The sequence below is a fragment of the Notolepis coatsorum genome, assembly GCF_963971535.1.
Source record: "Notolepis coatsorum genome assembly, chromosome: 6".
In the NCBI taxonomy this organism is placed as follows: Eukaryota; Metazoa; Chordata; class Actinopteri; order Aulopiformes; family Paralepididae; genus Notolepis; species Notolepis coatsorum.
Genome location: NC_140170.1, coordinates 72948289 through 73186326, shown reverse-complemented (window position 1 = coordinate 73186326; position 238038 = coordinate 72948289). Strand labels below are relative to the sequence as shown.

General features: G+C 46.3%; 3 protein-coding genes across 3 annotated transcripts in view; all 3 read right to left on the bottom strand.

Moving 5' to 3' along the window:
• Positions 1–1933: 1933 nt before the first annotated feature.
• LOC311230553 (proliferation-associated protein 2G4-like) lies at positions 1934–23081 on the bottom strand. Its single transcript, XM_084316869.1, has 13 exons — positions 22895–23081; positions 21842–21970; positions 21342–21447; positions 18255–18324; positions 18059–18151; positions 16928–16991; positions 16346–16424; positions 7997–8075; positions 7741–7874; positions 5098–5192; positions 3531–3658; positions 3388–3441; positions 1934–3048 (listed from the first exon to the last, which is right to left on the bottom strand). Exons 1-13 carry the CDS (start codon positions 22974–22976, stop codon positions 2986–2988), a joined length of 1176 nt encoding a protein of 391 aa, XP_084172995.1. The 5' UTR covers positions 22977–23081; the 3' UTR covers positions 1934–2985.
• Positions 23082–43232: 20151 nt separating this feature from the next.
• On the bottom strand, positions 43233–121185 carry espl1 (extra spindle pole bodies like 1, separase). The gene is made up of 32 exons (XM_084317574.1): positions 121040–121185; positions 120708–120814; positions 116277–116579; positions 113102–113845; positions 112301–112387; positions 112018–112129; positions 110603–110730; positions 110182–110375; positions 98539–98781; positions 94859–95003; positions 94044–94206; positions 93433–93572; positions 92503–92637; positions 91733–91843; positions 90942–91113; positions 89379–89510; positions 86732–86888; positions 86290–86399; positions 84669–85822; positions 84168–84549; positions 72457–72588; positions 71585–71798; positions 70440–70636; positions 68607–68734; positions 67244–67366; positions 66916–67065; positions 66466–66633; positions 65896–66000; positions 65502–65617; positions 49607–49690; positions 46950–47114; positions 43233–43613 (listed from the first exon to the last, which is right to left on the bottom strand). Exons 2-32 carry the CDS (start codon positions 120786–120788, stop codon positions 43412–43414), a joined length of 6477 nt encoding a protein of 2158 aa, XP_084173700.1. The 5' UTR covers positions 120789–120814; positions 121040–121185; the 3' UTR covers positions 43233–43411.
• Positions 121186–220179: 98994 nt separating this feature from the next.
• Positions 220180–238038, bottom strand: part of pfkmb (phosphofructokinase, muscle b) — a 26232-nt gene continuing 8373 nt past the window's right edge. Inside the window, 14 exon segments of the mRNA XM_084315629.1 lie at positions 220180–220465; positions 221421–221526; positions 221698–221797; positions 222513–222624; positions 223188–223249; positions 223783–223947; positions 225622–225774; positions 232433–232520; positions 234388–234458; positions 235245–235391; positions 236363–236426; positions 236521–236585; positions 237528–237548; positions 237551–237655. Of these exon segments, the coding sequence (XP_084171755.1) occupies positions 220321–220465; positions 221421–221526; positions 221698–221797; positions 222513–222624; positions 223188–223249; positions 223783–223947; positions 225622–225774; positions 232433–232520; positions 234388–234458; positions 235245–235391; positions 236363–236426; positions 236521–236585; positions 237528–237548; positions 237551–237655 (1404 nt within the window). The 3' untranslated portion in view covers positions 220180–220320.

The following is a 238038-nucleotide window of genomic DNA, read 5'->3' as shown; positions in this document are numbered from 1 at the left end:
TAAAGGAGGAAAGAAGTTCAAGGAGGGTCTCTGAACCCGTGTCACACACCTTTGCTTTAGTTAGTTTTTTCTATTTTTATTTCTGTTGGGTATGACAATTGTTTTATGTTTTTTTGCACTTTATTATTTAGGTCTGTTTAACAGTGTTGTTTTATGATGTGTTTAGTTTTAATTTCATGAATGTACCCATATATGTATGTCGTTATGTTATGGATGTCAATATAAATGTTATGTTGTATGTCCATAAATGTTGAATAAAAATTTAAGTTTAAAAAAATAAAAATTGTGTATTGAGCTGTACAGTACCCATTCTGCAATCTGTTAAAGTTTTCAATCAATCAAACAGAAGCTGCTGCTAATCCAATGCTTCATACAGCTACTGCTACTAATTCAATGGTTCAATGCTTCATACAGCTGCTTCTGCTAATACTCAAATGTTGGACCCCTGCTGCATGCGGCTACATTTATCACCATGATTTCTCCATTAGTTACATAAGTTCAGTGTCTTTATGGTGCTGTGCCCTTTAAGCCTAGTGAGAAAAAAATAATATATACTTTATAAAAATTGCACACATTATTCTTGAGATGCATTATGTTGTTGTAGAAGGCTTTCTTAGTCATTACGTATCTTTTTAAAGGAAGGAACACGCCAACTTTGAGAAATTAGCTTATTTTTTTGCCTGGGCGCAGTGATTTCATTGATTGAAAACTTTATTAACAGATTGCAGAATGGGTACAGTACAGTACAGCTCAAATGCTCAATACATTATTGTTAAGGGGATGCAGACCAGAGAAAGACTTTCGTCTCGTTTACATCAGGGTCCCCCATTTTCAATTAATCATAACATATATGACACACACACGACATACAGATAGACAGTACTGCTACATCTACACATCACCCAAATAGATCTGTTTTTTTTTAATGGGGCTTTTGAGGTGATGAAATCACTGCGACCAGGCAGCAGTGGTTCGGAAAAAAAATAGTTCCGAGTATATATCCTGCTTAGAAACGAAAAATGTCCAATTATTTCTTTTTTCTCCACATGGTAAATACACAAGTCACAACATGTTTACAGGAAAGTTTTGGAGTTGTATTTGGAGTGTATTTAGTGACCGTTGGGAACTAGGCTACACACCTACCACCAGTGAATGACGCTAAGCTAGGCTAATGGTGCGGCTGTTCCCTAAGCCTAATGCATGCACAGAGAAGAAAAGGGTATGTATCCGCTTGTCTAACTCCAGGGTAGATGGAAAATAAGCTAATTTCCCAAAAAGTTGGCGTGTTCCTTTAACAACAGACTTCTTTGAGACTGTGGAACATGTTTGTTAGGTTTTTTTTCAATCTAATGACATACCTTCCAAGCACTTCTCGCTTCCCTTGTATGGAACATGGCTCCGTTTGGGGGGGGGACAAATTAAATCAAGTTTTAAATAAATGATTCCCTTCCCTGCCTGCCTGGCCACCCCACCCCCACAGTATATTAGATCAGACCAAAGCATCACACAGACAGCGCTATTTTATATCAATTGTTTATTTTCCAGAAAATAACCCAAAAAAACAACAATTGGCATGTTAAGTTGCTTATGAAGACTATCAAAAATTATTATTTCTTTGTACACACATTGGCTTGGCAGTAATTCCTTATTCCAGTTGAATGACAATAGACCCGACACACAAAGTCATCCTCTTCACACATACTGTATATAAACAGTCCTGCATACAGTACCGGTAACTCCCTCTCCACCGCCTACAGTCCACTGAGGAGGAACACGACAGGGTCACCCCATGGATACCATAATCTTTCCATAAAAATACAAGAGCTTGAATGATCACTTTTGAAGTGGAGGGGTAACCAACGCTGGTGTATTGCTGCAGACATTTTCCTGTATTGAAGTTTTTCTTTTTTACGAAGAACAGACACGCAACATAAAAATATTAAAATTATTTTTAATTTCATTAGATACAAAGTTGCCCTGCACACCGATCATGCTATGTAAAAAGGGTTTGACCGTTCAAGATATGACAGACGGTTCTGTACCCTCGCAACATTTTTACATGTCTGAAGGAAACTCAGAATGAGCAGCTATTGGTCCATCCCCACTGAAGACAACCCTCTTCTTCCCATGCAAAGCTTCTTCGTTTTAGTTGACAAAATGTTATGTAGTCAAGCACAAGTCTCACCAGGTGTCATTTAAAAAGGGGGCAGGGCACCCAGTTCCCCCTTTTCATAAAATGAGTCACGTAAAGTGGAATGGCAGTAGGTGTAGCAGTTTTTCCCAAAAACCTAACGGATTAGAAGGGTGGATGGTTGGTTGGTGCTTGCATTCACCCAAAGTTGTATTCCCACTTCTCAAATTATTATTCAATTTGAATCTTCTTTTCTTTTTTTAATAAGTCAAAATTATAATAACCTCAACCAAAAAGGAGGCCAGAACCTAAATGAAAAGAGTCACCAACATCTACCCTACATACTTAAATACTAAGTATGCGAAGCGCCGGAACCATGTTATGCAAAAAAGTTATCTAGTTACTGTAGTGCTTAGTCAAATCCTACAGGCGAATTCTCATCAATTTAATACATTTTATATACATTTCATTTAGAATGTTCATAACACTCCTCATATAGATTGTAACATTTCCTAAGGTCGGGCACATAACCTCACTGCAAGATGCAAAAAAATATATTTGGGGGTAATTCTCCTGAATGTCCAGTCTGACAAAGTAAAGGAATCGTTTAAATAGATTACGGGCCGTCGCTCACACACTTATGGAATAGGTGAGACTCCAATAGAACCACTAAACCAGGGTATTCAAAAACGCAGTAACAAAACGTGTCGTTGGATTTATTCATTTTGTGGACTCAACTCTAGAAAAAAATGGTGTATGGGTGGGCAGGAAGAGCTAACAGTTGGGGAGGTTTACCCTCTGGCTGTTCTTTGGGGTGTTGTGTGCTTGTCATGTGTGGAAAGGTACAGTAGTTATTACTCTGCCACCGCCACCTGCTCCTCCGGCTGTCCAGTAGCGGTTTCTGCAGTCTTGGAGGCCTAAAGGATGAAACAACAACATAAAACATGTTGACACTTTCTAGGACAATGTATTAAAATATACAATACTATAAATGGCTGCATTTATATAGCGCTTTTTATCCAAAGCGCTTTACAATCTGTTCCGCACATTTTACCCATTCACTCACACACCGATGGCAGAGGCAACCTTGCAAGGTGCCAACCTGCTCATCGGGAGCAATTAAGGGGTTAAGTGTCTTGCTCAAGGACACTTCGACACGCTGCCCGGGAATCGAACCGGGAACCTCCGGATTACCAGATGACCGCTCTACCTCTTGAGCCACTGTCACCTAGTTAACAATGTTAACAGTAACGCACCTTCTTTTTCTTCTTCTTCTGCGTCTTGCGGCTGGCGGAGCTCTGTAATAAGGTCTGCGGGAGGAGAGCAGGGTGTCACTTGGGAGGCTCTGGGTCTAGTGTTTCTACGTGGTGCTTGTAAACTCTGTGCCGCGAGTGCTCACCCTCAGCTCTGCGTCCTGGACCTCGTGCTCGGAGTTGTAGAGCTCGGGCTCGAAGAGACCGGTGGTGATCCTGTGAGGCCCGTTCGCCATCAGCAGCACTGTGAACTTAAACTGAGCTACGAGCTCCCCTGAGAGAGAGAGAAGACACACAGAGAGAGAGAGAGAGAGAGAGAGAGAGAGAGAGAGAGAGAGAGAGCGAGAGCGAGAGAGGAGAGAGACGGAGACACAGAGAGAGAGAGTAGAGAGAGACGGAGACACAGAAGAGAGAAGAAGAAGGGGGATAGAAAGAGAGACGGAGAGAGAAAGAGAGAGGAGGGAGAAGAGAAAAAGAAATAGAGAGAGAGACAGAGAAAGAGAGATAGAATGAAGTGGGGGGGGGGGGGTCAATCATCAATCAAAGATGGAAGAAGTTGCTAAAAAGAGATTGTACAATGAGGCACAATAATATCCATGTCAACAGAAACAGCTAAATATCAATAATATCCATGTCAATAGTAATAAATAAATATCAATAATATCCATGTAAACAGTAATAATTCAATCTCAATAATATTCATATCAACAGTATTAACTATATATCAATAATATCCATATCAACAGTAATAACTAAATATCAATACTATCCATGTCAATAGTAATAAATAAATAATAATATCCATAACAGTAATAACTAAATATCAATACTATCCATGTCAACAGTAATAACCAACACCTCACATTCCTTCTCGTTTTAGCTGAACAGTAATAACTAACACGTCACCTTCCTATTAGACAATATTGGTATAGGTAAAAAAGCCAATATCGAACATCCCTAGTAATAACCAACACCTCACCTTCCTTCTCGTTCAGCTCAACAGTAATAACCAACACCTCACCTTCCTTCTCGTTCAGCTCAACAGTAATAACCAACACCTCACCTTCCTTCTCGTTTAGCTCAACAGTAATAACTAACAGGTCACAGTAATAACTAACACCTCACCTTCCTTCTCGTTCAGCTCAACAGTAATAACTAACACCTCACCTTCCTTCTCGTTCAGCTCAACAGTAATAACCAACACCTCACCTTCCTTCTCGTTTAGCTCAACAGTAATAACCAACACCTCACCTTCCTTCTCGTTCAGCTCAACAGTAATAACTAACGGCTCACCTTCCTTCTCGTTCAGCTCAACAGTAATAACTAACACCTCACCTTCCTTCTCGTTCAGCTCAACAGTAATAACCAACACCTCACCTTCCTTCTCGTTCAGCTCAACAGTAATAACCAACACCTCACCTTCCTTCTCGTTCAGCTCAACAGTAATAACTAACACCTCACCTTCCTTCTCGTTCAGCTCAACAGTAATAACCAACACCTCACCTTCCTTCTCGTTCAGCTCAACAGTAATAACCAACACCTCACCTTCCTTCTCGTTCAGCTCAACAGTAATAACTAACACCTCACCTTCCTTCTCGTTCAGCTCAACAGTAATAACTAACACCTCACCTTCCTTCTCGTTCAGCTCAACAGTAATAACTAACACCTCACCTTCCTTCTCGTTCAGCTCAACAGTAATAACTAACACCTCACCTTCCTTCTCGTTCAACACGCTGAAGGGCTGCAGCAGCTCGTGTTTGGCACACTCCACCACGCCCATACGGGCCTTGGCCTCATCCTCCAGAGCCCTGAGGAGAGAGGATGGAGCTCTACTTTACTGAAGCACAAAGTAAGAGCGATCATTTCACAATTTTACTTAAAAAAAATAAGACAGAACATCTTTTGTTTGTTTATTAAATTATTACCTCAGTTTATTATAAAAATTTTACATTTTAACATGTTTCAAATGTGCTCTTAATTGTTCCGATTGTCTGATGTTTCTGTATTCTGTATTAACACACTATGACACTTGTGAATGTAACATCTCGACGACACTGTAAATTAGTTTAACTACTTAGTGTATTTATAGAGTATAAATAAAGAATTTAACCAAGGCCCTATTTAACACTTTGAGTGCCACGGACGAGAATTCTCGTTTTTTCATGCCGAGTGCCACGGACGGGAAATCTCGTTTTTAATCGTTTATTTTTTAACTTATTAGCGATTTCCATTCATATTTCATCAATCTAGCCTCCCGTTACCACTGGGACTCTCTGAGCTCCATTGGGAAAATACCGCCCCCTATCGTCTCTCCCTGTGGTACTGCACCCCATTGGATTAGACTGAATGAAAAGCATGGGGGGGAAAAAAATCCTGCTTCCTCATTTTACTTCTCAGACAAGTCACCCGAGACGATCGGATTCATTCTGGACCATCAGAACAGCGTGGAATCGGTGTTTCGACCACCCAGCGTTGGATCAATAAACGCAATCAATATTTGGAATGGCGATCAGGAATTGGAATAATCTTTTTGGAGAACATCTGATCTGAGGTAAGGAATCTATTTTACCAGTCTTAGGATAATCAGAGCTTTTTTCACAGAGATATCAATGTGGGCCCTATGTGTGTGTGGTTGAAGTGGGTGGTGGCACGCAACAAGGTTTTGAGACGGGGAGGCGTGGCATCCAAAGTGTTAATAGTAGTTTAGTTAGTAATTTCCTGGAAAACAATAAAGAAATGTTGAGTCATCCCGCACATGGGGGTGTGTACTAATTTAGCATCCAATTAAATGCTTTCTAGAACGACAGTTACAGCACATTGTAACCAAGCTAGCTCTTGACCTCTTCTAAATTTAACAAATGTTCAATGTTAGCATGCTAGCTAACATTACTAATGTAATGTTGCGTAACGTTGCCAACATTAGCTTGCTAGCTAATGAGTCAACTGGAATGCATTCAGCTCCATTGGTTACTGTAAACAGCAATCAATATTCATGACAAGTCCCTCCCTAGATTCCTGTTTTTACAGGAAACTCATAAATATGTGGAATCAAACAGCATTCTGCTAGCCGTTTCATGGGGACTTTAAATAGAACTAGGTTCAAAGAAGGTGAACCTGTACTTTAAGTCACCATGAAGGTATGTTATCTCATGTGTGTGGATGTACAGTGCTATAAATCAATCTTTCATCTATGCTCCAATGCACACCAAAACATTTCTCCTCGTATTTCTATATTGGAATACAATATTTCTCTACACCTGGAAAGTGGCAACATTCTGTCACTGACATTACCATTTTGTAAACCGTCCTTGGTTAGCATTCATATCATGTCCGCCACCAAGTCCCACCCTCAGAGTGAAGGGTGAGATGTTACTACCTCAGAGTGAAGGGGGTGAGATGTTACTACCTCAGAGTGAAAGGTGTGAGATGTTACTACCTCAGAGTGAAGGGTGTGAGATGTTACTACCTCAGAGTGAAGGGTGTGAGATGTTACTACCTCAGAGTGAAGGGTTTGAGATGTTACTACCTCAGAGTGAAGGGTGTGAGATGTTACCACCTCAGAGTGAAAGGTGTGATATGTTACTACCTCAGAGTGAAAGGTGTGAGATGTTACTACCTCAGAGTGAAGGGTGTGAGATGTTACTACTTCAGAGTGAAGGGTGTGAGATGTTACTACCTCAGAGTGAAGGGTGTGAGATGTTGATCGGCTGCCCCCTTCCCTCCCTCAAGTCCCTACACTCCTCCAGGGCCTTGAGGAGGGCGAGGAAAATCATGGCAGACCCCGCCCACCCGGGTCACAACCTCTTCACCATGCTCCCCCACGGCAGACGGCTACCCAAGACATTAAAGTCCCGCCATAGACTCAGCTTCTTCCTCTCAGCAGCTCGCCTGGTAAACGAGTCGGGTGTCCCCCTGCTCCCCCCCTCTATGGCGAGCTGCTAGGGCTGGACCTCCGGACTTGAACTATGCTGCACTGTTTCCATGTCCCCTACCACTGCACTTTTTACAGTCTTATTGTTGTCTCACTGTTCTGTCCTGTCTTGCACTTTACTTATAATTATTTATTACTGTTGTATTGTTCTAAATTGTGAAACGCATGCACTGTAATCGTCAAATCACGTTCCATTTGTACTGCAATATGGTGAATAAAGTAATCTGAATCTGAATGTTACTACCTCAGAGTGAAGGGTGTGAGATGTTACTACCTCAGAGTGAAGGGTGTGAGATGTTATTACCTCAGAGTGAAGGGTGTGAGATGGTTACTACCTCAGAGTGAAGGGTGTGAGATGTTACTACCTCAGAGTGAAGGGTGTGAGATGTTACTACCTCAGAGTGAAAGGTGTGAGATGTTACTACCTCAGAGTGAAGGGCATGGCGTCGAATCGTCGTTCCACTTCACTGAAGAACATGCGGGAAGTCTTCATCTTCAGACCGTACTGCTTACTAGGGTCCCTCTTATAAATGGTGGTCCTCTGACCTCCGTCCCGAGCCTGGGCAGAGAATACAGTGTACAGAAGACGAGACCTTTAAATGTATATCACACTGACCTTTTAATATCACACCGACCTTTAAATGTATATATCACCGACCTTTAAATATATATCACACTGACCTTTCCCTCACCAGTGCTGATCAGCACATCCACAGCGTAGACTTCATGAACCTCAAACTCTGCCTTCTCATGGTCCTTCCTGATGGCGAGCATCAACACAAGTTAAAACATATCTAAAGATGCAGACTTACATTTTCAAGCATGGACCATGTGGACTCAACCATGTACAAATGAAATGAGGACCATGAAGACTCAAACATGTACAAATGAAATGAGGACCATGAAGACTCAAACATGTACAAATGAAATGAGGACCATGTGGACTCAACCATGTACAAATGAAATGAGGACCATGAAGACTCAAACATGTACAAATGAAATGAGGACCATGAAGACTCAAACATGTACAAATGAAATGAGGACCACGTGGACTCAACCATGTACAAATGAAATGAGGACCATGAAGACTCAAACGTGTACAAATGAAATGAGGACCATGAAGACTCAAACGTGTACAAATGAAATTAGGACCACGTGGACTCAAACATGTACAAATGAAATGAGGACCACATGGACTCAACCATGTACAAATTAAATGAGGACCATGAAGACTCAAACATGTTTTTAGCTACTGATTCCAGTGACTGTTGTCCTGGTCCTTTTAGACCTGTCGGCCGCATTTGACACGGTGGACCATGAGATTTTAATTGCCCGCCTTGAACAGTGGGTGGGCATCAGAGGCATAGCCCTTGCAGATCGATCTTTTTGTGTCAGGCTCGAGGACTCTGTGTCCTCTACTGCCCCCCTATTGTATGGTGTACCCCAGGGCTCGATACTTGGCGCCGTCCTGTTCTCTATTTATTTATTGCCCCTTGGTTCCATCCTCAGAAAGCACGGCATCCCTTTTCACTGCTACGCTGATTACAGCCAGATTTATATGCCACTAAAAAAGTCTGGCTCCTTTTCCATAGAGCCGCTGACCAAATGTCTCGATGACATTAAATCCTGGATGGCTTTGAATTTTTTTAAATTTTAATGACAAAAAGACGGAGGTCATGGTTTTTGGTGGCCCCTTTGTGACCTCACTGCTAGATCTGGGTTCTCTGGCACAACATGTGAAACGAATAGTAAAGAACTTGGGTGTAAAAATCGACCCAGACCTTAAATTTGACAGCCAGATCAAGGCCGTGGTCAAATCGAGCTTTTTCCAGTTGAGGCAGCTGGCCAAAATTAAGCCCATCCTACAGGCGCAGCATTTTGAAGCAGTAATCCATGCATTTGTGACTACTAGGCTGGATTACTGCAATGCAATTTATATAGGGGTGAGTGGATCCTCAGTGGCTCGCCTTCAGATGGTGCAGAACGCCACTGCACGTCTTTTAACTGGCACTGGTAAATATGACCACATCTCACCGATTTTATCCTCACTCCACTGGCTCCCTGTGCACTTTAGGATTCATTTTAAAATTATTTTATTTGCTTTTAAAGCTCATGACCTTGCCCCACCCTACCTACAACGAGAGGACGCGACCCTGGTCAGACGCCTCTGGTTTTAGCTCCGCAACGATGTACACACTTTTAGCTATTATGTTTGTTTTTTCTACTTTTTTTATTAAAGCAACACTGGCGGGTACGTCATACGACCGCCAGACACTTATGGACCTAAACCCCGGGCTCAAAGAGGAGTTTGGAGACACTTTATGCCTAGAATGGCCAACCGAGATCAGAAGGGAGAACGGCGACAAAGTAAAGAACAAAGGACACAGCAAGAAGAGGCACAGAGGGAGACGAGGAGGTATCAGGCTGCGATTAAAAAGAGCTGCTTACCGCCCAGCAATTCCATCCATCTTTCTGGCGAATGCACGTTCGCTGGAGGGTAGGATGGATGACTTAAGGGCGAGGGTCCGCTTCCAACGGGAGATGAGAGACATCAACATCATGTGTTTCACGGAAACATGGCTCAAGTCAGCGACTCCGGACAACAGCGTCTCTCCCTCGGACGCCGTTACCGTATTACGTGCGGACTGAACGGCAGCCTCTGGAAAGAGCGTCGGAGGTGGGGTCTGCCTCTTCACGAACAATGTCTGGGTTAACCCCAAAGAAGTGCATGTTCTCTCAAGCTCGTGCTCCCCGGACATGGAACATCTTTCAATCCTGTGCTGTCCGTTCCACCTCCCCCGGGAGTTTACCGCGGTCATCATGACCACCGTATATATACCCCCACAGGCGAATACTGGCAAAGCGCTGGGGGAACTACATGCAGGGTATCTGCAGGTTTAGCCCAGTCAGATTTAAGGCTTTTTAAGACTTTTTAATGCCACTCAGAATTAAATTTAATACCAATTTCACGATAACAAAATGGCAAAAATCATGGGTACTCTCAGTACACTCATTCAAGGGTACTACGACTATGCCTGCACCTCATGGTACCAAAGCACCTCAAAGGCACTAAAAACAAGATTACAAACATCACAAAACAAACTGGTCAGACTACTGCTTAACCTCACTCCTAAAACCCACTTTACCCCTGCCCACATTCAAAACCGCTCTTAAAGAGCACCTACGGGAGGCTGCAATTCGAAACTGGCCACCGTAAATGTCCAACCCCCCCCCTCCTCCTAATGTACAGTCTCATCCCCATCATATATATATAATATTTTCTGTTATGATCTCTGGGTAACAGTACTGTATATTATTTGCATATCGTATGTCACAAATGTAACAGTACTACAGTATATACCTGTATGTCATGATGTCATGTATGTTTTTACTGTATTTATTTCTGTATATTTTATTTCATTTTTATTCTATTTTACTCTACTCTTATCCTAGGCAACTTGATTGATTTGTGTTATTATTCTAATTCGTGACCTGTCCTGTCTAAATGTTGAGCGATTTGCAGTGTCAAATTTCCCACGGGATAATAAAAGTATTTCTATTCTATCTATTCTATGTTGTGTATGTCAATATGAATTGAAAATGGGGGACCCTGATGTAAACAAGACAAACGTCTTTCTCTGGTCTGCATCCCCTTATTATTGTGTGTATTGAGCTGTACTGTATTGTACACATTCTGCAATCTGTTAAATAAAGTTTTCATTCATCCAGTTGTTTTGTTTTTGTGGTTTGGTTGAATGAATACTTTATTTAACAGATTTCAGAATGGGTACAATACAGTACAGCTCAATACACACAATAATAAGGGGATGCAGACCAGAGAAAGACGTTTGTCTTGTTTACATCAGGGTCCCCCATTTTCAATTCATAGTGACATTTATGACATACACAACATACATGACATTTATGGCATAGGGATATACATGACATACAGGTATATCAGGGCTCGAGACTAACGATGTCCCGTCGTCCCGGGGACGATCAAATATTGATTTGGGACGAACAGAAATCTTTGCTGGGACGCATCCGGGACGGAGAGGATTTTTTTTTCACAGGAAATGTCAATTGGCCGACTGTCAGTGCGCGCATATATTGCTGTCAAATGGTGAATGTCTCGTGCTGACTAAGTTCACTGAAGTCTAAACGTAGCGTGATTTGCCAAATCCAATGACTATCTCCGCCTCCCAACGCAGCAATACGCTCATCCAGCATCAAGTTCCTACCCACCTCTCCTCCGGTACAGTACGCGCTGTGCACCGTACGATTGCAACGGTGCGGAACCTTTTTTTGCGGAACTTAAATCCCCACGTAATTTATCAACAACACTGCGGTCTGCTGTGAGCATTATAAAACAAACGTGTGTTTAACCGACCGTGAATTAAAGTGTCAATGCTGTTTGTCATTTTAACAGCAGATACTTTCTTAAACGCCATCCTCCCGACAGAGCAGTGTGACGGGGAGCTCTGATGGGTTCGATTGCTGGTGTTAGCATTAGCTGAAGAGCTAGTTTTAGCTTAACGTTACCTTGGCTAAAGTTGGGACTATTCATAATCCAGCAATAATGGCTACAGACCTGCAAGCAAAGTACAGCAAGTTGGCAAAGGAGTATTCCAACGTAAATCACATTTTCACCAGTAAAGTTAGTCTTTCCATCTGCAGCTACATGCTAGCTAACCTAGCTCATGTTAGCGTCGTCACTGAACCACCTCGCGTAATTAATGACATGTTGCGGACAGCCATATCGGTGACAATGTTTAGCTTTTAGTGCCAAATGATAAGAGTCTGAGGCGGAGTCTCAAAAGAGAATGTTGAATATTTATTGTGCAAAAATCACAACAGATGATACAGATCCTCTCCAACGGAGCCTTGTAGCTGAGTAGGGTATATCTGCAGAGCCACTTGGTAACGAGTGCAACACCGTGTAATGTCCGTGTGGATCGTTGGAGTAGGGTATATCTGCAGTGCTGCAGCCCCATACTCAGTGTATAGATTTGTATTAGTATCATAATCAATCACCTGTTGTTGAATAAATACCATTACTTTCTAGTTATTACTAAAAAACAATATATATAAAACAGTAGCTGTATTAAAAAAAAAGTATAATTTATATAATTTAATAAAAAAAAATAAAAAAAATTAATGTATGCACTGGTATCGCCCCCCCCCCCCCCCCCCCGAAACGTGACTTCAAAGCCGAGGTACGTACCGAACCGTGGATTTTGTGTACCGTTACACAGTTTCATTACTAGTCAAGTGTCATTACTTTAGTTATCAAAGGTGGAATCTCTGGACGCAATGACATTATGTAGTTTAAAGCTAAACTTGATTTGATCTTTATTTATCTCTAACATTTTCAACCATAAACACACATTTGTAATAACAAAAAAAAATAAAACGAAATAAAATACATTTAAATATATTTTCCTATGGAAGGAATAATCAACATGGCTCCAATTGGTTGACTATAACAGCACCGTGACCAAATATCCCTATACTAGCACCTTGTTAAACACTTTTTTTTATATTTATTTTTAATCATAATTATTCTTGTGAAATCTTTCCACCATGGGAGCCTTTTGACTAAATCAATTTATTCTCCCCTTCTCTGAAAGGTGTTTCTTATGGCAATAACAACTATAGACAACAAAACCAAAGTAAAGAAACTACATTTGATTTTTGGGACGGTTACATTCACTTTGGGACGGTTAAAATTGTATTTCGGGACGGTTCTGGGACGGTGGTGAAAAAAGTTAGTCTGGAGCCCTGAGGTATATATTACCGTTACATTTGTGACATACATGATATGCAAATATACAGTACTGTTACGCATAGAACCTAACAGAGTCAGGGAACATCGCTTGAAACACCTCTCCTAGTCCCTCATTTCCATTGTAGGACTGATGCTTTGCGACCGTATTTAGAACCCACAGTACCTCAGCTTCAAGGGTTGGCGTGGAGCCGAACGTTACCCGGACAGGTGCAGATGTAATTGGTGGTAGACCTACCTGTCCCTGAGCAGTTGATGTGGACGGCGTCGAAAAGAAATTTGATATTGAAGTTGTCTGCAGGCGGGTTTTTGCAGATGTAACATGCTTAGCGCTGTGCATGTGTGACTCGACTGCTTTTATTCCCATCGTTCCCAGTTTAAAATCCTTTTTGCAGAGTTTGCAGCGGGCCTCGTACTTTCACTGGGACCAACCACGGTGCAACTGCAAACAGAGGGTTTTCGAGCCAGTTCTCATTAAATTTGCACTTTCCCATGTTAAATTAACGAGTGCAAATAAATACAAATCAATTAAACTAAACTAAACGTCAGCGTTATCGCTACGGCTTGAATAACGTGTTACCTATGCTCCGGTGTTCTGAAATAGCTCCCGACGGCGACACACATTAAGGACCATAAATTGGTTCTGCCCCACTGCGTACCGTTTGCGTGAAAGAGAAAAAAAAGCCTGACTTTATCTCCCGTTAATAATAGTTTCCCCCCAGATTTCACAATGAAACATAAGATGACATGGCATGTTTTTAAGACCTCCGAAAGTCGGATTTAAGACATTTTAAGACAAATTAAGGCCTTAATAGTTGATAGTTGAATTTAAGACTTTTTAAGGTCCCGCGGACACCCTGTACATGATCACCTCAACAGACACCAGATCAAACACCTGGACGCGGCGATGATCGTGGCTGGCGATTTCAACCAGGCGAACCTGAAGAAAGTGATGCCGTCCTTTTTTCAGCACATCGGCTGCTCCACCAGAGGGAGGAACACGCTAGACCACTGTTATTCCCCGTTCAGAGCCGGCTACAAGGCGGTAGCAACTCCGCCATTAACGGGGTCTTCAAGCTCGAGCGATCACGACTCCATCTTGCTATTCCCCGCCTACAAGCAAAGATCACGTGACGCCGTCGTGTCACGTGAGACAAAGAAGTGGACTGACGAATCAGAGGCCACGCTCCAGGACGTGTTAGCAGACACGGATTGGGATATGTTCCAAGGCAGCGCCAGTGACGTCAGCGAGCTCGCAGACAGTGGTGAGCTATATAAAAACAATAGCTGATAGTATTGTCCCCACGAAAAAGGTGCAGGTTTTCCCAAACCAGAAACCGTGGGTGGACAGTACTATTAGAGCAGCTCTGAACTGCTCTTTAAGCAGCTTTTTTCACATCTGAGCTCCTACAGGGGCTGCATACCAACGGGAGACTCGGTCGATGAAATATGAATTCAGATCGCTAATAAAAAAATAAAACGCTAATTGTCGTCGTGGGCATTCAGGCATTGGGCTGATAAAACGTCTTATCACGTTTTGGGCATTGAAAGTGTTAAGGAGGCCCTTGAAACGGGGCAGTGATGAGGCCTGCCTAATCTGCAGCGGCAGCTCGTTCCACATTTTGGGGGCGACAACGGAGAAAGCACGGTCCCCCCTGAGCTTACGCCTAGTTGTAGGCACTACAAGGAGCAGATGGTCAGCTGACCTGAGAGCGAGAAGGTGTATAGACCTGCAACAGCTCAGAGGTCAAGTCAAGTCAAGAGTTTTATTTGTCACAGCATACAAGTATACAATGAAATGCGGGTGGTCTTGCCCGCAACGATGTGCAATACAGTGGTACAACATATAATAGAATCCAATAAAAACAACATTGTGCAATAACGGGTAACAGGTAACATGGTGTGACATCTCGGTATCTGTACATAGTTATTTACAGAGCATATAGGACATGCTAGGTAGCTTTGGTAGTGCAATACACTGTTACTGTTGCTATACTAATTTAAAGTGGCCTTTCCTTTTGGCAATAAGTGTGGGTGAGTGCGGCATGAGTGTGTGCCCGCTCATGTTAAAGTGTTAAAGTGGCTGCTAGTGCACAGCGTGCGTGCGTGTCGTGTGTGTGCTCATGTGTGCTTGTGTGTGGATAGTTCAGTGTTCTGTGGCACTCAATGTTCATTGTTCAAGGCTCTGATGGCCTGGGGGAAGAAGCTGAGCCTAAGCCTCTCTGTCCTAGTAGCTGGGGTTCGCAGGCGTCTGCCTGACCTCAGCAGCTGGAACAGGCTGTTATTGGGGTGGTGGGGGTCTTTCATTATTCTGCAGGCTCTGGATTTGCACCTCTTGTTGTATAGAACCTGCAGGGGAGGTAGTGCAATACCCGTGGTACGCTCGGCTGAGCGCACCACTCTCTGTAGGGCCTTCTTGTCCTGTGCCGTGCTGTTTCCATACCAGGCAGTGATGTTTCCGGTCAAGATGCTCTCTACAGCTCCTGAGTAGAAGGACTGGAGTATCTTCCCCGATACTCTGAACTTCCTTAACTGTCTCAGGTGGTAGAGGCGCTGCTTCGCCTTCTTTACTACTGTGTCTATGTGTGTTGACCATGTCAGATCCTCTGAGATGTGGACCCCCAGGTACTTAAAGCTGCTCACCCTGTCCACGGTTTACTGTGTTATTGTTGTATCGTTTTGTTACTGTGTCCTTTGCTTTTAAATATTTTTTAAGTACTCGGATATATTTTAATTTGTATTGCTGCCTATGTTTCTCTTTTTGGTACTCTTGTTTTTTTTATTTTTTTTTTAGTGCTGCTTAGTTTTTAATATGCTCCCTCTGTACAGCACTTTGTGCCCCTGTGGCTGTTAAAGCGCTTTATAAATAAAGTTGGATTGGATGTACAAATGAAATGAGGACCACATGGACTCAACCATGTACAAATGAAATGAGGACCACGTGGACTCAACCATGTACAAATGAAATGAGGACCATGTGGACTCAACCATGTACAAATGAAATGAGGACCATGTGGACTCAAACATGTACAAATTAAATGAGGACCACGTGAACTCAACCATGTACAAATGAAATGAGGACCACATGGACTCAACCATATACAAATTAAATGAGGACCATGTGGACTAAACAAAATGTGTGGAATGAGCACATCATTTAGTGGTTGATTCTACACTACAAACTCACAAAATTGCTATTTTATAGTCACTGGTAACTATTCAAATAATAATGGATATGATGGTACCTTTGCTGATCTGTGGGGTTTTGAATGATGGTTTTCTCTCCATCAATGACGTGTTGCTTTAGCTGATGGGACAGCATACCTTCAAAAACAGAGCAAGACAAAAAAAACAGGAAGGAAGACTGTCAGGTTTTAAACTGTGTGTGTATCAAGCAGGAAGAAAGACTGTCAGGTTTTAAACTGTGTGGGTATCAAGCAGGAAGAAAGACTGTCAGGTTTTAAACTGTGTGGGTATCAAGCAGGAAGAAAGACGGTCAAGTTTTAAACTGTGTGGGTATCAAGCAGGAAGAAAGACTGTCAGGTTTTAAACTGTGTGGGTATCAAGCAGGAAGAAAGACTGTCAGGTTTTAAACTGTGTGGGTATCAAGCAGGAAGAAAGACTGTCAGGTTTTAAACTGTGTGGGTATCAAGCAGGAAGAAAGAATGTCAGGTTTTATGCTCATTTTATGGTGCTAAGGTGCTATACACATTAATTAAACATTAATGACATCAATTTGAAGACAGGCCTGTACCAAGAGAGAATGCTCACAATAAGATTATTCACAGGCCAATGCAATGGATTCTTTAGATACTAAATACACTCACCCTCAATAGCACAGCATTTGAACGATTTGGCGATTTTGTTCCATGCCTCTGTCACCTGAGAGTTCTGAGAGAAAGAGACGTGCAATTTCTTATACGGGGCATGTCATACTGTATATATCATTTTGTTAAACGGTTTGAACATTAATGTGTACTTTTGATTTTGTGTTTGAGAGCTGCAAACAGACATATTAACACTATAATACAAATCAATTAAACATTGTAATTAATTAATCTGAGATACCCATCCATCACTATAACAAAGAGACCAGTAATGGCTAAGGATAGAGAATATAAATCTAGCATTTCTTATGTTTTTCAAAAATAAAATAAAATAAAGCTAAACATACATTAGGTCTTAACCATAGTTTTGTATGTCAAACCACAAATCAAGCAATGCTGCAATTTGTGTACCTACACTTCCTGACCGCATTCAACATACAGGTTGGTGACAGAACTGAAAATTAAACCATAAAACTGCACAAAAACCAGAACCGTGAAGCCGTAGAAAACCCTGGGTGTAGAGAGACGCTCCAAAAAGGCAAACAACACAACTGATCAGTCTGGCAGACAATGCATTAACCCTTTCACTAGCACACTACAGAAGGTTAACCTTTCACTACCACACTACAGATGGTTAACCTTCTGTAGTATGGTAGTGAAAGGGTTACCCTTCTATAGTGAAAGGGTTAACATGAATGGCTGTCAGGATATAAACTGCTTGGTCAGACAGTTACACATGCATTTTTCACACGTGAAGGCAGGTGTGTCAGAGAGCCATGCTCTTCATGCCGTCGACACCAACAACATGCATAATATAACGAGGTATAATAACCATTGGTTGTGGAGGAGTGGTTCCCAAACCCAAAACCATTAGTTGTAGAGGAGTGGTTCCCAAACCAAAACTATTGATTGTAGAGGAGTGGTTCCCAAACCCAAAACCATTGGTTGTAGAGGAGTGGTTCCCAAACACAGAACTGATTTTGCAAGCCACTAGGAAGCCCAATCAAGTCAAAAAAATTAAAATTTAAAATATGAATGGGCCTCCAAAGAGCCTGCTGTATTTTGATTTCAGCATCGCACAAAAAAGGAGAAAAAAAGACATTAGTTGGCGGATATATCTTGACTAGTTACCTGGTTACCAGGTTTAACAAGGCGGAGAGCAGCCTCTGCACACAAGTGGGCTGCCTTGATTACGTCTGCTTTCCGGCCTGTTATGGGAGCCTCCTGCAGGAATGAGAAGGAGTTAAAAAAACGAGACGGCAAGGCTCTAAAAGAGTGAACAGAACTCTGCAGATATTACAAAACAAAAAAACAGAGCGGTTCCTACCTTCGTGGCTCCCACTACAAGGCTATGAGCAACGTTGGCAATGAAGCCGTCAACATGAACCCCAAGGTCACTGCAGGAAATGACAAGGAGAAAGAAAGAATAAAAGATAAAAACCAAATGAGACGTTCCATGTGTCACATTCCATGTAGGATTTTCCACTACCCACTAGTCGCTGGGGTTATTAGTCTCATTGTGTGAAACTACTTGGGAGAGGGTCGAATTTCAATGGTGCACTTGGTAATAGGGATGCCCCGATCACGTTTTTTGCCACCGATACCGATCACCGTGAGCCATATCGGCCGATACCGATCCGATCGTTTTTGATTAAAAAGAAATAAAAAATTATTTTATGTAATTTTTTTATAAAATATATATATTATATAATTAGACTTGTACTTGTATTATCTGCGAGACATCGCCACCACGCAACAAGCTCCACTGTCTGTGTGTACTCTAGTAGCCTCCAGCTACGGCCAGGATTCTCCGGAGCTGCAGCTAGACCCTATACTCGAGTAGCCTGCAGCTACGGCCAGGATTCTCCGGAGGTGCAGCTGGACCCTATTGATCAAATTCAACAACATGCCCTCAGCTCGAATACGCATCGAATGAGTGTTATAAAACATTGATATCAGGAGCTATCTGTGGCTACTGCTGGCCGGCTATATAACGTTGATACAGCGCCTCTGTGAACTATTTAGTTCAGTGGGACATTTCGTTTTGAACAGTGAGCTGGCGTCAGCTAACATGAGCTAGCTGAGGTATCATACACGTCTCTATACTAGACTTGCTGGAGCGTTTGTTGATGTCAGGAGCTATCGGTAGCTGGCCGGCTAGATACCGTTCGGTTAGACAATGCCTCATCATGTATTGGACTGGAAGTGAATGGTTGACTGGGTCATTTTGTAACGGTAGCTAACGTTAGCTAAGGGAGACGCCGTCCTCCCGTCACACTAGACTAGACTACTAGACCCGTGTTTACATGCGCGCTGGAGGGAGGAGCAGACGCCGCACAGCTCCTGGTGTCTGAGACAGAACTCAGCGAGACGAGCGAGTGAGATCGGTTTTGACGCTCGGCGAAAATAAAGCATTATCACCGATCACCGATCGCATATTTATACTGATTATCGGCCGATAACGATCGGTGGCCGATCGATCGGGGCATCCCTACTTGGTAAGGTCAGACAAAAATAAAACAATTAAATGTATCGCCATTTCGTTATATTGGAAATGGTAATCACCGGCATATTGTAGGGGACTCATCAATCCCACAGGGTGCACAGGGTTAAATTACTATGAAAAGACCCCCCCCCCCGCATTTTGTTGTAGCAATAGAACAGGTGAGGCTAACTGGTCTGAACTGAGAACTACCACAAACCTCGTGTGAGCAATCATTACATTGTTGTTATCTTTACAAGTTAAATCATTAATTAAATTAATGAACACCAACAATAATCTATACATACTGGGGATGGGCGTGAGTATTACATTTTTGTGCGAGTTAGTGCCACGCGATGTGAGAGATGTTGCATTAAGCTCGAATTTGGAAGCTGTGGAGCATGGATGGTAAACTTCAATGTTACCGCAAAAAGTTTGTTAGCTTAGGAGTAATCTAAAAGATAAGAGGTTTGCGTTTGTGCATTTTCAAATTGTACTAACAACATGTTGCCCAATTTGCAAAGCGTTCAAGACTATTGATATAGACATGCAGTTCCATGAGCGGATAGACCTGCTGCAAACAGAGTGGTGGTAATGTAATTATTACAAATGATAGACAATTTTTTTATTTATTTTTGAGCTTTCTGTATTTTTCACCCATCCCAATTTTTTATCCTTATGCCAAATTGCTTCCTGGTCATTGCACGCATTGCCCCACTGTCGGCCTGGGGAGGGTGTAGAACTACCACATGTGTCCTCCGATACATGTTGAGTCGCCAGCCGCTTCTTTTCACCCGATAGCGAGGAGTTTCACTGGGGGAAGGTAACGCATGCAGAGGTTCACGGTATTACCCCCAGATCCCCTCCCCGCTGAACAGGCGCCCCGACCGACCAGTAGGAGACCAGGACACATACCCCACCGGCTTCCCACCCGGCACCCGCTAACAATGCCAATTGTGTTAGTAGGGACGACTGACCAAGCCAGAGGTACCGCTGACAGCTGAATTAGATCGCAGAGTCTCTGTGTTGGTAGGCGAGTACTTAGTCCACTGCGCTACCCAGCCGTCCGGTAACAGACTGTTTTAACTGACAATACGCATTAAGCATCAGGTATATTGCTGTGCACTGTTTTGTCCGCAGAGTGAGACCTAAGAAAATCGATAGCTGCCATGTGCTTCAAGATGTGCAATGACTCAAGCACCACTGGAGTAATTCATGAAGACTCGTTCTGGGAAAACATTACTTGTGCCCATCCCTAGGACATAGTGATCACAGACAAGGAAAAGAAACGGAACAGTCAATAGAGACAAGTGGAAGGACAACAACTAAGCGGAAGAGGCTCACTGTTACAACATTGAGATGTAGCCAATGCCAGATTACCTGGGCTAAAGTCCTACAGTACATGTGACTTAAAAAACATTCTAAACATGTCCCAAGCTTACTTGTCGTTTGCCACACAAGACAGACAGAGACAAGACCCTGCTCATGAGGTAGGCAGCTGACAGTGAAGCGAGAACTCCCACAAGACTGACAACGATATCACACAAGACTGACAATGCATCACATCACAGAAGAGTAGACTGACAACGATATCACACAAGACTGACAACACCACTACAATATCACACAAGACTGACAACGACAACCCAACATCACACAAGACTGACAACGACAACCCAACATCACACAAGACTGACAACACCACCACAATATCACACAAGACTGACAACACCACAATATCACACAAGACTGACAACGACAACACAACACAAGAGTGATAACACCACCACAATATCACACAAGACTGACAACGACAACACATCACACAAGACTGACAACACAACATCAAACAAGGTGACAGAGATACGGAGTGTGAGACGAGACGCACACAGAAGGAGGGGTGATACAGTTACTGTCGATGGAGGTGCCTACATTTTGACCAGATCCCCATCTTTAAGAGTGTAGTCTGGGTCACTCTTCAGGGGAGAGAAGTGGCAAACACAGTTATTGACCGAGACGCTGGTGGGGAAGGCAATGCCTGGAAGAGGGAGAAGAGAACCACCAAATCTTCATTTGGAAAAAAGCATTTTATGTGTGCAGGGTGGGGAGAAAACTAGGATCAAGTGATATGATTATTCCTGTATAGCCTGTACACTGTCGAATTCTTCCACCTACCTATACTTCTTATTATAATAAGGACACCCAGTTTCATAGACACAAAGCTGCACCCTCTTTACCCTTTACATACAAACTATGTGTGTGGTCACCCAAATATATAAGTAGCTTAGCACAAATTAATGGCAGCGGATATGGACCGGCTTGCCTAGCTGTTTAGTGTTCCTTTAACCCTTTCACTGCGACAATACAGAAGGTTAACCTTTCACTACCACACTAGTACAGAAGGTGTAAAGCGCTGGTAACTCTGGCCTCACCTTTCTTCATATCCTTCTCCTTCTTGAAGACCTTCCCAGTCTCAGTCATGATGTAGGCATCTCCCTTCTGACAGAGGCTGAGGACCGACACCCCGGCCGTGGCCGCCGCCAGCACCACACACAGGGCCTCTGGGGGATGACAGTGAGACAGCAAAGGGTCAAGAGGAGAGACTCAATGGGAAGTCGTCTGAGGACTGGTCAGTCAATTCATATAGCAGCAAAATCTCATCTATGATACCTTTATGGTGTGAATTCGTGGCAAGAGTTGATCATGTCAGGCTGAGATAATGCTAGTAGTAGTAGTAACTAGTAACAGTAGTAGTAGCTAGCAGTAGTAGCTACTATTAGTAGCTAGTAGTAGTATGCAGATATATATACATCTATGGTAGTATGCAGTAGTAGCTACTAGCTAGCAGTAATATCTAGTATTAGTAGGCTAGCAGTAATATCTAGTAATAGTAGCCAGTAGGCTAGCAGTAGTAGCTAGTAATAGTGGTGGCTAGTAGGCTAATAGGCTAGCAGTAGTAGCTAGTAATAGTGGTGGCTAGTAGGCTAATAGGCTAGCAGTAGTAGCTAGTAATAGTGGTGGCTAGTAGGCTAGCAGTAGTAGCTAGTAATAGTGGTGGCTAGTAGGCTAATAGGCTAGCAGTAGTAGCTAGTAGGCTAGCAGTAGTAGCTAGTAGGCTAATAGGCTAGCAGTAGTAGCTAGTAATAGTGGTGGCTAGTAGGCTAGCAGTAGTAGCTAGTAATAGTGGTGGCTAGTAGGCTAACAGGCTAGCAGTAGTAGCTATTAATAGTGGTGGCTAGTAGGCTAATAGGCTAGCAGTAGTAGCTACTAGTAATAGTGGTGGCTAGTAGGCTAATAGGCTAGCAGTAGTAGCTAGTAGTAGTGGTGGCTAATAGGCTAGCAGTAGTAGCTAGTAATAGTGGTGGCTAGTAGGCTAATAGGCTAGCAGTAGTAGCTAGTAGTAGTAGGAACGACTGCACTACACACAGGCCGAAACGAACAGGTCACCTCGTCACCCAGAACTACTTGTCCACAAATAAACTTACGGTTCGCGATGTCACCTCCCATCTTATACTTGGTGACAACCAGGTCGTCGGAGATAGTCTGTTCATTTTCGTCGTCGGACATTTTCACCGCGGCGTTTCACAAACACTTGCCCGTTTATCAAGCGCCAAGAAGACAACAGCTCTCTTCCAGCTTCCAGCACGCTGTTCCCGTTGCGCCCTCGCGGCCACCGTTCCTCCACACACCTCATACGTAGGAGGCGCGTCACGTACACACTTTGATTGATTGATTGAAAACTTTATTAACAGATTGCATTATGGGTAGAATACAGTGCGGCTCAATACAAAGAGGATGCAGACCAGAAAAATACTTTCGTCTCGTTTACATCAGGGTCCCCCATTTTCAATTCATCAAGAGATTTATGACATACTACATGACATACAGATACAGTACTTTGCATTATGAATTGAAAATGGGGGGACCCTGATGTAAACAAGACGAAAGTCTTTATCTGGTCTGCAACCCCTTAACAATTGTGTGTTGTACTGTACTAACTGTACCCATTCTTCAATCTGTTAATTAAAGTTTTCAATCAATCAATCAATTTCATCAAGAACATTTATGACATACAAGACATAGGTACACAATATACAGTACTGTTTAAGAAAAATATATACATTCGAAGGGTCATAAACTGTACTTGTCGGGGGTTGGGTGGGTGGGAGTTTGGACATTTCCTTTGAGAGCGGTCGGTCCTCGTCAATTCGTAAAGTCAGAAATGTCCGAGTTTACCACCAGGACGTTTTAGATTAGATTGAAATGTATTGTCACCATACATACAGCACAAGTACTGTACAGCGCAAATACGTTTGGCGCCCAACCAAAGTGCAAGTGTAACAGTAAAGTGCAATAGTAATATACAATGTACAGGTGATGCAACTGGGTATAAAATATATACATTTAATTGTACTACTGAGTAATAGTTGCACTCAAACGGCCGACCAAATTGTAAATACCAGTGGTAGACTCGGGCAGGTTCTATGATACCAGAGTTTACAAGTTGTGACGTTTCACTGACCCTTCACCTTTTGTGGTGCAAACATACTTTATTATGAACATGGAGCATCATGAGACCTCAGAAATATGATAGTTGACATAGTGGGATTCCTAAAAATCACTCCACTTGCATCAAGAAAGAAAGGTTGAATAATCTGGATGAATCTGCTGCCTTGACTCTGATAGAACTAGTGACCCAAAAGCTATACCACCTCATATTTACCATTTAGCCACATGAAGTTCAAGTCTCAAGTTTCAAGTTTTGGTTTATTTGTCACATATAAAGTACATGTACATTACATTGAAATGCTTGGTTCTGTATGGCCCTCCTGAGATTGTGCTTCATAAAACAGCAAAAGTCCAAACAATATACAAAATATACAATATGCTAAACTAAAATGTAAAGAAAAAATGCAAGATTTGTTAGAAGAGTTATTCACAATAAAGTAATTCAAATACATTTGACTTGACGAGGACCGTCCGAACACACCATCAAGTTACAGTCTGCTGTCTAGAAAACATTGCACCCCCCCCCCCCCCCCCCAACACCTGCTTTCCAAGCGCTATCTGGTGTCTGTCTGCGCATGTGCACAGAGCTGTTAACCATAGGTCTTGGTAAAATGGCTTTGAGCTGGTTTAAAAACTATCTATCTGAAAGAACTCAGTGTGTTTCAGTAGAAGATTATACCTCAGCTGCTCTTACTGTAAACAAAGGTGTTCCACAAGGTTCTATTTTGGCCCCTGTCTTATTTTCCATCTTTATAAATGAACTAGGAAATGGGATAAACCCAGCACGTTTTCATTTATACGCCGATGATACAGTTGTTTACACAGTGGCTTCCTCTTTAACTCAGGCCATAGAGCTTCTACAGGATGCTTTTAATACACTACAACACTCCTTGCTAAGGCTAAGACTGGTCCTTAATGCAAAAAAGACCAAGTACATGACCTTCTCTCGCTCTCGAGCTAATACAGCTGTCCCCCCGATTCTGACACTGGAAGGGACATGCCTTGACAAAGTAGCATCCTATAAATATCTGGGCATATGGATTGATGAAAAGATGGCCTTTGATGTTCATATTGGGAACCTACTGAGAAAACTTAGACCTAAACTGGGCTGTTTCTTCCGGTTAAAGAAATGTTTCCCGTCTGAAGCCAGGAAGAGAATTGTGCAGAGTTCCTTTCTGCCTGTATTAGACTATGGCGATGTAATCTATATGCATGCTCCTTCCTCCCTGCTTAAAAAGCTGGATTCTGCGTACCATACTGCCATACGTTTTGTAACAGGTGCAGGCTCTCGCACCCACCACTGCACTTTGTATCAGTCATTAGGATGGTCCTCTCTGTACCAAAGAAGACAATCACACATGTTGATTTTTATCCTTAAGTCATTGCTAGGTAAGCTGCCCTTATATATCTCCAGACTTCTGTCCTTTTATACTTGCTTTTTTAATACCAGACGAGCAGCAAATGGGATGCTGTTAAATGTTCCTTTGATGCAGTCAGAGCTTGGTAAAGCTGCATTCTCCCACTATGCTCCCTTTTTATGGAATACGCTGCAAGTGAAACTTTGTCTACAGGCACTTCCTACTGTGAATGCTTTTAAAGGTATGCTACGATTAGCCCTTTATGAAACATGTAACTGTTTTACCTGATGCTATTGTTGATGTGATTATGCTCCTTGCCACTGCACAAATGACCCTCTGTATTTATATTTGAATTGTATGTTTTTTGTTTAATGCCCTGTTTTATGTTGAAACTTGTTGTGTGCTGTGTTGGTCAGGACTCCCTGGAAGAAGAGATCTTGTATCTCAATGGGACATTCCTGGATAAATAAAAAAAATAAAACTCACTTGAATGGAGTTATCAGACAGATAACGTCTTTGAAACAATAGCCTAGCTGTTCAATCTGGGCTTTGAATTCTTCTAAAATCTAAAATGATACAGAATTCTACAAAACACTCCCACATTAGAGTCATAACTGTTGTTATACCTATATCCCTTACCTACTCTTACTAGTTACCCTGCTGGCCAGTATGACTTACTACCATGGTGTCTTTATACCTGTATCACTGTACATATATATCCCTTACCTACTCTTACTTGTTACGCTGCTGGCCAGTATGACTTACTTACTACCATGGTGTCTTTATACCTGCATCACTGTAAATATTGATACTACAACTCTGTACATACATCGGATTAGCACTCTTACTCAGTAGTACTAATTTATATATTTTATACCCAGTTTATAATCAGTATAATCACTGGGTATAAATCATTAATCATTGGTTGGACAACACAGAGGCCCTCTATAAGAAGGGACAGAGCAGGCTGTTCTTCCTGAGGAGACTTGGGTCCTTCAATGTGTGCAATAGACTGCTGCAGTCGCCTGTCCTTGGAACAACCGTGGGCATGGACTGCTGACAGCAGCTGGAGAACTAACAGCTGCAGAATTCGAGAACTATTAGGAACGTCTGACCAAAACCGGCAGACTACAACGTATGACTTCTATCGTGCCAGTTAGGGTACCTTCATACTGCACCTGGTCTATAATGTTTACTTTTACTCTTACTCAAAGAAAAAAAATCTTTATTGCCTATATTTATTCTAACGTATAATATAACCAATAGGGCATACAGACCCTCATCTGCACCCTTGTTTACACTATTTACTTCCTCAAATTTTTATATCCAAAGCGCTTTACAATTTTGTTAACTCACATTTTACCCATTCACTCACAGATTCACACACAGACGGCGGAGGAAACCATGCAAGGTGCCAACCTGCTCATCGGGAGCAATTAGGGGTTAAGTGTCTTGCTCAAGGACACATCGACACGTTGCCCGGGAGGAGCGGAAATCGAACCGGGAACCTCCGGATTGCCAGACGACTGCTCTAACTCCCGAGCCTATGTTTTTATTTATATAGCACCTTTTTCAACAATGCAAAGTACTTCACACAACACATAGTTAATACAAAGTGCATCACATAACACAATAATCCGAAAACAGCTAAATACTAGAGAATAAAAGCATTATAGTAAAGCCCCTAAACAGGGAAGGCAAGTTGGTTTGAGTTTTTTTTTTTTTTTTTTTTTTTTTTTATTATATATAGCCGTTTAGATACTAGCTAGAGAGAGGGAGGGAGTTCCAGAGGGACTTGGCAAAAGTGCAATGGCCTTTGTATTTGCGGAGGGAGCGGGGTATAGAGGCCTTGATTGGAGGTTCTGAAAGGCCTATAGGGTTGATTGATTGAACATTTTATTAACAGATTGCAGAATGGGTACAGTACAGCTCAATACATACAATTGTTAAGGGGATGCAGACCAGAGAAAGACTTTTGTCTTGTTTATATCAGGGTCCGCCATTTTCAATTCATCATAACATATATGACATACACGACATACAGATAGACAGTACTGCTACATCTATACATTTATGACATACCAGATTTGCAAATTTTTGTGATACAAAAAGTGTCCAGAAAAGAGTATACATTTGACGTAGAAACTGTACATTGGAGGAGGTTGGGTAGGTGGGGTGGGGTTGGGGGAGTGAGGTATAGATAGGAGACCTTGGTTGGAGGATCTGAGAGGCTTAGAGGGAGTGAGGTATAGATAGGAGACCTTGGTTGGATGTTCTGAGAGGCTTAGATGGAGTGAGGTATAGATAGGAGACCTTGGTTGGAGGATCCGAGAGGCTTAGAGGGAGTGAGGTATAGATAGGAGACCTTGGTTAGAGGTTCTGAAAGGCCTTAGGGAGTGAGGTATAGATAGGAGACCTTGGTTGGAGGTTCTGAGAGGCTTAGATGGAGTGAGGTATAGATAGGAGACCTTGGTTGGAGGTTCTGAGAGGCTTAGATGGAGTGAGGTATAGATAGGAGACCTTGGTTGGAGGTTCTAAGAGGCCTAAGGGAGTGAGGACACCTTGGTTGGAGGATCTGAAAGACCTAGAGGTGGAATAAGGTTGCAAGAATTCAGCTGGCTAGCACCTTGGATTTATGTACGTTAGAAGTTGAAATAACCATATATATTCAATGTTGTTTTGTGCGCCATTAATGGTTTTGTGGATGTATACACAATGTAATGTCATCAAACAGCAAACTATAATAAGTTACTAAACGGTCAAATTTCCCTCGGAATAATTAAGTATTTCTATTCTATAAACACACAAACAAACGCCAACACACAGACCAAAACCAATACCAAGCAGGGCTCTTTTGCCTAGAGGGCGCCGTTTAACATTATACCTTTAAAAAGGACATTCAACAAAGTTCTACATTTCCAAATACAGTCCAGACAACAAGGGATCAGATTGAGTCACTAAGCATTTATTTTTATTATTATAATTATATGCATGCTATCACTTGTTTGACTGAGTCTGCACAAGGTACATTTATGATAAATTAAGGTCTATTTGACCCAAATAAAAGGTGACACAGATAACGGCTGACAGGTTTGAAGCTCTAAGCCATGTAATGATGATGTGTTCAGAGTCTGTGTTCTCACATGGAGCAGTCCTGACTCCTGTGTAGCCTCAGCCTGATGCTAGTTCATGTTCTTGAATGTTATTTAACACAAGTGTCAGAACGCATCATTATGTGTAGGGCTCCATCTAGTGGACATTTAGCTGCACAGCAGGCTATAATACCAAACATAGTTGGAGCCTCCTGGATATGAAGGAAGGTTATGCATCCAATAATAATAATAGATTGGATTTGTAATGCACCTTTTGTTCGCTGGGATCCCAAAGTGCTACACTACATGGTTAAAACAGTTAAAAAAATAGAAATAAAATAGTTATTAGTAAAACAAAAAAAAATAAAATACAGAATAAAAAGATAAAAATAGAACATAGTTAATTAAAAACATAGTATAAACAGACAATTTAAAAACAAAAGCGCAATAAAATTAAAAAGCTAACAGTCAAAGGCCTTTTTGAACAGTTTGAACAGGCCTGCTTTAAAAGAGTCCAGGCTCTGTGGTGCCCTCAGCTGGATGGGGAGGCTGTTCCACAGGCGTGGTGCAGCCGTGCAGAAGGCTCGGTCACCCATGGTGCAGAGCCAGGTATTGGGGACCTGAAGGAGCAGGCTACCTGCGGATCTGAGGGTGCGGGTGAAGGATTGTGGAGTGATGAGTTCCTGAAGGTAGAGGGGTGCGTGTCCGTTTATGCAGTTATGGGTGATCGTCAGGATTTTGTAGTTGATCCGGGATGAGACGGGGAGCCAGTGTAGTGAGTGGAGGATGGGGGTTATGTGATCGTGTTTACGGACTCTCATCAGGATCCTGGCAGCGCTGTTCTGGATGTATTGCAGCTTTTGGATGCTCTTGCCAGGAATCCCGATGAAGAGTCCGTTACAGTAGTCCAGTCTTGAGGAGATAAAGGCATGGACAAGCTTTTCTGCATCTGACAGGGTTAGAATGGGACGGAGTTTTGATATGTTTTTTAGGTGATAGAATGAGGTCTTGCAGAGGTGTTTTATGTGGGTGTTGAAGGTCAGGTGGGGGTCAAATCGAACCCCCAGATTTGTGACTGAGGGGGATTACCTGGCCGTCAAAGGTGAGATGTGATATGGATGAAGACTGAACGTGGTGAGGGGTGCCAATTAGGAGTGCCTCGGTTTTTTTGCTGTTTAGTTGGAGGAAGTTGCTGTTCATCCATGCCTTTATCTCCCCAAGACAGGTGGTGAGGCATGACAGAGCTGCAGAGGGGTTTGGGGCCGTTTTTATGTAGAGTTGTGTGTCATCGGCATAACAGTGGAAGGACATTCCATGTCTGCCGATGACACGACCGAGGGGGAGCATGTAGGTGATGAATAGAAATGGGACCAAGAACCGACCCCTGCGGAACACCACAGGTGACCTCGAGCAGCCTGGACTTGTGTCCTCCCAGTGAGACATATTCAGTCCTGCCTAAGAGGTAGGACTGGAACCACTGTAGTGCATGGTCCGACAGTCCAACAGTGTTGTGGAGGCGCTCCAGGAGGATGGTGTGGTCCACAGTGTCAAACGCCGCTGTCAGATCGAGGAGGATGAGGAGTGATGGTGATCCTGCATCAGCGGTCATTAGGAGGTCATTCGTCACCCTGAGCAGAGCTATGGGATGAGCGAAAGCCTGACTGGAACTTCTCAAACAGGGTGTTATTTTTTAAGGTGGTCCTGGAGCTGGGAGGAAACTACCTTTTCCAAAACCTTGGATAGGAAGGAAAGGTTAGAAATAGGCCTGTAGTTGGCAAGAACCTCCGGGTCCAGGGTGGGCTTCTTTAGGAGGGGGCTGATGATGGCAACTTTGAGGGCGGATGGGATATGGCCAGTTTGAAGGGAGAGGTTAACAGCCTGGGTGATGATTGGGCTGATGCTGGGGATGTTTGACTTGAGCAGGGCAGTTGGAATGGGATCCAGGGTGCAGGTGGATGGTTTCATTCCTCTGAGGGTTTTTTCAATGTGGCTCTGCTGAACCTCAGTGAAACATGGGAGAGATGGCAAGCTCTCAGGTGGTGGGTTAGAGGCAGGGGGAAACAGAGAGGAAGAGCTGGGCATAAGAGAGCGGATGTTGTTTACTTTAGATCTGAATAAGTCCATAAAGTTATTGCATCGCTCTTCTGTAGCTTCAGTGGATAGTCAAGAGTCAAGTCAAGAGTTTTAATTGTCACGGCATACAAGTATACAATGAAATGTGGGTGGTCTTGCCCGCAACGATGTGCAATACAGTGGTACAACATATAATAGAATCCAATAAAAAAAATAACATTGTGCAATAAACAGGTAACATGGTGTGACATCTCGGTATCTGTACATAGTTATTTACAGAGCATATAGGACATGCTAGGTAGCTTTGGTAGTGCAATACACTGTTCCTGTTATACTAATTTAAAGTGGCCTTTCCTTTTGGCCATAAGTGTGCGTGTGTGCGGCATGAGTGTGTGCCCGCTCATGTTAAAGTGTTAAAGTGGCTGCTAGTGTGTGAGCGGAGGGTCATCAAAGAGAAGCCGCCTATTCTCAGTCCTTGCCCCACAATGGTGGAATGAACTACCCATCCCAGTTAGGACAGTGGAATCCCGTCCAATCTTTCGCCGTCGACTAAAGACTCACTTCTTCAACCATTATCTGAAATGATTTAAATTTTTTTTTAACCCTGACTAACCTTACTGTCATGCACTTGTCCTAATAAACTAACCTACACTGTAACACGCAACACTTGATGAACATTGTTACTCAGCTGATAGAGTTGTACCCTTCTTGCTTTCTTGTCGTACAGAACTTGTAAGTCGCTTTGGATAAAAGCGTCAGCTAAATGACTAAATGTAAATGTGAGCGTGCACAGCGTGCGTGTCGTGTGTGTGCTCATGTGTGCTTATGTGTGGATAGTTCAGTGTTCTGTGGTACTCAATGTTCATTGTTCAGGACTCTGATGGCCTGGGGGAAGAAGCTAAGCCTAAGCCTCTCTGTCCTAGTAGCTGGGGTTCGCAGGCGTCTGCCTGACCTCAGCAGCTGAAACAGGCTGTTATTGGGGTGGTGGGGGTCTTTCATTATTCTGCAGGCTCTGGATTTGCACCTCTTGTTGTATAGAACCTGCAGGGGAGGTAGTGCAATACCCGTGGTACGCTCGGCTGAGCGCACCACTCTCTGTAGGGCCTTCTTGTCCTGTGCCGTGCTGTTTCCATACCAGGCAGTGATGTTTCCGGTCAAGATGCTCTCTACAGCCCCTGAGTAGAAGGACTGGAGTATCTTCCCCGATACTCTGAACTTCCTTAACTGTCTCAGGTGGTAGAGGCGCTGTTTCGCCTTCTTTACTACTGTGTCTATGTGTGTTGACCATGTCAGATCCTCTGAGATGTGGACCCCCAGGTACTTAAAGCTGCTCACCCTGTCCACGGTAGCCCCGTTAATCATCATTGGTGTGTGCGTCTCCTGCTGTCCTCTCCTATAATCCACGATCAGCTCCTTGGTTTTACCAATGTTCAGGAGCAGGCTGTTGTCCTGGCACCAGCATTCCAGTACCTCAACCTCCTCCCGGTAGGCCTTCTCGTCGTTGTCCGAGATCAGCCCCACCACCACCGTGTCGTCTGCGAACTTCACTATGGAGTTGGAGCTGAACTTGGCCACACAATCGTGTGTGTAGAGTGAGTACAGCAGGCGGCTCAGAACACAGCCCTGGGGGGACCCGATGCTCAGGGTGATGGTGTTGGAGGTCTGACCCCCCACCCTGACCGCCTGGGGTCTTTCGCTCAGGAAGTCCAGTACCCAGGCGCTCAGGGCGGAGCTCAGACCTAGCTCGATCAGCTTGTCCACCAGTCTGGTGGGGACTATGGTGTTGAACGCTGAGCTGTAGTCAATGAACAACAGTCTCACATAGCCCCCCTTCTGACGGTCAAGGTGAGAGAGGGTGCTGTGCAGTACCTGGGAGACCGCGTCGTCAATGGACCCGTTTGTCCTGTATGCAAATTGCATAGGGTCCATATCACTGGGGAGGGAGGCACAAATGTGGTCCTTGACCAGCCTCTCGAAACATTTCATGACCACAGAGGTGAGTGCCACCGGTCTGTAGTCATTTGGACATGTTGGGGAGGGTTTCTTCGGTACAGGGATGATGGTAGACATCTTGAAGCAGGCAGGGACCACTGACTCCGCCAGGGATTGATTAAATATGGCGGTGAACACCGGGGCCAGCTGGTTGGCACAGGACTTAAGTATGCGTCCTGTTATACCATCTGGGCCAGCAGCCTTCCTGGTGTTTACCTGCATAAATGCTTTTCTCACACTGTGTTCCGACAACGAGAGAGCGTGCCGCCCCCCCGCGGTTGCCCCCCCCCCCCTCCACAACAGCCGGCGCGCCAGTGACGTCACTAGCCGGAGAGCCAGCAGCGCCACTGTCTACACCAAACCGAGCGTAGAAGGTGTTGAGCTTGTCCGCGAGGGAGGCGTCGTCGCTCCCCATTGAGGGGGCGCTGACTTTGTAGTCAGTTATTGTCTTCAGTCCCTGCCATAATCCTTGTGTCGTTTTGTGCCATTTGTGTCTCCAGTTTGTCAGCATATGTCCTCTTAGCAAGTTTAACAGCCTTGCGTAGAGTATAGACTGAAGCCTTATACTCCTCCATGTTTCCTGACTCTCTACCCAGGTTGTAGGCGGTGGTGCGAGAGTTCAGAGCTGCTCTAATAGTACTGTCCACCCACGGTTTCTGGTTTGGGAAAACCTGCACCTTTTTCGTGAGAACGATACTATCAGCTATTGTTGTTATGTAGCTCACCACTGTGTCTGCGAGCTCGCTGACGCCACTGGCGCTGCCTTGGAACATATCCCAATCCGTGTCTGCTAACACGTCCTGGAGCGTGGCCTCTGATTCGTCAGTCCACTTCTTTGTCTCACGTGACACGATGGCGTCACGTGATCTTTGTTGGTATGCGGGGAATAGCAAGATGGAGTCGTGGTCACTCGAGCTTGAGGACCCCGTTAATGGCGGAGCGGCTACTGCCTTGTAGCCGGCTCTGAACGGGGAATAACAGTGGTCTAGCGTGTTCTTCTCTCTCGTGGTGGATGGATGGTAGTGGCTTCAGTAGGTGATTTATGGTGGAAAAAAGCTGCTTAGAGTTGCCAGTGTTTTTATTGATGAGGTTGGAGTAGAAGTTTGACCGTGCATCTTTCAGGGACTTGCAGTACGCCTTTGGTCACGGAAAGCCAGTTTGTGGACAGTGAGTCCAGAGTGTCTGAGTCGACGTTCCAGGGCACGACCAGCTCTTTTCATTTTCCTCAGTTCCTGTGTGAACCAGGGGGCGGAGCGTTTAAAATTGACCTCACATGTCTTGACTGGCATGGAACGGATTCAAGCGCTGCCAATGGGATGACTCCTAGAGAGCGTGTATGGGATGACTCCTAGAGAGGGTGTATGTGGGATGACTCCTAGAGAGGGTGTATGGGATGACTCTTAGAGAGGGTGTATGTGGGATGACTCCTAGAGAGGGTGTATGGGATGACTCCTAAAGAGGGTGTAGTAAAAGCACTTGCTCTGCCATCAACATAATCAACAATTTGGGATAAATATTCATGGTTTCTATTAATAGTTAGTCAAATTATGTTGATGTTTGAATCCATGATGATGAATCCATGGTTTCCCAACCTGCATGAACACACGCTGGTTGATTTGCTGTGTTTTCTTACCGAGTGACGTGACGAGGTAATTAAAGGAGAAAATGCAGCGAACATTAAAGGGGAACTATCTTATAAATGGCCTTTTTGAGTGTTTAGCATTGTTTCCTAGCTATGTGAACTTATATTAATATGATCTATGTCTCAAAATTCTCATATTGGCGCATTCTTCCAATTCTCCTCTCACAATATTCACCCTCACTGAACTGAGTCATTTGAAAATGTGATGATTTGTGATGTCAGAAAGACACCGCTGCATGTTAATGTTGAGATACAAGATGAGCTGCACACAGTGGCTGGACCTGGAGCCCAGGCTCAAAACGGCTCGAGATCTTGAGGTAGAAAAATGCTGTTTTTGAGGACTTGATTAGAAATACAAAACAATGAATAAAAAAAATATATATATTACAGAGGTGTTCCATAGACTCACAGGAATTGTGTAAAAGTGCCCAAATAGTGAAAGAAATAGTAAAATAGTTCCCCTTTAACAAGCTAACATGGTGTTCATAACCGTTTCAACTTAAACCTTATATTTGGACCCAAGTCTATGTCCTGTTGCAGTGCATTTGTGTGAAAATAGTCCTTGAAGGCCAGTGTTCTGAAAAGTGATAGTTGCCGTCAAATATTATTTTATTGAAATGGGTAGTCTTTAATGATATTTTCGTTGTGGTTGAAACCTAACACATTGAGTGCCACGCCCCTTTGACCATATGGCCGTTCCAGCGCTGAAGTCAATGGGAGGTCGGGGAAATTTTCGAAGGCTTAAACTATATCTTAAATTATGGCTATGGGTCTAAAACACCCCTCGCTTATCAATGACTTGCTTGCAGTCAACATGTATGAAACGGATCATCTTTTCATTGGTACATTTCCGCTTTAAACCGTTTTGAATACGAGTATATTTTGGAGAGTTCTAGTAATTGCAGAGAAATTCCGCGATAATAGCTCTTTAGTGGAATACACGAAACACGTTGTAATTTTTCGGCTGATTTATGAATGTTTTCAAATAAACGCTAGATTATCGATAGTATGTGTGTACTTATGCACGCTAGAGAAGCGGGCTGAAAAATCTATTATCCATGACCTGGTCATGGTCAGCGCTAAAGTCCTACACACACACACACGCTGCGATGGCTGAGAAAAAAACATCTGATTAACCCAATACTGGTAAAATAGAGTCCTTACCTCACATCAGATGTTCTGCAAAAAGATTAATCCAATTCCTGATCGCCATTCCAAATATTGATCGTGTTTATTGATCCAACATTATAGTACGAAACACATAATCGACGCTGCTCTGAGGGTCCTCAGTCAATCTGGTAACACGATACTGCTTGCCCGAGATGGGAAAACCCCGGAACGGACTTTTTTTCTGATGCACAACCCCAGCCAATCCAATACAATTATGTGCATTACCATCCGGGAGACGATAGGCGGTGGTATTTGCCCTTTTCGAGCTCAGACCCATTCACAATGATAACGTCAGGCTGATGATGAAAAATGAAATGATATCGCTTGATGATAGACTTGCATTTGAAATTGAGATGGGCATCTATTCTAAACAGCATCAAGGCAAAAATCTGGTAAAATTTGGTTCAAAAGTGAATGTTGGCATCATAACATAGCCGTTGATTAAACATATAGCTAATGAAATCATGTTGAAACAACAGCTAGGTATTATCTAGACATCTACCAAGACAAGATATTCCTTTATTGATCCTCTTGGTCAAATTCGGAAGAAGATAAAACACCAATTTCCTCTGTGCGTTCAGTAGAAAGCAATTGCGGCTGAAAGCTAGCCTAGCTTTAGTAGCTTAGCACAAATGAATGGAAGCGGATACAGACCACTAGCCTAGCATAACCTCTGGGAGGGGTGTTTTTGACCAACAACTAGGCTAGCTGGTCCGTATCGACTTCCATTCATTTGTGCTAAGAGGAAGGCCCGTCTCCAGCACCGCTGCAGGCAGCCCCAAGACAGTCACCTCAACTGCGAGCTGCACCACCAGCAGGGCCAGAAAGGACCTGGCAAGTCATATGGGAGACAGCTAGAGGGCCCAAGAGGCGTCATTCTGCTTCCACCAGCGTCACCGTCTTATGGATGGGCCTCTCCAGGACGACTGGTGCGGAGATGCGCTTGCCTTTCTTATCTAGCTTGGGGTGGCTGATAAGCAACTTAAGGCGTCGCACTCTCCCGTCTATCCCTGGACACACTTCGATAACCTTAGCCATCCTCCACTGGTTACGTGGTGTGGACTCATGCTGTAGGAGTACGATGTCGTCGACCCTTGCGTTCCTCCGATCCTTGGTCCACTTCTGTCTCGGTTGGAGTGTCATGAGGTACTCCTTCTTCCATCTGGTCCAGAAGTGGTTGGCTAAGAGTTGCACTCGCCGCCATATTTTGCGGAGGTACAGATCTTCCTTGACGAACCTTCCGGGCGGCGGAGCGAGGATTGTGGACTTCATGGTCAGGATGTGGTTTGGTGTCAGAGGCTCTGGGCTGGATGGATCATTGAGGCACTCGACGGTCAGAGGTCGGCTGTTTACCACCGCCATGACTTCATATAGGAACGTACGTAGAGAGGCGCAGTCAAGTTGTGTGGCTGACTGCGCTAGAATGGCCGTCAAGACGCTTCGGATGGTGCAGATTTGTCTTTCCCAGGCACCCCCCATATGACTTGCCGCAGGGGTGTTCAGGATGAACTCGCATCCAAGTTCCTTGCACTCTTCCGGATCCATTTCTTTCAGTGCTCTAGCGAACTCTCCTCGTGCGCCAACGAAGTTTGTGCCTTGATCGCTTCTTATCTGGCGTACGTTTCCCCGAATGGCGATGAAAGCGCGCAGCGCATTAATGAAGGCATCCGTGGTCAAGTCATCGAGCATTTCGATGTGGACGGCTCGGGAACACATGCATGTAAGTAACAATCCGTAACGCTTTAGCTCTTTCCTGCCTTCCTTTACGTGGAATGGTCCAAAACAGTCCATCCCGCAGTAGGTGAATGGCGGCGCAGTTTCCATGCGTTCCTCCGGGAGATCTGCCATTCTCTGCTGTTCCGTGCATCGTCTGAACTTCCTGCACGTAATGCACTTGTAGATATGGGATGATGCTGCTTTGCTGCCGCCTAGTATCCATATACCGTTGGATCGGAGTGCATTCATGGTCATCTTGATGGTGCACTCTCTCGTGATAGTGCTTGACGAGTAAGCCCGACACATAACTGTCCTTTGGAAGGACAGCTGGATGCTTCACCTGTGGATCTAGGGCGGCGTGCGTTAGGCGTCCGCCAACTCTGAGGACGCCGTGGTCGTCCAGGAATGGCCCTAACCGGTGCAGCGTAGTGGCTCTGCCCTTGAATGGGTTCTCCTGTTGGCTCTGGGGTGCCAGTATGTCTTGCGCAAAGGTTGCTCCTTGCACCATCTTGATTATGGTTAGCTCCGCTTCTCTTCTTTCCTCTAGGCTGGTGGCTTCACAGGACTTTGGCTGGAGCCCTTTCCTTTCCTTTACGTGGCGCTGGAGTCTGGCGATAGCTTTCACCAGTCTGGACCAGTCTGAGAACTTGTGTACGCGCTCTAGCAGCGGCCAGACTTCCTTCACCCCTGTGGTGAGCACTTGGGCCTTCCTAACTTCCGGGTCGTCACTTGCAATCTCTCCCACCTTGCCTTCTCCGCTTGGTAGCCCGTCCTGCCAAAGAAAGTCTGGGCCGGAGACCCAGTTAGAGGCTATCAGTGGATCTGCTGCGAGCCCCCTTGAAGCATGGTCGGCTGGATTGTCTTCCGACGCCACGTACCTCCATTGTGTAGCCTCTGTGCTTTGCTTGATTCGTTCTACGCGATTTGCTACGAACACGTGAAACCTTCTGGCTTCGTTATTGATGTACCCCAGTACAACCCTGGAATCCGTCCAAAATACTTCTCGTAGGCACTCGACTTCCAGTTCCTTCTTGAGCATATCACTGATGCGGACGGCTAACACCGCTGCTGCCAACTCGAGCCTGGGTATGGTTGTGACCTTAGTGGGAGCGACTCTTGATTTTCCCAGTACTAAGGTACAGTGGGCTTCGTTTGAATTACTCACTGCTCGAAGGTACGAGCACACTCCATAGCCGTCCATACTGGCATCGGCGAAGTGGTGCAGTTCGTAGTGCTGAACCTTGAAGCTTAATGGCACGTAGCATCTTGGAATCTTCGCCCCTGCCAGCTTGTGGAGGTCTCGGAGCCAGCACTCCCACCGTGGTCGTAGGTCATCGGGTAGCGGGTCGTCCCAACTGAGCTTGTCCCGGCACATCTGTTGTAGGATCTGCTTGCCTCCCAGGATGAAGGGCGCCACAAATCCCAGCGGATCGTATACCGAAGCGACCGTGGACAGGACTCCGCGTCGGGTACTCTGATTCTCTTTGACGGTCACTCGGAACTGGAACTCGTCCGCCGCCACGCACCACTGCACCCCGAGTACTCTCTCCAGGTGCAGCTCCCCTAGTGCCATATCCTTGTCGCTGGGAACTTCGGCACACTCTTCCCCTGGGATTGTGGCTAGGACTGCCTTGCTGTTAGAGATGAACTTATGCAGCCGGAGGTTGCCTGTGCTGCAAAGCGCTCTTGCTTCTTTCACCAGCTGGATGGCTTGGTCGACAGATGCTACGCTAGCCAGTCCGTCATCAACGTAGAAATTCCTTTGGATAAACCTTAGTGTCGTCACTGAAGGTTCCTCGTCCTGCGGCCGCGATGTGCTTGAGTCCGTAGTTTGCACAGCCCGGTGACGAAGCTGCCCCAAACAGATGGACCCTCATCCGATAGATGGACGGTCGGTCGTCTAGGTTTCCATCATCCCACCAAAGGAATCGGAGGTAATCTTGGTCTTCTGCCTTGACATGGAACTGATGGAACATGCGTTCTATGTCGCACATGATTGCCACGGGCCCTCGTCGAAAGCGACACAGCACTCCCACCAAGGCGTTGGTCAACTCTGGGCCTGTCAGCAGATGGTCATTCAAGGATACGCCTTGATACTTGGCGGAGCAATCGAAGACCACCCGTATCTTCCCAGGCTTTTGTGGATGATACACCCCATGATGTGGGATGTACCACACTGGCGTCTTGCCGATGTGTTCCTCGGGGACCCGCTCTGCGTCTCCGCGGGTTATGGTCGCCTCCATGAAGGTCTTGTAGTCCTGGTAGTACTGCGCATCTTTCCGCAGCATCCTCTCTAGGCTGTTGAGCCGATGGATGGCACAGATCTTATTATCCGGTAACTTAGGCCTTTCCTTCTTAAAGGGCAGCGGCATTTCATAATGACCGTTGCTCTTTAGCTTGATGCCCTTCTTCAGTTCCGACATGAACCGTAGATCCTCTTGCGATATAGGGTTGGCCTCTGCCGCTCTTTCCGAGAAGTCGGCCTCCAGTCTCTTTAGTACGTCTGTCGGTAGCACGACTTCTTTGATCTGGGTCCTATTGACATAGTGCACTTCCCTGGTGAGCCCTGCCGAGGCCGGTAACCCTGGCCTCACTTGCTTTACCAGGACGTGGTGACTGAGTCCGATGGTATCTCCATAGTGGAGCCCCGGGGTTCCATATCCCACCACGCTCCAGCCTAAATCTGTTTGCACTGCAAACGGCTGGTGGTCCTCCCCTCCCACCGTGATTAGTGGCTTGAGGGCAGTTGTAGCCAATTAGCAGGCCGACCTCACAGCGTTGTTTGGGCGCGATATTCTCTGCTAGATGTGCCAGATGGCCCCATGCCTTCGCTGTCCCTGGGGTGGGAATATGGCCTCTGTTTGCCGGGATAAAGTCTCTTGAATAAGTCACTGGCAGAGGAATTAGCTTGGTTGACTGGAATCCTCTTACTTGTAGGCCAGCTAGTTTCCAACAGGACACAACTGTGTTTCTGGAAGCCAGTGTCGAGAGCTGTAACTGCACTGTTTCGCCCCTTGATGTTAAGAGTCCTTGCTGTCTTCTCGAGGATGAAGGTGGTGTCACTTTGATTATCGAGGATTGCATACACCAGGACTTCCCGGCTGGGCTCCGCTGTAGCGGAGACCCACACTGGCACTATTGTGGAGGTATGCGTGCCCCCATCCTTCTGGATGACTCTAAATGACGTTGCCTGGTGTGGCGGCGTATTTGTACCTCTGGTTATGTACGTAGCCCGGTTCCTTGCGTCCGACCTTTCCTCCATGGTGGGTCGTCTATCTCTACAGTCCCTGGCGGTATGGCCGGGCTCCAGACACTCGAAGCACAACTGCCTTTCGCGAGCAAACGTGTTCCGGTCAACCTTGCTCTTCTGCCTAAACTTGCCACACTCCTGTAGGCTATGGCCGCTCGCGGCACAAAGGATGCAGCGTGTGGCGCCGGCTGTCTCATGGGCGCTAGCTGTTAAGACTCGTGCGCCAGGGTCCCTGCGTCTTGCGCCCTGTTCCCTCATCCCGTCCCGTGGGTTCAGGGCACGAAACGAGGTTACTGGGTTGCACGCGATTTTGGCTTCACGTGTGAGGAACTGGACAAACTCGCTGAAGCTCGGGAACCTGTGCTTTGCGTCGTCTATGTCTACGACTTTCGTATTCCATCTTGCCGTCACCCCGCCTGGGAGTTTAGCGAGTATTTTTTGGTTCTCGCGGCAATCATTAAGGATTTCCAGCTCCTGGATCTGCGGCATGGCAGCCTCACAGCTGCGCAAAAAGTCGGCGAGTTCTTGAAGTTCAGCACTACCGTTGGCGCTTATCTTGGGCCACGCATCAAGCTTCGCTCTGAATGCATCGGCAAGCAGGAATGGAGTTCCATATCTCTCCGCTAAGAGCTGCAATGCTGCCTGATAGGCGTCCTCTGTGCCTTGCACGCAGTAGCTTTCTATGGCCGTTTTGGCGTGTCCCCTAACGTACTCGCGTAGATAGTATAACTTCTCTGCGGGTGCTATGCGCTTCCTGTCCACCAGCGTCAGAAAGGACGCCCTCCAGGCGTGGTAGGTTAGTGGGTCGCCATTGAACACTACGGGTACTGGTATAGGCACACGACTGGCATTGATGGCTTCGGTGAGCCCTTGGATGAGAGCTGCTGTGCTGTCTGCCTGCGCTGGCGCCTGTTCCCCTTCTGGCCCTGCTGATGTTGCAGCGCGCTGTTGAAGTGGCTGGCTTGGGGCTGCATGCCGCGGTGCTGGAGACGCTGGCGCCTGGTCCCCTTCTGGCCCTGCTGGTGCTACCGCTGGCTGTGGCGGTGGCTGGCTTGGGGCTGCATGCAGCGGTGCTGGAGACGCTGGCGCCTGGTCCCTTTCTGGCCCTGCTGGTGGTGCAGCTCGCAGTTGAGGTGACTGTCTTGGGGCTGCCTGCAGCGGTGCTGGAGACGGGCCTTCCTCTTTTACCCTAGCGCCTATGAAACTCCCTTCGGGCCACTCCCGTCCGTATACAGCTGGGTCGTCACCTTTGCTGGCTGCTTGAGCTGCTTGAGCCGCACTTAGCTTCCGCATGGCTTCCATTCGTACTCCTTCTCTGCGTTTAGCCTCTAGCCTTCCTTGTCTTTCCGCGCTTTCAGCTGCCTGCTGCACCTTTCTTCCGGCGTTGTCTGCCGCCACTTGTGCCCTTGCCTGTGCATCTTCGGCTACCAGTTTCCGCATTGCTTCACTGTGCTCCTCTTGCTCTCGCAGGCCCTCTACGAGGGCTTGTAGAGACCGCACCTCAGCGGCGGCGGTGTACCTGCGGCGAGGGCTGCTGCCTGTCTTGCCGGATGATGTAGCGTCGGATGCGGCGGAGTGCCTCTGGCGCGAGCTGGTGCCTGTCTTTCCTGAGGCTACCGACAAGCTCTCGAGCATGTCTGCGTCTTCCAGCTCGCCCTGTATGGGCTCTGTTGCCGCGAACAGCTTCCTTGCGATGTCCGCTGTCTGCAGCGGTCGATGGTTTGCCGTACGGAGTCTTCCGGCACTTCCACGCGCTTCCACTCCTCAAAGGCCGCCACCAGCTTCTTGTTGGCGACGCCAACTGCAGTGATGTGGTGCATTGCGTCGAGTATGCCTGCTGGGGCACATGCGCCCGTGACGCTCAGCTCTGCCTCGGCCTTCCGCATCGCCGCCTTCCATGCCTCCTGGTACTTAGAGAACTTCCGTTCAATCTTTGTCCTTCGCTCATCCTGCCGTTCTTGAGCCGCGGCCGTCAGCCTGCGTACTCGGCCCTCTGCCCAGGATGTGATCTTCTCCTCCACCACCGTCTTGGACGGGCTGCCACTATCAGACATCTTGATGTAATGCCAGGATGGTCGATGTTCTAGAATGTTCCGGAAGGTTGTGGATGTTCGATGTTCTAGAATGTTCCGGAAGGTTGTGGATGTTCGATGTTCTAGAATGTTCCGGAAGGTTGTGGATGTTCGATGTTCTAGAAGGTTCCGGAAGGTTGTGGATGTTCGATGGTCTAGAATTGCACGGTCATCGTGGTGCATTAAGTTTTACTGTAACTGTCCCTCTTGCAATGATGAAGCAACTCGTCTTTGATGTTTACTGATTGGCTTTATTTCCGTTCGAAGAGAACATCTTTATTCCGAACCGTAAAACTGTGAAAACATACATGAAATACAATCAATCACGGATCAAACCATAACAACATACATACAATTTATCGGTCGTTACAAGGGTGGTTGTTAACCCACTGAACTTAACTACAAGCGCAGTACGGTCCCAAACGTACCTTATTGACTGCATGCAATATGAGAGGACTGTTATGGAGCTTGGTGTCGATGTGGCTTGTCTGAAGATGGTGAGGAGTGAAAGGACGAACCTTACGGGCTCTCCCTATTTATACACTAGTGGCGATCTATTATGACATCACAAGGCCGCAGGACCGCCCACACAGGGCGATCTATTATGACATCACAATGAACCAGGGCATTCTAGCCTGTTATAACCGGTTCTATTATGACATCACCACTGCAGTTACATTGCAGCCGGATAGCTCTCTACTGAACACACAGGGGAAATTGGTATCCATCTTCTTGTCCCGACTCTGGAGAAGACGGTAAGCGCAGTTGCCAAAAGCTAAAACTGTATGCTAGCAAACAAAAACAAACAAAGTGAGAATCCAGCATCGCAGATAAATATATATTCTAAAAATGGTAAGTGCTTTTATGTCATATACGACAACGTAGACCTCAGAGGGTTTAATTACCATTGAGCAGATATGAACATAAACCAGCATGTTGAGATTTGCACAATCTTTATTCATAAAATTCATAAAAAACACTTACAATAAAAGCATCTATTTAAATAAAATAAAAGATTCAGGCTTGAAGCTAAATTGAAACGATAAAAAAAAACACATATTTTCATGTCTGATGCATCAAGAATCAATTATGTTGTTTATAAAAATCTGGTTGAGAGGATAAGACGTCCTATCGCAAGTGGATTGGGAGGCCGTAGACCACGGGTGCGGCCCCTACGAGGTGCTTGAGGTGGGTGGCCAGGCGGGACGGGCCCATGTGGTCCAGGAGGGCGGCTCCAGGCCCCGCAGACATCCAGGACTCCAGCAGGGCTTTGGTGAAGCGGTCGATGTCCCGGTCCGTCACGTCCCACAGGTTCCCCAGGAACAACGGGCTGAGAGGGAGAGGAGAGACCGGCGTGAGACAGATGCTGCAGGTCATCAACCAGAGACACTGCAGGTCATCAAGCAGAGGCACTGCAGGTCATCAAGCAGAGGCACTGCAGGTCATCAACCAGAGACACTGCAGGTCATCAACCAGAGACACTGCAGGTCATCAACCAGACACTAGAGACACTGCAGGTCATCAACCAGAGACACTAGAGACACTGCAGGTCATCAAGCAGAGACACTGCAGGTCATCAAGCAGAGACACTGCAGGTCATCAAGCAGAGACACTGCAGGTCATCAAGCAGAGACACTGCAGGTCATCAGTCAGAGACACTGCAGGTCATCAACCAGAGACACTGCAGGTCATCAACCAGAGACACTGCAGGTCATCAACCATATGCTGCAGGTCATCAGTCAGAGACACTGCAGGTCATCAACCAGAGACACTGCAGGTCATCAACCAGATACACTGCAGGTCATCAACCAGAGACACTGCAGGTCATCAACCAGAGACACTGCAGGTCATCAACCATATGCTGCAGGTCATCAACCAGAGACACTGCAGGTCATCAACCAGAGACACTGCAGGTCATCAGTCACTAGAGACACTGCAGGTCATCAACCAGAGACACTAGAGACACTGCAGGTCATCAAGCAGAGACACTGCAGGTCATCAACCAGAGACACTGCAGGTCATCAGTCAGAGACACTGCAGGTCATCAACCAGAGACACTGCAGGTCATAAACCAGAGACACTGCAGGTCATCAACCATATGCTGCAGGTCATCAGTCAGAGACACTGCAGGTCATCAACCAGAGACACTGCAGGTCATCAACCAGATACACTGCAGGTCATCAACCAGAGACACTGCAGGTCATCAACCAGAGACACTGCAGGTCATCAACCATATGCTGCAGGTCATCAACCAGAGACACTGCAGGTCATCAACCAGAGACACTGCAGGTCATCAGTCACTAGAGACACTGCAGGTCATCAACCAGAGACACTAGAGACACTGCAGGTCATCAAGCAGAGACACTGCAGGTAATCAACCAGAGACACTGCAGGTCATCAACCAGAGACACTGCAGGTCATCAACCAGAGACACTAGAGACACTGCAGGTCATCAACCAGAGACACTGCAGGTCATCAACCAGAGACACTAGAGACACTGCAGGTCATCAAGCAGAGACACTGCAGCAGGGTTTCGTTAGAAAAAATTGTTGCCGGCCTCGGTGTCAAATGAGAGAAATTCCGGTCAGAGTTTATTGAGCTTAAAAACAATTGATAGGCAAAAGAATGACAACAAAACAAAAGAATGACATCATCAAGGCATGTAGATTTATAATATTTTTACTTAAAACTAGGCTACTTTTGCGTATAAAGTCATTATATTCCAAATAAAATAAGTCCTGAGACTCCGTGCTGCTGCCGACTTTAAATCAAATAGGTGTCTGTGGGCAGTCGCCCGACATTAATAAACGGCAGTCTGTTATAATCACATTTTTATGAGCTAACGAATTCCGTTATATTGGACATTTGTATTAATTATATCAAGCGAAGAACTGAGAAATTTGGCAGAGAGAGACGGCAACATTATCGTGGGTTTGCGTGACGACTCTCTCTCTCCACCTCCCAACGACTTATTTGCGAGAGTATGTCGATGCAGAGCAGCAGATTCAGCTGTTATTGGCTCTTTTCTGGGGACCGCACAGCAGCGGCCCCCACCCAACAGCTGAATTGCCAATGGCTGAATTGGAGTACTGCACTGTGCCGCTGCTGCTCCGGCTCTGCAGCTGCACATGCATTCGCACACCCAGCACTAAGCTCTCGCTGACAACGTCGTTGTCATTATTAGAAGCAACGATGAAACAAATGTAATGATTGTTTAGTTCATCGCATAGGCTATTTAATTTGAGCCTATTTTAATACAATTCAAATAATCAAATTGTGCTTAGACTCAGGGAATTATTTTCACCGGACATTAAGACCGGAGAGATTAAATATGTCGGACTTCAACAGATTTTGCCGGTCAAATACCGGTAATTACCGGCTAACGGAAACGCTGCACTGCAGGTCATCAGCCAGAGACACTGCAGGTCATCAGCCAGAGACACTGCAGGTCATCAGTCAGAGACACTAGAGACACTGCAGGTCATCAAGCAGAGACACTGCAGGTCATCAAGCAGAGACACTGCAGGTCATCAACCAGAGACGCTGCAGGTCATCAACCAGAGACACTGCAGGTCATCAGCCAGAGACACTGCAGGTCATCAGTCAGAGACACTGCAGGTCATCAGCCAGAGACACTGCAGGTCATCAGCCAGAGACACTGCAGGTCATCAGCCAGAGACACTGCAGGTCATCAGTCAGAGACACTGCAGGTCATCAACCAGAGACACTGCAGGTCATCAACCAGAGACACTGCAGGTCATCAGTCAGAGACACTGCAGGTCATCAGCCAGAGACACTGCAGGTCATCAGTCAGAGACACTGCAGGTCATCAACCAGAGACACTGCAGGTCATCAACCAGAGACACTGCAGGTCATCAAGCAGAGACACTGCAGGTCATCAACCAAAGACACTGCAGGTCATCAGCCAGAGACACTGCAGGTCATCAGTCAGAGACACTGCAGGTCATCAACCAGAGACACTGCAGGTCATCAACCAGAGACACTGCAGGTCATCAGTCAGAGACACTGCAGGTCATCAGTCAGAGACACTGCAGGTCATCAACCAGAGACACTGCAGGTCATCAACCAGAGACACTGCAGGTCATCAACCAGAGACACTGCAGGTCATCAGCCAGAGACACTGCAGGTCATCAACCAGAGACACTGCAGGTCATCAGTCAGAGACACTGCAGGTCATCAAGCAGAGACACTGCAGGTCATCAGTCAGACACTGTAGGTCATCAACTGATGGACCGCTGAACGGATGCTTTTCCCATGACGACGCATGTCTTTTCTGTGTTTCAAAATGACACGCGTCTTCAGCAAGTTGATTACATTAGAAAAAGCATCATTTCACAGGCAGCCGTGTTGAACACTTTCCTTCACCAAGTCAAATTGTGCATGAATGAAAATGACCATTTCTATAAGATCAAATTCTTAACATGTCGTCTACACACGGAAACATAACCATCAAATCAACAAAAACTGTGCACTGCCGATTCTACTCAGCAGCGTGTTTTAAAGCTCAGGAGAAAAAGCACAATATGACCTTAAGATGCTTTGCATTGTGGGTTAGATTGTGCGAGGAAGACAGATGACATCATAACACGGGGCAGCCAGACTCAACACAGCCCCCCCCCATGCGACGTGTGGCGCTGCATCTTACCAGCCGGCCATGAGGTAGTGGAGGATGATGCCCGAGCCCTCCAGGTCCCCGCGCACCGTCAGAGCAGCGCTGCTGCAGCCGAACAGCAAGGAGGCCGCCCTCATCTCCTGCTTCAGGATCCTCTGGCCGTCCAGGAAGCGAGCCCCTACGCCGTGACCCACGTATCTACGGCGACACAGAAGGGACAGACGGAGGAGATGTAAAGTGGTAGTTTGAACACTGGGGCTTTGCATAGTTGCCCAGCGCGTTTCCTTTGTCGACGGCACTGCACGGCTACCCAAAGAATGTGGTGGAGGCACGCTGGTGTAGTGGTTTAAAGGAACACGCCAACATTTGGGGAAATTAGCTTACCGTCTTCTCCAGAGAGAGACAAGAAGATAGATACCAGTTTCCTCTCTGTGCGTTCAGTAGAAAGCTATCTGGCTGCAGGTTAGCCTAGCTTAGCACAATGAATGGAAGCGGACAGTGCCGGTTAGCCTTCGGGAGAAGAGTTAGTGGGACAATGCCTAGGCTAACCGGCACTGTCCACTTCCATTCAATGTGCTAAGCTAGGCTAACCTGCAGCCAGATAGCTTTCTACTGAACGCACAGAGAGGAAACTGGTATCTATCTTCTTGTCTCTCTCTGGAGAAGACGGTAAGCTAATTTCCCAACATGTTGGCGTGTTCCTTTAACACTGTTGCCTTACAGCAGTGTTTCTCAAAGTGGGGGGCGCGCCCCCCAGGGGGGGCGCAGAGGCATGACAGGGGGGGCCTTGAGATTTATAAAAAAAAAAAAAGAAAAAAAAAAAAAAAAATTACAGAAGATTATCACTAAAGTGCTATCTGTTGCAGCTGCACTGTTCTCCATGAAAATACCATTTCTCAAAATCTGAAAATCATTCTTTAATAAAACACAGAAAAGGATCACCAAGTTGTGGGCTGTGTTCTGAGTCCCCTCCTCTACTCCCTGTACACACACGACTGTGTGGCTCAGCGGAGTAGCAATACAATCATCAAATTTGCTGACGACACAGTGGTGGTGGGCCTGATCTCTGCCAACGACGAGAGGGCCTACCTGGAAGAGGTCAAGGTCCTGGCGGGATGGTGCCAGGAAAACAGCCTCTCCCTGAACGTCAGCAAAACAAAGGAGATGATTGTGGACTTCAGGAGGTCGGGGGTCAAGGACTACAGCCCCCTCAGCATCGACGGGGCACCGGTTGAGAGAGTCAACAGCTTTAAGTACCTCGGAGCCTACATATCCGAGGACTTGACATGGACCACACACATTGACAGTGTTGTGAAGAAGGCACGACAACGCCTCTACTTCCTCAGGCGCCTAAGGAAGTTCCAAGTCAGCCAGAAGATCCTTAAGAACTTCTACTCATGTACAATAGAGAGCATCTTGACCGGCAACATCACCTCCTGGTTTGGGAATAGCACTGCACAAGACCGAAGCAGACTACAAAGAGTGACACGTTCAGCCGAACGCACAATTGGAGGGGGGCTCCCCACCCTCCAGAACATTTACAACAAGCGTTGCAAGGGCAAGGCTAAGAGAATCATTAAAGACTCCAGTCACCCGAACAACTGCCTCTTTGAACTGCTGCGGTCAGTCAAGCGATACCGGAGTCTCAAGGCGAGCACAGAAAGACTCAGAAGAAGCTTCTATCCCCAGGCCATCAGGCTGCTAAACGAACAATGAATGAACACTACACAACAACAACCACCAAACGCACATAGCACACACATCCACACGCACACACTCACTTTAAACAAACACACTGTAGCACCCACTCCACACACTTTATAGCACACACCCACTTTAAACAAACACACTGTAGCACCCACTCCCCACACTTTATATTTATGGATGAAGGATTGCACTACAACTCGTACACCTTACTGTAAATTGTACCTAAAATTGTACCTCATCCCATTTCTGCTTTGCACTAGATAGTACTGTACATTAGTACACTGCATAGTATTGTGTATTGTATATTATATGGCAACTCAGAACACTGTACATATGTCTATACCGAACACTGTGACCTCATTTTTCTTCTTCTAAATTCATGCTATATTATGTTATTATGTTATTTGATACTATCTTGTCTAGCACAGTCTCTGGAGCGTAACAGTAAGAAGCATTTTGTATGAAAGTATTCTGTACTTCTGTATGACAACTATTAAAGAACTTGAACTTGAACTTGAAGTTACTCTGGATAAAAAAAACCTTTACAGACAACATTGAGACAAAGCTTCCTGACACATCTCCATCCAAACTCTTGGAAGAACTCTTTGAAATCTCATCTGATACCACCTAGAGAGCTAGTTTCAGAGTGTGGTGCTGAGTACCAAGTATCTCATCTCATGGCCCACCAAGTATCTCATGATGCAGCAGTTAAGGTGTTGATACCATTCAGCACCACATACAGTATCTGTGGGAAGCTGGCTTTTCATCCATGACAGCTCTGAAAACAAAATATAGGGCCAATTTGAAAGGTCACGATATTGGTGTTATTTCAATAAATATAAACATGGTCCATTTCATGACTATATAGGGGGGGGGGGCCCAAAATATTTTGGTCCGCCAAAGGGGGGCCAGACAGAAAAAGTTTGAGAAGCACTGCCTTACAGCAAGAAGGTCCTGGGTTGGATTCGCTCTCCGAAACTCACATGTACAGATCCTTGGTGGCCACAGCTTCCTGCAGGTCGTCAGAGTTGGGAGCTGCTCCACAAACACCCTGCCAGTCCGGCTCACTGCAGAAGAGAAGAGGAGAAGAGGACAGAGGAGAAGAGGACAGAAAAGAAGAGGACAGAGGAGAAGAGGACAGAGGAGAAAGAAGCCAGTTGAGAGAGAACGTCTGACCTCAGAGCAGTCATATAGACCCGTTCACCATTTACAAACATACCATGTTCGAGCCAATCAGCAAGGGCTGGGCAATTAATGGAAAAAGAAAATCGCGATCTCGATTCATAGACCTATGCAATCTCATTTCTAAGTTATGATTTTTTTTTACAAAAAAATAAAATAAAATAAAAACAAATTTTTAAACTTTTTACTTAACTTTTTTAATGATTTTATTGAAAGAAATAAGAATTGAGAGAGAATCGTGATCTCAATTCTTAAGAGAAAAATCGTGATTCACATTTTAGAAAGAATCGCCCAACCAAGTCATGTGACTAGTGTGTCCCTTTTCCACTGCATAGTACCTACTCGACTCGACTCAGCCTTTTCGGTTTTCCATTGCCAAAATGTGCGTTTAGTACCTGGTACTTTTTTTAGTACCTGCTTTTTCGAGGTTCCAAGCAGGGTAGAAGTGATACGAAAAAGTGACGTGAAACACTGCAGACCACTGATTGGTCAGAAGAGAGAAGCGGCACACGTTATCATTGCGCTACACGGGGGAACGTCCTGCACAAAACAGAAACCCGCCATCTTTAAATTGCCTCGCTTGAACATGAACATTAGCATTCATTATTTATTTGCAGCAAGAACAAAGTGCAATAAACAAAAAAGGATACATTCACTGCGTGTTCTGCCTCATTTGTCGATGAAACAAAACCAACATCAACACAATTTACCACCAAGAGCGGAGAGTTTAGTCTCTCAAAAAGATCGCTGATTTTGTTGGCTTACAACAAAATGATGATACATGATAACATGTGAGGCGCTGGTATCATGAATAGAGTGGAAATACTTTAATCATCACGTCATTAATTAATAGATAATTGTCATTTCCAACATAAGTTAATGCTTAATAACGTTACACATGGGGAGACTAGCTTGCTGGACACAAACATTGTTGATGTTAATGTTATATCGCTCGCTATTGATTGTTTGTACTAGTAACGTTAACGCTAGTAGAATAGACAACGAGAGGTAATCATCATCCATTTTAAACAGGTTTACCTCATGTTAAGTAGAATAGACACGAGAGGTAACGTTAACGCTAGTAGAATAGACACGAGAGGTAACGTTAACGTTAGCAGAATAGACACAACGAGAGTCTGGTTAATGTTGTTAACAGATTGCAGAATGGGTACAATACAATACGGCTCAATACAAACAATTGTTAGGGGATGCAGACCAGAAAAATACTTTCGTCTTGTTTACATCAGGGTCCCCCGATATCGCTCGCTATTTATTGTTTACTGGTGATGGTGGCCAGGTCTAATATCTGGATGATACTTTTCGAATAAAAGTTTGTTACAATCATTTTCATATAACGTTACTTAGCTACCGAACTTTACAAGTAGGGGTGTAACGATTCAACCTCGCAACGATTCGATTCTATTACAATTCTTCAGGCAACGATTCAATGCATCATGAAATCTCTTCATTTGACCACGATCCGATTAGATTCATTTTCTATCAGTTAATTCCCCAAAAAAAATTTGAATACACAAATGTGGCTGGGGGAACTGATTTGCAGGTCAATAAAAACAATTATTTTATTTTTATTATAATCGATTCTAACATTCAAATCGATGCATCGAATCGAACACATTAGAATCGATGCATTTCGATTAATCGATGCATCGTTACACCCCTAGTTACAAGTATGTTATTTGTAACAAACTGATTGTTCATGCGTTGCTGATTAAATATTTAGCTACCGTATTTTTGTTTAACAGCTTAATGTTAGCAAAATCTTTGTGGACGTGTCGCGGGTGGGCGTATGTGTGTGTCTGTGTGTATTCATGGAGCGGTGGGATCTACCCATGGGAGTTCCCTCTCTTGCGTTACAGGCTGTGCCGTTGGAGTAAGCTGATTGGCTGGCTGGTGCATAGGGGCGGTGCCCTGGAACCCCGCGAACTCGCTCAAAAGGGAGGCGAGTATTGTCAGCTGGGGGCGAGACACAGAAGGACGAGACCCGGAGCAGAGGAGGAAAGAGAAACCCGAGGACGCTGACTGGTGATATTGCTGGTACACACGGCGCTATTGCTGCTTCCTTGAACGAAAACGGGAGTCGAGAGGACGGTAACAGAGGAGGAGTACGAGGACACGAGACTCTTTTGTGTTTGTACTTTTCCTCCAGTGGAACCAGTTCATATCGGCGACTGCGGTGTTTCCCCCCTGCAGTGGAAACGGGTGGAGCTTCAGACCGGAGAGACATTATCGCCACACCGGGCGCCGTGAGTAAAGAACGCAAGACAGTAGAATACGTGCCCGACAAGCGAACTGTTTCCCGAGTGGTAAATGAAGACATAGACGAACAGTGACTGCATTGGAATTAGGAATATTATTAGTAGCGTGAAGCTGAAGATTATCGGAACGGCATGCAGTAAAGCCAGTAAAACTGTCGAAGACTTGAACCTAGTATTGTGGATTCTCCATCCTCTGTGAACTACCTTTCTCTCTTTTCTAAATCATATGGAGGATATCTAATCCATTGTGCATTGTGACGAACCCGTGAACGGGGGGACCTTGCTCTTACTGACTGTGCCTTTCATTGCAGGCGGGAGGACATTATTGCACGCCTGGTGCTTGGAGTGCCTAAAACACCCCAGTACAGACAGAACAGTTTTTAGCCCTCACCTTCGGGCCCCGGTTATCATTAACCTTTTTGTATTGTTTGTAACTCAGCGCTTCCACTGCCCCAAACCTAGGTTAGGATATAAGAGGAGTATTCTAGGCCTGGTCACAACCCCTAGCGGTAAACAGCACCCACTATCCTATCCAAACCCCCTTAATTTACTGTGTGAACACTTAGTGTGTATTTATCTACCTATATTCTCCCTAATCATTTGCCGTGGCTCCCCGAGGGATGGTGTGATATCGATACCTATTTCAGGCTGTTTACAGTGAACCATGTGGTGTAGTGTGATTCTAAATTAACGTTTGATAGTCATAGACCCGTGTGCAGGGCAGACCCTTTTTCCTTCACGTGTGTAGTGGCTCAGGGGCGGGGATAGGTGGCGTGGGTGGGAGTAACAGTCTGGGGGTGGGTTTACGGGGCATTGAGCGCTTCCTCCTTTTAACTACCCTAGGCTTAAGAGGCGTGGGTATTTTAATCTAGTCTAATAGTGTTTAGGTAGGTTTATGAATTTGTATCTTATGTATTAAAGTATTGCCTGTTTTTCTTAAATACCATTATGTAATAAAGTATTGCTTGTTTTTGCTAAACATTCTCTCCTTGTCTGTCTGTGGTCCTGGGGAATCTGTTGTGGTAGTTCAGCTGAGCTCTTTGGAAAGTACACCTGTGCGCTTGCACTTCCTAGCTGTAGACTGGGGTGCTTTTCATTGGGGTCTGGTGACCGACGTTTCATCAGGCACCTTTCATGTTATATGCTCCGTTCCATTCCGACAGCAGAAAACCATTAATCTGTCAATAAAAGGAGCAATTAAAAAAAAAAAAAATCAATTTTTTTATTCCTCCAAATCTCCACTTGTGTTTACTCTGGCTTGCTCCAAGCCCTCACGGACATAGCTAGCTATGCTCACAGAGCTCTCATGCTGTACGCCAGCAGCCCCGCCTCCCCACACGGAGACAAACGGAGTACTACCTGCAGTGGAAAACTAACGAAGTACCAGGTACCAAAAGCGAGTAGAGTAGGTACTATGCAATGGAAAAGAGGCATAAGTTACCCTGGACCTCCGCGAGCTGCTGCGCCAAAAGAAGTACAACAGGGCTCTATGGAGAAACCATGGCACTGCCCTGACTAAAAGTAGTTTCAAACGAAAACGGCTGTAAGCCTTTCAACTTTTACATATCTAGCTTTGGTTTGATTGTTTAGATTTCTAGCATGGCTAACAAATGCAAATATATTGTAGTCGGCCCTGTTGTTCTGACCAGGATTACGTTCAATGTTCCCTCTAATTTATTTTCGGTCTGAGCAAACACTCAAACCTCCTGAGCAGACATCAGCAACTACTGAGCAACATACGTCACCTGCCAATTAACCGGTTAGTTGATAAGCGGCAGTTTGTGAAAAATCTGAGAATCTTAATTTCCCTCAATGTCTAACATAAAAATATATACATTTTGCTGATACACAGAGAAATACAAAAAGGCATATTATATTCCTTAATCAAATATTTATTTGACCACTAATTGACGATGCAGAGCAAAGTCCTTACTTTGGTGTGAGTCGTGTCACTAACTTTTGTCTTTTTAGGAGGCTGACTCGTCATTATTTTATTAAGTGAATTATAATGCGACTTCAAGGGTGACCATATTGTCATTTTTTTTTAAAGAGGACACTCTGCCTTCAGCCTCAATATACTTAATGATACTCAGTTTACTCAAAGATGCCTTATCATTATAATATATTTAAAGTATGCCTCCTCTGTATTGATATACAATTATTGTTTATATAATTTTATAATACAAAATAATATCTCTCTATAACCAAAGTTACTCAACATGCTGTATTATGCCTAAAGTAATCTGACAAATCTCAAGAAAATAACAAAATCAACCTATGACAAAATAATATATATTTTCAAGTCTTACTGGACAAAATAAATAAGAAAAATATGAAGTAATGTTCTAAATAATACCCCTTCTGTATTAGAAAATCCAGCTTTAAAAAATATATCTTTGTATCTTTTCAATGTAATGTATATTATAAAACAGTAATCTCACAAAGATTGTTCTGAAGGATCAGATTAAACCGAATATATATATTTATTATATATATATATTTAATTGTATTTGTATATCCCCTGATATCCCTTGTATATTCCTTGTACAATATGCATTGAATATCCCTTCTAGTCTACTGAACATCCCATAATAGTCTCCATTCTACCATTGGACGAGACCTTGGTGCCAGGTCGCCATACCCCTCAGACCAGGTTCAATCGTACCGCTCAACATGTATGGACAAGTCCTAGTTCCGCGTAGGAATATGTCTACCGCACCACTAATGGTACTATTTGTTCATAGTGCGTATATATACTGCGCTATTAAAGTAGAACTTTCTTTTAGTCCAGTTCCTTACCCTCCAACAGAGTGACAGACGCAAAAGCCTCCCCGCGAACCACGTGTGGGCAGTAAGGCCAATTCGGCCCAGTATCGGCATTGAGACATCGTGTATATTAATATTTGAATAGTCATATTTGGCACTATATCGTCGAGTTGGACGTATTCTATTAAGCTAATAATAGTCTATTCATATGTAGTGCCTCGTGCGGTAAGAGTTCTATAGTAATCAGCACCCCCATCGTTTCGGGCATCAGCTGGACGCTTATCCAGGGTGGTTGACCCCACGTGAAGCTGCACCCGAGGAGCTCCAGGCCAAAGAGCGAGTGGACCTGTATATTGGATTATTCTACCGACGACGGCTAGCCTTCCACGGCTTGGATTATGCTTTGAGGACTTTGATTATTCTATGGATAAAGGCCAACACTGCGGTGTGTTGGAAATACCCCCCCCGGAGAGGACGACAGGTGAGAAGACGCTCTACACGACGAGGTCGCCTCACGTCTCTCCATCGTGGACCGGAGGACGCCGGCCACAGAGAGTCCAACTGCTTTCATCTGTGGATCGAGGATCGCTGGGCACCGGGTCGCACGACTGTGGGCTCTCCCAGGATACCCTCGGCCAGACGGGATACAGCCAGACTCTAACCCCCCCCCTCCAGCTGTCCTACAAGCAGTCGGAACCTTCCCCTAGTGTATCCAGCTATATAATCATTCAAGTATCATTGCTATTGTTCCCTAAATATTCCAGGTTGTATATTTGCTTCCTGCGCAATCAGAGATTGGACATTCGATATTGATCTACCTACGAATACTCATTTGCCATAAAAGTGCATACTATTTCAAATCATAAATGTAATTAAGTGATCGTTGTACATACCTTTTGCTATGTATTATTATTAAACGCAGACTTTCGACTTGGTACATTTGTGTTGGATCCGTTTCATCAGGTGGGAGTGTTTATCATAATTATTTATACCTAGTACTGGGTGGCCAGAGTCTAAAGTACAAGAGGTAGTGGTAGTAAGTATCATATCTAACAATACAGTCAGGGAATTGTACCCCTCAGTTACAATTGGTCCTTCGAGCCGGAGGGTAATCAGTGTAATATTAATATAGTGTTATTAATATTAAAATGGCCTATGATGAACACTCCACGAAACGATCCTCCTAACCAACAACGCCCGCGGCGCAAACGACAGCTCCCTCAGTACCTAGAGGCTTACGCTGTCAGTCAACAACCTAGTCTTCTACCAACAGTAAACGCGGTAAAACTAGAAAGTAAAATTATGTCTAACCCTAACGACCAGGCTACCCCGACCATAGAGGCCCCTATGGGTTCTAACGTAACTGACCCAGCTCACGGTGGGGACCAGGGGGAACCAGACATGACTTTACACCCCGCCAATACCGAAGAAGTAGTCCCAGACGAGTCCCGGGAGGAAGACAACACTACCGAGAGAGAACTCGGCACGGAAGAAGATGAGGAGAGCACCGTGGAGATAGAGCTCCAAGACTCCGCACGGAGTACCCCAAGGGACGGCTCCCCTATACAACAGTCTTCTCCCAGCGAGGCAGAGAGGACACTACAGCAGGCATTCCTCGTCAGCCTGAAAGCCTCTACTGAACGCGATAGACTCCAGGGTGAACGCGATCGATTGCAGATACAGCAACGGAGCGAAGAAGAGCACATACGCCTGGAAATAAGACGCATTCAGATGGAAGAGAATATGGCAAGAGACCGGGCCGACGCCCAGCGCGCCGCCACCGGTGCCCAGAGAGAATCGGATCTCACCAAGCGTGAAGCCGAGCGCGACAGAGCACAAGCGCAACTAATAGAACAGCTGATCAGAAGGACAACACCCCCTCCCTCCACCAGAGGCTCCAGGAACTCGTCTAGACATCACTCCAGGGCGGCATCCCCTAGCCGAGTAAGCGACCCTGAACTTGACCAACAGACGAGGTTTATACCCCCCGCAGACCCCCTTCCCCAACCGGTCCAAGCGAGACCCAGCCACCGGGAAGGAGCAGCATACACTGCGGAGAGGCTAAATCAGAGACTACAAGCCCTGGATGACCTAACGGAAGACGAAGAGGAAGAGGAGGAGAACCACGCCCGACGACAGCACAGTACTCTACCGGACCAGGAGGTCCAGTACAGCCCAGGCTATACCCCCGCGGAGCTGCGCTACAGACCCCCGACGCTATTCACGGGTGAGCACGACGCACGACCCGCACCGAGGAACAGCACCTGGACCAGCGGGCCATGGTACACAGCCGGTACCAGCCCACGCCAAGGAGCAGGAGGAGACTCGCCTAGGAGGCCTCTCCCCCAACGCTCGCCGATGTATCAACAATCCGCGTCATACATTGGCACACCTATGGTACCAGACTTCACCCAGGAGAACCGGGCCCAGTATACGGAGCTCCGCATGTGTCTGGAGACAATGTTGGTGGATGTCATTGATGAACGCCATAAATACGCGATACTACTGAAGCATTTAAAGGTACCCCGCGCGCACAACATAGCGCTCGCCTACGCCACTTCCACGACCCCATACACCGCAGCGCTGGTAGCGTTGGACCAGAGATATGGACGTATATGGGATTACGTGATCCAGGAGATCAGGCACATCGACCGCCTACCCCGAGCAACAGACAATCGAGCACTGGACGACCTGTCCATCAGAGTGCAGTCCCTGGTAGGGATGCTGGGAGCGCAGAGGGAAAAGGGTAGGCATGAACTATACGCCAACTCAAATGTAGAGAGGATCTTGGAGAAGCTACCGCCCGCCCGACAGGAGCGCTTTAGGCGGCAGAGAGACCACCGAGACCCTAATGGCCCCGAACCGAACCTCCTCGATCTAGCCGACTTCCTGGCGAGAGAAGTCAGCAGCTTACGGCTAGATACATTCGGACGGAGCACCCCTGGCTCCAGAGAAGGAACCAGGAGACTAAATGATGGAAGAAGATCGGTGACTGTCATGCACCAATCGGAGTCAGTGCCAAGCAGTAGGAGCCACAGTACCCCCTCAAGAAAGGAGAAGTGGAAGATAGTGTGCCCCTACTGTGAGAAAGAACACTGGCTGTCACAATGTGACTCATTCCCCAAGATGAATGCGGAGGAAGCGAGTCAATGGATAAAGTCCAACAGACGCTGTTTTCGCTGTGCGCGATCACACATGGCAGCCGAATGCCGCTTAAAGAAAAAGTGCAGTCGGTGCGATGGAGCCCATCTGGACATACTCCACGACAGTAACAGACGGCGGCCTCCACCCGCACCATCAAGCAGCAAAGCAAGCGTCATGTACATCGACCCCGCCAGCAGCAGCGGAGCCAGAGTGCTCTTAAAGGTAGTCCGTGTGACATTGAGCTACCAGAATAAAGTCATGGACACTTACGCCGTCCTTGATGACGGGTCAGAGAAGACCCTTCTGCTCGCGTCCGCTGCGGCCCAGCTAGGGCTGCGGGGGAGCGAAAACCAAATGACAATTCGGACAATAAGAAGAGATTTGAAAACGATAAAGGGCGAGAATGTCTCATTCTCTATCGCAGCAAGCGGCCAGCCCGAGCGACGGTACAGGATTACAGACGCTTTCACCAGCCAAGAAATAGGACTCTCGCGGTACACATACCCCGTAGCCAAGCTGATGGAGAAATATGTACATCTACGCAAGCTACCGATCCCACTCATAGACGGTGCTACCCCGACACTGTTGATAGGCTCCGACCATGCAGACCTCATTGTCCCGATAGACCGGGTTCATACCGGACCCAGAGGCTGTCCTGCAGCAGTCGAGACCCGCCTAGGATGGACTCTCCAAGGCCCACTCGCCAAATCTCTCAACCGAACCACAGCCACTAGCTGTCTCCACTCCCGAGTCACAGAGGGAGACACCGCACTCCTGCAGCATGTAGAGAGGCTATGGACCTTAGAACAAATGCCCTTTAAGAACGAAAAGAAAGACATTCGCTCTAAAGACGACATCTACGCCATTAACCTCCTCGAGACGGGAACAAAGAGAGTCCCAGTCAGCGGCGTGTTGAGATACGCCACGCCACTCCTGCGGCGGGAAGGGATGCCTACCTTTCACGCAAAGAAAGACGCCACAGAGCGGTACCTACTAAACACAGAGCGGCGCTTAGCCAAGGACCCCGCCCAAGAAAGTGTATACCGTGCTGAGATTGAGAAGCTCATCACAGCGGGACACGTCACAAAGATTGACATTAAAGAGGCCGACCAGACGACTGAATCGTGGTACGTGCCCCACCACAAGGTTCATCACAACGGCAAAGACCGCATCGTGTTTAACTGCAGCTACCAGATCGGATCCCAAAATCTGAATAAAGAGCTATTGCCCGGTCCTACACTCGGCCCCTCCCTACTAGGCGTACTACTCCGCTTCCGCCAGGACAAGGTGGCTATCAGCGGGGATATCAAAGGGATGTTCCTGCAGGTGAGATTAGTAGAGGAGGACAAGCCCCTGTTGCGGTTCCTATGGAGAGAGAGGCCAGGAGATGAGCACCCAGCCATCTACCAATGGGAAGTCCTCCCTTTCGGAACTACATGCAGCCCATGCTGTGCTACATTTGCACTACAGAGACATGTCGCAGAGGACGAAGAGGTCCGACACAGTGTGAAGAACAACTCCTACGTAGATAACTGTCTACAAAGCGTTTCGACCCAGGAAGAAGCCGAGGCTCTCCTACATAAACTCCGCGCCTCTCTGATCAAAGGCGGCTTTGATCTCAGGCAGTGGGCCAGCAGCGATCCGCACGTACTGCGCAGCCTCTCCTCCGAGGACAAGGCAGCGAGCAGCGAGACCTGGATGGCCACAATCCCAGGAGAAGCCCAAGAGATGACACTAGGACTAGTGTGGCGCTTCAAAACAGATTCGCTCCACTATAGACACAAACCCCTGACCACGGAGCAGGGAAGGTCGACGGCAATACCGACCACCAGACGGAGTGTGTACAGAACACTCGCCCGACAATATGACCCGTTAGGATGTATACTACCGTACACCACCAGGGCAAAGATGATTGTACGAGCATTGTGGGACAAGGACCAGGGCTGGGACGACCCCATTCCCGCACACCTTGCATCCACCTGGAGAGAGTGGGAGATGGAACTCCACTCACTCCCAGGCGTTAATATACGCCGAAGCTACTTCCCACCCACGGTGAGGCCAGAGACATGTAAAATGGATTTACACGTCTTCAGTGACGCCTCCGAGGTCGCCTACGGATCAGTAGCCTACTTGCGGGCCCAAGAAGAGGGGGGAGAGATCTACACAGCATTCATCCTCGCCCGCTCGAGAATAGCCCCACGCAAGCAACAGTCTATCCCACGTCTAGAGCTCTGCGCAGCCCTCGCAGGAGCGCATCTAGCCACGCTCATCCAACGTGAGCTCACCATTCCGGTGCATAGAACAATCCTGTGGTCAGATTCCACGACAGTACTCGCCTGGATCAAATCGGATTCATGCAAATACAAAGTCTTCGTGGGAGTCAGAGTCACTGAGATTCAAGAGTTAACCGGAGAAGCAAACTGGCGCTATGTTGATACAAAACACAACCCAGCTGACGTCATCACCCGGGGAATGTCCCTAGATGACTTAACCCGTCATAACATCTACAGTGACGGACCAGCATTCTTCAAGCTCCCGGAAGGAGATTGGCCCACGCCCACCCCGAGGGAAGCAAGTGACGAGGAGGCTGAGAATAAGAAACCCATGTTCTGTGGATTGAGCACTGTTGTCTCCGCAGACCCCAACATAGACGATTGCATTACCATAGAGAGTGCGCAGCAACGGACATTCCTGCGGCACCACCCAGAGATTAAGTCCCCCGCTGATATGTCAGCAGCTGACTACGAGGAAGCAGAACTGCTTCTACTGCAACGAGCCCAGAGAGACTCGTTCCCCGATGAACTAGACTGTCTACAGGGAGGAAAGCCCGTCCCATCAGACAGCAGATTGATTCATCTGGCCCCCGAGAGTGACACACATACCCTCATCAGAGTGGGTGGTCGCCTGCGGAGAGCCCCCAATTTACCGGATGACATTAAGTACCCGATCGTATTGAACAGCCGACACAAGGTCACAGAGCTGATTATAAAGAAATACGACGAGGATGTACACCACGCAGGAGCAGAGAGAGTCTTCGCGGAAATCAGACGTCGTTACTGGATACTTCAAGGAAGAGAGGCGGTGCGACGCTTCCAGCGAACCTGTCTAGACTGCCGAAAGTGGCGCGCGCAGCCCAGCATACCACGGATGGCTGACCTACCTCCATGTCGCCTCCGACTCGGCGACAAGCCATTCCACTCAACAGGCATGGACTGTTTTGGCCCGCTGCACATAAAGAAAGGAAGAGGCACCGAGAAGCGGTGGGGTATTGTATTCAAATGCATGACCACCAGAGCGATACATATCGAGCTCCTTCCGACCATGAGCGCAGACTCATTCCTTATGGCCTTCCGAAGATTCACATCACGGAAAGGAAAACAGTCTACATTATTGTCCGATCACGGGACAAACTTCAAAGGCGGAGAAAGAGAGCTGAGGGAGAGTTTCCAAGCTATGGGCCCAGAACTTAAGACCCACCTCGCTCCAGCCCAGATTGACTTCCAATTCAACCCCCCAAACGCACCCCACTTCGGTGGAACTTGGGAACGAGAAGTACGTTCTATAAAGACAGCCCTGTACGCAGTACTTGGGGCCCAGACTGTGGCGGAAGAAGTCCTAATGACAGTCCTCACGGAGATTGAGGGAGTATTGAACTCAAAGCCCCTCGGTTACGTCTCCAGTGATGTAGCAGATGTCGACCCAGTCACCCCCAACACCCTCCTGATGGGGCGGCTAGATCCCGCGTTACCCCAGACAATGTACCGGCCTGAAGAAGCGAACGGCCGACGAATGTGGAGGTACAGCCAAGTATTAGCCGACAAGTTTTGGAGCAGTTTCCTACTGCACTACCTACCGTCTCTACAGACCCGCCAGAAGTGGGTAAAAGAGAGACAATTTGACGGAAGGAACAGTCGTCATGATTATTGACCAGTCACTACCCAGAGCTATGTGGCCGGCTGGCCGCGTAAGCAAAGTGATCACCGGTGCCGATGGCAAGGTCCGAGCAGCTGAAGTACTCGTCCAGGGGCGCATTTACACCCGTCCTGTGGCGAGGCTCATAGAACTGCCCCGACTCCCAGACACAATCGATGATGACCATGACCCTATGACTTTGTGAGTTGACTGACCCTTACAGCGAACCCTTGAGTGGTAGACAGTGCGGTTAATCTGTCTCTGCTTAACTAATTGGGTTGGGACCAATTAGGGGGCGGCTGTTCTGAAGGATCAGATTAAACCGAATATATATATTTATTATATATATATATTTAATTGTATTTGTATATCCCCTGATATCCCTTGTATATTCCTTGTACAATATGCATTGAATATCCCTTCTAGTCTACTGAACATCCCATAATAGTCTCCATTCTACCATTGGACGAGACCTTGGTGCCAGGTCGCCATACCCCTCAGACCAGGTTCAATCGTACCGCTCAACATGTATGGACAAGTCCTAGTTCCGCGTAGGAATATGTCTACCGCACCACTAATGGTACTATTTGTTCATAGTGCGTATATATACTGCGCTATTAAAGTAGAACTTTCTTTTAGTCCAGTTCCTTACCCTCCAACAGAGTGACAGACGCAAAAGCCTCCCCGCGAACCACGTGTGGGCAGTAAGGCCAATTCGGCCCAGTATCGGCATTGAGACATCGTGTATATTAATATTTGAATAGTCATATTTGGCACTATATCGTCGAGTTGGACGTATTCTATTAAGCTAATAATAGTCTATTCATATGTAGTGCCTCGTGCGGTAAGAGTTCTATAGTAATCAGCACCCCCATCGTTTCGGGCATCAGCTGGACGCTTATCCAGGGTGGTTGACCCCACGTGAAGCTGCACCCGAGGAGCTCCAGGCCAAAGAGCGAGTGGACCTGTATATTGGATTATTCTACCGACGACGGCTAGCCTTCCACGGCTTGGATTATGCTTTGAGTACTTTGATTATTCTATGGATAAAGGCCAACACTGCGGTGTGTTGGAAATACCCCCCCCGGAGAGGACGACAGGTGAGAAGACGCTCTACACGACGAGGTCGCCTCACGTCTCTCCATCGTGGACCGGAGGACGCCGGCCACAGAGAGTCCAACTGCTTTCATCTGTGGATCGAGGATCGCTGGGCACCGGGTCGCACGACTGTGGGCTCTCCCAGGATACCCTCGGCCAGACGGGATACAGCCAGACTCTAACCCCCCCCCTCCAGCTGTCCTACAAGCAGTCGGAACCTTCCCCTAGTGTATCCAGCTATATAATCATTCAAGTATCATTGCTATTGTTCCCTAAATATTCCAGGTTGTATATTTGCTTCCTGCGCAATCAGAGATTGGACATTCGATATTGATCTACCTACGAATACTCATTTGCCATAAAAGTGCATACTATTTCAAATCATAAATGTAATTAAGTGATCGTTGTACATACCTTTTGCTATGTATTATTATTAAACGCAGACTTTCGACTTGGTACATTTGTGTTGGATCCGTTTCATCAGGTGGGAGTGTTTATCATAATTATTTATACCTAGTACTGGGTGGCCAGAGTCTAAAGTACAAGAGGTAGTGGTAGTAAGTATCATATCTAACAATACAGTCAGGGAATTGTACCCCTCAGTTACAAAGATACTAATTTAAAAGTGCACTATGCAGTTTCAGATTTGTTGCAATTAGTGTACTAATTTATTACACACATAATCCTTAGAATGATTGTATCATAAGCATCTTATCAAACCAAAACATCATTTTGAGGCATCAAAATAGTTTTCAATTATTTTCTTTCTCTCTCTGTATAGCTGCATTCTTCAATCAATTCGGTCAACTTTGCCATCAAACTCTCGCCTCGCACTGCTTTGTTTGTAATGTTTTTCTGTGTCCATGTGAGCTTTGAGATCGCCAGCAGTGCACCTTTATTAGACACAGAAACATATGGTCAAGCTTTGCACTCGTTGCACTCCGCTTCCAATTAAACTCGCCCGGGGCGATAAATTGGGAATTTTCTCTGCAGTTAATCTGTAATGTACATTTTCGCGTTTGCATTGTGAGGAAGCCAGCGATGCTGGTCGGATCTGTGCTTCCTGCTCTGTTGTGTGCGTCTGTGTGAGAGAGCGCAGTAGCGACGCCCACAAAGCACTGAAAGCGAGGCTTCTCTTGGTAACGTCACACGCAACAGGTTACCGTAGTATTCGGTGCAACGCGCCAGTCAATTTAACTACATGCATATTTTACACAAACGTTTCTGTGCGCAACAGATTTCAGATGTGCGCGGGAGCGTTTTGCCATGTGCGCCCGCGCGCAGCTTAGGGGGAACATTAATTACGCTCCTTTCGGTTTATGTTATACATGTTTCTCATGTATAAAATATAAATAGTCTGTTGATGTATGGTATGAACAAAAATTACAAACTTAAGGTCTCATGAAGAATAGTTACAGTGAGGAATCTTATGTTTAGTTAAACAAAAGACAAAAAGATCCCTATGTGCACAGATACGGTCAGGGACATTTTCACTAACCCTAGTGAACCCAAACAGACCGACTTTGTTTGGTATGAGAGTTACTGTAGGCACAATTTTGTCCTGTCCACAAGGACGTAAGGGAAGTACTTTTTTAGTAAATTGTCCTCCATTTATGTCGATTTTCTTGAGCTGGATGAATATAAACACCTTGAGTTGTGCTTCAGGAAGGGAATGTTTTTGGTAGCAGATATTATTTATCAAGCTCGGGAGAGAAGAATGAATGAAAACTTCAGCGACATTGGACCAGTCAGTGGACAGACCAGATGTGTTGTTTGCGTGTTTATAGCACGAGTGCTAGTTTAACACCAGTCCATTGAGGCTTTTCTAAAAGATGGAATAAAATGAACAGTATAATACAGAATTTAAATCACAACAAATAGTTACCAGAACAAGAGTCCATGATTAAAACAACAAAACCAGTTTGTGTCTACATATGTGAGCACTGCTGCTTTGTTTTCAGCCATACTTTGAGTCCTCTGTTGAAGATGTTGGCATTGGACTCCAGTTTTAAGCCAGTAGGCAGAGAGTTCCATAAGTTTGGCAGACTGTCCAAACAAACTCTTGCACTTGGGAACAGTACAGTCACCATTATTGGAAGCTTGTGTGTTTGCTCTGCTAGAGCTCCAACATCTAACCACCAGTCCAGAAAATAAAGATGAGACATGATTGTGCAAACATATAAAAAAAATAGTCTATTATTACAGAAAATCCATTTTCAAACGTGAACAGATTGTGCTTATGTGATGCCATCGCATTGGTTTTCGGTCCATGATTTGTATAGCCTGTTTGTATATTAATAGTTATGGGTTTTAGTAAGGTTTAGTATGGTTATGGAAGACAGAATTTTGTTTAAGACTGAGCTGTAATCTGTATTTAGATAATGAAATGTAATGTGTAATGCAATAATGGAACACAGCAACAGTACATTGGTGTCTTATAAACCCATGAGGGTTTGGAACTTTGTCTGCATGACACGGAAATAAAATAATAAGGTCTCACCTGCTAAACCATTGTTTAAATCTCTCCTCTGTGCCTCCTAGATTGGCATCTGGGTTCAGAACGTAGAACACCTGCTTGGTGTCCACACCTTGCGTCAGGACAGACTGGGGGTCAGACTGGAGACAGAGAGAGAGACAGAGAGAGAGATGGGGGGAGAGAGAGAGACAGAGAGATAGAGAGAGGGATAGAGAGGGGGCGAGAGAGAGAGGTGGGGGAGATAGAGGCAGAGAGAGACAGAGAGGCAGAGAGAGATAGAGAGAGAGGCAGAGAGAGATGGAGACAGACAGAGAGAGCTTTTAATGAAATCCATAATGAAGTCTGTAAACTATTAGTGCCATTGGACACAATGGAAAAAGGCACGTACACCAGCGTAGCATTAAGTGGAGTTCCTCACCTCTCTCTGAATGCAGTGTCCCAGGAGGGAGTGGAGAGAAGGCATGCGGGAGACGGAGCACTGCTTCAAACAGGACATGCTCTCCCATGGAAGCCTCTGAAGGTACTGCACAGGGGAGAGGACGGAACACATTACGCCTCTCTCTCACACACACACAGAGAGACCATTGACCATATTCACATGACGGCCATTTATGATCATGCTCGGGTTGGGATTAATCCCAAAAAGATATGCACATTGCAAAAAAAAAAGAAGAGCAATACGGATTATAAATAGTGTTGGGTAAGCTCGTTGGATTTTCTAACATTCGCTAAAGTAAAAAAACAAATCTATACGTTGACGTGGAAGCGCAGATATTTCAAGCACCAACGATGTAACTTTCAGAATGAATGCTTTTGTTCCTGGAAATAACGTTAGCTTTGCCCATCCCCAATACATTAATACATTTGAATTCCAGCAGTGCATTCTGCCAAAGCACCAGCAGCAGCACCCAGAGCATCGACGTGGCAACGAAGTGAATGAGGTAAGCGGGTAGTTTTGGGCAGAGTTTAGCAGGAAAGGAGAACCAACCTTATCCAAGATGAGGACAACGTGGCCCTGCGGCTCCGCTCTGCCCGCCAGCCGAGACGTGGCTCTCTGGAGCAGGTCCCTGACCTCCTCCCAGCGCTCTGGACACAGCCCCAGGGCCAAGAGCTCCTGGTCGGCCTGGGAGAGCAGGGGAGACGCCGAGAGCACCGCCTGGAACACAAGGAGCTCAGAGTAGTTGGTTTTCGTCCCACTGTTTTTCACTTTCTAAACTCACTGTTAATAATAATAATGATAACTTGGGGATTTATAAAGCACCCTTCAAGAAACCCAAGGCGCTTTACAGGCAACAAAAAAGACACATAAGGAATAAACTAAATAAATAATAACAAAATGACAGGGAGACGACTAGGCCTTCGTGAAGGAGAGCAAAACAGACTCAGTGCCCCGTGAGAAAAGATGAAGGTAGAGTGTGAACCAACAGGCGCACCGCACCTTGAGCATCTCCTGGGAGGCGCTCACTCCTCCAGCGGACAGGGCCTTGTGCAGCCGCTCGGCCTGGACAGCCAGCTCAGGGTCTGCAGTGAGGGGCAGAAGAAAAGCTCGCCAGCAGCCCAGAATACCCTCCATCTCCTCCAAGAGCCGCTGATGAGAGAGAGAGAGGTTAGGACAATTACAAAATAAACACCAGCAAACCTTTCATAGTCTCCTAGAGTAATTCAACTTTTTAATACCATGAAGCCATTTCCTGTGCACCTCCACAAGTCAGTCTCCTCCTCCTCCTCCTCCCCGGTCCAGCAGTGACCTCCTTCCTCCGACTTACCTCCACACGAGTATCCAGCGCCCTGCGGCCCTCCCACCACTTGGCCTTGTCCGAGACGCAGCTCACAACCTTCTGCTCCGCCTGGATGCTGTCCATCTCCTGCACCAGCCAGCTGGTCGGGTGCTTCGCAGGACGGAGAGAGAGAGAGAGAGAGTGAGAGAGGGGGAGAGAGAGAGACAGAGAGTGAGAGAGAGAGAGGAACATGAACACATAGGAAGGACCCTGTAGCACGATAAGACCAAGATGAGTCAGTGTAGTCTTAAGGTGCTCCCATGGTCGAGCGGACTGTACGCGGACTGGACTCCGTGGAGGTCCGCTGGACTCTGAGCTTTCATAGTCGAGCGTACCTCAGCGGACCTCCGCGGACCAATTTCCTACATGTCTCGCGCCAGTTTACACAATCTTTCCCACGCTGTTCAACTTCTGTCATGTCGTCGTCATCCGATGTCAATAAAGAGTATCTTATCTCCGTTTCCAATATTTCGATAATAAAACGGGCAGTTTTACACACTTGAATAACAGGTATAGGCAGCGAGGTGCAATGTACCGTATAGGCTTGCTCAATGAGGTGGACAGCGCGTGGTGCTGAAATGGAAAACACGCATTGCATGAAATAAAAACACCCGTTTTTTTTCGAAATATTGGAAATGGAGATAACATATTTCGATAATAAAACTGGCAGTTTTACACACTTCATTTAGAAAAGCCATTCTCTTTTGCGAGTGAAAAAGCGAGTGGTCAGAGTAAAATGCAGATCGGTGTCACATTAAATGCAGGTCGATGTCAACGCCGATCAGCGTTTTGTGTGACACCAGCGCGATCTCTCAGAGGCGGGGGTCTGCGTGGGAGGGACACGCCGCCCACATCGCTTCCCGATTCTGCTGCGCAGGCGCACCAACCGACCTGTAGGAGTCGCTGTCCACAACGTCCGATCCCCACCCACCAGCTTCCCACCCCCTAACACTGCCAATTGCGTTAGTATGAACGACCAGCCAAGCTGGTAGCAATGCCGAGAGCTGGGCTCGAACCCAGCATCTCCTGCATTAGTGGCGAGCGCCTTGCCCACTGCGCCACTTAGCCGCCCCTTATTGGTGTTTTATTTTATGTTGTTTTATTGATTATTTTTGTTTGATTTCTATATGTCTGTATCCAGACCCCAGGAAGAATAGTCACTGCTGAGGCAATGACTAATGGGGATCTGAAATAAAAATAAATAAAGGTCTGTTCTCCTCTCTGCGACATCACCCGGAGGAATTTCTCCGCGTGGAGACAACACATTGGTAAGGATTAAGGTTGAAAATGTACCACTGGGAGACCAGCAGTGGTGCAAAAAGGAGAGCCGCCACAGCGCTGCGAGCCTCACCTGCCGGTGGGACGTAGGGATGTGGACGGTGACGGGAGCGGAGTCCCTCTGGAGACGAGACAGCAGAACAGTGTCCCCGATCTCTCCGGGTTTTACCGCCACCACCGACAGCACACACACGGTCAATCCTGCGGAGGAGAAGAGAGGAGACGTAAAGGACCGGGTCATATCGCCATGACGCCGCTCATTGATGGATCTCTGTTCCAGAGGATTTGAACACCAGGGGTCTGGCCTCACGCAGAGAGCCACTTGGTGAGCTACACTCACTTGATTGATTTTATTTATGGATCCAAAGACGCATGCAAAAGTGACAACACTTATTTCCAGCATGGTCCCCGATGTTCTGACCAAAGGACATATACAAATAACATAAAACAACACGTAAAGCAAAAGTACAATACAACAAATCCATATTATACATATCTAAAAACAATAACATCCTGACCAAATACCATAACCAACAAGTATGACCCGACAGCTATCCGGCCACTTTACCCCAGAGATATGAGAGGTCCTGACCTTTAAATATTCCTCTAGATCCTGACAGTTTTATCCTGTGGCTGTTCCACATTGAGATCCCGGTGTAGAAAAACTTGGCACTAAGCAGATTGACCAGAATCACCTGCAGACTAGGCCTGCCCTGGGCCATTAATCCAATTACGATTCTTGGCTGATCATGATCAATAGGAGTCTTCCGTTTGTGAACCTGAATGTTTACAGCAGGTTTTATGGCAATCTGTACATTAGTATCGTCTGGCCGTCAATAAGGAAACGGCAATACGGCCAACATTAGGGATGGGCAAGACTCACAAAATGACTGTTCGATAAGTCACTGGGAACTATTCGATTACTAATAGAATTTGATTACTAAAAAATGTGAAAGCTAGAAGGAAGATGTAGGTAGATATATTAGGAAAGTAGACTTCCTTTAGTAGTTTAGCAAGTCCCATTTAGATTATTCCATGTTATTTGTATGTGGTCGAGTGTACACTGTACATTGTCCTCAAATGTAAATGTAAATGTACATTGTCCTCATTCCAAAAACCATTAAAGGTGACATGTACTGCTATTCCTAGCACTATTTGGGCAACTTTACACAATTCCTGTTAGTCTATTCAAGACATCTGTAAGGTTTTTTTCAAAAAAAATGCATTGTTTTATATTTCTAATCAAGTACTCAAAACAATCATTTTCCAGCTTCAAGATTTCAGGCTGTTATGGCCTGGCTCCGCCCATAAGCACTTTGAGTGACAGTCAGCCCACACAGCGACTGGTAGACAGAGAGATAGAGATAGAGAGAGAGGGGGGGGTGGGAGAGAGAGAGAGAGAGGGGGGGTGGGGGAGAGAGAGAGAGAGAGGGGGGGGTGGGAGAGAGAGAGCTTCTTCCAGAGCGAAACCAGACACCTCCCTTCCTCCCCTCTCCCGTGTGCCCCCCAAGTGCTCCCTCTCTCTCTCCCTCTCTCCCTCCAGAGCGCACGCAGAGGCGTTGGGCCCCACTCCGCCTCGCAGCATGAGGAAGTGGCTTCCACTCGCTGTCTAGTCTAGGTAGAATGGGGCGGGCATTAGCTCCAACCACAGAGCCAATCGCATCACTGTGCGCTACCCAGCGTCCGAATGACGTGACTCAGTCGTTCAAATCAAAATGGCCTGATTTACTGGAGGAGGAAAGGGGCTGAGCTGAATCAGAGCAATCCGCCAATATGGTATTTAGACACTAAAACACATTGATACGAACTCCTATTACTATAATACAATGCTAGAGACTGAAAAATGACATTTATAGTACATGTCACCTTTAAACATTTTACAAATGGCAGCTTTAAGGAGTCGTACCCGAGGGGATCTGCTGGACCTGCTGCATGAACTCTTGGCAGTGCTGCTGGGGGAAAGAGGAGGGGTCAGCGGTGGAGAAGGAGAAGTTCTTCTCCAGCCGAGACAGTCTCTGTTCCAGAGGTGTCGTGGCTGTGGGCTCGTCTAGACTCGGAGAAGACATCCTGTCCGCCAGCTCGCCAGAGCTCTTCTTCAACTTCCTGGTGAACCGACGACCGCAAAGAGATCAACATGGGATGAGATGATATTCCTTTATTGATCCCCTTGGGGCAAATTCAGGCATCATAGCAGCATGGGGAGGGGGTACAGGTATGGGAAGGGACCAGGTAATAGTAGAAATAGATATAGGCAATAAAATCTAATCTGGGAATAAAATGGGACAATTTAAACAGTGTAAACAATATACCGGTAACTCGAGAAAAAATAAACCTGTACCCTAACTGGCATGATATACGTCATATGTTGTAATCCATGCATGTTTTGGCAGTTAAGCGTCAGACACACTTAGTGGTCAGATATTCCTAATAGGAGTTCTGCAGCCATTCCAGCTGCTGGCAGCGGTCCAAGCCCACAGTTGTGGAACCCAAACATTCTATTCAACAAAGGAATACGTATTCCATTTTTATTATGATCACAGACTGTGTAGTCGATTACATTCTTATCGTATACTACTGTCTGAATGCCAAAACGGTCACGCCAGTGCCTTTACATGTTCTCAATTGAAATGTGCCCTGGGCTATCTTTGAAAATAAAAATAAATAAAATATATTCATTTTTACGTGTATATTAAATGATTTGTATTTAGTCTTCTTTGGAGTAAATGCCTGTAAACCCATATTAAGGTGAGTCAAATAAATAAAATGGATGAATTAATTCAGTGAGATCTATTAAACCAACACACCAAAGCAATGAGATCTATCAAACTTCTCAAAACACAAATACTCTAGAGTCTAGAAGTTGAACCCTTTGTCATCAGAGCGTGGAAGCTGGCCAAGAAGAGATAAGAAAAACTATTATCCCTGGAAGGGAAACAGTGTCGTGGTCCAACAGCACTAGATGATATCATTATTAAATACACAAGACACAGTATAACCCATCATGATTAGAATACAGCATGAAGAAGCGCCCGGGGGCAGACCGATGCTCACTTGAGACGCCTGGCGAGGTGTCTCATCATGTGGTGGCGCGAGGTGGCGCCCAGGGACTGTGCGTGGAGCATGGCCGTGGTGACGGGCTCCCTCTGCCCCAGGCTCAGGGCCAGCAGGGCACACAGGCTGGAGTAGAGGCCGGGGGGAGGGAAGTGCTGCAGGGCCAGGAAGGCCGAGCGCAGCAGAGACTCCACCGCCTCCACGGAGAGACTCTCTGCAAACATTCAAATAAACAACATCATAAGCTGCAGGCACAGTAACGAGCAGCTCATTTGCAGGTACGAGTATTTCATTCATAAAAATAAGAGGTTTTAACTCATATATATATATATATATATATATATATATATATATATATATATATAGGTGGTTTAAAGATAATAAATTACACTGATATTATATCAACATAAACTATAAAACTTGCAGGAGGATATGGTGATTCAGATTAACTATCAAATGCCTTTGATAAGTCTAAAAAAAATACCTAGTGTTTTCCTTTCTGTCTTTAACTTTGTATATTTCATTAATTAGATGAGTGATTGCCATATATGTTGAATGTTTCTTTCTGAGCCCGTACCATTAAACATTTTACATGGAAGAAATATCCCATTAGCCATTTCTTTGACAGATATTGTGGTATGAATCACAATAGTAATTTTGCATCATTATTGATCATTGAAAAACGATTCCAATTATTTAGATTTGCAAAGGTTTGTACACCAAGCAAAGATGTTTCAAAGAATCAGTAAAAAAATAAATAAAAATACATGACCAATAAATAAATAAATAAATAAATAAATAATGAAAAATTACTTTTGTAACAGTATACTAAGAAATTGGATCACTGTGAGGTATTAGTAATAGTGACTCACCTGGCCCGGTGTGTGTATGCGAGAGATGGACCTGCAGGCCCGTTCCTGGATTCCCTTTACTCCTGATCTCAGAGAGACACATCCTCTCCAGATCACCACACAGGTCTCTCCGCAGAACCTCAAAGTCAGCATCTACACAGTCAGAAGAAAGCTCAGGGTAAGCAACAGTGTCTACAGTCAGAAGACAGCTCAGGGTAAGCAGCAGTGTCTACAGTCAGAAGACCGATCAGGGTAAGCAGCAGTGTCTACAGTCAGAAGACAGTAGGGCTGAGCCCAAACGTTCGGACCTTCGTTCGTTACGTTGGCGTTCTAAATCAACATTCGAATTTAAAATGTTTTATCAAATATAATTCTCTCTTTATATATATTTTTTTTTATACTATGAGTCTATTTATTCTGTTTAAACCAATGGGTTTTTTCTTCACAGTTGCAGATAAATATTAGTGTTGTGAAGGGCCAGATTAAACCGAATATATATATTTATTTATATATATATATTTAATTGTGTTTGTATGTTCTCTAATATTCCCTGATATCCCTTGTATATTCCTTGTGCAATATGCATTGAATGTCCATTCTAGCCTACTGGGCATCCCATAATAGTCTCCATTCTACTATTGGTCGAGGCCTTGGTGCCAGGCTGCCATACCCCTCAGACCCAGTTCAAACGTACCGCTCGACATGTACGAACAAGTCCTAGTTCCGCGTAGGAATCTGGCTACCGCACCACTAATGGGACTATTTGTTCATAGTGCGTATATGTACTGCGCTGCTAAAGTAGGACTTTCTCTTCAGTCCAGTTTCTTACCCTCCAATAGAGTCACAGACGTCAAGCCTCCCCGCGACGCCATGTGTGGGAGTAAGGCCAAGTTCGGCCTACCATCGGTATTGAGACATCGTGTATATTAATATTTGAATAGTCATATTTGGCACTATATCGTCGAGTTGGACGTAGTCTATTAAGCTAATAATAGTCTGTTAATATATAGTGCTTCGTGCGGTGAGAATACTACCGTAGTCAGTACCCCATCGTTTCGGGCAGAGAACTGGCTGCTTACCCAGGGTGGTTGACCCTATGTGAAGCTGCACCCGAGGAGCCCCAGAGCCGATGAGCGAGTGGACCTGTATACCGGATTATTCTACCGACGACAGCCCGCCTTCCCAGGCACGGATTATGCTTTGGATACTTTGATTATTCCATGGATAAAGACCCCCGACACTGCCGTGTGTTGGAACCCCCCCCCCTGGAGAGGACGCAAGGTGAGGAGACGCTCTGCAAGACGAGGTCTCTTCACGTCTCTCCCCCGTGGACCGGAGAGAGCCGGCCCACAAAGAGTCCACCTGCTTTCATCCGTGGTCCAAGGATCGCCGGCGCATTGAACGGCACTACAGTGGGTTCTCCTGGGATACCCTTGGCCGGACGAGGCAGCTGGATTCTACCCCCCCCCCCCCCCCTCCTACTCCTTTTTTTTTTTGATCAAATTTTTTTTTTATTATTAATTACATGAAATCCCCCCCCTCCTACTCCTGTCGGCTTACAAGCGACCGGATTAACCCCCTCTAGTGTATCCAGCCTATAATCATTAAAGTATCATTGCTGTTATTCCTTAACTATTCCAGGTCGTATATTTACCACCTGCGCCTTCAGAGATTGGACATTCTCTATTGATATACCGACGAATACTCCTTGCCATAAAAGTGCATACTATTTCAATTCATAAATGTAATTAAGTGATTAAGTGCTTATTCTACACACCATCGCTGTGTAGGAAATAAAGACCCGTTTCTAATTCGTACATTTGTGTTGGATCCGTTTCATCTACGTGAGAGTGTTCATGATAATATATTTATGCCGTGTACTGGGTGGCCGAATATTAAGTACAAAGGTAGTGGTAGTAAGTATCATATCTAGTAATACAGTCAGGGAATTGTACCCCTCAGTTACAATTGGTCCTTCGAGCCGGAGGGTAATTAGTGTAATATTAATATAGTGTTATTAATATTGAAATGGCCTATGATGAACACTCCACGAAACGATCCTCCTAACCAACGCCCGCAGCGCGAACGACGGCTCCCTCAGTACTTAGAGGCTTACGCTGTCAGTCAACAACCTAGTCTTCTACTAACAGTAAACGCGGTAAAACTAGAAAGTAAAAGTATGTCTAACCCCAACGCCCAGACTACCCCGACCATAGAGGCCCCTACGGGCTCTAATGTAACTGACCAAGTTCACGGTGGGGACCAGTGGGAACCAGACATGACTTCACACCCCGCCAGTACTGAAGAAGTAGTCCCCGATGAGTCCCGGGAGGAATACAACGCTACCGAGAGAGAACTCGGCACGGAAGAAGACGGGGAGAGCACCGTGGAGATAGAGCTCCAAGGCTCCGCAAGGAGTACCCCGAGGGAAGGCTCCCCTATACAACCGCCTTCTCCCAGCGAGGCAGAGAGGACCCTACAGCAGGCATTCCTCGTCAGCCTGAAAGCCTCTACTGAACGCGATAGACTCCAGGGTGAACGCGATCGATTGCAGATACAGCAACGGAGCGAAGAAGAGCACATACGCCTGGAAATAAGACTCATTCAGATGGAAGAGAACGTGGCCCGAGACCGAGCAGACAGCCAGCGAGCAGCTGCTGGTGCTCTACGGGACGCAGAGCGCGACAGACAGCAAGCGCAACTAATAGAACAGCTGATCAGACGGACAACACCCTCTCCCTCCGCCGGAGGCTCCAGGAACTCGTCTAGACACACCTCCAGGGCGGCATCCCCTAGCCGAGTAAACAACCCTGAACTTGACCAACAGACGAGGTCTATACCCCCCACAGACCACCTCCCCCCACCGGTCCAAGCGAGACCTAGCAACCGGGAAGGAGCAGCATATCCTGTGGAGAGGCTAAACCAGAGACTACAAGCACTGGATGACCTAACTGAAGAGGAAGAGGAGGAGAACCACGCCCGAAGACAGCACAGTACTCTACCGGACCAGGAGGCCCGGTACAGCCCAGGCTATACTCCCGCGGAGCTGCGCTACAGACCCCCGACTCTATACCCGGGTGAGCACGACCCGCACCGAGGAACAGCACCTGGACAAGCGGGCCATGGTACACTGCCGGTACCAGCCCATACCAAGGAGCGGGAGGAGACTCGCCTAGGAGGCCTCTCCCCCAACGCTCGCCGATGTATCCACAGTCAGCGTCATACATTGGCACGCCTATGGTACCCGACTTCACCCAAGAGAACCGGGCCCAGTATACAGAACTCCGCATGTGTCTGGAGACCATGTTGGTGGATGTATTGGATGAACGCCACAAATACGCCATCCTACTGCAGCACTTAAAGGTGCCCCGCGCACATAATATAGCGCTCGCCTACGCGACTTCCACCACCCCATACACAGCAGCGCTGGTAGCATTGGACCAGAGGTATGGGCGCATATGGGATTACGTGATCCAGGAGATCCGACACATCGACCGCTTACCCCCAGCAATAGACAATCGAGCACTGGACGACCTGTCCATCAGAGTGCAGTCCCTGGTAGGGATGTTGGGAGCGCAAAGAGAGAAGGGGAAGTATGAACTTTACGCCAACTCAAATGTGGAAAGGATTCTGGAGAAGCTGCCGCCCGCTCGTCAGGAGCGCTTTAGGCGGCAGAGGGACCACAGAGACCCGAATGGCCCCGAACCGAACCTCCTCGATCTAGCAGACTTCCTGGCCAGAGAAGTCAGCAGCCTACGGCTAGATACATTCGGACGGAGCACCCCTGGCTCCAGAGAAGGAACCAGACGACTAAATGATGGAAGAAGATCGGTGACTGTGATGCACCAATCGGAGTCAGTACCGAGCAGCAGGAGCCACAGTACCCCCTCCAGAACGGAGAAGTGGAAGATAGTGTGCCCCTACTGTGAGAAAGAACACTGGCTAGCGCAATGTGACTCCTTCCCCAAGCTGAACGCGGAGGAAGCAGGTCAATGGATAAAGTCCAACAAGCGCTGTTTTCGCTGTGCGCGCTCACACATGGCAGCCGAATGCCGCTTAAAGAAAAGGTGCACCAAGTGCGATGGAGCCCATCTGGACATACTTCACGACAGTAACAGACGGCGCCCTTCACCTGCACCATCCAGCCGCAAAGCGAGCGTCATGTACATCGATCCCGCCAGCAGCAGTGGAGCCCGAGTACTCCTAAAAGTAGTGCGTGTGACACTAAGCTACCAGAATAAAGTCCTGGACACTTACGCCGTCCTCGATGACGGGTCAGAGAAGACCCTGCTGCTCGCCTCCGCTGCGGCCCAGCTAGGGCTGCGGGGAAGCGAAACCCAAATGACAATTCGGACAATAAGACGAGATTTGAAGACGATAAAGGGCGAGAATGTCTCATTCTCTATCGCAGCAAGCGGCCAGCCTGAGCGACGGTACCAGATTGCAGACGCTTTCACCAGCCAAGAAATAGGACTGTCGCGGTACACATACCCCGTCGCCAAGCTGATGGAGAAATATGCACATCTGCGCAAGTTACCGATCCCGCTCATAGACAAAGCTATGCCGACCCTGTTGATAGGCTCCGACCATGCAGACCTCATTGTCCCGATAGACCGGGTTCATACCGGACCCCGAGGCTGCCCTGCAGCAGTCGAGACCCGTTTGGGATGGACTCTCCAAGGCCCGCTCGCCAAATCTCTCAACCGAAGTACAGCCACTAGATGTCTCCACTCCCGAGTCACAGAGGGAGAAACCGCACTCCTGCAACACGTAGAGCGGCTATGGAGCTTGGAACAAATGCCCTTTAAGAATGGAAAGAAAGACATTCGCTCTAAAGATGACATTTACGCCATTCACCTCCTCGAGACAGGGACCAAGAGAGTCCCGGTCAACGGCGTGTTGAGATACGCCACGCCACTCCTGCGGCGAGAAGGAATGCCTACTTTCCACGCCAAGACAGACGCCACAGAACGGTACCTGCTGAACACGGAGCGGCGCTTAGCCAAGAACCCCGCCCAAGAGAGTGTATACCGCGCTGAGATTGAGAAGCTCATCACAGCGGGACACGTCACAAAGATGGACATTAAAGAGGCTGACCAGACCACTGAATCGTGGTACGTGCCCCACCACAAGGTCCATCACAACGGTAAAGACCGCATAGTATTTAACTGCAGCTACCAGATCGGATCCCAAAATCTGAATAAAGAGTTACTGCCCGGTCCCACACTCGGCCCCTCCCTACTCGGCGTTCTACTCCGCTTCCGCCAGGAAAAGGTGGCCATCAGCGGGGACATTAAAGGAATGTTCCTGCAGGTGAGATTAGTAGAGGCGGACAAGCCCCTGTTACGGTTCCTATGGAGAGAGAAGCCAGGAGATGAGCACCCAGCCATCTACCAATGGGAAGTCCTCCCCTTCGGAACGACGTGCAGCCCCTGCTGTGCGACATTTGCACTACAGAAACATGTAGCAGAGGACCCAGCAGCGGACGAAGAGGTCCGACACAGCGTAAAGAACAGCTTCTACGTAGACAACTGTCTACAAAGCCTTTCAACCCAGGAAGAAGCCGAGGCTCTCCTGATTAAACTCCGCGCCTCATTGATCAAAGGCGGCTTTGATCTCAGGCAGTGGGCCAGCAGCGATCCGCAAGTACTGCGCAGCCTCTCCGAGGACAAGGCAGCCAGCAGCGAGACCTGGATGGCTACAATCCCGGGAGAAGCCCAGGAGATGACCCTGGGATTGGTGTGGCGATTCAAAACAGATTCGCTTCACTACAGACACAAGCCCCTGACTACGGAGCAGGGAAGGCCGGCGGCGGCGCCGACCACCAGACGGAGTGTGTACACAACACTCGCCCGACAATATGACCCGCTAGGATGTATTCTACCGTACACCACCAGGGCAAAAATGATTGTACGAGCATTGTGGGACAAGGACCAGGGCTGGGACGACCCCATTCCCGCACACCTTGCATCCACCTGGAGAGAGTGGGAGATGGAGCTCCACTCACTCCCAGGCGTTAATATGCGCCGAAGCTACTTCCCACCCACGGTGAGGCCAGAGACATGTAAAATGGACTTACACGTCTTCAGTGACGCCTCAGAGGTTGCATACGGATCAGTAGCCTACTTGCGGGCCCAAGACCAGGGGGGAGAGATCTACACAGCATTTGTCCTCGCCCGCTCGAGAATAGCCCCACGCAAGCAACAATCTATCCCACGTCTAGAGCTCTGCGCAGCCCTAGCCGGAGCGCACCTAGCCACGCTCATCCAACGTGAGCTCACCATACCGGTGTCTAGAACAATCCTGTGGTCAGATTCCACGACGGTACTCGCCTGGATCAAATCGGACTCATGCAAGTACAAAGTCTTCGTGGGAGTCAGAGTCACAGAGATTCAAGACTTAACCGAAGAGTTAACCGGAGAAACAGAGTGGCGCTACGTTGATACAAAACAGAACCCAGCTGACGTCATCACCCGGGGGATCCCCCTGGATGACCTCACCCGTCGCAATGTCTACAGTGACGGCCCCGCATTCCTAAGACTCCCGGAAGGACAGTGGCCCATGCCTATCCCGAGGGAAGCAAGTCCAGAGGAGGTGGAAATTAAGAAGTCTGTGTTCTGTGGATTGAGCACCGTAGCCTCCACCGACCCTAACATAAACGATTGCACGTCCATAGAGAGTGCACAACAAAGAACATTCCTGCGGTACCACCCGGAGTGCAAGTCCCCCGCTGATATGTCAGCAGCTAACTACGAGGAAGCAGAATTGCTTCTACTGCAGCGAGCCCAGAGAGACTCGTTCCCCGATGAATTGGCCTGTCTACAGGGAGGAAAGCCCGTCCCATCCGACAGCAGATTAATTCACCTGGCCCCCGAGAGCGACGCTCACACCCTCATCAGAGTGGGTGGTCGCCTACGCAGAGCCCCCAATCTACCGGATGACATTAAATACCCGATCGTATTGAACAGCCGACACAAGGTCACAGAGCTGATTATAAAGAAATACGATGAGGATGTACATCACGCAGGAGCAGAAAGAGTCCTCACGGAGATTGAGGGAGTATTGAACTCTAAGCCCCTCGGCTATGTCTCCAGTGATGTGGCGGATATCGACCCAGTTACCCCCAACACACTCCTGATGGGGCGGCTAGATCCCACATTACCCCAGACCATGTACCGGCCTGAAGAAGCGAACGGCCGACGAATGTGGAGGTACAGCCAAGTATTAGCCGACAAGTTTTGGAACAGTTTCCTACTGCACTACCTACCGTCTCTACAGACCCGCCAGAAGTGGGTAAAGGAGAGAGACAATTTGACAGAAGGAACAGTCGTCATGATTATTGATCGATCACTGCCCAGAGCTATGTGGCCGGCCGGCCGCGTAAGCAAGGTGATCACCGGTGCCGACGGCAAGGTCCGAGCAGCTGAAGTGCTCGTCCAGGGTCGCACTTGCACCCGTCCCGTGGCAAGGCTCATAGAACTGCCTCGACTCCCAGACACAATCGATGATGACCATGACCCTACAACCCTATGACTTTGTGAAGTTGACTGACCCCTACAGCAAACCCTTATGTGTAAATAGACAACGCGATTAATCTGTCTCTGTTTAACTGATTAGGTCTGGGACCTATTCAGGGGGTGGCTGTTGTGAAGGGCCAGATTAAACCGAATATATATATTTATTTATATATATATATTTAATTGTGTTTGTATGTTCTCTAATATTCCCTGATATCCCTTGTATATTCCTTGTGCAATATGCATTGAATGTCCATTCTAGCCTACTGGGCATCCCATAATAGTCTCCATTCTACTATTGGTCGAGGCCTTGGTGCCAGGCTGCCATACCCCTCAGACCCAGTTCAAACGTACCGCTCGACATGTACGAACAAGTCCTAGTTCCGCGTAGGAATCTGGCTACCGCACCACTAATGGGACTATTTGTTCATAGTGCGTATATGTACTGCGCTGCTAAAGTAGGACTTTCTTTTCAGTCCAGTTTCTTACCCTCCAATAGAGTCACAGACGTCAAGCCTCCCCGCGACGCCACGTGTGGGAGTAAGGCCAAGTTCGGCCTACCATCGGTATTGAGACATTGTGTATATTAATATTTGAATAGTCATATTTGGCACTATATCGTCGAGTTGGACGTAGTCTATTAAGCTAATAATAGTCTGTTAATATATAGTGCTTCGTGCGGTGAGAATACTACCGTAGTCAGTACCCCATCGTTTCGGGCAGAGAACTGGCTGCTTACCCAGGGTGGTTGACCCTATGTGAAGCTGCACCCGAGGAGCCCCAGAGCCGACGAGCGAGTGGACCTGTATACCGGATTATTCTACCGACGACAGCCCGCCTTCCCAGGCACGGATTATGCTTTGGATACTTTGATTATTCCATGGATAAAGACCCCCGACACTGCCGTGTGTTGGAACCCCCCCCCCCTGGAGAGGACGCAAGGTGAGGAGACGCTCTGCAAGACGAGGTCTCTTCACGTCTCTCCCCCGTGGACCGGAGAGAGCCGGCCCACAAAGAGTCCACCTGCTTTCATCCGTGGTCCAAGGATCGCCGGCGCATTGAACGGCACTACAGTGGGTTCTCCTGGGATACCCTTGGCCGGACGAGGCAGCTGGATTCTACCCCCCCCCCCCCCCCTCCTACTCCTGTCGGCTTACAAGCGACCGGATTAACCCCCTCTAGTGTATCCAGCCTATAATCATTAAAGTATCATTGCTGTTATTCCTTAACTATTCCAGGTCGTATATTTACCACCTGCGCCTTCAGAGATTGGACATTCTCTATTGATATACCGACGAATACTCCTTGCCATAAAAGTGCATACTATTTCAATTCATAAATGTAATTAAGTGATTAAGTGCTTATTCTACACACCATCGCTGTGTAGGAAATAAAGACCTGTTTCTAATTCGTACATTTGTGTTGGATCCGTTTCATCTACGTGAGAGTGTTCATGATAATATATTTATGCCGTGTACTGGGTGGCCGAATATTAAGTACAAAGGTAGTGGTAGTAAGTATCATATCTAGTAATACAGTCAGGGAATTGTACCCCTCAGTTACAATTAGGCTACACTAATATTATAGTATTAAAACTGATGAGTTATATTAATTAATTAACTCATTCTGCGCCACGGGGCGCTATTACGCCAGCGCTGTAAGTCAATGGGGGGACTGTGAGATTTGCGAGTGGCGGTGGTATTTGCCCTTTTGCGAGCTCAGACCCATTCCCAACAGGCTGGATGGATGAAAATGAATATCGCTAATAAAAGAAATAACGATTAAAACCTGACTATACTCGTGATTGGCGCTGTATGGTCGGTGAGTTAACCCGACTATCATCAGGTCTGGCGTTTAAGAAAGTTGAGTTGAGTTAAAGAAAGTCAGAAATAAAAATAAAAAAAATACTAATTTAATCAGATTAATGACTTTATTCAAATTGAGGATTTAGTTTGAGGATATTTATTTAAAAAACAAAAGAAAATTGAATTATTTTTTTGTATTATTAAAAACGAAGGTTCGAACGTCCGTTCGAAAAACCCTGACGAAGTTCGAAGCCTAAAAACAGGCTTCGGGGACAAGCAGGCAGCAGTGTCTACATTCAGAAGACAGCTCAGGGTAAGCAGCCGTGTCTACAGGCAGACAGCTCAGGGTAAGCAGCAGTGTCTACAGTCCGAAGACAGTCAGGGTAAGCAGCAGTGTCTACAGTCAGAAGACAGATCAGGGTAAGCAGCAGTGTCTACAGTCAGACAGCTCAGGGTAACTAAGCAACAGTGTCTACAGTCAGAAGACAGATCAGGGTAAGCAGCAGTGTCTACAGTCAGAAGACAGATCAGGGTAAGCAGCAGTGTCTACAGTCAGAAGACAGATCAGGGTAAGCATAAGCAGCAGTGTCTACAGTCAGAAGACAGCTCAGGGTAAGCAGCAGTGTCTACAGTCAGACAGCTCAGGGTAAGCAGCAGTGTCTACAGTCAGAAGACAGTTCAGGGTAAGCAGCAGTGTCTACAGTCAGACGACAGCTCAGGGTAAGCAACAGTGTCTACTAGGGGTGTAACGATGCATCGAAATGCATCGATCCTAATGTGACGATTCAACTGCATCGATTTGAAAATGTTAGAATCGATAAGAATCTAAATTTGGTGTATTGTTTTTATTGACCTATAGTCCATTCATGCTGAGTGAATAGTTCCCCCAGCCACATTTGTGTATAATTTTATTTTTGTGGAATTAACTGATAGAAAATGCATCTAATCGAATCGTGGTCAAATGAGGAGATTTCATGATGCATTGAATCGTTGCCTGAAGAATCGTAATCAAATCTAATTGTTGTGAGGTCGAATCGTTACACCCCTAGTGTCTACTCTAGTCTGATGGGCCAGATGCATGCAACACTACACCGCGTTGCAAAGGGTGACTATATGATGCATGGAGAACATGATTGTTGTTGCCTTGTCGATGCAGTCTTCCTATTAGGTCACACTTAATGGGAGTAGCCAAGACAGGGTTTCCGTTAGAATTATTTTTTGCAGGTCTGAGTGTCCGGTAGATTTCAATCTACCGGACAAATGGGATAAATTCCGGTCAGAGTTTATTGAGCTTAAAAACAATTGATAGGCCTATATAAAGAATGACATCATCAAGGCATTTATAATATTTTAACTTAAAACTAGGCTACTTTTGCGTATATACAGTCATTAATATATTCCAAATAAAATAAGTCCCTCGAGACTTCGTGCTGCTGCCGACTTGAGGTGTCGGTGGGCAGTCTGCCCGACCTTAATAAACAGCAGTCTGTTATAATCACATTTTTATGAGCTAACGAATTCCGTTATATTGGACATTTGTATTAATTATATCAAGCGAAGAACTGAGAAATTTGGCAGAGAGAGACGGCAACATTATCGTGGGTTTGCGTGATGTATATCTCCACCTCCCAACGACTTGGTGCTGGTCATAATGTCCTGTGAAAATAATTCCCTCTAAACACAATTTGATTATTTGAATTGTATTAAAATAGGCTAAAATTAAATAGCCTATGCGATGAACGAAACAATCATTACATTTGTCGTTGCTTCACCAAGCAGCCGGTCTAATAATGACATCCTGTTGTCAGCGCGAGCTGGCTGCTGATATATTTACGTGAAGCATGGAGCAGGCAGAGCAGAGCAGCGGTGTTTTTAGGTCCGGTCTGGAAACCGCTCAGCAGCGCCCCCACCCAACAGCTGAATTGCCAATGGCTGAATTGGAGTACTGCACCCTGCCAAGCCATGCTTCACGTAAATATATCAGCAGCCAGCTCGCGCTGACAACAGGATGTCATTATTAGACCGGCTGCTTGGTGAAGCAACGACAAATGTAATGATTGTTTCGTTCATCGCATAGGCTATTTAATTTTAGCCTATTTTAATACAATTCAAATAATCTAATTGTGTTTAGAGGGAATTATTTTCACCGGACATTATGACCGGAGAGATTAAATATGTCGGACTTCAACAGATTTTGCCGGTCAAATACCGGTAATTACCGGCTAACGGAAACGCTGAGCCAAGACACACAATATATGGGAACAGCTGAATCTCATGATCGGAGCATTTGTACCTGATGAAGGGCCAGTGAAGGCTTCAAACACCCTTCATGTATTACAATTAAACACTTACTGGCAGCAGTAACATTTAGTGAAGTTCTACTTTCACGCGTACACATCGATCTCCTTACTTGAAGCAACACCCTCCTCAGCCTCCGTGTCCGACGCTCTCAGCTGCTCTATGCTCATGTCCAGGATTCCATCCACCTCCTCTTCGACGGTCCTCAACCTCTCGGGCGCCTCACCGGCCGGCACTCTCTTGGTTCTGACTCTTCTCGCCGGGGCCACCGCGGCCGACTCCTCCTCAGAAGAGGTGGCAGACAGAGGAAGTGCGGTGGTCTTCTTAAGCCTCGCCGGTTTCTTGGGCGGGACCTTCTCCGCAGGAGGCTCCGGGGCGGCTTTAGGCTTCTGGGCAGTCCTGGTGACAGGGGTACGCTTCTTGGACACTTCCCGTTTAGCTTTGAGCTCAGCTTTGGGGTCCGCCTCAGGGTCACTCTCATCGCTAAAATCCACCTGCATTAGGAGATCAAAATTCAGAATGAATCAAACTTGAAAGCATGGATTTTCTTGCATGCATAATGAAATAAGACGAACATTTAAAACCTCTCCACTAGATGGATTCCTTTGAATACCTTAAATCGAGGTCTCCTTGTGCGTTTGGGGGCAGCGGGTACGGGATGGGCCTTTTCCTGACATGGAGACGGCTCCTCAAACACCTGGAATTGTATTCTCGGGGTGGCCCTCGCTGCAGCTTTCTGCGCTTGAGGAGGGGCTTTGACCCTCTGGACAGGAGTGCAGGGCACGCTGGGTATCGCCATGTCGAAGTCGAAACAGCTGAGCTCTTTAGCAGACTTCACCTTTGCAATCACCCGAGTCATGGGGAAGGGACTCTTTCCTTTGGAGGAAAAGCTTGAGACTTTTATCTTGGGAGGCACAACCTTCAATTCTTTCGTCTTAGCAGAGACGGCTGGGTCTTTCGTCTTGGCAGAGACGACTGGGTCTTTCACGGTAACGACCGGGCCTTTGGTCTTCTTCAGCAAGGCAGTTTTGGGTTGCGATACCACCTCTATTGGCCCTTTGGGTGCGTTCCAGGTCCACATGGCGGAGAAGAGATCCTCCGGGGTGCAGTTCTTCTGGGCAGCCAGGACGAGAAGCGACGCAACGGCTTTAGTCACCAGCAGGCTCGCCCTCAGAGGCCTCAGCTCGGGGGAGCGCAGCGCGAGCCCGGCATCCAGGACATTCCAAATACCCTGGACCTTGTCGCTCCTCTGCTCGAGCCCAGACAGGGCCAAGCGTAGGTACACCCGGCCCGCCACGTCCTGCATCAGCGAGGGCTTGGAGGAGCTCTTGGCACCACCACCACGGAGGAGGGGGAAGAGCTTATCCAATTTGGCGGAGAGTTTGGCGGTGACGGTCTTGCAGCGGGACAATGTGACCTGGAAGAGTTTCCGGCTGACTCGGGCCTCTGCGGGGCCCAGCTGGAGAGCCAGGTCGGCCTGCGTAGCGGCCCAGCAGGCGGTGACCCAGCCCAGGCCGGGTTCGGAGCAGCAGGGGCACTGACAGTCGCGCTCGTGGGACAGGGAGGAGAGCCAGCGCTGGGGCCGAGCTTTGAAAGGCGGAGAGTTGGCCTCTGTGATGAGCGCAACCTCCTTGGGGAGCCACCTGGTGCTCAGGAAGTCTTTACCGTCCTCGTCGACACTCTGGACGGGAGGCTGCGCCTTCTTCACTGGACAACCTTTACGCGGCTTGATTTTCACATCAGCTTTCTGCTCCTGATTAGAAAAATCTTTAAAAGAAAGACAAACAAATAATTACTTCACAACAGTCCCATTTATGTACCTTATAGGGCTGAGCCCAAACGTTCTAACCTAATTTTTTATAATAAAAAAATATATATATTCATTCCGTTTAAACCAATGGGGTTTTTCTTCACAGTTGCAGATAAAGATTAGGCTACACTAATATTATAGTATAAAAAAAACGTATGAGTTATATTCATTAAAGAAAGTTGATTTAATAAAAAATAACTCATTTAATCAGATTAATCACTATTCAAATTGAGGATTTTGTTTGAGGATATTTATTATAAAGAACAAAAAAACATATTTTCTTTTTTATTTATTACAAAAAAACGAAGGTTCGAACGTCTGTTCGAAAAACCCTGACGAAGTTCGAATCCCAAAAACAGGCTTCGGGGACAGCCTTAGTACCTTATAAAATAGGAATGAGTCACGAGCGGTACATTTGACTGACCTGTACAAAGCTCCAACAGGTTCCTAACCTTCTCCAGATCGAGTCCACACTCCTCTCTCTCGCCCTTCATCAGCTCCAGCTCAGCCTTCACCACAAGCAGCTCAGCACATCTAAAGAAAACAATGACCCAATAGTAGGCAAAAAGGCAGCGATGAACAGATATATCGGCAGACACCCGGAATTGGCCTCGATTTTTGGCCAATTGTATGAGTGCCATTTTTTCCATCTTTATACAGGTAAGAGTTTTGCTTAAACCACATGCAAAGTAAACAAAAGAATAAAACTGACATAAACTGGCAGTGTTTCAACCCCCCTGCATACTCCCTACCATGTCATTATCTGAGGATAGACATAGGTCAAACTGTTGGTTTGCTGTATAATGACGATACATTTTAATTTAATCTAATAGAATGTACTGCTAAACCCACAACTATGTACGTACTGGCTGAGAGTCTGCAGCTTGGTGGCCAGTTTAAGGGCTTCCAGGCAGTGAGCCTTTGCTTCTATGACGTCTCCACTGCTGCTGCGTACAGAAACCATCTTCACAGAGCAGCCGAGCAGCTCAGACAGCAGCTGCCACTTCATCAGCACGTTACTACCTGTTCTCAGAGGAAAGAGTCATTACAGCACCACGTTACTACCTGTTCTCAGAGGAAAGAGTCATTACAGCACCACGTTACCACCTGTTCTCAGAGGAAAGAGTCATTACAGCACCACGTTACCACCTGTTCTCAGAGGAAAGAGTCATTACAGCACCACGTTACCACCTGTTCTCAGAGGAAAGAGTCATTACAGCACCACGTTACCACCTGTTCTCAGAGGAAAGAGTCATTACAGCACCACGTTACTACCTGTTCTCAGAGGAAAGAGTCATTACAGCACCACGTTACCACCTGTTCTCAGAGGAAAGAGTCATTACAGCACCACGTTACCACCTGTTCTCAGAGGAAAGAGTCATTACAGCACCACGTTACCACCTGTTCTCAGAGGAAAGAGTCATTACAGCACCACGTTACCACCTGTTCTCAGAGGAAAGAGTCATTACAGCACCACGTTACCACCTGTTCTCAGAGGAAAGAGTCATTACAGCACCACGTTACTACCTGTTCTCAGAGGAAAGAGTCATTACAGCACCACGTTACCACCTGTTCTCAGAGGAAAGAGTCATTACAGCACCACGTTACCACCTGTTCTCAGAGGAAAGAGTCATTACAGCACCACGTTACTACCTGTTCTCAGAGGAAAGAGTCATTACAGCACCACGTTACCACCTGTTCTCAGAGGAAAGTCATTACAGCACCACGTTACCACCTGTTCTCAGAGGAAAGAGTCATTACAGCACCACGTTACCACCTGTTCTCAGAGGAAAGAGTCATTACAGCACCACGTTACTACCTGTTCTCAGAGGAAAGAGTCATTACAGCACCACGTTACCACCTGTTCTCAGAGGAAAGAGTCATTACAGCACCACGTTACTACCTGTTCTCAGAGGAAAGAGTCATTACAGCACCACGTTACCACCTGTTCTCAGAGGAAAGAGTCATTACAGCACCACGTTACCACCTGTTCTCAGAGGAAAGAGTCATTACAGCAGAGTCAACCAGCACCACGTTACCACTTGTTCTCAGAGGAATAAAAAAAGGATCATACGACTGTGGCGATGAGGGTCTGTATGACCTGCCCCATCGGTTATATTATACAGTATACACAAGGTGCAGTATCGACAAGGTACCCTAACTGGCATGATATAAGTCATACATTGTAATAAGAAAATATATATACCGGTACTATCTGGCTGTGGGGTCTGTGTCTCCAATTCTCATTTTGGCGGATTGCTCCAATTCAGTTGAGACAATATCGTCCCCCAGTGAACTAAGCTATTCTGATTTGATTCACTAGCCTACGTAGCAAGGAGCTGATCTGCAGTAATGGTTGTAGCTAGGGATGTTCCGATCATGTGATTTTCCGAAGATCGGGATCGGCAAAAAAAATATCTGGATTTTCTTTTTTATTCAACAAACATGACCATGGTCACGTCTTAAACTCATACTGAGGCCTTAGTTTTGGTTTTAAATTGCATATCATCATTCATTTATTTATTGTCACACAGAGCAGAAGAATTTTGCCAAAACAAACCAATAGTATCCAGCTGCAGAACAGCAGACCAGCCACACTCTCAGACCCAAACGCATTTCCTTTGATTTAATTATACATCAAATGATTTATGTCAAGGATTGCAATGCCTCGCTTGAATGAAGTTAACCTGGATAACGTCAACATTCAGGGTGAATGTAATGTGAGAAATTGGGATAAAAAAAATTAAATAAGTTTCAAAAATATATATATTTTTTGATCGGATCGGGAAAAATTGGTATCGGTAGATACTCAAAATCACATGATCGGGATCGGATCGGGAGCAAAAAAATGTGATCGAGACATCCCTAGTTGTAGCGCAACCATTCGCGCAACAACAGAGAGAGTGGAAATACAGACACTTCCTCAAGCGGGTGCCGACAGAGAGAGGCAGAGAACGAGCGAGAGAGAGAGAGGGAGGGAGAGAGAGAGAGAGAGGGGGGGGGACAGGAGCTTCTGTCGGGGAAATGCACGCATTTACACACAACGGGATGGGGCTTCTCCACTCGCATATCACCGTCAAAATATCTTTGACTCCCACGCGCGCACCCGTATTACGATCCATGCAATAATATTCACAGGGGTATATATCGTCATTTGAAACAAGTTACCAATGCATTGTCCTGCGGGATTATGCACCCCGCCACGGCGAAATTAATTAGTATCCTGCTCAATCTCTCTATATCTCTCTCTGTCAGTGCAGACTGTGGGTGACTGTCACTCAAAGCGCTTATGGGCGGAGCCCAGCCCAAAACAGCTTGAAATCTTGAAGTGGAAAAATGCTGCTTTAGAGTACTTGATTAGAAATACAAAACAATGAATTTTTTGGAAAGAAAACTTTACAGATGTGTTCCATAGACTCACAGGAATTGTGTAGTTGCCCAAATAGTGAAAGGAATAGCAAGACATGTCCCCTTTAATTTTTTTTTTACCCATGATCTGTGTAAAAGGCCTACCTTGGTCAATGAAGCGTCTGTCCGAGCAGCTGCTGCTGCAGGTTCCATACAGGCCTCTCCCCACCAACGTGACCAACAGGCTGCAGAGGAGCTTCAGACCCTCATACAGGGTAGTGTCTGGACTGCTCACACCTGGAACACAGACACCAACATGACTAACAGGCTTCAGACCCTCATACAGGGTAGTGTCTGGACTGCTCACACCTGGAACACAGACAACAACATGACTAACAGACTAGTACAGACCCTCATACAGGGTAGTGTCTGGGCTGCTCACACCTAGAACTGGAACACACACACCAACGTGACCAGTTAAAAAGGTGCACTCAGGGAGATTTACCACGATTTAGAATGAGGACCACGTAGACTCAGTTCAAGGTGGAGTCCACACGGTCCTCACTCAGTCAGGCTTACAATGGCCAATGAATGAGGACAATGTAGACTTGACTATTATTACCTCATTCCAAACAAAAATCTTGGAGTGCACATTTATACCTGTATCACTGTACATATGTAATACTACAACTCAGTACATACATCATATTTAGCACCATTACTCAGTAGTACTCATTTATATATTTTATACCCAACTGAATCACCTGTGTATTGTATATTGCTGTTGCACTTTACTGTTACATTTGCACTCTGATTAGAAGCCAAACTTCTTGTCGTTGTACTGCTGACCGTGCTGTGTTGTTAAAACAGAGGGTAGCTAGCAGGCTCTGCTGAGCATACTGTGTTGTTAAAACAGAGGGTAGCTAGCAGGCTCTGCTGAGCATACTGTGTTGTTAAAACAGAGGGTAGCTAGCAGGCTCTGCTGAGCATACTGTGTTGTTAAAACAGAGGGTAGCTAGCAGGCTCTGCTGACCATACTGTGTTGTTAAAACAGAGGGTAGCTAGCAGGCTCTGCTGACCATACTGTGTTGTTAAAACAGAGGGTAGCTAGCAGGCTCTGCTGACCATACTGTGTTGTTAAAACAGAGGGTAGCTAGCAGGCTCTGCTGAGCATACTGTGTTGTTAAAACAGAGGGTAGCTAGCAGGCTCTGCTGACTGTGCTGTGTTGTTAAAACAGAGAGTAGCTAGCAGGCTCTGCTGACCATACTGTGTTGTTAAAACAGAGGGTAGCTAGCAGGCTCTGCTGACCATACTGTGTTGTTAAAACAGAGGGTAGCTAGCAGGCTCTGCTGACCATACTGGGTTGTTAAAACAGAGGGTAGCTAGCAGGCTCTGCTGACTGTGCTGTGTTGTTAAAACAGAGGGTAGCTAGCAGGCTCTGCTGACCATACTGTGTTGTTAAAACAGAGAGTAGCTAGCAGGCTCTGCTGACCATACTGTGTTGTTAAAACAGAGGGTAGCTAGCAGGCTCTGCTGACTGTGCTCAGCTGTGTTGTTAAAACAGAGAGTAGCTAGCAGGCTCTGCTGAGCATACTGTGTTGTTAAAACAGAGGGTAGCTAGCAGGCTCTGCTGACCATGCTGGGTTGTTAAAACAGAGGGTAGCTAGCAGGCTCTGCTGACCGTGCTGGGTTGTTAAAACAGAGGGTAGCTAGCAGGCTCTGCTGACCATGCTGGGTGATGCGGAGCCGCAGGGCCTGGGGCAGGGCGTCGGTGTCCAGGCTCAGGTAGGCGCTGCAGGTCTGGAGGGCCCGCGCCCGCAGCAGGTACCAGCTCAGAGACTTCCTCTGCTCGTTCCCCTCTTTGAGCACCTCACACAGGTAGGGAACGCCCCGCGCCACCTGAGAGACGGACAGGTTGAAACAATCCATAACTACCAAATTCATATTTCTGAACCGCCTTCGAGAGCCGTCATTCACTAAAGATATTCTTAGGTAACTAATGCCTCGTCTAATGTTCAGCCTGGCTGGTGCTAGCCATGGTTTAGCATGGTATGGTATGGTATGGTTGGGTTTGTGTCTCCATTAGCTATGTTCATCCTGGCTGGGGCCAGACATGGTCTAGCATGGTTAGATTGGCCACAGCACGGCTAAACCCTGGTTTGTGGAGACAAGGCATTAATACTGGTAGTCATTGGACTTTGTCAACTAATGGATCTGATTGAATGTTTCCAACATGTAATCATGCAGAACGTCCTCTGTAAATCTAGTGTTCACCAATGTGCATCACTCTTTTTTTCTCAGCATGGAAATAACACAAAATCTACTCAAGACCAACAAAGTCTTGGTGAACTAACGCATTATTCAACTAAGAGGTGTCAGCCTACTCCCTTTTAAATCCAATATACAATCGACTTACACATTTTTATTTATTATATTTATAAAGTGATATCTAAATATGAAAAAGTATCACAGTATAAAAAAATCATCAAGGTGATGAATTACAACTTGTGTGCGTTACCTGTCCGGTGCTGTAGCAGAATTGAGCCTTCAGTAGAACCATCTGCACAGAGAGATGTCCTTCAGTGGTGGCGTCTGAGGTGAGGAACTGCTCCGCTTGCTCTATCTGGCCCTGAAACAACAGGTTATAGTGATTATAGCCTGCGTCTGACAAGAGGAACTGCTCTGCTTGCTCTAGCTGGCCCTGAAACAACAGATTATAGTACATTATAGTGATTATAGCCTGCGTCTGACACATCACACTCATGTACTCACTCAATAACTCATAACTACTTAACTCATACTATAGTCTACCCATATAACTAATGTATGATGGCATGTACAATAGTGTTGTATATACCCTATACACACATTTAAATATAGAAATATTTCGGTTTGAATATACCTGCATATAAACCATATAACTCCCTATGATAGCATGTACAATAATGCTGTATTATTTATATAATATATATATATATATATATATATATCCACATTTGTCAGTCTGTCCTTTTTACATATCTGTAGATACTATATCTAGGCTTATATCTGTACATATCCCTTACCTACTCTTACTAGTTACGCTGCTGGCCAGTATGACTTACTAGTACTACAATAGTGTATTTATAGCTGTATATTAATACTACAACTCTGTACATACATCAGATTGGCACCATTACTCAGTAGTACCAATTTATATATTTTATATTTCAATCAATCACATTAATTTGTGTGATGCAAGGTGTATTCATAGCACATAAGAGAACAACAGAATGGCGTTAATGTTACCCAGGCCAGCTCAGGGGCACCCAGCTCCAGCAGGATCCTGGCAGAGTGGCAGAGAGAGGTGGCACAGCCCTGGGCGTCAGCAAGACGATTGCAGAGGCCATGAGCCAGCTGGTACGCTTCCAACGCCTGCAGAGGCTATACAGGAGAGAGTGAAGACATCTGATGTGTAGGGCTGTCTTAAATACTTCAAAGCTTCGTTCGATGGGCATGGGATTCGAATATGAAAATAATATTAGATTATAAAAAAAAAAAAAAAAAAATTGTTGCCAAATCAACTCTGCCTCTCTTTGTTAACTACAACAAGCAATGCTGTTTGTTATTTAAGATGAGGTCGGACTCGGCACCGACAGATTTATGTTCATTGTGCTGCTTTTATAAAGCCTCAAATTACGGCTTACAATATTTCATGAAAGCAAACTAAGTGTTTTGTTTGTCTAAGATTTAAAAAGGTTTAAACGTTACAGCACTGACAAAGTTGACCAAAGTGCTGTACAAGTCCCACAACATGATATATATATATTTATAATATATATATATATTATTTTTATCTCGAAGCTTCGAATTAAAATTTTATCTCGGCCCCGAAGCTTCAAATTCCAAAAATTCGAAGGTCAGCCCTACTGATGTGATACACAAAGCCAGCAGAGGCTATACAGGAGAGTGAAGACATCTGATGTGACACAAAGCCAGCAGAGGCTATACAGGATAGAGTGAAGACATCTGACGTGATACACAGCCAGCAGAGGCTATACAGGAGAGAGTGAAGACATCGGACGTGATACACAGCCAGCGCAAATTGTACATTCCACGATTTTCTTCCAAATTTTCCATGACCATAAGGACCCTGTAGTAAGAGCTGCACCTCTGCTATGATTTTTTAAAGTGTAAATTCCAGAATGATGCTTGGCCCCGTCTGAGCGGTTAACCTACCTTTCCCATGAGTTTGTACATGGCAGCTGTGAGGAACAGAGAGCTGCAGGTGTGTTTGGGGTTCCTGACGGAGGGCAAATCTGGGGTCTGTAGAAGAGATGACCAGATACGCAGGGCCTTGTCCAGAGGTTCACATAGCTCTGAAGAAGACCACACACACAAAACACACCTTTTTAACACTACCATATTTATTATATCCATTTATTACTAAAAGATTTGCAATAAATCCCTACCCCATTTCTGCATTTTGTACTTTAGTTTGTATATTTTGTAGTGTTCGGGTCTTTATTCTTTTACTTAGGGCTCATACAGAAGCAAGCATTTCACTGTAATGTACATGGACCTTATATGTGACAAGTAAAACAAAACTTGAACACATAAACACACACTCTTCAACTTGGGTAGAATGATTCTAGAGGCTAAGGTCAAGTATTTTTGGTTGAACGGGAAAACAAACAATAGCACCAATCAACGTTGAATTGAAAACAATTGTGCAGGTAAGGATATTAAAGAAAATTAAAGTCACAATACACAGTTTGAAGAAGAAAACTGCGTTTGCAAGACCAGCTGTAGCCGTTATCTAGTGTAGGAAAACAAGGGATGCTCCGTACTGCTATCTGCCGCCAGGTTGAAACACAGGCCCTCGTACACCAGGCTGCTGTCCTGCTGCTTCTGCTTGTCCTCGTAGTCCAAGTCGTTGGTCCCGACCGGATCCGCGGCCACGCCCAGAGTCTCCTCGCGCAGGTCCTGCAGTTTCTTCTCTTTGTCCATGGCCTGGTCAGAAAGAGAACACACATGGAATCAATAGAAACGTGTCCTATAGTCTGCACAGCGATCTTCAAACGAGATGACGCAGAGTCTTAAACTTTTTCTTGCAATAAAGAAAATAATTTGCTGTCATTTCCTGCAACTTAAAAACATAATTTCAGTACGAATTTCAGGTAGGTTCCAAATAAGTTATTTACAACTCTAAACTAAATAAGCTATAAACTAAAATTGTAAAACTAAACATAATACACAACGTATATTCCATCTACTATGCCATCTGTATAAATACGCTATAAACTATAGATAAGAAACGAAACTATAGACTAAACATAATACGTATACTCCATCTAACAAATGTATACAATACAAGGTATATGTTAGCAGCAGTGTGTGCATGTAATAAGGGTGCAAGTCACTAAGGTGATAATTCAGAGTCAGTAGTCCGTTTGCCCGGTGGAAGTAGCTGTTCAGTGTTCTCTTGGATGTGGACCCGAGACTGCGGTACCGTCTGCCAGACGGCATGAGCTCAAACGGTTTGTGGTTTGGGTGGACTCGTACAAGGACTAACACTAGACAGAAGGCAAATAAATTATATTTGGTGTATTGGAGCTTTAAGGCACATTAATACATCCTGAATATACGATAAACAATCACCCACTTCCTGCAGATTCTTCTCTACGGTGCAGATGTATAGCCAAAGGAGAGCGCGGGCCTCGTCATCCTTCAACTTGTCCGCATTCTCTGCAGTCTCTGGCTCCTCCTCCAGCAACCGCAAAGCCTCATGGGTAAAATCAACTGCCGAGCTGAAAATATAAAAAAGGAAGATGATTTGATGATAGGGATGGTGAAGGGGCGGCGCAGCGGACATTGCACTCGTCACCAACGCAAGAGACACCGGGTTCGACTCCGGCTGTCGGCGTTGCCTCCGGCTTGGGCCAGCCGTCATACTAACTCAATTGGCAGAGTTTGAAGTCGATGGGTGGTAATCTGGACGTTGTGGACAGCGACTCCTACAGGTCGGTTGGGGACGCCTGCACAGCAGAGACAGGAAATGGCGGGGGTAGTGTGAGCCTCCCACACGTTACACCTCGCCAATGGAAGTCCGCGCTGGCAGGTGAAAAAATGTGACAGGCTGCCTCCTCGTGTATCGGAGGGGACACGTGATGCAAGGCTTCTATCCTCCCTACAACGGGCCAGTGGGGGGCATATGCGAGCAACGTTCAAGACAGGGGAGGGGAGAATTGGCACAGTGGAATTGGGATGAGAGAAAAATTGAAAAAAAGAGAAAAAGTGGATCAAAAAAGGAATGATGGCGAAGCCCGTGTGTCAGTCAAATAGCATTCTAGACTGAAGACGGGGCTCGGCGTATGGAATAAACCGGTTCAGACCGGCTGTACTCTTAACACTTTGGATGCCACGGACGACATAACACGCGTTATCAGCCCGCCCCCTGAATGCCCAGCACGACAATTAACGTTTTATTTTTTTATTAGCAATCTGAATTAATATTTCATCAACCGAGTCTACCGTTGGGAAACCAGCCCCATCAAGAGCTCAGATGTGAGAAAAGCGCTCCCTATCGTCTCCCAGATGGTAATGCACCCTTTTGGAATGGACTCAATGAAAATGGATGAGAAAAAAAATCCGGAATCCACATTTTACTTCTCACGCATGTACCCCGAGCCGATCGGATTCATTGTGGAGCATCAGAACAGCGTGGAATATGCGTTTACAGTATGTAGCATTGGATCAATAAAAGGATCGATTTTTGGAATGGCGATCAGGAATTGGAATAATCTTTTTGGATACCATCTGATCTCAGGTAAGGAATCTATTTTACCAGACTTAGGATAATCAGACCTGTTTTCACGGAGATATAAGCAGCTTTTCCCCTATATGTGATATGGCTGTTTGGCTGTGCGAGCGATCAGGAAATATATCAGATCAGATATCAGAGCGCCTATATAGCGTGCATACGTACACATTATACTATCGATAATCTAGCGTTTATTTGAAAACGATTCATAAATAGGCCGAAAAATTAGAACGTTTTTTTTGTGTATTCTAGAATATTCAGTTTATTATGGAATATTTTTATTTTCCTTGAAAACGAGGGCTTTTCAAGATGCGATAAAACGGAAATGAACCGATAAAAAAACAATCCGCTTCGACAATGTTGACTGGAAAATGAGTCATTGATAAGCGACGAGCAGATTAGACACAGCCATAATTTAAAACATAGATTAGGCGATATTAACACTAACATTGAAGTGGATGATGGGCATTCAAGGGGGTAAAAAGGAAAACACGGGGGAGCTCCAGTAGCTCACCATGTACCTCGACGCGAAAGCGTCGGGGAATACCGTGCTGCGTCACGGATCTGGTTGACTCAGAGTTCGATTCCCGGACCCGCCGTCATTTGCCAAATGTCTTCCCCTGTTCTCCCTCCCGTTTCACCCTGCATCTGTCGGTCATGCTTGACCAGAAAAAGCGATAAACACAAAAAAATGAAGTTAAAAAAAAAAAAAAAAAAAGGAAAACACGGCCGGCTCTGAAAGTGTTAATCACTCCTAGTGTTGGGGTAAAAACACAAATTCCATCCACAGATTGTGTCGTGACTGCATTCGGCCCATATGAAAACTGCAGGATTCAAACAATTGTTTTGTTAGTGCATCAACTAGAATTTGAACTTGGAATACAAAAACATTTCATACTTCATCTCCCGACAGCCGGGCTGCGCCTCAAAAAATGGTATACCTGTGCATGACGTTGAAGACTTTTTAATACCCATAAGGCCTAAAAATGGAGAATTATGAATTTAAGGCGAGACACTGCAGGTGAATAGTCAAATATACTTTTTTTGTTGATTTTGAGATTGTTATATTTTGCTTCCTAAACATGTCTTCTATGAAACTAGTGACAATAAAACGTCAATAACATACATTTAGTTGTTTATTTTACATCATTTTGCCTTATTGCATCCATAATTGTGCACATATTTAATGGGGAAGTGCCTCATTTGCATATATAAACATACATTTCAGAAAACTTGCAATATATTTTTTCTTAGTTTATATGTACATAACAAATTGGGAAAGTTTCATAGTGATATCTATTCAAATATGTTTTGCCTATTAGGGGGTACTACACTGTACTACACTGTTTGTAGCCTGTGTGTAGTTCTGTTCAGTTCAATAACATCATTATTATTATTATTATTATTCAGTTATCAGGCATGTGTTTAGGTTGTCTATTACTAATGGTTTGATTAGGTATTGTGTTTGTAAATATCTGTTTAAAAAAAAAAGTATGGCATTTTACAATACAGAACTTTGAATGAGTTTTCCCAAAAATGAGTTTTAAGAGTTTTTCCTCATACTCTGAGCCAGAAATCTCCACTTCAGTAGCACTCACATACACCAACCCTTCCAGTTCTATTCATATCTATGTTCTGAAGGTATTTACAGAAGGGTTTGTTGATATCGCATTCATACCCTGATTTATATCACATTTTATTCCTAAAAATATGGCGAAATATGGAATTTAACCATAAAAATGGACTGAATGGAATATTTTCTGATTTATGGAGTGATAAAAAGAGATATCCAAAATCCACTCTGTAATAACCTTTGGCTCTAATATGTCAACAAAATGAAACTATAATTTTGAAAATTGCTTTATCCAATGTTCAGATTTCGGTCCTGGAATTATATGCAAATTAGTGCATATTTAAGTAGATCGTGCCTCATTTGCACATTTAAACATACAATTTCAGAAAACTTGTAATACAAAAAAGTCTTGTCTTAATATAAGTAATCAACTGGGGAAGTTTCATTGTGATATCTATTAGTTAATCTTTTTACCCTATTCACCTGCAGTGTCTCCCCTTAATACTTTTTAATACCCGGCAGATACCCTGTTAATGTCCATTGTACTTGACCGCAGGGTAATGGGAAGTGTGATACAGAGGCAAAGTCTTCTGATTGACAGTCACGAATGTTTCCGAATTTTTTTGTGGGAAATATGACTTAATATAAACTTTAAATCATTAAAGTTATGATTATGCATACTGCACCTTATGTGAATACTGTATATTTCAGTTAGTTAGATAGTAAATTATATTGACTTATTGTTTACACGGCTTGTGTTGTTTTTACTACCTGTACCCCCCCCCATGCTGCTATGATGCCTGAATTTCCCCAAGGGGATCAATAAAGGAATATCTTATCTTATTAATTTAGACGACGTGTGAATCACAATTCATGAAAACAAACAAAATATACAATAACGCAGTTGGACAACACATGATTATTGATCCAAGTTAAAGCTCCTTCCTACCAGTCGGTCTGTTCACTGAAGTCCTGAAAGCAGACGATCTGGGCCATCTCACACAGGTACACGGCCCGCAGGTGCGTGCGCGCGCTCTCCTCGTGGCAGATGTCCAGCAGGTCACAGAGCGTGTTGTACCTCTCCTGGGTGGTGTCCCCCGACACCTCCTTGTAGCCGCGCAGCTCCTCGTCCAGCAGGCAGAGCAGCACCCCCTCGTCCGGGACGTCCGCGCCGAAACCATCGCGCAGAGTCCTGGGTAACAGGACGTTGGGAGGCCATTGTTATTACACTACTACAACGTATAGAGATTCCAAATTTAAGACCCATTTAAAAAGGCCTAGAACCCTGATTACTAAAATAAAACCCAGCGGGAACCCTGTTATAATGGCTTCCTCCACTGACAAGCAAAACACTGACAACGTGTTAACCGTTTCTGCGCCCAAAACGAGTTAACTCGTTATTGGCCGCCATGTGTTGAGCGCCAGAAACAAGTTAACTCGTTTTTGGGATCGTTATTTTGTTTATTCGCTATATCTATTAATAATTCATAGCTGCAGCCTCCGGTATCCTCTTCAGAGCCTGTCTGAGCTGGCAGACGGTCAACACCGCCCTCTACTGCCAGGCAGAGCTATTGCATCTCATTAAAAAAATTTGCTGTTGTGTTTTAGGAGCCGATCTGAGCCGGGCGGGCAGGGTTTAAAATACCGCTACGACGGTCATTTCATGTATGGACGAAGAGACTTAATGATAATCTAGCGTTGATTTCAGGATGATTAGATAATCAGCCGAAAAATTACAACATGATGACTGGATTACAGTAAAATGCCTTTTTCTTGTCTTTTTCCTGGAATTACTGAAAAACACCCAAACCATACTCTATTCAAAATCGTATAAAACAGAAATGCACGGATGAAAAAACAATCTGTCGCGGGCATGTTGACTAGAAGCAATTCACTGAGACTCGACAGCGTTATTAGACCCATAGATATAATATAAGATATATTTTAAGTAGTGATGCACCGATGTGAAAATTGTGGCCGATACCGATAACCGATATTAATATTGCTGTTCTGGCCGATACCGATATTTACCGATGTCGATATCTCTGTATAGAAAACACTTTATGATAATCAAATAAAGAGCTATTTTCCAAAACGCATAATTTTTTTTTACTTTTGTAACTTATTTTCAGAAATTACTGATATTTTGAAACTATTTAAGGCCAAAACATGTAAAAAAAAAAAAAAAAAAAAAAAAAAAAAATTAAAAAAAGTTTTTTTTTTTTTTTTTTTTTAATATCGGCCCTATCTTGATATCGGACCGATACCGATGTGTAAAAAAACGGCCATATCGGCCGATATTATATCGGCGGCCGATATATCGTGCATCACTAATTTTAAGTAGGGATGCCCAGATCGATCGGCATCTGCCGATATTCAGTATAAATATGAGATTGGTGAATTTTGATAATGCTTTACAGTGTTTCCGCTGAAAAAAAATCAGCAGCGGTGCTGTGCCTCTAGGGGGGCCGGGGGCATGTTTTTTTTTCATTTTAAAGTTAAATGCATCAATCTGGTGCACTTTGAGAGCAAAATAAAGGGGCTAGATCTATGATGAACTTTGTGCTCAAAACACAAAATCGACTAGACTGCAGTGCTTTCTCCCTGCAGCCTTTTCCTCAGGTCAGTCTTTTACATTAAGCACCCCCCACAGCCCAAATGAAATGATAAAAAAAAATATATATATATACATTATAATTATTTAAATAATAAAAAAAAAATGTATAGTCTAGTTCATAGCAGCGGCGGTCCTAATTCTTTATTTTCGCCGATCGTGAAAACCGATCGATGACACGCGCGAAAAACATGATCCAATTCTCACTCGCTGTCTCTTGCTCACAGCTGCACGCCTTGCCCCTCCCCCTCCCAGACCCATGTCAACAAATGCTCTGGCAGAGTCAAGTGCACCTCGAGTGATACTAGCTAACATTACTGTTTAAACAAAATTACCCAGTCAACTATTCACTTTAGTTTAATACATGAGGCATTGTCTAACGTTATCTAGCTGGCTAGCTACTGATATCAACGTCTGATATCATCATTTTGGCAATAGTTGGCTAGTGTTTGCTAAGTTTCAAGTTTCTTAGAGATGGCGATGGCTAACTAGCCATCGTTGTTCCGTGAGCTAACGTAAGCTACCTAGCTAACGTTACTGTTTAAACAAAATTACCCAGTCAACTATTCACTTTAGTTTAATACATGAGGCATTGTCTAACATTATCTAGCTGGCTAGCAGTAGCTACAGATAGCTCGTGATATCAATGTCTTATAACATCATTCGTTTTTGCAGCTGTTGGCTAATTAGCTATTGTGTTGCATAGCTGTAACTTAACACTGAGAACATCTTATAAGTTTCAGTTCATAGGAAAATACTTTGTAGAAAATACTATAATGGTCAGAAGTAAATTAACTTGGATACTGTTATGCTTAACACCCAGTACTATTCACTTTACTTAATTTCTAAGATTAGATTAGATAATTTAGACAGGACTTTGAGAATGCCTGTGTTAGACCTACAGTATAATACTGCCAGCTGCTATAAGAAAACAAAAAATGATCGGTATCGGCAGTGTATCGGCCGATATGACTCAAGACGATCGGTGGCAAAAAACGTGAGCATCCCTAATTTTAAGCACTCGCAAATGTCACAGTCTAAAACTATATCCATTGAATAAAGGCCTGGCGATGAATGGGGTATCAGCGCCCCCTGCTGCTGGCAGTCAATGTCTTAAGAAAGGTCCCTCAAAAGCTAGAGTCATGGTGAACGGTAGATGGTAAATACGGCTAACATAGATACATGTGACACCGAGCGCAGTCTACCAACCTTCAGTGAGACAGAGAGGCGTCTACCACCCTTCAGTGAGACAGAGGCGTCTACCACCCTTCAGAGAGAGTCTACCACCCTTCAGTGAGACAGAGAGGCGTCTACCACCCTTCAGAGAGAGAGAGGCGTCTACCACCCTTCAGAGAGACAGAGAGAGAGGAGTCTACCACCCTTCAGAGAGACAGAGAGGGGTCTACCACCCTTCAGAGAGAGAGGCGTCTACCACCCTTCAGAGAGACAGAGAGAGAGGAGTCTACCACCCTTCAGAGAGACAGAGAGGGGTCTACCACCCTTCAGAGAGACAGAGAGGGGTCTACCACCCTTCAGTGAGACAGAGAGGGGTCTACCACCCTTCAGTGAGACAGAGAGAGGAGTCTACCACCCTTCAGTGAGCCAGAGAGAGGAGTCTACCACCCTTCAGTGAGACAGAGAGGGGTCTACCAGTCTACCACCCTTCAGAGAGACAGAGAGAGGGGTCTACCACCCTTCAGTGAGACAGAGAGAGGCGTCTACCACCCTTCAGTGAGACAGAGAGAGAGGAGTCTAGTCAAGTCAAGTCAAGAGTTTTATTTGTCACGGCATACGAGTATACAATGAAATGCGGGTGGTCTTGCCCGCAACGATGTGCAATACAGTGGGTACAACATATAATAGAATCCAATACAAAAAACATTGTGCAATAACAGGTAACAGGTAACATGGTGTGACATCTCGGTATCTGTACATAGTTATTTACAGAGCATATAGGACATGCTAGGTAGCTTTGGTAGTGCAATACACCCTACCACCCTTCAGTGAGACAGAGAGAGAGAGGAGTCTACCACCCTTCAGAGAGACAGAGAGAGAGGAGTCTACCACCCTTCAGAGAGACAGAGAGAGAGAGGAGTCTACCACCCTTCAGAGAGACGTCTACCACCCTTCAGTGAGACAGAGAGGCGTCTACCACCCTTCAGTGAGAGAGAGGCATCTACCACCCTTCAGTGAGAGAGAGAGAGAGGGGTCTACCACCCTTCAGTGAGAGAGAGAGAGGAGTCTACCACCATTCAGTGAGAGAGAGAGAGGAGTCTACCACCCTTCAGTGAGACAGAGAGGAGTCTACCACCCTTCAGTGAGACAGAGAGGGGTCTACCACCCTTCAGTGAGACAGAGAGAGAGGAGTCTACCACCCTTCAGTGAGACAGAGAGAGAGAGAGAGAGGTCTACCACCCTTCAGTGAGAGAGAGAGAGAGAGAGAGAGAGAGAGAGAGAGAGAGAGAGAGAGGGGAGTCTACCACCCTTCAGTGAGACAGAGAGGGAAAGAGGAGTCTACCACCCTTCAGTGAGACAGAGAGAGAGGAGTCTACCATCCTTCAGTGAGACAGAGAGAGAGAGGAGTCTACCATCCTTCAGTGAGACAGAGAGGCGTCTACCACCCTTCAGTGAGACAGAGAGAGAGGAGTCTACCATCCTTCAGTGAGACAGAGAGGGGTCTACCACCCTTCAGTGAGACAGAGAGGCGTCTACCACCCTTCAGTGAGACAGAGAGAGAGGAGTCTACCACCCTTCAGTGAGACAGAGAGAGAGGAGTCTACCACCCTTCAGTGAGACAGAGAGGGGTCTACCACCCTTCAGTGAGACAGAGAGGCGTCTACCACCCTTCAGTGAGACAGAGAGAGAGGGGTCTACCACCCTTCAGTGAGAGAAAGAGGCGTCTACCACCCTTCAGTGAGACAGAGAGAGAGAGAAAGGAGTCTACCACCCTTCAGTGAGACAGAGAGGCGTCTACCACCCTTCAGTGAGAGAGAGGCGTCTACCACCCTTCAGTGAGACAGAGAGAGAGAGAAAGGAGTCTACCACCCTTCAGTGAGACAGAGAGAGGAGTCTACCACCCTTCAGTGAGACAGAGAGGGGTCTACCAGTCTACCACCCTTCAGAGAGACAGAGAGAGGGGTCTACCACCCTTCAGTGAGACAGAGAGAGGCGTCTACCACCCTTCAGTGAGACAGAGAGAGAGGAGTCTAGTCAAGTCAAGTCAAGAGTTTTATTTGTCACGGCATACGAGTATACAATGAAATGCGGGTGGTCTTGCCCGCAACGATGTGCAATACAGTGGGTACAACATATAATAGAATCCAATACAAAAAACATTGTGCAATAACAGGTAACAGGTAACATGGTGTGACATCTCGGTATCTGTACATAGTTATTTACAGAGCATATAGGACATGCTAGGTAGCTTTGGTAGTGCAATACACCCTACCACCCTTCAGTGAGACAGAGAGAGAGAGGAGTCTACCACCCTTCAGAGAGACAGAGAGAGAGAGGAGTCTACCACCCTTCAGAGAGACGTCTACCACCCTTCAGTGAGACAGAGAGGCGTCTACCACCCTTCAGTGAGAGAGAGGCATCTACCACCCTTCAGTGAGAGAGAGAGAGAGAGAGAGGGGTCTACCACCCTTCAGTGAGAGAGAGAGAGGAGTCTACCACCATTCAGTGAGAGAGAGAGAGGAGTCTACCACCCTTCAGTGAGACAGAGAGGAGTCTACCACCCTTCAGTGAGACAGAGAGGGGTCTACCACCCTTCAGTGAGACAGAGAGAGAGGAGTCTACCACCCTTCAGTGAGACAGAGAGAGAGAGAGAGAGGTCTACCACCCTTCAGTGAGAGAGAGAGAGAGAGAGAGAGAGAGAGAGAGAGAGAGAGAGGGGAGTCTACCACCCTTCAGTGAGACAGAGAGGGAGAGAGGAGTCTACCACCCTTCAGTGAGACAGAGAGAGAGGAGTCTACCATCCTTCAGTGAGACAGAGAGAGAGAGGAGTCTACCATCCTTCAGTGAGACAGAGAGGCGTCTACCACCCTTCAGTGAGACAGAGAGAGAGGAGTCTACCATCCTTCAGTGAGACAGAGAGGGGTCTACCACCCTTCAGTGAGACAGAGAGGCGTCTACCACCCTTCAGTGAGACAGAGAGAGAGGAGTCTACCACCCTTCAGTGAGACAGAGAGAGAGGAGTCTACCACCCTTCAGTGAGACAGAGAGGGGTCTACCACCCTTCAGTGAGACAGAGAGGCGTCTACCACCCTTCAGTGAGACAGAGAGAGAGGGGTCTACCACCCTTCAGTGAGAGAAAGAGGCGTCTACCACCCTTCAGTGAGACAGAGAGAGAGAGAAAGGAGTCTACCACCCTTCAGTGAGACAGAGAGGCGTCTACCACCCTTCAGTGAGAGAGAGGCGTCTACCACCCTTCAGTGAGACAGAGAGAGAGAGAGAAAGGAGTCTACCACCCTTCAGTGAGACAGAGAGAGAGAGGAGTCTACCACCCTTCAGTGAGACAGAGAGAGAGAGGAGTCTACCACCCTTCAGTGAGACAGAGAGGGGTCTACCACCCTTCAGTGAGACAGAGAGGCGTCTACCACCCTTCAGTGAGACAGAGAGAGGCGTCTACCACCCTTCAGTGAGAGAAAGAGGCGTCTACCACCCTTCAGTGAGACAGAGAGAGAGAGAAAGGAGTCTACCACCCTTCAGTGAGACAGAGAGAGAGAGGAGTCTACCACCCTTCAGTGAGACAGAGAGGCGTCTACCACCCTTCAGTGAGAGAGAGGCGTCTACCACCCTTCAGTGAGCGAGAGAGAGGCGTCTACCACCCTTCAGTGAGAGAGAGAGAGAGAGAGAGAGAGAGGGGTCTACCACCCTTCAGTGAGAGAGAGAGAGAGAGAGAGGGGTCTACCACCCTTCAGTGAAAGAGAGAGAGAGAGAGAGAGAGAGAGAGGAGTATACCACCCTTCAGTGAGACAGAGGAGTCTACCACCCTTCAGTGAGACAGAGAGAGAGAGAGGAGTCTACCACCCTTCAGTGAGACAGAGAGAGAGGAGTCTACCATCCTTCAGTGAGACAGAGAGAGAGGAGTCTACCACCCTTCAGTGAGACAGAGAGGCGTCTACCACCCTTCAGTGAGACAGAGAGAGAGGAGTCTACCACCCTTCAGTGAGACAGAGAGAGAGGAGTCTACCACCCTTCAGTGAGACAGAGAGAGAGGGGTCTACCACCCTTCAGTGAGACAGAGAGGAGTCTACCACCCTTCAGTGAGACAGAGAGAGAGAGAAAGGAGTCTACCACCCTTCAGTGAGACAGAGAGAGAGAGGAGTCTACCACCCTTCAGTGAGACAGAGAGGCGTCTACCACCCTTCAGACAGTGAGAGAGAGGAGTCTACCACCCTTCAGTGAGCGAGAGAGAGGCGTCTACCACCCTTCAGTGAGAGAGAGAGAGAGAGAGAGAGAGAGGGGTCTACCACCCTTCAGTGAAAGAGAGAGAGAGAGAGAGAGGGGAGTATACCACCCTTCAGTGAGACAGAGAGGGAGAGAGGCGTCTACCACCCTTCAGTGAGAGAGAGAGGAGTCTACCACCCTTCAGTGAGACAGAGAGAGAGGAGTCTACCATCCTTCAGTGAGACAGAGAGAGAGGAGTCTACCATCCTTCAGTGAGACAGAGAGAGAGGAGTCTACCATCCTTCAGTGAGACAGAGAGAGAGGAGTATACCACCCTTCAGTGAGACAGAGAGAGAGGAGTATACCATCCTTCAGTGAGACAGAGATCAAGAGAGGCTTCTATCTACCACCCTTCAGTGAGACAGAGAGAGGGGTCTACCATCCTTCAGTGATACAGAGAGGAGTCTACCATCCTTCAGTGAGACAGAGAGAGAGGTGTCTACCACCCTTCAGTGAGAAAGAGATCAAGAGAGGCTTCTATCTACCACCCTTCAGTGAGACAGAGGCATCTACCACCCTTCAGTGAGACAGAGGCATCTACCACCCTTCAGTGAGACAGAGAGAGAGAGAGGCTTCTATCTACCACCCTTGAGGGAGACAGAGAGAGTGGCGTCTACCTTCAAAATCGTATAAAACAGAAATGCACGGATGAAAAAACAATCTGTCTCGGGCATGTTGACTAGAAGCAATTCACTGAGACTCGACAGCGTTATTAGACCCATAGATATAATATAAGATATATTTTAAGTAGGGATGCCCAGATCGATCGGCATCTGCCGATATTCAGTATAAATATGAGATTGGTGAATTTCGATAATGCTTTACAGTGTTTCCGCTGAAAAAAATTCAGTAGCGGTGCTGTGCCTCTAGGGGGGCCGGGGGCATGTTTTTTTTCATTTTAAAGTTAAATGCATCAATCTGGTGCACTTTGAGAGCAAAATAAAGAGGCTAGATCTATGATGAACTTTGTGCTCAAAACACAAAATCGACTAGACTGCAGTGCTTTCTCCCTGCAGCCTTTTCCTCAGGTCAGTCTTTTACATTAAGCACCCCCCACAGCCCAAATGAAATGATAAAAAAAAAATATATATATATATATATATATTATAATTATTTAAATAAAAAAAAAAATTTATAGTCTAGTTCATAGCAGCGGCGGTCCTAATTCTTTATTTTCGCCGATCGTGAAAACCGATCGATGACACGCGCGAAAAACATGATCCAATTCTCACTCGCTGTCTCTTGCTCACAGCTGCACGCCTTGCCCCTCCCCCTCCCAGACCCATGTCAACAAATGCTCTGGCAGAGTCAAGTGCACCTCGAGTGATACTAGCTAACATTACTGTTTAAACAAAATTACCCAGTCAACTATTCACTTTAGTTTAATACATGAGGCATTGTCTAACGTTATCTAGCTGGCTAGCTACTGATATCAACGTCTGATATCATCATTTTGGCAATAGTTGGCTAGTGTTTGCTAAGTTTCAAGTTTCTTAGAGATGGCGATGGCTAACTAGCCATCGTTGTTCCGTGAGCTAACGTAAGCTACCTAGCTAACATTACTGTTTAAACAAAATTACCCAGTCAACTATTCACTTTAGTTTAATACATGAGGCATTGTCTAACATTATCTAGCTGGCTAGCAGTAGCTACAGATAGCTCCTGATAATGTCTTATAACATCATTCGTTTTTGCAGCTGTTGGCTAATTAGCTATTGTGTTGCATAGCTGTAACTTAACACTGAGAACATCTTATAAGTTTCAGTTCATAGGAAAATACTTTGTAGAAAATACTATAATGGTCAGAAGTAAATTAACTTGGATACTGTTATGCTTAACACCCAGTACTATTCACTTTACTTAATTTCTAAGATTAGATTAGATAATTTAGACAGGACTTTGAGAATGCCTGTGTTAGACCTACAGTATAATACTGCCAGCTGCTATAAGAAAACAAAAAATGATCGGTATCGGCAGTGTATCGGCCGATATGACTCAAGACGATCGGTGGCAAAAAACGTGAGCATCCCTAATTTTAAGCACTCGCAAATGTCACAGTCTAAAACTATATCCATTGAATAAAGGCCTGGCGATGAATGGGGCATCAGCGCCCCCTGCTGCTGGCAGTCAATGTCTTAAGAAAGGTCCCTCAAAAGCTAGAGTCATGGTGAACGGTAGATGGTAAATACGGCTAACATAGATACATGTGACACCGAGCGCAGTCTACCAACCTTCAGTGAGACAGAGAGGCGTCTACCACCCTTCAGTGAGACAGAGGCGTCTACCACCCTTCAGAGAGAGTCTACCACCCTTCAGTGAGACAGAGAGGCGTCTACCACCCTTCAGAGAGAGAGGCGTCTACCACCCTTCAGAGAGACAGAGAGAGAGGAGTCTACCACCCTTCAGAGAGACAGAGAGGGGTCTACCACCCTTCAGAGAGAGAGAGGCGTCTACCACCCTTCAGAGAGACAGAGAGAGAGGAGTCTACCACCCTTCAGAGAGACAGAGAGGGGTCTACCACCCTTCAGAGAGACAGAGAGGGGTCTACCACCCTTCAGTGAGACAGAGAGAGAGGAGTCTACCACCCTTCAGAGAGACAGAGAGGGGTCTACCACCCTTCAGAGAGAGAGAGGCGTCTACCACCCTTCAGAGAGACAGAGAGAGAGGAGTCTACCACCCTTCAGAGAGACAGAGAGGGGTCTACCACCCTTCAGAGAGACAGAGAGGGGTCTACCACCCTTCAGTGAGACAGAGAGAGAGAGGAGTCTACCACCCTTCAGAGAGACAGAGAGGGGTCTACCACCCTTCAGAGAGACAGAGAGGGGTCTACCACCCTTCAGTGAGACAGAGAGGGGTCTACCACCCTTCAGTGAGACAGAGAGGGGTCTACCACCCTTCAGTGAGACAGAGAGGGGTCTACCACCCTTCAGTGAGACAGAGAGAGGAGTCTACCACCCTTCAGTGAGACAGAGAGAGGAGTCTACCACCCTTCAGTGAGACAGAGAGGGGTCTACCAGTCTACCACCCTTCAGAGAGACAGAGAGGGGTCTACCACCCTTCAGTGTGACAGAGAGGCGTCTACCACCCTTCAGTGAGACAGAGAGAGGCGTCTACCACCCTTCAGTGAGACAGAGAGAGAGGAGTCTAGTCAAGTCAAGTCAAGAGTTTTATTTGTCACGGCATACGAGTATACAATGAAATGCGGGTGGTCTTGCCCGCAACGATGTGCAATACAGTGGGTACAACATATAATAAAATCCAATACAAAAAACATTGTGCAGTAACAGGTAACATGGTGTGACATCTCGGTATCTGTACATAGTTATTTACAGAGCATATAGGACATGCTAGGTAGCTTTGGTAGTGCAATACACCCTACCACCCTTCAGTGAGACAGAGAGACAGAGCGAGAGGAGTCTACCACCCTTCAATGAGACAGAGAGAGAGAGGAGTCTACCATCCTTCAGTGAGACAGAGAGAGAGGGGTCTACCACCCTTCAGTGAGAGAAAGAGGCGTCTACCATCCTTCAGTGATACAGAGAGAGGAGTCTACCACCCTTCAGTGAGACAGAGAGAGAGGGGTCTACCACCCTTCAGTGAGACAGAGAGGAGTCTACCACACTTCAGTGAGACAGAGAGAGAGAGAGAAAGGAGTCTACCACCCTTCAGTGAGACAGAGAGAGAGAGGAGTCTACCACCCTTCAGTGAGACAGAGAGGCGTCTACCACCCTTCAGTGAGAGAGAGGCGTCTACCACCCTTCAGTGAGCGAGAGAGAGGCGTCTACCACCCTTCAGTGAGAGAGAGAGAGAGAGAGAGAGAGAGAGGGGTCTACCACCCTTCAGTGAGACAGAGGAGTCTACCACCCTTCAGTGAGACAGAGAGGGAGAGAGGCGTCTACCACCCTTCAGTGAGACAGAGAGGAGTCTACCATCCTTCAGTGAGACAGAGAGAGAGGAGTCTACCACCCTTCAGTGAGACAGAGAGAGAGGAGTCTACCATCCTTCAGTGAGACAGAGAGAGAGGAGTCTACCATCCTTCAGTGAGACAGAGAGAGAGGAGTCTACCATCCTTCAGTGAGACAGAGAGAGAGGAGTCTACCATCCTTCAGTGAGACAGAGAGAGAGGAGTCTACCACCCTTCAGTGAGACAGAGAGAGAGGAGTATACCATCCTTCAGTGAGACAGATATCAAGAGAGGCTTCTATCTACCACCCTTCAGTGAGACAGAGAGAGGGGTCTACCATCCTTCAGTGATACAGAGGAGTCTACCATCCTTCAGTGAGACAGAGAGAGAGGTGTCTACCACCCTTCAGTGAGACAGAGATCAAGAGAGGCTTCCATCTACCACCCTTCAGTGAGACAGAGGCATCTACCACCCTTCAGTGAGACAGAGGCATCTACCACCCTTCAGTGAGACAGAGAGAGAGAGAGGCTTCTATCTACCACCCTTGAGGGAGACAGAGAGAGTGGTGTCTACCTTCAGTGTGACAGAGAGAGAGAGAGACGGAGAGAGTGGCGTCTCCGTACCTGAGCCGGATGTCCTCCTCCCCGCTGTGGGCTGCGTCTGCCTTGGACTTCACCCACAGAGAGATGGGCTCGGCCTTATGGGTGGTGACCTGCTCCCCCAGGGCCTTCAGCCACACGATGACCCAGTCCAGGGCTCGCTCCAGCTGCCCCGCCCGCCGAGAGCTCTGCACCACCAGCATGAAAGCTCGGTTCAACTGGTAGATCAAGACAAACAATATGCATATAAGCTGGGTTGTAATATTAAACAATCTAACTCGCATGTCGCTAACTAATTAGCTAACATGTAAGATGGGCCATAAAAATTTAAATAAATCAAATAAACTAAATTCCATTACCGGTAACTTACTCAATACCTGGAGCTGACGTTAATTATAGATAGACAAAATGTGACTGGGAGAAGAACGAATGTTATGGAACTGACCCTCTCCACGGAGAGCGATGCCGGGCAGTTCTTGCGTAACTCCTGGCAGATGATCAGAACCAGCGTGAAGGCCTGGTCGTAGAGTTGACGGTTGAACAAGCTACACCCCAAGTTAACCACCGCGATTACTACAGAGACAAGGACAAAACAAGGAAAACAGAATTATTATATATATATACAGTACAGTACAGTATATTTTCACAGAAAAACCTTATGAGCGCATGTGAAAAGCACACAAAGTTGTGAAATAAATGTAAATACAAAATATAATAACATTTTTAATATAGATAACATTTTCATGTAGAGTAATCACTTAAAATAAAATACACCTACAGAGGTTTTACAAAGGTGAAGAATAAAAGTACTGTTTTCCCCCCAAATATAATTGATTAATGAATTCATCCTTTAAATGTTGGCAGGTCTAATATAATTGTGTGCATGTATCCCCTCCCTACTTCCCAAGGTGCGTTATTTTTAAACGTAGCCGCATTTTGCGAAGCCCCTCTCTGATTGGTTGAGCGAAGCCCCTCTCTTGATTGGTTTAGCTCGTGTGCAGAAACTGTACATTGAGGGGGTTTGAATCAGTTATAATAGAAGAAAGACAGTGTAAACAATATAATTAACTCTGAATATAATAATGAGGAAAAATAAACAGGATACATAACAAGGTGCATGAGATGAGGTTCTATATGTAGAACATGGTAGTGAGTGGGGAGTGTAAACATTTATAGTTAAAGACAGTAGAGCTTGAGTACTTTCGATAGGGCTTTGATTCAAACCCCCTCAATGTACAGTGATTCAAACCCCCTCAATGTACAGTTTCTGCACATTGATGCTTTATACTAGTTAAAGACAGTAGAGCTTGAGTACTTTCGATAGGGCTTTGATTCAAACCCCCTCAATGTACAGTTTCTGACAGCTGGGCTGTGTTGTCACGCGAAATAACGTTATGAATAAAAACGCGAAATAACATTATATTGTCAAATTTCCCACGGGATAATAAAAGTATTTCTATTCTATACAGTTTCTGACAGCTGGGCTGTGTCGTCACGCAAAATAACGTTATGAGTGAATCTGGTAGTTGTTTTGATAAATATGTATTCTACATTCAATATATACATGGATTCGAACATAACATTACATTTCCGCGATTACGCTCGCCTCTTGGCGCGGGCTTCGCTCAACCAATCAGAGAGGGGCTTCGCTCAACCAATCAGAGAGGGGCTTTGCTGTACGTGGCTAGCCAATCGGAGAGCGTCTCCGCAAAATGCGGCTATGTTTAAAAATAACGCTCCCCAGGTGGAATGCACCTAATTGGATAAATGACATGCTGGTGCTCTAGTAGTGCGACATCTAGTGGCTGAATGTCATTTGTAGCACCTTTAATGTGGCACAGAAAGGTAAAATGTGATCACCTGTTTTGATCAGAAGGTTGTCAGTGGAAAGCTTGCGTAGTTCAGTCATCATTCGGCCGGCAGTGGCCTGGCAGTACAGCAACACTCTGTCCAGCGTTTCACTGCTGCCCAGCTAAGAAACCAAATCAAAACAATTACAGACTGCTGCCATCAAGTACTTGTGCTATGAAGCAAAAAAAGAATACATCATTCATCTTATCCATACATTTACTTTGGGATGTTCGAAAGGAACTGGCTATTTTTCATGATGAAAACTTTGTTGGGAGCAGTCCTGGTGTCTTACCTGTGAGGCCTGCATGCTCTCATAGGCCAGGCACAGGCCCAGGTACATACTGTTGCACAGGGACTCCTGGAGCCTTCCATCTTCACTCTGAGAGACCACATTAACAAAACACCAACAACGACCCGTTATACAACCATATTTCCGTTTAGACATTTAGCGGACACTTTCATCCAAAGCGACTTACAAGTCAGCAGGAAGGGTACACATCTGGCAGCTAAGGGTCAGTAACATTGTAAACACTGTTGAATTTGAGTGGGCTGGGCAATTAATCAAAAAAAATATCACAATCTCGATTCATAGACCTATGCAATCTCATCTCAAAATGATGAAAATAATTACTTTTACTTTTTACTTCACTTTTTTAAATTCTGACGATTCTGACTTGAGTTTAATCAAGCACTTTCATACGTTATGTTTAAGTTTAAGTCAAGCACTTTGATATATGTTATGTTGTCCGTTTAAGAAAGAGTGCAATCAATTATTTTATTGAAAAAATAAGAATCATTGAGAGAATCGTGATCTCAATTCTTAGAGAAAAATCGTGATTCACATTTTAGCAAGAATCTCCCAGCCCTACTACAGAGTCTTGAGTTCTTCATAGTAGAATAAACATATTAGCATAGTGGGTAGTAATAGGCAAGGAAGAATACTTAGTAGCAAAGTGCATAATAGTAAAAGGAGGTTCGTTTTTCTTCTTCTCCCCATTTCAGATATTGATTGAAAATGTACACACACTGACACACACACAAGAGATACACGATACAACTTTCCATCTCACACATTTTCAGTGATCACACTAACCTTCTGTAGTCTCCTCAGTATTAGTTCCTGGTGTTCCTCCAGGAAGGAGAACCAGGCCAGCAGCAACAGTCCACTGAAGCCCCTGTTCTGTCCTGCATCCACGGCCCAGATCACCAGGTCGCACCCTTCCAGGACCGCATGGGCCTCCCAGTCCCCGAGGTCGGCGGGAAGTGACCTCAGGGCCCGGGCGCACTCTGTAAAAGCCTGGCCGTTCACCTCTCCGGAGCTCACGGAGCTGTGGATGTCCACCGCCCATCCCGCGAGCGCCAGGGCCGGACTAAGACAACCGGTGGCGCGCTCCCTGATCTCGCTCTGAACTTCACCCACTAAGCCGGCGGCGAGGTCCCAGTGACCCGCCTGACAAAGCGCCTTGGTTACGACCAGCGCCACCTCGGAGAGCGTGGGAACACAGCGCCGCTCTGAAGACGGCCCGTCCCCGCCTCCACCTGGAGTCCAACAAGTGCCGAAGAGGAGCTTCGTCTCCTTCAGGAGGAAGGAGGCGTCGTCCCCGCTCAGCGTCCCACAGCTGTCCCCGAACTCGTTCAGGGCGTCCTCCGTGTACACAGGGACCTTGGAGCAGGACACCGTGCTCTCCTTCTCCAGCAGGAGGAGGAAGTTCAGAGCAGTCATCTTGCAGTGTAGTTTGTCTCTGGTCGTGAGGATGGTCCCCCCTTTGGATTTCGTGGACAGTGCAGTCCAGAGCACCGCAAAGCAGTTGCGCACAAGGACACAATAGCCTTCGGCCTGTGGGCGGGGGGAAAAGAGAAAATAAAACGTGCCACTTAAAAGGATTATGAATAAGTGTAAATGTAGGTGTAATGAGGTTGAGTCCCTTAGTGTACATTCACCAAGTTCAAAATATCCACATTCCACACCTGAATTGGATCCTTTTCAGGTGGAGGAATGAATAAGACTGGGGTGGGTGTGAGTAAGGAAAGACTTTAAACTGTGGGTATCAAACAGGAGGAAAAGACTGTTTAGAACGGCGGCACTATTACATTATTTGACTCTATTCTACTAACTTTTTTACTTATTGCACTGCACTATCTTGCGCCGGTCTCTTTAATACTGTCAATTTTTTTATTGTCTATAATATGTGTGACGTGACGATCAAGCCGTAAACAAGGAGGCCTATCACGATGTTAGATCCTAATATGAAGAACTGTGATTTTGGCGTCTTACCTTTGTCTATTTTGATGCTCGTTTTATACTTATTTTATGTCTGCACTTCATGCACTGCTCTTGATCTGCCAATTTGCGCTAATTCTATGCCTGTCTTTTTCTTTTACTGCTGTGAAGCACTTTGAGCTGCAATTCTTGTATGAAAGGCGCTATACAAATACAGTTTATTATTATTATCATCAATTGCTAGAGTACTCTGTTTCAACTGAACTGGACTGGTTTTTAAGGGTGCTCGACCTACAACATGTCACTTTGCATAGCGCTCATAGAATAGTATTAATATGGACATGACGTTACATGAATGGGGAGACCTGCTGCAGACAAGAGTGGAGGTAATGTAACTATTACAAATGGTAACTGGCCCGTTTTCACTGACAATACACATTAAGCCTTTCACTGTCGCACCACCAAACGGTTAACCCTTTCACTGCGACAATTAGGGATGGGTACCTTTCACATTTGAACCGATACGGTACCGGTACCTGTGAATCGATACCGGTACCCAACGGTACCTTTTTTCTGTACTTTAGTCTCTAAAAATGTAATTTACCTACCTCAGTTGTGAAAAGAAAAATATCCAAACTTCAAATAACTACACTTTCGACCGTTTTCGGCTTGCCCAGACTGCTTTGTTGTTGAATCAAGTCAAATCCTAGGTAAGCGTATATTGTGCATGTGAACGTTGACATAAAAAAAAATATATATATATATATATAAAAAATAAATATCCGGTATCTCACGTGAATCGATACTCTGTAGTCTGTAGTACCGACGTGTTTCGGTAAATACCTTTAAACGTACCGAATTCGGTACCCATCCCTAGCGACAATACACAGAAAGTTAACCCTTTCACTGCCACACGTCAGGCCGGTTAACCCTTTCACTGCCACACAACAGAAGGTTAACCCTTTACTATCGCACGACTGACGGTAGTAAAGGGTTAACCTTCTGTCGTGTGGCAGTGAAAGGGTTAAGCATCGGGTATATCGCGGTGCGTTGTTATGCCTGCGGAGTGAGGCCAGAGGTAAGAGGAATCTAACGTTATTTCCAGCTCGATTGTCCATTTATTTCATTGCAATCTGTCCGATCAACGTATGGTGTCTTACTAAAGAAAGCCGTTAGTGACAATCAAGGAATCATAAACGACCCCCCCCCCCTTTCCTTCACGCATGATGGAGCATAATGTATAGTGATCATATGCATTTGAAAATTTTAATATAGCATGTATAGGGACACCAATCGAACATTTATAATACGCGTCAGGGCCTATATCGCGCATTCTAGGAATTACTGCTATACAGTCTAAAAACATACTTATATTCTCGACGGTACTAACACGACAATGTATGAATGGTAAAATATAACGTTCCCACATCCGGAACGATAGATACCCGATGTTGAATGGGCCATAGTAATGTCGATATAGCTATAATATTTAAAAAGTTATAGCCCTGCAAAGAAGGTGAGCCACTCCATAGGGTTACAGCACTGGCAGAGTGGTAAAGATGGGCATACTGCATGGCACCCAATGTGTTAAGATGCGTTCTAAAAATAGATTTCCCTAAACAATTCATGAGAGTACTCGATCTGGGAAGACGTTACTCATCCCTAGTATTATGGTCACATGGTGCTGGTGAGCAGAGGGTTCGCGGTGCCATCAAGAGGACAGGTGCCGAGCGCGAAGTGCCCACTAGTACACACAGGGCGACAGTGGCTCGGGAGGAAGAGCAGTTGTCTGGTAATCCGGAGGTTCCCGTGTTCGGTTCCCGCTCCTCCCGGGCAGCGTGTTGAAGTGTCCTTGAGCAAGACACTTAACCCCTAATTGCATGGTTGCCTCCGCCGTCGGTGTGTGAATGTCTGAGTAAATGGGTCAAATGTGAGGAACAAATTGTAAAGTGCTTTGGATAAAAGCACTACATAAATGCAGCCATTTACCATTTAGTACCCAGTGACCCGGCGGTTAAAACAGGCAGCAGACTTCATAAACACATACCTGTTGTGCAGGAGCGAGCCTGCCGTGAAGCAAGCCTCCCAGGTGACTGCTCAGACGGTGCTCTCCCAGGGAGCTCAGCTTATTCACCACGTGGAAGATGATCTTCTCCATGTACAGAGGACTGGTCTGAACATGGTCCCCGCCGGACACGTCATAGCCACGAAGGGCCACCTCCACCAGCTTAATCAGCAGACCGATATGGTCACAGTCAGGGGGCCCATCTCCAAGTTGTTGATTACAGGCCCTGATGACTCTGTCGCACAAGGTGCGACCTTGAAGCCCTGGTCCACTCTTCACGAAGTTCTACAACAAGTTTAGTTCCAATGTCATCTGATGGTCATTGCAATTAAAGTACATCAACAGAGCAAACGGCAGACATTCAAAAGAAAAAGGGAGACCATTAATCTTATCCAATCATAGCCTGTAATTGAGACAACTGTGACAATTTGGATGGATGCTTACCGTTGTCTCTACGCAGCTAAACTGTATCTCATTGCATGTCTTTCTTGGGCTCCTAGGCACCTTGAACAATCCACTCAGTCTTCAAACACTTGCCTACAGTTTTAAATTTGTAGTTTTACCCTCCGTCACCATATTTGTCAGCTAACCGCTAGCATCCGCAGTGACAAGTGAGAATGACATCAGTGCAGACGGTAAATAAAACATTGACAACTTCAATGTGCCTTTTTGAGTATGGCCGCCACGTAGACAGCTGTAAGCGTTAGAGCTTGACACAGGAGTGGATTTTAACTCTAGCCGTTAACCCCGTCCACTCGCTTAGTCAGAATCATATAAAAAAATTCAAAGTTCAATAATAACTAAAACAACAAGGATTCAATGTCCCCGATGACATCTCTGGTGGCCATATTCAAACTAATTTACTCTCAATAACTGCCAAACTAAATTAATGTGTGAAAACGGTTTAGAGTTTTTAAACGTGTGTGAGATTATGTGCAAAATAATTCAGCATCGAGTGTATTGATGCATTGAACATAAAGTGTGACACTGTCCCTTTAATATTACCTAAAAAAACTATGGTAATATGAAATGGCCCAACTTCATTCTGTCTTTCTGTTTACTGGGCACTGTAAACTAAACAGTTGTGAAATGTAGATAGAGATACATAATGTTCTGGTTTGAATAATAATGATATAGTCTAGTTGTTTAAGTAGGCTTGATGACATGTTTAGCTGTAGAAGTGGATGTTTACAAGCCCACGCATAAAACAGAAAGTCAGGATGGTCTGACAGGAGAGCTTAGTCGAATTTAAGTAGAATCACAATCAGTGGAGATGAGGTGATAATACAGAAGTCTTTCAACCTATAATAGAGGGGTGGTAGTTTATGTTGACACAGATCACTACACCACTATGGTACATTGGTACCCATGTACATGTATAATAAGCAGTCACTAAGCATGAATGAATGAAAACTTTATTTAACAGATTGCAGAATGGGTACAATACAGTACGGCTCAATACACACAATTGTTAAGGGGATGCAGAACAGAGAAAGACATTTGTCTTGTTTACATCAGGGTCCCCCATTTTCAATTCATAGTGACATTTATGACATACACATTGTCACAACATATATGACATCATGACATTTATGGCATAGGGACATACATGACACAGGTATATAGTACTGTTACATTTGTGACATATATGATATGCAAATATACAGTACTGTTACCCATAGATCCTGACAGAGTATATACATAATGATGGGGAGGAGACTACATTAGGAGGGGGTGGGTCACCGTGGGTGGCAGAGAAATATACATATGGTGGGGAGAGAATATATACATACGATGGGGAGGAGACTGTACATTATGAGGGGGTGGGTGGGAGAGAAATATACATACGGTGGGGAGGAGACTGTCTATTAGGAGGGGGTGGGGGGGTTTGGACATTTACGGTGGCCAGTTTCGAATGGCAGCCTCCCGTAGGTGCTCTTTAAGAGCGTTTTTTGAATGTGGGTAGGGATTCACATTCCCACAGCTTTGGGTAGGGCGTTCCACATTGATGTGGCATAATTGCGAAACGTGTTTAGTCCCTTGTTTGAGCCGAATCTGGGTTTAACATGATTTGTTGAGCTCCCTCTGGTGTTGTGGTCGTGGTATTCACTGACCTTTGGGAAGTATTTTGACATGTACATGGGTACCTTAGTCGTATAGTGTATCTTGTAGACCAGGCCCATTGCAAGTTGCTGTACTCTGTAGTCTACTCTAAGCCATCCTAGGTCAAAGTGGGCAGGGATGAGGTGGGTTCTAGGAGTGAGGTCAAGTAGTAGTCTGACCAGTTTGTTTTGTGATGTTTGTAATTTTGTTTTTAGCGCCTTTGAGGTGCTTTGGTACCATGAAGTGCAAGCATAGTCGTAGTACCCTTGAATGAGTGCTCCTGCCAGAGAGGAGATCCGGTACAAGAATCGAGTTCGTTGGTTGACTTTTTTTATTACCTTGGATGCCATTTTGTCACAGGAAAGATTTGCCTCTAGGATGGAACCCAGGTAGGTAATTTCATCTTTCCTTGTGACAATATTGTCACCCACTGTAACTGAGAAGCCGTCGGTCTTGCTGAGTTTGTTATTTGATCCGAAGAGAATGGACTCTGTTACTACCCAGGTGTAATGATAGTTTGTTATCAGCGAGCCAGGTGCAGATTCTGCCGAGTTCTGAGCTGAGGGTTTTTTCAACCTGTAACTTGTTCTTGTCAGAGACCAGCAGGGCTGAGTCGTTCGCGAACAAGAACAAGTTGCAGTCACAAGCTGACGACATGTCATTTGCATAAATTAGGAACAGTAGCGGTCCTAGTATGCTTCCTTGTGGAACACCACAGCTCATTGTGAGGGGGGGGGATGCCTCTATGCCTTCTACAACGGCGCTCGGTTTCCGGGTTCCTCCGATTGGCCACGACGCCCAAGTGACCCTACGCTAGCACGCCCCCTTCCTGCCGCGCCCTCAATTTATAACGAATCATTAAAAAAATATACCGTTAACTGGAATATGTTGTTTCTTTACACATATGTTGGATTATGTAATTGGTTTGTCATGACAAACCAATAAAAATCGCGAATTAACCGGTGGCCACAACAACACACAGTACTGGTGGTGGTGGAGGACCGGGGGGCTCCGCGTCTCGGGGCGGCAGGGGGAGAGGAGGCAGCCGGGGAGGTCGAGGGGGAAGACGGACGCCTGTCTGCAAGAAAGTGGTCTACGATGACCACGAGAGTGAAGAGGAGGAGGACGACGCGGTCAGCTTGCGATCAGAGGAGGACGAGTACTGTGTGTTGTTGTGGCCACCGGTTAATTCACGATTTTTAATTGGAAACAACAACACAACAACACACAGTACTCGTCCTCCTCTGATCGCAAGCTGACCGCGTCGTCCTCCTCTTCACTCTCGTGGTCAACATATGTGTAAAGAAACAACATATTCCAGTTAACGTTATATTTTTTTAATGATTCGTTATAAATTGAGGAAGCTGAGGGAGCGCGGCGCGGCAGGAGCTTGGCGCTTGAGGAAGCTGGCGAGCGCGGCGCGGCAGGAAGGGGGCGTGCTAGCGTAGGGTCACGTGGGCGTCGTGGCCAATCGGAGGAACCCGGAAACCGAGCGCCGTTGTAGAAGGCATAGAGGCGGGGGGGATAGAGTACCGTTTACCTCAACCATCTGTTCTCTCCCCTCAAGGTAGGATTGCATCCAGCTCACTGATAAACTATCAAAACCAATTGCAAAACCAAAGCAGCCATTTACATGTCGAAATACTTCCCAAAGGTCAGTGAATACCACGACACCAGAGGGAGTTCCACAAATCATGTTCAACCCAGATTCGGCTCAAACAAGGGACTAAACACGTTTCGCAATTATGACAACAATGTTGAACTCCCTACCCACAGACGTAAAGGAATGTGAATCCCTACCCACCTTCAAAACCGCTCTAAAAAGCACCTATGGCGGGAGGCCGCAATTAGAAACTGGCCCCGGTAAATGTCCAAACCCCCACCCAACGTACAGTTTCCTCTCCTTCAAATGTATATTCTCTTTTAGAAACTCTGTAAATAAACAGTACTGTATATTTGTATATCTTGTATGTCATAAATGTCTGGATGTAACAGTACTGTTATGTCATAAATGTTATGAATTGAAAATGGGGGACCCTGATGTAAACAAGACGAAAGTCTTTCTCTGGTCTGCAGCTCCTTAACAATTGTGTGTATTGAGCTGTACTGTATTGTACCCATTCTGCAATCTGTTAATACAATGTTCAATCAATATGTATAAAACATGTAATGATTTCAGTGTTTAGCCAGTTCTTGAAGAAACAACTCTAAATCAATAAAGTATCGAAATCTGATTTCCCACCAGGCTCTGATATGAACATATCTACAGCTGTCTGGAAGGTGTATTTCCACGGTTGCTGGTTCTCATACCTGGACTTCTTCGAGCAACAGACGTGCGTCTTTCAGACAAGCTGTCCGCTTCACGTAGTCGTCGACCTTCAAACACTTCATTTTCGTAGTCAGTGTGTTAACGTTACCTGTGTAAGACAAGTTATTTGGATATTAATAACGCTAATACTTCAGTTAACTTTACACTTTTTTTAGGGAGAGGTAATTTGGCTTAAACAAAAGATAGTACGTTAGCTAAGGAGCTATATTAACGTTGTCTACGTTAGGAAGAGGTAATTTCGTCTTAAACCTAAGATAGTACGTTAGCTACCGAGCTAAGTTAACGTACGTTCGACTTTCTGAAGATGTCTTACCGTCGGTTGGAAGTTATTGCTGCGGTGTTGACACAGTGGCGTGAGATATGTGTTATATTTAAACTAACGGTCCATGTCTAACTGGAAGAGTAAAGAGTTTGCGGATAACGTTAAGTAGTTAACGTCAGTGATGATAAATGATTGTTGTGAACCAGGGCCGGTGTCACTGTTGACCAGACTCAGGGCCCCCGCGCACACTTTTTGAAATGTTTGCTAACCAATCCGACTGCACACCCCCCATGCGCGTGGGCTACTTCCGGATAAGCCGAAAACGGTTGGGTATTGTAGTTTATATTCAAGTTTTCAAGTTCAAGTTTCTTTATTAGTTGTCATACACAAAAATACTTGCTTTTTTATATGCTTTTTCTGTTTAGCTCCTGAGAGTGTGCTAGATAAAAATAGATAAGTATAAAATAGAAAGTCAAAAGTATGTAAACAAGTGTAAACAAAAGTGTTCAATATACTTTGCAATATACAATGCAGAGTAGGAAACAAAAGTAACTGAGTTACAATACAATATACAGTACAATGCAGAAATGGGATGAGGTACAACTTAGGGTAAGGTGCAATGAGGTAAGAGTTGTAGTGCAAATCTCTTTGCCAATTAATATAAAGTGTGTTAAAGTGTCTAAAGTGGGTGCAAAACACCCCACGCTCGTGCGCGCACACACACACACCATTCTCTATCAGTGGTTCTCAACCTTTTTGGGGTCAACACCCCGCTATCTGACGTCCATGTTCCATAACGCCCCCCCCCCCCCCTCAACTATGATTATTTCATATAGTAAATGGGTATGCAGTGTACACACACATAACCATTTTGAAAATGAAATGAAATAATGAAAATCATTATTATCAGTATAGTAGTATTAGGTCCTACAGGTTCAGCTCCAACTCCATAATCATGTTTCATATACAGTATCTATATGAAAGGGGCCATATCTATATGAAAGGGGCCATAATCATGTTTTATAAATAGTATCTATAAAACAGTATTTATAAAACATGATTATGGCCCCTTTTCATACTGTATATAAAACATGATTATGGCCCCTTTCATATAGATACTGTTTATAAAACATGATTATGGCCCCTTATATAGATACTGTTTATAAAATGAAAGGGGCCATACTCATGTAAGACTTGTTTCTTATCCTTCCCCTTAGTTACCCCCCCCCCCCCCCCCCCCCCACTGTTAAGCACCTTGGGTCTCATGAAAGGCGCTATATAAATCCAAGAAATTATTATTATGATTATTATTATTATCAATTCCATGTGAGTGACTGTGAGCATCTTTAGTTCCTGCCTGGACTCTGGAGGACTGGGGTGAGTGACTGTGAGCATCTTTAGTTCCTGCCTGGACTCTGGAGGACTGGGGTGAGTGACTGTGAGCATCTTTAGTTCCTACTTGGACTCTGGAGGACTGGGGTGAGTGACTGTGAGCATCTTTAGTTCCTGCCTGGACTCTGGAGGACTGGGGTGAGTGACTGTGAGCATCTTTAGTTCCTGCCTGGACTCTGGAGGACTGGGGTGAGTGACTGTGAGCATCTTTAGTTCCTGCCTGGACTCTGGAGGACTGGGGTGAGTGACTGTGAGCATCTTTAGTTCCTACTTGGACTCTGGAGGACTGGGGTGAGTGACTGTGAGCATCTTTAGTTCCTGCCTGGACTCTGGAGGACTGGGGTGAGTGACTGTGAGCATCTTTAGTTCCTGCCTGGACTCTGGAGGACTGGGGTGAGTGACTGTGAGCATCTTTAGTTCCTGCCTGGACTCGACTGTCATTGACTTGACCAGCCAATCTTGTTTGGCAAGTCCATACAAGCTTTATTTCCATTGCTCAGCAATGGAAATAAAGCTCTTGTATTTTCTAGGAAGCTTCAGGTACCAATGGCTTTGGAGGGACGAATGGGACAGGTCTGACCAGCCTACTACTTGACTTGGAGAGATGGGATACTGCCATCTGCTGGTGTGTTTGTGTGTACATCTCACACAACGATTGATTGATTGATTGATTGATTGATTGATTGATTGATTGATTGATTGATTGAAAACTGTATTAACAGATTGCAGAATGGGTACAATACAGTACAGCTCAATACACACAATTGTTAAGGGGATGCAGACCAGAGAAAGACGTTCGTCTTGTTTACATCAGGGTCCCCCATTTTCAATTCATCAGGAGAATTGTGATCAGAATCAGAATTACATCTCTCACAACCATCAGTGTGTTAATAACGTCTCACACAACTATCACAATTACATCTCTCACAACCATCACAATTACATCTCACACAACTATCACAATTACATCTCTCACAGTCACAACCATCAGAATTAGATCTCACAACCATCATAATTACATCTCACACAACCATCAGAATTAGATCTCACAACCATCATAATTACATCTCACACAACCATCAGAATTACATCTCACACAACCATCAGAATTAGATCTCACAACCATCAGAATTACATCTCTCACAAGTTCACAACCATCAGAATTAGATCTCACAACCATCAGAATTACATCTCTCACAACCATCAACAGTGCCCACTAACGATGGGATGATATGCTCATTATCATGATACAATTTGATACACGATACGGGGTTCACGATTCAATACAACCACAATAGAAAGGAATCTTTAATTGGAAGTTACCTCAAGCTCATTTTATTACATACAAAATTGTGATAGCACCCTCTGCTGTCCAACCTGTGTAATAGCGAGTGTGTCAGTGTTGGTGGAGCGCGGCTGCTCCTGGGTTCAGTCATCTTCGAGGTGCATGGGGTTCACCACCGTGGTCGTGGCGTTTTGGAACAAGGGGTTGCGTTGCGGGTCTGAAACAAAAGGATAACAAGGTGCACTGGTCACAAAGGAGCCTGGCGCTCAGCCATCCGTGAGCTTTGCTGCATGTGAAATGTAATAGTCAAAGTGGTTGTGTGTGTGTGTGTGTGTGTGTGTGTGTGTGTGTGTGTGTGTGTGTGTGTGTGTGTGTGTGAGACATACTGTACGTGTGTGCATGTGTGTGTGTGTGTGTGTGTGTGTGTGTGTGTGTGTGTGTGTGTGTGTGAGAGGCATGTGTGTGTGAGAGTCCAGGGTGGGGGAAGGAATGTGTTATCAAAATGACTAGGGGAAGGAAGGTGTTATCAAAAGGACTAGAATGAGGGTCCAGGATGGGGGAAGGAAGGTGTTATCAAAATGACTATAATAAGGGCCCAGGATGGGGGAAGGAAGGTGTTATCAAAGGGACTATAATGAGGGTCCAGGATGGGGGAAGGAAGGTGTTATCAAAATGACTAGAATGAGGGTCTAGGATGGGGGAAGGAAGGTGTTATCAAAGAGACTATAATGAGGGTCCAGGATGGGGGAAGGAAGGTGTTATCAAAAGGACTAGAATGAGGGTCCAGGATGGGGGAAGGAAGGTGTTATCAAAGAGACTATAATGAGGGTCCAGGATGGGGGAAGGAAGGTGTTATCAAAAGGACTAGAATGAGAGTCCAGGATGGGGGAAGGAAGGTGTTATCAAAAGGACTAGAATGAGAGTCCAGGATGGGGGAAGGAAGGTGTTATCAAAGGGACTATAATGAGGGTCCAGGATGGGGGAAGGAAGGTGTTATCAAAGTGACTATAATGAGGGTCCAGGATGGGGGAAGGAAGGTGTTATCAAAAGGACTAGAATGAGAGTCCAGGATGGGGGAAGGAAGGTGTTATCAAAAGGACTAGAATGAGAGTCCAGGATGGGGGAAGGAAGGTGTTATCAAAAGGTCATGAAAGGAATCTTCCACAAGACATATTGCTGTTTGTCTTACATCCGCCAACTTCTCGTCCTCCCGCGCTCGGAGGAAGCTGCAGTATTCTCTGCGGTAGTGCAGCTCCAACAGGAGCCGGCTGACCAGGATCACCGCCAGGCCCACGAAGATAGTATTATAGATATATATAGATATATAATTAAAATAGTATTAAGTAGTATCAAGTAGTATTAAGTAGTATCAAGTAGCATTAAGTAGTATCAAGTAGTATCAAGTAGCATTAAGTAGTATCAAGTAGTATCAAGTAGCATTAAATAGTATTAAGTAGTATCAAGTAGCATTAAGTAGTATTAAATAGTATTAAGTAGTATTAAGTAGTATTAAGTATCAAGTAGTATTAAGTAGTATCAAGTAGTATCAATTAGTATTAAGTAGTATCAGGTAGTATCAAGTAGTATTAAATAGTATTAAGTAGTATTAACCCTTTGGTTGCCAAAAACGGAGATCTACGTTTCTGTGGCCCAGCGGTTGAGTGCCAGAAACGTAGATCTATTTCCGGTCTATTTGCATGTTGACCGGAAGAAACTCACTGACAATCGATGGCGTTATTAGATCCATAGCTATAATATTTAATATAGGTTTAGCACTGCAAAACACCGGCATTTATCTCATTGAACAGAGCGTTGGCACTAAAGGCCCACAGCGCCTTCTGCTGAATGGCACTGGATGTGTTAAGTAGTATTGAGTAGTATTAACGTAAGGTTATGTATATAACCAAGTTCTATGAATTATGGTGACGCTCAGCATCAGTTGCATATATCTCGCTTCAGTGGATATGCACTGAATACATTTCAAAATGTACCTTTACATACCAACATCCGTCTGACCACACCATCTGCTGCCTACATAAGCAGGGGTGGGGCCACACACTCATCTCCTTCCCAACAAATTTCACCACAATGAAAGATCAAGGGCCGCAGCGGCGTCTTGATGCTGAGCGTCACCATAATTCATAGAACTTGGTTATATACATAACCTTACGTTCTATTTCATTATGGCTCCGCTCAGCATCAGTTGCATAACAGGAGCTGAGCGGGAGCCAAAGCTCGACAAATGTACCCCGCTGAGGCCCCCCACAACCATCAGACCGGGGAGGACCGAGCCCCCCGACCCTCCCTAATGGAGGATACCCTCCCTATTGGAGGTTTACGGGAGGGAGACGGATCCGACCGTGCAAAGAGGAACTCAAGCAACTCAATGCACAGGGTGAGCAGACCGTGGCTTGACCCCACGACTACGCACACGCACAACCCGCATGCCACCAGGGAACGAACGGAAGGAACAACCCTCGTTACTGCCCCCAAAAATCACGGGGTCAAGAGCAAACTCAACCCCGTGGCAAGGCCGTAGCAGCGGAGCGCGAAGGAAGACCCAGACCCACTGAAGGGACTGGATCCCCTGGAAAAAGGGGGCCCGGAGAGGTCAATGACGCCAGGCATCAAGACCCCACCAGGCGGTCACTTAGTGACACCGCCCCCCACATCGCCAGCGTATTCGGACAGGGCCCCTCCAAGAGCGGGCCCTTTCCCCCCAATAGTACACCGCCTGGCACACTGACCCTGTAACACAGGCAGTCAGCATGGCCGTAAAGCACTCAAAAAAGGTTAACCAACGGAAGCAGGCAGCGCACCGGGGAAACCAGGCAACAGGCTGTAGACCCGAGCCTGGAGCACTGCGGACGAGACAGGCACCAAAGGGGTCAACTGAAACAGCCTCCCCGGCGGAAGGGGCGTATGCTGGCGTTGTTGAGCACCATGACAAAGCCTCCATCAAACCCCCTCCCCCCCAGAGGGGTTGAGGCAGAGAAGGCTGACATGATTGGCAGACGTCATGAACGTGCAGGGGCACACTCAACCGGGTAAGCTCCAACACACCAGGGAATCAACCACCCTCTTGGTACCACATGCGGTGGTTGTTCCTATAACCCCTCAAGAAAAAACTCCAAAACACACCTGCGGGTATACACTGGCTATACCGCAGTACAACTGTTTCAGTTTTCAAAAAAGGGTTATTCCAGGCCTACGGGTCGACGAAACATTACTTCGGACCGGGCCCGGCGGCTCGGGAAGCACACAGGGTTACCAGGTCCAAAAGACCACCCCAACAGCCCCCTCTTCGCCACGCGTGAGAGAGGAGCGAAAAGAATGGAGAACCAGCCCTAAGCTCACTGCACTTGGTTCCCAGGCGGTCTCCCAACCAGGTACTAACCAGGACCGAACCTGCTTAGTTTCCGAGATCGGACGAGATCGGGCGTGTTCAAGTTGGTATGGCCGTAAGCCATTACAATAGTGCAGAGTACAACATGTACCCAACAAAGGGTCCCCATAACGCCTTCCCCCTGAAAAAAGCACAAGTCCCTCAGGGTACCAGAACAGCAGATCTGCGTCCCCGGCGGACAACGGGTTAACTGACCTGGACCAGCGCGACCAGAACCAGTCCCGTGCCCCAACCACGCCGACATGCCCACTCCAGGAGAGGGGGTAGGTATGCGTGTCGATCCAAAACATGAAAAGAGGGCGCCACCCAGACGGTCCCATTTGTACCTCGCTCAGTGGCCCACTATTCCGCTAACATCCCCCAGATATGAACGAGAATCCATCGAGACAACCTAGTAAACTGGCGCTCGGAAGAGACAAAACTCCATCCCAGTTGCCCTATAAAAACGCTGTTTTAATAACGAGCAACCAAGGCGCACTTAGCCCCTGCGTGATTCTTAACAGAAACACCCCAAGCCAGCACTATGTACGCGTCGAGACCCAAACACATCAATGGATAGTCTAGCAAGACACCAAACATTGTTCCTCCAAGTCGCCTGGGAGAACGACACGGAGCCGTCGTGCTTCATGTTCCTTCCTCTTTTTATTTAAAAAAGAAAGAAACACAGACTGACATGAATCCCACGTGACACAGCTGAGGGTAATTTTTTTTTACATTTTTACATCCCGCCACCCTCGCCACAGGGAGGAGACGGAAATCCCCAGAGAGACTTCCCACGCGAGCTGTATAGATTGAAAAGAATATATTGCAACATTGAGCTATGTAACACTTGGGTTAGGGCTCTCCGAGGAGGAGGCACTGAACCAATACACACTCAATAATCGAATTGAATCGAATACACACACAATAGAGCAGAACTCCTTTTTGAAGTTCTACTCACCTTGACAATCTGAGGAGGAGGCTCTGAAACTCTGAGGAGGCTCCCTCACAGGGAAGGAGAGTCCGAACTCACAGAAGGCCGAGGAGGTAATTTCATCTTTCCTTGTGACAATATTGTCACCCACTGTAACTGAGAAGCCGTCGGTCTTGCTGAGTTTGTTATTTGATCCGAAGAGAATGGACTCTGTTACTACCCAGGTGTAATGATAGTTTGTTATCAGCGAGCCAGGTGCAGATTCTGCCGAGTTCTGAGCTGAGGGTTTTTTCAACCTGTAACTTGTTCTTGTCAGAGACCAGCAGGGCTGAGTCGTTCGCGAACAAGAACAAGTTGCAGTCACAAGCTGACGACATGTCATTTGCATAAATTAGGAACAGTAGCGGTCCTAGTATGCTTCCTTGTGGAACACCACAGCTCATTGTGAGGGGGGGGGATGCCTCTATGCCTTCTACAACGGCGCTCGGTTTCCGGGTTCCTCCGATTGGCCACGACGCCCAAGTGACCCTACGCTAGCACGCCCCCTTCCTGCCGCGCCCTCAATTTATAACGAATCATTAAAAAAATATACCGTTAACTGGAATATGTTGTTTCTTTACACATATGTTGGATTATGTAATTGGTTTGTCATGACAAACCAATAAAAATCGCGAATTAACCGGTGGCCACAACAACACACAGTACTGGTGGTGGTGGAGGACCGGGGGGCTCCGCGTCTCGGGGCGGCAGGGGGAGAGGAGGCAGCCGGGGAGGTCGAGGGGGAAGACGGACGCCTGTCTGCAAGAAAGTGGTCTACGATGACCACGAGAGTGAAGAGGAGGAGGACGACGCGGTCAGCTTGCGATCAGAGGAGGACGAGTACTGTGTGTTGTTGTGGCCACCGGTTAATTCACGATTTTTAATTGGAAACAACAACACAACAACACACAGTACTCGTCCTCCTCTGATCGCAAGCTGACCGCGTCGTCCTCCTCTTCACTCTCGTGGTCAACATATGTGTAAAGAAACAACATATTCCAGTTAACGTTATATTTTTTTAATGATTCGTTATAAATTGAGGAAGCTGAGGGAGCGCGGCGCGGCAGGAGCTTGGCGCTTGAGGAAGCTGGCGAGCGCGGCGCGGCAGGAAGGGGGCGTGCTAGCGTAGGGTCACGTGGGCGTCGTGGCCAATCGGAGGAACCCGGAAACCGAGCGCCGTTGTAGAAGGCATAGAGGCGGGGGGGATAGAGTACCGTTTACCTCAACCATCTGTTCTCTCCCCTCAAGGTAGGATTGCATCCAGCTCACTGATAAACTATCAAAACCAATTGCAAAACCAAAGCAGCCATTTACATGTCGAAATACTTCCCAAAGGTCAGTGAATACCACGACACCAGAGGGAGTTCCACAAATCATGTTCAACCCAGATTCGGCTCAAACAAGGGACTAAACACGTTTCGCAATTATGACAACAATGTTGAACTCCCTACCCACAGACGTAAAGGAATGTGAATCCCTACCCACCTTCAAAACCGCTCTAAAAAGCACCTATGGCGGGAGGCCGCAATTAGAAACTGGCCCCGGTAAATGTCCAAACCCCCACCCAACGTACAGTTTCCTCTCCTTCAAATGTATATTCTCTTTTAGAAACTCTGTAAATAAACAGTACTGTATATTTGTATATCTTGTATGTCATAAATGTCTGGATGTAACAGTACTGTTATGTCATAAATGTTATGAATTGAAAATGGGGGACCCTGATGTAAACAAGACGAAAGTCTTTCTCTGGTCTGCAGCTCCTTAACAATTGTGTGTATTGAGCTGTACTGTATTGTACCCATTCTGCAATCTGTTAATACAATGTTCAATCAATATGTATAAAACATGTAATGATTTCAGTGTTTAGCCAGTTCTTGAAGAAACAACTCTAAATCAATAAAGTATCGAAATCTGATTTCCCACCAGGCTCTGATATGAACATATCTACAGCTGTCTGGAAGGTGTATTTCCACGGTTGCTGGTTCTCATACCTGGACTTCTTCGAGCAACAGACGTGCGTCTTTCAGACAAGCTGTCCGCTTCACGTAGTCGTCGACCTTCAAACACTTCATTTTCGTAGTCAGTGTGTTAACGTTACCTGTGTAAGACAAGTTATTTGGATATTAATAACGCTAATACTTCAGTTAACTTTACACTTTTTTTAGGGAGAGGTAATTTGGCTTAAACAAAAGATAGTACGTTAGCTAAGGAGCTATATTAACGTTGTCTACGTTAGGAAGAGGTAATTTCGTCTTAAACCTAAGATAGTACGTTAGCTACCGAGCTAAGTTAACGTACGTTCGACTTTCTGAAGATGTCTTACCGTCGGTTGGAAGTTATTGCTGCGGTGTTGACACAGTGGCGTGAGATATGTGTTATATTTAAACTAACGGTCCATGTCTAACTGGAAGAGTAAAGAGTTTGCGGATAACGTTAAGTAGTTAACGTCAGTGATGATAAATGATTGTTGTGAACCAGGGCCGGTGTCACTGTTGACCAGACTCAGGGCCCCCGCGCACACTTTTTGAAATGTTTGCTAACCAATCCGACTGCACACCCCCCATGCGCGTGGGCTACTTCCGGATAAGCCGAAAACGGTTGGGTATTGTAGTTTATATTCAAGTTTTCAAGTTCAAGTTTCTTTATTAGTTGTCATACACAAAAATACTTGCTTTTTTATATGCTTTTTCTGTTTAGCTCCTGAGAGTGTGCTAGATAAAAATAGATAAGTATAAAATAGAAAGTCAAAAGTATGTAAACAAGTGTAAACAAAAGTGTTCAATATACTTTGCAATATACAATGCAGAGTAGGAAACAAAAGTAACTGAGTTACAATACAATATACAGTACAATGCAGAAATGGGATGAGGTACAACTTAGGGTAAGGTGCAATGAGGTAAGAGTTGTAGTGCAAATCTCTTTGCCAATTAATATAAAGTGTGTTAAAGTGTCTAAAGTGGGTGCAAAACACCCCACGCTCGTGCGCGCACACACACACACCATTCTCTATCAGTGGTTCTCAACCTTTTTGGGGTCAACACCCCGCTATCTGACGTCCATGTTCCATAACGCCCCCCCCCCCCCCCTCAACTATGATTATTTCATATAGTAAATGGGTATGCAGTGTACACACACATAACCATTTTGAAAATGAAATGAAATAATGAAAATCATTATTATCAGTATAGTAGTATTAGGTCCTACAGGTTCAGCTCCAACTCCATAATCATGTTTCATATACAGTATCTATATGAAAGGGGCCATATCTATATGAAAGGGGCCATAATCATGTTTTATAAATAGTATCTATAAAACAGTATTTATAAAACATGATTATGGCCCCTTTTCATACTGTATATAAAACATGATTATGGCCCCTTTCATATAGATACTGTTTATAAAACATGATTATGGCCCCTTATATAGATACTGTTTATAAAATGAAAGGGGCCATACTCATGTAAGACTTGTTTCTTATCCTTCCCCTTAGTTACCCCCCCCCCCCCCCCCCCCCCACTGTTAAGCACCTTGGGTCTCATGAAAGGCGCTATATAAATCCAAGAAATTATTATTATGATTATTATTATTATCAATTCCATGTGAGTGACTGTGAGCATCTTTAGTTCCTGCCTGGACTCTGGAGGACTGGGGTGAGTGACTGTGAGCATCTTTAGTTCCTGCCTGGACTCTGGAGGACTGGGGTGAGTGACTGTGAGCATCTTTAGTTCCTACTTGGACTCTGGAGGACTGGGGTGAGTGACTGTGAGCATCTTTAGTTCCTGCCTGGACTCTGGAGGACTGGGGTGAGTGACTGTGAGCATCTTTAGTTCCTGCCTGGACTCTGGAGGACTGGGGTGAGTGACTGTGAGCATCTTTAGTTCCTGCCTGGACTCTGGAGGACTGGGGTGAGTGACTGTGAGCATCTTTAGTTCCTACTTGGACTCTGGAGGACTGGGGTGAGTGACTGTGAGCATCTTTAGTTCCTGCCTGGACTCTGGAGGACTGGGGTGAGTGACTGTGAGCATCTTTAGTTCCTGCCTGGACTCTGGAGGACTGGGGTGAGTGACTGTGAGCATCTTTAGTTCCTGCCTGGACTCGACTGTCATTGACTTGACCAGCCAATCTTGTTTGGCAAGTCCATACAAGCTTTATTTCCATTGCTCAGCAATGGAAATAAAGCTCTTGTATTTTCTAGGAAGCTTCAGGTACCAATGGCTTTGGAGGGACGAATGGGACAGGTCTGACCAGCCTACTACTTGACTTGGAGAGATGGGATACTGCCATCTGCTGGTGTGTTTGTGTGTACATCTCACACAACGATTGATTGATTGATTGATTGATTGATTGATTGATTGATTGATTGATTGATTGAAAACTGTATTAACAGATTGCAGAATGGGTACAATACAGTACAGCTCAATACACACAATTGTTAAGGGGATGCAGACCAGAGAAAGACGTTCGTCTTGTTTACATCAGGGTCCCCCATTTTCAATTCATCAGGAGAATTGTGATCAGAATCAGAATTACATCTCTCACAACCATCAGTGTGTTAATAACGTCTCACACAACTATCACAATTACATCTCTCACAACCATCACAATTACATCTCACACAACTATCACAATTACATCTCTCACAGTCACAACCATCAGAATTAGATCTCACAACCATCATAATTACATCTCACACAACCATCAGAATTAGATCTCACAACCATCATAATTACATCTCACACAACCATCAGAATTACATCTCACACAACCATCAGAATTAGATCTCACAACCATCAGAATTACATCTCTCACAAGTTCACAACCATCAGAATTAGATCTCACAACCATCAGAATTACATCTCTCACAACCATCAACAGTGCCCACTAACGATGGGATGATATGCTCATTATCATGATACAATTTGATACACGATACGGGGTTCACGATTCAATACAACCACAATAGAAAGGAATCTTTAATTGGAAGTTACCTCAAGCTCATTTTATTACATACAAAATTGTGATAGCACCCTCTGCTGTCCAACCTGTGTAATAGCGAGTGTGTCAGTGTTGGTGGAGCGCGGCTGCTCCTGGGTTCAGTCATCTTCGAGGTGCATGGGGTTCACCACCGTGGTCGTGGCGTTTTGGAACAAGGGGTTGCGTTGCGGGTCTGAAACAAAAGGATAACAAGGTGCACTGGTCACAAAGGAGCCTGGCGCTCAGCCATCCGTGAGCTTTGCTGCATGTGAAATGTAATAGTCAAAGTGGTTGTGTGTGTGTGTGTGTGTGTGTGTGTGTGTGTGTGTGTGTGTGTGTGTGTGTGTGTGTGTGTGTGAGACATACTGTACGTGTGTGCATGTGTGTGTGTGTGTGTGTGTGTGTGTGTGTGTGTGTGTGTGTGTGTGAGAGGCATGTGTGTGTGAGAGTCCAGGGTGGGGGAAGGAATGTGTTATCAAAATGACTAGGGGAAGGAAGGTGTTATCAAAAGGACTAGAATGAGGGTCCAGGATGGGGGAAGGAAGGTGTTATCAAAATGACTATAATAAGGGCCCAGGATGGGGGAAGGAAGGTGTTATCAAAGGGACTATAATGAGGGTCCAGGATGGGGGAAGGAAGGTGTTATCAAAATGACTAGAATGAGGGTCTAGGATGGGGGAAGGAAGGTGTTATCAAAGAGACTATAATGAGGGTCCAGGATGGGGGAAGGAAGGTGTTATCAAAAGGACTAGAATGAGGGTCCAGGATGGGGGAAGGAAGGTGTTATCAAAGAGACTATAATGAGGGTCCAGGATGGGGGAAGGAAGGTGTTATCAAAAGGACTAGAATGAGAGTCCAGGATGGGGGAAGGAAGGTGTTATCAAAAGGACTAGAATGAGAGTCCAGGATGGGGGAAGGAAGGTGTTATCAAAGGGACTATAATGAGGGTCCAGGATGGGGGAAGGAAGGTGTTATCAAAGTGACTATAATGAGGGTCCAGGATGGGGGAAGGAAGGTGTTATCAAAAGGACTAGAATGAGAGTCCAGGATGGGGGAAGGAAGGTGTTATCAAAAGGACTAGAATGAGAGTCCAGGATGGGGGAAGGAAGGTGTTATCAAAAGGTCATGAAAGGAATCTTCCACAAGACATATTGCTGTTTGTCTTACATCCGCCAACTTCTCGTCCTCCCGCGCTCGGAGGAAGCTGCAGTATTCTCTGCGGTAGTGCAGCTCCAACAGGAGCCGGCTGACCAGGATCACCGCCAGGCCCACGAAGATAGTATTATAGATATATATAGATATATAATTAAAATAGTATTAAGTAGTATCAAGTAGTATTAAGTAGTATCAAGTAGCATTAAGTAGTATCAAGTAGTATCAAGTAGCATTAAGTAGTATCAAGTAGTATCAAGTAGCATTAAATAGTATTAAGTAGTATCAAGTAGCATTAAGTAGTATTAAATAGTATTAAGTAGTATTAAGTAGTATTAAGTATCAAGTAGTATTAAGTAGTATCAAGTAGTATCAATTAGTATTAAGTAGTATCAGGTAGTATCAAGTAGTATTAAATAGTATTAAGTAGTATTAACCCTTTGGTTGCCAAAAACGGAGATCTACGTTTCTGTGGCCCAGCGGTTGAGTGCCAGAAACGTAGATCTATTTCCGGTCTATTTGCATGTTGACCGGAAGAAACTCACTGACAATCGATGGCGTTATTAGATCCATAGCTATAATATTTAATATAGGTTTAGCACTGCAAAACACCGGCATTTATCTCATTGAACAGAGCGTTGGCACTAAAGGCCCACAGCGCCTTCTGCTGAATGGCACTGGATGTGTTAAGTAGTATTGAGTAGTATTAACGTAAGGTTATGTATATAACCAAGTTCTATGAATTATGGTGACGCTCAGCATCAGTTGCATATATCTCGCTTCAGTGGATATGCACTGAATACATTTCAAAATGTACCTTTACATACCAACATCCGTCTGACCACACCATCTGCTGCCTACATAAGCAGGGGTGGGGCCACACACTCATCTCCTTCCCAACAAATTTCACCACAATGAAAGATCAAGGGCCGCAGCGGCGTCTTGATGCTGAGCGTCACCATAATTCATAGAACTTGGTTATATACATAACCTTACGTTCTATTTCATTATGGCTCCGCTCAGCATCAGTTGCATAACAGGAGCTGAGCGGGAGCCAAAGCTCGACAAATGTACCCCGCTGAGGCCCCCCACAACCATCAGACCGGGGAGGACCGAGCCCCCCGACCCTCCCTAATGGAGGATACCCTCCCTATTGGAGGTTTACGGGAGGGAGACGGATCCGACCGTGCAAAGAGGAACTCAAGCAACTCAATGCACAGGGTGAGCAGACCGTGGCTTGACCCCACGACTACGCACACGCACAACCCGCATGCCACCAGGGAACGAACGGAAGGAACAACCCTCGTTACTGCCCCCAAAAATCACGGGGTCAAGAGCAAACTCAACCCCGTGGCAAGGCCGTAGCAGCGGAGCGCGAAGGAAGACCCAGACCCACTGAAGGGACTGGATCCCCTGGAAAAAGGGGGCCCGGAGAGGTCAATGACGCCAGGCATCAAGACCCCACCAGGCGGTCACTTAGTGACACCGCCCCCCACATCGCCAGCGTATTCGGACAGGGCCCCTCCAAGAGCGGGCCCTTTCCCCCCAATAGTACACCGCCTGGCACACTGACCCTGTAACACAGGCAGTCAGCATGGCCGTAAAGCACTCAAAAAAGGTTAACCAACGGAAGCAGGCAGCGCACCGGGGAAACCAGGCAACAGGCTGTAGACCCGAGCCTGGAGCACTGCGGACGAGACAGGCACCAAAGGGGTCAACTGAAACAGCCTCCCCGGCGGAAGGGGCGTATGCTGGCGTTGTTGAGCACCATGACAAAGCCTCCATCAAACCCCCTCCCCCCCAGAGGGGTTGAGGCAGAGAAGGCTGACATGATTGGCAGACGTCATGAACGTGCAGGGGCACACTCAACCGGGTAAGCTCCAACACACCAGGGAATCAACCACCCTCTTGGTACCACATGCGGTGGTTGTTCCTATAACCCCTCAAGAAAAAACTCCAAAACACACCTGCGGGTATACACTGGCTATACCGCAGTACAACTGTTTCAGTTTTCAAAAAAGGGTTATTCCAGGCCTACGGGTCGACGAAACATTACTTCGGACCGGGCCCGGCGGCTCGGGAAGCACACAGGGTTACCAGGTCCAAAAGACCACCCCAACAGCCCCCTCTTCGCCACGCGTGAGAGAGGAGCGAAAAGAATGGAGAACCAGCCCTAAGCTCACTGCACTTGGTTCCCAGGCGGTCTCCCAACCAGGTACTAACCAGGACCGAACCTGCTTAGTTTCCGAGATCGGACGAGATCGGGCGTGTTCAAGTTGGTATGGCCGTAAGCCATTACAATAGTGCAGAGTACAACATGTACCCAACAAAGGGTCCCCATAACGCCTTCCCCCTGAAAAAAGCACAAGTCCCTCAGGGTACCAGAACAGCAGATCTGCGTCCCCGGCGGACAACGGGTTAACTGACCTGGACCAGCGCGACCAGAACCAGTCCCGTGCCCCAACCACGCCGACATGCCCACTCCAGGAGAGGGGGTAGGTATGCGTGTCGATCCAAAACATGAAAAGAGGGCGCCACCCAGACGGTCCCATTTGTACCTCGCTCAGTGGCCCACTATTCCGCTAACATCCCCCAGATATGAACGAGAATCCATCGAGACAACCTAGTAAACTGGCGCTCGGAAGAGACAAAACTCCATCCCAGTTGCCCTATAAAAACGCTGTTTTAATAACGAGCAACCAAGGCGCACTTAGCCCCTGCGTGATTCTTAACAGAAACACCCCAAGCCAGCACTATGTACGCGTCGAGACCCAAACACATCAATGGATAGTCTAGCAAGACACCAAACATTGTTCCTCCAAGTCGCCTGGGAGAACGACACGGAGCCGTCGTGCTTCATGTTCCTTCCTCTTTTTATTTAAAAAAGAAAGAAACACAGACTGACATGAATCCCACGTGACACAGCTGAGGGTAATTTTTTTTTACATTTTTACATCCCGCCACCCTCGCCACAGGGAGGAGACGGAAATCCCCAGAGAGACTTCCCACGCGAGCTGTATAGATTGAAAAGAATATATTGCAACATTGAGCTATGTAACACTTGGGTTAGGGCTCTCCGAGGAGGAGGCACTGAACCAATACACACTCAATAATCGAATTGAATCGAATACACACACAATAGAGCAGAACTCCTTTTTGAAGTTCTACTCACCTTGACAATCTGAGGAGGAGGCTCTGAAACTCTGAGGAGGCTCCCTCACAGGGAAGGAGAGTCCGAACTCACAGAAGGCCGAGGAGGAGCTTCGTGAGAAGGAGCTCTGACAACTCCCTGAAACAGATCCATAACATGGACCTGAACAACCCATGGAAGTCTTACCAACAGAGCGCTCAGTGACGTACTCTATGGCGGGGGAATTTCCGCGGTGCACACGCCCAATCTTCCAGGGCGTGGGACCAGGAAACTCCCCCCCCCCCTTACCCTGTAACGTGCCGAACAGCAACGTGACAGGAACCTTGAAGGACAGGTGGTTTTAACCCCTGACCAACAGAAAAAAGGGGAGGAAAGGATTACCAGTTCACCCCTTTACGACCCCTCACCCATGATACGATGTAATGACAAGTAGAGCATGACACAGTCATAGCCTGCTACATGAAGCATCGAACAGCCTCACATAGCTCATGTGATAACCTGCTACCTGAGTTTTACTAAGGGAAAAACACAGAACAGAGAGGGCCCCTTTAAGAGCCCCGGTCCTTGTGCTTCTGTGGGCCAAACCTAACCCGGTTGTAGATCACAAAGACACACACAACCCTTCATCACAAGAAAAAATGGCACAGTACACTCCTACTACAGAGGAACGCCGTTTTTCATAACGAGAGAAGACAGAATCCTTGATTATGTATTGGCCACAGGCCTTGCTAAGCACACATGATAAGTGACCAAACAATCTTTTCTTTAGGAAAAAATTGTTTCTCAAGCGGAAAGCACAACCCCAGCAATTAAGCTGAGGGTTACATCGTATCCCCACAAACACAGTGACACAATATATTGTAAACAACATGTCTGAGAGGAGGGGGGGGAAGCCCCAGGGAAACCGGGGGGATCACCCCTCTTTCCTTACCCTTGATACGACCAAGTTGAACAGGTAACTGTGAGGTTTCTGTCCTTGCTCTCTCACTCGTTCTGTTCCTTTAACCACCCTCGCTCTGTTTTCATTTGTTTTTCTGTTAATTATTTCAATTCCCTCATTCACACGCTTCTCCCCAGTGACGTCATCAGAGACGTCGCTGATTGGTTCTCTCAGGACCGCACGCTTTTCAATCACATTCCCCAGCTGTCACTGCCTTTCAATCAATCGATCCCTTATTATTTATACCCCGTTTCTCCACTCTAAGTTTGTTGGATCGTCTTGATTTTTCTCTGGTTGCATTTCCCCGTGTTGCTGCTGCTGCTGCTTTTGCTCCTTGTGCTATCTCCAGGAATTTCCAAGAAGCCTTCCCTTGGACACCTGTTCCCGTGGCGCGCCCTCGCTCCGCTGTTTGTTCCAGCACCATTACGCATTACGTCTGGGTGAGTTTTTATTGACTGTCTTGATCTATTCCGTTTTTCGTGTGTAACTATTACACTGAAGACTACCACCTTTTGTCAGACAGTCACTCACCCAGCTTTTCTATTTTTGCTTGTTCCCTTATGGGATAATATTTTTGGGACCTTCCATCTCCCTCTGTGTGTTGCTCACACCGAAGATATTATTTCACTATTGGATTGTTTTGGACTTCACTAACTGTGTGTATATTACACGAAGATATTCACTGGGACTGTGTTTGGATTTTTGCTAACGGTGTGTACATTACACGAAGATATTCACTGGGACTGTGTTTGGAGTTTTGCTCACTGTGTGTTTTACACGAAGAGATTCACTTGGGCTGTTTTGGAATTGTGCTCACTGTGTTTAAATTACACAAAGAATTGTTCACCCTGTTCTCCTGCTCGTTCAAACTGCACTGTGTTGACTCGTTCCCTCTCTCCCTCTCTCGGTCTCGCAACACATCTGAGATTCTGCCGAGAGAATTCTGCAGAGCGGTTCAGACGTCAACACCTGCTATCCCCAAGACTACCATCACGGGAGAAGCTGCAGAGCAGCAGAACTTTGCCCCTTGTCCTATGTACCTGTCTTGTTGACTTGCCTTTCCTGTACTCTTTATATTTAGTATCAAATAAACAAGCCCTCGTATTTGGCAACTCTGAATTCCTACTCTCTTGTGTCGTGCGTTTGGGGTCGGTATCAAACCATAACAGTAACCCTGTTAATATGTGAACACACTGTTCATTGTCATTACAGGCTGAGAAAAGAATTCATTCCTCAATCACATGTCACTAAGCATAGCTTCATAGGTCAACCCCCTTAGTTGTGAGTTCACGTTACATGAACACACATGTTCTCATCACCAGTGATGCCACAGATTACTTGTAAAAGTAATCTGATTACTGATTACTGATTACTCCTTTAAAAAGTAATCTAAGTTACTTTACTGATTACTTGATTATCAGAGTAACTTAGTTACTTTGAAAGTAACTAGGTTACGAAGTCGTCGTCGTTCCCCCAACAGTTTTTTTAAACGCTTTATTGAAAGTGCATAAATTGTTTTTAACTTGTTTCTCTGCACATAACGTAAATTGTTAAACTAGTGCTTCAGCTTCTGTACCATCAAGTATGGTAAAGCAACAGTCTATGATGCTCACAGCATTAGAGCAGCCAGCCAGTGGTTTTACAAAACCAGTGTATCACATCTAACAAATGCAGGCTGAACTATTCAATTATATCAACTGTAACTATTAAATTGTTTTTATAAATGTCTCTCTATAAACATACAATCAGTCTCTCTTTAACATGTAAATGAACTGTAAATCTGGCAAATAAGAGCTTTTGCTCTGCCACCATCAACCCTCCTGTACCTAGTCGAAGCGTCGGCTAGTGTTGTGATTCCAGATGCTTTCAATGCAATTGGATGTGCTGTTTTTAGCGGTAGACAGTATTTTGTTTCCTCCGCCGTGAAGTAGTGACTGAGGCTACGTTTAGACGAGCGTTTTGGGGTGGAATTCTGAACAGAAACCGCAAAAGTCATTTTTTTTTTTTATCAAATATTTTTATTTTCTTTTCTTTTTTCCAACATGAAACAAAACATATCACAATACAACAACAACAATACATAAAAAGACTTACTCAACACCACATGACAAGACAACTACTGATACAACTGTACAGTGATCATCCTAACATGGACACTCGCTCGTTCTCTTCCCCCCCCCCCCTCCCCCCGCTCACCCCAGGACCTCAACATGAGTCACACTCATAATACATCACAATACATCACTCAGCAAAAAAAAAAAAAAACAAGAATAAAAAAAAACATTTCCAAACTTATATGCGTTCCCTCAACTTTGCCACTGTAGCCAACCAAATTACGATATCAGATTCCCTAACCCCTATAACACGTGCCGTGGATATCTCCAAATAGATCACGTCAAGGTAGGTGAGAAACCATACCTTTGGACAGAGTCTATCTGGATGAAACCAACGTGAGGCAATCAATTTTTTTGCGGCTGTGAGGCCGGCCAAAATTAGTTTTTTCACCTGTATAGAGGTCGGTAATTTAGAGAGATCATTCAGTAATAGTACAGAAGGAGATACAGGTATGGTTAGAGAGAAAATGTCTGCGAGCTGATATGTAACATTTTCCCAAAAAATCACAACAGGAGGGCATTCCCAGTACATATGCATAAATGTACCTGTGGCGCCACTTGGACACAAGGTACACAGAGAGTCAGGTCTGAGACCCATTGAATTCAATCGTCTAGGGGTTAAATAAGTCCTGTGAATAAAATTCAGATGAATCTGTTGGTGATCTGGGTTGTGTGAGGATAACCGAACATTTTCCCAGACTGCATCCCAATCAAAATCTACATCCAACTCCGGAACATCCTTTCTCCAAATCGTATCCAGGGGGAGCTCTTTATACGAGGTCATGAGTAAATGGCGATAAAAGTCAGAGACAAAGCCTCTCGATGTCTCCTTGTCATAAAAGAACTTGTGAAAGCGGTGATGCACTAGTGGAGCATCCCATGGCACGCCATGAGCCTTCAGAGCTGCTCTTATTTGTAAATAAAAGAAAAAGGAGGTTCCGGGGAGATCATATCCGTTGGATATATCCTGGAAAGATCGGAGGCCAGAGTTATCAAAGATATCCCCCAATGTGTGGATACCTTTCTTTTCCCATCTAGGGTACCTAATAGGTTGTTGTTCAATAAGGAGAAGATTGTTATTAAATAGAGGGGAATGCGTGTGCCATTGATGGCGGTTTGTACCCACTTTCTGAGTGTCACGCCAAGTTTGGATCACATGTGTGATTAAAGGGCCAAATCTTAATTTACATTGTTTAATTGATATGTTGGTATACACAATATCCTGAAGTCTATATGGGGACACCAACTTCTCCTCCAATGGTCGCCAAGATACAGCTGCTTGAGCATCAAACCAAGTGATCAAAGGTCTCAGAGAGAAAGCCTGAAAATAATATTTAATGTCTGGAAATGCTAAGCCCCCATCGAGTTTACTCCTTTGGGCAGTTGATCTCTTCAAGCGCGGGCGTTTATTGTTCCAAATGAATTTATACGAGGCAGAGTGCAATTTCTGCCAGTAACCAACAGGAGGAGGTAACGGGAGCATGGAGCTGATAAAGTTAATTCTGGGTAAAATATTCATTTTAATTATTGACGCACAGGCCTGTAATGAATTTTTTAATTTGGACCATCTGTTAAAGTCATTCGTAATCCTGTCACCCAAGCTGGAGTAATTATACCTTACCGTCTGGCCTATAGTGGGGAATATTTCAATCCTGAGACATTTAAAGTGCTCCACCATAAGCATGTTTGCCGGTAAGATGGTAGCCTTCGCAGGCTCATTAAGTGGAAGAAAAGCAGATTTTGGCCAGTTGATCTTAAAGCCGGACAGGCTGCCGAATTCATCTATCACGCCGAGCAGATGAGGTAGAGAGATGGAGGGATTTTGCATAAACAGGAGTACATCATCTGCGTATAAGCTAATATGATGATGTGTGCCCTGAATTGAAATAGGAGACATAATTTGGGATTGTCTTATGTATTGAGCTAGGGGTTCGAGGGATAAAGCGAAGAGTCCGGGACTAAGTGTTATGGTTTGACACCAACCCCAAACGCAACGACACAAGAGAGTAGGATTCAGAGTTGCCAAATACGAGGGCTTGTTTATTTGGTACTAGGAATAAGAGAAACAGGGAAAGCAAGTCAAACAAGACAGGTACAATGATCAAGGGGCAAAGTTCTGCTGCTCTGCAGCTTCTCCCGTGAGGGTTGTCTTGGGAAGCAGGTGTTGACTTCTGAACCGCTCTGCAGAATCCTCTCGGTGGGTTCTCAGATGTTGTTGCGAGACCGAGAGAGGGAGAGAGGGAACGAGTCAGTGACAGAGCAGTCTTTAACGAGCAGGAGGACAGGGTGTACAATTCTTCGTGTTAACAACACAGTGAGCACAGTTCCAAACACAGCCCAAGTGAATCTCTTCGTGTTACAACACAGAGAGCATAATTCCAAAAACAGCCCAAGTGAAAACTCTTCGTGTTAACAACACAGTGAGCTAAATCCAAACACAGTCCCAGTGAATATCTTCATGTAAACACACAGTGAATATCTTCATGTAAACACACAGTGAATATCTTCATGTAAACACACAGTCCAATTGTGAAATAATATCTTCGGTGTGAGCAAGCACACAGTGAATATCTTCATGTAAACACACAGTCTAATTGTGAAATAATATCTTCGGTGTGAGCAAGCACACAGAGGGAGATGGTTGATCCCAAAATATTATTCCACAAAGGAATAAGCAAAAATAGACAATGGCTGGGTGAGTGACTGTTTGACAAAAAGGTGGTAGTCTTCAGTGTAAGTTTACACACGAAAAACGGAATAGGTCAAGAACAGTCAAATAGATAACTCACCCAGACGAGATGCGTAATTGGAACTGGAACAACAGTGGAGGCGAGCGCGCGCCACGGGAGCAGGTATCCAAGCGAAGGCTTCTAGGAATTCCTGGAGAACAGCACAGAGAAAAAGGCAGCAGCAGCAGCAACGGGGGAAAACATCCAGAGACAAATCAAGGCGACAAAACAAGACGATCCAACAACTTAGGGTGGGGAAAAACGGGGTATAAATAATGAGGGATCGATTGATTGAAAAGCGTGGGGAAGTGAGAGAACCAATCAGCGACGTCTCTGATGACGTCAACGGGGAGAAAGCAGTGACAGCTGGGGAATGTGATTGAAAAGCGTGGGGAAGTGGGAGAACCAATCAGCGACGTCTCTGATGACGTCAACGGGGAGAAACGTGTGAACGAGGGGATAGAACCAATTGACAGAAAATGAATGAAAACAAAGCGAGGGTGGTTAAAGGAACAGAACGAGTGAGAGAGCAAGGACAGAAACCTCACAGTACCCCCCCCTCCACGGGAGCCACCCGGCGACCAGGCCGACCCGGCTCGTCAGGATGGGCTCGATGGAAGTCGGCGATCAAGCCGGGATCCACGATGAGCTGCCGGGAGACCCAGCTACGCTCCTCAGGGCCGTAACCCTCCCAGTCCACCAGGTATTGGAACCCCCGGCCCCGCCGACGAACGCCCATCAACCGGCGGACCTGCCACCGGGGGTGACCATCCACTAGCACAGGAGGCGGCGGATCAGGAGCTGGAGGCATAAGGGGACTGAGGGAGACGGGCTTAACCCGGGAGACATGGAACACGGGGTGGATGTGCATGGATGCAGGAAGCTTCAGGCGCAGGGCCGCTGGACTGAGTACCTTCAGGACCTCGAAAGGTCCGACGAAACGGGGTTTGAGCCTCCTGGCCGAGGACCGTAGCGGGAGGTCCCTTGCGGAGAGCCACACCCTCTGCCCAGGGCGGTAAGTCGGCGCAGGAACCCGGCGCCGGTCGGCACCACGACAGGCGCGCTCAGATGTCTGGAGCAGCGGACCAATCATCACAGTACTTCAAGAAGCCCGTGGTGGGGAAAGAGCCAAACCTTACAGCACCCGGCGACCCACACGGCCCCGGCCTGCCCGGACGGGACCCAAGGAAGCCGGCGATCAGGGGCACTGGAGAGGGGGACAAAGACAGAGGCCCGGAGAGGGGGACCGGAGACGTGGACAGAGGACCGGCGAGGGAGGCCGGAGACGGGGACTGGGACCCGACAGCGGAGGCCGGGCACAGGGACAGAGAACCGGCGAGGGACGCCGGAGACGAGGATCGGGACCCGGTGAGGGGGCTGGACGGCACCTGAAGACACCGGGCACGACAGGAGGGGCTCCACCCCTTGATGGCACCGGAGGACCAGGCGATGTGGGGCTCGTGCAGCGCGAGCCAGGGCCTGCCCAGGACCACAGGGACAAGAGGAGAGCTGGTGACGAAAAACTGGAGCCTCTCAACGTGGTCACCAGCAACGGTGAGAAGGACTGGACAGGTGCGTTGAGTGACGTCAGCCAGGCGGCGATGATCCATTGCGAAGACCTCCAAGGGCCTCTCGAGGTCCTCAAGCGGAATGCCGGCCCGGGTGGCAAACCCAACGTCCATGAAACTCCCCTCAGCACCAGAGTCCATGAGTGCACCCACCGTCGCCCGCTGGTCCGCCCAGGCTAGGGTGACGTCCGCCAGACGGTTGGGTGGTGCACGGGTGGGTATGGACGAGAGGTCCGGAGGCGACTCACCAGCGGGCCTCCGGGGCGGGGGACAGGAAAGACGGCTCACCAGGATCTCCCGGGGTCTTGGCGAGCCTGGTCCTCTTGGCCGGGCACGGCAATTGGAGACACGGTGTCCACCCTGGCCACAGTAGAGGCAACGGCCGGAGAAGAGCCTGGACTCCCGTTCGGCCGGGCTAAGGCGGTTGCGTCCCAGCTGCATGGGTTCCTCCTTGGTCACGGCTCGGGAGGGAACAAAACCACCAGTCACGGAGGGGGCAGGACGGACAGCACTGTAGAGGCGGCCGCTGGGAAAGGGAGCCCCTGAGCGGCGGTCGATGGCACAGTCGTAAGGCCGGCGAGGCGGAAAGACCTGAGCCCTGGACTCCCTGAAAACCCCCTCGGGGTCGTAGTACTCGGGGGGTACGTCTGGGGTAAAGAAAACCTCCTCGAGGTCGTGGTCCTCGGGGGGTACGTCTGGGGTAAAGAAAACCTCCTCGAGGTCGTGGTCCTCGGGGGGTACGTCTGGGGTACCGAAATCCTCCTCGAGGTCGTGGTCCTCGGGGGGTGCGTCTGGGGGTCCCCGTCGGGTTCTCTCACGTCTTCTCTCCTGGAGGCGTCCGTCAACGCGGATGGCGAGGCTGAACAGGTCCTCGAGGGAATCAGGTTCCTCCTGGGTCGCGAGCTGGTCCCTGACTGCGTCACAGAGCCCTCTCATGAAGGTTAGGCGAAGAGCAGGTTCGTTCCATCCACTCTCCACCGCCGCCAGTCGAAACTCCATGACATAGTCCGTCACCCTGCCGCTCCCCTGTCGGAAGGTCCCCAACCGGGCTCCAGGGTCCAGACCTCGGGCTGGATGGTGGAACACTCTGCGGAGCTCCGCCACGAAGTCTGGGTAGGAGAACAAAAAATCTGCCTCCATTGCCCAGGAGGAAGTGACCCACTGGGCAGCATGGCCTGAAAGTAGGTTGGTTATATAAGCCACTTGGGACCCACGAGCAGAAAAACGGCTTGGTTGATGACGGAAAACCAACTCACATTGCATGATGAATGTGGCACACTCCTCGGGATTACCGTCGAACAGCCGTGGGACGGAGAGAAGGGGTTCCCGAGATGCGAGATCTGCTGGGGCTGCGGGGAATGTTCCTGAAGGGTGTGAGAGGTGAAAGGCATTAACGGTGTCGCCCAGCGAGTGAAGCTGAGCGAGAATGTCGGACTGTTGTCCCGCCAAAGCGGCCATTGAACCTTGAATAAGCAGGACCTGCTCTCGGAGTCCCTGTACAGCAGCTGCAGCCGCATCCAGCTGTAGGGCGCGTTCCTTGGCTGACTCTCTTGCGGGCGCAGACTGCGCAGGCCAGTACGAACCCCTTGACGTCGTTCCTCATGGTGGGCCACCAGAATCGACGAGCCAGGAAGGAGAACGTGCGATGAACGCCCGGGTGGCAGGCGAACCGGCTGGTATGGCCCCACTGGAGGACCCGGGACCGGACTGAGTTGGGGACAAAGAGACGGTTAACAGGTACATTGCCTGGAGCGCGATGGAAGCGTAGGGCACGCCTTACCACCCCCTCGATGCCCAAGGTGACTACTCTCTCTGTGTCGGCTGGGGTCATCATTGGTTGGATCGTAATGTTATGGTTTGACACCGACCCCAAACGCAACGACACAAGAGAGTAGGATTCAGAGTTGCCAAATACGAGGGCTTGTTTATTTGGTACTAGGAATAAGAGAAACAGGGAAAGCAAGTCAAACAAGACAGGTACAATGATCAAGGGGCAAAGTTCTGCTGCTCTGCAGCTTCTCCCGTGAGGGTTGTCTTGGGAAGCAGGTGTTGACTTCTGAACCGCTCTGCAGAATCCTCTCGGTGGGTTCTCAGATGTTGTTGCGAGACCGAGAGAGGGAGAGAGGGAACGAGTCAGTGACAGAGCAGTCTTTAACGAGCAGGAGGACAGGGTGTACAATTCTTCGTGTTAACAACACAGTGAGCACAGTTCCAAACACAGCCCAAGTGAATCTCTTCGTGTTACAACACAGAGAGCATAATTCCAAAAACAGCCCAAGTGAAAACTCTTCGTGTTAACAACACAGTGAGCTAAATCCAAACACAGTCCCAGTGAATATCTTCATGTAAACACACAGTGAATATCTTCATGTAAACACACAGTGAATATCTTCATGTAAACACACAGTCCAATTGTGAAATAATATCTTCGGTGTGAGCAAGCACACAGTGAATATCTTCATGTAAACACACAGTCTAATTGTGAAATAATATCTTCGGTGTGAGCAAGCACACAGAGGGAGATGGTTGATCCCAAAATATTATTCCACAAAGGAATAAGCAAAAATAGACAATGGCTGGGTGAGTGACTGTTTGACAAAAAGGTGGTAGTCTTCAGTGTAAGTTTACACACGAAAAACGGAATAGGTCAAGAACAGTCAAATAGATAACTCACCCAGACGAGATGCGTAATTGGAACTGGAACAACAGTGGAGGCGAGCGCGCGCCACGGGAGCAGGTATCCAAGCGAAGGCTTCTAGGAATTCCTGGAGAACAGCACAGAGAAAAAGGCAGCAGCAGCAGCAACGGGGGAAAACATCCAGAGACAAATCAAGGCGACAAAACAAGACGATCCAACAACTTAGGGTGGGGAAAAACGGGGTATAAATAATGAGGGATCGATTGATTGAAAAGCGTGGGGAAGTGAGAGAACCAATCAGCGACGTCTCTGATGACGTCAACGGGGAGAAAGCAGTGACAGCTGGGGAATGTGATTGAAAAGCGTGGGGAAGTGGGAGAACCAATCAGCGACGTCTCTGATGACGTCAACGGGGAGAAACGTGTGAACGAGGGGATAGAACCAATTGACAGAAAATGAATGAAAACAAAGCGAGGGTGGTTAAAGGAACAGAACGAGTGAGAGAGCAAGGACAGAAACCTCACACTAAGAGGACAACCCTGTCTAGAAGAACGCGAGACAGAGAAGAGTGGCGAACAGAACTTTCCCGTTAAGATCATGGCCGAAGGCTCAGTGTATAATACTTTGATCATATGAATGAAACCCTCACCCAACCCCATCCTTCTGAGAACTGCCCATAAGTAAGACCACTCCAATCTGTCAAATGCCTTCATTGCGTCCAAGGATATGACCGCTGTAGGGGCTGCAATATCCTTGCTGGCATTAATCACGTGCAGTAACCGTCTGATGTTGTCAGTAACCAGGCGGCCTCTTATGAAGCCGGTCTGATCAGGGTGAACTAGAGATGTCATGTGCTTTTGAAGTCTGGTGGCTAGAACCTTGGCATATAGCTTAAGATCGGCTCCGAGGAGACTTAGGGGCCTGTAGCTGCCACATTCGGTGGGGTCCTTATCCTTCTTGAGTAAAACAGATATAAGCGCCATATTGACATCTCTAGAAAAATTGCCCTCTTTGATTGAGTGTAAGATCATTGAGAGTAATAAGGGGCCGAGTACATCCCAGAATGCAAGATAGAGTTCCGGTGGAATGCCGTCCCATCCGGGAGCCTTGCCCCGTTGCATATCCGCAATCGCCTCTCTAAGTTCAACCAGCGTGATAGGTGCAGCTAACAACCTAGCACTATCTTCTGAGATCTGTGGTAGATTGATTTGATCAAGAAAATCCTCCAGCTTGGTATGATCAAAGACCACCTCTGACTTGTACAGATTGGAATAAAAACAGCGAAATGTATCATTAATCTTTTTTGGGTTGGTGGTTACCTCCCCCTGTTGGTTCTTAATGGAAGGGATATCCGCAAATTGCTCACTGGCACGTATCTTCATAGCTAATAGGTGACTAGGCCTGGAGGCGTGAAAGTAGTAGTGCTGTCTTGTTCTGTGCATCTGAAATTCAGATTGTTGTCTTAAAATAGAGTTAATCTCTTTTTTCACTACCTTAATTTGAAGCTCCAGTCGATTAGAGTAGTTGTGCTGCAAGGAAGAGATCAACATGGCTTGAAGCTTTTCCAGTTCCTCTAGCTTGGAGAGACGTCCCTTGCGGAGATTAGATGCAAAGAGAGTAGTGTTACTTCTGATAAATCCCTTAACCGAATTCCATAGGATTCTGGGGTCCTGTACAGAGCCAACATTAAACTGTAGGAATTCAGTGAGCTTCTCTTTAAATTGCAAGTTAAACTCTCCGTTTTTCAGAAGTGTTGAGTTAAAACGCCATCTAGGGGCACGGGATGTTATTTTACTGAGTGAACCTTTGAGGAGGATACCTTTGTGGTCTGAGAGTGCTATGGGCACTAAGTCAACATCAAAGCTATCAAAGAGATGTGGGGAAGAAAAAACATAATCAATTCTGGAAGAGGTCTTATGTCTCGACGAGAAGAAGGAGTAATCCCTCGCAGATGGGTTGAGCGAACGCCACATATCAATTACCCCTGTGTCCTTAGACCAGGCCTGTAGGGCTGTGGTAGCTTGCTTCTGATCAGAGTTTTCCGTGTGATTGGATCTATCGATCAATGGATCCCAAACTGCATTAAAATCAGCTCCCACTATTAAAGAGTAATCAGGTAGTTTCAACATAGCTGAAGTTAGTGCAGCATAAAAGTTAGCGTCATACAAATTAGGGGCGTATGCAGAAATCAGCGCAATTTTCCGGTTAGAGCATTCTATTTTAGCAATAGTGATTCGACCATTTGCATCAGACCACACATCTAACAGTTTAATATTCAAAATTTTCTTCGCCACTATGGCTACCCCTCGGGTCTTGGTGCCAAAAGAAGAAGAACTTATGTTATGATAAAATGTATTTGCCAATTTTGCATTATCCGCCAATAAAAGATGAGTTTCACTCAGCAAAGCCAGATCCACTTGCTTCCTCTTTAGCCACGTTAGTACACTTGTGCGTTTATGTGGTATATTGAGACCCCCTGTATTCCAGATCAGGATATTCAAATTAGCCATAGTCTAAAAGGGATGCAGTCTGGTTGAATGTAATTCGTTTGGAGTAGAAAACTATAATAGATACATATTCACTTGTTAAGGTTCCATTGAGTACCGAGCGTGAGCGTGAAAACAAAAATAAAACAGAGCGAGTCGACTGAAAAGAAAAACAAAAAACACAATCCCCCATTCCCTCCCCCCTCCCCCCCACTACTATAACTTCTCCTATCCGGAGATTAAGCTGCATCCCACCTGGTCGTCTGCAAACTAAAACGCAAACAGCCAGGTAAAAAGCAGACTTCCTTCTCAGTGGCTACACGCCACGCTCCCACAACAGTAAAAAAAAAAAAAAGTATAATTAAATGCCTCTAAAAGGTAGAGAGGAGGAAAAAAAATAAAAATAAAAATAAAAATAATAATAATAATAATAATAATAATAATAATAATAATAATAATAATAATAATAATAATAATAATAATAATAATAATAATAATCATAATAATAATAATAATAATATCAACAATAATAATAATAATAATAATAATAATAATAATAATTATTATTATCATTATTGTTAAACCGTAGTGGTTTAATTAAGTTTAAACAAGTCGACACACACACCCACAACTGCATGATAACAAATGGGCAGCACATCCTGCAAACTGGGGAGGGCGCAACATTGACTATTAGTCTATTGTTTCTTAAAGTTCGCTCTTAAAACTCAGAGCAGAGGGTACCTGCCAATGTACAGTTTCCTCCCCCTCAAATGTATGTATTCTCCTGTATGTCATAAATGTATGGCTGCCGCAGCACTATATATCTGCATGTAACAAACGTTTATGAATTAAGATTTGAAAATGAAAATGAAGCTAAATAAATTAAATGCATTCCTACATGCTGCACATACATACGCTGTAAATGGGCTTTTGGGTGAAGTAATAATAAGTGCATGCTTACACCTGCAGCCCAAGCATATACGCGAAAAAATATATACAGAAAGAAGAAAAAATACTTTAGATGAAAGAATAAATGCTGTATTCATGTTGCACTTACAAATGCAGTGGGGCTTTAAGCTAAATTAATTAAATGCATTCCTATACATGCTGCAAAGTTGTAAATGGGCTTATGGGTGAAATAATAATAAGTGCATGCTTAAACTGTGCATTCACACACACACACACACACACTGCACGAATGCATGTGCACTCACACACATTCATGCAGCCATGTGCATGCATTTGCAAGCCTAACACCACCCTAATTAAAAAACGTGCATACTTGGAGCCAATAACATGATGGCCACATGTAGCCTATAAAGTACATGTCCACAGTATATGCTCGAATAGGCTTTAGATTAAATAATAGGAAGTAGATATGCATGTGTGCTCACACACACACATAGGCTTTAGGTGAAATAATAAGTATGCATGAATGCACACACCCACAAAAGAATGCAAACGCAAGATCCAAGAAAGAGAAAGATGAGTATCTTTCTGTGTGTTTTAGTCATATGTTCGGCAGATTGACGTGCAGAATTTAAACCCTACTAGTTAATTTAATGAGTTTTGGTCTGTGAGACAAAGTCAAAAACAACAGTCTGGGCTCGTGACAGTGTTTTTAAATACCTAAGCCAAATATCTTTGCTAAACCAATATTAGACAGTGTGCGCGGCCCAGTCAGGCCTGGTCATCGGGCCTCAGATTACGGCGTCAGGCTATGTGCATGAAATGAGCCTTGAAACTAAAAAGATTAGTGTGACAAACTGCAGTTTTTTCAATACTCGTTTTGATAGACTATTATTATACTTGAATCTCAGAATTTGCATACTTTATTTAATTGTCACGCGAAAACGCATAATAACAAGCTGCAATAGTAATGCAAATAGTTTAAAAAAAAAAGAGAACAAGTGATAATGATAATGATAATAATAATAATAATAATAATAATAATAATAATAATAATAATAATAATAATAATAATAATAATAATAATAATAATAATAATAATAATAATAACAATAATAAACAAAGCCCGCTAATTAACCTATATTAGGACAGTGTTGACAAATAGAACGAAACCATTAAGCTGCACTGCATGTGCATATTGATCAAACGGCAAACGCAACCAAGTTGGCTGTTGACAGTTATTTAGTGATAGTTTCTCCTCCAATATTAGTAGTAGGCATAGCCTATAGTATAGGTGAGAAAAAAAAATTAAACAGAGAAGAAACAGTTCAAGTGTTCATAGAACAGTCACTTAGCTGATCCATCCGTCGTCTTGGCTGGATATCTGCAAGCGTGTCGGGAGGGCCTTGGCTTCGTAGACCTTTACTCATTTAATAAATGACATTTATATTAAATCCGACAATAAACGAAATGTCCAAGCAGGCAGGGCGGTTTCAGTCTAACAGTGACATTAGTCAACTATTTAGAAAAGCATTTAGGTTAGTATAATAAGATTGGCATCGGGAGCACAGGGAGCGTGCGTCTACCCTCTAGCACAGCATGCTGGGTAATGCCGTCTCTCGCAAAAGTCATCTTGCGGTTTCACTTTTAATTTTGCCAAGCGTTTTGGGGTGGAATTCTCCGACGACGGAGCCCTGCTGTCACACGATTGGCGCATATGTCACATGACGTGCTGTGAAGACCCGCCCTACTCTGCCTCTGATTCGCAGACTGTGTATGGGGAATGTGATTGGACCAAAGCAGAGTCACTCACAGACAGAGGGACCAGTCACGCCGCGGGACACATTCTTGTATTTAACCCTTTCACTGCCACACCAAGTCACTCCCAAATAAGAAAAACAGCTCAAAATGTATTTTTGACTGTCGAAAACGAAATAAAATACTGCATTCCGCCTGCATTATGAATTTATGATGAGATAGTAACGAAATAGTAATGCACAGCCACTTGGACAAGTAACTGCAATCAGATTACTGGCTTTTAAAGATTAACGCGTTAGATTACTATTTTCGGGGAAAAGTAATCAGATTACAATAACGCGTTACTTAGTAACGCGTTACTGGCATCACTGCTCATCACAACTAACCAGATCATTTTTACATATGTAAACAACAACCCGATTTCTATGGAGAGAGAAGCTATACCAGTGACAAGACAATTCACACACAACACGCGTCGTATCCTCAATGTATTGCAGCACCACACGTTTTGGAAAACATCGTTATTACAAAACATTTAGAAGGGAAGGAAATAAGAAGTGTTTAAAGTCCGGTCGGGACTCCTACCCTGAGCGCAGGCCAAGAGAACTGCAATCTGGTTAACGGGACACCGAAGTTGAACACGCATCTCCTGTGTTGGCGACGAGGGTAACGTCGCTGCGCCACCCAGCCGCTACGTTTCTCCATGTTGACGCAGTCCTCGCTGGCAGGGCTCCCGGTGTAGGTTCGACTAACATCCTCTGTCAAAGATGACGTCGTAGTCAGAGTGTTTAAGGCATGTTATAGTCATAGCAACGTTCAACAGTGTAGCATTAAGCTAACAGCCGCTCTCGACTGATAGCAACAAGCTAACGTTTCCTAGCCTAGTGACACAACGGGCTAGCGCCGCAGCTAACAGCTGACTGGCTAACAGGTAGGCCACAACTAGCACGCAAGCTAAGCAGCTATCACCTGAACTGTACACAATGACATAACAAGCCACACTTCAGACAGGCCGCCGAAAAAGAAATGTCAACACAGTTTACAACAGTGATTTTACCAGACATACGGCGGAGCCGGCACAAGTCCCATCTGGGCTGCAGCCGACTTGAACATGGATCTTCCGATAACGAACATCCATGCCCACATTTCCTTGTTTAGGGTGTACTTCCACTCAAGTGAAAGATGGGGCCTGCACAGGACAGAGAAGCATCCGCTTGTCCAGAGAATCCTGGGTTCACCAGGTCCTGGTCGCGGCCCACTAGTTGACCATCATGGGCTTCAGACCAAGATCCTCCGCCATCGCCTAAGAGGCCGAACAGAGGACCCTAATCTGGGGCCGGCTTTCGTAAAAATGGTCAGCTAGCCCCCATAGCACTAACAGACAACTGGCGCTCGCAAGCAAAACATTACTCACCCAGGCTCAAAAACAACCAGTCCCTCACAACAGACGGTGCCTTCCACAGTCTATCAGTGAGCTGGATGCAATCCTACCTGGAGGGGAGAGAGCAGATGGTGGAGGTAAACGGTACCCTATCCCCCCCCCTCACAGTAAGCTGTGGTGTTCCACAAGGAAGCATACTAGGTCCGCTACTGTTCCTAATTTATGCAAATGACATGTCGTCAGCTTGTGACTGCAACTTGTTCCTGTTTGCGGACGACTCAGCCCTGCTGGTCTCTGACAAGAACAAGTTACAGGTTGAAAAAACCCTCAGCTCAGAACTAGGCAAAATCTGCATATGGCTCGCTGATAACAAACTATCATTACACATGGGCAAAACAGAGTCCATTCTCTTCGGTTCAAATAACAAACTCAGCAAGACCGACGGCTTCTCAGTTACAGTGGGTGACAATATTGTCACAAGGAAAGAAGATATTACCTACCTGGGTTCCATCCTAGAGGCAAATCTTTCCTGTGACAAAATGGCATCCAATGTAATAAAAAAAGTCAACCAACAAACTCGATTCTTGTACCGGATCTCCTCACTGGTAAACAAGAATACCCTGAAGACTCTAGCAGGAGCACTCATTCAAGGGTACTACGACTATGCTTGCACCTCATGGTACCAAAGCACCTCAAAGGCGCTAAAAACAAAATTACAAACATCTCAAAACAAACTGGTCAGACTACTGCTTGACCTTACTCCTAGAACCCACCTCACCCCTGCCCACTTTGACAACCTAGGATGGCTTAGAGTAGACGACAGAGTACAGCAACTTGCAATGGGCCTGGTCTACAAGATACACTACACGACCAAGGTACCCATGTACATGTCAAAATACTTCCCAAAGGTCAGTGAATACCACGATCACAACACCAGAGGGAGCTCCACAAATCATGTTAAACCCAGATTCGGCTCAAACAAGGGACTAAACACGTTTTGCAATTATGCCACATCAATGTGGAAACGCCCTACCCAAAGCTGTAAAGGAATGTGAATCACTACCCACTTTCAAAAACACTCTCAAAAAACACCTAAGGGAGACTGCAACTCGAAACTGGCCCCTGTAAATGTCCGAACACAACCCCCTCCAATGTACAGTAAATTACCAAGTATGGTCTTGTCAATAATCCAATGTACAGTTTTGTTTGTACAGTTGTACAGTGTCGCCCACCCACCCCTCCTACCCAACCCCCCCCCCCCACTCCTACCCCCCCCCCCCACCCACCCAACCACCTCCAATGTACAGTCCCCCCCCACCCCCACCTACCCAATCCAATGTACAGTTTCTACGTCAAATGTATATACTTTTTTTTTCTGGACTCTTTTTGTATCACAAACAGTACTGTAATTGCAAATCTGATATGTCATAAATGTATAGATGTAGCAGTTCTGTCTATCTGTATGTCATGTATGTCATATATGTTACGATGAATTGAAAATGGGGGACCCTGATGTAAACAAGACGAAAGTCTTTCTCTGGTCTGCATCCCCTTAACAATTGTATGTATTGAGCTGTACTGTACTGTACCCATTCTGCAATCTGTTAATAAAGTTTTCAATCAATCAATCAATCAATCAATCAAGTCCAGCTGCATGGCCTGAGGGCCAAACCCATCCAGCCGCAGCAAAGGAGGACTGCAGTTGGGGAGTATATCAGCAACGCGAGCCCCTAATACGAAAAAACCGGTGGAGATTTAGAATGATCATCATCTTCCAGACACTCCAGTGACGAAGACAATATCGCCGTATTTTCTCGAAAATAGTGAGAGAGAAAATAAAGATATAATGTCAACGTATCTCCTTGTTCTTCTGTTTTCCTTTCTCCAGCTAATACTTTCTTCCTCGCCAAGTGATTGGTATACAGGCACTATATTGTGGATGAAATTTGAGAAGGAGATGAGTGTGTGGCCCCACCCCTGCTTATGTAGGCAGCAGATGGGGGTGTGGTCAGACGGATGTTGGTATGTAAAGGTACATTTTGAAATGTATTCAGTGCATATCCACTGAAGCGAGATATATGCAACTGATGCTGAGCGGAGCCATAATGAAATAGAACCTGTTCCACACGATGTGAAATTCCGCATAAAATATATACCTAGGTTATGGAATATTGCTCCACTTCTACAAGGGCTATTTGCATATTCTTGGTATCTAGGTACATCTATGGACCTCAGGGAATGTATTTACAGTGTCAGAAATATTGTGTCTATTACTAGGCTTGCTTAAATTGTGATGAAACAAAGGAGAATATGAATTATGATTTTGATGATGAATAACACCATGATAATAATGACCAAACTTAAAAAACTGCCACTGACCTCGTTCAGTACCCTCTTGAGATCATGTGTACAAAAAATCGAAGGAAATTAATAAAGGGAAGATGATAAAACCGAAGGTTCTGTAGATACAGTACTGAATTCTCCCCTCCGGATCAATGCAATTTGAAATATTATTAATATACATATATTATCTTTCAAATGCCCGAGTTCAATTTGGATTTAGTATCACCAGGCGTGCATAAGAACAGATAATGATATCTACTGTAATCTAGTGTACTTTTTTATTTTCCCCACAGTGCAACCGTTTTGAAACTAATTTCAGATCTAATTGTTCCTACATGCTAACAATAGGTAGGAGAAACTAACTGCGTTTCAATATTTGTCAAAAACCTTACCTTTTGTGGCTTATTATCGCAAATAATAACAGTTATTGACATAATTCATAATTCAACTCTGAACTTTGAACCCCCATAGAACTGGCCAGGAAGTGTAGTTCGGAAAAATTCCAACGCTGGTCGACAGCTATGCATGTCCTAACATACACCTACATACACACACATACATACACACACACACACATACACACACAGGGGTGTAAAAAGTACCCAGAAATTATACTGACGTGTATTTTCTAATCGTATAGTGGATCTCTTTCTAGTACTTGGCTGTTGTACTCACACGTTCTGTTCAATTTTCTTATAAATGATTTGGAGTCGGAGCCAGGCGCTAAGGTACAAAGACAGTCTGGCCGTCGTTTATTGGAAGATCCAAACAGCTTAAAGTTCTTGTCAACTTCTCCTATTCTATAACAGCTTCTGCAGCACGTCTCGATTGGATAAGTCTTCAGCGCGGGTGAGGTTTTCTCAAGATGCTTTCTCCGTTTCGTCCTCGTGGTCTGCTCCTGGCCTCCGTGGTGGTTTCTCAGGTCTCAGATCTGTGGTAAATATAGGGACTAGAACAACCCCTCCCCCATTGATCGAGTCCCTGAGATGTGGTGTCACATGCCAAGGACTCCAATGTGATTGGTTTACCACTCTAGGAGACTGTCTCCCTCTCCAAATAGGGAGGTGAAGTAACTTATTTCGGGCCTGTTTTTCAGAGACTACACAGTTATTGTTTGATCAAAATATATGAGTGAATACTTTTGTTTAACAGATTGCAGAATGGTTATAACACAGCACAAGCACACCACTTTGCCAAAGGGATTTAGATTTGCAAAATCCCTCTTTCAAAAGTTTACATCAGGATCACCCATTTTCAATTCATAGTATTTAGCATTTTTACTAAATGAACACACTCTACTTTGCTAAATGCTTTTTACTGTTTTACTGTTCCATTCCAGATTGTGCTAGACTATCTAAATCTTATAGTATAATTCAGATTTAGATCATTTTGGCCACAGTTTCCTTATATAATGTTTGATGCAAAACTCCATTATCTAATTAATGTTTTAGGAGAAAGGATAACAGTTTGTTTTAATCTTACTTTGTCTTATTTTAAGTTTCTAAATCCTGTGTTATTTAATTTAGTAATGGTCTTTAACTATTATTCCCTAAATTAACTAGAATTCTATTTATGTAACAATGATATGTTTTCTCCAATTTTGAGAGGAACCTATGTGGTTTTTCCCTTTAGCAGTGATCAATTAGTCTCCTCTTTAGTGTCATTGTGCTTGTACTGTCTTGATTTGTTCTCTACTTTATCTTTTAATTAATAATTCTTTATAGTTTTTGGAGTTTAGTCTTTTGCTTCCTAATCTACATACTTAATCTCTACACAGCTGCGCTCTGCTATTTCCTCTTACGGCCCTGCTGACGGCCCTAAACGCCCTCCGACCTTCCTGTCTGTTGGTTCTTGTTAAGTAATGTGACCAGAAGGTTCAAACTGTAACAGGGGGGAAGGTTTGCACAAATGCTCTGGTCTATCTTTGAACTGATCACCCACAACCTTCAGTTCTATCATTAGCATATAGTGGAGGGACTTCGTTTATGACTTTAGCAAACCACTTTGTTGGATGTCACCAGAATATCTGCCCCTCGTCCCAAGTCTATTATTAACCAGCCAGGGTATTTTACTGTTTGCACACTGAATCCTATTTTCCTTAGAGATGCTGTCTCTTAAATTCATTACTTAGCACTATTGTACATTTTTGATTCAATTAATTTACGACAATCCCTTCTCTGAGGGGTCTACCCTCATTATGTAACCAGTAAATTTCCAAAATCAAAAATGATATAATTTTCATAAAATATAAACAATTTTTCAAAATTCTCAAAAATTCAAAAAATCCAAAATTTCACTTACCTCTTCTTCTTGCACAGTTATACACATTATCAGTTATTATTATGACATCCAGTCTAGGTCCGTCTCTCTATGCAAAGAGATGATCGTACCATTCTCAGTTTCTTTTTGTTTACGACTATATTTATCCATGTCCTTACTTACCACCTGTGTCTATTTGTGTAATGGCCTTTGCAAGAAAAGATTCTACTTCACACAAAAATAGAAGACTAACATTTCTAATAAAACCCAGAAGGAGACTTAAACCATAAACATATAAAAACTAAATTTCTCCTTCGCAAAAGACCTTCTGAGGTCTATTTCCTCTTAGCTGCAATTCTACCAGTTATCCTCACTGAAACCTCTGAGGTCTATTAATAACCCTTTTTGGCCGTGTCTCTTTCGTTGCAGTTGCGCTAATCGCTCTCTCCTCCAACGTCCTTGGTTCCGCTGTTGGTACTCCGCCAAAATCCACAGAGGAAAAATCATCATTTTCCAATTCCAATTCATGATCTCCTCTGTCTGGTTCCTGCAAAAATCCTTCATTTCCCCTAGAGGGACCATCATGTTCACCTCGGTCTGGTTCCCCATAATCGTCTTCATTCTCCCCTTCGTCGTGCCTTTCCTCCTGTTCTTGATCAATGAACAGGGGTTCGGATTCCAATTCTTGCCCATCTTGCAGGGCTTTTACGCAATGCGAAAGATGAAACCACATTGATGATCCTTTTACCTGTAGCGCTCTTTCCGTAGCTCTTACGACCTCGTACGGTCCTTCCCGCCGCGCTCCATACCACTTGCGTCTGAACACTTTAACATAAACGTAGTCCCCTGGTACTATCTGGGGAACATTCCGCCTATCCTCCTCCTCCTCTGTCTCTCGTTTACTAGAGACATAATCATAGATTGCCCCGTGGAGCTTTGACATGTACTTCACGTACTCACGCATCTCGTGGTCTAGAATATCCAAACTCGGACCTTTTCCTGCTGCGCGCAATCCGGGCACAACCATACATCGGCCAAACAACATTTCGTGCGGAGTTAAACGCAGGCCCCGGATCTCGCTAGATCTACAAGCCATCAATGCTAACGGTAACGCGCTCAGCCAGCTTAGACCGGTGTGTTGACAGATCTTAACCAATTTGTTCTTTAATACCCCGTTCATGCGTTCCACAGCCCCCTGGCTCTGAGGGTGGTAAACGGACCCGAAACGCTGTTTTATCCCCATCTGTTGGAGTACTAAACGCACTGTTTTGTCCACAAACTCTTTTCCATTATCCGACGCGATTTTATCGGGAATTCCGTAACGGCTTATTATATCACGGCATAAGAACTTAGCCACTGAGGCAGCATCCTTATGTTTTGTCGCACAAGCCTCCACCCACTTTGAAAATCGACACACCACGACAAGAATGTACCTTTTCTGGTTAATCGGTTTTATCATGTCTACATAGTCAATCACAAGTTCTCTCATTGGGCCATTTGGGGTGGGGATGTGTCCCGGAGACACAACGATCCCTCTGCGTGCATTGTTCTTCAAGCAAATTGCACATCTACTTATTACACAATCAATCTGCCGTAGCAGGTTTGGCGCCCAAAACCCATACTCCTCAATTTTCCTACTCACCTCTCTCCGGTGGGCATGACAGAACTCATGCGCAGTTTGGATCAGCAGTCCGACCAGGCCAGTTGGTGCAACCACAAGTCCCTCATGGTTCCGCCACAAACCTGTCCCATCCCTACTAGCCCCTCTTGCTGACCAGAGATTTCTCTCCACCTGACTCGCCTCTTCCTGAAAGGTCAAAACATCTTTGTAAGTAATCTTATCTTCCAACTCCACCTCATGTGTGATAACCAATACCTTACCTGCTCTGTCCGCACCTGTCACTTGCTTGGCAGCGACATCCGCCATGTTGTTACCTCTGGTCACTTTAGACTCATCAGACTGATGGGCAGCACATTTGATAATCGCAATTTGTTTGGGTTTCATAATGGCTTGCAACAAATCGGTTATCTGACTACAGTGTCTTATGGCGGTACCATCTGCTCTCTTAAAACCTCGCCCTTTCCACACCGCTCCGTAGAGAAAACTGATATTCTGTGCGTAGCTACTATCCGTGTAGATATTACAGCTCTTTCCTTCTGCCATTTTGCACGCTTCAGTCAGAGCGACTAGTTCCGCCAGCTGAGCTGAACAGGGTTGTGTCAAGGCTTCGGCCTTTGCTACGACAAACCCATCACCTTGTGATTTTACTACAGAGTAACCTGCTTTTAGGTCCTCTCCAACTCTGTAACATGAGCCATCTGTCCAAAGTTCCAAATCAGGACTGCTAAACGGGAAAGCCTGCAAGTCAGCTCTAAGTCTGGAGTACCTCTCAGCTTGTTCCACACAGTCGTGAGGTTCTCCATCCTCAGGCTTAGGAAGGGTCTGCGCTGGGTTCACTGTGGAACACCTAGTCAAAGTAACATCTTCCTGTTCCAAAATCCTGTAATAGTTTTTCAGACGGGGTATCGTTAGTGCAGATTTACCAGATTCCAACAAATTTTGGATCGCATGTCCTACCATAATATTGACTGGATACCCCATCATGATACTTGCAGCTTTCTCGTACATCAGGAAGACTCCGGCGCAATCTCGGTAGCACGGAGGCATTCCCATTTCCACCTCTGAATAGGCGATGGAGTAGTATCCTATTGGTTGTGGATGGATCCCCACTCCGGTGTTTTGTGCCAGTACTGCGCATGCATACCTCTGATCTGAAGAGGAAGAGACATACAGTATGAACTGCTTGGTATAATCAGGCAAAGTCAAGGCCGGGGCAGCTAACATACGGGTCTTTATGGTCTCAAATGCCCTTAGGCCCTCCTCAGTCCAGGTTACTTTAGCACTCAACTTATCATTTCCGCAAACTTTTATCATAGCTCTTAAAGGCCCTACTAGTTCTGTATAATTCTCCACCCAAGTGGAACTATACCCGACGATTCCCAAAAACATCATCATCTGTCTTACAGTCACTGGCTTTGGAGCTTTCTTAATAGCCTCCAAATGTTCCTCTGTAATAGCTCGATGGCCTTTTGAAATCGTTTGACCTAGATATGCTACTTTAGGTTGACAGTACTGCAATTTCTTCAAAGACACCTTGTGTCCCTTCTCTGCTAGTAGTTGCAATAGTTCAATAGATTCCTTGTGACATGTTGTCTGATCGTCGGCACACAAGATAATATCATCCATATACTGAATGACTCTGGATTTTAATCTCAGGTCCAACCCGTCCAGATCCTCTCTCAAGATCTTGTTAAAGATGTGTGGGGAATGCTTTAATCCCTGTGGGAGCCTAGTGTACTCATAATGCTCATTCTTATAGGTAAAACCAAAAAAATGCTGGCACTCTTTGCTCAAAGGTACGCTAAAATAGGCGCTACACAAATCTATAACTGTAAAATACTCAGCTTGCGGCGGGATGAATGTCAGTAGTGTGTGGGGATCTGGGACATCGGCGGGATAGTCAATTAAAACCTCATTGACGGCCCTCAAGTCGTGTACCAGACGGTACGAGGTGTCAGGTTTCTCCACTGGCAGCAACGGTGTGTTGCTCTTGGGGCTCTTTGTCTTTCGTAGTACTCCAGCTTCTAGAAGTCCTTTGATTTGTGGCTCAATTCCGGCCACCGCTTTTTCCTTCAGTGGGTACTGACTTTTCCAGGGCAGGGTTGCTCCTGGTCTAAGCTCCACCCTCACTGGTTGAGCAGATTTGATCAGTCCAATGTCGGTGCTATGTTTTGACCACAGCACTTCTGGTATGGCCCCCATCATCTCCTCCTGGAGGCTCAATTTCTGGGGGGTTTCTTCTACTGTCTCCTGTGACAGCTGCACCGTCTGGGGACGTCCCATCCCTGTGCCTTGAATCATTATCTTGATGAACCGTTTGTCTGGGCTTATCCATATGAGTCGGTTCTCCGTCGTCTGTTCGAACTTTATTCCTTCTGCCTCTTTCATCATCCTTCCGATGTGTTGTTGGTCGCACGAGTCGGTCACTTTTAGCGTCACGTGGGGAACGCTGTCTGTGATCTCGTGTTCCTTTTGTAGATAGTTGCTTCGTGCAAGCCGTATTGCTGCTCCTTGGGGACCCATCACTATGCTGGTGGCGTTGAGCTGCACCTCCTCTGGTTGATTTCTCATCCACTCCTCGGCTTGTCTTTCATCCGCATCTTTATAGTATTGTAGAGTGCAGTGGTATGGTGTCTCTGGGTTCCTCGCCGATGGCATATTGGCGGTGATGAAGGTCTCCCATTCCAACGCTGGTCCGAGCAACTCCTGGCTTAGGTTCCCCAACCAGTATACTTCCGGGGGTCGGGGGTCTGTTCTTTGCATCATTTCGTAGTATTGGTCTTCTGGGACGTCGATCACACAACCATCCGGCGTGCATAGAATGTTCATCCCCAACATACCAAGGCCGTCTCTGCCCAGTAAGCCAATGGGTGCGGTGTCGGAGACCAAGATGGAAACCGTCGCCTCTTTGCCTCTGTACTTCAGGGTGACAGGCTCTGTCACTGGAATCAGCTTCTTTATCCCTTCAAATCCAATGGTCCGTACATATCGACTGGACATGGGCAGGTGTGTCGCATCTTTAGGTTGGACCACAGTGTACGCCGCCCCGGTGTCTGCCATCATCCTGACAGATTTATTATTCACCGCTACGTGCACTATCGGTTCCTCCCTTAAGTGTGACAATGATAGCTGGCACCCCCCCATTGAACTCTCTGGGCCTCGTCAGAATTCCTGTTCCGGCCCTCTGGACGGATTCACTGGGCCCCTGTTCTGTTGCTGGTTCTGGTCTTGCATCTGGTCCTGGTTCTGGTATTGGTTCTGGTATTGGTTCTGGTATTGGTTGGGTCCGTACCACTGCTCCTGGGATCGGCCAGAACCTCTTCGACCACCTCCTCTGTTATTTCCTCGACCCCTGCTGCTGGGTCCTTGGCTTCGCCAACCAGCCATCGGACAGTTCCGGGCGAAATGTCCGATTTCTCCACAATGCCAACACTCCGCTGACGCTGGCCATTCCAGGGGTCCACTTCTTTGCTGTCCATTTCCTCGTCGTGACTGGCCGTTTGATCCCCTCTGATTTGGTTGTTGAGTGGGTGCCGGTGCTTCCTGTTTGGTGGGCTGTGCTGTTTCCTGGTTGTTCAGTTGTCCACTATTCCCCGTCTCGGCTCTGGGTGGTGTGGCTTGTACCAGGGCTTGGAGGTACTCTACCATCTTGACTGCCTCGACCGGCTGTTGGTACATGAGCTTTCGCTGACTTGCCGTTTCTTTGTCTTTGGCCTGTTGTTCCTTCTTCCTGTGCAGCTCCACTTGATGGCTCACGTTCTCCAGGTATGCATTTAACGGAAGGCTTCCCAGGCACACCACTTCGTTCAGTTTCTGTCTCACCTCATTGGAGAGGCCCTTCTGTATTTTCTCTCTTAGCATCGCCTCTCCCATTGGATTTTGTGCAGGGTCTTGGCCGGTCATGTCTCTCCAGGTGGCGTAGGCTTGTGCCACATACTCTCTGGGGGGGGTATCAGGTCCCAACGCACCAATGTGGATCTTATCTGGATGCATCAGGGTGTGATAGGTCTCTCGCAGGACCCGCCACAGTGCTCCTCGGTGAGCGGCGAAGAGGTCCTGGTCGTGGGCTCCAGACACCACATACCGCACCAAGGCAGCCTTGGTTAGTAGTTCTTCCATGCCAGCGACTCCTATTTTGTGAGAGAGTAGTCGCTTGACATCGCCGATAGCCAGCTGTTGGCCTACCATTATTTCCTCCAGCTTGGCAATCCATGGAAAAGCCCCATTCTGGAGGGAGGGCAACTTCTCCGATATTTGGGACATGTCTGAAGCATTCCATGGCTGGTACTCCAATCCCTGATGTCTTATCATCAAGGGTTGTATGTTGACCGTAGACTCTCGGGTAGTGGATCTGGTCACTCTTTTTTCTTCCGCCTTTTTCAACATTTTGATTTCATCTCTTGCTTCTCTCATTTGGTCTTCCAATTCTGTTCGTGCGTCGGTGCCCCTTCTCCAGCGTTCGCCGATTGCTCGGTATCCCTCGGAATCAGTGTCTTTTGCCTCTTGGTAGGCCTGTATCTGTGCTTCCATCTCTCGGTTTTCCTTACTCATCCCATGATGTCGTCGCTTTAATTCCTCCATGGTAGCCGTCAGTTTCATCCGCCGATTGCTTCCTTCTAGGGAAGGTGAGGGCACGGAGAGTGTTGTAGAGTATCTTGGAGCAGGTAAGGTCTTCGGCGTCACTCCTTTGATGAGTCTCTCCCTTCTCTCCTCTTCCTCTCGTTCTCTGTCTTTCTCCTGATACTTGGTCTGGGGCTCCCATGTCTGGTCCTCGTCCTCTGTGTCTTCCCAGTATTCACGGCCTTCGGGGGAATAGGACCGGCGATAGCTGGGAGCTTGTCTTGACCTCTCCCGGGGATAGTCTCCTCTGTGGCTGCGACTCCTGACGTACAGACTATCTATTTTGTCGTCTATCTCCCTGATGTCATCGCTTCGACGTCCCTCTCCTTCTGCCCAGAGAATTTCTTTGGCTGCGGAACTGAGTGGTGTGTATATGCCTCGATGTCTCTCTTCGTCTCGATATCTCTCCTCATCTCGATATCTCTCCGCCGCCCTGGGATAAGGAATACTGTGGGACTGAACGTCTCGCTCCCTTCTTCTCTCCTGGTCCGTTTCGTCTACTTCAGGTGTTAGGGTGATTGTGGTCACTGCCCGTCCCATCTCTGTTCTACTGCCGCTATTATTGGTTATCTCGTATTGGCTATCCATGTCTATTATAGGCAGGATAGGGTAGATTGGTTCCCTATTCCTGCTGGCATATGGTGGAGGTGCTATAATTACCTCAGGTGCTTTTTGGGAGATGACTATTGTCCTTTTAGGGGCCAGGGGAGTGATCAGAATGGGAGCTAGCTCCTCTGTCGGCAGGGCCTCCTTATTGACAGTCAAACTGTCCTCAACCATACTCTTCCTTCTCTCAGCTTCCCGAGCGAATTTTGATAAGGTGTCCATTTCTAACATGCGTTTTTTCCCTCTCTTTGTCAGCTTTCCCACTTTTTCCTCTTCCGTTCTATATGTCCTAATTAGAGCATTCAGATCTGATATTATTTCTAAATCAAAAGAGCCCTCAATAGGCCAGGGTTTGGTGATGTGTGGCCATCTTTTATTCCATTTCTCTGATAATTTAATAAGTTTTTTCTCATAGTAAGGATTGTCCTCTGTGTAAGGATTTTTAGCAAGCACTTGTATCGGGGTATCCTCCATCCAACCAATTGGTGTACTCACATCTTTACTTGCCTCCGTCGTCATTTTTCTATATGCGTTTCTTCTTCTCATGTACTTTTTTTTTTTTTTTTTTTTTAAATGGCAGCAGGCAAGAGTGATCTTTGTATTCCCTGTCTCAGTGTAGGTGTCTATGCTTGTGTGACTATCTCCTACTCGAACAACCGCTAACGGTACCTGTAGCCCTGTCTATTCTCTCCTTTCCCTTTTCACTGGTGATCTGTAGTCTTACCTGACTTGTGGTGCCCTTGTTGCCTGGCAGAACTGCTGAAAAAATAGAGCACAAAATACAACAGTTCTTTTTAATTTTTCAACTGGAATTTCACTTTACTCCGTTTTTCCAGTATGAATATATCTTCTATCTAATATTCATACCACATCTAATTTTTGAGAGATTGGTTATCAACAGTATGAATAATCATTTACTTAATTCATACAATTTTTTCAAATTTCTGAGAGATGTTGTGATTGACAGTGGTGTTTGCGTTTTCGGTGTCTACTCCCTTATTTCCGCTTCTATGTTGACTCCTCCTTCGTTGAATATCCGCTTTCCGATGTTTTCCCCGTTCTCCCGCTCCAATGTTCTGTTTTACCTCGAAAATCACAAAGTTTTTGATTAGTGTCTCAGCCCTTATTACATTTCATTCAATCATCTTGTTCCCATTTTTCAATACTACTTCCCCCCAGTGGACATTTGTCCTCCTCAGACACGTGTCCACTAACTTTGTTTATACGCACCTTCCGACATCACTCCCTGCACGCCGCGAGGCCCCACCCTCTGTTTTTCGAAGCGTCCATTACAGACTCCCCACAGAGGACAGGATTACCTCACCACAGGTACAAGGTAGTTAACGCCCAGGCACCCCTTCTTGTCACTCACCCCAGGAAGCCCAGTGCCCTGCTAAACGATCATGCATAACCGTACAGACTCAGCACCAGACCCCAGGGACCTAACAACTCAACACAGTCCTCCTCCTTGTACCTACTTATGGAAACAAAACTCATTCACAAAAACAACATTACCTTTACAATATCCCCAGGCACGTCCCCCAACATCATACCCCATGCACACCCCATCCCTCACCCCTCGACCCAGACTGTCCAGCAGCCCAGATCAAAAAGCGACAGACAGGGCGTACTCATGGTACCTTTGCACCAACGGAACGCCCACCCCCGCTCGGCCCCCTTCGTCATCCTCCTTCACCGCCATTATCCTAGCCATAACAGGTGCAGCCGAGCGGAGTGACTTCTCCACCGCCGGACCGGCTGCGCAGAGAGTCCTAATCAGATACCCAAAGCATGCTCTAATCACCGACACACACACGACCAATATCACAAATATCACTACTGCACAGAGAACGTACTTAACTATCCCCCAACCTATATACCCCAACTGCTCCTGACCCCAATCTTCCCACGATGTCCCCCGAGTCTCATGGAGATCCCTCGTAATGTTCTTCAAATGTTCTATCACATCTGGCATCCCTATCTCATCATTTGCTGGCACATAAGTACAGCATTCCTGACCAATCAACGCACACGTACCCCCTGAAGCTGACAACAAAAAATCCATCGCCGCCCTTGTCTGCATCTCCATTAATCTCAACGACCGCATTTCCTCATTTTCTAGGCTAAATCCCTTTGTCGTTGTGATCGTCATCTCCTCAAATAATGCAGCTAAATGATCAATCTCCTGTCCATTAGCATATGTCCCATACGCAGGATATGCCACCTTAAAAAAAATATCTGCACTCACAGCTCGCGCCTTCCTAGCCCCAGGGTGCGTCGGCAAAACATCAGTTATTCTCATCGCCGGTACCAGATATCCCAACGCACACCTTCCTTTCCAACCCGCCGGTAACGCTGCATACGCATTTTCACCACAAATCCAATACGTACCTGGGGGAGCCCGTGCAGCCACCTTTGCAGCCCCCAGGCTCACCCCCCCTACACAATTCCCTAGCGTGCCCACATATTTACCATTTTCGCCATCTTCACACCTCGTAAACTCTTCTGGCCTAACTGCCACTGGAATAGGCGTAACATCCAACACAGCCTGCTCCGCCATTGCCCCTAACAAACCCTTTGCCTTATGATACCCCTCCTGTCTCTCCTCACTCACACCCTTACATAGGAAAGGTAGATTAAAACCCCTCAGCACAGAGTTATGACACTCAGTGACTGGGTGGGCCATCAACGGCAAACCGGCTGCAGACGACTCTGGCGCTAGGCCACACACATAACAATCAGTTTTATTTGCACTTTTCGCCACCTCCCTTGCTATCTTTATAAACATATTCGTGTGAGGCTCACGCAATTCTCGCCTGTCCACGTCTATATTTATAAGTTCGGGTGCCTGGGGCCAAAAATAAAACAAAACTCCCGCCACAACAAGCAACCAACACGTTACCAGAGCGCCCAAAACCAACACGCACTCCGCACGCCTAGACAAACCAAACATCCTTGGACCGGCCTGCACTCCTCTGCGTTATCTCTGCTTCCCTCCTCCTGCTGCGCGTCTCCCCACTCTCCCTGCAACGCCCCACAGACAACAACCAACAACATCCCTTATTACAAACTGTTCACTATACAACATTTGACCCCTTCCTACTTTTCCCCCTAACCAACCCTCCGATATATCCCTAATAGGAGAGTGGAAGAGGGGGGGGTGGAAAGGCGCCCCCGGGCCGGGGATGGGGACACACACTGGGAAAAGCCCGGGAGGGAGGGAGCACACCCAATTCCCCCAGAGGAGAGGAGACCCGGTCTAGACCAGAGCACGTTTACGCTAGACCGGAAGGGAGGGAACGTCCCGTGAGGGAGTACACCACTAGGGAAGGAGTGACGCACCTCGGAAAGGAGCTAGGACAGGAGGGGAGGGGGAAGAAATATCTGACAAGAGGGGGGGCGAAACAACAATACCACCACATACCACAACACTACCTATGTCTAAATGGCGGTCGGCGTTGCCTCCTAACCTTCCGACTTTGGTGGAGATCTCCAGCCAAACCTATCATGGGTCTCCACCAGTGTTTTAAAGGCTGCCTCTGCCTCTTTCTGACTCAAAGACGCCCCTCCCGCTCCCTCTCCCCCCTTAACCATGCGACTCTGACCCATCACTAGACTAGTCGCAAATTGCCTCACGACAGCCTCCATGGTATAAGCGCTAGACCAACCACTTGGTGTCAATAATTCCATACATATGACCCCACCCTTGCTCACATAACCATGTTCTAACTTCGGGGAGAGTACCCTCATAAAAGGCGGAGAGAACGGAAAATCCTGTGGAAAAGAGACACCCAACAATATAAACTCCGTCTTAGCCTCCTTCATATCCTGCCACAACAAGGAGTCCACATCCAACTGAAACAACCTAATCTCCCAGCTAAACAGATCATCCCCAACCAATTCTGCTGTAATAAAACTGCCACCCAGACGTCTGACCTCCTGAAGTTCCCTCATAAGTCTTTTTGACCTGACCAGGGCACCCCGAGTCATCTGTGATGATGCAGATGGCGCACTGGTTCCCCTCATTCTTGCGATTGTCCGTGCGAACCAGCCCTGTGGTGCAGACCGCCGTTCCACCGTCTGGCCTTTCACCATCTTTAACTGGTCAGATTAGTCATGCATTAGACAACCTTAATTGCCCAATTAATCCCCACATTCAACACCCCAACCCTGTTAGCACCCTAGACCCTGCCTACAGCGTCACAGAACCCAGACCGGATCCCCCCAAAAGGGACCCAGAGATAAGGAAGGGACGGGGGGGGGACGGGGGGGGGGGGGCAAAAAGCGCACCATTTCCGCACGGGGTCTCACCCCTCTGGCGGAGAGAACTGATATCTCAATCCTACAGCGGGGCGGGGGGCACATACCATAGCATAAACGGAAATGAGGGAACTATACATTAGGGAGGGAGGGGAGGGAGGCGTCTAGGGAAAGGGGGGGGGAAGGGTGCATCACTGTAGGGGGGGTACTCCTGGGGAAAGAAGGGAAAGGGAGGGAGGAAAGGAGAGAGGGAGGAGTGGAGAGGAAGGGAGAGGGAGGGAGAGGAGGGGGGTTCAAGGGAGAGGGAGGGAGGAAGGGAGGGGGAAGAGGGAAGGAGGGAGGGAAGGGGGGGGGGAGGAGGGGGGGGAGAAGGGAGGGATCGGGGAGGAGAGGATGGAGGGGAGGCGGGTTCACACTAAACTTCTGCTGACTGTACCACATAGGGAGGGAATGAGAAGTGAGGGAGATTGGAAGGGAGAGAAACGGAGGGAAGGAGAGAAGTGAAGGAGACAGGGAAGGAACGGAAAGGAGAAGGGAGAAGAAGGGAGGGAGGAGGGAGGGAGGGAGGGAGGGAGGAAGGGAGAGAAGAGGGAGGGAGGAGGGAGGGAGGGGGAAGAGGGAATGAGGGAGGGAAGGGGGGGGGAGGAGGGGAGGGAGAAGAGGGAGAAGAGGGAGAAGGAGGGAGGAGGGAGGGAGGGGGAAGGAAAGGAGGGAGGAAGGGAGGGAAGGAAAGGAGAGGAGAGGAGAGGAAGGGAGGAGGGAGGGAGGGAGGGAGGAAGGGAGAGAAGAGGAAAGGGAGGGAGGAGGGAGGGAGGGAAGGGGGGGGGGAGGGGGGGGGGGAGGGAGAAGAGGGAAGGAGGAGAGGAAAGGAAAGGAGGGAGGAAGGGAAGGAAGGGAGGGAGGGAAAGGAGAGGAGAGAAGAGGAAAGGAGAGGAGAGGAGAGGGAGGAGGGAGGGAGGGAGAAGGAGGGAGGGAGGGAGATTTAAAAGCACCCCTTCTAGCAAAGGGGACCGTGGCACAACAGAGGCTATATTAATTCCTATGACAACACCGCCCCCTGCTGCATTTTTCCGCACATCACTTCTATTGCACCACAGTACCCCCAAACATCCTGCAGGAGGCGCCCTCAACCTTCTAACAACACGTGCACCATTACGTAGCACGCCAGCCCACGTGCCCTCTCAATTTTAACCCCAACACCCAGAATCCCCCGCACCGAATTGTAGTTCGTCTTGCAGGCCGGCATCCTGCAGACGTCATCCCCGAAACTACGTCACGTCCGCCATTCCTGAGATCTCGTTGGACACCAGAATAGCAACACACGAGGCTTCGTCACAGGACTTCATTTGTTTACAAAATTATCTGTTTCTTTCATTCATTCCTAACCTCCTAAACAACTCATCCCCATTTTCTTTCATACAACGCCACAATCACACACATACTCTCATCCAATATTATAATAACCTTCAGCCCTGGGCAGCTCAACACAGCATGTAGCCCCGCCCGGTAGCTTTCCAGCCACCCGACACGATGCTTATAAGCTCCACCGGCTCCCAGCATCACACTAGCCCACGGGTTCCAACGGCAACTTTCTATTACGGTTTCCGCCGCACCTCGTGACGCTAAATGTTAAGCTGGCGCATCAGTGTCTTATCACATCGAATTAATGCTTATCTCAATTTACATCCCTTACCCATATTTTTATACATTTCTACACAGGTCTCTATTAGCCCCGCTACTAAACAGTGCTTTATATACTAACTCATAATGCTTCTAAGTGCCCTTCTTTTAATTTTATTTTAAGCGCAGTTTTAATAAGTGCTCCATCCCACGGCTTACTTTCTACTTTTTACCCCCATCAAACCTCTTCTCAGCCTCTCTATCTTTGACATTCAAGCATCGTTTGAGGAAACTATACGTCTCGCTCTCAATCGACCAAATGCCTTCCTATGAATCCGTACAAATTTGCGAATTCTATAAGCAGATTAACGTCGGGCCACCATATCAGATCCGTCTCAAAACGTCTTTTTAAACTCGTCCGTACATGCGTGCCGATTCTAAGAGTGAAGTTCGTGATTGATTAGCACGGAAAAAGCAATTTACCTTTCTGACGATGCGGCCGAACGAACACAATCTAGTCTATTACATTTATGATTGAGTCCTGTTCCAACTGCCCGCGTCCTTCCTCCGACTCCCAGCATCTAACTCTTCATCACAACAGCTGACGCCAGTCCAGTCATGTGAGAACTGGAGCCAAACGTCGGCTGTTTTGATGTCATTAGATGCCTTTTCACAACCCCTAGTTCATGGCTGTCCACCCAGCATCTCCCTAAACCCATCTCTCAATGACGCAACTTACCGTCTATTCTCCGCCGGCGTTTTGGATGTCCGTAGAGTAGAGTGTAGAGTAGACAGTCGTTGAAAACGTCGTTGCTCTGCCAATGAGAGATTTGTCTTTGAAGGATGGTATAGTGGATTTTCAGCTCAGGAAAACGGCTCCAAATTGACGTGTATTTTCTAATCGTATAGTGGATCTCTTTCTAGTACTTGGCTGTTGTACTCACACGTTCTGTTCAATTTTCTTATAAATGATTTGGAGTCGGAGCCAGGCGCTAAGGTACAAAGACAGTCTGGCCGTCGTTTATTGGAAGATCCAAACAGCTTAAAGTTCTTGTCAACTTCTCCTATTCTATAACAGCTTCTGCAGCACGTCTCGATTGGATAAGTCTTCAGCGCGGGTGAGGTTTTCTCAAGATGCTTTCTCCGTTTCGTCCTCGTGGTCTGCTCCTGGCCTCCGTGGTGGTTTCTCAGGTCTCAGATCTGTGGTAAATATAGGGACTAGAACAACCCCTCCCCCATTGATCGAGTCCCTGAGATGTGGTGTCACATGCCAAGGACTCCAATGTGATTGGTTTACCACTCTAGGAGACTGTCTCCCTCTCCAAATAGGGAGGTGAAGTAACTTATTTCGGGCCTGTTTTTCAGAGACTACACAGTTATTGTTTGATCAAAATATATGAGTGAATACTTTTGTTTAACAGATTGCAGAATGGTTATAACACAGCACAAGCACACCACTTTGCCAAAGGGATTTAGATTTGCAAAATCCCTCTTTCAAAAGTTTACATCAGGATCACCCATTTTCAATTCATAGTATTTAGCATTTTTACTAAATGAACACACTCTACTTTGCTAAATGCTTTTTACTGTTTTACTGTTCCATTCCAGATTGTGCTAGACTATCTAAATCTTATAGTATAATTCAGATTTAGATCATTTTGGCCACAGTTTCCTTATATAATGTTTGATGCAAAACTCCATTATCTAATTAATGTTTTAGGAGAAAGGATAACAGTTTGTTTTAATCTTACTTTGTCTTATTTTAAGTTTCTAAATCCTGTGTTATTTAATTTAGTAATGGTCTTTAACTATTATTCCCTAAATTAACTAGAATTCTATTTATGTAACAATGATATGTTTTCTCCAATTTTGAGAGGAACCTATGTGGTTTTTCCCTTTAGCAGTGATCAATTAGTCTCCTCTTTAGTGTCATTGTGCTTGTACTGTCTTGATTTGTTCTCTACTTTATCTTTTAATTAATAATTCTTTATAGTTTTTGGAGTTTAGTCTTTTGCTTCCTAATCTACATACTTAATCTCTACACAGCTGCGCTCTGCTATTTCCTCTTACGGCCCTGCTGACGGCCCTAAACGCCCTCCGACCTTCCTGTCTGTTGGTTCTTGTTAAGTAATGTGACCAGAAGGTTCAAACTGTAACAGGGGGGAAGGTTTGCACAAATGCTCTGGTCTATCTTTGAACTGATCACCCACAACCTTCAGTTCTATCATTAGCATATAGTGGAGGGACTTCGTTTATGACTTTAGCAAACCACTTTGTTGGATGTCACCAGAATATCTGCCCCTCGTCCCAAGTCTATTATTAACCAGCCAGGGTATTTTACTGTTTGCACACTGAATCCTATTTTCCTTAGAGATGCTGTCTCTTAAATTCATTACTTAGCACTATTGTACATTTTTGATTCAATTAATTTACGACAATCCCTTCTCTGAGGGGTCTACCCTCATTATGTAACCAGTAAATTTCCAAAATCAAAAATGATATAATTTTCATAAAATATAAACAATTTTTCAAAATTCTCAAAAATTCAAAAAATCCAAAATTTCACTTACCTCTTCTTCTTGCACAGTTATACACATTATCAGTTATTATTATGACATCCAGTCTAGGTCCGTCTCTCTATGCAAAGAGATGATCGTACCATTCTCAGTTTCTTTTTGTTTACGACTATATTTATCCATGTCCTTACTTACCACCTGTGTCTATTTGTGTAATGGCCTTTGCAAGAAAAGATTCTACTTCACACAAAAATAGAAGACTAACATTTCTAATAAAACCCAGAAGGAGACTTAAACCATAAACATATAAAAACTAAATTTCTCCTTCGCAAAAGACCTTCTGAGGTCTATTTCCTCTTAGCTGCAATTCTACCAGTTATCCTCACTGAAACCTCTGAGGTCTATTAATAACCCTTTTTGGCCGTGTCTCTTTCGTTGCAGTTGCGCTAATCGCTCTCTCCTCCAACGTCCTTGGTTCCGCTGTTGGTACTCCGCCAAAATCCACAGAGGAAAAATCATCATTTTCCAATTCCAATTCATGATCTCCTCTGTCTGGTTCCTGCAAAAATCCTTCATTTCCCCTAGAGGGACCATCATGTTCACCTCGGTCTGGTTCCCCATAATCGTCTTCATTCTCCCCTTCGTCGTGCCTTTCCTCCTGTTCTTGATCAATGAACAGGGGTTCGGATTCCAATTCTTGCCCATCTTGCAGGGCTTTTACGCAATGCGAAAGATGAAACCACATTGATGATCCTTTTACCTGTAGCGCTCTTTCCGTAGCTCTTACGACCTCGTACGGTCCTTCCCGCCGCGCTCCATACCACTTGCGTCTGAACACTTTAACATAAACGTAGTCCCCTGGTACTATCTGGGGAACATTCCGCCTATCCTCCTCCTCCTCTGTCTCTCGTTTACTAGAGACATAATCATAGATTGCCCCGTGGAGCTTTGACATGTACTTCACGTACTCACGCATCTCGTGGTCTAGAATATCCAAACTCGGACCTTTTCCTGCTGCGCGCAATCCGGGCACAACCATACATCGGCCAAACAACATTTCGTGCAGAGTTAAACGCAGGCCCCGGATCTCGCTAGATCTACAAGCCATCAATGCTAACGGTAACGCGCTCAGCCAGCTTAGACCGGTGTGTTGACAGATCTTAACCAATTTGTTCTTTAATACCCCGTTCATGCGTTCCACAGCCCCCTGGCTCTGAGGGTGGTAAACGGACCCGAAACGCTGTTTTATCCCCATCTGTTGGAGTACTAAACGCACTGTTTTGTCCACAAACTCTTTTCCATTATCCGACGCGATTTTATCGGGAATTCCGTAACGGCTTATTATATCACGGCATAAGAACTTAGCCACTGAGGCAGCATCCTTATGTTTTGTCGCACAAGCCTCCACCCACTTTGAAAATCGACACACCACGACAAGAATGTACCTTTTCTGGTTAATCGGTTTTATCATGTCTACATAGTCAATCACAAGTTCTCTCATTGGGCCATTTGGGGTGGGGATGTGTCCCGGAGACACAACGATCCCTCTGCGTGCATTGTTCTTCAAGCAAATTGCACATCTACTTATTACACAATCAATCTGCCGTAGCAGGTTTGGCGCCCAAAACCCATACTCCTCAATTTTCCTACTCACCTCTCTCCGGTGGGCATGACAGAACTCATGCGCAGTTTGGATCAGCAGTCCGACCAGGCCAGTTGGTGCAACCACAAGTCCCTCATGGTTCCGCCACAAACCTGTCCCATCCCTACTAGCCCCTCTTGCTGACCAGAGATTTCTCTCCACCTGACTCGCCTCTTCCTGAAAGGTCAAAACATCTTTGTAAGTAATCTTATCTTCCAACTCCACCTCATGTGTGATAACCAATACCTTACCTGCTCTGTCCGCACCTGTCACTTGCTTGGCAGCGACATCCGCCATGTTGTTACCTCTGGTCACTTTAGACTCATCAGACTGATGGGCAGCACATTTGATAATCGCAATTTGTTTGGGTTTCATAATGGCTTGCAACAAATCGGTTATCTGACTACAGTGTCTTATGGCGGTACCATCTGCTCTCTTAAAACCTCGCCCTTTCCACACCGCTCCGTAGAGAAAACTGATATTCTGTGCGTAGCTACTATCCGTGTAGATATTACAGCTCTTTCCTTCTGCCATTTTGCACGCTTCAGTCAGAGCGACTAGTTCCGCCAGCTGAGCTGAACAGGGTTGTGTCAAGGCTTCGGCCTTTGCTACGACAAACCCATCACCTTGTGATTTTACTACAGAGTAACCTGCTTTTAGGTCCTCTCCAACTCTGTAACATGAGCCATCTGTCCAAAGTTCCAAATCAGGACTGCTAAACGGGAAAGCCTGCAAGTCAGCTCTAAGTCTGGAGTACCTCTCAGCTTGTTCCACACAGTCGTGAGGTTCTCCATCCTCAGGCTTAGGAAGGGTCTGCGCTGGGTTCACTGTGGAACACCTAGTCAAAGTAACATCTTCCTGTTCCAAAATCCTGTAATAGTTTTTCAGACGGGGTATCGTTAGTGCAGATTTACCAGATTCCAACAAATTTTGGATCGCATGTCCTACCATAATATTGACTGGATACCCCATCATGATACTTGCAGCTTTCTCGTACATCAGGAAGACTCCGGCGCAATCTCGGTAGCACGGAGGCATTCCCATTTCCACCTCTGAATAGGCGATGGAGTAGTATCCTATTGGTTGTGGATGGATCCCCACTCCGGTGTTTTGTGCCAGTACTGCGCATGCATACCTCTGATCTGAAGAGGAAGAGACATACAGTATGAACTGCTTGGTATAATCAGGCAAAGTCAAGGCCGGGGCAGCTAACATACGGGTCTTTATGGTCTCAAATGCCCTTAGGCCCTCCTCAGTCCAGGTTACTTTAGCACTCAACTTATCATTTCCGCAAACTTTTATCATAGCTCTTAAAGGCCCTACTAGTTCTGTATAATTCTCCACCCAAGTGGAACTATACCCGACGATTCCCAAAAACATCATCATCTGTCTTACAGTCACTGGCTTTGGAGCTTTCTTAATAGCCTCCAAATGTTCCTCTGTAATAGCTCGATGGCCTTTTGAAATCGTTTGACCTAGATATGCTACTTTAGGTTGACAGTACTGCAATTTCTTCAAAGACACCTTGTGTCCCTTCTCTGCTAGTAGTTGCAATAGTTCAATAGATTCCTTGTGACATGTTGTCTGATCGTCGGCACACAAGATAATATCATCCATATACTGAATGACTCTGGATTTTAATCTCAGGTCCAACCCGTCCAGATCCTCTCTCAAGATCTTGTTAAAGATGTGTGGGGAATGCTTTAATCCCTGTGGGAGCCTAGTGTACTCATAATGCTCATTCTTATAGGTAAAACCAAAAAAATGCTGGCACTCTTTGCTCAAAGGTACGCTAAAATAGGCGCTACACAAATCTATAACTGTAAAATACTCAGCTTGCGGCGGGATGAATGTCAGTAGTGTGTGGGGATCTGGGACATCGGCGGGATAGTCAATTAAAACCTCATTGACGGCCCTCAAGTCGTGTACCAGACGGTACGAGGTGTCAGGTTTCTCCACTGGCAGCAACGGTGTGTTGCTCTTGGGGCTCTTTGTCTTTCGTAGTACTCCAGCTTCTAGAAGTCCTTTGATTTGTGGCTCAATTCCGGCCACCGCTTTTTCCTTCAGTGGGTACTGACTTTTCCAGGGCAGGGTTGCTCCTGGTCTAAGCTCCACCCTCACTGGTTGAGCAGATTTGATCAGTCCAATGTCGGTGCTATGTTTTGACCACAGCACTTCTGGTATGGCCCCCATCATCTCCTCCTGGAGGCTCAATTTCTGGGGGGTTTCTTCTACTGTCTCCTGTGACAGCTGCACCGTCTGGGGACGTCCCATCCCTGTGCCTTGAATCATTATCTTGATGAACCGTTTGTCTGGGCTTATCCATATGAGTCGGTTCTCCGTCGTCTGTTCGAACTTTATTCCTTCTGCCTCTTTCATCATCCTTCCGATGTGTTGTTGGTCGCACGAGTCGGTCACTTTTAGCGTCACGTGGGGAACGCTGTCTGTGATCTCGTGTTCCTTTTGTAGATAGTTGCTTCGTGCAAGCCGTATTGCTGCTCCTTGGGGACCCATCACTATGCTGGTGGCGTTGAGCTGCACCTCCTCTGGTTGATTTCTCATCCACTCCTCGGCTTGTCTTTCATCCGCATCTTTATAGTATTGTAGAGTGCAGTGGTATGGTGTCTCTGGGTTCCTCGCCGATGGCATATTGGCGGTGATGAAGGTCTCCCATTCCAACGCTGGTCCGAGCAACTCCTGGCTTAGGTTCCCCAACCAGTATACTTCCGGGGGTCGGGGGTCTGTTCTTTGCATCATTTCGTAGTATTGGTCTTCTGGGACGTCGATCACACAACCATCCGGCGTGCATAGAATGTTCATCCCCAACATACCAAGGCCGTCTCTGCCCAGTAAGCCAATGGGTGCGGTGTCGGAGACCAAGATGGAAACCGTCGCCTCTTTGCCTCTGTACTTCAGGGTGACAGGCTCTGTCACTGGAATCAGCTTCTTTATCCCTTCAAATCCAATGGTCCGTACATATCGACTGGACATGGGCAGGTGTGTCGCATCTTTAGGTTGGACCACAGTGTACGCCGCCCCGGTGTCTGCCATCATCCTGACAGATTTATTATTCACCGCTACGTGCACTATCGGTTCCTCCCTTAAGTGTGACAATGATAGCTGGCACCCCCCCATTGAACTCTCTGGGCCTCGTCAGAATTCCTGTTCCGGCCCTCTGGACGGATTCACTGGGCCCCTGTTCTGTTGCTGGTTCTGGTCTTGCATCTGGTCCTGGTTCTGGTATTGGTTCTGGTATTGGTTCTGGTATTGGTTGGGTCCGTACCACTGCTCCTGGGATCGGCCAGAACCTCTTCGACCACCTCCTCTGTTATTTCCTCGACCCCTGCTGCTGGGTCCTTGGCTTCGCCAACCAGCCATCGGACAGTTCCGGGCGAAATGTCCGATTTCTCCACAATGCCAACACTCCGCTGACGCTGGCCATTCCAGGGGTCCACTTCTTTGCTGTCCATTTCCTCGTCGTGACTGGCCGTTTGATCCCCTCTGATTTGGTTGTTGAGTGGGTGCCGGTGCTTCCTGTTTGGTGGGCTGTGCTGTTTCCTGGTTGTTCAGTTGTCCACTATTCCCCGTCTCGGCTCTGGGTGGTGTGGCTTGTACCAGGGCTTGGAGGTACTCTACCATCTTGACTGCCTCGACCGGCTGTTGGTACATGAGCTTTCGCTGACTTGCCGTTTCTTTGTCTTTGGCCTGTTGTTCCTTCTTCCTGTGCAGCTCCACTTGATGGCTCACGTTCTCCAGGTATGCATTTAACGGAAGGCTTCCCAGGCACACCACTTCGTTCAGTTTCTGTCTCACCTCATTGGAGAGGCCCTTCTGTATTTTCTCTCTTAGCATCGCCTCTCCCATTGGATTTTGTGCAGGGTCTTGGCCGGTCATGTCTCTCCAGGTGGCGTAGGCTTGTGCCACATACTCTCTGGGGGGGGTATCAGGTCCCAACGCACCAATGTGGATCTTATCTGGATGCATCAGGGTGTGATAGGTCTCTCGCAGGACCCGCCACAGTGCTCCTCGGTGAGCGGCGAAGAGGTCCTGGTCGTGGGCTCCAGACACCACATACCGCACCAAGGCAGCCTTGGTTAGTAGTTCTTCCATGCCAGCGACTCCTATTTTGTGAGAGAGTAGTCGCTTGACATCGCCGATAGCCAGCTGTTGGCCTACCATTATTTCCTCCAGCTTGGCAATCCATGGAAAAGCCCCATTCTGGAGGGAGGGCAACTTCTCCGATATTTGGGACATGTCTGAAGCATTCCATGGCTGGTACTCCAATCCCTGATGTCTTATCAAATGGGACCACCTCCCCCCCTTTTAACTATATAATGCTCCTCCCAACAACATTCCAGGTCTCTTTACCTGGGTCATTTCAGCTGATCACCTGGGGCGAAGAGCCTCAGCCATTCTCTCTAAATACTATGTGTATATTTCTATCTGTTTGGTTAATAAACCTTTGTTATTAACTGAACCTCGGTTGACTGAGAACATTCTTCTTCAGGATATCCACGAATATCCCACAATTGGCGTCTACGAACTTGTGACGGACTCTTTGCCACTGAAGTGGATTCCCCAAGCTATTTCGGTTCTGCTCTGTTCAGAACCGGGTTGCTTTAGTACTCTGCGTTGTTTCAATAGCTCTAAAGCTCTGGGAATCACTTCTCTTCAGCAGCGGTGCAGGCAGAAGGAATTAGGAGGAAAAGGGTTATATTACAGCTGTTTAATCAAAGTTTAAGAGTGTATACAAATTACAATATTTGTTATGACAAAAGAATGCTATAGTTGTGATCAAAAACACTGTGCCGTAAGTGATACAACCAGACTAAAGAGAATGATAGTTGATAAGTTGTTGAAAGTCTTTGTTCTGTGCTGATAACAAAGCAGTCCGTTTTCCCTCCAAAAAGTTCCTTTGTTATTGCCCGCCTGCTGCCTTGACTGTGGATGGTGAAAGAGGTCTTGTCGTGTCGGTTGGGTTTTTTCAGAGTCCTTTTCCCCCCCATCACACCCAGATCTTATAGCCAAAACCTGCAGGATCCTGTGATGTTATCAGAATGACATCACCAAATTCTTTCCTCCAATCCCAGGCCTGCTAAGCTTGCATTTGAAAATAGGGGTTTGGCTTAATAGGCCAACCCCCTTCACATAAACCCAGATATATTTCTTTACCACAAAGTCTGCTGACTTTCAATAAATTGCTACCAAATCTAATCATTCTGTTAGCTTACATCAATATTTTATAAACTGAATAGAATATAACTGAATAACAGATCAAATTAGAACTGGATAGAATAGAATACAAATTTATACCATAGATCAGAATAGAACTGAATAGAATAGACCAGAATAAAACTGATTAGCATAGATGAAGAGGATAGAACAATCAATTAATCAAATTGAACATAATGAAAACAGCACAGACACATTAACTAATTGTAGACATTGAATTTCTGCAACTGTAGTTCAGATCAATACAAAATGCTCATATCTCTGATCTGTGTGTGTGTATATATATATATGTATGTGTGTCTATGTGTGTCTGTGTGTGTCTATGTGTCTGTGTGTGTGTGTGTGTGTGTGTGTGTGGGTGTCTATGTGTGTGTGTGTGTGTGTGTGTGTGTGTGTCTGTGTGTGTGTGTGTGTATGTGAATGTGTGTGTGTGAGTCTATGTGTGTCTGTGTGTGTGTGTGTGTGTCTGTGTGTGTGTGTGTGTGTATGTGTGATCAGATTGTATGAATGTGTGTGTGTGTGTCTATGTGTGTGTGTGTGTGTGTGTGAATGTGAATGTAAGTGTGTGTGTGTGAATGGGTAGCTAAGGCTTCCTGCCCCCCACCCCTTGTCTCACCCAGGTGGCTGATTGCGTAAACAGTTGTTGTAAACAGTTCCTCTATTGTCTTGGTTTGAAACTTGTCTACTCAGCTGTTCTCACAGGACCGATTCCACAGATCACACAGGATACAGGCTGTTGCCCACACTTTGTATGCAAATTCACCAAAAGGGCAGAGTAATCTAATCACCAGCCATATCTTTGGCTGACTTGACTTTAGCAGCTGTTTTCTCTAAATATAACACATTATTTACCATTTGAGATCTATGTTGTTCCCAGAATCTACCACATTCCCCACTTGGATAGTTTACCTATCCTTAATATGTCAAACATAGATATCAATCTCTACACACTACTATCTAGATAATACTTAAGACATTTTAAATCATATTAGGATAAAATATATATGGTTTGCCATACTCAGATCCTAAAATTCAAATTAGCAATTTCAGTTTTTGTGATAGTGTGCACAGTCTTTAACAACCTGTTCTCGTACCAAGATCAATTTCCATTGGTTTCAACTGTGAGTTGTCAAATTCTGACTTGGAGCATTGAGGAGGGGGGTCTATGTTTTCTAGATTTGACCCGGCCTCCTCTTTATTGCTCAGAGCTGGTGCAGTTCACGACTGCTGGGTGCAACTCCCCATTCTGGGAGGTGGAATTTAGAAAGCAAATTGCCTTTCTTATCACACCCCATCTTCTGTCAAGAACATCTTGACTCGTGTTGACCTCTATTAGGGGGTAGAGCCCCCTGCTGTATTTTCTATTGCTTTCACAGCGGTGGGGAGGTTGTCGCTGGCTGCTCGACCCCTGTTGATCCTTGGATGTGGAAGAGCTCCACCCTTTGACTCCCTGGTCAATGGTTGAGGCCTTGCTTCTGTTGACAGCCGGAGTTGTTGCTGAGGCCTAGCCGCCTGTCTCCTCGTTGGTTGTCTGTCGTTTCCCTCTGAAGCCTCAAGACTCGGTCACTGCGTTGGCCGAAACTCTCCCGGTCCTAGAGGTAGGCGTCCCCTGGTTCTCCGCAGTGTTGTGGTTCCCCATGGAGCCGCTGGGTAGACACTAGCCAGTGTCCTGGATCAACAGTACCGATGGAGTCCTTGGTCTTCCTTGTACCACACTCTGATGACTGCTGACTCCCCAATCTCCCATCCGTATCCTGCAGTGAATATATATCGCTTCGGGGGACAGTGCAGGTCACTTCTACCACAACAATTGATTGAGAATCCATACTTTTCCTCCCTCAGACTCTCTTTACTGGTCTGAGCTTTGACAACTTTCTTTTCCAAATCATTTATCTATATATTTCATGGCTTCTAGATCATAAATTTTCAAAATTCTGAAAAATTCACATGGCTCTCATTATATTATGCTGTCAAAACAGTATACTCCTCCACCTCTCGATGTGGAATACACATTCAAACATCGTTACCTTCGTCCTCTGGACAGCTGCACCCGGACCGGACGGTCAGCACTGACACATCCACTCTCCCAGTAATCCTGTGTGTATGGCAACAAATCACAGTCCGCCTTAAACACACATCTTCCACACCACAAGCCAATTATCAATTGCACATGTTCACACCCTACACAAGACTAATTTGGCCAATAGCGACCAAACCTATTGAGCTTCATTAATGTACAGAGAATCATGCTTCCCAACACTTTCACCAATCACGACACACCCCCAGCCCCTAAAACCGGGTATTCAATGGGCGGAGAACAAAAATCCATAACTAGCTCATGTTCCTTCACTTTGTTCCCAGTCCATTTTACAGACATATACTACCCTGTCCTGATGTGTCGAGATCACTCCCAGCTTGCCAGGTACCCTAAGAAAAAATATACAGAAAGAAAGAAAACAGAAAACAAAACACACAAAGAAAAATCATGCCAAACCAATAAATGAAAAAATAAACCAAACTTGTGAGCTTTTTCTTTTTTCTTCTGAGCTCATTTTTAACCTATCATCTAGAGGCTTATGCACCCCCGTATTAACTAAGAAACAAAAAAGGGAAATCAAATGAATAAACAAAATGAACGCTCCCGGCCTAAGTCAGGAATTGCTCGTAACACACTAGAAAAGAGAAGTAAAAATAAAAGTAAATAAACACCTATATCTATTGCTCATAACTGTTAATACGCTTCTATCAATACCATAAAAAAAACTAGAAACAACTATGGGTCTTTTTAATTTCTTAATCATGCAGTCCACCCCTTGACCAATCTGAATGTTGACCAAGCATGGATAACTTACTGACCACTAGCTTCCGCAGTGTCACATCATCACACTGTCTAATATTGAATACCTAATATTAACTGTTTAACATAATTTGATCCTCTTGTTAGTCTGATTAGTTTATGCATTTGTCAGTCACTCATACATCCGTTTTTAGTAACTTTCATTCATAATCTAATCACCTAACCCCTCTATTTATTTTTTATTCTATTTTTATTCTAATCTAATTAGGAGCATATTTTATCATTCAATATATCCCACCTTTACCCTAGTCAGTTGCATATATTTTTATTCTGCCGGTGGCCTCTGCAGACATGACCTTTGAAAATGACCTTTCACTCCACAGATCCAACAACACTGGCGGTCTCCCCCGGGTTGTGGGACCCGGTGGGTCAGTCGCCTGTGACCGGATGACACTGGGGTCATCGGGCCCCGAGCATGTCCTGGCTGTATGCCATCATCGCCATGGTTCCCTGGAGCCGATTCTGAGGAGAAAGCCACGTACCTATTTGGTTCAGTCACAGTCCTTTGAGCACATTCCCGAGAAAGGTGTCCGAGAGTCCCGCACGCCCAACACTCCATCCGCCGCACCGCGTATCCATTCGGATTCCTGCCTCTGCCTCCACCTCTTCCTCGTGGTTGCCACCCGATTGCCCCTCTCGACCTTTGTTGTTGTTCTGGCGCAGGACCCCCTTGTGTTCCCGCTTGAGCCCGTCTCTGGCCATCTGGTTCTCCATTGGAACCTGTCTCCCCTCCGGGCTGTGTGGACTGGATTAGGCCTTGGAGGTATTCCACTACCTGTCTAGCCTCGGCTAGCTGTTGTTCTAGAGGGAGGTACGTCTTCCCCTCTTCCCCCACCCTGGCCCTTGCTGACTGATTCCTAGTCATCGGGCCACATCCCTCAGTTTGGTACTGATGGTGGGGGTGGAGAAAACCTGGGCACGAGACACAGGTGGGCTGTAGAAACTGTTCATGTGGTATCCCATACCTGATGTCGGTCTCCGTACGGCCAGCGTCAACTCCCTGGGACTGCTGCAACAACATCGCTCTCCTCTGTTGCTTTCTTTGTCTCTTGGTTAACTGGCAGTCACCTGCAACGGACACTTCAGCGTGGATCGACTCGGGTAATACAGTTGTCTCTGGGTCGCTTGCTGCAACGACTCCCTGTGGCATAGTAAAAGACATTATTTCCAGTCCCTCCGTCACACTGGACACTAGAGGGGAGTCAATCAAATTCCAGTCAATCAAGTTAACGTCGCCATCCAATTCGGTCAATGTAATGTCTGCAGAGGTTATCGGCATTACCCCACTACCGACATTATTTCTTTTTATCACCCTTCGTAATCTCTTTTTCTGTTTCTTAATTTGGGTACGCATTCTATACCGCCTCCTTTAACTACAAGGTTCTGTAATGGCCTGAATATCTTTGGCCATTTTTTCGTCACTTTTATTGTGACAACTCCAGTCGTTGAAATAGACAGATTGTCTACCCTTTCTATGGTTAGTGCATCTAACCCTCCGGTTGCTCCTATCTGTGTATTTTCCATTCTCACCTTTCTTCAAACACTCGTAACGTCACCGTTTGGAAAGCAAGTTTCTCTGTATTCAAACAATTTTTACCAAACTTGAGTTAATTTCACTCACACTTCTATATTGGTGTAAACAGGAATTGATAACCCGCTGTGTGATACTATACCCCCTGACTGTCAACAGCCTCTTTGATTCCCCTGTTGGGGTTCGGAATTGTCAGCGCTGGCCATCCGTCCTGGAGCAGCTGTGAAGAGAGAAGCAAAAAATACACTTAATTATCAGTGACATTTCCCATTCACAATCCATCATTTATCTTTAAGCATGGAATGTCGGGCATCTCCTATACTAAAATCACTTGAGAGCATTTGTGCAATTTTCGTTTTTGATTTATCAATGACACAGCCTTAATCTTTTTTCAGTTGTCTCCATTGGAAAACCAGACTCTCAATCCTGTTGTCATGATCCTCCTTAATACAACTCCGGGGAACTTATTTTGCACCAGCCTCCTCCTTCTGTTGGTCAATCAGAAATTTGTTATTTACAGCCTATCATTTCTAAACATCTGTATTGGACATGGTAATTTTAGGTGAATAATCTCACTTTTACTCTAATTGTTCTTTGCAAATTATTATGTGTATGTGTAACTATATTTATTTCTGTCCGTGAAAGCCTAACAATGTATTCCACTCATATTACATTATACATCTCAGTAACATACATATTTTCCATTCATAATTTCTCACACAGTTACTATATTTCCCCCGTAACACCTAACCCTTTAGGTGTTAAATAACGTGCTTCTCACGAGAACAGAAATCAATTTTCAGTGTCTTATGTCACTGAAGTCCCCGTGCATATAGAACAGTGTCACACAACCCGTTCATAACCACAGGCGCCGACACCATCCCACATTGAAAATCCTGCCGACCAATGACAGCTCACCGGTCAACCCGACCTGTGGCCCACGGCGTCACCCCCAGTTTGCAACCTGGAACGCGAAACCCCGGGCCTCCTACTCAAGGATATTCAAAGATCATTCCACTCACAACCACTGCCACACACATACAGCACCCCTGATACCACTCACGCTTTGACCCTTTTAACCTCCTTCCAGTTAAGAGTACCCTCCTCCCGTTCGGATGCACTCCTTGCCCTACTTAGATGCACCTCTCCCGTAAGGTTTAGGCAGTCCGCTACGACGGTACAACCAGCCTTGGCTGCCTTGCCCGACGCCGGCCCCTCTCCCCCAACAGAGATACAGGTCTCCACTTCCAGGCCAAGGTCTCCTCTCATGAACAGAAGAAGTCCCCTTATTCTACCTTCAGGTGCAGTTTAAGGCTGGGTCCCTTTCCAATCTTAGGAGTGACAGTCCAGATTCCTCTGAATTGACACCCCTTACCCTTCTGCTTCCCAGTGGTTCTTTTCAAACCTGCTGATCACAGAAGCACAACTCGCCTACTAACGCATTCGGTTTCGGCTTACTGTGGCCTGACTGTACATTGAGCCCGACGCATTTATGCCAATAGGGTCATAATGCTCATCGGACCGACCGGTGACGCAGTCGATAGAGATCTCATAGTCCATCATCAAGTCAGGACCCCAAGCAGCTGAGGTCCGTAGTACCTCCCAGCCACTCAGTTTTGAAACCTACGGTCTGCTCCCCATCCCACTTGCTTTGGGTATGGAAACTTTGACCGTTTTCACCAGCCTGGCCTGTTCAAAGCAGGTGCTGTGCCCCTTCCGGCGCACTGCCCCACTACTAGGTTTGGACCGTCGTCCACCTACCACCCAGTGCCCACATATACATTACATGCGACGTTATCTGGGCCGACTAGACGGTAACACAGTAAGATGTTGGTCATCTTGCCAGACACGAGGGCCTTCAGTCACTCCCCAGCACTATATGATAGATTTAACGTGCCCAGGGAACCTTCCGATTCCACCGCCGCCTGTTGATGGGTAGAGGTTCGGAGTGCCCACCTCCTCCCTACCCACCGTAACCACAGTCACCCAAATACCCACACACAATATAATCCGATGCGCGTAGTGTGGCAGCGAGCCTTTGACGAGTGCACGCATAGCGCACCCCCGTTAACGCGCGGTGGCAGACAGCGAGCCCACCCCCGCCACGACGTTTAGCAGTCCCCGTACCCCTGGCAAAATGAAAACTGTGCGCAGTGTGGCAGCGAGCATCGACGAGTCGCACACATAGCGCATCCCCGTCAAAGCGTGGAGGCAGACAGTGAGCTACGACGAACCGTCTACCCACACCCCCATCGCAGGCGCAGCCGAGCAGAGTAATTATGCTCCGACTTACGGCCCACCAACATGAACGCCACACAAAAATACCGACACGGAGCCCCCGCCTTACCAGCCGGAGCTTGTCCAAATGCAAGGAAAGAAGTACGAGCGCCTTGTCGACCAAAGCGTAGCGCCACTGGTTCAACACGACCGGCCGCCACCCAGGGACCACATCATATGGTCCATACGCAGCTTCGTCAACCTGAACCCACATTGCCCCGGGTCAGCAGCGCTACATTTCCCCGTTAAGCCAGAGACCGGAAGGTAGCCGGAGACCTGGAGAGAGCCAGAGAGCACGGCCCCATCGCCGGTCGAGTACGACATCATTGCCCTAACACCAGCCAATACCACTACCAGCACTAGAAATTCCCTAAAAACAACAATAAAACTGAATATGGAACAACAACATACGCATAATAAGTCCCAAACTCAACCAACCGCCTTTGAACCCTACAGTAAACAGTAATAAACAATAAACCTAGCACTACACCGCGTTTGAAACCCATAAAAAAAAAAACATATTTATATACAGGCCCAAACTAGGAGAGAAAGAGAGAGCGTTTCGGGGGGGCCGAGGGGGGGAAAAAATATATGGAAGTGAGGCGGTGTGGGAACAAGAGCCCTCGTCCATACCACACCACATCACAACATAATCTGTGCCCATAACCATGAGGGGAGCGAGGGGGAGGGAGTGAGAGGGGGGGGGGAGGGTAAGAGAGAGAGAGAGAGAGGGAGGGGAGGTGAGAGGGAGAGGGAGGGAGGAGAGGTGAGAGAAGGAAAGAAAGAGAGAGGGGGGGGGGGTGAAAGAGAAAGAGAGGGAGGGAAGGTGAGAGGGAGAGGGAGAGAGGCGAAAGGGAGAGGGAGGGAGGAGGGTGAGAGGGAGAGGGAGAGAGGGGGGGAGGTGAAAGGGAGAGGGAGGGAGGAGGGTGAGAGAAGGAAAGAAAGAGGGGGGGGGGGCGAAAGAGAAAGAGAGAGAGAGGGAGGGGAGGTGAGAGGGAGAGGGAGAGAGGCGAAGAGGGAGGGAGGAGGGTGAGAGGGAGAGGGAGAGAGGGGGGGAGGTGTAAGGGAGAGGGAGGGAGGAGGGTGAGAGGGAGAGGGAGAGAGGGGGGAGGTGAAAGGGAGAGGGAGGGAGGAGGGTGAGAGAAGGAAAGAGAGAGAGGGAGAGGGGGGGAAGGTGAAAGGGAGAGGGAGGGAGGAGGGTGAGAGAAGGAAAGAAAGAGGGGGGGGGGGGCGAAAGAGAAAGAGAGAGAGAGGGAGGGGAGGTGAGAGGGAGAGAGGGGGGGAGGTGAAAGGGAGAGGGAGGGAGGAGGGTGAGAGGGAGAGGGAGAGAGGGGGGAGGTGAAAGGGAGAGGGAGGGAGGAGGGTGAGAGGGAAAGGGAGAGGGAGGGAGGAGAATGAGAGAAGGAAAGAGAGAGAGGGAGAGGGGGAAGGGTGAGAGAAGGAAAGAGAGTGAGAGAGGGGGGAGAGAAGGAAAGAAGGAGAGGGGGGGGGGGAGAGAAGGAAAGAGAGAGAGGGAGGGGGGGGGGGGTGAGAGAGAGTGTACGAGGGGGAGGGGGGGCCAAGGCCCCACAATCCACCGCCAGACTAAAGCACAACAATTCAATCTCACTCTACCAGCACACTAACCCCCTAATGAAAACGTTCTGTGAGCAGAATTCAAAAATATTCATCCTGTCCTCTTCCGCCCCCTACCGTATTCCTAAATAAACTCCACCCTCCCCTTAACAATGGACGCTTGGCGCCCCTCCCAAAATGGACACCGGCGCCCCTGCTAAGATGGATGCCCCCTCGCGAGACATCCCGAGAGCCCCGTCATGCCATGACGTCAGCACAGTTAGCTTAGCTTCGTTAGCCACGTCGCGGGCCGTCAGACAGCGCACCCTTACGACGTCACAACCGGCGACCACTTTAGCCGTTCGCGCGGCTAGGTAGCATTAGCTTAGCTTCACCCATGATCCCATAAAAACGTCCCCCAACGACCCAACGACCCGTTCCGCCGCGCGGGCCGACACCTCGCAATGTTAATATAACACCACATTCCCCACAACAGAATCCTAATTCCCTCAAAACGCCAGTGTAGTGATCTAAACAGAAATACAAAAACATAACAGCCCTTAGGCCGCCTCAAAACACTAGTTTGACCCCTCTGTCATCACCACCGGCGAGCTTAGAACAACTTCCGGGTCCCCGCAACATATAATCCCAATCACCTTAAACATTATACATCTATTTTATCCGCCACGAATATGAAAACTTTTAAGTGCCTTACACATCCCCGTAATCTCAAGACACTATTGATCGACCTTATACATTTGAACCTATGTCTATTTCTCCGCCGTATCCTCCGGTCGCCTCAGAGGCTAATACAACAGCTAACTGCTGCTGCGTTCCACGGGCCCCGAAAAACCGGCGTTATCATTACATTTCCCCACGGCCAACCGGTGACTTAAATTACATAATAATACAACTATACTTTCACACGTACCACCAATCATTCCTAACCATAGCCATTCGCCAACCATACATTCATACACGCTTCCTAACACAAATAAAAATACAAAATCAGCATTCACGCACATTATCGTCTCTCGAACGTCGCACAGCAGCGCGACTAGTAAACACTAGACCAAACGTAATCGCACACACTTTCATACTGCATGTTTAAGCTTACCATAGCTTTGTAATCGAATTCCCACTAAGTACTTATCAGTCATCTTAACCGAATTGTTTTTAAGCACTTATTCATTATTACAGCGAACGTAGTTAACTAACACGCCGGTTTTGCTCAAGATTAAAACGGGATCTCCGGACCCAATTCGATATTATGCCTAAGGACGAACATTATATCTTCATTTAATTCGGCCGATTGGTTCCTGCAGATACGTCCCGTCTATCACGCGATCAGTCAGCAAACCATTCATTATTGAGCCTTCATGAACACGCCGGCCCCTACCTTCTATTAATTACTACGTGTTAATCCTGTAATCGCACAGACCAAGTTCCCCGATCATGCAGGGGCCAAACTCATCTTTACCATACCTGATTTGCATGTTCTAAATAGCAACAGAGCCCTTCTTATACACAGCTCTCTCCCCATTCAGAACAATAAAATCTTAATCAACCATCACCCGCGCCCTCTTCCTGAGAATAATTTTTAGGGAATCTATATACTCAGAACGCGCCCCTGTCGCACACACCAGATCGCCGCGCTTCCTAGCCAGAAAAGCCTTTTACCTGCCGTCATGCGACGCTAATCCCATTACACCATGATCAGATAGTCTGTGCACCCAATACGTCATCATATTACAACAATATGAGGTCTTGTAATCACTTCACATAATTCTACACGAAGCAATTTCTTTTCCCAACCCCTTGTTGTTCGAACTGAGCAGCCCATTCTTCTCCAACACTCACCTCTCTCACAGGAACGAAGCTCACGCAGTTGTGTCCTCCGTCGTCCGCTGATGAGGTTGATGAGTGAAGGAAAAAAAAATTAAATTCTCGTCCTGGGCCGCCACTTGTTCACGGGTCAAACGGCACCAAAATGAAGTGGATTCCCCAAGCTATTTCGGTTCTGCTCTGTTCAGAACCGGGTTGCTTTAGTACTCTGCGTTGTTTCAATAGCTCTAAAGCTCTGGGAATCACTTCTCTTCAGCAGCGGTGCAGGCAGAAGGAATTAGGAGGAAAAGGGTTATATTACAGCTGTTTAATCAAAGTTTAAGAGTGTATACAAATTACAATATTTGTTATGACAAAAGAATGCTATAGTTGTGATCAAAAACACTGTGCCGTAAGTGATACAACCAGACTAAAGAGAATGATAGTTGATAAGTTGTTGAAAGTCTTTGTTCTGTGCTGATAACAAAGCAGTCAGTTTTCCCTCCAAAAAGTTCCTTTGTTATTGCCCGCCTGCTGCCTTGACTGTGGATGGTGAAAGAGGTCTTGTCGTGTCGGTTGGGTTTTTTCAGAGTCCTTTTCCCCCCCATCACACCCAGATCTTATAGCCAAAACCTGCAGGATCCTGTGATGTCATCAGAATGACATCACCAAATTCTTTCCTCCAATCCCAGGCCTGCTAAGCTTGCATTTGAAAATAGGGGTTTGGCTTAATAGGCCAACCCCCTTCACATAAACCCAGATATATTTCTTTACCACAAAGTCTGCTGACTTTCAATAAATTGCTACCAAATCTAATCATTCTGTTAGCTTACATCAATATTTTATAAACTGAATAGAATATAACTGAATAACAGATCAAATTAGAACTGGATAGAATAGAATACAAATTTATACCATAGATCAGAATAGAACTGAATAGAATAGACCAGAATAAAACTGATTAGCATAGATGAAGAGGATAGAACAATCAATTAATCAAATTGAACATAATGAAAACAGCACAGACACATTAACTAATTGTAGACATTGAATTTCTGCAACTGTAGTTCAGATCAATACAAAATGCTCATATCTCTGATCTGTGTGTGTGTATATATATATATGTATGTGTGTCTATGTGTGTCTGTGTGTGTCTATGTGTGTGTGTGTGTGTGTGTGTGTGTGTGTGTGGGTGTCTATGTGTGTGTGTGTGTGTGTGTGTGTGTCTGTGTGTGTGTGTGTGTGTGTGTATGTGAATGTGTGTGTGTGAGTCTATGTGTGTCTGTGTGTGTGTGTGTGTGTCTGTGTGTGTGTGTGTATGTGTGATCAGATTGTATGAATGTGTGTGTGTGTCTATGTGTGTGTGTGTGTGTGTGTGTCTGTGTGTGTGTGTGTGTGTGTATGTGAATGTGTGTGTGTGAGTCTATGTGTGTCTGTGTGTGTGTGTGTGTGTGTCTGTGTGTGTGTGTGTGTGTATGTGTGATCAGATTGTATGAATGTGTGTGTGTGTGTCTATGTGTGTGTGTGTGTGTGTGAATGTGAATGTAAGTGTGTGTGTGTGAATGGGTAGCTAAGGCTTCCTCCCCCCCACCCCTTGTCTCACCCAGGTGGCTGATTGCGTAAACAGTTGTTGTAAACAGTTCCTCTATTGTCTTGGTTTGAAACATGTCTACTCGGCTGTTCTCACAGGACCGATTCCACAGATCACACAGGATACAGGCTGTTGCCCACACTTTGTATGCAAATTCACCAAAAGGGCAGAGTAATCTAATCACCAGCCATATCTTTGGCTGACTTGACTTTAGCAGCTGTTTTCTCTAAATATAACACATTATTTACCATTTGAGATCTATGTTGTTCCCAGAATCTACCACACCACCTCCCGGCGTGCTGTATTGTTTCATCTATACAGAGAAAAGTGAGTATAATAGACTGGTCGACCAAAATGTATGGCAAGGAATTAAAACCTTCCCGCTTTCTCTGTGCCAGGTGAATGTTACGGAATGTTGTCAAATATTGAGATCATGGCTGAGTAAGAATAGCGTGTATTAATATATCTGATCTGTATTGAGAATCGTTACCGGGGAAACGCGTGTACCCGGGTCCTTATCAGGCGGTTCTGAGAGGATGGGTTGTAGTGCTATTCCCGGATTGAGCTGTTGCCAACCGAAAGTTAGGGCACACCATAAGGTTGTTGGATTGCTATCCCTAGTCTAGCTGATGCAGACTGAAATATAGGCAACAAAGTAAGATACGTGGGCTTATTAGATGTGATATCCTTGGAAAACGCTACTCTGTTAGAAACGTTCTGTGATTCTTCTGCAAAAAGGCGGGAAGTAGGACCGAGAGCTGATAAAATCATAATTAGATTTACCAGAGTAACGTCAGAATATTCATAGTTTCAACCTCAAACTAAGCCCACGACCTCTTCCATTCCTGAAAACTAAGCTGACTACGGGACGTCCCGGTAGTACGTGAATGTACATTAAACGGGACATTAGTCGCGGGTTGAAGGGGCCGTGAGTGTGATTAAACGGTATATTCAAATCTAATATAGCGCTGTTAAATTTTGAAGTTCAGGTTCGGTCGCTATGCCTTAATAACGATGTATAGTAAAACCGAGGGTAATCAAGCCTTATCGCAGCAGATGCTGGACGATTAAACGAACAGCGATCCGATACAGACCAGGTATACACACACGTTAACTTGTATGTATTATTGTTTGTTTGTCTGTTTACGTTTCGTTTGTATGTGCACAGTATGTCTGTTTGTTTACGTTTCACATGGAACCGCATATGATGCACAGGCGCGTTCATTCGGTTACAAAACGCTGGTTTTAGGTGAATTCCAGGCTATTGAGAGCTCGCGGAAAAGTACTGCATGGATTGAAAAGCGTTATTTCCGAGGTGGAACGCATGAACGTCGCTTGGAGCGATGACGTCATACAAATGTGCGCCATGAAGTTATGATTTTGATATGAAACTATCCATGGGCGAACGTAAAGTTTAATATGCTCGAGGCCGAGGGTATATGAAATCCACGTGTAGTATATGTTTTATTTGTATGTGTAAATACGCGCTGCAAGGGGGTAAGATAATATGGTTATTCAATAACTGAACTGAACTGTGAGGATCCGACGTGAACACAACAGCTTTTTCCGGTAAGTATGAATGTGAGGTTTAGCCCGCTGCTCACTACCTTTTCTCTGTCTTCTTTAAGCCTACTGTTAGGAATTCCCTATTCTCTGTCTTCTTTAAGCCTACTGTTAGGAATTCCCTACTCACTCTCTCTAGCCCCCACCCTCTCGTTCCTTACCCTTAGTGGCCACACCTGTTTGATATTCTATTATCTCTCGCACCTGTGGTGGCAGGCTAATTAGTCCCCCTGTGGGCTTTAAATACCAGGGCTCTTCCCCTCGTTTCGGCGTGGGGTCGTGTTGTATTCATGCCGAGTCATATTCCTAACATCTAGACTCTTTTCGGGAGATCCTCTGGTCTACCAATGCTGTAAGATGGACCTCTCCAGCCTTGAGATGTTTGCTCCAGCCTTCGTCTGCTGTCGCCGTAGCCTGTGGAGGAGACTGTTCTGCGCTCCCTGTAACTTCCACGGGAGGCACCTCAGCGTTCCACTGCAGACCCCAGCGCAGCTGTTCGTCCTGACGCACATCTAGACCAACGCGCATCTCCCGGACCCTCGAGCTTGGCACGCTCCTCCGTTCCAGCGCACTGACGCGCATCTCCCGGACCCTCGAGCTTGGCACGCTCCTCCGTTCCAGCGCACTGACGCGCATCTCCCGGACCCTCGAGCTTGGCACGCTCCTCCGTTCCAGCGCACTGACGCGCATCTCCCGGACCCTCGAGCTTGGCACGCTCCTCCGTTCCAGCGCACTGACGCGCATCTCCCGGACCCTCGAGCTTGGCACGCTCCTCCGTTCCAGCGCACTGACGCGCATCTCCCGGACCCTCGAGCTTGGCACGCTCCTCCGTTCCAGCGCACAGACGCGCATCTTCCAGACCTTCGAGCTTGGCACACTCCTCCTCGCAGACGCACCCCGAGGCGTCTCTCGGTTCCGACAGCGGCTACCCGGTGGACGACGCTCTCGCCACCGCCACTGTTCCGACGCGCACACCAAGGTGTGGCGCGCACTCTGTTCCTCGGCTCCGACAGTGGCTACCCGGTGGACGACATCCTCGTCACCGCCACTGTTCCAGCTCCCTGTTCCGACGCGCACACCAAGGTGTGGCGCGCACTCTGTTCCTCGGCTCCGACAGTGGCTACCCGGTGGACGACATCCTCGTCACCGCCACTGTTCCAGCTCCCTGTTCCGACGCGCACACCAAGGTGTGGCGCGCACTCTGTTCCTCGGCTCCGACAGTGGCTACCCGGTGGACGACATCCTCGTCACCGCCACTGTTCCAGCTCCCTGTTCCGACGCGCACACCAAGGTGTGGCGCGCACTCTGTTCCTCGGCTCCGACAGTGGCTACCCGGTGGACGACATCCTCGTCACCGCCACTGTTCCAGCTCCCTGTTCCGACGCGCACACCAAGGTGTGGCGCGCACTCTGTTCCTCGGCTCCGACAGCGGCTACCCGGTGGACGATGCCCTCGTCACCGCCACTGTTCCAGCACTCTGTTCCTCGGCTCGGACAGCCAGCCACCCGGTGGCGATGCCCTCGCCCCGCTGCTGTCCCTGTTACCTTTACGCATACGTCTGGGTGAGTTTTGATTGTGATGTCACTCACTCAGCGTAGTGCCCTTGCCCCCGTTCCCGTTGCTGTCCCTGTACCTTTACGCATACGTCTGGGTGAGTTTTGATTGTGATGTCACTCACTCAGCGTAGTGCCCTTGCCCCCGTTCCCGTTGCTGTCCCTGTACCTTTACGCATACGCCTGGGTGAGTTTTGATTGTGATGTCACTCACTCAGCGTAATGCCTCTTGCCCCCGTTCCCGCTGCTGTTCCTGTACCTTTACGCATACGCCTGGGTGAGTTTTGATTGTGATGTCACTCTCCCAGCGTATTGCCTCTGTTAGTTAGTTTGGACATTTCATCTCCCAGCGTATTGCCTCTGTTAGTTAGTTTGGACATTTCATCTCCCAGCGTATTGCCTCTGTTAGTTAGTTTGGACATTTCATCTCCCAGCGTAATGCCTCTGTTTTTGGTTCTCACTTAGAATAGTATTTTTGGACTTTACATCTCCCCCTGTGTGTTTGTCACACGAAGATATTATTACTTTGTTCACTTTGTTATTTGGACTGTTCTGCACCTGCTCTGTTTTTTCCCTTTTGTGCATTAACTATCTCCTCTGTCCTGCAGAGCGGCCCAGATGATTTCCACCAGTCCTCCCAGTTCCTCCCTGTTTCCCAGCCCGCCTCCGCGGGCCTCAGTCCCCTCTGTTCCCTAGTTCTCCCCTTTCTAGTTCCACCTAGTTCCTGTTCCCTAGTTCTCCCCTTTCTAGTTCCACCTAGTTCCTGGTCCCAAGTTCTCCCCTTCTAGTTCCACCTAGTTCCTGTTCCCTAGTTCTCCCCTTTCTAGTTCCACCTAGTTCCTGGTCCCAAGTTCTCCCCTTCTAGTTCCACCTAGTTCCTTGTCCCTAGTTCCCCTAGTCCCCGTTTCTCCTGTTCCCTAGCTCTCCTAGTCCCTAGTCCTCTCTCCCTAGTTCTCCTTGTCCCTGGTTTACCTAGTCTCTAGTTCCTCTGTCCCAAGGCGTTCCCTTAACCTTCCCTTAGGCGTTCCCTAACTTTCCCTTAGTGTTCCCTTTTCCTGCCCGCCTCTTAAAGGCACCTTTCCTTCCCCTCATATTATATTCCTGTATTTGTGATTCTCCCTTAAAGGGACAGTGCCCTTTTTCCTGTATTTCCCTGTTGTTCAATAAATATCTGTTTCTTGGCAAACCATCATACCTGTCTTGTGTTGTGCGATTGGGGTCGGTTACAAACCATAACAGTACGACCCCACCAAGTCTACGACCCCAGCCAGCACAGACTGTGTATGTTGTGTTTGCCTTTTTTTTTCTTGTCCCCTCTAGCTCCCCTGTTAGCCCTGTTAGCTTCCCTGTTAGCCCAGTTTAGCTTCCTTGTTAGTCCTGTTTAGCTCCCTTGTTAGCCTGTTACTCCCCTGTTTAGCTTGTTAGTCTCCCCGGTTAGCTCCCCTGTTTGCTTCCCGTTTTGCCCTGTTTGACCCCCCTGTAGCTAGCCATGCCCTGGCAGCTAACCCAGTCCCTCAGCAGAGCCCCTGTCTGCTAGCTTAGCCCCGGCTGCTAGCACAGCCTCTATGTTTATGCAGCCCTTGCTGCTGGCATAGGCCCTGTAGCTAGCCATGCCCTGGCGGCTAACCCAGTTTCCCTCTGCATGGCCCCGGTCTGCTAGCTTGGCCCCGGCTGTTAGCACAGCCTCTATGTTTATGCAGCCTTGCAGCTGGCATAGGCCCTGTAGCTAGCCAGGCCCAAGCAGCTAACCCGGTCCCTCTGCATGGCCTCCACTTTTTTGTGTAGTTTATCCCACTGCTAGGACTGCCCTTTCAGCTAGCAAGGTCAGTTTTTCTCACACAGCTAGGACTGTCCTTCCAGCTAGCTTGTGCTCTCATGCTGGTCCAGCCCTGTCTGCCAGCCTAGCTCCGGCAGCTAGCGCAGCCTCTATGTTGATGTAGCAGCACAGCTAGCATAGGCCCTGTAGCTATCAGTGCCCTGGCAGCTACCCTTTCCCTCTGCTAGCCCTTTCCCGGTGCTTCCATGGTTACCCCTTAGCTACCCTGCTTGCCCCTCAGTTCCTCTAGACCAGTTGCTCTAGACCAGTTCTCTAGACCCAGTTCCTCTAGACCAGTTCCTCTAGACCAGTTCTCTAGACCAGTTCTCTAAACCAGTTCTCTAGACCAGTTCTCTTGCCCAGTTCGCTAGACTAGTTCTCTAGACCCTGTTCCTCTAGACCAGTTCCCCCAGTTGCCCCTCTGCTACCCTAGTTACCCCTCGGCGACCCTGTTTCTTTTGCTAGCCCCACTCTTGTGGTGGCTTCCCCTGCTGGCTTGGCCAGTACCTCTTGTTTTGCCCCCTGCCACTCTGTCTGTATTTGTTTTGGGTCGCCGGGTGGCTCCCGTTGGAGGGGGGGATACTGTGAGGTTTTGCCCGCTGCTCACTACCTTTTCTCTGTCTTCTTTAAGCCTACTGTTAGGAATTCCCTATTCTCTGTCTTCTTTAAGCCTACTGTTAGGAATTCCCTACTCACTCTCTCTAGCCCCCACCCTCTCGTTCCTTACCCTTAGTGGCCACACCTGTTTGATATTCTATTATCTCTCGCACCTGTGGTGGCAGGCTAATTAGTCCCCCTGTGGGCTTTAAATACCAGGGCTCTTCCCCTCGTTTCGGCGTGGGGTCGTGTTGTATTCATGCCGAGTCATATTCCTAACATCTAGACTCTTTTCGGGAGATCCTCTGGTCTACCAATGCTGTAAGATGGACCTCTCCAGCCTTGAGATGTTTGCTCCAGCCTTCGTCTGCTGTCGCCGTAGCCTGTGGAGGAGACTGTTCTGCGCTCCCTGTAACTTCCACGGGAGGCACCTCAGCGTTCCACTGCAGACCCCAGCGCAGCTGTTCGTCCTGACGCACATCTAGACCAACGCGCATCTCCCGGACCCTCGAGCTTGGCACGCTCCTCCGTTCCAGCGCACTGACGCGCATCTCCCGGACCCTCGAGCTTGGCACGCTCCTCCGTTCCAGCGCACTGACGCGCATCTCCCGGACCCTCGAGCTTGGCACGCTCCTCCGTTCCAGCGCACTGACGCGCATCTCCCGGACCCTCGAGCTTGGCACGCTCCTCCGTTCCAGCGCACTGACGCGCATCTCCCGGACCCTCGAGCTTGGCACGCTCCTCCGTTCCAGCGCACTGACGCGCATCTCCCGGACCCTCAAGCTTGGCACGCTCCTCCGTTCCAGCGCACAGACGCGCATCTTCCAGACCTTCGAGCTTGGCACACTCCTCCTCGCAGACGCACCCCGAGGCGTCTCTCGGTTCCGACAGCGGCTACCCGGTGGACGACGCTCTCGCCACCGCCACTGTTCCGACGCGCACACCAAGGTGTGGCGCGCACTCTGTTCCTCGGCTCCGACAGTGGCTACCCGGTGGACGACATCCTCGTCACCGCCACTGTTCCAGCTCCCTGTTCCGACGCGCACACCAAGGTGTGGCGCGCACTCTGTTCCTCGGCTCCGACAGTGGCTACCCGGTGGACGACATCCTCGTCACCGCCACTGTTCCAGCTCCCTGTTCCGACGCGCACACCAAGGTGTGGCGCGCACTCTGTTCCTCGGCTCCGACAGTGGCTACCCGGTGGACGACATCCTCGTCACCGCCACTGTTCCAGCTCCCTGTTCCGACGCGCACACCAAGGTGTGGCGCGCACTCTGTTCCTCGGCTCCGACAGTGGCTACCCGGTGGACGACATCCTCGTCACCGCCACTGTTCCAGCTCCCTGTTCCGACGCGCACACCAAGGTGTGGCGCGCACTCTGTTCCTCGGCTCCGACAGCGGCTACCCGGTGGACGATGCCCTCGTCACCGCCACTGTTCCAGCACTCTGTTCCTCGGCTCGGACAGCCAGCCACCCGGTGGCGATGCCCTCGCCCCGCTGCTGTCCCTGTTACCTTTACGCATACGTCTGGGTGAGTTTTGATTGTGATGTCACTCACTCAGCGTAGTGCCCTTGCCCCCGTTCCCGTTGCTGTCCCTGTACCTTTACGCATACGTCTGGGTGAGTTTTGATTGTGATGTCACTCACTCAGCGTAGTGCCCTTGCCCCCGTTCCCGTTGCTGTCCCTGTACCTTTACGCATACGCCTGGGTGAGTTTTGATTGTGATGTCACTCACTCAGCGTAATGCCTCTTGCCCCCGTTCCCGCTGCTGTTCCTGTACCTTTACGCATACGCCTGGGTGAGTTTTGATTGTGATGTCACTCTCCCAGCGTATTGCCTCTGTTAGTTAGTTTGGACATTTCATCTCCCAGCGTATTGCCTCTGTTAGTTAGTTTGGACATTTCATCTCCCAGCGTATTGCCTCTGTTAGTTAGTTTGGACATTTCATCTCCCAGCGTAATGCCTCTGTTTTTGGTTCTCACTTAGAATAGTATTTTTGGACTTTACATCTCCCCCTGTGTGTTTGTCACACGAAGATATTATTACTTTGTTCACTTTGTTATTTGGACTGTTCTGCACCTGCTCTGTTTTTTCCCTTTTGTGCATTAACTATCTCCTCTGTCCTGCAGAGCGGCCCAGATGATTTCCACCAGTCCTCCCAGTTCCTCCCTGTTTCCCAGCCCGCCTCCGCGGGCCTCAGTCCCCTCTGTTCCCTAGTTCTCCCCTTTCTAGTTCCACCTAGTTCCTGTTCCCTAGTTCTCCCCTTTCTAGTTCCACCTAGTTCCTGGTCCCAAGTTCTCCCCTTCTAGTTCCACCTAGTTCCTGTTCCCTAGTTCTCCCCTTTCTAGTTCCACCTAGTTCCTGGTCCCAAGTTCTCCCCTTCTAGTTCCACCTAGTTCCTTGTCCCTAGTTCCCCTAGTCCCCGTTTCTCCTGTTCCCTAGCTCTCCTAGTCCCTAGTCCTCTCTCCCTAGTTCTCCTTGTCCCTGGTTTACCTAGTCTCTAGTTCCTCTGTCCCAAGGCGTTCCCTTAACCTTCCCTTAGGCGTTCCCTAACTTTCCCTTAGTGTTCCCTTTTCCTGCCCGCCTCTTAAAGGCACCTTTCCTTCCCCTCATATTATATTCCTGTATTTGTGATTCTCCCTTAAAGGGACAGTGCCCTTTTTCCTGTATTTCCCTGTTGTTCAATAAATATCTGTTTCTTGGCAAACCATCATACCTGTCTTGTGTTGTGCGATTGGGGTCGGTTACAAACCATAACAGTACGACCCCACCAAGTCTACGACCCCAGCCAGCACAGACTGTGTATGTTGTGTTTGCCTTTTTTTTTCTTGTCCCCTCTAGCTCCCCTGTTAGCCCTGTTAGCTTCCCTGTTAGCCCAGTTTAGCTTCCTTGTTAGTCCTGTTTAGCTCCCTTGTTAGCCTGTTACTCCCCTGTTTAGCTTGTTAGTCTCCCCGGTTAGCTCCCCTGTTTGCTTCCCGTTTTGCCCTGTTTGACCCCCCTGTAGCTAGCCATGCCCTGGCAGCTAACCCAGTCCCTCAGCAGAGCCCCTGTCTGCTAGCTTAGCCCCGGCTGCTAGCACAGCCTCTATGTTTATGCAGCCCTTGCTGCTGGCATAGGCCCTGTAGCTAGCCATGCCCTGGCGGCTAACCCAGTTTCCCTCTGCATGGCCCCGGTCTGCTAGCTTGGCCCCGGCTGTTAGCACAGCCTCTATGTTTATGCAGCCTTGCAGCTGGCATAGGCCCTGTAGCTAGCCAGGCCCAAGCAGCTAACCCGGTCCCTCTGCATGGCCTCCACTTTTTTGTGTAGTTTATCCCACTGCTAGGACTGCCCTTTCAGCTAGCAAGGTCAGTTTTTCTCACACAGCTAGGACTGTCCTTCCAGCTAGCTTGTGCTCTCATGCTGGTCCAGCCCTGTCTGCCAGCCTAGCTCCGGCAGCTAGCGCAGCCTCTATGTTGATGTAGCAGCACAGCTAGCATAGGCCCTGTAGCTATCAGTGCCCTGGCAGCTACCCTTTCCCTCTGCTAGCCCTTTCCCGGTGCTTCCATGGTTACCCCTTAGCTACCCTGCTTGCCCCTCAGTTCCTCTAGACCAGTTGCTCTAGACCAGTTCTCTAGACCCAGTTCCTCTAGACCAGTTCCTCTAGACCAGTTCTCTAGACCAGTTCTCTAAACCAGTTCTCTAGACCAGTTCTCTTGCCCAGTTCGCTAGACTAGTTCTCTAGACCCTGTTCCTCTAGACCAGTTCCCCCAGTTGCCCCTCTGCTACCCTAGTTACCCCTCGGCGACCCTGTTTCTTTTGCTAGCCCCACTCTTGTGGTGGCTTCCCCTGCTGGCTTGGCCAGTACCTCTTGTTTTGCCCCCTGCCACTCTGTCTGTATTTGTTTTGGGTCGCCGGGTGGCTCCCGTTGGAGGGGGGGGATACTGTGAGGTTTTGCCCGCTGCTCACTACCTTTTCTCTGTCTTCTTTAAGCCTACTGTTAGGAATTCCCTATTCTCTGTCTTCTTTAAGCCTACTGTTAGGAATTCCCTACTCACTCTCTCTAGCCCCCACCCTCTCGTTCCTTACCCTTAGTGGCCACACCTGTTTGATATTCTATTATCTCTCGCACCTGTGGTGGCAGGCTAATTAGTCCCCCTGTGGGCTTTAAATACCAGGGCTCTTCCCCTCGTTTCGGCGTGGGGTCGTGTTGTATTCATGCCGAGTCATATTCCTAACATCTAGACTCTTTTCGGGAGATCCTCTGGTCTACCAATGCTGTAAGATGGACCTCTCCAGCCTTGAGATGTTTGCTCCAGCCTTCGTCTGCTGTCGCCGTAGCCTGTGGAGGAGACTGTTCTGCGCTCCCTGTAACTTCCACGGGAGGCACCTCAGCGTTCCACTGCAGACCCCAGCGCAGCTGTTCGTCCTGACGCACATCTAGACCAACGCGCATCTCCCGGACCCTCGAGCTTGGCACGCTCCTCCGTTCCAGCGCACTGACGCGCATCTCCCGGACCCTCGAGCTTGGCACGCTCCTCCGTTCCAGCGCACTGACGCGCATCTCCCGGACCCTCAAGCTTGGCACGCTCCTCCGTTCCAGCGCACAGACGCGCATCTTCCAGACCTTCGAGCTTGGCACACTCCTCCTCGCAGACGCACCCCGAGGCGTCTCTCGGTTCCGACAGCGGCTACCCGGTGGACGACGCTCTCGCCACCGCCACTGTTCCGACGCGCACACCAAGGTGTGGCGCGCACTCTGTTCCTCGGCTCCGACAGTGGCTACCCGGTGGACGACATCCTCGTCACCGCCACTGTTCCAGCTCCCTGTTCCGACGCGCACACCAAGGTGTGGCGCGCACTCTGTTCCTCGGCTCCGACAGTGGCTACCCGGTGGACGACATCCTCGTCACCGCCACTGTTCCAGCTCCCTGTTCCGACGCGCACACCAAGGTGTGGCGCGCACTCTGTTCCTCGGCTCCGACAGTGGCTACCCGGTGGACGACATCCTCGTCACCGCCACTGTTCCAGCTCCCTGTTCCGACGCGCACACCAAGGTGTGGCGCGCACTCTGTTCCTCGGCTCCGACAGTGGCTACCCGGTGGACGACATCCTCGTCACCGCCACTGTTCCAGCTCCCTGTTCCGACGCGCACACCAAGGTGTGGCGCGCACTCTGTTCCTCGGCTCCGACAGCGGCTACCCGGTGGACGATGCCCTCGTCACCGCCACTGTTCCAGCACTCTGTTCCTCGGCTCGGACAGCCAGCCACCCGGTGGCGATGCCCTCGCCCCGCTGCTGTCCCTGTTACCTTTACGCATACGTCTGGGTGAGTTTTGATTGTGATGTCACTCACTCAGCGTAGTGCCCTTGCCCCCGTTCCCGTTGCTGTCCCTGTACCTTTACGCATACGTCTGGGTGAGTTTTGATTGTGATGTCACTCACTCAGCGTAGTGCCCTTGCCCCCGTTCCCGTTGCTGTCCCTGTACCTTTACGCATACGCCTGGGTGAGTTTTGATTGTGATGTCACTCACTCAGCGTAATGCCTCTTGCCCCCGTTCCCGCTGCTGTTCCTGTACCTTTACGCATACGCCTGGGTGAGTTTTGATTGTGATGTCACTCTCCCAGCGTATTGCCTCTGTTAGTTAGTTTGGACATTTCATCTCCCAGCGTATTGCCTCTGTTAGTTAGTTTGGACATTTCATCTCCCAGCGTAATGCCTCTGTTTTTGGTTCTCACTTAGAATAGTATTTTTGGACTTTACATCTCCCCCTGTGTGTTTGTCACACGAAGATATTATTACTTTGTTCACTTTGTTATTTGGACTGTTCTGCACCTGCTCTGTTTTTTCCCTTTTGTGCATTAACTATCTCCTCTGTCCTGCAGAGCGGCCCAGATGATTTCCACCAGTCCTCCCAGTTCCTCCCTGTTTCCCAGCCCGCCTCCGCGGGCCTCAGTCCCCTCTGTTCCCTAGTTCTCCCCTTTCTAGTTCCACCTAGTTCCTGTTCCCTAGTTCTCCCCTTTCTAGTTCCACCTAGTTCCTGGTCCCAAGTTCTCCCCTTCTAGTTCCACCTAGTTCCTGTTCCCTAGTTCTCCCCTTTCTAGTTCCACCTAGTTCCTGGTTCCAAGTTCTCCCCTTCTAGTTCCACCTAGTTCCTTGTCCCTAGTTCCCCTAGTCCCCGTTTCTCCTGTTCCCTAGCTCTCCTAGTCCCTAGTCCTCTCTCCCTAGTTCTCCTTGTCCCTGGTTTACCTAGTCTCTAGTTCCTCTGTCCCAAGGCGTTCCCTTAACCTTCCCTTAGGCGTTCCCTAACTTTCCCTTAGTGTTCCCTTTTCCTGCCCGCCTCTTAAAGGCACCTTTCCTTCCCCTCATATTATATTCCTGTATTTGTGATTCTCCCTTAAAGGGACAGTGCCCTTTTTCCTGTATTTCCCTGTTGTTCAATAAATATCTGTTTCTTGGCAAACCATCATACCTGTCTTGTGTTGTGCGATTGGGGTCGGTTACAAACCATAACAATGAAGTCCTAATGTAGCTGCATGACATAACTATCTTCTCATTTGCAGTGAATTACAGCTATCCCATATCGCTTGAGTGATTGTTTTTCATTACTGTACACGTTATAAGTCACATAAAGCTAACCTCAATGCCTGTTTCAAATTTGTAATGTATCTGTGGGCGCGCCGGTAGGCTCGCTCCTCATAAATAGGTTTCTATATCTTAGAATGTGCACAAGGCTAGTGATAAGGCAAACATGCTATGTTTATTCAACTAATCATTTCTATCACAATTTATGAGTAACACACTTACTCCCAGTATATGCGATTAGACTTTATAAGCTTTTACAATTATGAATGATCTTAGAGGAGTGGGAAATTAACATGTTCTTTGTGTTTACAGGAGAGGCAGACTGATTTAACTCTAAATTCAATTACAGAGCAGTGTTTAAACACTCACTCGTATCACAAAAGACATACTACATTGAAACTCCAGTGATTTGCACATTAACACAGACAGGACACAGAACCATTGAGACCAGCTACAATCATGTAAATTGAGACCCCAAAATAATCTACATTTGAACACGAAAATCAGCTGAGGACGATGTGGAGCTGAAAGACAATGCAAATGCCTAGAGAGGACTCTGACCACACCTAGGGACTCAACTTAGATGCAGATGTTCTCTTTGTTACCACTGAGACTCACCTGACAATGGATAACAACAGGGAACCACAAAACGCATAGAGAATGGCGCTGCTCCGATCGGCCGCCTTTCTGTTAGCTCCGTCGAGACTGTGCTTACTTTTGTTAATTTTTATAGTTTTAAGAGTTTTATTTGCACCAACTGTTGGTGCATTATATGTGTATGACCGTCAGTCAATCATTGACATTGGATTAAGGAAAACTTACCGATTGGATTGCTCTCTGGATCGGATTGCTGAACAGCAGCAGTGGCCCGCCGAAATCCTTTGTTGTGGCCGAGGCAAGGAGAAGGCACGACGACGTGGAAGAAGAGCCGGGGTCCGGAATAGATTGAGGTCCAAACGACACAGAACCACATTGCCCAGCATATTGTTGGCCAATGTGCAATCGATAGGAAATAAACTGGACGACATCAGAGCACGGATCCAATTCCAGAGGGACATTCGGGACTGCAACATCCTCTGTTTCACAGAAACTTGGCTGTCTCCAGACATCCCGAATCATGCAATAGAACCGGCAGACCACTTCTTCGTTCTCCGCAGGGACCGGACGGCAGAAGAGTCACAAAAGACGAAAGGAGGCGGCATTGCCTTCATGATAAACAAGGAGTGGTGCGATTTAGGCAACGCAAAGGAATTGTCTAACCACTGCTCCCCAGACCTGGAGTTTATCACGATCAAATGTCGACCCTTCTTTCTCCCGAGGGAGTTTAACGTCCATCATCCTCATCGGAGTGTACATTCCACCACACGCGAACACTGGGGCAGCACTTTCAAAGTTACACGACGAGGTAAATAAACTACAGATAGCTAGCGTTGACGCTGCCATTTTGGTTCTGGGCGATTTCAACAGCGCGCGTCTTAAAAAGGTGTTGCCGAATTTCTATCAGCATGTGACCTGTCCCACCAGAGGCGAGAACATATTAGACCATGTATACTCGCAATTTAAGAATGGGTACAAGTCACAGGCTCTTAGTCCATTCGGTAAGTCCGATCACGCCGCCATCTTTCTTTTGCCAAAGTATAAACAAAGTCTCAAGCGAACGCCGGTAGTATCGCGAGAGGTTAAGCGTTGGACCGTGACGTCAGAGGAGACACTCCAAGCTGCGCTTGAATGCACAGACTGGAGTGTATTCCGTGATAACACAGCCAATATTAACGAATACACTGAAACGGTGCTTGACTTTGTCTGTACTCTGGTAGAAGAAACAATCCCCTCTACCACAATTAGAATATACCCAAATCAAAAGCCCTGGGTAGATAAATCCGTCCGTGAGGCTCTGAAAGTGCGCACATCAGCCTACAACACCGGGCTGGTGACAGGCAACATGGAAGAACACAAGACGGCAAGATACAACGTCAGGAGAGCAGTAATAGAGGCAAAACGGCGTTACAGGGATAAAGTTGAACTTCAGTTTGAACAGGCTGACTCTAGAGGTATGTGGCAGGGCCTCAGAACAATGACAGACTACAAAGGCACCTCCCTCAAACTGAACAGTGACATCTCCTTAGCAAATGATCTCAATTCCTTCTATGCGAGGTTTGAGGCTGTGAATAACAACACCAGCCTACAAACCACGGCAATGGGGGGGGGGGGGGGGGTCTGCTGATGGAGACTCAGTGTTCAGGGTAACAGAGCATGAGGTGAGGCGGACCTTTAAAAAAGTGAATATCAGGAAGGCAGCAGGACCGGACGGCATCCCCGGCCGCGTCCTAAAAGTCTGTGCCGACCAACTGGCCCCGGTATTCACTGACATCTTCAACCTGTCCTTGGAACAGGCTGTCATCCCCACCTGTCTGAAGAAGTCCACCATCATCCCTGTACCCAAAAAATCTACGCCTGCTTGCCTCAACGACTACCGCCCTGTAGCCCTCACCTCCATAGCCATGAAGTGCTTTGAGAAGCTAGTGAAAGGCTACATCTGTTCCTCCCTCCCCATCAACCTGGACCCCCTGCAATTTGCATATCGCCCCAACAGGTCCACATAGCCCATGTGCTGCACACAGCAGCATCACACCTGGACAAGAGGCAGGGGAACTATGTGAGAATGCTGTTCATCGACTACAGCTCAGCATTCAATACCATAGTCCCCTCCAAACTCATAGCCAAGCTCAGGGACCTGGGCTTGAACTATGACCTCTGCCAGTGGGTCTTGGACTTCCTGACGGGCAGACCCCAGGTGGTAAGAGCAGGCAACTGCACCTCCTCATCCATCACGCTCAACATAGGGGCGCCCCAGGGCTGTGTTCTGAGCCCCCTCCTCTACTCCCTGTACACACATGACTGCGTGGCACAGCGGAACAACAACACAATCATCAAATTTGCTGATGACACAGTAGTGGTGGGCCTGATCTCTGCCAACGACGAGAGGGCCTACCTGGAAGAGGTAGAGAATCTGTCACAGTGGTGTCAGGAGAACTGCCTCTCCCTGAACGTCAGCAAAACAAAAGAGATGATTGTGGACTTCAGGAGGTCGGGGGTCAAGGACTACAGCCCCTTCAGCATCGACGGGGCACCGGTTGAGAGAGTGAACAGTTTCAAGTACCTCGGAGCCCACATATCCGAGGACTTGACATGGACCACACACATTGACAGTGTTGTGAAGAAGGCACGACAATGCCACTACTTCCTCAGGCGCCTAAGGAAGTTCCAAGTCAGTCAGAAGATCCTTAGGAACTTCTACTCATGTACAATAGAAAGCATCCTGACAGCAACATCACCTCCTGGTTTGGGAATAGCACTGCACAAGACCGTAGCAGACTACAAAGAGTGACACGTTCAGCCGAACGCACAATTGGAGGGGGGCTTCCCACCCTCCAGAACATTTACAACAAGCGGTGCAGGGGGAAGGCTAAGAGAATCATCAAGGACTCCAGCCACCCGAACAACTGCCTCTTTGAACTGCTGCGGTCAGGCAAGCGATACCGGAGTCTTAAGGCGAGCACAGAAAGACTCAGAAGAAGCTTCTATCCCCAGGCCATCAGGCTGCTAAACGAACAATAAACACTATGCAACAACCATCAAATGCACACAGCACACACACCCACATGCACACACTCACTTAAACAAACAACACACTGCAGCACCCACTCTCCACACTTTAGATCACACAAACACACTTTATATTTATTGATAAAGGATTTGCACTACAACTCGTACACCTACTGTAAATTGTACCTAAATTGCACCTCATCCCATTTCTGCCTTGCACTATATAGTATTGTATATTAGTACACTGCATAGTATTGTATATTATATGGTAACTCAGTTACGTCTATTCTGCATCGAACATTGTACATATGTCTATACTGAACACTGTGACCTCATTTTTTTTACTTCTAATTTACATGCTATACTATGTTATTTTATTTCATACTTATCTTGTCTTGCACAGTCTCTGGAGCGTAACAGTAAGAAGCATTTTGTATAAAAGTATTCTGTACTTCTGTATGACTTGTATGAACTTGAACTTGAACTTGAATGCAATGTTGGTGATGAATTTGCAGGCATGAAAAGGCTATCATATTTCCCATACTAACAGAATAACTAACCAGTTGTTTGCATCGCTCTCTTTTCAAGAAGGCACACGAATTAGAGAAGTCCCCAAAATGAAAGATTAATGATGAAAATAACATAACTTGCATGCTATCTCCTCCTTCTATCCTCTGCTTATAACCACTAAATCCTTCTATTTCAAGTACTTTCCATGACTGCAAATATCAAAACCACCAAATTGGAGCACAATTATCAACATGTACAAGGTGTACATTTACATTGGTCATTTAACTGACACTTTTATCCAAAGCTTATTACAAGTTCTGTGCGACAGGTCATCAGGAAGGGCACAACTCTATCAGCTGAGTAACAACGTCCATCAAAGTGTTGAGTGATACAGTGTAGGGTAGATTAGGACAAGTGCATGACAGTAAGGTTAGTTAGGGTTAGATTTATTTGTATCAGTGGAAGCAGGATAATCAGTTACACAATGATTATAAAAATGCACAAGATGTATTAGAGGTAATTGAATTAATGCTACTTAAGAGTAGACGAGAAAATGAATGGATGTATTTCATGCAAAAAATAACTGCCTGGCTGCCTAGAGGTTTTTGTTTTGTGTTTTTCTCTATGCTAATATCGAGTCACAAGAGCCACACTAGAGGTGAGAGGAAAGCCAGAGAAGGCGTGACGAGGTAAGTATCCTGAAGTACACCCATCGCACGCATCCTGAGGTAAGATCAACTTCAATTTGACATCACAGATTATAAAGATAAAAAGAAATGTTTCTGATTCCATGCAAAGATCGGATCCAAACGATATCAAATGCATGATGGTACTATACAATGAATTGAATGAACCCAAAATGATTTTCCTCTTTAGCAGAAAGGCGTTGAATCATTTATGTGAGGAGGTTTTCTAAGGCAGTTTTCATCATCCTCAGATCATAAATTGGTGAGAGGACAGGACGAGTGAGACGACGCGTGACCTGAACCACGAACGACGGCGGGACCAGGAAAGGAGGAACACAACCCAGAGACCAGGGAGACCCACAGCAACAGAGGGCCACGAGGGACGCCGCCAAGGAGCTACGGACACAACCTGAGAGAGCCGCCATCCAACCCAGCCCACACGACACAGACGTCCCCAAAGGAAGGGGAACAGACACAGAAAGGACGACATGCTGCGCCACCCCGGCGGCCTACGACAGACCAAGGCCATGTGAGAGAGAGCGTCCGGCAAACCTTCGCCCTCCACTAAGCGGCACCGCGATAACAAGGAACGGAAGGCCGACCATGTCTCTGGGCCTGATAAAGGCCAAGCGTGAGCACAGCAGCAGATGAAGAGCAACACAGGCTCCGGGAGGGGAAGCTACAGCGTCCCCGTGGACGACCACCCCACCACTCCCAATAACCCTGTGACCTGTGACGAGATACACAAGGAGTGGATGGCGACCTGAACACACGAGAAACGCCTAAACACTTGCAGTAAAACAGGCCTAGCACATATTGTTCACATTGTTATTTTTTTTAGATTACTGTCTTACTGTCTGGCGCTGCCACACGACAGACTCACAGAAACATCAACTGAATGTATGATACATTCAACACACATCAAGACCACCACAGAAGGACGCACCCTTGGCAGAGAACAGCTTGTCAACAGCAAAGCGACAACTGTCAGATTCACAAACAAGAACTGTTTCACAAAGTTCATATGTATCTGGAAAATTATTAACTAAGAATATGATGAAATACAATCAGTAAGATTGCATTAACCAATTTTATAATAACAATAAGGAATGATCACAGAGTCACATTGCAAATTATATTGTTAAACAGGGCAGAACCAGTTGGTTTGTTCCAAGACACCAAGTTTTGTTTTGACCATTGATAGTATGCACCACAGCAAAATACTAGAACAATCCATAACGATTATCATAATCACCTTTTATATCAGTTTTTTATACAAACCACTAGGTTAACGGTTTTTAAATGTTTTTTTTATACATTAGCCACTAGGTTAATGCCTATTTGTAAATCCTATTCCTGATAATTATGCACACGATTTTGTGTTTTCACCCTGTGCACTCTGACCACACAGAGACAGTGTTCACATGTATTTAATTGGGTTATTACTATGTCTGTATGTACAACCATGATCTTAGCTCCCATAGATATTATCATGAAGACACATAGTTACCACTTAAATGTCTGAGTCACGACGTGAGCGACTGGAGCCAAGCCAAGATAGGCACAACCAGAGCTTCTAATGATTATGTTATTTTGTGTTTGATATCAGAGTTGAGGACCACTCATTGATATAGGTATTTGAGTGGCTAAATCAGACCATTATTAATAAAAGAAAAGGGTGATATTCCCACATCCCACATCTCTGATATCAAGATAACACAGACTTTAGTCCAGTCAATCATGTCATGAATCACATATGTAAATATTTCTATTTTAAACTGTTATGCCAACCAACAGATCACATTGGCCAAAATTTTCATTTATTTGAATTGTTTTCTATTTTATTCATTATCTGATAACCGATGGATTACATCGGTCCCATTCTTTTACCATATCTATTCACTCTTACCTGTTCCAAATAATCCTGGTGTATTATACATTAATCTCACCCACATTATGAAGAGAAAAGTGAGTAACTGTGGAATAATATAATGATTCCCCAACTCCCTCATGTAAAGACATTCCCCTCCCCTTTCTCCCCAATCCTGTGCCCCCCCCCTCCCCCCAATCCTGTATAATGCTCCTCTCAACAACATTCCAGGTCTCTTTACCTGGGTCATTTCAGCTGATCACCTGGGGCGAAGAGCCTCAGCCATTCTCTCTAAATACTATGTGTATATTTCTATCTGTTTGGTTAATAAACCTTTGTTATTAACTGAACCTCGGTTGACTGAGAACATTCTTCTTCAGGATATCCACGAATATCCCACAGCATTGTCCGCCATAGAGGCTGGTTGGGTTCAGAGAGGATATGTTAATGCTTTATACCAGAACAGTTGTTGGACTTTGCTGAGAAGACATGCTGTTGCACTCCAGTTGAACTCCAATAGAAAACAGCAAGTAAACAAATTTGAGTTGTAACAATGATATTTTCTTTGTTAATAAATGTTTAAATATAATCTATTCATGGTGTCGTTTTTAACTGGAAAAAGTAGCATGCATGTATGGGGGTAAGCTGTTACTTTACTTGATATTCGAGCTTCACTGCAGAATGATGTATATTGTGTACAATGTGCAGAGTTTGACACTAGGCTGTTTCACATTCATCTGCTAACTCAGTGCTTCTCAAACCTTTTCTGTCAGGCCCCCCTTTGGTGGACCAAAATATTTTGCCCCCCCCCCCCCCCCTCGCCCCAACAAAATAGTTTAAATTTATTGAAATAACACCAATATCGTGACCTTTCAAATTGGCCCTATATTTTTTTTCAGAGCTGTCATGGATGAAAAGCCAGCTTCACACAGATACTATATGTGGTGCTGAATGGTATCAACACCTTAACTGCTGCATCATGAGATACTTGGTGGGCCATGGGATGAGATACTTGGTACTCAGCACCACACTCTGAAACTAGCTCTCTAGGTGGTATCAGATGAGATTTCAAAGAGTTCTTCCAAGAGTTTGGATGGAGATGTGTCAGGAAGCTTTGTCTCAATGTTGTCTGTAAAGGTTTTTTTTATCCAGAGTCTCAAGGCCCCCCCTGTCATGCCTCTGCGCCCCCCCTGGGGGGTGCGCCCCCCACTTTGAGAAACACTGTGCTAAGTGATGTGGAAACTTGAAGCATCCAGGTCACATACACTGAGTGTTACAAAGGGTCAGATTAAACCGAATATATATATTTATTGCCTGAGATCCCATGTATAATATTTGTATATCGTTTGATATCCCTTGTATATTCTTTGTACAATATGCACTGAATATCCCTTTGGCCTACAGACCATAATATTCGTTCTCCTATTGGAAGCGATCCCCTGGCGCCACTGCCTTACCCCCTAGACCCGACTTGAAAGGTGCCGACGTAACATGTCTGTACATGCCCAGCTTCTGCCCACTAATACGGCTACCGAAAGCAGAATGGCACTATTTGTCCACGGTACATATAAATAGGGCGCAAGTAAAGTAGAACTTTCTCTTAGCCTCTTAGCCTCTTAGCCTCTTAGTCCATTGTCCGTTCAGTCTCGTTCAGTTCCAGTTATCCAAGCAACGTCTCACCCACTACGCAACGTGGGCAGAGCAGGGCTCGCATTGCCCCAAGATAGAGTCTCGTGTTATCCTAATACGTTCGTTTAACGTATCGTTCTCTATTTATTAGTAAACCTTCATTACGAGTCAAAGACCACGTGAAGTGGGTAATTGTGCGTCTACATAGAGCATTTATTACCGCGTGCTAATAAGGATAGTAACGTCAGGTTCAACCGTGCACTACCGCACCGGAGGATATCTACACCGGACCAGCAGCACCACGGAGGATTTACACCCCGCCAGTAGTGCCACTTTCCGGCAAGGATTATTATTCTTCATTCTTCACCAAGCTGCTGGAAGCAGAGAACCGCCTACACCCACTGCTGTGGGATCTACGTGCCCGTGGGGACATCACTCAAGCCCGTCTTTGTCGTACCAGAGGCACCACGGCTTTCACCTGCACGGCGCGCATCCTGGGACCAGGCTGCTTTTCCCCGCTGCTCCAGGGGTGATATCGCCTCCGTGAACCATTGACTTGCATAGAGCTTTGCCCCCCCCCCTGCTGGCTTACAACCGGTAGTACACCCTTTCCCAGAGTACCATAGAGATCATCCTTAATATTCATTATTGATTTGCCTGCACATTCTATTTGCCTTATAAGCGCATTCAAAGTGATGTAATCTAATATCCCTTTTATGTAATAAATATTCTAACCGAGTATTTTGTGTGGAAAACCGTGTTATTGTGGAAGTGTTCTAATCTAATATACTTGTGTACAGTATTGGCCAGTAGTACACAGACGGTAGTGATTTAATGATATCAATACTTGATTAATACAGTCAGGGAATTGTACCCCTCAGGTCTCCAGCCTTACAGACCGCTCCCTACTGTACCTACTGCGACGGCGGACACTGGCTGGCACAGTGCGCCGAATATAAGACGCTGAACCCCGTCCAAGTGGACCAGTGGCGTGAGGCGGCCCAGGCGGGCGCCGCTTACCGCGCAGCACGGTGCGGAGCCCACCAGAAGGTCCAAGACAACCGACCAACAGGAGTGCTCCACACTGACCAGCACAGCGAGACCCCCCGAGTGCTCCTCAAAGTGGTCAGAGTGCTCCTGAGCCACGAGGACAAAGTCATGGACACTTACGCCGTCCTTGATGACGGGTCAGAGAAGACCCTGCTGCTCGCGTCCGCCGCGGCCCAGCTGGGACTGCGGGGGAGCGAGAACCAAATGACGATTCGGACAATAAGAAGAGATTTAAAGACGATAAAGGGCGAGAATGTCTCCTTCACTATCGCAGCAAGCGGGCAGCCAGAGCGACGGTATAGGATTACAAATGCTTTCACCAGCCAAGAAATAGGACTATCACAGTACACCTACCCCATCCCACAGCTGATGGATAAGTGTGTGCACCTGCGTCAACTACCTATCCCGCTCATAGACGGCGCCACCCCGACCCTGCTGATAGGCTCCGACCATGCAGACCTCATCGTTCCGATAGACCGGGTCCATACCGGAACCCGAGGCTGTCCTGCAGCAGTCGAGACCCGCCTAGGGTGGACACTACAAGGCCCCCTCGCTAAATCTCTCAACCGAACAGCAGCCACTAGCTGCCTCCACTCCAGAGCGACAGAAGAAGACACCGGCCTCTCCCCCGTACAGCAGAGGCTATTGACATTAAGCGAGAGGCCCGTGAGAGAACCGTGGGTACCAGAGGGAGTTCGGAACTCCACCCCCCTCAGCTGCGCTCCAGACGTAGCTGACCTCGAACCCAGCACCCCAAGCGACTCCTTGACGGGGCGGCCGGGACCGGCCCCTCCTCACACGGGGTACAGAGCGAACAAGAGAAACAGACGGAGGAGGAGAAAGCACAGCCAAGCCCAGATCAAAGCAGTCTCAGGCCCGCTTCCCCCTAAGCCCCCCTTCATCCCGTCCAGTCGTCATGACCATAGACCAGTCACCACCCCGAGCTGCGTGGCCGGCCGGCCGCGTAAGCAAAGTGACCACTGGTGCCGACAGAAAGGTCAGAGTGGCAGAAGTGCTCGGCCAAGGGCGGATCTACAACCGACCCGTGGCGAGGCTGATCGAGTCGCCAAGGCTCCCCGACTTGCCTAATGACGACCATGACCCCTGACTTTGTGAACTGCCCGACCCCTCACAGACATTGAGTAGTGGACAGTGCGGTTAATCTGTCTCTGCTTAGCTAATTAGGTGGGACTAATTAGGGGGCGGCTGTTACAAAGGGTCAGATTAAACCGAATATATATATTTATTGCCTGAGATCCCATGTATAATATTTGTATATCGTTTGATATCCCTTGTATATTCTTTGTACAATATGCACTGAATATCCCTTTGGCCTACAGACCATAATATTCGTTCTCCTATTGGATGCGATCCCCTGGCGCCACTGCCTTACCCCCTAGACCCGACTTGAAAGGTGCCGACGTAACATGTCTGTACATGCCCAGCTTCTGCCCACTAATACGGCTACCGAAAGCAGAATGGCACTATTTGTCCACGGTACATATAAATAGGGCGCAAGTAAAGTAGAACTTTCTCTTAGCCTCTTAGCCTCTTAGCCTCTTAGTCCATTGTCCGTTCAGTCTCGTTCAGTTCCAGTTATCCAAGCAACGTCTCACCCACTACGCAACGTGGGCAGAGCAGGGCTCGCATTGCCCCAAGATAGAGTCTCGTGTTATCCTAATACGTTCGTTTAACGTATCGTTCTCTATTTATTAGTAAACCTTCATTACGAGTCAAAGACCACATGAAGTGGGTAATTGTGCGTCTACATAGAGCATTTATTACCGCGTGCTAATAAGGATAGTAACGTCAGGTTCAACCGTGCACTACCGCACCGGAGGATATCTACACCGGACCAGCAGCACCACGGAGGATTTACACCCCGCCAGTAGTGCCACTTTCCGGCAAGGATTATTATTCTTCATTCTTCACCAAGCTGCTGGAAGCAGAGAACCGTCTACACCCACTGCTGTGGGATCTACGTGCCCGTGGGGACATCACTCAAGCCCGTCTTTGTCGTACCAGAGGCACCACGGCTTTCACCTGCACGGCGCGCATCCTGGGACCAGGCTGCTTTTCCCCGCTGCTCCAGGGGTGATATCGCCTCCGTGAACCATTGACTTGCATAGAGCTTTGCCCCCCCCTGCTGGCTTACAACCGGTAGTACACCCTTTCCCAGAGTACCATAGAGATCATCCTTAATATTCATTATTGATTTGCCTGCACATTCTATTTGCCTTATAAGCGCATTCAAAGTGATGTAATCTAATATCCCTTTTATGTAATAAATATTCTAACCGAGTATTTTGTGTGGAAAACCGTGTTATTGTGGAAGTGTTCTAATCTAATATACTTGTGTACAGTATTGGCCAGTAGTACACAGACGGTAGTGATTTAATGATATCAATACTTGATTAATACAGTCAGGGAATTGTACCCCTCAGTTACACTGAGAATATACTTCAGTGAGGTAGGAGACAGCATGTCTGGATTTTTCAATGAGGGACATGCCAATACTGCATTGGTAAAGGGAAGGGTCCTTAAATATATGTGGTTTTGTATTACTAATCAACCATTTCCTACTGTATTTCCGGTAATGTACGGTCATAGGCAGATAGTGGGGTAGCTCTGGTAGAATATTGCATTGGCAGTGTCGGCTAGGCTTCGGGCAACCAGACCTGGCCCAGTGTGTTTGGGAGACATCTGGGCTGCTTCCGGCAACCGGACCTGGCCCTGTGTGTTTGGGCTGCATCTGAATGAGGAGTGAGTGAGTGAGTGAGTCTGAACAAATGAGTGAGTGAGTGAGTGAGTCTGAACAAATGAGTGAGTGAGTGAGTGAATGAGTGAGTCTGAGCAAATGAGTGAGTGAGTCTGAACAAATGAGTGAGTGAGTGAGTCTGAACAAATGAGGGAGTGAGTGAGTGAGTCTGAACAAATGAATGAGTGAGTGAGTGAATGAGTGTGCGTGTGTGAGATTGTTTCATCTCTAGACCTACCTTTGACTCACAGCTGCATCAGACAAACAACAGCCACTTTTAACACGTCACCATATTTTATCTATTTATTACAAAATATTTGCACTACATCCATACCTAACTTTTGCATTTAGCATTAAAAACATTGTAGCTACCTCATTGTTTGCATTTTGTACTTAATATTTGTTTTGTCCACTTTTTCTCCTCTTTTTCTATTTTTCTCCCATCCCAATTTCGCTGTGCCAATTCTTCCCTCCCCTGTCTTGAACGTTGCTCGCATATGCCCCCCACTCTCCGGTTGGATAGAAGCCTTGCATCACGTGTCCCCTCCGGTACCAGTGGCGAATCCTCATGGAAGCCAGGCCTCCCCATTATGGAAATATGAATTAATATGATTAATATGAAATATGATTTCTTTTAATTAAAATGTATATATATATATATTTTTTATATATAGTTTACAATAATAATAAAAAATCATTATTTTTCATCTGTGTTATAATTTCTTTTTGAAATGTCTCCCTCTTCTCCTTCTCACTCTCTCTAACACACTGTCAGACTCACTGTGCTCACTGCAGCAGAGGAGAGCTGAGGCAGAGGGGAGGGGTGTCTTTCTCCAGCTTCCAGCATGTGATTCATGTATGTGGATTCCAAAACCAATACTAGCCAATAAGATTCGAGCTTACTAAAGCCCTGCCCACACCTTAAAATGGGGCTGTCAGCAAACTAAGCAGCCTAGCCTCTGCCCAATTGCCGCCCTGGAGGCGGGGCAGGTCCAGAACGTTTCCACCGATAGACCAATCAAATCACATTAAAAGCTAAACGTGACGACGTCATCGCCTCGGTGAAACTGTGTTAGGGAAAATATACATGCCTCACGGCCACGTTCGAATCAAAACAACAAACAATACGAGGGAACCCCGGAGATAGCTAGCTAACGTTATGCGAGTCTTAATGTCTAAACAAACAGCATTGTTTGATTGATTGAAATTTGGATTCCGCTCTCGGATTAATTCATTGAGGAGACCTGAAATTCGCTCAGCTGCAGAAGAGTTTAGGAGAATACCCACAGGACTTGGAGAACTTTGTTATTGTGGACGTTGCTTGACTTTACTTTGCAGCCGCAGCGTCAGCTGCAACAATGGTGACTGTCTGTGAGTACCTAATAACCTAATAACTTTTCATAAGTGATGCCGCTGTGTGTGTGTGTGTGTGTGTGTGTGTGTGTGGGGAGCCATACTGTATATTCTGCCGTGTCATATACTGTGTTATCGGCGGCGCCGACTCGCTGAGTCATACTGTACTGCCACAGGCTACTGTATTATACATGTATGTTCTGCCATGTCAGCAATATCTTTCAAGACGCTGAGAAACGCTCTGACGCCATATCTCTCTCTCTCTCTCTCTCTCTCTCTCTCTCTCTCTCTCTCTCTCTCTCTCTCTCTCTCTCTCTCTCTCTCTCTCTCTCTGACAGTGCCGGCCGGTGTGAACTACATTTGGGTGGGCGCGGGAGGGGGGTGAAGGGGGGGGGGGGGGGGGGGCAAGCGGACAGCTGACCAAGCGAACACTGGCTCGACATAACGTTACCCCGTTTCCAACGTTAAGTCGAGTTCATTCATACTACACTACGTATGATCAATCCAATAATGAACACATATGTATATCTTGTCATTTTAAACAAGTTACCATTCATTCATTCATTCACCCATTATGCATCACCCGCGGCGAAATTAAATGTTATAGTTCAACAACAACACGCTGTGTTGAGAGAGCGAGAGAGAGAGAGCGAGAGAGAGAGAGCGAGAGAGAGAGAGAGAGAGAGAGAGAGACCGCATTAACTCACTTTGTTTAGTTGAAACGTGGTCCAGGAGGGCTTGATAAAGTGTATATGTCCACTGTCCCACAGTCCCAGACTGTTGATGTATATCCACTGTCCAGACTGCATCCAGCTAGCCATATAGCTTCTTGTTAGCCAAGTTAGGCACCACAACACAAGTACTGTGATGAGCTTTGCCCATTTCCGCGTCGAACAGCCTGCAAACTACCTGGCGTTCTATCGCCCTGCTCTAAGACAAACTCCAACCTTAACCAACTTTGAAAGAGTGCCTAAGCTTAACCGTCGAAAGAACTTGCCGTCATGCTCTAAGACAAACTCTAACCTTAACCAACTTTGAAGAGTAACTAAGCCTAACCAGTGTAGAAACTGGCGTCTGCCAATCAGAGAGCGTCTCCGAGAAATGCGGCTACGGAAAGTATAGACGCTGCTTGCTTAGATGATATAGATCGCTTGAAAACGCGCCCGGCTTCCATCATATTACATCATATTTCAACGCACAGTGCGTTACGCACTGATAGGCGAAATTTATTTGGTTGACCTATTTCATTGGCTGCGAGGAAACAGCGATGAAACCAGTGCACGCCCTGCCGTGCAAGATACGAGTCGCCCGGCCTGAGAGCTATAGTTACTAGTGACTTCCTGTGAATGAAAAACAATTATTTATATTTGATATATTAACGTTATATTGTGCATTGGAAACACAAACATACTTAAAATTAGTAAATATTATTAATTTTAAACATGTTTATTTTATTTCTAGGGCTCTAAAAAAATTATAAAAAAAAAAACTTCTTCTCCTCTCTTTTAACCAGGGAGGGCGGCGCTCTAGCGCCCACTATGGACGAACCGCCACTGCTCTCTGAATTCATAATCAAACCAGACCTCCTGCAGGCAACCACTGTGTGTGTGTGTATATATTTGTGTTGTGTGTGTGTAATATTCAGAAAGAGAGGGAGAGAGATAGCGAGGGAGGGAGAAATATATTATATATATTATTTACAGTCAAATGTTCCTTAATATGCACTGTCTCTGTATTTTAAACCAATAAATACAAATACAAAATGCCATAAATGTCATGTATGTTGTGTATGTCCCTATGCCATAAATGTCATGATGTCTTGTATGTCATAAATGTCACTATGAATTGAAAATGGGGGACCCTGATGTAAACAAGACAAACGTCTTTCTCTGGTCTGCATCCCCTTATAAAATTGTGTGTATTGAGCCGTACTGTATTGTACCCATTCTACAATCTGTTAAATAAATAAAAAATAAAGTTTGACCTATAGGAGTCGCTGTCCACAACGTCCAGATTACCACCCATCGACTTCCACCCACTGACTCTGCCAATTGAGTTATGACGGCTGGCCCAAGCCGGAGGCAACGCCGACAGCCGGAGTCGAACCAGGTGTTTCTTGCGTTGGTGACGAGCGCAATGTCCGCTGCGCCACCCAGCCGCCCGGCATTTTGTACTTAATATTGTACTTTGGTTTGTATATTGTATTTTTTGTCTAGTGTTTGGACTTTATTCTTTTAACCTTTTTACTGTATGAAGCACATTCTCAGGGGGCTCATACAGAACCAAGCATTTCACTGTAATGTACATGTACCATTTACGTGACAAAACTTGAACATTTCATTTCAACGGCTGAGTGTGTTTAAAAAATGTAAGTCAGACGCTATTGTACTGTATAGGCAAAAAAAAAACACAATCTCAATAGAGGAGAAAAAAATCAGTTGACAATATGAAAGAGTGAAATAAATATTTATTGTGGTTTATTCTTGCCATGGAAATGGAAAATAGATTGGATTAGACATGTTACGAGACAGAGTGGAGGAACTGAGGCGGGCAGGGAGGTTCCACGTCGCCGCGGCCGGGAGCGACCCCTACTACTTAGCGACCAAGCCCGCCGTCTTGATGACGTGCTCCATGGCGGCGTGCTCCGTGGTGTCCAGCTGGACCTTCTTGTAATGGGCCAGGATCTTCATGATGGGCCTCAGCTTCATCCACCATGCTTCCTTTGGAATACGATGTCTGCGGAGTGAGAGAGATTCAAGATTCAAGATTCAAGATTATTTATTGTCACGTGCACAGTTAAACAGACAGTTTGCCGTGCAATGAAAATCGTACTTTGCTACAGTAGTCCACCCTTCACACAAAATCACACAATACTTAACAAAAAATTACAGTGAATGACAGTGAATCCGCACAGTGTAGGATTCAGTAGTGTTTACAAATATACATAGGTGACAATGTGTCACAGCAGCACTTAAAGTGTCTTTAGGGTCTTTAGTGATTCACAGTTTGGGGCGAAGGGTGACGGTGAGGTTAGAGGATGTCGAGGGGAGAGTCGGAGAGAAGGACTCGCTCAACTTTCACGAGGGCTAGTTAGGGAGTTCCTCGATTATTATCAATTAAAGGTGCTATAGATAACATCCGGCCACTAGATGGCGCCACTAGAGCACCAGCGTGTCATTTATCCAATCAGGTGCATTCCATGTGGGAGAAATGGTAAGTAGAGAGGGGATACATGCCTGCAACATGTAAACAACATACATTTTACAAAACCTTTAAATGATAAATTCATTAATCAAATAGATTTTTTTGTGTGAAAAGCAATACTTTCCTTCCACACCTGTCTCTGTGGATGTATTTTTTTTATAAGATAAGGTAAGATATTCCTTTATCGATCCCTTGGGGAAATTAATGTAATCTAAGTGTAAACAAATAGGTTGCACCACAATATAATAAATAACAAATAGCAGAAACACGCCCCCCTTTGAACACGATAAGTAACAGATTTAATGTTTCGGGACTCATATACCCAAAAGTCCATTCCATGTGGCATAAATATGACATCACTAAACTCCAGACAGCGAGACACATGCAGGGTGTGACCTGCCATTCAAGTCAAGGTAAATAACACTGGGCGGAAAAGACCACGCGAATGTCTGGGATGTCAGGAGGGGTTAGAAGGAGAGAGTCTCACTTAAAGTCAGTCTGATCTTTGAGTTCTTCCAGGGACTGGAACCTGAGAGCTCTCTTCCTCATGCCCAGCACGCAGGCAGTGTCCGGGCTGTTGGCAAAGATACGACCTGGAGGCAAAAGGTGCAACAACACAGAGAGCAAACGTCAAGGACAAGGAGCTCTCTCTGTCTGTCTCTCTCTCTCTGTCTCTGTCTCTCTCTATGTCTCTCTCTCTATCTCTCTGTCTCTCTCACTATCTCTCTCTCTCTCTCTTTCACACTAAGTTTCCACGTTCTCACCGTGTCTGTAGCATTCCTTCAGCTTGTCAGTCAGCCACAGGACAGACTTGGCCCCCATCTTGGTGCCGAAGTTCCTGTCAAATGGAGTGGGGATTCCACCCTAGTTAGTTAGAGAGAGAGAGAGAGAGTGAGAGAGAGACAGAGAGAGAGACAGAGAGTGAGACAGAAAGAGAGACAGAGAGAGAGAGAGAGAGAGAGAGAGAGAGAGAGAGAGAGAGAGAGAGAGAGAGAGAGAGAGAGAGAGAGAATGTATCTTCTGATCAAAATAGGTTTAATGGTAAAAACAATGAATACAAAGAAGGGTTAAATGAGCTTTGGCTGAAAGGAGTGCTCTCCTCTGGCCAGCTAGTAGACAAGGAATAGCTAGCTAGGAATGAAAGGAGACAATAGATCAATTATTGATCTTAAGTAGAGAGTGGGTTGGCGGCTGTAGCCCTTGGCCTCTCAGCTAGGTGTGAACTAAGCTATTGTTTGGGGCAACCAAAAGGATTCCTCGACAACTATTTGTAACTATTTCTCCAAACATGTAATGTGTGCTACTGTACGAATAAAGACTTCTTCAAAGTCGAGTTTAATCTTAATCTTAGTTATGTCGGGCAGGACATCCAAAGTGTGGGGTCATTTCGAGAGGGTAAAGAACGACCCCAAGGAGATGACATGTAAACTCTGCAGGCAAACATTCACATCAAATCATCACACGTCGACCACAAACGTGACTCGTCATCAAAACGTTAGCCACATAGCATCCCTACAAATAATGGGTTAGTTAGTAGCTACAATGCAATCAAAAGAAAGTCTTTGGTCCTATGGCGTACCTGTTGCATGTGTCCGAGAACATTCTTCCTGCAGTCAAACACGCCCTTCCCCTCCTCTGAGTACAGCTGGAAGATGAAGTCTGTGGTGTAGTTGGCATTGCATTTCTCATTCCTGTGAACAAGTAGAGAAACATTGATGCCAAGCGGGGCATTGTCGACGACATGAGTCACAAGTGTTATGCCTGTGAACCGACACTAGGGGCAGAGTGGCTAATTGTGAGCAAGGAAACTATGAATGTATTAAAATTACAAATATACCAGCTATCTGAGGAAATATACATCAACCAATATATCCAACGTTAGCTAACACATTGCAGATGATTCTGACATTCGAGGTAATAACTTGTTTAAACGACATAAACGAGGAGGATCCCATTCAACTCAATGTCTGTTGAACTGAACGTTTCCACACTTGGCACCGATGTGCGTTCACTTGCTACACGGTGACGCTGATGACCCTTCCTTTAGTTTCCTAGACTGTGATTATGAAGTGCTTCCTCGTGTAAAAACACAGGTGTACTGTAGGTAACGTGTCGACCACCAGTGCTTGTGAGCCACAGAGAATACAGCATTAGTATCCATGCCCTGTCCGTTCCACAGATTAAGATTAAGCACAATATAGTACAGATCACTGTAAGGGAAAAGCAGGTGATGTCAGAGGAACGCCTCGCAGACCTGAGAATGAGACCTCTCTGCACGGTGGTCTTCATCTTCTGCACCAGATGTTCCACGTTCTCCTGTGAACACACAGAGGACAGAATCAAACGTCTGTCCGTCCTTCTGTCCTTCTGACCATCCATCCATCCATTCATCCATCCATCCATCCATCCATCCATCCATCCATCCATCCATCCATCCATCCATCCATCCATCCATCCATCCATCCATCCATCCATCCATCCGTCCGTCCGTCCGTCCGTCCGTCCGTCCGTCCGTTCATCCATCCATCCACCCACCCACCCACCCACCTTTCCATCCATCCCTCCATCCATCCATCCATCCATCCATCCATCCATCAATCCATCCATCCATCCATCCATCCATCCATCCATCCATCCATCCATCCATCCATCCATCCATCCATCCATCCATCCATCCATCCATCCATCCATCCATCCATCCATCCATCCATCCATCCATCCATCCATCCATCCATCCATCCACCTCTCTCACCACTGAACTATCTGTCTAGTCCTCTCTCTCTTAGCCCAGACCTCTAGTCCTCTCTCTCTCTTAGCCCAGACCTCTAGTCCTCTCTCTTAGCCCACACCTCTAGTTCACGGATGCCGAAATGCTCCTCAAAGATGTAGGCAGCGTCCGCTCCGGAGGACAAGGCGGCCATGGTTGCCAGGTAACCACAGTATCCTCCCAGAGTCTCAATGATGAACACTCTCCTCTTTGTACCGGCAGCAGACTGCTTGATCCTGTCACAGGTCTAGAAGAGAGAGAGAGAGAGAGAGAGAGAGAGAGAGAGAGAGAGAGAGAGAGAGAGAGAGAGAGAGAGAGAGAGAGAGAGAGAGAGACACAGAGAGAGAGAGAGACACACAGAGAGAGACAGAGAAAGATACACACAGAGATAGAGAGACATAGAGAGACACATAGAGAGAGAGACAGAGAGAGAGAGAGAGACAGAGAGAGAGAGAGACAGAGAGATAGAGGGAGACAGAGAGTGAGAGAGAGAGACAGAGAGAGACACTGAAATGTAAAGTTCAATGTCATTCTGGGTGAATGTATGTGACCGTATGTATGTGTGTGTGTGCAAGGCCAGATTAAGACTTCAGAGGCCCCTGGGCCAGATTCTTGTGGAGGCCCCCCCACACACACGTGCACGCACGCACAGTGGCGTTTTTATATGTCACTTTAAAAAATATATAGAATACCGTAATTCCTCTAATAGTAACCCTGGCTTGTATTTGTTTCAACTGTAGTGGATACCAGGCTTGTATTAGGAGGAGGCATGTATAAGAGAGAGGCCTATATTTCTAATTTTCGTATCTCTTTTATTTTTTTTACTGAATAAATGAATGAAAACTTTATTTAACAGATTGCAGAATGGGTACAATACAGTACGGCTCAATACACACAATTGTTAAGGCAGGGGATGCAGACCTGAGAAAGACGTTTGTCTTGTTTACATCAGGGTCCCCCATTTTCAATTCATATAGACATTTATGACATACACAACATACATGACATTTATGGCATAGGGACATATAGGTATTTAGCACTAGTACTAGTGTGTAGTGTGGAGGCCCCTAGTCGCGTTATTTCTAAACCTAGCCGCATTTCTGGCAAGACGCTCTCTGATTGGCCGATGCCTGTTTCTACACTGGTTAAGCTTAGGCACTCTTTCGAAGTTGGTTAAGGTTAGAGTTTGTCTTAGAGCGTGACGGGCTGACGGCAAGTTCTTTCGATGGTTAAGCTTAGGCACTCTTTCGAAGTTGGTTAAGGTTAGAGTTTGTCTTAGAGCATGGCGATAGAACGCCAGGTAGTTTGCAGGCTGTTTGACGAGGAAATGGGCAAAGACACAGCTCGTCACGCGATTGGGCAAACATGTCAGTGGCCAATCAGAGAGCGTCAGTCAGTGCCAATCATTCAGTGTCACAGTATGACATCGATCCCCAAAATAAAAAAATTAAAAATTAAATGTGGGGTGACGAGGGGCCTCCAAAAATGTTTAAAATAAAAGTTAAAAAAAAATAAAAAAAATTTTTGGGGCCTCTAGTGACGATCCGGCCCTGTGTGTGTGTACACAGTATGTGTGTGTGTGAGAGAGAGATAGAGAGAGAGTGAGAGTGAGTGAGTGTATGTAAGTATGTGTGTGTGTGTACACAGTATGTGTGTGTGAGAGAGAGAGATAGAGATAGAGAGAGAGTGAATATGTATGTATGTATGTATGTATGTATGTATGTATGTATGTATGTATGTATGTATGTATGTATGTATGTATGTATGTATGTATGTATGTATGTATGTATGTATGTATGTATGTATGTATGTATGTATGTATGTATGTATGTATGTGACTGTGCGTGCACGTTTGTGCATACAGTATATGTGCGTGCGTATGTATTTGATTGTGTGCGTGGGTGGCGTGCACGAGCCTCACCGTAGTGATGGTGTTGAGGGCGGTGTCAGCGCCGACACTGAAGTCAGACCCGGGAACGTTGTTGGAGACGGTGGCCGGAATGACGACCAGGGGAATGCAGAGCTCCTCGTACTTCCCTCGGGCCTCCACCATCTCCAGGCCCCCCATGTAGGCCTGGCCGAGACAGAACAAAGGTGTCAGTCAGCGGTTCTCAAACTACGGGTCATGACCCAAAGTGGGGTCGTGGGTAGGCGACAGTGGGGTCGCGCATTGGCAAGTAAAATCAATATATATATATATATATATATATATATATATATATATATATATATATATATATATATATATATATATATATATATATATATATATGTATATTTTTTTTTTTTTTTTTTTTTATATTTAATTTTATTTCATATTTTGGTTAAATATGCCTCGTTTTATAAATGTGTATTGATAACATACTGTAGTGCTGTAATACAATTATCTAATACATATGTGTGATCAAGTTCAACAACGTGTGCTTTTATTTTGATATTCCTTAATTCCACGTAGGCCTGGCCGAGACACAACAATGGTGTCAGTGAATGTCAGTTATGGGGGTGACAGAAGTCGTCTGGGTAGAGGGAGGTAGAGTAGTCGTCTGGCAATACGGAGGTTCCCGATGGTGATCCGGAGGTACCTCCTGAGCCACTGTGTCTGTGTGTGTCTGTGTGTGTATTTCTTGCTTAAGTGTCTTGTCTAGGACACTTCGACATTCTGGGAGGAGTGGGAATCGAACCGGGAACCATCCGATTACCAGACGACCGCTCTACCTCCTGAGCCACTGTCGTAAGTGTGTGTAACCCGGAATCAAGAGAATTTAGAATGTATATTAATCGATGTAGATGAGGCTGAATCATGGAGGCGTGTAGCATATATTCTTTGTAAAAATCTGTTTGGAAAACTGAAGTTTATCATTGTCATTTGTAAAATAACAGTAGCGTTGTCTACTATTCCAATTCCAGTCTATAAAAACAGAATGGACAATAAAGTGCTGTTAAAACCTCCTCCCACCCTCCAGGACATTTACAGCAGGCGTTGCAGGTCCAGAAAATAGTCAAAGACTCTAGCCACCCAAACAACTGCCTCTTTGCACTGCTGCGGTCAGGCAAGTGCTACCGGAGTCTCATGGCTGGCACAGAGAGACTCAAGAAGAGCTTCTATCCCCAGGCAAGCGCTACCGGAGTCTCATGCACAGTACATTTTGCATAGTCAATTCTACTCAGTTTGAGTAAAATTTTACTCAGTTTGAGTAAAATGTACTCAGTTTGAGTAAAATTTACTCTGCGAAATTTACTGTGTGGCCGGCACAGAGAGACCCAAGAGGAGCTTCTATCCCCAGGCAAGCGCTACCGGAGTCCCATGGCCAGCACAGAGAGACTCAAGAGGAGCTTCTATCCCCAGGCAAGTTCTACCGGAGTCTCATGGCCGGCACACAGAGACTCAAGAGGAGCTTCTATCCCCAGGCCAGTGGCGGACTGGCCATCGGGACGTTCGGGACGAATCCCGATGGGCCGGAACCAAAGTGGGCTGGTCCAAAAAAAAAAAAAAAAAAAAAAAAAAAAATTTTTTTTTTTTTTTTTGCCAGTGTGTGGGCCAGTGTGTGGGCCACTAATGTGGGCCGGTGTGTGGGCCGGTGTGTGGGCCGGTGTGTGGGCCAGTGTGTGAGTCGGTGTGTGGGCCACTAATGTGGGCCAGTGTGTGGGCCAGTGTGTGGGCCACTAATGTGGGCCAGTGTGTGGGCCGGTGTGTGGGCCAGTATGTGGGCCAGTCTGTGGGCCAGTCTGTGGGCCAGTATGTGGGCCGGTGTGTGGGCCGGTGTGTGGGCCAGTATGTGGGCCAGTCTGTGGGCCGGTGTGTGGGCCAGTGTGTGAGTCGGTGTGTGGGCCACTAATGTGGGCTAGTGTGTGGGCCAGTGTGTGGGCCAGTATGTGGGCCGGTGTGTGGGCCGGTGTGTGGGCCAGTGTGTGGGCCGGTGTGTGGGCCAGTGTGTGGGCCAGTGTGTGGGCCGGTGTAGTGTGTGGGCCGGTGTGTGGGCCAGTGTGTGGGCCGGTGTGTGGGCCAGTGTGTGGGCCAGTGTGTGGGCCGGTGTAGTGTGTGGGCCGGTGTAGTGGGTGTGCCAGTGTGTGGGCCGTATGTGGGCCGGTGTGTGGGCCATTATGTGGGCCGGTGTGTGGGCCAGTGTGTGGACCGGCAATAAAACAATAAACAAGTTGCATAAACTAAATCAGATAAAAAATGATCACAGTTCTGGTTTGCCTTAAGATGCAGTTTAAGATGGGTCTTGAACATGGAGTATGTAGGGCACTCTCTAATCACAACTGGTAGGCTATTCCAGTAGTTACCACTTTTAACAGAGAACACAGTTTTTGCAATGGTAGTATACCAAAAAGGCACCTTACAGTCCCCTCTACTGATGGCCCTGGTGGTAATGCCAGTGTCTGCTTTCTGTTGGATGAACTCATTCAATGGGGGAGGGGCAAGTCCATGCAGAACCGTGTACATGAAGCAAGTATATTTGAAAACTTGGAAATTCTCGAAACTTAGCATGTTATGTTTTTCTAAAACATTACAGTGATGAAATGAAATTGGTTTCCTATCAAATACTTTTATGGCTTTTTTGTAGAGTAATAATATTGGTGTAAGAGTAGTGACATATGAAAGAGACCAGTTGATAAAACAGTACTCGATGTGTGATAAAATCATTGAATGCAGAAACATCCTTGCAGCATTAACTGGCAGGCAGGGCCTGATCTGCCTGAAGTTTTCGATGTTAAACTTGACTGTGTTTGTCACTTTCTTCACATTACTTTTTGAAGGTCAATAGAGTCCAATGTGACCCCAAGATACTTGAATTAATGTACAATGTCCAGCTCCGCCTCTCCCAGAAACACATTAGAGAGAGTGACCTCTACTGGTGACTTTGTGAACATCATACACACTGTTTTCTTGGTGTTAAGTGAAAGACATGCTTTCGTTAGCCAGTCTTGAATGAGACATGAGACATCAGTGAATGAGATTCACGTTTCCTCCCAACCGCGAGTAGGCCTAGAAGCGCAGAAATGGAGAATGCAAAAAAAGAAAGGGTGGAGCTGAAAAAGCTAGAATTGCTAGTAAAAGACGCAGAACAATGTTCTAAAATTACAGACATGTTTAGTAGAGGAAAGGCTGGCGTTAGAGTAGCTGCTGCTGCTAATGATGATGAAGTTCAAGTGGAAGGAACCAACAGTAACATGACAGGTGCGTGCAGTAGCCTAGTGCATATTCTACTGTTGGTGTGTGCCGGTTCATGAGGGCTAGCTAGCCTATACTAGTTCTTGCAGTGATTTCAGTCATTCTATTACAAGACAATGTGCTTTCCGTATTCCTGATTCCTTACAGCATGTGGACGTAAATAGTCGTGACTCGTGACGTTTTTTCTCTGACTAAAAGTTTAGTTAGCAATGTTAGGACTAGTGCCCACCACAGCATCAGAAGCTAAAGTGCTAACCTAGAGAGCCAATCAGAACCTAGGACGGGCTGCAAATTAATTGGCTACTAATATTATAATAGTAAATACTCAAATAAAATACTATTATGTTCCCTTTCAAATTTTCATGTTGATATAATATTGGTAATCTAATTGATTGAATTGATTAGTTGCCATTTTACATGCTTAAATAAGATGTACCTTAGAATTCCCAACAATTAGCCATGTTCTCGATTAGTCTCATCTACATGTTTGTAGATAACCACAGCTAACTAGCTTAAGCTAACAACTAGGTCAACTACTACCCCGTAGTTAAACAAATGTGATTGCATATAACAGCTAACTGCTACAGCTAAGTTGGTAGTTAGCCTATTCTATTAATGTTGAATGTATTTATGAAGGTTGTTGATGGTGGTTGGCGCTGAATAGCGGACATGATTCCGTCAGTCTGCCACAGGGAAGCTGTGTTTGCTGATGCTGCTCACGACCACCAGTAGCGTATGACTGTGTGAGTGTGAATGCTTGATGGTTTCTGTGAAGCGCTTTGTGGAACAATGCTGATATACAGTTAAGAATGAGTAATTCGCTTTTGGTTTTTAAGAAAATGGTTTGTAAAGCTATTTTTGAAAACTACAAGGGTGAATAATACTGTTTTTTTTTTGCTATTTTCTTTTAGAATACTGTTTTGGAGTCTTAATTTTTTTAATTTTTGTTAAGAATATAGGACAGGCATAGGCTATATAAGCATTGCTTCAGTCTGTACCTTCTCAGTCACTGTAAAATCAAATATTGTTAAATGATGGTGTATATTGTATTGTGTGAGATGATGACTAAACTACTACTACTACTACTACTACTACTACTACTACTACTACTACTACTACTACTACTACTACTACTACTACTACTTTGGGTGTTTTCAAAAGGCTGAAAAACGCTGTATGAATTCAAGCCATTATTATTGATTGCTGATGTTCTTCTTATGCAGTTGACTCTGAGGAAAGAGAGAGCGCCCAGTCCAGCACAGCTGACCCTGAGGGGAGAGAGAGTGCCCAGTCCAGCACAGCTGACCCTGAGGGGAGAGAGAGTGCCCAGTCCAGCACAGCTGACCCTGAGGGGAGAGAGAGAGCCCAGTCCAGACAGACAGACAGACACACATAGAGAGAAAGAGAGAGAGAGACACAGAGAGAGAGACACAGAGAGAGACACACAGAGAGAGGGAGAGACACACACACACACATACACAGAGAGAGAGAGAGAGAGAGAGAGAGAGAGAGAGAGAGAGAGAGAGAGAGAGAGAGAGAGAGAGAGAGAGAGAGAGAGAGAGAGAGAGAGAGAGAGAGAGAAACAAGCTCTTGGAATGGGTGTCTGGGAGGAAGTGGGGGGTCTTTCGATGTTGATTAAACGGCAAGCAACTAATGTCATGAGTGCCAAATTAAAGGACAATAAATCCAATCTAACTGAAATTGTGTAGCACAGACCTTTTCTATGGATCAAAACCTCAATATTATTATGGTGTAGTTAATACTTCATGTATCCTTAATCCCTAGGCTAATGAGGCACTAAGATGTTAGTAAAAAAAAAAACATATGCCAATGACAGGAAGTAACGGTATATGTATGTGTGTGTCTGTGTGTGTGTGTGTGTGTGCACTGTGCATGAGTGCACATCTAGGGGCGGTGTGTAGATTTGGTCTCCCTGATGTTGACTCCTTAGCCACAGCCTTGGGTTGTTTAATACTGGACAAGTGTTTCATAACGGCCGTTGTGTGGGCCGGTTTCGCGGGCCGGTGCGTGGGCCGGTGTGTGGGCTGGTGCGTCTGAATGTCCCGGGCTGAATTTGTGTCCCAGTCCGCCACTGCCCCAGGCCACCAGTCTGCTCAATGTGGACTCACTGCAACATTAACTTTACATTCTACATTCACTGCACACACTCACTTTAAACATTCACCTAAAACATTCACTTACTTTAGACACTTTTGAAACATTACACCATATTATTATATATTTATTCCTACACATTTGCACTACCTCTCTAACCCATTTTAGCATTTTTCTTTTTTTTGCATTTTGTACATTTCAGTTTTGTATATTGTATATTTTGTATAGTGTTGGTCTTTACTTTTTTTTTTTTTATGTATGAAGCACAATCTCAGGAGGCTCATACAGAACCAAGCATTTCACTATAATGTACAGGTACCTTAGTTATATGCAGGGCTTGACGTTAACTTTTTGGCTCCTAGCCACTGTGGCTAGTGGTTTTCCAAAGTCACTAGCCACTCAGCATTTTCACTAGCCAAAAATCCCCACACACGCCGATCATAACCCAACAATGGTAATAATGTGATTATTAAAATGGTCATGTGAAAATGGGCTCCAGACTCACTTTTTTCACCACCGTGATGAATGAGAGACCTCCTCCAATGTACAGTTTATATGTCAAATGTATATACACTCTTTTCTGGACACTTTTTGTATCACAAACAGTACTGTATTTGCAAATCTGTCATAAATGTATAGATGTAGCAGTACTGTCTATCTGTATGTTGTGTGTGTCATATTTATGATGAATTGAAAATGGGGGACCCTGATGTAAACAAGACGAAAGTATTTCTCTGGTCTGCATCCCCTTAACAATTGTATGTATTGATCTGTTGATCTGAGAGAGAGAGAGAGAGAGAGAGAGAGAGAGAGAGAGAGAGAGAGAGAGAGAGAGAGAGAGAGAGAGAGAGAGAGAGAGAGGGGGGGAGAGAGAGCGCACGCGTAGGTTCTAGGTTGAATCAATTGATGAACAATGTTGTTTTCATTATAAGCATCTTGCAAGTTGCAACGCTGGTTAAGATATGAAAATTCTTGCCAGTACTGTCTGTAAGGAGTAAGGATGGTTGTAGGCAGCTGTGTTCAACGAGCTCAGCCCGCCAGCTTGATTATACATGTGCATTGGCGACGGACTGTGAAAATAAATTTGAAGAGAGCTGGTTTCAGGTTTCACATGACCAGCCAATCAGAGGCAGATCAGGGCTGGTCTTTCCATAATGAACGTGATATAGCCAATCAAAGGCAGAGATTTATTTTTTTAGAATGCAGGGAGAAAAAGACGCTAAAGGCTAAACACACACACATAAACACACACATACAGACAGACAGACAGACCACTAGCCAATGTGGCGGGTAGAATCATAGATATGACGGAAGTACACGCCCCAGGGGAATTCTACCCGCCTCTGGCGGGTGGGCGGGTGTCAATGTCAAGCCCTGGTTATATGTGACAAATAAAAACAAAACTTGCAACTTTAAATGATAGGATCTTCCCGTATTTCACCTCAAAGCCTCCGATGATGACCAGAGCATGGATGTTGTGCTTGGAGATGCTGAGACTGATCTCCTCCATCACGGGACCTGGCAGGGATCTGCACACAGGGATGAATATGAACAAGTGGAACAGAATTAGATGCGTAAATTCGACCTGTTTCTATATCTCATGCACATTGGTCCTCATTCTCGAACTTGTTCGTAAGTACCTTTGTAAATAACGTACCAACGGATTTACAAAAGTCCTCCTCCGGATTCCTGAATGTGTGAAACGGTCTCTGTAAGTGGCCAAAATCTTCGCAGCTGGGTTCCCATGAATGAAATACGCTCATTGTTTTTGTTTGTATCTGCTTTTTTCTCCTCTTTTTTAATTTTTTTTCTCCCATCCCAATTTTAGCCCTGCCAATTCTCCCCTTCCCTGTCTTGATCGTTGCTCGCATGTGCCCCCCACTGGTCGGTTGTAGGGAGGATAGAAGCCCATTGCATGTCCCCTCTGATATGTGGAGGCAGCCAGTCGCATCTTTTCACCTGCCAGTGCGGACTCTCATTTGGCGAGGTGTAACGTATGGGAGGCTCACACTGCCCCCGCTATTTTCCTGTCTCTGCTGTGCAGGCGCCCTGACCGACCTGTAGGAGTCGCTGTTTACAACGTCCAGATTACTACCCATCGACTTCCCACCCGCTAACTCTGCCAATTGAGTTAGTATGACGGCCAGCCTAAGCCGGAGGCAACGCAGACAGCCGGATTCGATACCGGTGTCTCATGCGTTGGTGACGAGCGCAATGTCCGCTGCGCCACCCAGCCGCCAAATACGCTCATTCTTAAACTGAAATGCTCGTTCTCGTTCATTGAATTTGCATACAGACACGCCCTGACAGCTCCTTATAAGGCGAATGAGGTGTGTGCAAAACGACGAGGGCCGTATGCAAAACAGCAGCTGTTCTGCACTGCACCATGCTGATCCATTCAACAGGTGGTGCAGAAGCGATTTGCGACTGATCTCAAAATTAGATTCGATTAAAATGTATTGTCATTATACAGCACAAGTACAATACACCATCCAACCAGAGTGGATAAATAAATGCTCTATAAATAAATAAATGCGTGGATAAACGGCTTAGTGAGGCAGCCTCAGAGCGCACGAGCACACACACACACACACACACATACACACACACACACACACACACACACACACACACACACACACACACACACACACACACACACACACACACACACACACACACACACACACACACACACACACACACACACACACACACACACACACACACACACATGTATGTATGTATACGTGCAAAATTAATCGTTCCAGCAAAGTAGGCTTTTATTATTGGAATGACTTGTTTTATTAGGTATTATAGTAGTAGGTCCTACTGTAGAACATGACATATTAGCATGACATCTCATTTAGTAATGTCAATACTGAATGACTGTGCGCTTGTCAAGAGCCAATGTGTGTGTGCTTGTGTGCTGAGGCTGCCTCACTAAGCCATTTCTCCACGCATTTATTTAGTTCTCGCAATAGGGCTATAAACCAACAATAAATTATATCATAGAGAAGAAGACAGTATATGGCATATAGTATATTCCACTACACAGTTGCCTGATTGAGTCAGGGCTATAAATACAAAACGACATTGTTAATGATACAAATATTGTCGTATTTATTATCATTATAATTATTTAATTCCATGGATGTCTAGTATCGGCAATCCCCAATGACTTGTCCCAGAGAAAGCTGTTGAAAACATGGGCGCACACTGGTCTGTCCGACTTACGGCTGCCTTTTCGAGTTCGTAACGAATTTACAATACGAAGCCGTTCGAGAATGCCGAAGGAGTACGTAAATCGAGTTAGGAAGGAATCCCTCGGTAACTTTTACGTATGTCCGTTGGAGAATGAGGACCCTTGTCTCTGGGAGCCTCCAGGAGCCTCACCTCTTGGTGCCGAGCATGGAGCCGCCCTTGCCGGTCCATCCTCCGACTCCGGACCAAAGGATTGGCTCAATCTGGAACAGCGTGGATTAGACACAAGTCAGTTAGTTGTCATGTTTGCTCATGCGTGCTCTCTAACCTGTGTGCGTATTATATATATATATGCATATTTATATATTTAAAATATGTAAATGTAAATGGTAAATGGTGCATTTATATAGAGGTTTTTATCCAAAGTGCCTCACTTTCACCCATTCACTCACACATTCACAGGCGACCACAAGGTGCCGACCTGCTCATTGGGGTTTAAGTGTCTTGCTCAAGGACACTTCGAGGAGCGGGAATCGAACCGGGAACCTTCCGATTACCACTGAGCCACTGTGTGTGTGTGTGTGTGTGTGTGTCTGTGAGTGTGTGTGTGTGTGTGTGAGAGAGTGTGTGTGTGTGTGTGTGTGTGTGTGAGAGTGTGTGTGAGTCTGTGAGTGTGTGTGAGTCTGTTAGTGTGTGTGTGTGTGTGTGTGTGTGTGTGTGTGTGTGTGTGTGTGTGTGTGTGAGAGAGTGTGAGTGTGTGCGTGTGTGTGTCTGTGTGTGTGTGTGTGTGTGTGTGTGTGAGAGTGTGAGTGTGTGTGTGCGTGTGTGTCTGTGTGTGTGTGTGTGAGAGAGTGTGAGTGTGTGCGTGTGTGTGTGTCTGTGTGTGTGTGTGTGTGTGTGAGAGTGTGAGTGTGTGCGTGTGTGTCTGTGTGTGTGTGTGTGTGTGTGTGTGAGAGTGTGAGTGTGTGTGTGTGTCTGTGTGTGTGTGTGTGTGTGTGTGTGAGAGTGTGAGTGTGTGCGTGTGTGTGTGTGTGTGTGTGTCGCTGTACATTTCCGAAAGCCAGGCCCTCGAACCCGTCGTAGATGGCCAGCATCTGGTGTCCCTGGAGGAGACCTATCCTGACGGCAGAGCGGACCGCGGCGTTCATCCCGGCACAGGGGGCGCCCACGTTCATTATGGCAATATTAATGTTACTCTGGGCGGGGCAAACACACACAGAGAGAAATCTGTCACACAGATATCGTATGCAACGGAAACAATCTCTGAAACCCTTAGTCGTGAGAACTTTTAAACAGCACTATACCTGCCAATGAATAGAAGAGAATATACAACGGGCTATGTCGGAGATAAGACTCCCTTCCCCCCTCTCTCTTTGATCTCTCTCACCCATCTTTCCTTCCTACCCCCCTCCCTCCCCCCATTCCCCACCTTTCCATAATTGATGTCCCCAAAGATGTCACATTCCTTTGACCCCCACCCTTTCCAGTTTTGTATAAAGATGCTCCAAGATCCGGTGGGAGGGTCTCTCTTCCCTGGTGTCCTAGCTAGCCACCTCGTGGAGAGTCATCCAGCCTAACTCTTACTATTTTGTATTGATACTTTGATTGAGTTAATAAATCGTATTAACCAAGTCTCTTTGGACTGAGTAGCTTCGGCTATTTTCCACCACAGATATGAGACCATAAAAACAAAGATATTAATAATAGATAATCAAATGTATAAATCACACAAGTTTAAAGAGGAACGACACCCGTTTTGAGAATTGACGTTTATTATTCCTGTGCGACAGTTCAGTCAGTATTTGTGAACACGCACACGCTCTCTCTTGAAGCTATAGATCAGACAGAGAACAAATCGAATTGAATCGAATCGAAACAAATCTAATCTAATCGAATCTCATCTAATTAAATTAAATTAAATTAAATTAAATTAAATTAAATTAAATTAAATTAAATTAAATTAAATTAAATTAAATTAAATTAAATTAAATTAAATTAAATTAAATTAAATTAAATTAAATCAAATTAAATTAAATTAAATTAAATTAAATCTAATCTAATCTAATCTAATCTAATCTAATCTAATCTAATCTAATCTAATCTAATCTAATCTAATCTAATCTAATCTAATCTAACCTCAGCAGGGTGAGGGTTAGAAGCTCCTCACCTTAGTCTCTGGGGGTTGCACATGAGCCAGCAATTGGTACGTCTTCAAGTTGTTCTCAAAGCTCCTGCCAAACATCAACAATAAATGTATAAAAGATTTATTCAGACTCCACACAGAATCCTTGAGAATAGTATGGAAACAGGGAGTGGCAGCCTCACTTTCCCCTGAGCTTCACAGCGTCTTCAAAGCGGCCTTCTGACATGGCTATGGTCACGTCTTTAGTCTGACGACCACAGAGATTACAAGACAAAACAAGACATTGAGTATATGATCACGTAAAAAACAAAACAATAATAAATACTAGGGCTGGGACTTTATTGCATTCATTTCGATTAATTAACATACAGAAAGAATTAGAAGTAAAAAAAAAATTATGCATTTAATCGCATGATGATTTTTCTTTATTGTATAAGAATGTTACCTTTCAAAGGAGACCAGACTCATGCATGCGCTATAAGTATAGTATAGCAAGTATAATGAATCGCAAATAACCTTTTTTCTTAGTCTGGTTTGTTCATAAAAAATTATTAAATAAGAGAAATCGAGATCAATCATGAGTTATTTTTTTCAAATGTCAACTGTTCTGGAATGCACTGCGTTTTACTTTTACCTCGAAAGTGCTTGAGTTTACAAAAGGTCCTTTGCGCTATATATATATAATTCCTAAAATTGCTGCACTTTGTTAAAAATTGCATTGATCTGTTGGTCTGTGTAGCTAATACAGGATTTTGCTGCTTAAACGTATGTATAATGTATATTCATTGATTCACTTCGTATACCAAAATTCATTTTAATTGAAAATGTTTGCTTTTCACATCAAATATTGATATGCGATTAAAATGTGATTAATTTCTATTAATTAACAATAAAGTCTTAAATTAATTCGATTAAAATGTTTACTCGAGTCCCACCACTAATAAATACATCTGATGTGCAGTTAATGTGATGTGCATTAACCTCTGGAGTCTTAGACATGCCTTCCTGTTTTAGGTTTGCCTGGTTTAATTGTGTAATAATGCATATATAACCTCAACCCTGTATTGCTAGTGATTAGCAATTAAACCAAACTCTTTCACTGGAGCTTGATAACAATTTGGCTTCTAAAAACCACAAATGTTCTGTTGAAACATTGTCATTAAGGAATAGTTTTGTACATTAAACTCACCACTTGGACACATTCCCAGGAGAGGGCAGCCTGACCGCCTGGTTTCCTGACAGACTGACTACACAGGCAGGAGTCTCTGGTGTGGCTTCCAAAAGAGCCATCACAGCCTCCATACCCATTCTGCTACCCTGAGGAGAGGAGCGGAGAGGAGCGGAGAGGAGAGGAGAGGAGAGGGAGAGGAGAGGAGAGGAGAGGAGAGGAGAGGAGAGGAGAGGAGAGGAGGAGAGGAGAGGAGAGGAGAGGAGAGGAGAGGAGAGGAGAGGAGAGGAGAGGAGAGGAGAGGAGAGGAGAGGAGAGGAGAGGGCAGGAGAGGAGCGGAGAGGAGAGGAGAGGAGAGGAGAGGAGAGGAGAGGAGAGGAGAGGAGAGGAGAGGGCAGGAGAGGAGAGGGGCAGGAGAGGAGAGAAGAGGAGAGGAGAGGAGAGGAGAGGAGGAGAGAGGGCAGGAGAGGAAGAGGAGAGGAGAGGAGAGGAGAGAGAGAGAGGAGAGGAGAGGGGCAGGAGAGGGAGAGGG

Coding starts and splice junctions, on each gene's coding strand:
- LOC311230553 (XM_084316869.1), bottom strand. CDS start 22,976: ATGTCCGACGACGAAAATGAACAGACTATCTCCGACGACCTGGTTGTC. Junction 21,971..22,894: donor GGGAGGTGACATCGCGAACC/GTAAGTTTATTT, acceptor GTCATCCCCCAG/AGGCCCTGTGTGTGGTGCTG. Junction 21,448..21,841: donor GGAGAAGGATATGAAGAAAG/GTGAGGCCAGAG, acceptor TCCCTCTTCCAG/GCATTGCCTTCCCCACCAGC.
- espl1 (XM_084317574.1), bottom strand. CDS start 120,788: ATGAAGTGTTTGAAGGTCGACGACTACGTGAAGCGGACAGCTTGTCTG. Junction 110,376..110,602: donor CATCGCTCTCCGTGGAGAGG/GTCAGTTCCATA, acceptor TTGATCTACCAG/TTGAACCGAGCTTTCATGCT. Junction 93,573..94,043: donor CAACCTGGCGGCAGATAGCA/GTACGGAGCATC, acceptor GGTCTTCTTCAG/AGCTATGTGAACCTCTGGAC.